Source organism: Artemia sp. Qi Xiang Cuo, chromosome 5, assembly GCF_049724085.1.
Source record: "Artemia sp. Qi Xiang Cuo chromosome 5, ASM4972408v1, whole genome shotgun sequence".
NCBI lineage: Eukaryota > Metazoa > Arthropoda > Branchiopoda > Anostraca > Artemiidae > Artemia > Artemia sp. Qi Xiang Cuo.
Window position 1 is genome coordinate 66,002,605 of NC_142798.1, and position 288,358 is coordinate 66,290,962.

Below are 288,358 nucleotides of genomic sequence, written 5' to 3' on the forward strand. Positions count from 1 at the left end.
AAGTTTTAGTGTGTGTGTGTGTGTAAGTTTTTGTGTGTGTGTGTAAGTTTTTGTGCGTGTATGTAAGTTTTTGTGTGTGCAAGTTTTAGTGTTCATTTAAGTTTTTGTGTGCTGTTATGTCAGTTCATGTTTTGTGAAGTTTTTGTGTGTGTGTGTGTGTGTATTAGAGTTTTTTCCTATTATCGTTTTTTTTAATGTTTTTTCATTTGTTTGTATTAGTTCATGTGTGTGTGTGTGTGTGTATTTGGGATTTTTAATTTATTTTACCGTGTTATATTTTATTTTTTTTTTTGTGTGTGTGTGTGTGTGTAAGTTTTTGTGTGTGTAAGTTTTTGTGTGTGTGTAAGTTTTTGTGTGTGTGTGTAAGTTTTTGTGTGCATGTAGTTTGTGTGCATGTAAGTTTTTGTGTGTGTGTGTGTAAGTTTTGTGTGTCTAAGCTTTTGTGTGTATGTGTTATTTTTTGTGTGTGTTTTTTAGTTTGTATGTGTTTGTGTGTGTGTGTGTGTATGTTTGTTTGTATTTGCTTGTATTATTGTGTTTGTGTGTTTGTGTTTTTGTTTATGTTTTTAATTTCTTTGGTGTGTTATTTTTTTAGTGTGTGGGTGATTATTCTTAAGTGTGTGTGTAATTTTTGTGTGTGAATGTGTGTTTTTTAGTTTTTTTGTGTGTGTGTGTGTGTATTTTTGTTGTGTTCATGTGTAAGTTTGTGTGTGTGTGTGTGTGTATGTGTGTGTGTGTGTGTAAGTTTTCGTGTGTGTGTGTGTTTGAGTTTTGTGTGTGTGTGTGTGTGTGTGTAAGTTTTTGTGTGCATGTAAGTTTTTGTGGGCATGTTAGTTTTCGTGTGCATGTGTAAGTTTTTGTGTGTGTGTGTGTAAGTTTTGGTGTGTGCGTTAGTTTTGGTGTGTGTGTGTGTAACTTTTTGTGTGTGTGTGTAAGTTTTTGTGTGTCTAAGCTATTGCGTGTGGATATAAGTTTTTTGTGTGTTTGTGAGTTTTCGTGTGCATGTGTAAGTTTGTGTGTGTGTGTGTGTGTGTGTGTGTGTGTGTGTGTGTGTGTGCGTAAGTTTTGTGTGTGTGTGTGAGTTTTGTGTGTGTGTGTGTGTTAGTTTTTGTGTTTGTGTAAGTTTTGTGTCATGTAAGTTTTTGTGTGCATGTAAGTTTTTGTGTGGGTGTAAGTTTTTGTGTGTGCGTGTAAGTTTTTGTGTGTCTAAGCCTTTGTGTGTGTGTGTAAGTTTTTTTTGTGTGTGTGTGTGTGTAAGTTTGTGTGTGTGTGTGTGTGTGTGTGTGTCTTAGTTTTTGTGTGTGTAAGTTTTGGCTTGTGTGTGTAAGTTTTTGTGTGTGTGTGTGTGTAGTTTTGTGTGTGTGTGTGTGTGTGTGTGTTTAAGTTTTTGTGTGTGTAAGTTTTTGCGTGTGTGTTTAAGTTTTCGTGTGTGTGTGTGTGTAATTTTTGTTTGTGTTTTTGTGTGTGTAATTTTTTGTGAATGTGCGTGTGAGTTTTTTGTGTTCATGTGTTAGTTTTTGTTTATGTGTGTGTGTGTTAGTTTTTGTGTGTGGGTGTATGTTTTTGAGTTTTTGTTTGTGTTTTCGTGTGTGTGTGTGTGTGTTTGTAATTTTTGTGTGAGTGTGTGTGTGTAAGTTTTTGTGTGCATGTAAGTTTTTGTGTGCATGTTATTTTTAGTGTGATTGTGTAAGTTTTTTTGTGTGTGTGTGTGTGTGTGCTAAGTGTGTTTGTGTGATTGTGTTTGTGTGTGTGTGTGTGTGTGTGTGTAATTTTTTTTGTGTGTGTGTTTGTTTTAGTGTGTGCGTGTGTGTAAGTTTTCGTGTGAATGTTTCAGTTTTTGTGTGTGTTAGTTTTGGGGTGTGTGTGTTAGTTTTAGTGCGTGTGTGTGTGTGAGTTTTTTGTGTTCTTGTGTTAGTTTTTGTGTGTGTGTGTTTGTGTGTGTGTGTAAGTTTTTGTGTGTGTTTCAGTTTTTGCGTGTTTGTGTTAGTTTTTATGTGTGTGTGTGCGTGTGTTTGTTTGTGTAATTGTTTTTGTTATTATAATTTTTTGTGTGATTTTAATATTTAGTGTGATTGTGTTATTTTTTGTGTGTGTGTGTGTGTAAGTTTGTGTGTGTGCGTGTGTGTGTTAGTGTTTGAGTGTGTGTGTTAGTTTTGGAGTGTGTGTGTTAGTTTTATTGAGTGTGGGTGTGTGTAAGCTTTTATGTGTGTGTGTAAGTTTTTGTGAGTGTGTGTTAGTTTTTGTGTGTGTGTAAGTTTTTGTGTGAATGTAAGTTTTTGTGTGAATGTAAGTTTTTGCGTTTTGGTCTCTGTTTTTTTGTGTGTGTTTGTTATATTTTGTGTTTCTAATATTTTTTTTTTGTATTTTAGTTTTTTGTTTGATTGTGTAAGTTTTTTTGTGTGTGTGTGTGTGTGTGTGTGTAAGTTTTTGTGCGTGTGTTAGTTTGTGTGTGTGTGTAAGTTTTGTGTGTGATTATGTGTTTAAGTTTTTGTGTGTGTGTGTAAGTTTTTGTGTGCATGTAAGTTTTTGTGTGCATGTAAGTTTTTGCGTGTGGGTGTAAGTTTTTGTGTGTGGGTGTAAGTTTTTGTGTGTGCGTGTAAGTTTTTGTGTGTGTAATATTTTGTGTGTTTGTGTAAGTTTGTGTGTGTTTGTTTGTGTTTTAGTTTGTTTGTTTGTGTGTGTGTGTGTGTAAGTTTTTGTGTGTGTAAGTTTTTTGTGTGTGTGTGTGTGTGTAAGTTTTTGTGTGTGTGTGTATGTTTAAGTTTTTGTGTGCATGTAAGTTTTTTCGTGTGTGTGTAAGTTTTTGTGTGTGTGTGTGTGTGTAAGTTTTTGTGTGTCTAAGATTTTGTGTGTGTAAGTTTTTACGTGTGTGTGAGTAAGTTTTCGTGTGTGTGTGTGTAAGTTTTTGTGTGAATGTGAGTTTTAGTGTGCATGTCTAAGTTTGTGTTTTTTTTTTTGTGTGTGTGTGTTTTTGTGAGTTTGTGTTTCTTTTTTAGTGTGTTTGTGTTTTTTTGTGTGTTCGTGTGTTTTTGTTTTTGTGTGTGAGTTAGTTTTTGTGTGTGTGTGTGTAAGTTTTTGTGTGTGTGTGTGTGTTAGTTTTTGTGCGTTTGTGTAAGTTTCTGTGTGCATGTAAGTTTTTGTGTGCATGTAAGTTTTTGAGTTTGGGTGTAAGTTTTTGTGTGTGCGTGTAAGTTTTTGTGTGTCTAAGCCTTTGTGTGTGTGTGTAAGTTTTTGTGTTTCTTAGATTTTGTGTGTTGATGTAATTTTTTTGTGTGTGTGTGTGTGTAAGTTTTTGTGTGTGTGTAAGTTTTTGTGTGCTTGTAAGTTTTCGTGTGCATGTGTAAGTTTTTTTGTGTGGGTGTAAGTTTTTGTGTGTGTGTGTGTGTGTGTTTGTTTTGGGTTGTGTGTGTATGTTTGTGTGTGTGTGTGTGTGTGTGTGTGTATGTTTTTGCGTGTGTGTGTGTGTGTGTGTGTGTAAGTTTGTGTGTGTGTGTGTGTGTGTGTCTAAGTGTTTGTGTGTGTAAGTTTTTGCGTGTGTGTGTTAGTTTTCGTGTGTGTGTGTGTGTAAGTTTTTGTGCGTGTGTGTGAGTTTTTGTGTGTAGATGTGTAAGTTTTTGTGTATGTGTGTGTGTGTAAGTTTTTGTGTGTGTGTGTAATTTTTTTAGAGTGTTTGTGTGTGTTATTGTGTTTTTGTGTTATAGTATTTTTTTTTTTATTTTTTTTTTGTGTGATGTTTTGTGTGCATTTTATTTTTTGTGTTCTTGTTAGTTTTCTTGTGCTTGTTTTTGTTTTTGTGTGTGTTTGTGGGTGTGTGTTTGTATTTTTGTGTGTTTGTGTATGTGTTTGTGTGTGTGTGTTTGTTTTTGTAATTTTATGAGTTTGTTTTTTTTTTTTATTGTGTGTGTGATTTATTATTCGTTTGATTGTTTTTGTTTGTGTGTTTTTTAGTTTTTTCGTGTGTGTTTATGTTTTAGTGTGTAAGTGTGTATTTTTTTTTTTTGTCAGTGTGTGTGTGTGTGTGTGTGTTAGTTTGTTTGCTTTTTTTTGTGATTTTGTGTTTTTCATTGTTTTTTTTTGTGTGTGTGTGTTTGTGTTTTATAGGGTGTTTTTGTAATTTTTTTTGTGTGTGTGTTAGTTTTTGTGTTTTTGTTTGTTTAAGTTTTGTGTGTGTGTGTGTGTGTGTGTGTAATTTTTTTTGTGAATGTTAGTTTTTGTGTGCATTTAAGTTTTCGTGTGCATGTGTAAGTTTTTGTGTGTGTGTGGGTGTTTGTGTGTAAGTTTGGGTGTTTGTAAGTTTTGGAGTGTGTGTTTATGAGTTCGTGTGTGTGTGTGTGTTTAAGTTTTGTGTGTGTGTGTGTGTGAAAGTTTTTGTGAGTGTGTGTGTGAGTTTTTTTGTGTTCATGTGTAAGTTTTTTTGTGTGTGTGTGTGTGTGTGTATTAGGGGTTGTGTTTTTATTGGTTGGCGTTTATGTTTGTAAGTTTTTGTGTGTTTGTGTGTGTAATTTGTGTGTGTGTGTGTGTGTGTGTGTAATTATTTTTGTGAATTTAATATTGATTTTTAAAGTCATATTTAGGGGGTTTAAGTATTGGCTTGTGTGATTAATATTTCGTGTGTGTGTGTGAGTTTTTGTGTGTGTGTGGAAGTTTTTGTGTGTGTGTAAGTTTGTGTGTGCATGTATGGTGACCGGGGGAGGACCTTTGGGGCCCAGGGAGGGCGTTTGGGGATCCGGAGGACCTTGAGGATTGAGTGGTCTTTTGGGAGACCGGGGGACCTTTTTGGACCGGGGGAGGGCCCTTGGGAGCCCGGTGGTCTTTTGGGAGCCCTGTGGGCCTTTGGAGGGCCGGGGGGGCAGGTGGGGGCCTGGGGGACATTTGGGGACCGGTGAAGGGTCTTTGGGACCCCGTTGGTCCTTTGGGAGCTCGTTGGGGCTTTGGGGGGCCCGGGGATGGCCTTTGTGGCACCCGGCGGGCGTTGGGGGGGCGGGTGGACCTTTGGGGACCGGGGTGGGCCTTGGGGGCTCGGGTCGGGCCTTTTGGGGGTCTGGGGGCCGTTTGGGACCCCGTTGGGCCTTGGGGAGGCCGGTGGCCCTGGGGGGGCCGGGGGAAGGCGTTGGGGGGGCCGGGGGGCCTGTGGGGAGCCTGGGGGACGTTTGGGGACCGAGGGAGGGCCTTGGGACGCCGGGGGAGGGCCTTGGGGGGGCCGGGGGATGGCCTTGGGGGGGCTGGGTGGGCGTTTGGGGGCGCCGGAGGCCCTTAGCGCCGTGGTGGGGCCTTTGGGGGGCCGGGGGAGGGCCTTTGGGGCACAGTGAGGGCCTTTGGGGCACAGGGCGGGCCTTTGGGGCACAGGGTGGGCTGTTGAGGGGTTGGGGGACATTTGGGGACCGGGGGAGGGCCTTTGGGATCCCGTTGGTCCTTCGGGAGCTCGTTGGGCCTTTGGGGGGCCCGGGGATGGCCTTTGGGGGTCTGGGTGGGCCTTTGTGGACGGGGGGCTTCCTGGGGGGTTGGGGGGGGGTATGAGACGCCTTTGGGGTTGGGGTAGAGGACCTCACAACACTGTTAAAATACAACTTGTGTATTATAACGACCACACTCAAAACCTCTTCCAAAATCTCTTCAAAAATCACCTTTTAAAATGTCTCTAGCTGTTTCGCCGAAATAGTTCCATAAAATAGCTAAAACGGTTTCGCCAAAATTAACCCTAAACGGAATTTCGGCATGTTCCTTTTGTTTGTCATTTCTGCGCCAATGCATTTCAAATTATTTGGAAACCTTTTCGCGCGCTAAGATCAATACGTCTGCTCGGAAACGATTCTCTTGTTAGAAACAACAAATTAATTTCCCTTTCGTGAATCAATTCTCTATAGAACAACAAATTAATTCCCCTTTTGTGCCAATCAATCAATCATGACATCATGTGTGATCTAACTGTTTCTCGGTGACAATTCTCTTTGGAAATGCAAGGACATTAATTAACTTGACGTCATCTGTCAGACATTAATTAACTGTTTCCGGGAACCTCATAACATCTGGCTCGAATAACAATAACAAATACTATTTCCGGATCATAACATCTGCCTCGAACAGGAAGGAAGTGTCATTAACTTTGCTTCGAACGACAACAACATTTGGCTCGAATAACAATAACAAATACTATTTCCGGAATATAACATCCGCCTCGAACAGGAAGGAAGTGTCATTAACTTTGCTTCGAACGACAACAACATTGACCCCATTAACCACGTGTTCTCTCTAATGACTCTGTTCAAAACAACAACAACATTGACCTTGGCATTTTGCCTCGGAAACAATAACAACAACATTGACATTCGCTGAGGGCGTGCCAAAAACACACCTGGAGAAAGAGGTCATTGACCGATTACGCAATCATTCTCCCTAGGGAGGCTATGCCCATATATGGTGTACTGACAGTATTCTATGCCCATATAAGGAGTCCCGTCACGAGTAACACCCCCTCCTCTACTAATGTTCATGGTAATCAGAAACAGTAACTTAACGGTCAACAATAGCACAAGTGTAAAAAATAAGCCTATAGTTTCATAACAAAGAGAATCAGCTTTTTGTGCTGAAAAAAAAACCGGCAAAGTCAAAGTCTACACAAATAAATAATCAGAGGTAACGCTATAGCATTGCCTATAGTAAAGGCCATACGGCTCCAATGTTTTATTATTTATTTATTATCATTATTTTTTTCCAGAGGCACCTCATATGGAAGGGGTCGTCGTAGAAGCTTCAAAGGGGGCTCTTTCCATTGGAAATCGAAAGTTCTAGTGCCCTTTTTAATAGTCGAAAACCATTGGAGGGCAACTATCCCCCCCCCACACCCATCATTCCCCCAAACATATCCAATCAAAATTTTGAGACAGCAATTTTGTTCAGCGTAGTTGATTTCCAGATAGAAGATATATTTTTGAGGAGGATGCTCCCCCACAACCCTCAGGGCAAGGGTTTTAAGTTATGCCCTGGGGGCATATAAGATTTTTATAGAAGACGTTGTCGTAGAAACTTCAAAAAAGGTTCATTCGATGGGAATTTCAAAGGGCTAGTGCCCTTTATAATAGTCGACAATGATTCGCGGGTAACTAGCCCCCCCCCCCAAGCCCATCGGTTCCACGAACAAAGCCCAACAAAATTTTGTGATCTCTATTTTGTTCAGCGTAGTTAATTTCCAGATAAAAAATATAATTTTGGGGAGGACACTCTTCGCAAACCCTTAGGGCACGAGTTTTAAGTTATGGCCTTGGGGCATATAAGGTTTTTATAGAAGGCGTTGTCGTAGAAACTTCAAAAAAGGCTCATTCGATTGAAAATTCAAAGGGCTAGAGCCCTTTTAAATAGTCGATAAATAAAAGTTCAAATAGGGATAAAATCCTTTTAATAGAAAGTGATGATGATAACAGTGATAGAAATTCACAAAAAATACCAGATATTTTGGTCACATATACAGTAACCGTCATCAATAATAATATTGATGACGGTCACTGTATATGTGACCGAAATATCTGGTATTTTTTGTGAATTTCTATCACTGTTATCATCATCACTGTCTATTAAAAGGATTTTATCCCTATTTGAACTTTTATTTATCGTCATGGAAAGGCAATGTGGTCTCCGAAATTATCTACGTCATATTTTAAATAGTCGAAAGTGATTGGAGGGCAAATAGCCCCCCCTCGCCCATCATTCCCCCAATCACATCCAATAAAAATTTTGAGACAGCCATTTTGTTCAGCGTAGTTGATTTTCGCATAAAAAATATACTTTTGAGGAGGACACTCCCCCTTAACCCTCAAGGCAAGGGTTTTAAGTTATACCCTTGGGGCATATAAGGTTTTTATAGAAGGTGGTGTTGTAGAAACGTCAAAAAAGGCTCATTCGATTGGAAATTCAAAGGGCTAGTTCCCTTTTAACAGTCCAAAGGGATTTGAGGGCAACTAACCCCCCTCTCACGCCCACCTTTTCCCCAAACACATCCAATCAAAATTTTGAGATATCCATTTTATTAAACCTAGTTTTAAGTTCTGGAAATTAGGTCTTTGAGGATGACAACTCCCCCACAGCCCTCAGGGCAAGGGTTGTAATTTAAGGATTCTCCAAATCCTTCCCATTATTTCTTATGGAAGGGATGCTCTTATAAACTTTAGAGAGGGCTCTTTTGATTGGAAATTGAAAGTTCTTGTTCACTTTTAAGAGTCAAAAGAGATTAGAGGGCGACTAGCCCCCCCCCTCCTACACGCCCTAAATGCATCAGATAAAAATTTTGATATAGACATTTTGTTAAAATAGTTCAAAGTTCTGATAACAAAAAACTCCGGTTCGACACAGCCCGCCAGGGGGTAGTGTTTTAAGTTATGCCCTAGGGGCATATAATCAATCAAACAATTATTAAATAAACAATCAATGCAAACAAACATACAATAGATATGAATGTAAATTAATAAATAAATTTAGTTTTTAAAATTAATTTTCTGATTTTACTAAGTTTTAGACAATAGAAAACTAAAGGTCATAAAGGCAATAAGGTTTCGATGTTTTATTGTTTCTTAGTTGTGCACTAAGATTAGTGAAAACAGGGCCACCAACGGAAAGGCTGTGCGCAGCCAGCCCCGTCCGTCCATCTTTTAGGATTAAACCCGACCCCCTAATATCCTCCCATTTGTAGCGCAAATGTGAGGATAGCCTTATATAGTGCTTGTTAATGGTTATTTCTTTTGTAAAGTTATTATAGTTTTTTTAATTAATTTTTTTTTGTTGAAAGATTATTTTCATTTATATTACTTTCTCTGTTTCTTCTCAATTATGCATGTGAGGGGGGAGACTTCCCCCACCACTGTCTACACTAAGGTTTCAGTTTTTATCTCAAGGCTTGAAAATGAACACAATGCGATAAAAGTATGACTCAAAATAACATATATAGAATAATATATGGACATAACACGGAACGATAATCAAAATTGCATATTACGAGTTGAGGCTCACCCAAATCATGGACCAGGGGGCTCACCATTCCAAAATCTATGAAATCAATCCTGCAATAACTAAAAATATAGAGTATTTTTAAGTGTTTTAACGTCTTCAACAACTCAAACGGTCCAACATTCTACAGCCCAATGAGTCTGTCTAATCTCCTCATTCGGGAACGGAGGAGATAAGTGAAGTTCCACCCCGTATTGGATGAGTATTCAACCCCACCCTCACCTTCTCCTACTGTCTACACTAAATTTTTCTTCTTTATGCCAACTACGCTGCCCTCACCCCAAAGACTTTAATAAGGTAACGTTTTGTATGGGAAGAACACATAGTAAATCTATTATAAAATACTTAAAATTACAGCTATACTTAAAATAAGGTTAAAATACATACTTTGCGATAAATGCTAAATTATCGTGGCACAAACAATCTAAGAAATGGTCTAATCAAAACGATCCTGTTCTTTCTGCATCAACAAATGGATTAGCCTAACTACTGTTTTTAGAAGTTATTATTTCGATCCATTCATTGTTGCGTGAAAAAATCGCGTTTGATTTATCAGAGGCATGTAATTAAGCTGTCTATAGCAAAGGCCATAAGGCTTCAATGTTTTATTATTATTAATTTAAAAAAAAACCTTCATAAAAATAAGTTTTCTAAGAAAAGTAAAGAGCCATATTGAACTCAGGACCAGGAGAAATTAATTCCTATTATTGTTAAAACTCAAAAAGACCAGAAATTACTGTTAAAAAATAAACGAAACCCCAAACGAACAGAAATTAAAATTAACTATCTTACAAACATAAATATAATCGGTGCAAATATAAATGAATGGATAAATCTTATATAACTTCAATATTTTTTTAATATTTTCCCCCCAGAGGTGCTTTATATGCAAGGGTTAAAAATACCATTTTGTTAAAAATAGTTGAAGGTTAAGTAACAAAACTCTGGCGTCGACAAAACCCCCCCGGGCCCGGGAGCAGGATTCTCGCCCCCGGATTCTCGTGTAAATTTCAGAAAGGGCTCGTTTGATTGGAAATTGGAAGTTCTAGTCCAGCTCTTAAGAGTCAAAAGCGATCGAGGGGTAAATAACCCCCCACGCCCTTTTTCCCACCCTTTCCTTTGAACTAATTCTGTTTTTACCTGAAGGCCCAATGAGAGTTAGAATGTTTTGGTATTAACACACACCTATTAGACATCTGCTCTCCTCCCTAACAAGGAAAAAAACAGAGAGTGTAAGGCAGCAGCGGATCCAGGGGAGGGGCGAGGGGGCGCCCCCCCCCTTAAGGTAGTCTAAAGTAATGTAATTTACCTAATTAACGCAAGATTGCATTGATTAAACTTGCTCCTAACGCAAGTTTATCGGATTAACCTATTTTGCGCACCCCCCCCCCAAAAAAAAAAAATTCCTGGATCCACCCCTGGTGTAAGGGCACTATAAATTTTAATTTGTAATTCAATGAACCCCGTTCCAAAGTTTAAGCGACCACCTCTTCTACATAAAGTGCCCCTGGAAAAACGAAGAAGTATTAATTCACTGAACCCTTATGGCTGTTTAGTTAGGTAATGCTATAGCATTACTTCTGACCTAAAAAGCTGAGTAGAAATTTCAGCTTCCATTTTTATGAATATCCGAAATTATCTGAGGGGAATATGCTTGGGGGAGCATATTCCACAGCTGAGAAATTTCTGCTGGGTGGAATTTAACGCGTGGGAATTATTAGCAGGAAAAGAAAATGTTCTTTGAGGGGGGAGGAATTTCCCAGGGGTGAGTTTTCCAAATGTGAATTATTCAGGGAGGGGAAGACTAAAGCCATTCAATAATATTCTAAATTTACATCTGAAAGTAACGGGAATAAAGAATCAACGGAAATGTCAGAGATAGCACTTCAGGTTCCTTTAGACGATTTTGTTCGTGTCTTTTGAAAAAAGACTTTTTCAAAAAACAGATTATTTTCATTTGTATTACTTTCTCTGTGACTGCTCATTTATACATGTGAGGGGGGAGACTTTCCCCCACCACTGTCTACGCTAAGGTTTCAGTTTTTATCTCAAGTCTTAAAAATGAACGCAATGCGATAAAAGTATAACTGAAAATAACATATTTAGAATAATATATGCACATAACACTGAAGAATTGATCAAAATTGCAAATTATGAGTTGAGGCTCAACCAAATGATGGGCCAGGGAGCTCACCATTCCCTAATCTATGAAATCAGTCCAGCAATAACTGAAAATATAAAGTATTTTTCGGTATTTTAACGTCTTCCACAACTCAAACAGTCCAACATTCTACAGCCCAATGAGTCTGTCTAATCTCCTAAATCGGGAACGGAGGAGATAAGTGAAGTTCCGCCCCGTATTGGATGAGACTCCAACTTCACCCTCCCCCTCTCCTACTGTCTAAGCTAAAGTTTCTTCTTTATGCCTACTACACCGCCCCCACCCCAAAGACTTTAATAAGGTGAACTTTTGTATTGGAAGAAAACATAGTAAATCTATTATAATTATACAATTATAAGGTTAAAATACATTCTCTGTGATAGATGCAAAACTGCTTTGTCACACAAAATCCTATTAATTCCAAAAAGTCGTGATTCCTTTGTGTCACCAAGTGAAATGGTCTAAACACCCTTATTGGAGCTATTTTTTTCAATCCATTCATTATTGTCAATCGCTGTCCACAAGTTATGCAAACTGTCTATTGTTCAAATATAAGGTTTTTATCAAAGAGGTAATCGTATAGACTTTGATAAAAGCCTCATTCGATTTAAATTGAAAGTTCTAGATCTGTTTTTTAAAGTCAAGAATAATCGGACAGTATGCACCCCCCTCCCATGCCAAAAAAAACTTGAAGCTTTTTGCAATCAAAAACGAACAAAAATCAATTTAAAAAAAACTTTCCGAAAAATAGGTTTTTCAAAGAAAAGTAAAGGCCATTTTAAACTTAAGCTCAGGAGATACAAAGCCTGTTAAAATTCAAACTCAAAACGACCAGAAATTACTATTAAAGAATAAATGAAACCCAAAACGAACAGAAATTAGATAAACAATCATAGCAAAAAACATACAACAAGTAATAATATAAATAAATAAATAGATCTTAAAGCGAGTAATCCTTAGCTTGAATATGAAAATCAAGCTTAAAACGAAAAAAAGTATTTTGCCATTAAAGTATAAATGGAACTTAAAACGAACAGAAATTGAATAAACAATCGATGCGAACAAACATACAATATATATTAATGCAAATGAATAAATAAATCTTAAAACGAGTGAAACTTAAATTGAATAGGTGAATCAAGTTTGAATCGAATAAAAATAACTACAGACAAGAGTTTGGGTATCGCCTCACTACAGAAGCCTAAAACCTACTGCGTCATTGGCGCTTTACTGAAAACGAATTATATAACAAATGTTTTCTTTTGTACTTAATATCGAAAATAAATATTAAAATTACAATAAAGTTTTGAACTGATGAGCTTTCAGCAATTAATATCATTATACATGAAATATTCAGTTTAATTTACTAAGTCTTTCCAAGATTGGTCAAGACGTATATAGTTTCACTATAAACGAAATTTGGATACTGCCCCCTTCTTTAACTGTAAAAACCTAAAGCCTTCTTCGTCATTGGTGCATCACTGAAAACGAATTACTCGTATATTACAAATTTATTCTTTTCCTGTTCTTACAGCATTGAAAATGAAAATAAAAATTTCAGTGAAAAAAAATCTTGAACTGATGGATCTTTCAACAATTAATATCATTATATATCTAATATTCAATTTGATTTTGTTTATAGTTTCCAAGACTGTTCAAGACTCATATAGCTTTCAGTAAGGCACCAATGACGCAGTAGGTTTTAGGCTTTTGCCGTGAGGCGATATCCAAACTCTTGTTTGTAGTTGTTTTTATTCGATTCAAGCTTGATTTGCATATTCAATTTAAATTTCACTCGTTTTAAGATTTATTTATTCATTTCGTTCGCATTGATTGTTTGTTTAATTTCTGTTCGTTTTAAGTTTCATTTATACTTTAATAGCAAAATATTTTTTTTCATTTTAAGGTCGATTTTCATATTCAATCTAAGCATTACTCGCTTTAAGATCTATTTATTAATTTATATTATTACTTGTTTTATGTTTTTTGCTGTCATTTTTAAATTGATTTCTGTTCGTTTTAGGTTTCATTTAATCTTTAATAGTAATTTCTGGTCGTTTTGAATTTGAATATATCAGGTATTTGTACTCTCCTGAGCTTAATTTTAAAATGACCTTTACTTTTCTTTGAAAAACTGATTTTTCGGAATGTTTTTTTTAATTAATTTTTTTCAAAAAGTCTAAACTACAAAGTCTTTACTAATTAATATTAAAAGTTTGTTTTGAAAAAAAAAATTCTTGGAACTTTCAAAAAGAGCTGGAAACACTAATGAGTCTTCCGTTTTCTGTTTTATTTCTCTAGTACTGATAGGGCACTAGAATATCATAGAGGTCTGTTTAATGTCATTTGAAATCTAATATTCACATTTGCACACTTTTCATAATTTCATCTTGACAACATCATAACAAAATGTCTTATGGTAAACTGGAATGAAACGAAAATTATGACTATCGAGCCGTCTTCCCCTGCTGTCAGATCTCCAGTCAGTCTGGACGGAACAACTAGCTTAGAAGTTGTCCAAAGGTTCACCTACCTGGGATATACAATTTCTTCAACTGGCTCACTTCTCTCCAAGCTGCAAGCAAGGCTATCCAAAGCGTCTTCTGCCATGGGCAGGTTGAACTGTCACCTTTGCCGAAGACCGAATATCAGTCGTTAAACCAAACTGCGAATTTTCAACGCCCCCGTCGGTTCTGTGAGCTTTATGGATCCAAGACTTGGTAAGCATCAGCTGCAACCCTAATGGCCATCGATGGATTCCAGTCGAAGAGCCTAAGAAAGATAGAAGGTCTATGATGGCTTGACTTCGTCAGTAACGATAAGCTGCTGTATCTCACCAAGCAGTCCCGGTTTTCTACTCAAGCAGCCGAGCGTACCTTACGGAGGTTTGAACATCTACCCCTGCACTTACCCGCAAGGATGATCTTCAACTTTGACCCTATCAGAGCCGGTTAGAAGCGTCTTCGCGGCCGAACAAAGAAACTATGCTCCGACAGCTTATCCGAGCTCCTATCGATTGCAAATATCAGACCGAGCGAAGTGCAAACCCTTGCTATGGACCGAAGTGGATAGAGGAAGCAAACGTCACTCTCTACGCCGAGCAGCGCCCGGCAGGAGACCTAAGTCAAGTAAGTCTTGTTCAAATTAAGATTTTATTTTATTTTCCTTTTTGGGAAGCAAATATGATCACATATAAATGGATAGCCGTTTCCGGCCATTTTTTGTTTTATAATATTTTTAATATCCACTAATTAGTTCCTCTTCTATCTGCAAAGTTTTCTATCTAAATTGTTTTTATACTTTATTCTGATATTGATAAAAAGAAAATTACATTTCAAAGTATATGAGCTAGAATTTGGTCCTCACATGTCTTTAGTGTTACCAATTTTTTAATTCTCCTGATTATCAGACATTAGCGTCAATTTTTTTTCCTTGGTGAGCTGAGGCTCATTATTTTTAGAAAATTGCTAAGCATGAACAAAATAATTTATCGATTTTTTTTAATCCTTTTAGGCCTTGGGTCTCAGTTTCTAGTTCCTTGGGTGTCTCCAGCCCAAAGGCTCGCTCTAAGTTAATCTGCTATCAATTGGGAACTAACATGAATACTATAGAATAAACTTTGTTTTTAGTTTCTATAACATGTTTCATTGTCGCCGAGTTCGCAACCCTTGGATGGATGATGTCTTCAAAAGAGGGTTCTATCCTCCAATCAGATGAAGCTCAAGCAAGAACCCAACAGCAGAAACCATACCTCGAGTTTGTTCATTCCGACTCGTTTGGTGAAGAGCAAAGCGAGTTCAACATCATTACTCATAGTGTTTATGCAGCCTCTGTTTCTCTACTAGAAGGCAAGTTTACGCGTTTTTTCAACAGGATCACACATATATATATATATATATATATATATATATATATATATATATATATATATATATATATATATATATATATATATATATATATATATATATATATATATATATATATATATATATATATATATATATATATATATATATATATATATATATATATATATATATATATATATATATATATATATATATATATATATATATATATATATATATATATATATATATATATATATATACTTCCAGACCTTTCAACTACGTTGAATACCATGAATATATCAAAAGTTGATCAGAAATATTTGGGAAAATGATGGGCGTGGGGGGGGGGTGATTCTCCCTTTGACTACTTTCAACTATTAAATAGGGCAATAGGCCTCTTAATTTACAAATAGAATTACCCTTTTTTGAAGTTTTTAAGACAAAAGTTCTTATAAAAACTATTTATGCACCCAGGGCATAACTTACAACCATACCCCTGAGGGTTTTCGGGGGGTCGTCATCCTCAAAGACCTAATTTTCGGATCCTTCAACTACCTTTAACAAAATGTCTATATGGAAATGTTGATCGGAAGTGTTTGGGGAAATGATGGGCATGGGGGGAGGAGTATTCATCCTCCGATTCCAGTTCTAATTTCCAGAACTTTCAACTATGTTGAACAAAATGGCTATCTGAAAATTTTGTTTGGGGGGGTTTGGGGAAATGGTGGGCGGGAGAGGGGGGTTAGGGACCCTTCAATCACTTTCGACTATTATAAAGGGCACTAGCCGTCTCAATTTCCTATTAAATGAGCCCCGATTAAAGTTTCTGCGACAACACTATATATAGAAACCTTATATGCCCCTAGGGCATAACTTAGAACCTTTGCTCTGGGGGGTTTGTCATCCTCAATTACGTACATCAAAGTTCTCTGATCATTGTTCTATATGGCAGAACAGTGGCGTTCTTCACACTTTTTGCTAACATCAGTGAGCTGCAAGATCTTAGAACAAAGATGAGTTAAAAAATGATAATCTTTGCAGAAAGATGCAAGATCTTAGATGTAAGATTTTAGTGCTAAAAAACGACCCTATAATTTCCAGAACTTTCAACTACGTTGAACAAAATGGCTATCTCAAAACTTTGATTGAATGTGTTTGGGGAAATGGTGGGCGTGAGAGGGGGGTTAGTTCCTCTCCATTCAGTTTCGACTATTAAAAAGGGCACTAGCCCTTTCAATTTCCAATCAAATGAGCCATAGAACTAGCTTCAATAATCAAATATCTTTGAACAGACTCAGTAGGAAAGACGTTAAATTCCGTAAAGAGCAAAAAACTGGTAATTGCAAAAATATTTGCATATATCGTTGTTAGAAATTGGGGAAGCTTCAATAATCAAATATTTTTGAAAAGACATCAGTATGAATTGCTTAATTTGCGTAAAGATTAAAGTGTGTAAAGACCAAATAACTTGTAATTTCAAAAATATTTTCATATTTTTTTTAGCAAGGGATTGCAACAATTCCAAAACCTTAAAAAAGGAAACGTTTTTGAACGCAGCCAGTTATATAATATCAGTAGGAAGGCCCAAAAAACGAAAATTTGCAAATATTACAAACGATGATTCGATATTTTGACAAGGGATTACAACAATCCAAAAACCTTAAAATAGAAAACCAAAAGTTTGAAGCTTAGTAGATATCTTTGTTAGAATTCGGACTAGCTTTAATAATCAAATATATTTGAACAGACTCAGTATGAAAAGACGTTAAATTGTGTAAGAGCACAAAACTGGTAATTTCAAAAATATTTGCATATATTTTAACAAGGAATTACAACAATTCAAAAACCTAAAAAAAAGAAAACGTTTTTGAACGCAGCCAGTATATAATATCAGAAAGAAGTCCCAAAAAACGAAAATTTGCAATTATTACAAGTGATGATTCTCTATTTTGACAAGGGATTACAACAATTCAAAAACCTTAGAATAGAAAACCAAAAGTTTGAGGCCTAGTACATATCCTTTTTAGAAAACGGAGTAGCTTCAATAATCAACTATCTTTGAACAGAACTAGTATGGAAAGACATTAAATTGCGTAAAGAGCAAAAAAACTGGTATTTGTAAAATTATTTGCATATATTATAACAAGGGATTACAACAATTCAAAAACCTTAAAAAATAAAACCAAAGGTTTAAAGCATAGTAAATATCGTTACAAATCGGACTTGATTTAATAATCAAATATCTTTGAAAAGACTGAATTATAAAAAGACTGTAAATTGTCTGCGGTAAGGAGAAAAGCGACAATGAGAATCTATATATAGAAGCCTGCCGCGTGCCAAGTGCCAGGGCCCGGCTGGTGGTAATTGCAAAAATATTTGTATATATTTTCATATACAGCCCCTTTCATATACAGAATAATTTCTGTTCGTTATAAGTTTTAATGTTGCTCCTTATTTTCAGTTGAAAAAAACTTGTTTTTTTATTTAATTTCTGATCGTTTTTTAAATAATGCTGTGAAATCTGGTGCCCCTTCATGGAAACGTTCCTTCCCCCAAGAAAATATTCTCCATTGAAAAATCCTCCCCCGTAACCCCTAGTCCGACCCCGACCCCCCACTAGAGAAAAATTCCTCTGAAAACGCCTGTATACTTCCAAATAGCCAATACTGTATCTAAACAATGGGCAAAGTTTATAACTTGTAGCCCTTCCCCCGCGAACTGTGGAGGATTAAGTCATCCTAAAAGATATATTAATTATACTTTCATCTATGCTAAAAAAAATGGTTATCTAAAAATTTTGATTGGGTGACTTTGGGAAAAAAAATGAGAGTGGTAGGGGACCACGTTGCCCTCCAAGTTTTTTGATCACTTAAAAAGTGCACTAGAACTTTTAATTTCCGCTCGAATGAGCCCTTTCACGATATTCCAGGACAACTGGATCTATACGATCCCCCCTGGGGAAAAAAAATAAATAATAAAAAAAAAACACGCATCCGTGATCTTTCTTCTGGCAAAAAATACAAATTCCACATTTTAGCAGATAGGAGCTTGAAACCTCTATAGTACGGTTCTCTGATATGCTGAATTTGATGGTGTGATTTTCATTAGAGTTTTATGACTTTTAGGGGTTGTTTCCCCCTTTTTTTAAAAATAAAGCAACTTTTCTCAGGCGCATAACATTTGATGGGTAAGACTAAACTTGATGACACCTATATATTTGGAATCAGAATAAAAATTTGATTCTTTTGATGTATCTATTGGTATCGAAATTATGTTTTTTAGAGTTTCGGTTACTATTGAGCCGGGTCGCTCCTTACTTACAGTTCGTTACCACGAACTGTTTGAAAACTGAAAAGATATACAACACTTTTTTTCCATAAAAAAAAACTATGTCAATAAAAAACGAATAAAATTTGATTAAAAAAAGACTTTTCGCAAGACAAGTTTTTCAAAGAACAGTAAAGAGCTCCATTAAGTCAAGAATGAGGAAAAAATATGGTCAAATATTTTTCCAATCGTAAAACTACCACAAATAACTATCAATAAATATATGAAACTCAAAACGAACAGAAATCACAATAAATAGCCGCGTCAAACTCAAAACGAGCAAAAATTAACATGAGTAGGGCTGATAACCCTTATGCCTTCTCAAGACCTGAACACAGTTTTCACTTTACTGAAAAGAAAATATGTTTGAAATGTTTTCACCTTTCTTACTTTCACAAATGGAAAATTATCAAAACTTTAACGATGAAATGTCAGTATATGTCAATTTAACTGACTATCCACGGTCATTTATTTGTTTGTTTGTTTGTTGTTGTTTTTTTTTTTCCAGTAAAGCACAAATTGTGTCCTGTTCTTGAGAAAGCATAGGGGTATCAGCCCTACTCGTGTTAATTTTTGCTCGTTTCGAGTTTGACTCGGCTATTTATTGTGATTTTTGTTTGTTTTTAGCTTTATTTATTTATTGATAGTAATTTATGGTAGTTTTACGTTTGGAAAATTATTTGACTTTATTTTTGTTCAATCTTTGCTTAATAGAGCTCTTTACTTTTCTTTGAAAAACTTGTCTTGTGGAAAAAGTTTTTTTTATTCACAAAAATAAGTATTTGATAATTTGAATAAAAAGTTCTAGGAAATTCAGATACAATTGAAATTTTAGGGGAAGTCTAAAGAGATCTCTCCCCTGCATACGAGCATGGGCTGGGCAGTGAGACTTCCTTCCTTTGCGCATGAGCCTGTGCAGAATACTGTTTGATCTTGAACGAGCTTGTTGAATTTAATAGTAAAAATAATAATAATGGATTGCATACCTTTGTGATTCCTTACATAACGATGCTATAAATGCTGATTTGCTAATGTATGTTGCAAACATTTACAATGAAGTTGGCTTCTATATATGCAGTCCTGTTACAATAGAGAAGGAGAGGCTATATGCCTAGTTTTTGAGAAGCGGTTGATAAAAGACATAATTTCTGAAAACAAATGTTTATAACCGAACGATGGCTTTTGTTTTTCATTCACAATTTATGTGTAAAATTTATAAGGATTCAAGTTACAAGACTTATTGTGCGATAAATGTTTTTGGGAATGGAAAAATTCTCAAGGGGGTAAGAGGATGAAAATATTCAGACCCCTCACCAGCCAAGGTCATTCCTTAAGGTGCTTGGAAGAACATTGAACTCTTGTGCAAACGTTTTTTTTTACCTTGTGTGTTAGTTGCGCAATCATTTAGCCCTAAGACTAGGGGTGGCTCTTGGGCTAAGCGATTATCTAGGGCGCCGAATGACAGAGGGCGCTATGTGATTTAATCAAGGCAAAAATTATAAGATAATTTAAGAGCCTCAAAAATTGATTTATATCACCTAAAGAATGGTGTGATTTTTTAGGCATGAAATTGCCTCAACTTGAACAATCCCTCTTGGTGCAACGCACATCAGTTGCTAGTGATTTTATGGCACTAATTTCAAATTTCTCAAGGAGAGTCGTGTTTACGCAGAGCAAATGTAATGATAAATCGAATGAAACACTTCAGTAGAAAGGACCCTAGTACTCCCGTACGAACCACGAGGTAGCACCATATATGGGCATAGAATCCCTAGTGAGAACACCTGTGCTGTCAGTCCCGATCCCACACCATATATGGGCATGGAATCCCCAGAGAGAACACGTTTCCGAGGTCAATTGATTGCGTAACCTAGTTTAACCTCATGAGCTCGTGACGGGGGCACCATATATGGGCATAGCCTCCCTAGGGGAAATAGATTTCCGAGTACTTGATTGTGCAATCGGTTGTGAATTTTATTGATCTGATAACGGAAAACAGGATCACATGTTTCCTTCTAAACCAATTAGCGAGTTGTTTACATCTCGTTCTAGACCAATCAGAGGATTGCTTACATATTATCGGCGGAAGATTGCAGAGAATGTAACGAAAGGGTTTTTGCTATAGTTTTTTTATTAGTTTGTGAATAGAATTCAAAGGAGTGAGAACAGTTTGACTTTACTCGTTTGGATATATGTTTGTGTGTTGATGAGTGGAATGTTTACCCTATTAGAAGTTGATAGTAGAGTTGATGGCAATAATACAAGAGCACCAAATATTGCGGTGGAAATCACGAGAAAATCATGGCTTTTTCTGGAATGGGATGTAGTATATGCAAGATATGTGATATCCTTGAGCAAATTTAAAATGAAGGATCAATTATGCTTCGCTGCAAAAGTTGATATAGCACATTTGAATAGACTTCAAAGTGCTTTAAGTGCATTAGTGAAACGTATAGAACACAATAAACTCTATCGTTAATTGTACATGCTTAGTATTATTGTTGTTGTTGTAATTATTCAATAAAATTGTTTCGAAATCGAAAATGTTCCGTTTCTTTTCTGGTCAGGTTAGGTTAGGCCTAACGAATCAGGGTCAGCCTAGAGTCAGCAGTCAGAGTGAAAGGATTGAAAAATGAATAAATTTTAGAAAGAGAGAATTAGTTCGAATCTAGCGTTTATGGAAAAACATTTGATTTTGGATGACGATTTTCTCGAGTTATCACTCCAACCCAGGATATTCTCACAGGGAACACTTGACAATATAATGAGGACTGATTCTCCGCCATTGGACTATTGTATGAAACTTTTAAGATTTGATTCAAGTGCTTATACTCAATTTATTGATATATTAATTTTAACAAAGTAGAATTATATCGTGGATATACTTTTGAAAACATTGCCAATGGATTCAATGTAGATGGCTCCACCATTCGAAAGAGATAACGTCACAGAATTAATCCTCTCCCCAGTCCCCTCACTGAATTCATCGAACGAGGATCAGTTTCGTTTCTAGCGGTGAGCGAGTTGACATCGGAAACCAAAAAATGTTCTTTACATGTCCATTATGCATGTAAACTCTTTGCAGTCGGACTTAATGTGAGAATTGTACAATTATTGATGAATATAGTGAAAAGTGTAAATTATGTAATCCTTGTAAATTACATAGAGGCTATTCAGTACAAATTAAAGGATGTAATTCATGTCTTGAAGAGGTGTGTGACTCTCACCCTAGAGGACACCTGTGCTCCAATTGTCACTATGATAAATGTGATCAGTGGGAGAATACTTACCCCGCTATGATTGGAAAGAATACCAAACGTGATTTTAGTTTATTTCTACAAGATTGGTATCGTCGTGGATTTAAATTATTCTGGGAAGAAGAATCTGGTCTACGATTCAACTGTCTGGGGTAACAAGACAATTTGGTTTCAACGTCATCGTTGTGACGACACTGCCTATTATGACTATAAACCAAGTGATTTTTATTTGGCAGTTACCGAATGTGATTCCCCATTTGAAAACACTCTATGTGATATTGCTTCAAATAGACAGACTGAAACTCGTGAATTTCATAATATGAATGCAAATAGTATCATTGACTATACAAAGATATATGACAAGAGTGAAGTTACATTGTACTGTAGAAAATGTGACCCTGACTTTGCAGTCAATCAAGATCAATATACAGTGAATCCAAATAATTTACCGACATTAGTGGATCACAAGAGTTGACTAAACACCGAAGAAGAAGAAATCTAAAGTAAAGATTTAAAGATATTGTTGAATATATACATGTATTTTATTAATAAATAAATTCACAAACATTTCTAAAGCACTTTGCTTTTAGGGCACGGAAATCAATATTGTATAGGTCTGAGAGGATATTTTCTACTAGAAAGTCGTTCAGACGTGGATTGTCAATATAAATGTGGAGAAACTACTTTTAAGTATAGCCGCGACATCGCAACACAAAATATAGTAGTGTATGGAAGCCACACCTGTTTGTCGTTAGATCTTGCACCCTCTTCCAATTTTGAATAATAGTTTTCCCACTACTCTCAATATAGTTGCTGAAGTGAGGTGCGTAGAATGTATAGGGTAGACAAAGAGGATCAAAAAATTCAATCGTCTTCATTGTTTGAAAGATGCACAACCAATGACCCGTCAGCACAGTCGACGGACTGCTATTAACAATAATCAAGGTATTGTTGACACTTTGAATTTTTCCAAGAAAGTCCGAGGGCAGACAATGAGATTTGTACTGTGACATGTAGGGAGCCATATTAAATACATTGATTATTTGACTGGTGTTCATGGCGCCAAGTATAGTATAACACTGCCTTCGAGAGTGATTTCCCAATAGGTTTCATATTGATTTAGTGAGATTAGTGCAATACTCTCAGCCAATGGGTCGGCAAATGTACACTCTAAACGCACACTCACCTTACGTACTATACTCATATCCTGTATGCCAGACAAATCTAGTACAATGACACCATGTGTTTTAGCAAACATATCTTTGGTTATACCATTTTCAAATAGTTGTAAATCATGATCTAGGGATTGCATTGTAAACTCATACAATGTTCTATAGGGTTTATGAAAAGATAAATTGTAGAGTGGAATGCCGTTTACTTTGCACACACGAGATGAAAGTCCAAACATCTCGAATTTTTCTGGGAATTCAGTCCACGATCATATTGCACTAGCACATTTTACAAATGCTAAAGCGAGTTTTGACTAAATTTTGCCATTGATAAAGGATGAATCGATGAAGGTGCGTGACCCCGTGGCAATATGACGTTGATTGGTGATTGTATGAGGAAAAAGTAGTTGAATATTATTTCCACTGGCTGTCAGTTTTTCCACTGCCAAAGCAACAGAACTCATGACCTGTTGTTTGCGTACATGTAGTATTGCCGAGGTGAGGGAGAGACTTACATCAGGATTGGCAGCATGTTCTTTTCTCAATATGAAATTGGATGGTGCAAGCGTCAGTTTTATATCCACTTTAACATCGGGTGGTAGCCATTGGGGTATATTAAATATTTCATGATATATTTTCCCAACTACATGTAATTCACAAGTTGTAGCATTTTTAAGTGCATCTGTACTATCAGTATTAGTAATATATTCATATCTATTGGAGGTGCCTCTCAATTCCTTGTATGACTTGGGTGTCATCAGCATGAATTTGCTATACCCTGTATAATTTGAGAGATTGTTGCTTGTGCTCATCAGCGTGCCATTGATGTAGACACTGATTTGACGAAATAAATTATGTAATATACAATTTTCATAGGATATTCCATCAGCCCGAATTTGCATTGTATTATCAGATTTCCGGACTTTCATTTGTAAATCTATAAATGTTGAAGACAGGTCCATAAAGTAGTCTTCATTGGAATAAATTTGAAAGTGAATATTATCAGAGAGGGGTTGTTGTGGATAAAATTGTTCATAGTATCCATGCTTGACAATCAAATTAGCATTTTTTGCATTGAATAGATTCAATGGTGAGGTGATTGAGGGTTGAGAATCCTTATGTAGTAGGTTGCACATCTTAGAAGAACAAATATAGTTTCGATCAAACAATTCTCTTCCTGGGGCTTCTTCTTCTGTTTACAGTACGTGTCGGCTTTTTCCTTCTTTTCTTTGACAAGAGGGATGATGTCTTTCGTTTCCGACCTGAGTGGAGACTGATGAGTGATGCATTGTTTCTAGACCTTTTTAAACCTTTTCCATTTTGTTTTAATCTCTCGCCATGGGATCATGCATTGGACCTGAGATTTTCCGAAGAATTTTTTTTAAATCCTTGCCAGAACCCCAATCATATAGCGTAGAGGATGCAAAATCTGTCGCAGCTGGTACAAGATGTTTTCTAGCCAGATGTAGTGCAGAGAAAAAAAGCTTAGCAAACCAACTGCCAAGACCGTAGCCAGACATTGACGAGCGTCGTTTGTAATAGTCCATCCCATTGCCCTGTTGTCTTGGGCCAAGAGTATTAACATGGCAGTCAATATCAGGACACATGGATACTACTTTTCTATTAGACATATTGTTGAAGGATGGGACGAAAATGGCATGTAATCACAGCCAAACCTTTTGAAATTGCTATGGGATCACCCAATTCAGTTCGTAGTGTTAACTGAAAGAGTTCCAAATGGGAAGTGTTTACGGGAATATATTGAAGATGCTTTATATTGTAGTGGTGAATATGCTGTTGATTGGTTTTTCGTTCAAGAACTCGTAGGAGGGGAACATTTGAATTATCAACCCGATATGTTTCCACGAATGAAGCGTAGAGAAATATACAAGTGTCCAAGGAGAAGGCAGGCGGTTAGTCAGCAAAAATGAAATTAGTGTTTCCGGTACTTTTTCGATTGATTATATTGAGCTTATAGCCAAGAACATCTTTTAGATTATCATTAAGAGTAACCTTTTCATCGACAATAGGTGAACTAATATAGGTCTTGCCCTCCTTCTTTGAATAATTGAAATGAAAAGCTCCTTTTTTACGAGCGGAAATTCTTTTATTAATAGAACGACATAAATCATTCATACAGGTGAGTTCCTCGTAGGGTAATTCAATATATGGATAGTCCGTCCAATTGATTTTTTGAATTTGTTCTTGATCACTTGAGGATGATGGTGGCGGCCAATCATAGGGTCTAATTTTTATTTCATACTTACGATCCTTTCTCAGGATGTCAAAGGTATTTTTGAGAATACAGTCGACAAGAGCCACTTCACACTTTCCATTGTCGTTGAATTTGATGGTGGGGGAGGATTTCGTCCAAAAATCACTTGTTCTATTCAAATCATTGTAGAGAGGCTCAGAAACATTGGACATGAAAGTCACATAGAAATCATTGGGCATTGTTAATATCTTCAGCACTGACCCAAGAATCAAAATCTGAGTTGTATCCTAGCCAGCGAACAAGCAACTGTCTCTTGCCCCTACGAGTACGACTCTTTAATATCTTTTCAATTTTATAAATTTCACTAGTGTTTCTAACTTTTTGCAGTTCATATTCATATAAAACCGCCGAGAATCTCATTATCTTTGGTGTCTCGCAGTCGATATGTCGTGGGTTCAGTGTCCAAGATTTTGGACACTTTAAGAAGTTCGGTGCTCCATAAATAATTCTCTTTTTCAAAAATATTGGTGGTTCTATTAATTCAAACAGTATCACCAACATTGAATTTATTCTTCACATTTTTTTTTTCTTTTTCACCATTGGAATATTGCTTTAGAAAAGCATCAAATGTATTTTCACTGTAATTAACTTCCCGAGGGCTTGAGTTGGACAGAGATCGATGAGGTCGATGGTTGTATATCCGCATGATTTTATCTAAATCATGAATAAAAGCAGATGTGTTTTTCAGTGTACAATATCTTGAAATTAATAGACGAATCGTTCTTATTAATCGTTCAGCCAATGCAGCCTTTATCGGGCTGTGACTATGATAAAGTGTTGTATTATATTTCAATAGAACCTTTTGCACATGGGGATTAACAAATTCACTACCAAGATCCGATTGAGTTTTTCTATAGCAATCCTGTTCAAGAATACTTTCAATGGCCTTAGCAACTTCATCACCTCTCTTTGATCGTAATGGAATGGCATAGGCATAGCGACTAAAGACACCGATTGCCACTAGAATATATTTGTAGGGTGCATTGTGACGCCGTTGAATTGCGTCTAAAGTTAAAAGATCCGTTTGCATTATATGCAGAGGGAAAAAGGCTTTAGTTTGTCGATATTGTTTGCCACAAAACCTGCGATTCCGGTACAGTGTGTAACTTGGTTCTTTCTCTAGATACTCTCTTGCCTTTTTTAATGTGCTGCTAGAGACAACTTGAGAAAGCGTTTTGGGTGAACTAAAACTTCCTGCTTCACCAATATTTTCATAGACACCTTTCAGAACTTCATCCATTTTGAAAGCAAACAAGTAGGGTAATGTCCAACCCCCTTTTGCGCACTCGAGGTTGAAACAATTCTTCTTCACTTTTGACTAGAAGCCAGAGGTGTTGTAAAATCATTGCTGCTGCTGCTGCTGATAGTATTTTCAAATATTGAATCTTCTTTATTTTTAAAAGGTGTCGGTGTTGGCGTTGTTGGAGGACTACATTCTCTTAGTTTCTTAAGAATTTGCTTATTGCCAATAAGACTTTTGGGGAAGTTTGATACACTTAGAAAGGTGTATAGATTATTGTCAAAGGATAAAAGTCCTTTACGATTCGTCACCATATCACAAATTAAATCAACTAGATTATAACTTTTTCCCTGAATTATAATTCGTTTCCCTGTGCTGTCGACTTGAACTTGATGATCATCACCAGTTTCCAACATAAGATATGATAATACTCTTTTACTGTGTTCTCGATAGGTCAGTGGCAATAGGTTTCCAATTTTCGAAACAATTGAATTTAATTCCTTCTCCTTTGATTGCACTGCTGCTGCTGCAGAGTCTTGAGGAGATTATTCCTGTTTAGAGGGATCTGTGAAGGTAACAGCGGCGGGTCTCTCACGATAAAGTTTATGCTTGTCCACACGTCGCAATGCATCTTGAAGTAAAAGCAGTTTTTTATCATCGGCAATATTCTCATCATAAAAGAATTTTCTTAGATTGTCTTCAAAATGTTCGACGGTGAGAGGACAAGTTCAAATGGTGTCAATTTATAGAGTTTAGCCATTCTCTAGAGAAAACTGTTTACAATTCCTGCAATTATTGGCAGTAAAAGTGTGAAAAAGCTACCGCCCGCTTGAAGGAGCCGATTTATTTTAAAAATTTTCCCCTTGTTTTTACAAGACAAGGCGCGTACAGTGGAACGATGTTGCTTTGTATGTTTTCTAAAACCATCTGGTAGTTGAACATTGCCCTCAGTTAAATTTGAACAAAGTTCAGATATTAGATTAATGAAATCAATGTCAACACCATGTTTGAGCATAGCATTCCTGAGTGGAGGTTTTGAAGTGCTTAGAACAGAAAATAAATGCCGTTGTTCGTTTAGTTTCTTCAGTGTCATAATGGCAACTTATAGCCTTTTCTACTGTTCACCGGAAGATATACTGTAATTTCATTGTCGAAAATGTCGGTGACTACACGTAGATCCTTGGGTGTGCTCTGATGAAGATCCAAGAAAATGTAACCGTCGGGTTTATTAGTCGCCTGAATGTACGCTGACAGCAGATATTTAGGGACTCCGGGGTATATCTGTTTATTGAGAGTTAATGCTGAGCTAGAATCACAAACAACTCGATAGATAATATAGATAGTGCAATTCAAAGCAAGGGTTCGCATGCATTTGCTCTGATGAAACAGATTGTGTAGAACTAGGGTTATGGAAATGTGTTCATGGTGGGAGTGAACCGTGAACAGTTGCAACATTTCCTGTGAGAACTGTTCAATGGATTCAGCCAAATCATCAATAATCAGCCAAAAGTCCGGTTCAATGCTAATGAAAATATCAAGTCCTCGTATGAACTGTATTGGTATGGTTGTGGCAATAGCTTTTATTTGATCATAGGATTCCTGACAAATACTAGAGCAATAGTAGATTTTTTTCGGTTTTTCCAAAAACATTTTCTGACAATTTTGAATTATTTTAGCTAAAAGTGTTGTTTTCCCCGACATTGAGGGACCACACAGAAACGATCTGAAGGGTGTTTTAAATTGATACATGCTGCTGTTGTTGACAACAGTCGGACTACAAATAACTGTAAATCATACGTGTCCAATGAATAAGTAGTAGTAATAATAATTTTCCCATAGATCTATCTAGTACAAGAGCAACAACAAAAAAACAATATTTTCATTGTCATTTATTCAACATGAAAACTCTATTTGTTCAACATGAAGAACATAAGAATAACACTTTATGTTCAACAAGAACCTGACAAAAACAATATTTCATGGTCATTTATTCAACATGAAAACTCTATTTGTTCAACATGAACAACAATGATAAAAATGACACTTTATGTACAACATTTATAAATAAAAAAAAACACTTTTATAAATGAACATGAACAAGAGCAAGAACAACACTTATTGTCTTAAAAAAACACTTTTTGTCCAGCAAGAACATTTTATGTACATTAGTAGAGTAGCACTCTTTTTGTACAACAACACTTGAAAACAACAAAAAACACTTAGAACATGAACTTTAAAAATTTAGATAGCACTGTTGAACATTATGAATTTAAATGGGGGACCCCCCCAGGGTCGCGGGGCAGGAGGCCGGCTGCGGGTGGGACCCCCCACCCCCCGGGGGCCGAAGGGCCAGAGGCCAACCGCGGGCGGGACCCCCCATCCCCGGGGGTGGTCGTGGGCGGGACCCCCCCCCCCCGGGAGCCGCGGTGGAAAAAACTGTATACAATAGTTGTCGTCACTGCTGCTGCAGGTTGGGTTGGGTCAGTGGTGGTTAGTTGAAGTTAGATTGGGTTAGGTTAGGTTATGAACGGGTTAGGTGAGGGTTGGGTTAGTTAATTTATGAAAGTTTGGTGGTGGTGTTTAGTGGTTGGGTTAGGTTAGGTTAGTTGTCTAGTGGTTAGGTTAATTTATCCAGACCAAGTTGATTGCGATAGTCTATGCATTCAACCCGGTCTGAAATAAGGTAGTGTCCATGTGGTAGCACACTTACACCATTCTCGAGCACATAGACTTTGTCGGATATACACGACATTGCATTTTTTTCCACTCTTACAGTATAATTTCTATACTGTAGAGAGCGAATTGCAAGCACTTGTGCTCTCGGCACTAGGCTACTTTCTACACAGTGTCTGTACACGCTCATGTTGAAATTGCTCTTTACAAAATGTGTAGGCACCCCTTTACACGCCTGCTTTACATCCCCATTACGAGTTTCAACGCAATAAATTTTAGGACCCGGGAACACCCCCCTGGATATCAAATCACTCCCCGTCTCTAATTTTAACATTATTAGTTGGTTGGGGGCTTGACGTTTCACCAACTAGGGGTAGAGGGACGCATTCCAGTTGGTGAAATCCATCTGTAAGCTGATGTGCTCCCCATTGTCTAAATCACCAAATAAAGCCGCGGTTTTTATATTGCACCAACGAGAAACTGTATTTACCTAGGAAACTATGACCTTCTCCTCCTTGGGCCATGACACCTTGCATAAATATTAAAAAAACGACACAATGAACTGTTCGTACATTCATATCAATAAACTGCTTCCTGTTCTAATCTAGCTCAGTACCACATTACGCTTTTTCCTGTGTAGAAGAACCATGCCAGTCTCTCTGCTCGTGAACGACATAAAATTAGGGTTGGCAATAATTCGTGCACACTCTAAAGGGTCAGTAACGGCGTCGTAGCGAGATCTGTTACGTACTCTTTCAAAAATTTGGCCAATCGCTGAATTTAGAATGAGTTTGTACATTTCCTTCTCTACTCTGGAGTTTGCCCTAGAGCGTTTATCTACAAAAGTGTCGATAAACGTCTTCAAATATGGTTTCTGATTGAACTGCAATACTCTATGTATTTTGGTGATCTTGAAACAATTGGTCACAATCCAGTACAAAAGCACATGGTGAATAACAATATTCACCTTAGGGTCCAAATCAACAATCAATTTTTTCTTAGAGGGGTTCCAGTCCATTTCCATATCCTCGGCCAATGATTGATTGTAGGGGCTCAGTGAGTCTCTGCTCACGGGTCAATTTATAGCGGGAAAAAAAAATCTCTGACTGAGTCGTGAAGCGCCAGTGGAATATGCCCTTCAATTTCAAAGAACCATCCTTGTGGCCCATTGTCCTCGGCGGTGGTAATGTCGGGGAACTCACAAGGATTCTCAAGCCATTGATAGTTCCCACACAGCAAAGAGTAGTGAGACATTGCCGAGGGGTACAATGAGCTCATGTCCAAGAACACTGCATTTGACTTTGCACCGGTGCTGTTTTGTCCGCTCCGATCGGTTGACAAAACGCGATCCCCATGAAAAACATACCCTCCTCTCATTGAACGCTCTACAAAAAGGTGCTGATATACGTCGGTAATTAGGCCTATTTCCTCCCTACTAATTTTTAAAATCAAATCCATCACCAAATGTGGTGTGGAAAAATAATAACCTATATCTAGCCCGAACTCTGAATAGATTTGGTCTGTGTTCTTACAGACTATATCCAACAGAGTTAAAACGTCACTGGCCAAGTACAGTCTACAATAATCCCACCTATTTTTACAATTCCCCTTAGCCCACACCTTCTTGGCAAACTCATAGTCCTCGGCTGTGCATTCACTTTTGGTGAGTGAATTGTAAAAAGCTTCAATTGGAGGTAGTTTCACCTCACTTAAGCGAGCGCCAGAACAGTAATAATCGTATGTATATACACCTTTACAGGTCAATAGTTCATATATTTCACCGTCTGGAAAGTGCTGTTTAAGCAAAGGAAAACTATCAAAATTGTCGCTTTTCTGCACTTGAATCAATTGACTCAATGCTTTGGGGAAAAAACTAAAGGAATCCAAAAAACTGATTTTATTCCAACACGTATGCCCATTATTTACTACCTGCCATTTCAGCTCGAGAAGCAACAACTTCTCGGCCGATTTGGGAATAATGTTATAGGTAAATGATTTATTTATCCATGGACCATCTACTCCCCCCCTCCCTTCCTGTGCATACGTGCCAGTGCCGGTAAAATAAATTTTAAATAGTAATTTGCATTGTGAATAAAAACTGGGATAAAAAACTGCTGGCTAACATTTAAGTTACACGATTGATGCGCTACCCTTCTAAAATTACTACCCCCAGAGGATATGTCCTTTCACACGTGATTGTGATCTCTGACTGTTCGCCGCCCCCCTCTTTTCCCGTTAGTCCCCTTAACCCCCTCTTCGCACTCCCTCTTACAAACCCAACATATTTTTTGATTTTTAATCTCGAGACGATCCTCTGCAGACAACACCATTGGGTAATATGTACTTCTCAAACGGGAAATAGCACCATTAGCGGTGCCAATTAATTTAATCAGTGTTTTCATCATAACCTCCCCCTCGTAATATGATTTTACTTTTTACAGCTATCGCTTTGGATTAGGACTTTCATTCTGCGCGAAGATATAAGATAGTGCCATGGCTTAGTATTCCTTTATTTAATGTGGATACCGTAGATAATTAACCTTCACCAGTTTAGCCTCCCAGTCTAACGAGACTATTTTGTACTGGAGGAAGGTGTTTTGGAAATTTTCAAAACGTAGAATGGACCTATCCCCTGAAACCGGTTTCACTGATTGATAGACATGCCGTCTACAATGCCTCATATGATATTGCAGCTTTAATTCTGTCCAAAATCGAGAGTGACATGTTTTACAATACAAACGTACCCCCTTTTCTGACCCTCCCCCAGAACTCTACTGATGTCTGTGATAGGACTAAAATGGCCAATTGAATTGGCAAGGTCACTAGATTGTGGTGTATACAACAACCAAACCCGGTGTTTGACCAAATCAATTGACGGGCCGCTTACTGGGAAAACCACCCCCTTCTTTTTTAAACGAACCCCATCTTCAAATTCAGTTTCAAACTGAACCACAGTAACGCCGATATTTAAATGAGCATTAGCCCTTTCAAAAATATCAATAGATCTTAGCGTTACTGGGTATTTCCCTCTAAACAGGTGAAATCTATAATGGGGAAATTGGACCCTTCCTTCCCATGTACAGCCAAATCGTCTAAATTTGTCTTGGTAGCATCACGTGCTAGAGGCTCGAATGCTGATATGAGGAATGCGTACTTGAAACATTTTGACCTGTTTCAAAACAAATTCGTTGGACACCACGACAACCCACTAAATCTGGATTATATTTTAAAACTCTTGACCTCTCAGACCCCCCACCACTCCCCACTCTTAAAATAAAATCTTTCTTAAATTTACCGATATTAACACTCAAATTTTCGACATTATGAACTACTGAGCCGCACCCATTTTCGTTATAATTCTCAAGATGCGCAATAATATGACCGATTGACTCGGAAAAAGCATCCTCAAAATTCTCAAAATTTGTATAAATCACACGCATCTCAGAGTGTACATAATGGTGGTAAACTTCACTTTTTCCTTCATTTAAATAGAACACCTTTAAAACAATTGAAACCTTAATTGAATCCCTCCCCCACAACGGAATTTGGTTCTCCAGCAGTGCACGAATTCTATCTACATAGTCATGCATAATTTCTACGGGGTCAAACACAAAATTACCACACAAAAGCGAATTAAAAGGGTCACCAAAAGTTGCAGTGTAGACAACTATTGCATTTAAAATTGTATTTGATAGCTGAAATTCGGGAAAACTTGTAAATTGGTTATCACCCCCCTCCGCCTCCTCCTCTTGTATATTATTATCAAAACCCCTTCCATATTGTTCAATATTTGGGGTATGGGAAACCACTTCATTCCATTGAAGTGGAAGTAGGTTATCGGGGGCTAGAGGAGGAGGAGGGTTCCCTGTTAATTCCCGGGTAAAATCATCTAAAAGCTGCATGGTGTTTTGACTCAAGTCCCCCTGCTCAACTGCGCTATTATCTACATTAAAATAATAAGCTAAAAACTCATCAATATTATCTGGAATATCGTTAATGATACCATCCCATTTTGAATTGTTGGGGAGCTCCACATGCGCGTCCTCTCCTTCTCCAACTGACGAGCAGGGGGGAGATGGTGAATATGGGACCAATGCAACCTATAAATGAAAAATAGCTTATTTTCAGTGTCTAAATCACCCCTACTGTTTTTTTTTTTAAATTGGATTATTATTTACATGTGCTTACTAGTAGCATATACACTACTCAATCGATATTCTGAAAGAAAATACAACTTAACGAAAATCTAAAACGCTTTACATAGAAGACAATTTGATTTTGTTCAAACTCCCCCCCCCCTCAATTTCCACTATTTAATGCTCCCCTCCGAGTGGCCCAGCGGGCCACCGCGGCGCTTCCCGCGGTGCTTCCCGGGCCCCGCGGCACTTCCCGGTCGCCACAGCGACCTCCTCCTTGTATACGATAAACTATAAAGTTCAATTGTGAAAAAAACAGCAACATTTTGAGATAAAAAGAATCTAGTAAATTTATGGCAAGTAATTCAGGCTAGAAATTAACTCAAAATATTATCGAAGAGATAGCAACAGTTTATGGACTGCAGTGGGGGAACATAGAAAGTATGAAAGATTAGAAAGAAAAAAGAGTGATTTGACAAAGCAACAAACAAACAAAAATTACATTATATTTAGATATCTCTGAGGGAGGGGGAGCAGAGAAATTTGAAACAATGGATGGGGGGGGTATTATAGCGAAAATAACATTTTAATGTCTTCGACAAGTTTATATTAGGTTGAAAAATAGTTTTGTTTTAGATATTTGTATAACCTGCAGGTCCTGAATAATCAAAAAAGTGAAAAGACAAGGAGTAAAAGGCTCTCTAACAGCTAAAAAAATAGCTTATTAGATTGAAAAAAATTTACTCACGTCTTAAAATTGATCAACCACTTGACAGGAAGCCGGAGGCTTGGACATTACATGATAGTGAGCCATTGGTTGGTCTATGACTTGCCTGGAGGAGCCCATCCTTCTATCTTGCATGGATGGCTCAGCACTTGATGGAGATTACACTGACACTCGATGGGGAGCTGATAGCTCAGATATTGCGTGAGAAGGAGCAGATGTTTGGCCTATGGCTTGTCTTGAAGGTCCAGCCATTGCAGATTGCACGGAAAGCCCCGTAGCTAGACTGGGGCTTGAAGGGTGCGCATTTTTGGAATTTAATAGGACCACAGAACGCCCCGCAGCATAACAGGGGTTCAAGGGGGCAGCATCTTGTTCGTGTAAGGTGGGGATAGTCACATTCTCACTTTGTTCATGGAGTGCAGATGGACCTGTATCCCTCCTGCTTTGTTTTGGCGTCGTGTAAGGGCCAACAAACTTAATAATTGATTGTCTCACGGGGGCTGCCTCGTCCTCTCTCGCTCTCTTCAATGGAGGGGGGACAATACATTCTTCACAATTGGCCTTAAAAAAGAAGAGAAAAAAGTTAGCATTGAAATAATTTCCCCCTTTTTCACAGAAGGAAAATTAGTACTCATAACCTAGCCCTAAATTTTGTCTAGAAAACAATTATCATTAAGAAGCCCCCCCTTCCCTCTTTTCAGTAATGTCCTAAAAATATTGTTAGCAAGTATTTTTTGGGAATATCTTGTTTCGCTCTTACATAGAATATAGAACTACAATGTCCTAATTATCTACTATATTAATTTTGCAGACAATTTGTTCTCCGCTATTTCAGAAAACACAGAATTACGCAAAAGCGTTGAAAACCTAGATTGGCGAAAACCTCTAATGTAAACAAAGCAGGAAAAATGGGATGCCAAAATTATCTATAACCTTGCGCGGAGAGCTCATGTCAAAAACATCGCGGCTTAATGCATAAGAAATGACAGAATTCAGATGTACACAAGATCATAATCCAGAAAAGCAAGAATTCACCAAAAAAATAGAATTATATCTATTGCAAGAATTATAGTTGTAAAAACATTGGGGGGTTTTGAGGAGGGTTAGGTTTATGTGGTAAAAAGAACATATTTTACGTTTTCTAGCGAGTATAAAGATAGCATGGTGGAGTTGTGGGGGGAGGGGATTTACTTAAATATACTGGAGGGTGACCAAGGAAAATAATTTTATTTTGAAAATAAAAAATGAAAATGTACTAAAACAGAACTTACATTGTAAATTGTAAGTTGAAACTGTGCATAAATATCTTCATTTTTAGTCTAATTGCGTAGGTACTAAAGGAACATTAAACATTTTTTCTGATTTTGTGTGTTTTCGCTAGAAAATAGCTTGTCTTTAGCAAACTTAGCCATAGCTAGTTGAAACTCTGCATAAATAACTTCATTTTTAGCCTAATTGTGTAGGTACTAAAGGAACATTGAACATTTTTTTTCTGATTTTGTGTGTTTTTGCAAGAAAATAGCTTGTCTTTAGCAAACTTAGCCATAGCTAGTTGAAACTCTGCATAAATATCTTCATTTTTAGCCAAATTGCGTAGGTACTAAAGGAACATTGAACATTTTTTCTGATTTTATGTGTTTTCGCAAGAAAATAGCTTGTCTTTAGGTAACTTAGCCATAGCTAGTAGAAACTCTGCATAAATATCTTCATTTTTAGCCTAAGTGCGTAGGTACTAAAGGAACATTGAACATTTTTTCTGATTTTGTGTGTTTTCGCAAGAAAATAGCTTGTATTTAGCAAACTTAGCCATAGCTAGTTGAAACTGTGCATAAATATTTCAATTTTTGCCTAATTGCATAGGTACTAGAGGAACATTGAATATTTTTTCTGAGTTTGTGTGTTTTCGCAAGAAAATAGCTTGTCTTTAAAAAATTTATCCATAGCTAGTTGAAACTGTGCATAAATATCTTCATTTTTAGCCTAATTGCGTAGGTACTAAAGGAAAATTGAACATTTTTTCAGATTTTGTGTGTTTTCGCAAGAAAATAGCTTGTCTTTAGCAAACTTAGACATAGCTAGTTGAAACTCTGCATAAATATCTTCATTTTTAGTCTAATTGCTTAGGTACTAAAGGAACATTGAATATTTTTTCTGATTTTATGTGTTTTCGCAAGAAAATAGCTTGTCTTTAGCAAACTTAGCCATAGCTAGTTGAAACTGTGCATAAATATCGTCATTTTTAGCCTAATTGCGTAGGTACTAAAGGAACATTGAATATTTTGTCTGATTTTGTGTGTTTTCGCAAGAGAATAGCTTGTCTTTAGCAAACTTAGCCATAGCTAGTTGATACTCTGCATAAATATATTCATTTTGAGACTAAGTGAGTAGGTAATAAAGGAAAATTTAACATATTTTCTAATTTTGTGTGTTTTCACAAGAGAATACCTTGTGTTTAGTAAATTTCGCCATAGCTAGTTGAAACTCTGCATAAATATCTTCATTTTTAGTCTATTTGCGTAGGTACTAAAGGAACATTGAACATTTTTTCTGATTTTGTGTGTTTTCGAAAGAAAACAGCTTGTCTTTAGCAAACTTAGCCGTAGCTAGTTGAAACTGTGCATAAATATCTTCATTTTCAGTGTATTTGCGTAGGTACTAAAGGAACATTTAACATTTTTTCTGATTTTGTGTGTTTTCGCAAGAAAATAGCTTGTCTTTAGCAAACTTAGCCATAGCTAGTTGAAACTGCATAAATATCAGTATTAAGAAAGAAACTTGCTCTGAAATGTCTTTTGAAAGGTATAACATAGCATAACATAACATAACATAACATAACATAGCATAACATAACATAACATAACATAACATAACATAACATAACATAATATAGCATAACATAACATAACATAACATAACATAACATAACATAACATACCTTGGGGGATCCGGGGGCCCTTTGGGCGCCGGGGAGACCTTTGAGGACGGGGGGGTTCGTTCGGGGTTGGGGGGGGGTATGAGGACCCTTTGGGGTTGGGGTAGAGGACCTCACAACACTGTTCAAATGGAACTTGTGTAGTATAACGACCACAGAGTTTCACCCTCAAATCCTCTTCTAAAATCATCTTTTAAAATCATCTTTTAAAATGTCTCTAACTGTTCTCGCCGAAATAATTCCCTAAAATGTCCAAAACAGTTTCGCCCAAATAACCCCTAATCGTAATTTCAGCGTGTTCCTTTTGTTTTTTGGCATCTCTGCGCTGTCACATTTGTAATTACTAAGAAACCTGATTCCCATGTTAATCTATTCATCGCTAAGATGTTTCTTGGAGAATTGTTTCCATGGCAATGTTTATTAATATCTTTTGGAGTTCAATCAGTAGAATTGTTTCCGAGGCAAAGACATTAATGACTTGGATCTATTCCTGGAGAATTGTTTTTAGGCGAAAATTTTTAATGTCTGACAGATGATGTCATTGGTTGATTGATCTGTCAAGAAAGGGGAATTAATTTGTTGTTTCTAAGGGGAATTACTGATTCACGAAAGGGGAATTGAGGTTGACAGCACAGGTGTTCCAAATTCCCAATCGATTACGCAATCAAGTTCTCGGAAACTGTCAGCATTAGACTAAATTGGGACTGACATCACAGGTGTTCTCCCTAGGGAGGCTATGCCCTTATTTGGTGTTCTGTCACGACTATAAGATAGCTTTCTACTCTCGTTTTAACCAGGTAAATTATTATTTTTATTATTTAATTATATTTATGACCACGATCTCGATTTTTACGTTTTGTACATAAAATGCTCGTAGAGTGGCCGCAGCATCTCCAGTATAATAGCATGGATTTTGAAACAAGTAAATTTTTAGATAGTATTTTGGTTGTGGCCATAGGACAAAGTGTTTTCCCGGGGAAAACCCAGTTACTTAACTTGCTTGTCAACAAATAAGTTACTTAACTGGGGTTTCCCCGGGAAACGACCTTCTCCTATGGCTACAACCAAAGTACTACCTAATATGGGGACAGGGGCGTCCTGAGGCTCATTTTATTGGGGGGGGGGGTGATATTCGTAAATTTTACTGAATCGCTACCTGACTTATGCCGAATTTTCTTCAGAAATCCAGAATTTTGCTAAATTTCGGCCGATTTTGCTAAATTTCTACCGAAATTTTTGCTTTCGGTGAAACTTTTACCGAATGCCGAAAAAGTTGGGGGGCACCCTCCGCGCCCCCTCCCCGAAAACCCCGATAATGGTCTTTGACAAAAGTACTACCTAACATAGGAGAAAAAACCCAATTACATAACTTACTTGTCAACATTGGGTTTTTCCCGGGGAGTGACCTTCCGTACGGGGTCCTGACCAAAGTAATACCTAACAGGATTAAGATGAAGAATTGAAGATCATTGATAGCTTTAGTTGTCTATAATCCACCGTAACTCCTTTCCATATTTTTAAAACAATCGTGAAATCATGCAATACTTGACCCTTAGGCTTTGCAAACCTTAGAAACTGACTCTGCTTGTGAAGACTTGAAATACGTGTTATGAAAATAAGGAAAATATAGCGTAACATATTGTATGTCTTAGTCCATAATACTATGAACAAAGTAATAGACCAATTATAAAAAAGGAACAAAATCCGAAGAGCTGGAGCAGATTACTACAGTTTAACTTCTTTATGAAGTCAATAACAAAAATAACTTTTTGATAATATGAATAAAAAGTGCTAAGAAATTCAGAAACAATTGAAATTTCAAGGTGAACCTTAAAGTAGTAACCAAGGTACTATTTCTGCCGCCTGTATAGCAATTCTTATGTTATTTGCAGCCTTTACGTTCCATGGTAGCTTTCCAAGGCATAGTCTACAGCCAGCGGTTATTTGGCAGTGTATAATGTCCTCAAACAGGTTTTTTTTCTGTTTTGTTGTCAATTGCACAATGAATGTAGGTCATGAGTTCACATACACATTCTTAAAACTACACGTGATTAAACACGTTATAAAACTATGTGCTATTTGCTTATGTCCTGTTGGCACCATTCCAAACGAGTGGGGATTCCCCGCCTGTTCCTAAACATTGCAAAAAAGATAACAGTATGAACGGGTGATTCCCCGGGAAAATTTGTTTCAACTCCAAGTTTTTCAACCAGACTGGTTTTTTGAAAGCATAGTGTGTACATGTGTGTAGGCTTTGTTATTAAAAACTTGGACACTACAATCAGAATTGTTTGATCGACATTTAAAAAAGGGGTAATGAGATTTGTGAATTGGAATAAAAAATTTTAACTAGAAATGGCTGAAAAGTGTTTTGGGGGAGATGGGGTGATTGTGTACTGTATAATACACATGTGATATTTGGACAGTGTTGTCAGTTTAATATAGTTTAACGTTCCCTTCGTTCCCCCATTTCTAAGGACAGGGGAGGGGGGGGTCAATTTTGGAGGGAAAATCAAAAATACTCAGAATCGAAAATAAAGCGGGATCTGCCTCAAGGGGAAGGCTCAGAGGCCCTTCGTCACCCCATTTCTGCGGGTTGGGGAGGGGGGGGGGGTCAATTTGGGGAGTAAAACACAAAAAACACACAATCTAAAAAAAAAGGGCTCGGCCTCAAGGGGGAGGCTCAGAGGCCCTTCATTTCCCCATTTCTAAGGGCAGGGGGGAGGTCAATTTTGGAGGGAAAACAAAAAACACTCAGAATCGAAAATAAATGGGATCTGCCTCAAGGGGAAGGCTCAGAGGCCCTTCGTTCTCCCATTCCTGAGGGCAGGGGCGGGGGGGGTCAATTTTGGAGGGAAAACCAAAAATACTCAGAATAGAAAATAAATGGGATCTGCCTCAAGGGGGAGGTTCAGAGGCCCTTCATTCTCCCATTTCTAAGGGCAGGGGGGCGGGGGGGGTCAATTTGGGATGGAAAACAAAAAATACTCAGAAACCAAAATAAATGGGATGGGCCTCACGGGGCAGGCTCAGACGCCCGTCGTGCCCCCCTTTCGGCGGGCTGGGGAGGAGGGGGGGGGTCAAATTTGGAGGGAAAACCAAAAAAACACAGAATAGAAAATGAATGGGATCTGCCTCAAGGGGCAAGGCTCAGAGGCCCTTCGTTCCCCCATTTCTGCGGGCCGCGGTGGGGGGGGGGTCAATTTTTTAGGGAAAACCAAAAATACTCAGAATCAAAAATAAATGGGATATGCCTCAAGGGCAAGGCTCAGAGGCCCTTCGTTCCCCCATTTCTGAGGGCAGGGGAGGGGGGGGTCAATTTTGGAAGGAAATCCAAAAATACTCATAATCGACAATAAACGGGATCTGTCTCAAGGGCAGGTCTCAGAGGCCCCTCCTTCCCCCTCAGAAAAATTTTTAACAAGAAATGTCTGAAAAGTATTTTTTGGGGGGGATGGAGCGATGACAGATTGAATGTCTCAGACTAGTGATAGTGCTGTACTCGGGCATGAAAAAATACTCAGAATCGAAAATAAATGGGATCTGCCTCAAGGGGAAGGCTCAGAGGCCCTTCGTTCCCCCGTTTCTGTGGGCTGGGGAGGGGGGGTCAATTTGGGAGGGAAAATCAAAAATACTCAGAATCGAAAATAAATGGGATCTGTCTCAAGGGGAAGGCTCAGAGGCCCTTCGTTCTCCCATTTGTGAGGGCCGGGGAGGGGGGTCAATTTTGGAGGGAAAATCAAAAATACTCAGAATCGAAAATAAATGGGATCTGCCTCAAGGGGAAGGCTCAGAGGCCCTTCGTTCCCCCGTTTCTGAGAGCAGGGAAGGGGGGGTCAATTTTGGAGGGAAAACCAAAAATACTCAGAATCGAAAAAAAATGGGATCTACCTCAAGGGCAAGGCTCAGAGACCCCTCCTTCCCCCATTTCTGAGGGCAGGAGGGGGTCAATTTTGGAGGTAAAACCAAAAATACTAAAAACCTAAAATAAATGGTATCGGCCTCACGGGTAAGGCTCAGTGGCCCTTCGTCCCCCCGTTTCTGTGGGCAGGGGAGGGGGGGGGTCAATTTTAGAGGGAAAATCAATAATACTCAGAATCGAAAATAAATGGGATCTGCCTCAAGGGGAAGGCTCAGAGGCCCTTCATTCCCCCATTTCTGAGAGCAGGGGGAAGGGGGGGTCAATTTTTGAGGGAAAACCACAAATACACAGAATTGAAAATAAATGGGATATACCTCAAGGGCAAGCCACAGAGGCCCTTCCTTCCCCCTTTTCTGCGGGCAGGGGTGGGGGGGGTCAATTTTGGAGGGAAAATCAATAATACTCAGAATCGAAAATAAATGGGATCTGCCTCAAGGGCAAGGCTCAGAGGCCCTTCCTTCCCCCTCAGAAAAATTTTTAACAAGAAATGTCTGAAAAGTATTTTTTTGGGGGGATGGAGCGATGACAGATTGAATGTCTCAGACTAGTGATAGTGCTGTACTCGGGCATGAAAAAATACTCATAATCTAAAATACATGGGATCTGCCGCACGGGCAAGGTTCAGCGGCCAGTCGGGCACCCGTTTGTGAGGGCAGGGGAGGGGGGGACAATTGTGGAGGGCCAATCAAAAATACTCATAATCGAAAATAAACGGGATTGGTCTCACGGGCAAGGCTCAGAGGCCCTTCGTTCCCCCATTTCTGAGGGCAGGGGAGGGGGGGCAATTTTGGAGGGAAAATAAAAAATACTCAGAATCGAAAATAAATAGGATATGACTCAAGGGGAAGGCTCAGAGGCCCTTCGTTCCCCCATTTCTGAGGGAAGTGGAGGGGGGGTCAATTTTGGAGGGAAAACCAAAAATACTCAGAATTGAAAAAAAATGGGATCTACCTCAAGGGCAAGGCTCAGAGACCCCTCCTTCCCCCATTTCTGAGGGCAGGAGGGGGTCAATTTTGGAGGGAAAACCAAAAATACTCAAAATCGAAAAAAACTGGGATCTGCCTCACGGGGAAGGCTCAGAGGCCCTTCGTTCCCCCGTTTCTGAGGGCAGGGGAGGGGGGGGGTCAATTTTAGAGGGAAAATCAATAATACTCAGAATCGAAAATAAATGGGATCTGCCTCAAGGGGAAGGCTCAGAGGCCCTTCATTCCCCCATTTCTGAGAGCAGGGGGAAGGGGGGTCAATTTTGGAGGGAAAACCAAAAATACTCAGAATCGAAAATAAATGGGATCTACCTCAAGGGCAACGCTCAGAGGCCCCGCCTTCCTCCATGTCTGAGAGCAGAGGAGGAGGGAGGGGAGGTCAATTTGGGAGTTCAAGCCAACAAGAATCAAAATCGAAAATGAACGGTATCGGCTTGAACGGTAAGGCTCAGAGGCCCTTCCTTCCTCATCTGAAAAATTTTTAACAAGAAATGTCTGAAAAGTATTTTTTTTGGGGATGGAGCGATGACAGATTGGATGTCTCAGACTAGTGATAGTACTGTACTGTGGTACGAATTGCTTGTGAAAAACCCAAATTAATTAGTTGAAAATAAATTTTTAACAAGAAATGTCTGAAAAGTATTTTTTTTGGGGGGTGGGGGCCATGACAGAGTGGATGTCTTAGACTAGTTATAGTGCTGTACTCTGGCATGAATTGCTTTCGAAAACCCGGATGAATTAGTTGAAAATAAAGTTTTAACAAGAAATGTCTGAAAAGTATTTTTTTTGGGGGGGGGGGGGGGTGAGGGCGATGACAGAGTGGATTTCTTAGACTAGTTATAGTGCTTTGGTACGAATTTCTTGTGAAAAACCCGGATGAATTAGTTGAAAATAAAGTTTTAACAAGAAATGTCTGAAAAGTATTTATTGGGGGGTGGGGCGATGACAGAGTGGATGTCTTAGACTAGTTCTAGTGCTGTACTCTGGCATGAATTTCTTTTGAAAACCCGGATGAATTAGTTGAAATAAAGTTTTAACAAGAAATGTCTGAAAAGTATTTTTTTGGGGGGTGGGGGCGATGACAGTGTGGATGTCTTAGACTAGGTATAGTGCGGTACTCTGGCATGAATTGCTTTCGAAAACCCGGATGAATTAGTCTAAATAAATTTTTAACAATAAATGTCTGAAAAGTATTTTTTTTGGGGGTGGGGGCAATGACAGAGGGGATGTCTTAGACTAGTTATAGTGCTGTACTTTGGAATGAATTGCTTGAGAAAAACCCGGATGAATTAGTTGAAAATAAAGTTTTAACAAGAAATTTCTGAAAAGTATTTTTTGGGGGATGGAGCGATGACAGAGTGGATGTCTTAGACTAGTTATAGTGCTGTACTCTGGCATGAATTGTTTTCAAAAACCCGGATGAATTAGTTGAAAATAAAGTTTTAACAAGAAATGACTGAAAAGTATTTTTTGGGGGGTGGGGCGAAGACAGAGTGGATGTCTTAGACTAGTTATAGTGCTGTTCTCTGGCATGAATTGCTTTCGAAAACCCGGATGAATTTGTTGAAAATAAATTTTTAAAAATAATTGTCTTAAAAGTTTTTGTTTTTTTTTTTTTTTATTTTTTTTTTTTTTGGTAAACACAACTGGCTGAAATAAAAGCGGAAGTCTTAAAATCAAAGCTCAAGTTCAGTAAATAACTCCTTTGTTTTTTTTGTTAAAACACGATTGGCTGAAATAAAAGCGGAACTTTTAAAATCACAACAACTAAAGGTCAGTAAATAATTCCTTTGTTGTTTTTTTTTTGTTAAACACGAGCTATTGTAGAAAATAATTTCAAAGTACCAAGTCACATGATAGTTACGCTATTATATAAAATAATTTCATAGTACCAAGTCACATTATAGTTAAGCTATTATATAAAATAATTTCAAAGAACAAAGTCACATGATATGCTGTTGTAGAAAATAATTTCAAAGTACAAAGTCACGTGATATTTACGCTTTTGTATAAAATAGATTCTAAGCACCAATTCAATTTATAGTTAGGCTATTACAGAAAGTAATATAAATGTACCGAGTCAAAAGTTAGTTATGCTTTTTTAGAAAATGATTTCAAAGTATCAAGTCACATGATAGTTAAACTATTGTAGAAAATAATTTCAAAGTACAAAGTCACATGATATTTACGCTTTTGTAGAAAATAATTTTAAAGTACCAAGTCACATGATAGTTACGCTATTATAGAAAATAATTTCAAAGTACCAAGTCACATGATAGTTACGCTATTGTAGAAAATAATTTCAAAGTACCAAGTCACATGATAGTCACGCTTTTGTAGAAAATAATTTCAAAGTACCAAGTCACATTATAGTTACGCTAATGTAGAAAATAATTTCAAACTACCAAGTCACATGATAGTTACGCTTTTGTAGCAAATAATTTCAAAGTACCAAGTCACATGATATTTACGCTATTTTAGAAAATAATTTCAAAGTCCTAAGTCACATAATAGTTACGCTATTGTATAAAATAATCTCAAAGTACCAAGTCACATGATAGTTACGCTATTGTAGAAACAAATTTCAAACTCCCAAGTCACATGATAGTTACGCTTTTGTAGAAATTAATTTCAAAGTACCAAGTCACATTATAGTTACGCTATTGTAGAAAATAATTTCAAAGTACCAAGTCACATGATAGTTACTCTATTGTAGAAAATAATTTCAAAGTACCAAGTCACATGATAGTTACGCTATTGTAGAAAATAATTTTAAAGTACCAAGTCACATGATAGTTACGCTATTATAGAAAATAATTTCAAAGTACCAAGTCACATTATAGTTACGCTATTGTAGAAAATAATTTCAAAGTACCAAGTCACATGATAGTAACGCTTTTGTAGAAAATAATTTCAAAGTACCAAGTCACATTATAGTTACGCTATTGTAGAAAATAATTTCAAACTACCAAGTCACATGATATTTACACTATTGTAGAAAATAAATTCAAAGTACCATGTCACATGATAGTTACACTATTGTATAAAATAATTTCAAAGTACAAAGTCACATGATAGTTACGCTTTTGTAGAAAATAATTTCAAAGTAACAAGTCACATAATAGTTACGCTAATGTAGAAAATAATTTCAAACTACCAAGTCACATGATAGTTACGCTTTTGTAGCAAATAAATTCAAAGTACCAAGTCATATGATATTTAAGCTATTTTAAAAAATAATTTCAAAGTACCAAGTCACATAATAGTTACGCTATTGTAGAAAATTATTTCAAAGTACCAAGTCACAAGATAGTTTTGCTATTGTAGAAAATAATTTCAAAGTACCAAGTCACATGATAGTTACGCTTTTGTAGAAAATAATTTCAAAGTACCAAGTCACTTGATAGTTACGCTTTTGTAGAAAATAATTTCAAAATACCAAGTCATATGATATTTACGCTATTGTAAAAAATAATTTCAAAGTACCAAGTCACATAATATTTACGCTATTGTAGAAAATAATTTCAAAGTACCAAGTCACATGATAGTTATGCTTTTGTAGAAAATAATTTCAAAGTACCATGTCGCATGATAGTTATGCTTTTGTAGAAAATAAATTAAAAGTACCAAGTCACATGATAGTTACGCTTTTGTAGAAAATAATTTCAAAGTACCATGTCACATGATAGTTACGCTTTTGAAGAATATAATTTCAAAATACAAAATCACAGTAGATTTACTCTTTTTTAGAAAATAATATCAAAGTACCAAGTCACATGATAGTTGCGTTATGTTAGAAAATAATTTCAAAGAACCAAGTCATATGATAGTTACGCTATTTTAGAAAATAATATCATAGCACCGAGTCACAGGATTGTTACATTATTATAGAAAATAATATCAAAATACCAAGTAACATAATAGTTACGCTTTTGTAGAAAATAATTTCAAAGTACCAAGTCACATGATAGTTACGCTTTTGTAGAAAATAATTTCAAAGTACCATGTCACATGATAGTTACGCTTTTGTAGAAAATAATTTCAAAGTACCAAGTCAAATGATAGTTACGCTTTTGTAGAAAATAATTTCAAAGGACCACGTCACATGATAGTTACGCTATTGTAGAAAATAATTTCAAAGTACCAAGTCACATGATAGTTACGCTATTGTAGAAAATAATTTCAAAGTACCATGTCACATGATAGTTAAGCTTTTGTAGAAAATAATTTCAAAGTACCAAATCACATGATAGTTACGCTATTGTAGAAAATAATTTCAAATTGCCAAGTAACATGATAGTTAATATTTTTAATAAAATAATTTTAAAGTACCAATTCAAATTATAGTTAAGCTATTGTATAAAATAATTTAAAATTACAAAGTCACATTATAGTTACGTTATTGTAGAAAATAATTTCAAAGTACCTAGTGACATGATAGTTACGCTTTTGTAGAAAATAATTTCGAAGTACCAAATCACATTATAGTTACGTTATTATAGAAAATAATTTCAAAGTACCATGTTACATGATAGTTACGCTATTATAGAAAATAATTTCAAAATACCAAGTCACATGATAGTTACGCTATTGTAGAAAATAATTTCAAAGTACCAAGTCACATGATCGTTACGCTATTATAGAAAATAATTTCAAAGTACAAAGTCGCGTGATAGTTACTTGATTATAGAAAATCATTTCAAAGTACCAAGTCACATGATAGTTACGCTTTTATAGAAAATAATTTCAAAGTACCAAATCACATGATAGTTACGCTATTATAGAAAATAATTCTAAAGTACCAAGTCAAATGATAGTTACGCTATTGTAGAAAATAATTGCAAAGTACCATGTCACATGATAGTTACGCTATTATAGAAAATAATTTCAAAGTACCAAGTTACTTGATAGTTACGCTATTGTAGAAAATAATTTCAAAGTACCAAGTCACATGATAGTTACGCTATTATAAAAAATAATTTCAAAGTACCAAGTCACATGATAGTTACGCTATTATAGAAAATAAATGCAAAGAACCAAGTCACATGATAGTTACACTCTTATAGAAAATAATTTCAAAGTACCAAGTCACATTATATATACGTTATTATAGAAAATAATTTCAAAGTACCAAGTCACATGACAGTTACGCTATTGTAGAAAATAATTTCAAAGTACCAAGTCACTTTGATAGTTACACTTTTGTAGAAAATAATTTCAAAGTACCAAGTCAAATGATAGTTACGCTATTATAGAAAATAATTTCAAAGTACCAAGTCACATGATAGTTACACTTTCATAGAAAATAATTTCAAAGTACCAAGTCACATGATAGTTACGCTGTTGTAGAAAATAATTTCAAAGTACAAAGTCACATGATAGTTACGCTATTGTAGAAAACAATTTCAAAGTAACAAGTTACATGATAGTTACGCTCTTGTAGAAAATAATTTCAAAGTACCAAGTCACATGATAGTTACGTCATTATAGAAAATATTTTCAATATACCATGTCACATGATAGTTACGCTATTAGAGAATAATTTCAAAGTACCAAGTCACGTGTGTGTGTGTGTGTGTGGTCTATCGACCTAGTGGTACTAAAATGTCGTAAGAGGGCTCATTTGACTGGAAATTAAATTTTTATGTAACGATTTCTTCAAATAATATCAAGAGGATTTGTTTTTTACACTGCTCACAGTGTAGAATGTGCTAGTAAAATTTTGTTTCAAAATATTTTTGGCCTATTGACCTAGTGGTACTAAAATATCGTAAGAGGGCTCATTTGACTGGAAATTAAAAGTTCTAGTGTCATTTTTAAGTGACCAAAAAGATTGGATGGTAACTACGCTGCCTCTCACGCCTCTTTTTTCCGTAATTGTGCAGACAAAATTTGACACGACACACAAACAGAGTCATAGTGAGAGAGAGATCGAAAAAGTTGGGTTGATCTATGTTAACTTAGAGTGGGGCGCCACTCTAAGTGAACCTAGATAAACCCAACATTTTGGATATCTCTCACTATGACTCTGTTTGTGTGTCTTGTCAAATTTTGTCTGCACGATTACGGAAAAAAGAGGCGTGAAAGGCAGCGTAGTTACCATCCAATATTTTTGGTTACTTAAAAATGGCACTAGAACTTTTAATTTCCAGTCAAATGAGCCCTCTTACGATATTTTAGTACCACTAGGTCGATAGGCCAAAAATATTTTGAAACAAAATTTTAGTAGCACATTCTACACTGTGAGCAGTGTAAAAAACAAATCCTCTTGATATTATTTGAAGAAATCGTTACATAAAAATTTAATTTCCAGTCAAATGAGCCCTCTTACGATATTTTAGTACCACTAGGTCGATAGACCACACACACACACACAAAAACACACGTGACTTGGTACTTTGAAATTATTTTCTACAATAGCGTAACTATCATGTGACTTGGTACTTTGAAATTATTTTCAATAATAGCGTAACTATCATGTGACTTGGTACTTTGAAATCATTTTATACAATAGTGTAACTATCGAGTGACTTGGTACTTTGAAATTATATTTCTAAAATAGCGTAACTATCATGTGACTTGGTACTTTGAAATTATTTTCTATAATAGCTTAACTATCATGTGACTTGGTACTTTGAAATTAGTTTATACAAAAGTGTAATTATCCAGTGACATTGTAATTTGAAAATATATTATATAGTAGCGTAACTATAATGTGACTATGTCCATAGAAATTAAATAAAAAAAAACATAAAAAAACAATATACATTGAAAAATTAAAAACAAAAAAACAATAGATTACATCTCATGTGACTTGTTACTTTGATATGATTTTATATAATAACGTAACAATCATTTGACTTGGTACTTCGAAATTATTTTCTATAAGAGCATAACTATCATGTGACTTGGTACTTTGAAATTATTTTCTATAATAGCGTAACTATCATGTGACTTGGTACTTTGAAATTATTTTCTATAATAGCGTAACTATCATGTGACTTGGTACTTTGAAATTATTTTCTACAAAAGCGTAACTATCATGTGACTTGGTACTTTGAAATTATTTTTTACAATAACGTAAATATCATGTCACATGGTACTTTGAAATTATTTTCTACAATGGCGTAACTATCATGTGACTTGGTGCTTTTAAATTATTTTCTACAATAGCTTAACTATCATGTAGTCTTGGTACTTTGAAATTATTTTCTATAAAAACGTAACTATCATGCGACTTGGTACTTTGAATTTATTTTCTATATTAGCGTAACTATCATGTGACTTGGTACTTTAAAATTATTTTCTGCAATAGCGTAACTATCATATGACTTGGTACTTTGAAATTATTTTCTACTAAAGCATAACTATCAGGTGACTTGGTACTTTGAAATTATTTTCTACAATAGCGAAACTATCATGTGACTTGGTACTCTGAAATTATTTTCTATAATAACGTAACTATAATGTGATTTGGTACTTTGAAATTATTTTCTGCAAAAGCGTAACTATCACGTGACTTGGTACTTTGAAATTATTTTCTACAATAACGTAACTATAATGTGACTTGGTACTTTGAAATTATTTTCTAAAAAAGCGTAACTATCATGTGACTTGGTACTTTGAAATTATTTTATACAAAAGCGTAACTATCATGTGAAATGGTACTTTGAAATTAATTTCTAAAAAACGCGGAACTATCATGTGACTTTGTACCTTGAAATTATTTTCTACAAGAGCGTAACTATCATGTGACTTGGTATTTTGAAATTATTTTTTACAATAGACTAAACATCTTATGACTTTGTATTTTGAAATTATTTTCTACAAGAGTGGAACTATCATTTAAGTTCGTACTTTGAAATTTTTTTCTACATTAGCGTAACTATCATGTGACTTGGTACTTTGAAATTATTTTCTACAAAAGCGTAACTATCATGTGACTTGGTACTTTGAAATTATTTTCTACAAAAACGTAACTATCATGTGACATGGTACTTTGAAATTATTTTCTACAAAAGCGTAACTATCATGTGACTTGGTACTTTGAAATTATTTTCTACAAAAGCGTAACTATCATGAGACATGGTACTTTGAAATTATTTTCTACAAAAGCGTAACTATCATGTGACTTGGTACTTTAAAATTATTTTCTACAATAGCGTAACTATAATGTGACTTGGTACTTTGAAATTATTTTCTACAATAGTGTAACTATCATGTGACTTGGTATTTTGAAATTATTTTCTACAAAAGCGTAACTATCATGTGACATGGTACTTTAAAATTAATTTCTACAAAAGCGTAACTATCATGTGACTTGGTACTTTGAAATTATTTTCTACAATAGCGTAACTATTATGTGACTTGGTACTTTGAAATTATTTTCTACAATAGCGTAACTATTATATAACTTGGCACTTTGAAATTATTTTATACAATAGAGTAAATATAATGTGACTTGGTACTTTGAAATTATTTGCTACAAAAGTGTAACTATCATGTGACTTGGTAGTTTGAAATTATTTTCTACAATAGCGTAACTATAATGTGACTTGGTACTTTGAAATTATTTTCTACAATAGTGTAACTATCATGTGACTTGATACTTTGAAACTATTTTCTACAATAACGTAACTATAATGTGACTTGGTACTTTGAAATTATTTTCTAAAATAACGTAACTATCATTTGACTTGGTACTTTGAAATTATTTTCTACAATAGCTCGTGTTAAACAAAAAAAAACAACAAAGGAATTATTTACTGACCTTTAGTTGTTGTGATTTTAAAAGTTCCGCTTTTATTTCAGCCAATCGTGTTTTAACAAAAAAAAAACAAAGGAACTATTTACTGACCTTGAGTTGTGATTTTAAGACTTCCCTTTTTATTTCAGCCAATTGTGTTTAACAAAAAAAAAAAAAAAAAAAAAAAAAAAAAAAAAAAAAAAAAAACTTTTCGGACATTTCTTGTTGAAACTTTATTTTCAACTAATTCATCCGGGTTTTCGAAAGCAATTCATGCCAGAGTACAGCACTATAACTAGTCTAAGACATCCACTCTGTCTTCGCTCCATCCCCCAAAAAATACTTTTCAGACATTTCTTGTTAAAACTTTATTTTCAAATAATTAATACTGGTTTTTCTAAATCAATTCATGCCAGAGTACAGCACTATAAATAGTCTAAGACATCCCCTCTGTCATTGCACCCACCCCCACAAAAAATACTTTTCAGACATTTCTTTTTAAAACTTTATTTAGACTAATTCATCCGGGTTTTCGAAAGCAATTCATGCCAGAGTACCGCACGATATCTAGTCTAAGACATCCACTCTGTCATCGCCCCCACCCCCCAAAAAAATACTTTCCAGACATTTCTTGTTAAAACTTTATTTCAACTAATTCATCCGGGTTTTCGAAAGCAATTCATGCCAGAGTACAGCACTATAACTAGTCTAAGACATCCACTCTGTCATCGCCTCCCACCCCAATAAAAAAATACTTTTCAGACATTTCTTGTTAAAACTTTATTTTCAACTAATTCATTTGGGTTTTTCACAAGCAATTCGTACCACAGTACAACACTATCACTAGTCTAAGACATCCACTCTGTCATCGCCCTCACCCCCTCCCCCCCAAAAAAAAATACTTTTCAGACATTTCTTGTTAAAACTTTATTTTCAACTAATTCATCCGGGTTTTCGAAAGCAATTCATGCCAGAGTACAGCACTATAACTAGTCTAAGACATCCACTCCGTCATCGCCCCCACCCCCCAAAAAAAATACTTTTCAGACATTTCTTGTTAAAACTTTATTTTCAACTAATTCATTCGGGTTTTTTCACAAGCAATTCGTTCCACAGTACAGCACTATCACTAGTCTGAGACATCCACTCTGTCATCGCTCCATTCCCCCAAAAAATAATTTTCAGACATTTCTTGTTAAAACTTTTTCTTATGGGGAAGGAGGGGCCTCTGAGCCTTGCCTTTCAGGCAGATCCCGTTTACTTTCGATTTTGAGTATTTTTGGATTTCCCTCCAAAATTGACCTCCCCTCCCCCCTCCTCTTCCCTCAGAAATGGAGGAAGGAGGGGCCTCTGAGCCTTTCCCTTGAGGTAGATCCCATTTATTTTTGATTCTGATTATTTTTGGTTTTCCCTCCAAAATTGACCCCCCCTCCCCCCTGCTCTCATAATAGGTGGAATGAAGGGCCTCTGAGCCGTCCCCGTGAGGTAGATCCCATTTATTTTCGATTCTGAGTATTTTTGATTTTCCGTCCAAAATCGACCCCCCCCCCTCCCCTGCCCTCAGAAACGGGGGAACGAAGGGCCTCTGAGCCTTCCCCTTGAGGCAGATCCCATTAATTTTCGATTTTGAGTATTTTTGGTTTTCCCTCCAAAATTGACCCCCCCCCTCCCTGCCCTCAAAAATGGGGGAAGGAGGGGCCTCTGAGTCTTGCCCTTTAGGTAGATCCCATTTATTTTCAATTCTGAGTATTTTTGGTTTCCCCTCCAAAATTGACCCCCCCCCCCTCCCCTGCTCTCAGAAACGGGTGAACGAAGGGCCTCTGAGCCTTCCCCTTGAGGCAGATCCCATTTATTTTCGATTCTGAGTATTTTTTCATGCCCGAGTACAGCACTATCACTAGTCTGAGACATCCAATCTGTCATCACTCCATCCCCCCCCAAAAAAATACTTTTCAGACATTTCTTGCTAAAACTTTTTCTGAGGGGGAAGGAGGGGCCTCTAAGCCTTGCCCTTGAGGCAGATCCCGTTTATTTTCGATTCTGAGTATTTTTTTTTTTCCTTCAAAAATTGACCCCCCCCCCCCTCCCCTGCCCTCAGAAATGGAGGAATGAAGGGCCTCTGAGCCTTCCCCTTGAGGCAGATCCCATTTATTTTCGATTCTGAGTATTTTTGGTTTTCCCTCCAAAATTGACCCCCCCCATCCTCTGCCCTCAGAAATGGGAGAACGAAGGGTCTCTGAGCCTTGCCCCTTGAGGCAGATCCCATTTATTTTCGATTTTGAGTATTTTTGGTTTTCCCTCAAAAATTGACCCCCAACCCCTCCTCCCCTGCCCTCAGGAATGGGGGAACGAAGGGCCTCTGAGCCTTCCCCTTGAGGCAGATCCCATTTATTTTCGATTCTGAGTATGTTTGGTTTTCCCTCCAAAATTGACCCCCCCTCCCCCTGCCCTTAGAAATGGGGAAATGAAGGGCCTCTGAACCTCCCCCTTGAGGCAGATCCCATTTATTTTCATTTCTGAGTTTTTTTGGTTTTTCCTCCAAAATTGACCCCCCCCCTCCCCTGCCCTCAGGAATGGGAGAACGAAGGGCCTCTGAGCCTTCCCCTTGAGGCAGATCCCATTTATTTTCGATTCTGAGTGTTTTTTGTTTTCCCTCCAAAATTGACCTCCCCCCTGCCCTTAGAAATGGGGAAATGAAGGGCCTCTGAGCCTCCCCCTTGAGGCAGATCCCGTTTATTTTCGATTCTGAGTATTTTTGGTTTTCCCTCCAAAATTGACCCCCCCTCCCCTGCCCTCAGAAATGGGGGAACGAAGGGCCTCTGAGCCTTCCCCTTGAGGCAGATCAGTCATTATTTTAGAGTCTGAGTATTTTTGATTTTCCCTCCAAAATTGACCCCCCCTCCCCTTCCCTCAGAAATGGGGGAACGAAGGGAACGTTAAACTATTTTAAACTGACAACACTGTCCAAAAATCACATGTGTATTATGCAGTACACAATCACCCCATCTCCCCCAAAACACTTTTCAGCCATTTCTAGTTAAAAATTTTTATTCCAATTCACAAATCTCATTACCCTTTTTTTAAATGTCGATCAAACAATTCTGATTGTAGTGTCCAAGTTTTTAATAACAAAGCCTACACATATGTACACACTATGCTTTCAAAAAACCAGTCTGGTTGAAAAACTTGGGAGTTGAAACAAATTTACGCGGGGAATCCCCCGTTCATACTGTTATCTTTTTTGCAATGTTTAGGAACAGGCGGGGAATCCCCACTCGTTTGGAATGGTACCAACAAGACATAAGCAAATAGCACATAGTTTTATAACGTGTTTAATCACGTGTAGTTTTAAGAATGTGTATGTGAACTCATGACCTACATTCATTGTGTAATTGACGACAAAAACAGAAAAAAAACCTCTTTGAGGACATTATACACTGCCAAATAACCGCTGGCTGTAGACTATGCCTTGGAAAGCTACCATGAAACGTAAAGGCTGCAAATAACATAAGAATTGCTATACAGGCAGGCGGCAGAAATAGTACCTTGGTTACTACTCCTTAAATCCCTCCACCTACGCACAATAATGGGCTGGACACTGAAACTTCCCTCTTCTACATACGATCCTGTGCAGAATGCTATTTGATTTTGAATGAACTAGTTGAATTTAATAGTAAAAAATAATAATAATGGATTACATACTATTGTGACTCTTTGCGTAACGATAGTATAAATGCAGAATTGCTAATGTATATTGCAAACATTTACAATGGAAGAATCCTCAAGGGATAGGCGGTGCTAATTTATGTAGCAACTGTTTCCGCTGCACTGATGAGCAAAATAATTGACCAATTATAAGAAAAGGAATACAATCTGAGAGGCTGGAGTAGATTCATACACTGAAATTTCTGTATGTGGTCAATAACAAAAAAAATATTTGATAACTTGAATAAAAAGTGCTAAGAAATTCAGAAACAATTGAAATTTCAAAGGGAGAGATCCTTCCCTCTGCATATGAGAATGGGCTGGGTAGTGAAACTTCCTTCCTCTGCATATGAGCCTGTGAAGAATACTATTTGATTTTGAACGAGATAGCTGAATTAATTAGTAATAATAATAATAATAATGGATTGCATACCATTATTACTCCTTACATAACGATACTATAAATATAGATTTGCTATAGTATATTGCAAACGTTTACAATTAAGTTGGCTTCTGTAAGCCCTCCTGTTACAATAGAGAAGGAGAGGCTATATGCCTGTTTTTTCATAAACAGATGATGAAAGACACAATTTCTTAAATGTTTATAACCGAACCATGGCTTTTGTTTTTCTTTCACAATTTGTGTGTCAAATTTATAAGGGTTCAAGTTATAAGACTTGTTTTACGATAAATGTTTAAGCACATGGAAAACTTCTCATGGGGGTAAGAGGATGGAAATTTTTAGACCCCTTACTAGCCAAGGTCATTCCTTAAGGCACTTGGAAGAGCAATGAACTCTTGTGAAAATGATTTTTCCTGACCTTGAGTGTTAGTTGTGTAATAATTTAGCCCTTAGGAATTCTTGAAACTTAATGAACTCTGAACAAACTCGGTAATGACGATTCTCTAATTTCCCTGGCCTTGAGTACTAGTTATATATATATATATATATATATATATATATATATATATATATATATATATATATATATATATATATATATATATATATATATATATATATACTATGAATTAATATTTGAAAGTTGACTATGAAGTAATATTTGAATTTGTTTTCTTAGCGATGAATGAAAAGTTGAAATAAGTCGATATTCAACATTAAAAGCACAGCTAACCGATGGTATGCACCAGTACAATTTACTAACAAACAGGGTTAGTAGGAACGACCAATAATACTGACTTTGTCCAGAGTGACATTGCTGCAGTGTGTGATTTTATGAATAATAAAGTTGAATTTTTGAAGAGGGATATTACTACGGATAAGTTACTTTTGAAAAAGTGTAAGGAGGATATCCATCTTTTAAGTTTGGATTTTTTAAGTATTTAAGCAAATCTCACACGAATTAAATCGAAAAAGTGGGAATGAGAAGATTTCCGGATAGAGAATACAGTTATGCTGAAGAAAGGCCGTTCAAATGTGATTATTTTTGGAAAAGGGTCTTATTTTCCATGATTTTTTCCAGCATATGGGACTATTTATTAAATAAAGTTAAACAATCAAAAGTCTTTGGAGAAAAATTTGAAAACAGTTATAAAAGAAAAAAATTCGGTAGAAGAAGGGTCTTATCCATTCTTGCGGGAACACCAAGTTACCAATAATTTTCAATAAAAAGAAGGGAATAAACCGGAGGAGGGAAGTCTCGTGCAGTTGACAGATTTTACTAGCAATAGCATAACGAAACGCGGAGTCAAGGAAACAATAGAAAAAAACTAGGAAGATGGAGAAGCAGAGGGGAATTTGGAAAGAAGAATCTTTTTACTAATTGAATCGTAAATGACGCCTTTTTGTGTTTCGGTGTGCCCGAGCACACGGTCTTCGTAGGAGATTAGTATGCAGAAAGTAAAAACTTTTCTGAAGGAAGTCCAAGAAAAATTTCACGTCTTTTTTAAATATGTCAACAAGATGTATTTATCACACGTGTTATCTCACGGGTATGACGTGTATGATGTATTTATCACACGTTTTTACTGAAGCAAAGTCAGGGATTTGTCCAGGGTTGAGAAAAAAAGGCCTAGCTAGGGGGAAATTTATATTTTTAACACACACCTTATAGCTGCTTCATTTATAGTTGCAGGCTCCCTAAACAATGTAGATAAAGAGATTGCACTCGTGGTTCATAGAATGTTCTCCTATTCTAACACTACCTTTTGTAGTGTGCTCGGAATTCATTTATTTTGTTTTATTTTGTGATGTAATCCCACATAAATTGTATGCTTCCGTGTGAAGCAAAATAGACTGTACTGCTCATAACCTTGTTTCCAAGTCTTGGGACAGAAGACAATTGATAAGATCGTCAATCAAATGAGGAATATTATGCTGATAGCATTAGTCTATGTGTCTCCTTGAGATGATGGACTTAAAGACACTAAATACATAAAAAAATAAGTTTAAAATAAAGCAAATAAGATTGATAGTTGCGGAAGAACTTAAATTTTACTTCAATCTGACCTGGAACATGTATGAGTTAGAGGAAATATCTGAAGTATTTTATGTGTCATTTTCGTGCTTCCGTATAGTTTTGATGATCTTCTTTAAAACGGTAGGAGGAATTTTAATTTTTTAAATTGCTCATTCCAACTAAATTTGGGGTCAATCTTAATTGGATTATCGCTTTTAATCTATTGATTTATTATTTACTCTTTTAGAATCAATAAGAAATGCAACCCAAGTTTGTAACCATGAAGAGATAATTTTTCCTGAATATCCAGAGTGTTCAGCTCACAATAATTATGGACTCGATTTTCGACTAGAAAACGAAACTGAAATCGAAGTACTGAAGCCATGCCTCTATCTCAGGATTCGTAACGTGAGTAAACTTCAGGATACATATAATCTCTCACATAAAGTATGCCGCTAAGTTTGATCATTTGCCATCAAGCGTTCGTAAATCCGTTTTAATATTCATTAAGAAAAATTGAAGAATTTTTATTTTGTTATCAAATTTTTGCCAAATGATTATTTTTATTTAAGGTATAGAATTTCTGACAAGACTTATTTTTTCTCTTGAAGCCGAAGAACATGATTAAGTTAACAATGGTATCAATTATATTTTTGTGTTTTTTTAGCTACAAAGTTTTTATTTTTAATAGTTCCTTTTAGTTTTTATCCGGTCATGCTGATCATTTCGATTATTGATTTTTATCTAATCTTAGTTATGCAGAAAGTACAAAATATAGCAAATTAAGAAAAGAAAGATAGAAAAGTTATAATCAGAAGGAAACAAGCCTATTTCCTTTATTAGTATTTGATTATGCAGAACCAATGAAAAGAAACCTTACTGGTTTTTATAACGGTCTATAGTGATGGATAAAGGTTAATATAAGAGACTGGCGGACTGTGCTCTTACTTCGACGTCTTATTTCCAAATCCTAGCTTTGCTGTACTGAAGTCACGAGTTGTATAAAAAAAAGAGGCATACCCAACAGTCTATCAGTGCGGTCCACAGCTATTGCGGCAGTTAGGGTAACATATTGCCAAGGAAACTCACCTAACTCGAAAAGATTGGGACTACAAGCGGAATCCAAGCAGAATCTAGAAAAAGAATCCACACAGGATTTTTAAAAGACTGATTCAACTTCCATACTTTGTTTCAAAATTCTATTTGGAATATTTTTGTTTATTCTGACATCTGGCTTGTGAAACGGGCATTAATATTAATTTACTCGGAATATTAAACCAGCGGAGAGTGAAAAATGCCCTTCCAAGTAATTTGGTGTATAAGGATAGTTTTAACTATAATTTAATACTTAAGGAACTTGACAAGGAGAGTAATTGGAAACCGGTTTGTAGTTGCGAGCAATTTTTACCGTATATGAATCAAACTTACGAACATGTTGTAACAGCGGATTTGTCCATTATAAAGCATTTTGATCTTCAAAATATAATGAAGATGGGGGCTAAATTCCGTCTTTCCTACCACATAAGGCAAGCAGGTATTCTTAGTGGATTGAAGAATGATTTAAATTTATTTATTGATAAATGGTGCAAGGAGGAGCAAATTACTTCAGAAAGTTTTCAGAATTAGATGAATTTAATTTTGACTAGTGCGCGAAATAGCATATATAGAATTAATCCAAGTAATTCTGAGAAAAAATCAATATTTTATAATGCAAATATGAAACAAGCAATTGCTAATATACAGAAGGAATTTGTAATTGTACCAGTTGATAAAGCTAGCAATAATTTTGCCATAATTTGTCAGAAACTCTACTGTGGTATTTTATCAAAAGAGTAAAGAACAACCAATACATACGAAAAGGCTCATCTAGAGGAGAATAGTGTAAGTGAAAAAATAGAAGAAAGAATTTAAATAAAAATCAATATTACAATTAATGATATTGATAAAAAGTTTCCTTCCTTATATTGGACGGTAAAATTTCATAAAAATCCACCAAAACCACGTTTTATTGCCGGGGGAGCGAGGTGTCCAACCAGAATTGCGGCCACCTAACTATCTTTAATTTTAGGGAAAATTAGAAATAGAGCAATATTCTAAAGCATATTGCTCTGGAATTAAAAATTTTTCTAACTTTAATCCATATTGGAGTGTTAGTAATTCATTACAAGTGATAGATTCTTTGGCTATTGTTTCAGCTAAAATAGTCGATTCATTTGATTTTACTACTCTATATAATAATCTGTCACTTAATTTAGTATTCGAAAAATTGAAAACGGTCATTAAGAAATCTTTTCTTATGTCTAATATAGGATTTTTGAAAATTGGACACTTTTAATAAAAAAAAGCCCGATGGACGAATCTCTTTAAAAGTACTTTTAGTTCAAGGTTTTATATCTTGGATATGATATATGATTTATTGGAATTGTTCTGTTCTTTACTTTTACAAGGTTTGATGGTAATTTATATAAAAAAATTGTCGGCATTCCTATGGGTGGGAATGCTAGTCCATTTATAGGGGGAGGGTATTTTAAGTCAATTAGAATACGAATATATGATAAATAAAAATAGCTCAAGTAATGTAAAATATTACCTTTCAAATAATAAAAGATATCTGGATGATCTCTTAGTAATAAATTACGCGGAGTTTATTAAGATTTCAAAAAATATTCATCCACAAGAGTTAATTCTGGAGCCTAGCTATGGGACAGGATTCTCTGAATATTTCTTAAATATAAATATTAATATTTCAGATAATAATAAATTAGTTTTTAAAATATTTAAGGAAATGGATGATTTTAATTTTGAAGTAAGTAATTTTCCCTTCCTCGAAATTAATATACATTCAAAATTTACTTATACAGCTTATTATTCCCAATTATTTAGGTATGCAAAAATTTGCAGTAATTACAAAGATTTTAGAAATAGAATGTAAAAGGCTTAGCCAAAAACTGGTCTTAAGATGTTTTTCTGCCAATAAATTTAGTTGGCAGTTTAAAAAATTTAGTTTTCTGTATCATGAACTTTTAGGTAAATATACAAAACATAATAAAGAAATACTGAAAGATATTTAAATATAATTTCTCTTTCACTTTTCTTTTTTTGAATTTTGTATTCGTACATTGTTTCCACTCCAGCTTGAAGGACTTTAAATCTATAAATGGTTTCAGATACCAATAAAACATTTTGTTTTATAACTCACGTCCGGACCATAGTCTTTAATTGTTCCAGAAATGTTTTTGTGTTTCATTGACCCATGGGATTTCATTAAGAATAGAACCAATCTTATTTTGTATGTATTTTTTTTAATAGTTTTACTAGTATGCATTTATTCACAAGTTTTCCCTAACATAAGGATACCATGAAGATCTTATGGTAGACGCTCCACTGTACCGGGTTAAGAAAGTAAAGCGTTGAAACCCGTTAAGGCAGGTGGTATTCCTCTGATGAGCCCTCTATCATGCATCCTAGGGAAAAACTAAGGTAGATAGGCATAGAGTAAGGATAATTCAAATCTTCTATCAGTTCTGGGGACCATTTGAAGGCTATTGAAGCAATATTTTTAAAGTTATTGTTAGATCATCGTCTCGTCGCTTTCAGAAAGGTCACACTGTCCAGCATAAAGACAAAGTAAGTCACACTTGCGGATTCCCGTACAAAAACACTTTCCATTGCAAATGCTTTTACATTTGCAGTTAACGGCGATACGACTTACAGAAATATAAAATGATTCCCCGATGATATTCAACATGTGTTTTTATTGGACGGAAGGTTTTTTAACGATTTTATCCAATGGAATAAGTGCACTTGTAAGTCGTTCAGAGAGTTAAAAGTCAGTGGGATTCTTTCCATAGGCTGCTATTGTTGCTTTTCTTGTCACCTCTATCACTTCCTCTATGTAATTAAATATATTTACGAGGCCAATCTTGACTTTTCTCGTCAACTCCGCCATTTCACTAATAAAATTATATTTTAAAGTTGCTTTAACGAATTTCTTTTTACTCACAGAATATATAAGGCCCACCATGTCAGTGCCACCAAGGTATTGCAGAAGTCCAATACTCTCAGCAAAGTCCCTTGGAAGAGAAAAAGCCTACTCATGGACAGGAAAAATTCGATCAGCAATTTGAGGAATAGTTCCTTCTTTTTATACCCTTCCATAGCTAACAGCAAAAACGAGTTTTGCAAAAGTATCACCAGAATATCGATGTCACTGGCCCGAACAATTACAGAAGCACTTCCATTTATAAAGCTAGAAGCAACATGGACTGTAGTGCGAATATCTGTTTCTTCGTGTGTGATTCCAAGCTCAAGACTAAGAAGAGGTAAAGACTCCATGAATCCTTCTCTGGGATATATCCCAACACTTCGACGAGCAGGGAAACCTCCTGCTAGTATTATGTTAAAGTTCCTACTTGTACTAATAAAATTGCTCCAGAACTCATAAATAAAAGCCACTAAGTTAGCTTTGGCCAAAGAACTTATGAGAATTGATTGCCAGGAATCACCAATTTTGGTGTTTTTCCTAAATTTCGTACTGACCTTCAAACTTTGCTAACCCCTTCGTCTGTATCAACAACTACTGTCTTTTAAGCACACTGGTGAGTCAGTTGGGTCCTTAATTCCACAAATTCCATCATACCGGTCAGAAACCAAATGCAGTTAGCATAGATTTTCTGGGAGCTGACTAGAAATCTTACTCATCAATCTTCTTGAAAAATCTAATAATGTTTCATTCCTTCACCGAATCATAGCCCTTAAGAGTAGCATAAAGTTCAGAATAAGTGAAGACTTCAAATCAACATCAGAAACTGACAAGGGCAAGCCCTAGAATCTAGGCAAGACAGTGCTTCTATCAAGTTTACCAGATCAGACTGTTTTCCTGTTCTTAATCTGAATCCGTTGGATTGGGCTTCAAATAATGCCGGGGAAAACTGGAGGAGTTCATGTTGATTTTTTTTTACCATGTCAGTTGTTGACCCTGTATATTTGACCAACATTCAGCAGAACTGTTTTAACTACTTCTAGTTCTTCTGCAGGGTTGGCAAAAGTACGTTTCACCTTTTGGGTAGGTTTCAAGCAGGTCTTGATGGTTTGAACCTTGATCTTCAAAAAAGCACTAGAATTGCCTTAGATAATTACTTACTGAATACAATCCTATTTTCTCTGCGGAGGCAATCCGTTCCACTGTTTTTGTATCAACAAGTTTACGAAGTGATCACACTCACCAACACCGGTTCATCACACCTAAAAGGATGTATGTGCTCTTTTAAAACACTAGCTGACTTGTCTACGAGGCTACTTGACTTGTGATGGCTTTGCAAAATATTGATGTCAAACTCAGTCACCCCATCCAGTAGTATATACCAAGGTACCACTTTGCTGGGGCCCCCGTACCAAACAGTTTTTTCTGTTAATTTTTGCAGGGTCCTTACACTCTTTGCCGGAGAATAACGCTATTTCAAAAGTTCAGCGTAACTTCAAAGTTCAGTGTCCTTTTTTAGTGTTTAACCAGAAAACCGATGACTCTTTTTAACTGCCAATTATTTTTGTATATATTCAGATTACAAATTTGATTCTCCATCAGTTTTGAATAGTTTATATTAGAGATAGCATTACAGGCATTTTTTGTAAAAAGCATTTTACATGGAAAAAATGGAGCAATTTTTGGTGAGTAAAAAATATTCTCATTATTATATTAAAAAGAAATTGTCATTAAGTTAAGGAAGAAATTCTTTCCTTACACTAGAACTAAGGGTACTTATCTACTTAGAAGCCTGTTGTTTTTAGGAGGTGAAAAAACCTCTAATTCTCTTATAGTTTGAAATTTAAAGTTTGATTTTTTATCGAGATCAATGTGTCTTTTAGATTTTTTTTGAAAAAAGTGCTTAGCTTTCGATCAGCAATTTGGGGTTAGAATAAAATGTTGATTTTTTCATGTATTGATTGTTACAAAAGCATCCTTTTTTATCAAGATCAATGACCCTTTTTGTTAGGGGGTGTTTTTGAAAATACTTCCAGGCCAGGCAAAAAAAAAAATGTCTTTTCATTAAGTTAAGGAAGAAATTATGTCCTTACACTGTGTGTGGCTACCTCTTTTAAAAATGTATTAATTGTTAAAAAAGATTCCTTTTTTTTTATCAAGATCAGTGGCTTTTTTTTTTTAGTAATTTTTTTTAAAATAATTACAGGACCGTATGCATTTAAGGTGTGATTTTTTATCAATATCAGCGACCTTTTTAGGGAATTTTTTTTAAAAAGTGCTTATGTTTATATCATTATTTTTTGATTATAATAAAATTATTATTCTTTTAATTTATTAATTTTTAAAAAAGCTTCCTTTTTTTTAAAGTGTTATTTTTTTTTTTTTTATCAAGATCAGTGTTTTTTTTTTTTAGGGATTTTTTTTTAAAATATTTACAGACCAGTCTGCGTTGAATAATATCTTACTGAACTTTCTTGCGTTAAAAACCCTCCCCCCCCCCCCATTTCCACAAAAATAAAAATTTTTAACTTATAACCCAAATTAATAAATAACATCGTTAGCTTAGCTATACTTTTTATTTAAAGGACCTTATTATCTCATAGGGGGGGATTGACTGAACCATGCTAATTAACTTTTCCAATTCTTAAATTTCTATTTATGTCTACATTTGATTGAAATCTGATAGTTTTACTTGACTGTCACATGCAATTCTTCTCCATATTGTTTAATAAGGAACGCAAATACTGCTTTTAAGTTTGAATTTACAAATACAGTCATGGAAGCATGGACGGAGGAGGGGGGGGGGATTGACTGAGCCATGCTAATTAAATTTTCCACTTCTTAAATTTCTATTTATGTCTACATTTGATTGAAATCTGATAGTTTAAAGAGAAAAAAGGCTGTTATACCAAAGAGTTTAATAATTTCCGACTAAATTGACTTTGAGTTTCACAAAAATGTTCATAACCGCATGATTAGTAACAATTTTACGCTTGAGTATACAAAGAGGAAGCTCACTGAAGGAAGTGTCAGTGACCGGTGATGTAATTACTTCTTTAGTTTACGAGATTTGCGAATTTTTTGAACAGAAATTATTCCGTATATGAATAGCTTTACTTTAATTTTTCCAAGGTAAAAAAAAATGCAAAGAAACGTACCAAAACTTTTTTTTTGTCAAAACTGTTCATGAACGTTCTTTTTCAATTTAAAAAAAATATATATTTATCAACTTTTCGTGTTTGATACTATGGAATTGAATGCCTAACGCCCTCCGTTAATATTCTGAATAAGTAAGAATTAAATTGCGTTATTTTTTCAACTTTTGGGGGTTTGATATTAAAGGGGTAGTACCCTCCCGTAAGCTAAATAGTTTGAAAACTGAAAATGATTTTTATATTATAGAATGTTATTGATCAATCATCGGAGCTTCTTCTTTGTGATGCTAGCACCGATTCTACAGATTGTATTATGGAAGTTCATTACACTGAGGATAGGCTATCATATACTTCAGATGATTTGGTGAGGAGGGGGCCTTCAGGTCGGCTCTGTGTCGAAGATGACGAGCGGTTATATTATGACATGCCCCCACTGGTGAATATACTGATAGTAGAAAATAGTGCTGATGATGATGATGTTCAAGTAATTGAGCCTGACATTGTGTATTTAAAGATTATTATAAATATTGATTTAACCAATAAATAAAGGATTAGAATAATGATTTTATTTAAATAGCATGGACAAAAAAAAATGAAATGGATGATTTCTTAAGAAGAAGAAATAAATTAAATAGCTAACTTCTATTATTTCTCATCTTTTGATATAAAACTTGGCTGTGGACTTATAACCCCCCCCCCCCTCCCCTGCTCTCAGAAGTGGAAGAGTGAAGGGGCTCTGAGTCTTCCCCTTGAGGGAGATTCTGAGTATTTTCGGTTTTCCCTCCAAAATTGACCCCCTCCCTCTCCTGTCCCCCTCAGAACACTTAATGATTCGAATTGTAAGAAGGAACTGAACACACATCACTCCATGTTTATACATTATACACCTTTAATAAATCAAATGATATTAACATTTTAATTACTAAATATCAATATATGTATATTAAACTAACAATGCACATTCACTTGTATTTTTCAGTAAAGTGCAAATTTTGTTCTGGCCTTGGGAAGGCATAGGGGTTTCGCGTCCAACTTATGTTAATTTCTGCTCGTTTTGAGTTTGACTCGATTAATTATTGTAATTTCTGTTCATTTTGGGTTTCATTTATTTATCGATGCTGATTTGTGGCAGTTTCACGATTGGTAGATTATTTGATGTTATTTTTCTAATTTTTTGTTTAATGGAGTTCTTTACTTTTCTTTGAAAAACTTATTTTGTGGAAAAAGTGTTTTTTTTTATTTTTTTATAATTAATAACAAAAATCATTTTGTGGGAACAACTTATGTTTTTGCGAGGAATTTCACCTTTGTAATTAAACCCAGAAAGCGTTTCAAAAAAATTCTTCCCTGGATTTGACATAAATTCGCTGCTTACGCTGAATAACCAAGTAAGCAAATATATCGAAGAAAAGAAGACGCCTGTAAGGGTATTTCAGTCCTTTACGTACACGTAAAGGAACCAAAAGCTTCCCCCAAAAAGAGAATTGTCTAAAATAGTGCACATTTCAACTGGACTCAGAAATACTAAGCTTTAATAGCGTGAATCGTGCTTCAAAAAACTCCGGCTTGCTACAGGATTAATTAAAAATAGGACATTAGCCCAATAAGTTTTATCAAATAGTTCATAGTGTTAAATTGTAATGAAGGAGCGACTTAGCCCAATTGTAACCAAAACTCAAAAATGGAATTTTGATAACAATTGACAAGAATTGGGTTTTTTATGCAGATTGCAAATATATAAATTTCATTACGTTTAATATCATGCCATCAAATGCTCCAAGCCTCAGAAGAAAAAGGGATTTTGAAAACAGGGAGCCTGATTTTCGAAAAAGGGGTGAAACACCCCCCCAAAAATTCAATAAATCTGAATGTAAAGATCAATTACATAATGAAATAAATAAATAAAAAAAAAACTTGCGAATATTTTCATTCTAACTTAAGTTGTAGGAAATAATCGAGTCAAACTCAAAACGAGCAAATCCCCTATGTCTTCCCAATTTAATTTTCTTTCATATGAATACTTTTCATTTTAAACTTAAAATACGCTAAATTCTTGATTTTCATTCTAACTTAACTTGTATGAAATAATCGAGTCAAACTCAAAACGAGCAGAAATTAACATAAGTTGGGTGCAAAATCCCCTTTTCAATTGCTAATTTTCTTTAAAAATTTGGAAAAAAAAACCAATTAGCTGGGATGCCAAATGGATACTTTTAGTGGCTTTTGGACACTTTTTTTACTTTGAAGGACACAGGGACACTATTGAGTCAAAAAAGGCAACTTTTTGAAAAAAAAAGGACACTTTTTTTGGACATTTTCCAAAATCAAAACCAAATAGCTTTATTTTCTTCTTTTTTTTGACTGCTTTTAATTTGTACTTTACTTTTAGGCTTTGGTAACGGCTTACACACACACACACACACACAAACACACACACACACACACACACACACACACACACACACACACACTTTTTACTTTGAAGGACTCAGGGACACTATTGAGTCAAAAAAGGGAACTTTTTGAAAAAAAAGGACACTTTTTTTTGGACATTTTCCAAAATCAAAACCAAATAGCTTTATTTTCTTCTTTTTTTTGACTGCTTTTAATTTGTACTTTACTTTTAGGCTTTGGTAACGGCTTACACACACACACACACACACACACACACACACACACACACACACACTCACACACACACACACACACACACACACACACACACACACACACACACACACACACCACATAGAGACGACAAACACACAGAGACGACACAGATAGAGAGACGACTTACACATAGAGACGACACATACACACAGAGACAACACGCAAGCAGATACGAAACACACAGATACAACACACACACAGATATTAAATACAAAAAGAGACGACACACGCAGACAGAGTACAAAACACACAGACACGACACACACACACACAGACGAGACACACACATAGAGACACAACACACAAAGAGAAGACACACACAAAGATCCCACACACCCACAGAGACGACACACACACACACACAGAGTCCACTCACACACACACACACACACACAGAGGACAAACACACAGAGACGACAGACACGCAGAGAGGACAAACATAGAGACAACACACACACACACAGAGACAACATCCACACAGAGACGACACACACACACAGAGACGACACACTCAAAGTGACGACTTACACAGAGAGACGACACACACACACAGAGACAACACACACACAGAGACTACACAGAGAGAGAGACTACACACACACACACAGACACGACACACACAAAGTGACGACTTACACATAGAGACGACACACAGAGAGACGACAAACACACAGAGACGAGACACATAGAGAGACTACACGCAAACAGAGACAACACACACACACACAGATACGAAACACACAACGCGACGACACACGCACAGAGAGGACACACACATACACACTACACACACACACAGAGACGACACACACATAGACACAACACAGACATAGATATGACACACACACACAAACAAAACACCCACAGAGACGACACACACACACACACACAGAGTCCACTCACACACAGAGACGACAGACACAAAGAGACGAATCACACACAGAGAGGACAAACAGACATAGAGATGACAGACACACAGATACAACACACCCACAGAGAAGACACACACACACACACAGAGTCCACTCACACACAGAGACGACAGACACAAAGAGACGAATCACACACAAAGAGGACAAACACACAGAAACAACACATGCACAGAGACGATACACACACACAGAGTCAACACACACAGAGAGACAGAGAGACACACACACACACACACAGAAATGACAAATACACAGAGAGATGACACACACAAAGAGACGTCATACACACACACACACACAGATACGAAACACACATAGTGACGACATCCACATAGAGACAACACACACACACACACACACACACACACAGACAACATCCACACAGAGACGACACAAACACACACACAGAGACGACACACACACACACAGAGACGACACACTCAAAGTGACGACACACTCAAAGTGACGACTTACACATAGAGATGAAAAGAACACAGACAAGACACACACACACATACACACAGACGACACACACATAGAGACAACACAGACACAGAAACGACACAAACACAGATACGACACGCACACAGAGAGGACAAACACACACAGACGACACACACACAGATACGAAACACCCACAGAGAGGACACTGTCACAGATAAGACACACACACACACACATAGTAAACTAAAAAAGATAGACTAAAAGTACAAAGACACGACACACACACACACACACACACACACACACATACCAAGAGACGACACACAAATAGAGACTCCACACACACAGAGACGACACACACACACAGATACGACAACACATAGAGAGACGACACGCACACAGAGACGACAAACACACAGAGACAACACACACACAGATACGAAACACCCACAGAGAGGACACATGCACAGAGACGACACACACACACACACAGAGTCCACTCAAACAGAGAGAGGACAAACACACAGAGACGACAGACACAAAGAGACGAATCACTTGCCTTTCCTTGGCACCTTTCCAAACGAGCGGGGATCCCCCACTGATTCCTACACATTGCAAAAAAGTGACCAGCACGAAAACTCCACGTTTTCAACCATTGACACGACACACAAACAGAGTCATAGTGAGAGAGATATCCAAAAAGTTGGGGTTAATCTAGGTTCACTTAGAGTGGCGCGCCACTCTAAGTGAACCTAGATTAACCCCAACTTTTGGATATCTCTCACTATGACTCTGTTTGTGTGTCGTGTCAATGGTTGAAAACGTGGAGTTTTCGTGCTGGTCACTTTTGCAATGTGTAGGAATCAGTGGGGAATCCCACTCGTTTGGAAAGGTGCCAGAAAGGCAAGTGATTCGTCTCTTTGTGTCTGTCGTCTCTGTGTGTTTGTCCTCTCTCTGTTCGAGTGGACTCTGTGTGTGTGTGTGTGTCGTCTCTGTGCATTTGTCCTCTCTGTGTGTGTTTCGTATCTGTGTGTGTGTTGTCTCTGTGTGTTTGTCGTCTCTGTGTGCGCGTCGTCTCTCTATTTGTTGTCGTGTCTGTGTTTGTGTTTCGTCTGTGTGTGTGTGTTGTCTCTCTGTGTGTGTCGTCTCTGTGTTTGTATGTGTGTGTGTGTGTGTGTGTGTGTGTGTGTGTGTGTGTGTCGTTTCTGTGTGCTTGTCGTCTCTATGTTTGAGTGGACTCTCTGTGTGTGTGTGTCGTCTCTGTGCATGTGTCCTCTCTGTGGGTGTTTCGTATCTGTGTGTGTGTTGTCTCTGTGTGCGTGTCGTATATGTGTGTGTGTCGTCTCTGTGTCTGTGTTGTCTCTATGTGTGTGTCGTCTCTGTGTATGTGTGTGTGTGTGTCGTTTCTGTGTGCTTGTCGTCTCTATGTGTAAGTCGTCACTTTGAGTGTGTCGTCACTTTGAGTGTGTAGTCTCTGTGTGTGTGTTTGTGTGTGTGTCGTCTCTGTGTGTGTGTTTGTGTGGTCTCTGTGTTGATGTTGTCTGTGTGTGTGTGTGTGTGTGTGTGTGTGTTGTCTCTGTGTGTATGTAGTTACTATGTGTGTTTCTTATCTGTGTGTGTGTGTGTGTGTGTGTCGTCTCTTTGTGTGTGTCATCTCTCTGTGTATTTTTGTTTTCTGTGTGTGTGTGTGTGTGTCTCGTCTCTCTGTGTGTGTGTTGACTCTGTGTGTGTGTATCTTCTCTGTGCATGTGTTGTTTCTGTGTGTTTGTCCTCTCTGTGTGTGATTCGTCTCTTTGTGTCTGTCGTCTCTGTGTGTGAGTGGACTCTGTGTGTGTGTGTGTGTCGTCTCTGTGGGTGTTTTGTATCTGTGTGTCTGTCATCTCTATGTCTGTTTGTCCTCTCTGTGTGTGATTCGTCTCTTTGTGTCTGTCGTCTCTGTGTGTGAGTGGACTCTGTGTGTGTGTGTGTGTGTCGTCTCTGTGGGTGTTGCGTATCTATGTGTCTGACATCTCTATCTCTGTGTTGTCTCTCTGTGTGTGTAGTCTCTGTGTGTGTTTGTCGTGTGTATGTGTTTTTCCTCTCTGTGAGTGTGTCGGCTCGGTTTGTGTTTCGTCTCTGTGTGTGTGTGTGTGTTGTCTATGTGTGAGTGTAGTATCTCTCTGTGTCTCATATCGGTGTGTTTGTCGTCTCTCTGTGTGTCGTGTCTGTGTGTAAGTCGTCACTTTGAGTGTGTGGTCTCTGTGTGTTTGTGTGTCGTCTCTCTCTCTGTGTCGTCTCTGTGTGTGTGTCGTCTCTGTGTGTGTGTGTCGTCTCTCTGTGTAAGTCGTCTCTGTGTGTGTGTGTAGTCTCTATGTGTAAGTCGTCACTTTGAGTGTGTCGTCTCTGTGTGTGTGTGTCGTCTCTGTGTGGATGTTGTCTCTGTGTGTGTGTGTGTTGTCTCTATGTTTGTCCTCTCTGCGTGTCTGTCGTCTCTGTGTGTTTGACCTCTGTGTGTGTGTGTGTGTGTGTGCGTGCGTGTGTGTATATATACTTGTGTGTTTATGTGTGGGTGTGTGTCTGTTTGTGTTTGTCTGTTTGTGTGTGTGTGTGTGTGTGTGGTCTCGGTGTGTGTGTGTCGTCTCTGTGGGTGTTTTTTCTCTGTGTGTCTGTCATCTCTCTGTCTGTGATGTCTCTCTGTGTTTGTGTCGTCTCTGTGTGTGTGTGTCGTGTCTGTGTGTTTGTCCTCTGTGTGCGTGTGTCGTCGCTTTGTGTGTTTCGTATCTGCGTGTGTGTTGTCTCTGTGTGTTTGTCGTCTCTGTTTGTGTGTCGTCTCTGTGTGTATGTGTCGTCTCTTTGTGTAAGTCGTCTCTCTATCTGTGTCGTCCGTGTGTGTTTGTCGTATCTATGTGGTGTGTGTGTGTGTGTGTGTGTGTGTGTGTGTGTGTGTGTGTGTGTGTGTGTGTGAGTGTGTGTGTGTGTGTGTGTGTGTGTGTGTGTGTGTGTGTGTGTGTGTGTGTGTGTGTGTGTGTGTGTGTGTGTGTGTGTGTGTGTGTGTGTGTGTGTGTGTGTGTGTGTGTGTGTGTGTGTGTGTGTGTGTGTGTGTGTGTGTGTGTGTGTGTGTGTGTGTGTGTGTGTGTGTGTGTGTGTGTGTGTGTGTGTGTGTGTGTGTGTGTGTGTGTGTGTGTGTGTGTGTGTGTGTGTGTGTGTGTGTGTGTGTGTGTGTGTGTGTGTGTGTGTGTGTGTGTGTGTGTGTGTGTGTGTGTGTGTGTGTGTGTGTGTGTGTGTGTGTGTGTGTGTGTGTGTGTTTGTGTGTGTGTGTGTGTGTGTAAGCCGTTACCAAAGCCTAAAAGTAAAGTACAAATTAAAAGCAGTAAAAAAAAAGAAGAAAATAAAGCTATTTGGTTTTGATTTTGGAAAATGTCCAAAAAAAAGTGTCCTTTTTTTTCAAAAAGTTGCCTTTTTTGACTCAATAGTGTCCCTGTGTCCTTCAAAGTAAAAAAGTGTGTGTGTGTGTGTGTGTGTGTGTGTGTGTGTGTGTGTGTGTGTGTGTGTGTGTGTGTGTGTGTGTGTGTGTGTGTGTGTGTGTGTGTGTGTGTGTGTGTGTGTGTGTGTGTGTGTGTGTGTGTGTGTGTGTGTGTGTGTGTGTGTGTGTGTGTGTGTGTGTGTGTGTGTGTGTGTGTGTGTGTGTGTGTGTAAGCCGTTACCAAAGCCTAAAAGTAAAGTACAAATTAAAAGCAGTCAAAAAAAATAAGAAAATAAAGCTATTTGGTTTTGATTTTGGAAAATGTCCAAAAAAAGTGTCCTTTTTTTTCAAAAAAGTTGCCTTTTTTGACTCAATAGTGTCCCTGTGTCCTTCAAAGTAAAAAAAAGTGTCCAAAAGCCACTTAAAGTATCCATTTGGCATCCCAGCTAATTGGGTTTTTTTTCCAAATTTTTAAAGAAAATTCGCAATTGAAAAGGGGATTTTGCACCCAACTTATGTTAATTTCTGCTCGTTTTGAGTTTGACTCGATTATTTCCTACAAGTTAAGTTAGAATGAAAATCAAGAATTGAGCGTATTTTAAGTTTAAAATGAAAATTATTCATATGAAAGAAAATTAAATTGGGAAGACTTAGGGGATTTGATTGTTTTGAGTTTGACTCGATTATTTCCTACAAGTTAAGTTAGAATGAAAATATTCGCAAGTTTTTTTTTTTTATTTATTTATTTAATTATGTAATTGATATTTACATTCAGATTTATTGAATTTTTGGGGGGTGTTTCCCCCTTTTTCTAAAATCAGGCTCCCTGTTTTCAAAATCCCTTTTTCTTCTGAGGCTTGGAGCATTTGATGGCATGATATTAAACGTAATGAAATTTATATATTTGCAATCTGCATAAAAAACCCAATTCTTGTCAATTGTTATCAAAATTCCATTTTTGAGTTTTGGTTACAATTGGGCTAAGTCGCTCCTTCATTACAATTTAACACTATGAACTATTTGATAAAACTTATTGGGCTAATGTCCTATTTTTAATTAATCCTGTAGCAAGCCGGAGTTTTTTGAAGCACGATTCACGCTATTAAAGCTTAGTATTTCTGAGTCCAGTTGAAATGTGCACTATTTTAGACAATTCTCTGTTTGGGGGAAGCTTTTGGTTCCTTTACGTGTACGTAAAGGATTGAAATACCCTTACAGGCGTCTTCTTTTCTTCGATATATTTGCTTACTTGGTTATTCAGCGTAAGCAGCGAATTTATGGCAAATCCAGGGAAGAATTTTTTTTTGAAACGCTTTCTGGGTTTCATTACAAGGGTGACAGTCCTCGCAAAAACATAAGTTGTTCCCACAAAAGGATTTTCGTTCTTAATTAGAAAAAAAAAAAAAAAACACTTTTTCCACAAAATAAGTTTTTCAAAGAAAAGTTAAGAACTCCATTAAACAAAAAATTAGCAAAAATAACATCAAATAATCTACCAATCGTGAAACTGCCACAAATCATCATCGATAAATAAATGAAACCCAAAATGAACAGAAATTACAATAATTAATCGAGTCAAACTCAAAACGAGCAAAAATTAACATAAGTTGGGCGCGAAACCCCTATGCCTTCCCAAGGCCAGAACAAAATTTGCACTTTACTGAAAAATACAAGTGAATGTGCATTGTTAGTTTAATATACATATATTGATATTTAGTAATTAAAATGTTAATATCATTTGATTTATTAAAGGTGTATAATGTATAAAAATGGAGTGATATGTGTTCAGTTCCTTCTTACAATTCGAATCATTAAGTGTTCTGAGGGGAACAGGAGAGGGAGGGGGTCAATTTTGGAGGGAAAACCGAAAATACTCAGAATCTGCCTCAAGGGGAAGACTCAGAGCCCCTTCACTCTTCCACTTCTGAGAGTAGGGGCGGGGGGGGGGGGTTATAAGTCCACAACCAAGTTTTCTATCAAAATATGAAAAATCAAAGAAGTTAGCTATTTAATGTATTTCTTCTTCTTAAGAAATCATCCATTTCATTTTTTTTGTCCATGCTATTTAAATAAAATCATTATTCTAATCCTTTATTTATTGGTTAAATCAATATTTATAATACTCTTTAAATACACAATCTCAGGCTCAATTACTTGAACATCATCATCATCAGCACTATTTTCTACTATCAGTATATTCACCCGTGGGGGCATGTCATAATATAACCGCTCGTCATCTTCGACACAGAGCCGACCCGAAGGCCCCCTCCTCACCAAATCATCTGAAGTATATGATAGCCTATCCTCAGTGTAATGAACTTCCATAATACAATCTGTAGAATCGGTGCTAGCATCACAAAGAAGAAGCTCCGATGATTGATCAATAACATTCTATAATATAAAAATCATTTTCAGTTTTCAAACTATTTAGCTTACGGGAGGGTACTACCCCTTTAATATCAAACCCCCAAAAGTTGAAAAAATAACGCAATTTAATTCTTACTTATTCAGAATATTAACGGAGAGCGTTAGGCATTCAATTCCATAGTATCAAACACGAAAAGTTGATAAATATATATTTTTTTTTTAAATTGAAAAAGAACGTTCATGAACAGTTTTGACAAAAAAAAAGTTTTGGTACGTTTCTTTGCATTTTTTTTTACCTTGGAAAAATTAAAGTAAAGCTATTCATATACGGAATAATTTCTGTTCAAAAAATTCGCAAATCTCGTAAACTAAAGAAGTAATTACATCACCGGTCACTGACACTTCCTTCAGTGAGCTTCCTCTTTGTATACTCAAGCGTAAAATTGTTACTAATCATGCGGTTATGAACATTTTTGTGAAACTCAAAGTCAATTTAGTCGGAAATTATTAAACTCTTTGGTATAACAGCCTTTTTTCTTTTTAAACTATCAGATTTCAATCAAATGTAGACATAAATAGAAATTTAAGAAGTGGAAAAGTTAATTAGCATGGCTCAGTCAATCCCCCCCCTCCTACGTCCATGCTTCCGTGACTGTATTTGTAAATTCAAACTTAAAAAGCAGTATTTGCGTTCCTTATTAAACAATATGGAGAAGAATTGCATGTGACAGTCAATTAAAACTATCAGATTTCAATCAAATGTAGACTTAAATAGATATTTAAGAATTGTAAAATTTAATTTTCTTTTTTAATTAAATCCCCCCCCCCCCCTATGATATAATAAGGTCCTTCAATTAAAAAGTATAGATAATCTAACAATGTTATTTATTAACTAGGGTTATAAGGTAACAAATTTTTTTTTTGTGGAAATGGGGGGGGGGGTGAGGGTTTTGAACGCATTAAATTTCATGAAGAGATTCTTCAACGCAGACTGGCCTGGAAATATTTTCAAAAAACATCCCTAAAAAAAAAAAACACTGATCTTGATAAAAAAAAATCACACTGTAATAAAAAGGAAGCTTTTGTAACAATTAATACATTAAAAGAATCATCATTTTATTCTAATCCCAAATTACTGATCGAAAGCTAAGCACTTTTTAAAAAACATCCCCAAAAACGTTCACTTATATTTATAAAAAATCACACCTTAAATGCAGACGGGCCTGTAATTATTTTAAAAAAAATTCATAAAAAAAAAAGCCACTGATATTTATAAAAAGGAAGATTTTGTAACAATTAATACATTTTTAAAAGAGGTAACCACACACATTGTAATGAAATAATTTCTTCCTTAAATTAATGACAAGACATTTTTTTTTTTTTGCAGACTGGCCTGGAAGTATTTTCAAAAACACCCCTAAGAAAAAGGGTCATTGATCTTGATAAAAAAGGATGCTTTTGTAACAATCAATACATGAAAAAATAAACATTTTATTCTAATCCCAAATTGCCGATCAAAATATGATCACTTTTTTCAAAAAACATATAACCCACCAATTTATCTCTATAAAAAATCAAACCTTAAATTTAACCAAATAAGATGCTTAGAGGTTTTTTCAGCTCCTAAAAACAGCAGACTACTAAGTACATGATCGCACATATTTCCTGCGCAAATAAAGAACTTCTTCACTAACTTAATGGCAAGATAATTTCTTTTTAATATAATAATGAGAATATTTTTTACTCACCAAAAATTGCTCCATTTTTTCTATGTAAATGCTTTTTACAAAAAATGCCTGTAATGCTATCTCGAATATAAACTATTCAAAACTGATGGAGAATCAAATTTGAAATCTCAATATATACAAAAATAATTGGCGGGTAAAAAGAGACATCGGTTTTCTGGTTTACCACTAAAAAAGGACACTGAACTTTGAAGTTACGCTGAACTTTTGAAATTGCGTTATTCCCTGGCAAAGAGTGTAATGACCTGCAAAATTAACAGAAAAAAACTGTTTGTACGGGGGGGCCAGCAAAGTGGTACCTTGGTATATACTTCCAGTACTGCCATTGACTGATGGAAGAGGATACTCTCGAGCAAATGGCTACGTCAGTTTCCACTTGGCAACTGCTGCATTTTTAGGGTTACACCTCGTAATCCACTTTTTTGTTTTGCTTCCAGATTTTGCGATGATTCTACCGCATGGTCTGATGTGACATAATTCATTGAGCCAGGCGTCCTTTGACATTTTACAAGCCAAATATTTCAATCAATTTCTGAGGATCAGAGGCCATTTCTCTCACAAATTTCCTAATTAAGAAAAGAAATAGCCTAAGACTGAACTAGAGGGTTCTGAACCTGATAATAATTGCTTTCAATGAGATAGCTAAGAAATAATCATACCTTTTTCTTCAGAATTCAGTACTCTATCCAATTATAATTATTTTTTTCAATACAAATTTTCTGCAATAAATTTAAAACTTCATTTGTTGCAAATGATCTCTTTTATTTTTTTAGATTGCACGCCTTGCAGGAGCCTTGTAACAGGTAGCGTTGCAAACTTGAAAAAATTGTAAATAAAACTCTCGAGATAGTTTTTCTAATCTGTCAAGTCATTTGTAAGGGTCAAACACCCCTCGGTGGTACCTATTCCCGGGTATAATCGTAATCAGCGGGTTAGATGTGACTATCTAACAGATTGTGTGAAACAGATGTGTCATGAGGACCTGAAAATAAGCGTCTTTTTGTCTACTGGCGCTTGGACTAGGCTATATGATTATGGAGATACATTATAAAGCAGGGAATAGAAACCCCCATTAATGGCAATTGTGACAAGACAAAGGGTCAGACCAAAAATAAGATTTAAAATGTTTTGATCTAAAACCATCTCTACAAGTGGTTGAAGAGGGCCCCAAATTCCCCCTCTACTAAAGAAAAAGTAACAAGTTATTTATCTAAGATTTGACCATAATACTTGTACCTCGCTCTAATAACGAGGGTGACACAAGTAGGCACGCTGCCTTAATACTCAATGCGCTGGCAGGATTATAGTTCAAAATAGAGTTCAAAATACCTTCTTAAGCTGTTTGCACCATATGTTGTTAAAATATTTGTTGCTGATTTTTCCCATACCGGCACATTTATTTTTGTAAGTTGGGACCTGATGCTACCAAAATTATTGCCTAGTCTTTCCTCTTAGAAATAAATTCCCGACTTTTCCCAATTTGGGTATAAATGAAGAAATTTGTTTCTTCCAAAGACAACAAAGTCTTCTGAGGAAAGTCATACGTTCTTAAGCTGTTTGGGGCAACAAATTTTTAGCTTGTTTTTTGCTGGGTTTAAACAAGTTTTTTACTATCATTATATAAGCTCAAATTACTACAAAAGACTACTTAACTGACAGGAACGTCAGAAAAGAACTATGAAAGTTGGAATAGCCTAAAAGAAGTTGGAAGAGACCAGAACAACTAATAATGTAGTAAAGAAATTCAGAAGGGTAAAAGGAGGGCAAAGGGTACCGTTAATTTTGGAAAAATACTAGACCAAGTCATAAGAAAAAAAGTCAGAAGCTGGCGAAGAAAATAAGAACGGGACCAAAGGTTTACGGAAGAGGCCAAGAACGTCGGAGTAAGACTAGACAAGATCTTAAGTCAGTAAAAAATGTCAGATGAGAACTAAAAGGGGGGAACGAGAGCATTTGATTTATGTCAATCGGGAGGGGAATATTACCACTTACTAAGTATGAATTCACAATATCAAAGATGGTGGAAAATAACTTTTACCTCGAAAAATCTTCTGTTTCTGTACTTCAGGAAAAAGAATGACTGATAACCCTAATCTGCTAAGCATCAAATTTCTTCGACTAAAAACATTTTTACTTCATAATTTTTTTCTTTTTTAACCATTTCTACTGTTCAATATTAAATCGCTAAAAAGGTGTTTTCCTATAGAAAAATTCCAGTTTTCTAAAATTTTAAGGATTTGATTGTCGTATTACTTCAAATTAAGCCTTTCTAGTTATTTTTTTTTCATTTTTAACAATTTACCATTTCTATTTTTCGAATTTCAATTGCAAAAACCTTTTCATGTCAAAAATTTCCTTTTCAATGTTTAGAAAAATTCAACATTTCAAAGTCAAATTTTTAAGTTAGGTCTGTATATTTATCGCAGTGCGCTTTGATTCCAATTAATCAACGCGCTTTAATCGCAATTATATACTCTTGACTTTGAATTTTACACATTTCGGAAATTGTTTACGCCCCTTTACCATTCTCTTTCACTCGCAAATATCTAAAAAGCCTTCCTTTTTATTGATGTTTACTTTGTTTTTACAATTCCTTACTTCTGACTTCGAATTTTAAACATTTTTGGAATTTGTGTAGACCCCAATTCCTTTTGCTTTCCCCCAAAAGAACTATTAGCCTTATTTTTTAATGATTTTGATCGTGAATTTTTTCGATTGTCCACCTCAATTTTCCACGCTATATCTACCTCCTATTTATTTAGCATTGACTTTTCATCTTCATTTTCTAGACAACAATTTAAGTTCGCTATAGAAAAAAAGCCGACACAACAACATATACTTTCCCAAAAACCTTTAAAACACCTATGCACGCTTCTTTACCTATTTAATACTTTTCATAAATAATTTTTCATAAATAAATACTAAATGATTATACCTTATCCGAGCAAGAAGGCTAACACAGTTTTATCCTTTATAAGGCGAGTGATAATTGTAACCTATTTTAGCGAAGGCGATGATTGAAATCCTCACAACTCCCCTACATAAATCTACACAAATCTTTCAAAGATCATTATTTACAGCAAAGTTCAAGCCTCTCATCTCAGTACAGGAAAATTGCAAGAGAGAGATGTACTTACAAGGGATGAAGATGCCTCATTGGTCAATTTACAGCTCTCCAGTCCACCCTGCAAAATATGAAGATCTGAAAATTTGGATACTTTTCATTAATTTTTGATAAAACAGATAAGCTCTCTAGAATTTTCTTCAAAGCTGTAAGAAATGAAGGTTCTTTACTTACCAATTTACCTAATAAATTTGATAAAAACATTTTCTGTCAAGTAGAAGAAGCTCTGCCCAAGAAAATATTAATTGAGAAGATTCATCATAACAGACGGCGCTGTCGATCAAAGCGAGCCAGTAGTGAGACAGTCTATACCTATTACTGGAGGACAGAATAAATTTCTAGTGCAAGAACACAATTTTGAATTATGACATAATCAGAAAAAAAAAACTATTCCACTACTCACCAGATCTAAAATTCAGGAAAAAGAGCCCTTGGCGAAGGAAATATATATTAAATTATATACTTGCAAGATATGCAGTATACCATTTTCTCATAAATTCTAACTTATACACCTATGTGAGATTCCATAGCGCCAAAAGACCTTATACATGCAAGGTATGCAGTAGAAAGTTTTCACAGTATTCTAATTTATCCACTCATATAAGAGTTTATACTGGAAAAAAAAACTGTACCCCTGCAGCTTATGTGTTTAACATTTTTCTCAGATTTCTAATTTTTACAACCATTTGAGACTTCATACTGGAGAAAAGCCTAATGCTTGCAACATCTGTAGTGAAGCATTTTTTTTTAGAAATCCATATTACTCAAACATATGAAGATTTATACAGCAAGCAAGATACCTGGGAATAACCAATAGGAGCTACAATGCACCTACACTTTAACCGAAAAAAACATTTTTCAACTGGGTCCTGCAAAAGTGAACACATATTCTGTTTTGTTTACCAAATGTTACGATATATTTATTTTTTCATATCTTTTTTGTCCTATATATATATATATTTTTTTAACGTTAATATATATTTTTATTCCATTTATTTATTATGAGATAAATTTTTTAATAAATCCATCACTGCCCTCTATTTATCTCAACTCCGTCTATTTAATATAGAAAGCTTCCTGCAAAACAACGTATACCCAACATTTTATCCCCTCACAAATATTTTAAGCTAGAAAAAACTACAAACCAGAAATTACAATAACAGCATCAACTCTTTTTTATTAATACACCAAAATCCATTTAATAAACCAAATGTATCGAAAACCTTATAACAAAATTGAAGCACACATGTAAAAAACTCAAAATCTTCGAAAACTTTATAATGAAATTTCAGAAAAATCGGAAACACGCGACCCCAAACTAAAAAAAAGTCTGTAAAACACGAACAAAACTTAAAAAATTTGGAAACACGTGAAAAAAACATGAAAAAGTCGGAAACGCACGAATAAAACTTCAAGAAGTCGGGAACGCTGAATAAAAACTTCAAAAAGTCGAAAACAATTCAAAAAAAATCTTCGAAACTTCTAAGCACGCAAATAAAATGTAAAAAAGTCAAAAACGCACGAACGAAGCTCCAAAAAGTCAGGAACATATGAACAAAAACTTTAAAAAAGTCAGAAACACGTAAAATTCAGATCTTCTTCCTATTTTCGATTTCACCTGTGCACATTTAACACAATTTTGGATTTTTTTTTTTTTGCTTAAAGCTTTTTTATTTTTTATAACTTCTATTTAACTTGTTCCGTTTATGGTTACTTCTCTTTGTACCTCATTATTCTCATGCATTATGTTTTGGTTTCGATATTGTTTGACCGGAAACACAAAATCTACCTCTTTGCCTTAGGATGGTAGCTTATTTTTAAAGTGCTATATGATCTTAAATTTTGAATAAATTAAAACCAAATTGAAAACCAACTTGGACCAAATTGAAGAAATAAATGTGCACCTATCCATTTGTTTTAATGTTAACAAAGAAAAAAGAGAGAAAATTGTCATATACTTCTGTGTTAAAAACGGTGTTTTAATTCAGTTAAATTATTTTTTTACGTCAATCTTCATAAATTTTTTGAACCAATCAAATTATTCCCGAATCCTACGTCAGAAAAAACGTCAGGCATCCCCGTTTTTTTTCAGTTGTTGCATTACCTATTTATTGCTATGTCAAATTTTAAGCCTGAAGTAGAACGCAAAACCGTATTGGTTCTTCTGAATGAAATTTTCAGCCAATAAAAAAACATTTTTACCCTTAAGTTTGAGTATACTTGTGAGTTTTTTGTGTTAACTTTGTTTTATGTCTGTTTATGTATGTTATTATTGTGGCGTACGATCTTTTTTCAATTACAGTAGCCTTATACATTTGTGGTAAGTTCAAAATGCCATGGCAACAAATCATTGATCTACCTGAGGGGGTGCCAAATTTCAGAAATAACACACACCAGAGGGCGTACACCAAGTGTGGTAGTATTGTGCTAAGCTTTGTGGAATCTCACCCAAGTGTAGCAGAAACTGTACCAAGCTTGTCTTAAATTCTGTCAAACATGGTGGAACTCTGCGGAACACCTGGAGATCTTAGTATTTTCGGAGGCAAGGGCCCTTGTAGTCAAGAATTGTCACTAACCAATGAATTAATAACTTCAATTTATGTATATTATTACAGGCCCACAAAATAGCCCCCCTGAAAAATTTAGAGGCATCAAAGGTGATAGATGATTCATACTCAGTTCTGTGTTTAGCAAAACTCTATGACGAGAAAGAGAACAAAATCCCAGTCAAAGGGATATCGCTGAATGTATTCCCTCCTGATGGTTTCAAAAGGTAAGAAAAATATCTATGTACCTACATAATAAGATGCGTCGGTAACTCTCAGCTCATCACTGATCTTTTGCAAATATAATTGACAGTGTGATCCATTAAAACGGTGACAAAATGTAAGCATAGTTTTGGTAAGTCTATCCTGTTTGATTGATACCCTCTCTGGTCTGGTAAGTCAAACAGGTGCTATCCTGTATGACTTGGTAAATATATCCTGCTGGGAGATCCATTTGAAACTAATCGATATCTAAATGAAACCTATGGAATAATATATAATCCCCCTTGATTCCCAAGAATATTTTTGGTATGCACCTTTGTTATTGGTGCTAGGGGGGTTATCAGTACCCCTTCCATCAAGGCCGTACCCAGAGGGAGGTTAGGGGGTTTGAGCCTCCCCCCCCCCGAAATGTTTGTCGGACTCGTAAAAACGTAACAAAAATGGATATAAACAGATTTTGTATGCGTTTTTTGAGTTTTTTTTATGTAAACCCCCTCCCGAAAATTTTTTTGAGTAAAACCCCCTCCGAAAAAAATCCTGGGTATAGCCTTGCCTCCCATTGTAGCAATCTTTTATTATGTAATATAAAATATTAAACTCACAAACTTAATGGTATATAAAAGGATAAGGGGTAGTGGGGCATCATAAGCCCCAACAGGAAACTTCTTTGTTTTGGGGTGGGGCAAGTGCCACAAAGAGCTTTGTTTTCAGCTATTTTAAGAGGTGTCATCTTTTTCTTACTAAAACACAATGTTTCAATGTGCTTAAACTTATTAATATAATGTACTTGAGCATTAGAAAACCCTTTTATAGAGGTAGCAATCGCTTCAGCCACATAAAGATCAAAAATCATGCGGAACTTCCATAGGAGCAGTAATACCCTTTCCCGTCCACCTAAAATTCTAAAGGAAAAATATTACTAAGAACTTATTAAAAAAACTACTTATCATCGTAAATTTTTACTAAATATTCAAATTTTGTCCAAGATTCCAATTAAAACTCAACATGAATTTTTAACAGCAATAAATCAAGTGTTTATGGAACCGGTGGCCCACTTGCGTTAGGTCTGGACATGATTTGAAAAACAATATTAAATTCAATTAAAAAAAAAGAAGTTTGTTTAACTGAAGGTCCTAAGCAAAATTAAAACATAAAACTAAAAGAAGTTATTTCGTATTTTAGGGGGGTTCACACCCTCCTATGCCCTTACTTTACACGCTCAAATTTCACAATTGTCCCAATCATAGGCAGCGCGATCGCGCTGCCTAAGTAAAGAACGATGTTGGCACAATGTATTATTTTTTTTGTTTTCCATACCAGGGCACTTCGTATCGAAGGAGTTGTCGTAGAAACTTTGAAAAGGGCTCCTTCGATTGGAATTGGAGTGGCTAGTGCCCTTTTTAATAGTAAAAAGCGATGGGAGGGTAACTAACCCCCCCCCCCCCCACCACGCCGATCATTCCCCCAAACACATCCAATCAAAATTTTGAGATAGCCATTTTGTTCAGAGTAGTTGATTTACAGATAGAAAATGTTTTTGAGGAGGACACTCCCTCAAAGCCCTCAGGGCAAGAATTGTGAGTTATGCTCTAAGGGCATATAAAGTTTTTATTGAAAGCATTGTTGTAGATACTTCAAAAAGAGCTGATTCCATTGGAAATTGAAATGGCTAGTGCCCCTTTTAGTAGTCGAAAGTGATTGGAAAGCAACTAACACCCCTTCCACGCCCACCATTTCCCCAAACACTTCCAATAAAAATTTTAAGATAGCCATTTCGTTCCACGACGTCCAATGTTCTGGAAATAATATCTTTGAGCAGGACTCCCCCCCCACAGCTTTTCGGGAAAGGGTTGTAAGTTAAGCACTAGGAGTATATAAAGATCTTATTGAAATCGTTATCGTAAAAATCTGAAAAAGGATTCTTTTAATTTGACAATTAAAGGAATTTTGCCTTTTTTAATAGCCAAAGGTGATTGAAGGGCAACTAACGTCCCTCTCACGCCCATCTTTTCCCCAAACACATCCAATCAAAATTTTTAGATAGCCATTTATTAAACGTAGTTTTAAGTTCTGGAAATTAGGTCTTTGAGGATGACAACTCCCCCAGAGCCCTCAGGACAAGGGTTGTAAGCTGTGCCCTGAGGGCATATAAGGTTTTGTATAGACAACGTTGTCGTAGAACTTCAAAAAGGGCTCATTCGATTGGAAATTCAAATGACTAGTTCCGTTTTTAATAGTCCAAAGTAATTCTAAGGCAATTTACACCCCTTTCACACCCACCATTTCCCCAAACACAATTTCGATATAGCCATTTTGTTCAGCGTAGTTGAAAGTTCAGGAAATTATATGTTTGAGCAGGACAGTCCCCCCCACAGTCTTCAGGGGCAAGGGTTATAAGTTATGCACTGGGGGCATATATGGTTCTTATGGAAGGAATGCTTATATAAACTTCAGAGTGGGCTCATTTGATTGGAAATTAAAAGTTCTATTTCACTTGTTAAGCGTCAAAAGATATTGGAGGGTAACCAGCTCCCCCCCCTAAACCCTTTTTTCCCAAATGCATACAATAAAAGTTTTAAGATAGCTATTTTGTTAAAAATAGTTCAAAGATCACATAACAAAAATTCCGGTGTCGACACAACCCCCCGGGGCCGAGGGGCAGGCGTTGTAAGTTATGCCCTGGGAGCACATATGAGTGTTATGGAAGGTATGCTCGTATTAAGTTCAAAGAGGGTTCATTTGATTGGAAATTGAAAGTTCTAGTTCACTTTTTAAGAGTCAAAAGAAATTGGAGGGCACCTTGCCCCCCCCCCCCCTCCACCCTTTTTTTCCTCAAACCCATTCGATAAGAACTTTAAGATAGCTTTTTTTAAGTTCAAAGACCATATAACGAAAACTCAGGGTTCAACACAGCCCCCCCAGGGCCCGAGGGCAGGTTTCGTAAGTTATGCCCTGGTGGAATATATGGTTCTTATTGAAGAGATGCTCGTAAAAAATTCAGAGATGGCTCATTTGATTTGAAATTGAAAGTTCTAGTTCAGTTTTTTTTTTAGTCAAAAGAGATTGGAGGGCAACTAGGCCCCCCCCCCCCTTACGCCCCTTTTTCCCCAAATGCATCCAATAAAAATTTTGAGATAGCTATTAAGATAAAAATTACTCAAAAGTCAGATAATAAAAACTCGTCACAACCCCCCAGGGCCCGGGGTAGGCGTTGTAAGCTATGCCCTTGGGCATATATTGTTCGTATGAAAGGGATGCTCGTATAAACTTCAGAGAGGACTCATTTGATTTGATATTGACAGTTCGAGCTCATTTTTTAATAGTCAAAAGAGATCCGAGGGCAGCTAGCCCTCCCCCTCCCCCATCCACGCCTTCTTTTTCAAAACCCATCTGATTAAAATTTTGAGACAGACATTTTGTTATAAATAGTTCAAAGGTCGGATAAGAAAAAATCCAGTGTCAATAGACCCCCCCCCCCAGGGCACAGAGGAAGGCGTTCTCAGTTATGCCCTAAGGGCATGTATGGTTCTTATGAAAGGGCTGCTTGTATAAACTTCATAGAGGGCTCATTTGATTGGACATTGAAAGTTCTAGTTCACTTTTTAAGAGTCAAGAGAGTTAAACTAGCCTCTCTCCCCTCTCCACGCTCTTTTTCCCCAACCCCGTCCGCTACAAATTTTGAGATAGCCAGTGTTTTGGACATTGTTCAAAAATTAGATAGCAAAAACTCCCTCCAGAGCCCGGGGGATAGGCGTTGAAAGTGTTGTCCTGGGGGCGTATATGGTTCTTATGAAAAGGATGTTCGTATAAACTTCAGAGGGGGCTCATTTGATTGGAAATTGAAAGTTCTAGTGCAATCTTTAGGAGTCAAAAGATATCTGAGGGCAACTAGCCCCCCCCCCCCACTCGCACACCCTTTTTTCCCCAAGCCCATCTGATAAAATTTTTATAATAGCCATTTCATTAAAAATAGTTCAAAGGTCAGATAAGAAAAACTCCTGTGTCGACACAACCCCCCCCCCCAGGGTCCGGGGCAGGCGTTGTAAGTATTGCTCTGGGGGCATATATGGTTCTTATGGAAGGTCTGCTCGTATAAACTCCAGAGAGGGTTCTTTTGGATGGAAATTATAAGTTGTAGTTCATTTTCTAAGAGCAAGAAAAAGATCAGAGGGCAACTAGCCCCTCCCGCCCTCCAAGCCTTTGGTTGTGTCGGATGGGAAAACTCATCCGATAAAAATTTCAGGTGACTGATTTGTTAAAAATAGTTCCACCATCAGATATTAAAACTCCAGGGTCGACACAACCCCCAGGGCCCAGGGACAGGCGTTGTAAGTTATACTCTGAGGATATATATGGTTCTTATAGAAGGGATACTCGTATAAACTTCAGAGAGGGCTCATTTGATTGAAAATAGAAAGTTCTAGTTGTTCATGTTTAAAGAGTAAAAAGAGATCAAAGCTTAACCTAGTCCCCGCACGCCCTTTTTCCCCAAATCCATCCGATAAAAATTTTGCGACAGCAATTTTGATAAAAATAGTTCAAACATCAGATAATAAAAACTCCAAGGTTGACACAGACCCATTTTTTCTCTTTGATATTGTTACTTTTGTACCAGTGTTGATACTTTGATGAATATTTGATTTTTTTAATTTTGATTTTGAAATCAGGAATTTTTAAAACTTGAAGTTTTTTGCAATAAATAACGAAAAAAAATTAATTTAAAAAAAACTTTCCTAAAAATAAGTTTTTCAAAGAAAAGTAAAGGCCATTTTAAACTTAAGCTCAGCAGATACAAATACCTTTTAAAATTCAAACTCCAAACGAGCAGAAATTACTATTAAAGAATAAATGAAACCCCAAACGAACAGAAATTAAATAAACAATCATAGCCAAAACATACAACAAGTAATAATATAAATGAGTAAATAGATCTTAAAGCGAGTAGTGCTTAGATTGAATATGAAAATTAAGCTTAAGACGAAAAAAATATTTTCCTATTAAAGTACAAATGAAACTTAAAACGAACAGAAATTAAAGAAACAATCAATGCAAACAAACATACAATAGATATTAATGTAAAGTAATAAATAAATCTTACAACGAGTGAAACTTAAATTGAATATGCAAATCATGTGTGAAACGAACAAAAATCACCACAAACAAAAGTTTGGGTATGACCTCCTTCTCTCACTCTCATTACAATAAGTAACCGAGTCAAACTCAAAACGAGCAGAAATTAACATAAGTTGGGCGCAAAACCCCTATGCCTTCCCAAGGCCAGAACAAAATTGCACTTTACTGAAAAAAATACAAATGAATGTGCATTGTCAGGTTAATATACGTATATTCTGATATTTAGTAATCAAAATGTTAATATTATTTGATTTGTTAAAGTTATAAAAGTAAAAACATTTATATTTTTTCAGTAAAGTGCAAAATTTCTTCTGGCCTTGGGAAGGTATCGGGGTTTTGAGCCCAACTTATGTTAATTTCTGCTCGTTTTGAGTTTGACTCGGTTATTTATTGCAATTTCTGTTCGTTTTGGGTTTCATTTAATTATCGATGCTGATTTGTTGTAGTTTCACGCTTGGTAGATTTTTTTATTTTATTTTTGCTCATTTTTTGTTTAATGGAGTTCTTTACTTTTATTTGAAAAACTTATTTTGTGGAAATTTTTTTTTTAATTAATTCTTTAGAAACGACTGCTCAAACATGCGAGCCGCTGAATGGGAATAAGCAATATTTTAAAAGCTCTACTAAACTTTGTCGCATAAAGTAGGGGGTTAGGGAGAGGGAAGGACAGCCCCCTCATAGATGGCAGAAACCTGTTCGTTTGAGTTTTTAATCTGAGAGGAGGTTATTCAATATAAGTTAGTGGCTCTAGTACCTTTTAAGAACTTAATGCGGTTGTCTACCCTTTATGACTGAATCAGAGACGAAAAATATTTTGTACCCATTTTTAAGCATTGCGAATAAATTAGTCTGCCTTAGTGTCCACTTTAATTCACAATTTGGGCGTCTCGGATTAGTGCAGCCAATTTTGTTCCACTTTTTTATGTCTTAGGGTATTAAAGAAATAAATTTAAGTCGATAGGGTATATAATATTTTTTTTCCCCCTTTCAGGGCCCAATTTTTTATTGAACAGTATTCTGTGTGTACGTATTATGGTCCCCTTGTACAAGACCTTGTGGTTGGTAGCCTGTGCCTCCAACCTAGTTTCCCTGTAGCAGAGCCCTCTTGGTCAAGGAACCAATGACTGAAAGTTTCAAACCAATCTGACACAAAAGTGTATGATCCCTTTTATGACACCAACACGCCCTTCTCTCTTTTGAAAAATTTGAGGTCCCTTGTTAGCCAGAAACATTAAAAAAAAAAAAATCTTAATAAAATATAAAGTGATGAGAAGATTGTAAAGGCTGAATGTTCTTAATCTAAAGGTCAAGGTGTGACGTTTCAAACAGTTCGTGGTAACGAACTGTAAGTAAGGAGCGACCCGGCTCAATGGTTACCGGAAGTCTAAAAAACGGAATTTTGATACAAATAGATACGTCAAAAGAATCAGGTTTTAATTGTAATTTCAAATATATAAGTTTCATCAAGTTTAATCTTACCCATCAAAAGTTACGTGCCTGAGAAAATTTGGCTTATTTTCGAAAAAAGGGGAAAAGACCCCCTAAAAGTTATAGAACCTTAATGAAAATCACACCATCATATTCATCGTATCAAAGAACCCTACTGTAGAGGTTTCAAGCTCCTATCTACAAAAATGTGGAATTTTCCATTTTTTGCCAGAAGAACGATCACGGATGCGTGTTTATTCATTTTTTTTTTTTTCCCAGGGGTAATCGTATTTTCCCAGTAGTCCTAGAACATCGTAGGAGGGCTCATTGGAACGGAAATTAAAAGTTCTAGTGCCCTTTTTAAGTGACCAAAAAAATGGAGGGCAACTAGGCCTCCTCCAACGCTCTTTTTTTCCCCAGTCACCCGATCAAAATTTTGAGATAGCTATTTTGTTTAGTATGGTCGAAAACGCGATAACTATATCTTTTAGGATGACTTAATCCCCCGAAGCCCCCGGGGGGAGGGCTGAAATTTATGAGCTTTACCCAATGTTAACATATAGCACTGGTTATTGGGAAGTATACAGATGTTTTCAGGGGGAATTTTTTCTGGTAGTGGGGGGTGGGGGTGGGTCGGGGTTTATGTGGTAGGATCTTTCCATGAAGGAAGTTTTCATGGAGGAAGGGACATTGCTATGAAGGGGGCGCCGGATTCCCCAGCATTATTTAAAAAAAATCAGAAATTAAACATAAAATAACAAGTTTTTCAACAGAAAGTAAGGAGCAACATCAAAACTTAAAACGAACAGAAAATATTAGCCATATGATTGGGTTCACCCCCTAGTCAATACCTCGCTCTTTAAGCCAAACATTTTTTAGTACTTTCATAAGAGCTATTGAATCTAATTAACAGCCTGTGTGATTAAGGTATCATCTTTAAACAATTGGAACAAAATTCGAACTTTAGCATAAAGAGCGAGGTATTAACTAGGGGGCAAACCCCCTAATATACGTATTAAAAATATATGAAAAATATATAAGAAACGATCAGAAATTAAATATAAAAAAAACAAGTTTTTTAAACTGAAAGTAAGGAACGACGTTAAAACTTAAAACTAACAGAAATTATTCCGTATATGAAAGGAGCTGTCCCCTCCTCAGCGCCTCGCTCTTTACGCTAAAGTTTTTTATTGTTTAAAAATAGAGTTGTGAGAAAGTCAAACTTTAGCGTAAAGAGCGAATAGCTGAGGAGGGGACAGCCCCTTTCATATACGGAATAATTTCTGTTCGTTTTAACTTTTAACGTCGTTCCTTACTTTCAGTTTAAAAAACTTGTTTTTTTTTTTTATTTAATCCTGACAAGAGTTAACACATTATAGTTGATTAACTAAAGAATGAAATCTCTTACGAACTATTATTTTCCCAACTACCTCTTACAGCACGGAAAGTTATACAAACTTGAATGGGGGCTCATTCGATCGGGGTTAAAGGTTCTAGTGTGTTTTTTAAGGACCAATGATGGCTGGAAGGCTTTAAAGATTATTTTGTAAGAGAATATTGACATTTATCATTCTTCACACAAATTGAACAACCGTGCAGATAAAGAGAATATATTTTTTCTAGAAAAGTCTATCCAATACCCCAGGAGACAGAGGAGGTGTGCAGCCCATTGATTGCAACCCAAATTGATTTGAGCGAAATATATTCTTATGCTCGTGTCAACATCTTATGTGAGGTAAGCTTACTAAATATTAAAAAAAAACATATACAGGCCTATATACCCGTTTGACTGGTTTTCTTTAGCAACTATATATATATATATATATATATATATATATATATATATATATATATATATATATATATATATATATATATATATATATATATATATATATATATATATATATATATATATATATATATATATATATATATATATATATATATATATATATATATATATATATTTATATTTATATATATATATATATATATATATATATATATATATATATATATATATATATATATATATATATATATTTGTGCTTTTTTTAAAATCATCCTCAGCTCCGAATATTTTAATCTTTAACCCACAGAAAACAGAGTCTGTCTGATATAAGAAGCAATTTGTATTACAATTTGTATAATTTCAGTGAAAATTTGTGGATTCCCAGCCCAGCTCCTTCTTTTCCAAATCCGACCCAAAAAGAAAGCCATAAGCCAGCATGGTTTTAGTTTTCATTCATTCTATATATATTTTTTTTTTTTCGTTTGCGATAAGTACACTCTAGTGATTATACAGGGAGAAAGTTTCGATAAACTTTCATTCTTTGAATTTCGCTAGACTCCATTGCCGTGTTCACATATATATATATATATATATATATATATATATATATATATATATATATATATATATATATATATATATATATATATATTATAGATAATTATAGAAGGATAATAAAACGCCTTTTTGATAATAACCCAACTGAATATTTCAAATTCCCCACCAGATCAAAGCTAAAATGCACAAAGTCGCATCTGTAGATGTGGTCCCATCTGTAGAATGGAGGGGGGGGGTGTAAAACCGCCTTAGTACAATATATCTGAATATAGTAAAGTAAAACACAGCCAATTCACGTAAAAACTTTAGTGAGAAAACCAGTTAAGGAAAACATAGTCGGCCATATACAGTTACGATCAGATTTTTGATTGAAGATAATCATTTATTAAATAATATTTAAGAATAATCTTTGGTACCTGAATCTAAAAATCTTCAAAATTTTGATGTTTTAAGGCCTTTCAAAAGCTGTGTACCTGAAGTACAATTCTGGAATATTGTTCATTTAGGGAAAACTCATATTTTTAGCTCAGGTGGAAAAAAGTAACTTTAAATATTATCTATATCTAAAATTGATGCAATATATATATGTCTTTTTTGTTTGAAGATATATGCAGAAGAAATGTCACAATATGGCGCAAATAAAGCTGAACTAGATCTGGATATCGACTTGGCATTGAATGAAACTACAGGTATTGTTTCTTTGGTTAATATTTACAGTATTTAGACAGGTTAATATTTACAGTATCTAGGGCCCCAAAAATTCCAAAGAATTTTCTTTGGAAAATTCCAAAGAAAGATTTCTGATCAGATCAGATTTCTGATCAGATCAGATTTCTGATGCTCGAAAGTGACAAGATGTCTTCGTTTTCAAAATACATGGCTCCAAAAGTATTAACGATTGGTGTTCAGCCCTTCAAAATAAAGGTGCATTCCATTAAGACTACTTCCTATCTGCCAAATCTGAGACAAGTAAAGGCTCACATCAGACGCTAGGATCCTTGGTTTCAAGGCCATATACTGATGACCTTAAAGATGTTCTTGCTGACTTCAAGTATCGTGTTGAAAGACAGTGTCATGTTATTGTAGTACATAAATCTACTATTTTTATCAAAATACAAGAAGAAAAAGCATTCTAATTGATCAGCAGTTCAATTGCAAGATCAAGAGGAAAGGATTAAAAACCAAGAAATTCTAGGGCCAATTGTCCAATTTTTATGAACCAGCCTTCCGAGGTCTTCGTGAAAACTGTGATTTTCTTGGAAAAAGTGTTGAAGATGAGGAGTATTTAGAGGGTTGTTGCAATTGATGATGGATTGCGCAAACACAAAATTGTGGGAGAAAATTCTGAATCATCCAGTAAAAGCAAGAAATATGCATCTCCTCTAGTGCAGAATGATATTGTTGATAGTGTAGGCAATGTCATTCGGGACTCAATTTTGAATTGAACGAAAATCGCAAAGTTTTTTTTTCGAGATTGGCTGGTGAGACGAGTGCTTTAACTGCGAAAGAGCAACTTGTTCTTGTCGTCTGTTTCTATGACGATCATCAACTAAAAGAAAGTCTTTTATTGTTTCGACACTGCTGTTTGTTGATTGGATTGGACATGAAGATGTTAGTTGGAATTGGGTTTGACGGAGGTAGTAGAATGTTCGGTTTGTGCAGGTGTGCACAAGTAGAGATACGAAAGCAGTATCCATTTGCCATTTACACGCATTGTTTAAACCTTTCCCTGGTGAAGGCCTCCAGACTGAACTTAATTCAAATGGTATACGGATACTTGCAAGAAGTTTTTTTTCCTATTCCCCCAGGCGAACTGAGTCATTAGCTTCTGCTCTGCCACATACACATAAGCAAAAGCTCCTTCATTTTTCTGACACATGGTGGGCTGAAAGGCATGATAGTATTGTTCTTTTCTGGAGATTTTCCCTGCTGTTGTTGGAGTACTGGAGAGCTTTGTTGAGAACCAGTCTGATCCAGGTCTAGTTGCGAAAGCCCACTCCTTAGTAGCGGCCATTAACGAGTTAAGCTCCATTCTCGCTCCGATTCCTGGTGAAAAAGTAAGTTCCATTCTGCTTTCAGCTTCCCTGTCCCTGCAGAAGGAAAGGGAAATTAGGTCTACATACCTTTTGATAACATGTCAATCTAAGCAAGTCTGTATTAAGAGAGCTAGCGGAAGCAGATTTTCCTTCTGTTTATGGAAAAACAGTCCAGAAAGCTGAAAGTGTTGGGAAACCTGCCTCAATACCAAGACGCCAACGTCAATGATTCTTCGCTTCATGTATTTCTTTTTTTTCGAAAGATGTTGCCTTTCCCCGATACCGCGAGCAGCTATATGAAGAACTCGACTCGAGATTTACTAACCACCAAGCTGCAGCATTTTAAATCCAACTTGTGTTCCATCGTTGTATTGTTGATCCTTTATTAGCTGAGGTTGCGACTAAATTGCAAAAATATGAGCAGTTCTGTTTCATTTAGACTAGCCACCTTGTTGAGCTAACTGTCTGGTAAGCCAAATAGAGGTCTACAGGCGAGTTTCATCATCCCGATAAAGTTTCTGAGACTCTTGGTGCGTGTTCAGCTGTTTTTTTTTTCAAACTGTGCATTCACTCTTGGCTCTATTCTCCCTGTTACCACAACATCTGTATATCGTTCATTTAGCATGATAAAGCATCTTAAAACATGCTTCCAAAATCAGACAGGAGGGGGCAGGTTGAATGGTCTTGCACACATGACTATCAATTTCAATGTCAAGGTGGATATTGGTGATATTTTAAGCGACTTCGGGAGGAAATCAAGACGGATTAAAATGTAAAAAGTATTTACTGTGTTTATGTGGTTTTGTATCTGATTCAAGGATCTTGGTAACCCTTATAATTCTTCAATTTGGTTAATTGAACTGATTATTTGATCTTATTTTAGTAGAATAGTAATAAATAAGCCAAAAAAGGGGACTATGACAGTAATATACTTAGTTGCTGGTAAGTTTTTGGACTGTAGGTGGCTTTTCGCTGGTGCCCCCCCCCCCCCAAACAAAAATTCTAAATACACCACTGGTCGTAGGTCTAAGAACAAAATGGACTGCATAAATTTATTATGATATTTTGATCAATAATAAAAGCATATCAATTAGCCTATACCCTGTCCACTCTAAAGCTAGGAGTGTCAATTCACAAAAACGTAAGGGGTAGGTACAGATTTATTCAACCTTATCAGTGTAAAAAATAAAGTTATTTTTATAAGATCTAGGGGTGAAGAACCCTTTTTATGTTTTTTTTAAATAAAAAGAGGCAGGGATCAAAATCTAGAGGGTGAATTCTACCCTCCTCCTTGTCCCTCTAATTTGCAATCCTGCTTTCGGTTTCTTAAATGCGAATCTAGAATTTTTCTGCAGTTCTCTTCTCTGTCTCTGAGAATGTAGGCTATTTAAATAATTTAATTCTCTAGACTGTTCTAAATTACGTCATAGAAACTATCCTTCATCACTCATGGGGCATTCAAAAAAAACTCTTAAACGAGCAAAATTGCAATTTCCAAGTATCAACTTTCATAAATTTTTTGAAGATTTATTTCTTTTACTCTCCTGTTACGATTTGTCAATCCCAGTAGCGCATTAATTGAAATTTCAGTTACCTTTCTTAAACATTGGTTTCATTTTCAAACAGTTCGTGGTAACGAACTGTAAGCAAGGAGTGACCCGGTTCAATAGTAACCGAAACTCTAAAAACCGGAATTTTATAACAATAGATACATCAAAGGAATCATATTTTTATGCGGATTTCAAATATATAAGTTTCATCAAGTTTTTTACCCATCAAAAGTTACGAGCCTGAGAAAATTTGCCTTATTTTCGAAAAAAGGGGGAAACATCCCCTAAAAGTAATAGAATCTTAATAAAAATTACACAATCAGATTCAACGCATTAGAAAACCCTAGTGCAGAGGTTTCAAGCTCTTATCTGCAAAATTGTGGAATTTTATATTTTTGGCCAGAAGAAAGATCACGGATGTGTGTTTTTTGTTTATTTTATTTTCCAGGGGGGATTGTATCGACCCAGTGGTTCTAGAATATCGCGAGAGGGCTGATTCGAACGGAAATTAAAAGTTCTAGTGACGTTTAAGTGACCAAAAAATTGGAGGGCAACTAATCCCCCTCCTACGCTCATTTTTTCCCAAAGTCACCCGATCTAAATTTTGAGATAGTCATTTTGTTCAGCATAGTCGATAAATCTATGTCTTTGGGGATGACTTCATCGCCCACAGTCCCCTGGGGAAAGGGCTACAAGTTATTAACTTTGCCCATTATTTACATATAGTAAGGGAGAGGGGGGCGCTACCGCACGGCGGCAAAACCGTACCTCCAAATTTTTCACCACCTAGCCTGCAACTTTTATGCTCTAAAAATTCACGCTAGATGACATCTACCTAGTGCCCATTCGGCGGAAGTTTCACATTAGTTGGACCACCGCTTCAAGTTTTGGCAGTCCTTGAAGTTTTTTTGCTCTCGCAGGAAATCAGGAGACAGCAGGTCGGTAAAAGATGTTTCAATACTTGTGATAGCTAGAGCTCCGTGTTTTTGCAGGCGTTTAGGCTAATAATCGGTCTGTATGCTGTGTGATTCTAATTTTGATCGGCCGACGGGTTTGACTACGGCCGCCATTTAATTTTTTTTTGTCTGTCTGGGGCGATTCCGAACAAAAATTTAGGGGCTATTCCGAACGAATTTTTAAGCGTTCGGTTTCGCCCCTTACTGAATAAAGATAACTAAAACCTGCAACTTTGTAGATTCTGAAGTTTATCTATATATATATATATATATATATATATATATATATATATATATATATATATATATATATATATATATATATATATATATATATATATATATATATATATATATATATATATATATATATATATATATATATATATATATATATATATATATATATATATATATATATATATATATATATATATATATATATATATATATATATATATATATATATATAAATTATTTAGTGTTAAAAAGCAGTTTCAACTCTCTTTTTGTTGCTTTCTCTTCTACTAATGCATTATAAAACAACATAATCGGTAGTCCTCGATATTGAAAAGTTGCATAAAGGTATGCTTTCAATTCTGTTCATGAGAGTTGTGGCACTAAAAAAAGCAGAATTTATATATATATATATATATATATATATATATATATATATATATATATATATATATATATATATATATATATATATATATATATATATATATATATATATATATATATATATATATATATATATATATATATATATATATATATATATATATATATATATATATATATATATATATATATATATATATATGTATATGTATATATATATATATATATATATATATATATATATTTATATATATATATATATATATATATATATATATATATATATATATATATATATATATATATATATATATATATATATATATATATATATATATATATATATATATATATATATATATATATATATATATATATATATATATATATATGTATATATATATATATATATATATATATATATATATATATATATATATATATATATATATATATATATATATATATATATATATATATATATATATATATATATATATATATATATATATATATATATATATATATATATATATATATATATATATATATATATAAGTTATTTAGTGTTAAAAAGCAGTTTCTACTCTCTTTTTGTTGCTTTCTCTTCTACTAATGCATTATAAAACAACATAATCGGTAGTCCTCGATATTGAAAAGTTGCATAAAGGTATGCTTTCCATTCTGTTCATGAGAGTTGTGGCACTAAAAAAAGCAGAATTTTCATCTTTTCTGTGTCCTTTTGTTTTACCGTTATATTTTAAAAAGATTTGGCTAAGATAATCGATGGATTTAGATAAATCAGCCACCCTAGAACCGAAAGATATTTGACCCTGTATTTCCACTTAACAACCTACAATATATTGCTTCCTAGCCAACCAACAAGATCGTTTGTATTTGTTAATCCTTCGTTGTAATTGTATTCTGAACCTCCTTTGTAACAGTCTTTTGACGAAGATAATCTAACATTCATAACTATAAGGGATACTAATCTATCCCTTTCGAGCCACTAACCCCCTCTTTTTTCTAGATGGTTCGAACTTACACGGGAACTGGTCGCGGTCGTCCCGACCAGGAGGAACTTAAAAAGGCCGTGCAGTCTGTATTGGCGGGAAGACTGACTTTTGAGAAAGCTGTGGAAGAGTTCTCACTAAAAAAATCGACAATATTTGATGCCGTATAACGTGTGAAGAATCGCATTTCCGAAATGGAAAAAGACGGCGTTAAGACAGTCCGCGCAACGGAGGAAGCACTTTTCGAGGTGATTGGGGTCCCACTGCGGACAGTATTTACTCAAGAACAAGAGAGAGAGTTCAGCAAATACCTTCAGAAATGCAGTCTAATGAATCAAAAGCTGATACCAAAATCAGTCCGAATGTTGACATATGACTGGGCACAGATGCTTTCTCTGAAAGTCTCCGAAACTTGGACTAAAGAGGAGATGGCTGGCTTAGTTTGGTTCAAAAGCTTAATGCGGTGGAACTCGGAACCTTCAACACGAAGTCCAGAAAATACCAGCCAAGCAAGAGCGGCTGGATTCAATGCTCCAGTTGTGAAGCAGTTTTTGAGAACTTGAAGTCGCTTTATATACGTTACCAGTTTGGACCAACCAGGGTTTGGAACTACGATGAGACAAGTCTACCTACCGTTTTGCAAGCATCATGCATCGTTGCGAAGAAAGGAACAAAACAGATCCAACAAACCGTATCAGCCGAAAGAGGCGAGAACGTCACTATGTTCTGTTTTGTGAGTGCAAGTAGACAGATGATACCTCCGGTGTATTTTTTTCACCGAGTTAAAATCCTGGACAAGATGTTCCGAGACGGTCCCCCTGGTTGTGTCGGCCTTGGTCATCAAAGTGGTTGGATGACTGTGGAAAATTTTTACTTGTCTTTTCCGCATTTTCAAAATCAAGTCAGCCCAACTCCTGAAAAATCCTTCTCTTTTGGATCTCTGCAATCATGACAGCCCCATATCAATGCACATCGTTAATTTTTGCAAGAACACCGGGATCCATCTTTTCACATCCACGCCTCAATGTTCATATCACCTTCAACCACTAGACGTGTCGATTTATTGTCCTTTGAAACACGTTGTCAAAGAATCCTATGATTTATGGCTTTAGTAAAACCCAGGCCAAAGGATATCGGTGCATGAAGCCGCACAACTTTTTAAAGTGTCATTTACTCAAAAGCTTAATCCTCAGAACATAACTGCTGGTTTTGTCAAGACTGGCATATGACCACTAAACCTGGACGTGTTTAGAGAGTCTGATTTTCTCCCGGCAAGTGTAACAGACAGAGCTGAACCACAGGAGGGAGGAAAGTTTGCGGTAAGCTGAAAGGCTAGCAGCACAAGAGGACACAGCTGACTCAGCGAAGGACGCGAGCACTGCCAATGAGTCAAGCTCAAGTTCAATGACCCCAGAAGTAGTGAGGCTGTCTCCCATCCCTAGCAGGGTGCGGCAGGTTTGCGGTGCTAGAAGGCACGGACGAACCAGGATGCGGACAGTCACATAAGAGACTAAACAGCTTGAAGCTCAGGCAAAAGCTTCGAAAAAGGCAAAGGTCCCAGCACAAGTGAAGACAGTAAAGAAGCCTCGGAAGCAAACAGAGGCAGTTAGTAGCGAGGACAAAGAGGAGTTTTCACGTACGAATGAAGGCTCAGATGAGTCACTTCACATCAGGAGTGAGCAGGAAAACGAAGCAATGGAATACAGTCTCAGAGATTTTGTTTTAGTAAGGTTCTCTGTAGAAAAAAAGGAAGTTCTGCAATTTTCTATGCAGGAGAGATCGCAGAAATTAGGAAAGAATGCGCTACTGTGAATTTTCTGCACGAAGTGGCGAGAAATTTATATTCACTAAGCGAATTGATAGAGCAGAGTTAGACCAAACTGATATTGAGCTTAGACTCCCAGTCCTTCAATTCACAGGAGGAACTGGAAGGTCAGTGAGAGGCCTAGTATTTGGATACGACCTCTCTGCCTACAATGTTAAGTGATGAATTTGTCCATTTATTCTTATATAGTTTTAATTCTGGTCATTTTTTGTTTATCACTTTGTTTTTCAAATAAATAGCTGAAATATTCATCACTTCCAGACTAGCCCATACGCTATCTGCTTTTATCCTGTGGTGGAGGCTATTCAGAACGAGTGAGATGCTACTGGTTTTAGGGTGGTGAAAGCTTTACCTTGATTCTTAAGATTTTCATAAAATCACTAGAGAACCCTTAGTATCTGCTTTCCATTCTCCGTGAAGACCGAGTCTTTCGGTTGAAAAATAAGCTTAGAGCAGCAGGAAAAGCAAAAATCGTTCGATATGGCCCCCCTCTCCCCTATTGGTTATTCGGAAGTATACAGACGTATTCAGGGAAGGGGGGGAGAGGGTTCTGATGGTGGGAAGGGGTTGGGTGGAGGGGGTTACGTGGGAGTATCTTTCCACGGAGGAATTTTTCACGGGGGAAGGGAAATTTCTATGAAGGGGCACCGGATTTCCCAACATTATTTAAAAAATGATCCGAAATTAATTTTAAAAAAAGAAATTCCACTGAAAGTAAGGAGCAACATTAAAATTTAAAAAGAACAAAAATGATTACGTATATCAGGGGGTTTGCCCGGGGTTCAGGTACTATAGATATATATATATATATATATATATATATATATATATATATATATATATATATATATATATATATATATATATATATATATATATATATATATATATATATATATATATATATATATATATATATATATATATATATATATATATATATATATATATATATATACCTTAGCAAGAGTGCACTCAATAGCTTCTTAAAGTGTTTTGGCAATCCGATACACAGTGTAGTAATGCATACAGGACACATAAAAATACATACATTCATACATACAACATGTTATTATATAAGATATTATTCAATGCATATAATGTATATATATATATATATATATATATATATATATATATATATATATATATATATATATATATATATATATATATATATATATATATATATATATATATATATATAGAGAGAGAGAGAGAGAGAGAGAGAGAGAGAGAGAGAGAGAGAGAGAGAGAGAGAGAGAGAGAGAGAGAGAGAGAGAGAGAGACAATTTTTCCAGTGATATTTTATACTAATTTATTTTATGCTTTAGATACTGACTTGAGGGGGACAAGGATCCACGAACTTCTTCTAGCAGCATTAACATTGATAAAAGAAAAAGAAGAATCGTTGGACGAACTTACCAGCGATCAGCGTTTTTTGAAAGTTATGGAAGAAATAAAAGCAGCATTGTCTGCGAGAAATGTCAACGAAGATGTTAAATCAAGTCAAAAATTTGTATCTAATAAGAAAATTCTGGGACAGATCAAATCCAACATTGAGAAGTATCAAGTGGCCAATTACACACCAAAAACTGAACACTCGAAACCAGAAATTCTAAGAAAAGTCGCTGATTTAGTTGAAGAATTTTTGCGAAATAACGAGCAAGAAAATACAAAAATAAAAGAATCAATATTTGAAATGAACGAAGAGTTGGATTCGTCCCCTGAAAATAATGTGAAATATTATACACAGGCCGTAATTCAGGAAATTTTTAAACATGACCCTGAACAATTTGAATCAGAGTTAGTAAGATTAGGACCACTTTTTGTTGCTGCTCTGGATGAGATTATTTCAGCCAATGATACAGCAAGATTACCAAACGTTGCAAACAAAACTAAGATAGATTTGCACACATATGCTGTAGATAAAGGAAAACTTGAGCTAGACCTATTAAGTCAGTTGTATAAAAACGATACAATAGGTCACAGCATTAAAAGACAGTTAAAAAATCAAATGGATGTATTGGGTCAGTTACTTGGTAACCCAGGTGAGGCTGATGAAATAAGTTTTGACTACCAGTTACCTACTGGAGAGAGCAGTTCTGTTAAAAGTGTAGAGCGTAAGTATTTTTTTTCAGTTACACCTAAAACAGGCAGGTATGGATGGTTTTTTTTTTGGTGTGGCGGGGGGGGGGTAGGAAGGCACAAATTTTAAAAGTAGTACCATGAAATAGGGTAATTATAGAAATAAAATATATAAGAAATTACAGAAAAATTTAAATACTTTTGAAATATCTGGACGTGGAAGGGGGGGGGGGGGCTAGGGACCAAAAATACCCCCTTGCAAATGTGCCTGACCTAAAAAATTTCCAAAATATTTATCTTTCACCTGAAAAATACCAAAGTATATGAAGATGTTGATGTGCTGCAACCAGCCATTAGCTTTTTTTTATTTAATAATGCCTCGTCGACATCGATTCTGACAAAATAGGCAACTAAAGTCTTATTTGCGTGCTTCCATCGATAGTATATCGGTGGAAAAAGATAAATAGAATGCCTGGTTCTCGCGAAAATTTCATACATTTTATTACACGGGGTCCATTACCCCAATTTGATGATGTGTCTTGGCGCAAAATAAGGAAATTTCCCCCAGATCTCTTATTAGAAGGGAAATGACAGTGGTAGTAGATTGCTTCGTCTGGATTCTGCACCCTGTATAGCAATTCCTATGTTATTTGCTTGGTCCAATAGGAAAAACATTTCCAGAGCATGTTCTAAGGGCTTATATTCCCTCCCATGCTATTTTAAGCGCTATGTCCCTTCCATTGTTATTCTATGGGACCTCTACACGTGATTAAACACGTTATGAAACTACGTTCTATTTGCTCATGCCCCGTTGGTACCATTCCAAATGAGTGGGGGTTCCCCGCTTGTTCCTAAACATTGCAAAAAAGATAGCAGTATGAACGGGGAATTCCCCACACGAATTTGTTTCAACTCCAAGTTTTTCAACCAGAGTGTTTTTTTTTCAACCTGACACCTGTTTTTTAGGCAGCCAATCAGAGACAACCGAGATATTTACTCCTCTCTCTCTATCTCCAATGATTTTTGTTGTTGCTAGCTCAGTTTCATTGTGGCAGTGAGAGTGTCAACGCATGAAAATATTTTTCATACATGTCCGCTGTGTATGTACACACTGGGCAGCTGGTCATCACTTGAGAATCGTACAATGATTGATGAGTATGATGAAAATTGTAGATTATGCAACCAGTGTAAATTGCATAGAAGACATGCTGTACAAATTACAAGTTTTAATTCCTGTCTTGAAGAGGTGTGTGACCCTCATCCTAGAGTCCACCTATGCTCCAATGGTCATTATGATAAATGTAATCAGTGGGAGAATACATATCCCGGTATGATTGGAAAGAATCCTAAGCGTGATTTTAGTTTATTACTAAGAGATTGGTATCGTCGTAGCTTTAGATTGTTTTGGGAGGAGGAGCCGGGTCAACGATTCAACTGTTGGAACAACAAAAGAATTCGGTTTCTACGTCATCATTGTGAAGACAATGACTACTATGATTATAAGCCCACTGATTTTCACTTGGCTGTGACGGAATGTGATTTGCCGCTTGAAGACACTATTTGTGACATTACTTCAAATAAACAAATTGAAACATGTGAATTCCATAGAAAGAGTGAGAATAGTATCATTGACTATACAAAGAGATATGACAAGAGTGAAGTTACACTCTATTGTAGAAAATGTGACCCTGACATTGCAATACATCAGGATCAGTACACTGTGAATTAAGATAATCTACCTACACTAGTTGTCGTCGACAAATACCTATACCTAGTAAAAGATGAAATCTAAAGAGTAGAAAAGTCGTTTTATCATGTATTTAAATTTGTATCATTTATTAATAAACAATTTCACATACATTTTTAGAACATTTTATTCGTAGGGCACTAAAATCAATATTACACACACTTGTAAGTATATTTTTCACTAGATATTCGCTCAATCGAGGTAAGTCAACGTAGATGTCAAGAAATTGCTTGTAGGTGTAGCCACGACATCTGAACATGAAAAAAAGTAGTACATGAAAGCCGCGTGTCTTAATTGTTAAATCCTGTACTCTTCGTTGATTTTGAATAATGGTTTTTCCCCTGTTTTCAATAAAGTTGTTGATGTATGGCGCGTAAAATTTGTATGATAGGCCAAGAGGATCAAAAAATTAAATATTCTTCGCTGTTTAAAGATGCATAGCCAATAGCCGGTCTTCAAAGTCGATGGACTGCTATTAACAATGATTAGGGTATTGTTAACACTCGGCATTTTTTCAATGAAATCCGAAGGTATGCAATAGGACTTGAACTGGGACATGTATGGATCCATTCTTAATACGTTGATTATTTGGTTTTTTTTCATGGTGCTAAGTCTAGTAGAACACTGCCGTCGGGTGTGATTTCCCAATAGGTTTCAAATTGACTCAGTGATATTAGTGTGATACTCTCAGTCAAAGCTTTGGCAAATGTACACTCTAAACGTACAGTCCCTGTTCGTACTATGCTCATATCCTGAGTAATAGACAAGTCCATAACAATTATTACACGATTTTTTGAAAACAATGAGTCAGTTATTTCATTTTCAAATAGTTGAGAGTCATGATCTAGGGATTGCATGGTCAGCTCGTACAAAGTTCTATAGGATTTTTTATCAAAAGATAGAGTGTACAGTGGAATACCATTCACTTTGCACACTAGGCTGGATAGACCGAAAAAATTAAAATCATGGGGGGATTCAGTCCAGGATCCAACGGCACTGCCACTCTTCACAAAGGCCAAAGCCAATTTTGATGGGATTTCTCCATTGATAAATGATGAATCGCTATAGCTACGAGAACCAGTGGCAATGTGACGTTGATTGGTGATCATATGAGGAACAAGAAGTTTAATGTTGTTGCCATTGGCTCTTAGCTTTTCCACTGCCAACGCAACAGAGCTCATAACTTGTTGTTTTTGGACGTGGAGTCTTGTAAATGTGATTATGACATTTGCTTCGGCTGCTGTAGAAAGTATGTTCCTCAAAATATAATCTGAAGGGGTCAGCGGTAACTTTATATCAGTCTTGAAATTGGGAGGTAGATATTTGGATATATTGAATATATTAAGATATAATTTTCCAACTAGATGATACTCCTGGGCCACTACAGTAGTCAACTTACCGTCAGTATCAATACCTGATCGATATTCATAGCCCAATGATTGCCCTCTCAACTCCTTGTACGCCTTTGGTGTCATCATCATAAATTGTATGTAGATTGCAGAGTTTGCTAAATTATTGCTAATGCTCACCAATGTTCCATTAATAAATATATTAATTTGTTTGAACAGATAGTGTAGAATACATTTTTCATAGGAGAAACCATTGGCAGCATTTGGAGCTCTATAATCTGACTTTCTCTTTACCGCAACATTTAAATCAATAAATGTTGATGACAAATCAATGAAATAGTCTTCATTGGAAAATATTTTAAAGTGTATATTTTCCGAGAGGGGTTGTTGGGGATGAAATTGTTCATAGTAACCATACTTGACACTGACATCAATATTTTCAGCATTGAATAGATTCAATGACGAAATGATTGACGGATATGCTTTCGTGTGGGGGAGATAAGTCATATTAAGAGAAGAAATCCTTCTTTGATCTGACAATCTTCTTCTTCTTCTTCTTCTGCTTATTGGTCTTCCTTGTTTTCTTTCTCAAAGTCCTTGTTGATGTCCTTCGCCTCCTGCCTTGGTTAAGACAGATGAATGAATGACATGCACGCATCCTTTTCAATCGTTCCCCATTTTTTAGAGATTTTAGTTGCTTACCAACGGCTCTTGCTAAAGATGTAATATTTTCCTTATCACTCTCCTTGAAATTCCTGCCCGATCCCCAGTCCTGTATTGTGGAGGCAGCAAAATTTGATACAGCAGGCACAAGATATTTTCTGGCAAGGGGTAGTGCAGAAAGAAATAGCCTAGCAAACCAGCTACCAAGACCATAGCCAGACATTGTAGTACGACTCTTGTAGTAGTCCAATCCATTGCCTATTTGATGTGGACTCAAAGCACCGACATAGCAATCGATATCGGGGTAGACAAATGACATTCTTCTATTGTTCCTTTTAGGTTAATTTACTGTCGCCGACAATGGGTCGAAAATGACATATAATTACAGCTAAGCCTTTTGAAATTGCTAGGGGACCATCTAGTTCAGTTCTTAGTGTTAACTGGAAGAGTTCCAAATTCGAAGTGTTTACGAGAATATACTGAAGATGCTCTATATTGTAGTGATAAACAAGCTCTTGATTGGTTTTTCGTTCAAGAACTCGTAGGAGGGGGACATTTGAATCACCGACTCTCGATGTCTCCACAAAGGATGCATAGAGAAATATACAAGTGTCCGCGGAAAAGACAGGTGGATAGGCAGCAAAAATTTAATTAGTGTTTCCGGCACTTTTACCATTGATTATATTGAGCTTAAAGTCAAGAACATCCCTTAGGTTATCATTGAAAATAATTTTTTCATTGGCAATAGGTGAACTAATGTAGATCTTGCCCTCCTCTTTTGAATAGTTGAAATGAAAAACTCCTTTTTTACGATTGGAAATTCTTTTATTGATAATAAGACATAAATCATTCATAAAGGTGAGCTCATCGTAGGGCAATACAACATAAGGATATTCAATTGAATTTACATTTTCAATATTTTCTCGATTGTTAAAGAGTGGCCAATCATCGTGTTGATCACTAGTTAGTGGCCAATCATGGGGTCTAATTTGTATTTCATATTCACAATTCTTTCTCAGGATGTCGTAGTTTTTTTTGAGAATACAGTCGACAAGAGCCACTTCATACGCACCGTCAAATTTGATGGCGGGGGAGAGTTTTGTCCAAAAATCACTTGTTCTATTCAAGTCGTTGTAGAGAAGATTGGAAACATTGGACATGAAAGTTACATAGAAATCATTGGGCATTGTCAATATCTTCAACACCGATCCAAGAATCAAAATCAGAGTTGTATCCTAGCCACCAAACAAGTAACTGTTTCCTACCCCTGCGAGTACGAGTCTTTAATATCTTTTCAATTTGATAGATTTCACTATTATTTTTAACCTTTTGTAGTTCATAGTCATAAAAGCCGCCGAAAATCTCTTCATCTTTGGTATCGCGTAAACGATAAGTTATGGGTTTAGTGTATAGGATTTTCGCCACTTTAAAAAGTTCGGTGGACCACAAGTAATTCCCCTTTTCAAAAACATTAGTTATCCTATCAATTCGAACAGTATCACCAACATTGAATTTATTTTTTCTTCTTGACAATCGCTTCATTGGAATATTGTTTAAGAAAGGTGTCAATTGTATCATGATCAGAATGATGAACTTCCGTTGGGGTTGAGTTGGACAATGATCGATGAGGTCGTTGATTATAAATCAACATGATTTTATCTAAATCATGAATAAAAGCCGGTGTATTTTTCAATGTACAATATCTTGAAATTAAAAGTCGAATAGTTCTTATCAATCATTCGGCCAATGCAGCCTTTATAGGACTATGACCATGATGGAGCAGTGAACTATGTTTCACTAGTACTTTTGCAACATGGGAATTAACGAATTCACTACCACGATCCGTCTGAATTTTTTTGTATGAATCCTGTTCGAGAATACTTTCAATGGCCTGAGCAACTTCAATGCCTCTCTTTGATCACAACGAAATTGTATAGGCATAACGACTAAAAACACTGATTGCAAGTAGAATGTACTTGTGCGGTGTATTATGACGTTGTTGAACCTCATCTAGAGTCAGGAGATCTGCTTGCATTATATGCAATGGGAAAAAGGCTTTAGTTTTTCGATATTGATTAGCACGAAGTCTATGATTTCTATGCAGAGTGTAACTTGACACATGTACACTCATGTACACACATGTGTGCAAAGTGAATGGTATTCCACTGTACACTCTATCTTTTGATACAAAATCCTATAGAACTCTGTACGAGTTGGCAATGCAATCCCTAGATCATGACTCTCAACTATTTGAAAATGGAATAACCGATTCAATTTTTTCAAAAAATCATGGGGTAATTGTTTTGGACTTGTCGGCGACTCAGGATATGAGCATAGTACGAACAGGGAATGTACGTTTAGAGTGTACATTTGCCGATGCTTTGACTGAGAGTATCACGCTAATATCACTGAGTCAATTTGAAACCTTTTGGGAAATCATACCCGACGGCAGTGTTCTACTAGACTTAGCACCATGAACACAAACCAAATAATCAACGTATTAAGAATGGATCCATACATGTCCCAGTACAAGTCCTATTGCATACCTTCGGATTTCATTGAAAAAATTCCAAGTGTTAACAATACCCTAATCATTGTTAATAGTAGTCCATCGACTTTGAATACCGGCCATTGGCTATGCATCTTTCAAAGAGCAAAGAATATTTAATTTTTTGATCCTCTTGGCCTATCGTATAAATTATACACTCCATACATCAGCAACTTTACTGAAAGCAGTGGGGAAACCATGATTCAAAATCAAAGTAGAATGCAGTATTTAACGACTAAGACATGTGGCTGTCATGCACTACTCTTTGTCATGTTCAGATGTCGTGGCTAAACCTACAAGCAGTTTCTCGACATCTACGTTGACTTACCTTGATTGAACGACTTTCTAGTGGAAAATATACTTACAAGCGTATTTAATATAGGTTTTAGTGCCCTGCTAATAAAATTTTCTAAAAATATATGTTAACTTGTTTATTAATAAATGAAAAAAATTAATATACACGATAAAATGACTTTTCTACACCTTAGATTTCATCTTCTACTAGGTATTTGTCGACAACAACTAGTGCAGGTAGATTATCTGAATTCACAGTATACTGATCCTGATGTACTGCAATGTGAGGGTCACATTTTCTACAATAGAGTGTAACTTCACTCTTGTCATATCTCTTTGTATAGTCAATGATACTATTCTCATTCTTTCTATAGAATTCACTTGTTCCAATTTGTTTATTTGAAGTAATGTCACAAATAGTGTCCTCAAGCGGCGAATCACATTCCGTCACAGCCAAGTAAAAATCAGTGGACTTATAATCCTAGTAGCCATTGTCTTCACAACGATGACATATAATCCAAATTCTTTTGTTGTTCCAACAGTTGAATCGTTGACCCGGCTCCTCCTCCCAGAACAATCTAAAGCCACGACGATACCAATCTCGTAGCAATAAACTAAAATCACGGTTAGGATTCTTTCCAATCATACCCGGATATGTATTCTCCCAGTGATTACATTTATCATAGTGACAATTGGAACATAGGTGGCCTCTAGGATGAGAGTCACACATCTCTTCAAGACAGGAATTACAACCTTTAATTTGTACAGCATATCCTTTATGCAATTTACACGGGTTGCATAATCTACACTTTTCGTCATACTCATCAATCATTCTGCAAGTCCCACATGATGACCAGCTGCCTAGTGTGTACATACATAGGGGACATGTATGGAACATTTTTTCATGTGTTGACACTCTCACTGCCACAATGAAACTGAGCTAGCAACAACAAAAATTGTCTGAGATAGAGAGAGAGGAGTAAATATCTCGGTTGTCTCTGATTGGCTGCCTAAAAAACAGGTGTCAGGTTGAAAAAAAAACACTCTGGTTGAAAAACTTGGAGTTGAAACAAATTCGTGTGGGGAATTCCCCGTTGATCCTGCTATCTTTTTTGCAATGTTTAGGAATAAGCGGGGAACCCTCACTCGTTTGGAATAGTACTAACGGAGCATGAGCAAATAGAACGTAGTTTCATAACGTGTTTAATCACGTGTCGAGGTTCCATAGAATAACAATGGAAGGGACATAGCACTTAAAATAGCATGGGAGGGAATATAAGCCCTTAGAACATGCTCTGGAAATGTTTATGGTGTAGTCCATCCGTGAGCTGATAATTTCGACGTGCGCCAAATCATCAATTAGATTTGGGGTTTTTACTTTTAACAGTAGAGAATCTGTGTCCCCGTAGCAGACCTCTACTTGCCCCTTCTCCGGCCACTGTACCCTAGCCACATTGTAGTAGAATTCCAACCTGAGCTTTTTTGAGATCTCCAAGATCGCACTGCCTGCAGCAATATTTTATTTAATACAATGCGTCTTTTTTTCCTATTCAATAGTACCATGTCCGGGCCAATGATTGTGAAGGAAGTGTAGTTTGGATCGGCAATAATTCGAGCACATTGTTTGGGATCGGTCACGACGTCACAACGATTCCTATTGCGAACACTCTCACACATTTTGCCGAAAGTCGAATTCAAAATGAGTTTATAAATTTCTTTTTCGGCTTTCGTTTGTGCTTCAGAACGTTTCTTGACAAAAGTGTCAACAAACATTTTTGAATGCGGTTTTTGAATAAACTGTAGCGCACTATGATCCTTCGTATAGTTGAAATCATTGTTTTGCATCCATTTTAAAGCCACATGATGCACAGTAATATTTTTTTTTGGCTGTAGTTCAAATAAGTTTTTGTTTTGACGTGGACATATTCAATTCGTCTACATCGACTACTCACCTATTTCGGGGTCTCAAAAAATCCCTAATTAAAGTTATATGGATGAAGGGGAAAACAAAATCCTTTACTGAATCGTGAAGCTCGACTGGTATCTATTAATCAATTTCAAAAAAACATCCAACCGGTCCATTCTCCCCATCCCTGTCGTCGGCAATGTTAGGGAAATGGGGAGCTTTAGGGTCATTGAGCCATTTATAGTCGACACAAGGTAGCGCATAATGGGACATGGTTGAGGGGTAGAGAGAATTCATATCAAGGAAAACTGCATCCGATTTTGTCCCCGTCTTCTCTCCAGTTGCATCAGTTTCCAAGATACGATCCCCGTGAAAACCAAATACACCCCTCATTGACCTTTCAATGAACAGATACTGATCAATGTCTGTGATTAGCCCGATTTTTTCCCCACTAATCTTTAGGATGAGGTCCATCACCAGATGTGGAGATGAAAAATAATAGCCCAAATCAAGATTAAATTCCCCATAGATTTTGTCCGTTTTTTTACATATAATGTCTAACAAAGTTAACACGTCACTCGACAAATACAGCTTGCAGTAGTCAAACACATTTTTACACCCTCCCTCTGCCCAAACTTTTTTAGCAAAACTGTATTCTTCGGGGGTGCACCTACGATCGTGTAGACTGTCGTAAAACGATTCAATAAAAGGAATAGTTTCCTCGGCGAATCTCGACATGGAACAATAATAATCATAAGGATATATGCCCTTGACCGTCAACAAATCATATAAATCATTTGGAAATTGTTGCTTGAGAAGGGGGAAAGCATTGCAGCCGTCATCGTTTTTCTGCCCCTGAATTAATTCGCTCAACGATTTGGGGAAAAAACTTTAGGAATCTAAAAAGTGAATTTTATTCGTGTACTCAACGGCGTGTTAAACCAATTTCCACGTAAATTCCAAAACAAGCAACTTTTCCGATGACTTAGGTATGATTTTGTAGGAAAAGCTGTCTATCACCCATGCATTATCCACTGTTCCATTTCTTTGAAGATGTGCCATTGCAGGTAGCACATACTTCAGATCGTAGTTATAATTATGTATAAAAACCGGAAGAAAGAGTTGCTGTTTAATATTTAAATTACATGAATGTTGAGCCCACCCCCGAAAGTTACTTTTTCTCGTTGAATTGGGGTCAGTAAGGTGATTATGATCCTGGACAGCGTCTTTTGGGGCAAGAGCACCTCTACAAAACCAGCAAATTGTCCCCTTTTCTAGTGCCAGTTGCTCCTTATATGATGTCATTGGGTATTTGGTGTGACGCAATCGTGAAATTGCGCCGTTTGCTGTTTTTATTAAAGATACCAAAAACTTTTCCATACTACCCTCCTCATCCATAGCCAAAAAAACTCTCCCAACTGCATTTTATTATTGGAATCGCGACGAACGTGCGCGTTGGAACACGCAACTAGTTTGTGTTTTTCGAATATACTTGGCCTTAATAGGTAGGATACCTTAACCAGTCTTGATTCACTATCTGAAGACACATTATCAACTTGTAACTGGGAATTTTGGTAACTTTTAATTTGTACAGTATCTTTGTCTTCTGCCGGCATTTCAGTTCTTTGATTCCCATGAATTTTGCAATGGCCCATGTGATCCGAAAATGTTTTTTCAATTTTAAATGAGGAAAGGCACATGGGGCAATAGAGACGTTTCCCATATTTTTTGCCTTGGGATAGGAGTCAACCTCTTGCCGTAACGGGGAAAAATTTACCGTAGGAATTTTCATCTTTGGAAGGCTCGTAAACAACCCAAACCCAATTTTTAACATTTTCCACCATCGATGTCCTCACTGAATACAAAACCCCTTTTTTATTTGGTTTCTTTCCCCCATTTACAAATTCTGTGTCGTACTGCAGAAAAACCACCCCCAACCCAAGATTTTTATTTTCTTTTTCAAATAAGATTATCTCTTTCAAGGACATCGGATACTATCCCTCTAAATAGTAAAAGTTTACGTTAGGGACATTTTTTTCGCCGATACGAGCAAGTCTTTCGAGATTTTTCATTGTTGACTCGTTTTTTAATGTTTTATGGGCTGCTGCTAAAAATGCGTATTTAAAGCATTGCAGCCCCGTGTCAAAATTGAAGCCTTGAACTCCTTTGGTAACCGACAAATCTGGGTGGCATTTTATTTTTAGATTTCCCGCTCCCCCCTTAAAATAAAGCTTTTTTTAAATCTACTGAGATTCAGATCCATGTGTTCAATGTATAAAATGGTGGACCCACTTCCCCTCTCGTTAAACGTGTCCAAAGTCGAAATTAATTTATATACCCAGTTGAAAAAGTTACTCTCTAATTCATTTAGACCAGGGTAAAAAGTTTGATTGCCAGTTGAAAAATGAAAATAAAAAATATCCCCAGATGTCCCCTTTTGTAAATAAACTTTTTGATTTACTGATGCTTTAATCCCCCCTTGACCCTCCCATTTGTGAATCTGAATCTCAATTTGTGCTTGAATTCTGTCGATTTAGCTATGGAGAACATTTACTGGGTCAGTTAAAATAACGCTCCCGTCAACCGCGTTTTCTTCGGGAGGATTAAAATCTACTCTATGTGTTTTTAAATGACTTAGAGCAGACCCTAACAAATAAAATTCACGAAGCTCCGGGGATATGACACTATTTTCATGTCCTACACCCCTTTGTACAGGATTCAATTCACTAATTATAAAACTATCGTCAAAAATGTCCCGGGAACATTAGGTTCAACAATTTGCATTGTTGTTGTTGCTGTATCATTAAGCGGAATGGTGGGGGGTGACATAGAATTGTCAATAACATCACCCCCAGTCTGTTCAATTACGTTGGTTGGAAATGGCATGAGGTCCCTAGGCTGTTAGTACATATTCCAAGGTGTTTGGTGACAATTGATCGAGCCAGCCTGTATTGTCCTGTGATGTAATTTCTTTATGAGGACCCGGTTCAGATGCACTAGTAACACCCTCTAAATGTTCACGCATAAATCTATCTACCCATTCCGGGTCCTCAATCATGTCAATATCACAATTTAAGTCGTCTAGGCTAGCCATTTCCCCAAAATTTATTTTAACATTTTAACATTTTAACATCTCTGACATACACTTTTACGGTGTTCAAAAATGGTGAAAAGAAAATACTTAAAAAAAACAAAAAAAGTTGGATAGAAATAGGTAGAAGCTAGAGGTGAAAATACTCACATTTCCAAATTCAGACTGCTGTTGAGTGCCGTCCGTTTCTTGCATAGATGTGGCGGCGATGTCACTGGCTTGTACAGATGAGCCGGTGGGGTTCCCCATCATATGACCAACCATCCATTCTCTTTTCAGCTTTCTACCTGGTTACATAGAGGTTGGTACCGGTGGGTTTCGAGCAGGCAACGCCGGTCTGGAATGGATGTGAGTGGTCCCCAATGGACCGCCTATCTCCACTTGCCATATTGAAGTAATGCCGTTAGTCTTAACTCTCTTTTCCGGGGGAGAGTAATAGTAGGAATCCTCTTCCTTAAAAAGAAGGAAAAATTTAGTATGGAAAAAACAATTCCCTTTTTTTACAGAAGAGAAAATTAGTCTGCACAAAGAATCCCCCTCTAACCACACGGAATCAGGGAACAGAGTCTCTCTCAAACCCCGTAAAGCTCTTTTAAAAGATACAAGAATTACTTATTTTAACACAAAAATTTCGTTTTTAACCGGTACCAAGTAAAGAAAAACCGTGTTAGAATTGATACATTGCCCCGCCCCCCCCCTCCCCTTCTCCGTCATATATTTTTATAAAAGCCTCTTGGTAAAAAAGCCGTTTCTTGTAACACAGAAGAATTCTATTTAGATCGGAAAAGGATTTTCGATAACTGGAAAAAAGGACATTTTTGAACGAAATAATTATTTCTACTGAGCAGGGTGGGGGTGGTTTTTGTTTACATAAAAAGAAGGCAAAATTTAGCATGGAAAAAACAATTCCCTTTTTTTTACAGAAGAAAATATTAGTCTGTACATAGAATCCCCCTCTAACCACACGGAATCAGAGTCTCTCTCAAGCCCCGCAAAATTCTTTTAAAAGATACAAGAATTACTTATTTAACACAAAAATTTTGTTTTTAACGGGTACCAAGTAAAGAAAAACCTTGTTAGAATTGATACATTGCCCCCCTCCCCCTTCCCTGTCACGTATTTTTATAAAAGCCTCGTAATCATCTGTGAAATCCATTTGCTTTCATCAAATACAATTGAAAAATATCTGTCTAATTTGGCCAAAAACAAACTAAAAACACACAGAATGTGGCATCGTTCTATCTTACCCCCTATCAATTCTGAGTTTCTGGCTAGCATTAGACAAAGCCCCCGTCTTAATCACCAAGCTTTTGTTTTCAGATACGACACGTTTTGAAGTTTGGTTCCAAAAAAAGGACCCTTTTCTGTAATTATAAACACATATGGTTTTAATCTCTGTAAATAAGATGAGCGTGCGAAGCCTGTTCTCCAAAAGTGACCGTTTCTTGTAACACAGAAGAATTTTATTTAGATTGGAAAAGGATTTTTGATAACTGGAAAAAAGGACATTTTTGAACGAAATAATTATTTCTACAGAGCAGAGTGGGGGTGGTTTTTGTTTACATAGATGAAAAAAGCGTACTTTGCGTTTTCTAACGAGTATACTATCGTATGGATTTTTATTGTGGGGGGGGGGGTCGGGGGGCCAAGTCCCCCTGAAATGTAAATTTGCCGACAAATGTTTTTTATATGGAAACAAATTCAGAAATTTAATAAACTATGCTCACATGGATAATTGATGGATCTATTGTTTCAAAGTTAATAATAAAATTCAGTGTACTATGTACGAAATGTTAAAACATAATGAAAATTCAATTCTAATGCATGAACATTTTATACAGAAATTTCAAGGACGAATTGTTAAGCAGTTCTCTGATTGGCTGCCTAAAAAACAGGTATTGGCTCAAAAAAAACACTCTGGTTGAAAAACTTGGAGTTGAAACAAATTCGTGTGGGGAATTCCCCGTTCATACTGCTATCTTTTTTGCAATGTTTAGAAACAGGAAGGGAATCCCCACTCGTTTGGAATGGTACCAACGGGGCATGAGCAAATAGAACGTAGTTTCATAACGTGTTTAATCACGTGTAGAGGTCCCATAGAATAACAATGGAAGGGACATAGCGCTTAAAATAGCATGGGAGGGAATATAAGCCCTTAGAACATGGGAGGGAATATAAGCCCTTAGAACATGCTCTGGAAATGTTTTTCCTATTGGACCAAGCAAATAACATAGGAATTGCTATACAGGGTGCAGAATCCAGACGAAGCAATCTACTAGTGGTTATTTTGCCATTCACATTTTGATATGGTTGCATTATCTAGTTCTCACTAAAATCTGGCCTTTAAGGGCTACCCTCCTCAACCCCCACTCTTTACACTAATGTTGGACTTTTTGTCCAGATTCTTTAAGATCGACCCTTAAAACACAAGGGCCATTGATTCAGAATAAAAAATGTTTTTGAAGCTCAATTAAACTGTAGCGTAAATATTGGGGGATTGAAGAAGGGGCAGACCCTGTCATATGCGCAATAATTTATGTTCCTTTTTAATATTTCATTTCGCTCTTTGCTTTCATTTAAGAAAAAATCTTTTTTTTAGTTAATTTTCACTAAGATCATGCCTTCGATACCCAATCCTGCACCACTTGGGATGTAATATTTGGGTTCCAGCTTACTAATTCTAGTATCCTAGGAAACGCCATAGTTAATAGATGGCATGATAGTGTCTCCTTGTATACAAGGTGTGGCAGACGTGGCTTTTTCTTAGCAAAATTAAACGTTCGTATGACTTTACATTTTCGGTTCTGACGGGGGGAGGGCAGCACATCAACAACGAATTGTCTCCAGTTTTCTTCATCTATACTATTGACTTGTATTTTACTAGCGTGTAGCTTTTAGCAAGTAATGATCCCACTGGTACTTTTTTGTACAATGAGGTACTTTTTCTTATCTACATTATATTATCTAATTCCTAAGCAGCAAAGTCAATAATTTATGATCTGGCTGGTACCCAGTATTCCTCTTTGGTAACGTCATGCCATTCATACCACTTAATAGTGGCACAAAATCACAAAATTGGGGTGCGGGGGGGGGAGGGGCAAAAGTTAAATTTCAAAATCTAGAGACGACAATTTTGTTTACTAAAAAGTTACATTTATTAGGATCTAGGGGGCTAAAAACTCTAGGGGCAGATTCTCCCTCCCAATTGATACCACTGCCTCTTAATTGATTTTATTGAGACCGACATTAATCGACGTCTTACATCCTGGATGCCTTGAAATCTTGAGTGCCAACATCTCAAACTAATATATATCAAAATGAGCTAAACCGAACTTTTTGTATTTGTTGACAGTTCAGTCAATGAATTTCAAATCAGGCAAGGCTCTTTCGGTGTTGTTTTTTTTTGGAGGGGCGGGGCTACTCGAAATTTTAAATTTTAATCTTATTATAACTCTTAATCCAAAAAAAAACAATATTAGTAAACTTTAAATATTTACTCATAAACTTTGAGAATGACTAGTGACAGGGTATGATAACCAAGGAGTGCTTCCCAGTTTCTTGGCTTTAGATTTCTCAACTTTATAAGGTGTTTGTAGTTATAGTAAACGTGTTTCTGTCGAACTTTCAGTTACTATGGACTAGAGTTCTTTCTTTACCTGGTTAGGTCTGACGCCTCAACTATGAACTATTTTGCCGTATAAGATGAATTTCTACTATCTCAGGGTTACCATTTATTATTAGTGACAATTCTTTCCTAGGTTGCGTGTGACTCCGCAAGCATGAACTATTTTGCTGCGCAAGAAGGGATGACAATTTTCTTGTGGATTCTTGGTTACGCAAATGCTAAATCTGAAAAATTATTGCAAACAATTCCTAGAAGTATGATTAGGTGTGAATAAAATGAAACATACAATTTTAAAAATGATTAATTAAACGAAGTTTTTTTTTCAAGGAAAGAGTGATATCGAGACTAAAAACGAACAAAATTATCCCTTCGCAGATTACGTAAGATATATCGACAAACACTTCAAATAAACTGACTCGTAGTATTTCTCGACATTTGTTGAATTTCAAAAACTAGCTCTTTACTGAAAACACAAAACTAATCTAAGACTAATTTTAAGACTCTCAATAGTCTTTCGAACGTCATAATATCGACATCTTTCAGTGTACAATTATATTTATAAAAGAGAACCTCAAGTAAGCTCAGTTTTTAGTAAAGCGCTAGTTCTTAGGATTTGAAATCTTTTTTTATCTTTTAGAATTATTTTGGTCGTTCTTCTCTTTGGTGTGTATATAACCTAAACCGTTCTTATGAGAAAAATCATGTCATTTGAAAGACAAGATATGATATGGAATCTTGCTATAAATTTAACAAAAATCTTTGATTTGAATAGAAATATAAAAACTTTAATGTATATGTGTAAAGGATAGGGGAGGTATCCTGGTCCTAACCCCCCAGAAATCTGAAGAAACCCAAAGCCTTTTTCCTATAGAATTTATGTTACGTTATATCTAGCCTCCTTTTTTTACTGTGTGAACTAACTTATATTAATGAAAACCACTGCGATACAACAACTTTCAAATTGATATTAACATAATCTACTTTTCCTTTTTTTTAAGTTTTAAGCCATACTTTCTTTTAGGTATAATCGAAAAAGAAGAATACCATGGAGAAATTGTTGAAGAGGATCTGAGAAATCTCATTCAAACGCTGAAATCATTTAGTCCAGCTAATGAAACAGCAAAAGAGTCGTTAAAAGAAAAACTATTGAACGAGAAGGCTATTATGGAATCAAACTTGAATTTTGCACCAAAAGGAAGAAGAAGAAGAAGGATTAAACAGATAATGACGGTGATTGATCATCTACTTAATACAAATGGAAGCCTTTCAGAAGCCTCAGCAGATAATATTCAAGGCCTATTTTCCGAAACTAGGAGAATTTTTTCTAAAACAGATGAAGAAGTGGATCAAATAATTGATCAGATTTACAAAGAGACAGATGGTTTAGTCAAAGCCAATAAGAGCAACGTAAACGAAATTAAAGAGCTTACGAGCCATATTTGCCACGCTATTTATCAGCAAGACTGCTTAATCACAGATGAAGAAGAAGCAATTTCGTTGATTGAAGATATTTGGAGGGATAAAGACAAGATTTTTAAAAACGAAGTAGCCCTTTCGCATCTGGAAGATTTGACTAGTCTGTTATTAGAAACGGATGAGCTTGGTGACAATCATGAAGACTTCCTATCACATGTTGAAGAAGAAATTGAAAATGAAAAATTGGAAATTAAGAGGAGAAAAATAATTAAAAGAATTTTGAGCCTTCATGAATATAATAAAACGGAATACCCGCTATCAGAGGGCTTGACAAAATTGCTGGTGACCATGAATGCAAATAATCAGACAAATTTTCAGGAACCGTATGGTGGAGTTCTTGAACTATTAAGTCATGTTTCGGAAGATCCAGAGGATCTTAAATCACTTTTATCAAAGCTCAACGAGAAAGAAATCAACGCATCTCTAAATGAATTCTTGGAATTTTTCAAAGATATTATTGATAAGAAGTATACCAAAACACCGGAATTTGCTGTAGAGAAAGCTTTAGAGCTGAGTAGAAACCTAGATTCACTTGATAAACTGAAAAATAAGAAGATTGATGATACAATAATTGAACTGGCAGATACAATAAAACTGTCCGATTCTGTCCCAACGACTGTGACCGAGCTTGCAAATAACGTAACCATTTCATTGAGAACACCAGAAAAGATGCTAGAAAAAATTAAAAACCAGGAAACTGAAAATGAACTTCGACAGATGCTAATGAACGAGACACTAGCTGTAGCCACTGTTTTGAATGATAAGGATAGGGATATTTGGATAAACGTTGTAGAACAAGAAAAAACTATGAAACCACCACCAGTTGCAGAAGAAGTAGCACACTTCTTGGATGACCTGCTGTTACTGCTTAAGAGCCAAGATAAAGTACAACAACGAAACGAAAGAACCTTAAAAGAGAATAAAGTTAGTATATCTGAGGTTATAGAAGAAATCGTACCATATATTGAAGATAAGGGATTGAAGGAAAAGCTGGAAATTTTAAATGACACATTAAGCAAAAGTAATAGATCATATGAATCCATTATCTTGAATGAAGTCTTGTATTTAACAGCTATCCAACTGGATAAAATGCAACGGAAAATTGAGAAAAATCACTTGCTTCTCCAAGAACTATCAAATCACAAAAAGTTAGATAGTAATAATATGTCTGAAACTCTTTTAGAACTTACCAATGCGATAGAGACAAATGTTTTGCCAAAATTGAAGGAGACTAAAGACAGTAAATACAAAGATCTTTTAAAAGTTCAAGACCAACTTATGAACAAAGCTTATAGCAATTTTGAATATACGGATGAGCTGAAAGACATTGTGAGCCATTTGAAGAATCTTCAGTCAATTCTCCCAGAAACAGACCTTGCTTTAAACCGCACATTGCTCAGTGGCCTAGAGGACGATATATTGAAAGAAATAAAATTTAACAAAGCTCTGGATAAATTCAAAGAAGCAAATGGTCTTATTAACTCTGATATAGCAGTTCAAGAAGTAGTAAAGGAATTGGATAATAGACTAAAGAATGATTCCTTAGCTAAAGGAAAATTAATAAAGGAATTAACCGACGTTCTTGAAAAGGAGGGTATAGGAATAGAACAACCAGGTAATCAAAAAATAATAGAGGTGCTATTAGAAGAAGTAGCACTTTTACAGTCCAGTCAGGACATTAAAGAAGCAATTTCTATGAAAAATTTGAAGTTTAATGAAACTATACCCAATTTATTGTTGAAAAGAACATCAAAGCTGTTAAAAAACGTTTCTGGTAGAGATGATAAAATAAACAACATCTTACAAAATCTAATTCAGGACACAATTTATTCAAATGTAGAAAATGTCACTAATACATTACTTTCATTGACTGGAAAAGATAACATGTTGGATGTGGTCGCTAAAGTTCGAAAACTTCGAAATTTCGAGGATTACGTTGCGGAAAATCCAAGTGATGTGAATGTTGAAAACAAAATGCATTCACTATCTAACGAATATGTCGATGTTCTGAAAAGTGACAGCAAGGCATCTTATTTTATAAACTATCCGCAGGACATGTCTGTATTATTGCCAATTTTTGAAAGTGTGATTCATGCAAAGAATGATTATATATCTTGTGATATATCCATTGGTAAGTGGAAGCTTGCCAGCTATAAAGACATCTTAAAATTAAATGGTGAAGAAAAGGATATCCTATATAGATTCATTTTACTTTTAGAAAAGGAAAAAAATAGTGCTTTATACAATCTGGCATTAGAAGTACTCGAGTACTCTAGCTCTAAATTACTTGAAGTAGATTCAGAGCTAGCCAGTGTTATTGACACTGCTGCATTATGTTCTCCACTATATAAAACAAATTTGCTAGTTAATCATATAGCAAAAATTCAAAGAATGTATACACCAAAGGTACTTAATGAGGAAAAACTTAAGAATCAGCTAATGAAATGTTACCCGATTGCCATGATTAAAATCTTTGAAAGCTCAACATTGTACTCGTTAACAGAACATAGTGAGACAACAAAATTATTTGAAACACTCTCTGAAACAATTAAGGCCACACTTACAGATGTACTAGCATCAATTCCATCAACTGATAGCGGTGAAATCTTACAGAAATATATCCTAGTAATGAATAGCGGCAAAGAAAGAAAAATAGATGCAGAAAGAGCGGACAAACTTAGAAAGGTCATTCGTAATTTTCAAGAAGAAATCATAACGTTATCGAGCTTATCTCGTGAACACATGTATGAAACTTTGCAAAAACTCGATTTCACTGAGTCTTGCATACGTCTTTCAGTACAATTAGATATAATAGATACTTCTTTGCGAAAAATTCTTCTTAATTCTAACATAACAGCGTCAAGAAAAACGGCCTCTTTGAAACTTTTATACAACAAAATTAAAGAAGTACAGATGGAGCTATCCCTGACTAATCAAAGTTTACCTATCAATCTTAAGTTATTCGACTATCTTGTGGCAGTTCAAAAAAATATGTTATCTGAGTGGAATTGCATTACTGTTGATTCCACACTTAATAATAGTGCCACCGATCAAGTTACGATAGATGGATTTGGTAGAAGTTTATCGGTACCAGAAGACCACCATTCTGATAAAGACCAGCTGGACATCAAAGCCTTATGCGAGGTTTTAGAAAAAACTGTTTCTTGTCCGGATGTATGCAAGAATCTAACAGTTGTCTTAGAACTAATGCAATTCTATCCTAAGCCAGATTTTATGAAAAATGGTGTCGAATCAGAGGTAAAGGTAGCAGAAAACAATGCTACAGGACTCCAGACAAGCCAAGATAACCCACACCTTTTATTGCTGAAGCGACATTCAGATTTATTTAATGTACCAAGAAAGAGTGCTTCTACTTCTATTTTTGATAAAACCGTGAAGAAAATAAATATAACAGATCCTTCAAGTGGTCTGAACAATTTAGATTCTGAAAGCGAAGATTCTTCCGAATCTTCAAAAGAAAACTTCTTTAGCTACGACACTATGGGAGAACAGCTTAGAATAGAAGATAAAAATCAACAGAGCCTTGTTATTGATGAATTAGAGTCTGAAATATTGGATCCCAACTTCCTAGAAACTATTAGCACATCAAAATCTAGAATACCAATTGCACCGAGTAATGATTCAAACATAACGAAAATAAGAGTTGATGCTGGCGGATTTAAAGTTAAAGATACAGAAACCTCAGAAGCGATAGATAAAAATTTTAAAAAGTCCATCATTGACAAACTTGAGTCTGAAATAATGGATCCCAACTTTCTTAAAAATGTAAGCACCTCCAAATCTAGATTACCAGTAACATTGAATAACCATAGAAATATAACACAAATAACTGTCGATGCGAGTGGATTTACAATTAAGGAAAATGCCACCCCAATAGAAGCCCATAGAATAAAAGACTTTGAAAATCCCCAGAAGCAATCTGGGGGATCTTCGCCAGAATATGAGGATGAATATGAACTGGTTACGGAAATTCGTCGAATTATTTATGATGGTGATGGTCAATTGGTTAAAGAGGAGGAAATCTCACAAAATCGCTTAGACAAGATATTAGCAGAACGAAATTCTACTAATAAACATATACAATTTATACAAACCACTGAAATTATGAATGAAACGAATGAAGATAGCGGAGGAATAAATCACGGGGGTGTTTTCTTAACAAATGCAGAAGAGGTGTTTGAAAAGCTAAGAAAAGAATTTGATGAGCACAAAAAGATATTGAATGGTACAGGATCTTTCACAAGGGAAGGCAAAACTACTATAAAGAATGAATATCAAAACAGCAGTGATAAAGAAATGAACAATAACCCAAAATGTAAGTAGTTTTCTTGTCACTTTCTATGTTAATTACCAATATTTTTAAACATTTTAGTTTTAGTACTCGCTAATATATGACCTTCGGCACCGGGATCGGTGTTCTTCTCACCATATTTAATGCCTAGGCACTAGATATGGTGATTTTATTTGAAATAAATCATCTCCCAACATTCTACAACCGGCAAGATCACCCAGGGGAAGAACAGAAAATAAAGGAGACAAATCATTGCTGTCTGTGTGACAATGTGATTTTCTTTGTTGTTCAAGATGGGGACTGTTTTTGTCCTTTATAGGGTTTTCAACCATAGTAGTTCCAGTGTTGCAGATTTTTGTTACTCTGACATCATTTTCGAGGGATCTTCAGGCTATTCTTTGAAACTTTCAAAATTTAGTTTTCGCAATATACTTTTGCTATTAAGATTAGCCAAAATTTCAGTTAACATTCCTGAATCGTCCTTTTAATAGGAATGTAAAGTTCCAGGGCTGGAGCTTTCTTAGCTCCATTTCATAAAATTATGCTCTGAAAAATTTCTGTTGCAGAAACAGAAACCATAGAAGGGTGTTCGTTGTTGTTGACTAAAGGGTCCGACAGCAAAGCGCTTTCTTTCAGATTTTTTGCGAAGTGTTCGTGCAAATGAAAAACTGACTTTTTCATAGAAAAGGCAGTGCTTTATTGGCGAATATTTAAAAATACACAAGTTTAGATCAGCACGAGAAGATGTGTTAGGCCAAGTCATCGATGAGTGTATGAAGTGAAAACAGATGAGTGGATGAAAACTGACAGAGATAAAACGAAAGAGTTTCTTGCCACGGAAAAATAGTACATTGTTATGTAATGGAATACTTGAAGTTAATTTAATTTCTCTTTTAAAAAAATTATCAGTTTAAAAAAAATACGTATACATTAGTCGCTCCGCAAAAAAATAAAACAAATAATTCAAGCAAAGAATAGAGACTAGTTGGAAAGACCTATGATAGATGGGCCTTTTCAAATGCTGTTTTTGTTCTATCGTGGAAATTTTGCTTTGAACCAATCAGAAAATCTTGAATTAAAACATTCAAGCCTTCACATAATTCCTAACTCGAGCCTTCAGTTAGCATTCCTAACTCAACAAATTGACATTAATTCCGTCAGGGTTACGATTCTCAGTGGTTTTTATGAACAGTATTTGTTTTCAATAAATAAATATTTTTCAAGGTAAGAAAAATAGTTTGTTTAAAAGTCAAGCAATAGTGAGATTTTTTTTTTTTTTTGAGAAATCATTGTACCAAAAAAATTTTCATAATATATTTTTCGGCAATTTTGTGCCCCAAACAACAAATCCGTCCAGAATAAGGTCAACATGTTTTTCAACAGAAATTCTGAAATACTCAACAATTTTAAAATTGTCGAAAAACTTATAGTTCCAGGAGACAATACTGCTGCCGAGTGGCACTTTTACTTATAAATGCCCTCTCTTAAAATTACTGGTTATTGTAGACAGATTTATTTAGCTTCATTTAGTGAGTTAAATTCATTCGAGGACTTCATTCATTTATGTACAATATTGCATAATTACACACCAGCTCAAAAAAAAAATTATGGATCTTTCTGTAAGGGTCAGGATACCCGAAGCCCATAAGTAGAGTTTTCTCACCTAAATTTTCAAAATTTCTACAATATATCTTTTTAGATCAATATGTAAGTGGTTGACATCGACTCTACAACCTCCTTCCTTTCGGAGAGGTAATCTTTCGAATAAGTGGGCACTGCAAGCGCCAAATGGGGTGACACGTTATCCCTTACTGCATAAGCAATTTGAGCTGAAATTTAAAGGTTATTTCCATATACTTACTTGCACAGAGGTTGGAGGAGCGGGGGTCTCCTCCGAACGACATGTTTGTTAAAATGCTTTGTGTGTGCCCACGCGCATACAAATCTAATGTCTTTTGGGGAAGGGGTTATTGTTACTATTATTACTACGGTCTGATTCATAGAACTTAGTCAAGGATCAGGCCACAAAGGTCTATTGTCTCCCAGTCCAAAAGAAATAAGTAATAATATAGCAACAATAGCCGCTGGGCTATTATTGCCACCTCGGTTGTGGTATTTTGTGATAGTCTTTTGTCGAAGTAACTGGATTGGCACTGTCAATTTGCCCACCGTTTTCCCCCATTCAGAGCCCCGCCCGTAGCTGTTAATCGGCTTGGGCAGGCAGCACCAACACTCTCTCTTCAGAAGAAAGGGGAGAGTCACTCACCACTTGCCAGCCGTTAACAGCACGTGCCACTTGACCCTCATACCCTGAACTAGCAAGAGAATTTCTTTCTCACACCTAGAATTGATTCTCAAGGGCTATTTTATTGCACCACGTTCGCTGCTTTATATCTCAAGGGAAGTTAGATCGGGCATAATTTTGGCAACCATTACTTGCATTAGTCCACCCAACCTTGGGGGCGTATTTTACAAAATACCTTGCCACATGGTGGGACACCTAGTAAGGTGACTAGTGGCTGGAGGGGGACTTGCTCTCAGAGGCGTGACGAGAAGGTTGTCATCACTTCATTCAGGGTGGATTTGGGTAAGGGGTAAAATCTTGGGGAGGGGCATGGTAAAAAAAATATATACAAAAAAACTGGCTCACTTGATGAAAAGTAAAGGAAATATTGACCAAATTGTGAATATCCTGAGATTGTTGGGAAAGGGGAGTGACAAGCTCCTCGTATATTTTGGTTTTGATTTGTTTTACACTCTTGTATTCCTTTTCTAGTCATGTGCCCCAGTGATGGATTGCATCCTAAACCGAAAGCTTGCAAGCAATTCTACAGTTGTGCCAACGGAATCAGCCACTTGATGGATTGTGGTTTGGGTCTTTATTTCAATCCTGTAACAAAGAACTGCGACTGGCCTCAGAATGTTCCATCCTGTAATCGTTAAAAAGGGACATATGCTAGGTCCTTTTTTATTTTCAGAGAAAGGGCAGTTTGAAAACCCACCAAGAATATAATTGAAGGTGAAACAGGTTTTTTTTTTCAAAGTAAAGAAAGACCTATTAGCTCATTACCTTGTAGGTCAAATGCTATATTATAAATGTGTTCGAAATATAATTGTTATTTTGATTGGATAATAAAAATTAGAAATAAAATACTTTTAATTTGTTTCATTAGAGACACAAAGTGAGCCTTTCACCCTTCTAACAATCCGCTCCTCTTCCCATCAACTTTAAAAAAAAAAAGGTAGACATGTTTTACCTTATTTGAAGCAGAGTCACGCAAGGTTTTTAATTTCTATTGACGGGGGCCCAAACTGGGGCCTTTGAGCCTTCAACTCAACATCCCTTTCAAACATCTACCTTGCCTCTTGCCAGGCCAAATTTTAAGCAAAACGGCAGTCATGATGCGCATTTTTTAATGAAAGCAAATGTTTTCAGCCTAAATGATTTGGGTGCAGAAATGGAGCAGTCACTCATCCAAACCCGACACTCGTATCTCGGCTTTTCAGTAGAAAGGCAGGGTTATTGCACCTTGGTTTAGTCGAAAACGTGAAGTAATTTTCAGTCTGTATGATTTGAGACACAAAATGAGTCCTTGGCCCAATGAAGACACCTCTCCCTTTATCGCAAGAATTTTTGTTTGTGTGATCGGAGGCCCAAAGTGGGCTCTCTTACTCTCCAAAACTGGTGGGATAAGTGATCTGAGACTGACGTGGCTTTGCTCTCCAAGACTGACAAAACAAGTACCTCGTGTTAATTGGATACGAGAAAGATGATTTTCACAGGCATATTTCCCTCCTACGACCTCTAATCTACTCAAAATTATAGGGAAGGGGACTTTGGGCCAAAGGGACAGAGTGGATGCATTTCCTGGGGTGTCTACCACTTCTTAGCCCCCACCTACCTTCCGAGAAAAACCGTCACAATCATGGAGAATCTGGTGGAAGGGTACCTACCCCCAAGGATATATTATTTGGGAATTTTCCATAGATAGCAAAATGACTTGCAAATAAGAATCACCACAAGTTAAACTTTTTGTTGGATTTCGGGCCAATATTGTCTGGCTTATTTCTGGGTGGTTTTTAAATGCTTACAGGTTAGTTTCGGTTCTCAAAATGACACGACTGCTTACTAGTGACAGTCAAATAGCCATGATGGAGTAAGAATTTGTTGAAATAAATATTAAAATCTCGAAAAAACAATTCTAGCAGCAAGAACAAGAAATCTCGTCGTTCAATGACAGCGACATGAGGATTTTATTATTTACCGGCAAATCTTGTAAGGATAGCAATTCAAGTAGCAATGGTTCTAAACAAAACTATTAATATAACATTATTTGTACAGTCCAATAGTTACCAACTTTTATCAAATCGCGCTCCCCCTGTTAAAGATTTCCATCGTGAAGACCCCCTTCCACGTAGTACTATTAACTGCCTATAAAAATTTTAAGATATTAGTTTTATTTTTTCGCTATCTTAATAAAGTGTAATAAAGACTGAGCTTTAAAGGCACAAATTAAACATAGAAAATATATGAAAACTTAGTACTTTCATAATGTGAGAAAACAAGACTAAATCTAACTAAAGTCCTGTTTCAAACAAAATTATAGGAAACAGAGCATAGTGTAACTTTAACGATTTCTTTGCCACAAAATTCGTGGATACTGAAAATTAACCAATAGCTGTGAAAGAACTTAATAACCGCAGACAAGATATGCCCCATTTGGAGATTATCTTGGATGAGTCCTCCAGTTCCTTCGTCATCCTATTTCACCAGAATGTGCACCATAGTCATTATATTGAACGTTCTGTAAAATATGAACTTGAAATTTTATATTTCGTTAAACAAAGTTCGTCACAAAAATATTTACCCACAAAACCAGTCCTTCTTCATGCGACACCACAGCCCCAGGGGAAAGGTCTTCAAGTTATGAAATTTGCCCATTGTGTATGCATAGTATTTGTTATTGGGAAGCATGCATGCATTTTAGGTTGGGGGGGATGAATTTTCTGCTGGGGGTTTTTCTACGGGGGAGTTTTCCATGGGGAGGGAAGTTTCCAAGGGGTGAACTTGCCAAAGGAAATTATACAATGGGGAAATTTGCAAGAATTCCTGTACAAAATTAATTTTATGTGTCTTGCTTTCTCTTTTCCATCTCAATTTTACGCGTGGAGTTGTCAAGCCAAAAGCCTGAGTTGTCAAGGATAATTGTCCTGGGTAAATATTTTACGGAATTGAATTGTCTAATGGCTATTTCCGTGGGGAGGGTATTTCTCCATGGAGGTGGTGCCAGATTTCCTGGGATTACATAAAGTATGATCAGAAATTAAATTTAAAAAAAAAACTCTTTACGCTAAAGTTTAAATTTTGTCCTAATTCTTTAAGAACGACTTCTGAAACACAAGGGTCGTTTAATTAGAACAACAGAAAGCTTTTTTAAAAGTACTAAGAAACTTTAGCGTAAAGAGCAAGGTGTTGAGATGGAGGCAACCCCCTTCATATACATAATAATTTATGTTCGTTTTAAGTTTTAATGTTGCTCCTTACTTTCAGTTGAAAAAACTAGTTTTTTTTACTTAATCTTTATTAGCGTCTTTGTCTTTACTAATGTTTGTTATTGCGATTATCTGTGCGTGATTTATTTTCTCTCTCTCTCTACTCCGTCGTTTCGTTTTACACGAAGAATTTTCAAATAAATGATATTGGTATGGTATCTGGAGCCTATATACTAATAATTATGGCAATAACTGAATATTCGGAATCAATTTGTACAAAAAGTAATGACAAAATTGAAACATTTGTTGGTGAAGAACTACAATAGATTTCTACAATTTCTAGAAAAAGAAAAAGAGACTGCTGAATTGGTAGGTCACCGTCCTAGTTTCGTTTTTCTATTTTTTTGTATTCTTTCTCCGTCGTTCTTTTTTTCTGCTTCGTCATTTTGTTTTTCACGACGAGTTCTCAGATAAATAATAATGGCGTGGGACATGGAGGTTATTTACTAATAATTTCTAAAACGAGTAAATTTATTTTCATGGATTTTTTCAGGAAGGAAAAATATAACTATGAATCATTTGCAAGTAATAAACTATTCTAAACTTCAGGTCAATAATCAGACTTGTCACTGGAAAAGCCGCTGTCCAGGTTTCTTTTTCTATTCTATGGTTTCTTTTTGCATTTTTCTATCATTCTTTTTTCCCTCTGTATACTTTTCTACCAACCATTGCAAAATTGAGGTAGATAAACAGACTTCTCACTGGAAAAGTCATTCCCTTGGTTTCTTTTTCTCTGTTTTATGGTTTGTGATTCCGTTGTTTACCATTTTTTTTCTCTCTATACTTTTCTATCAATTTTGTATACTTCATAAACAGACTTCTTACTGGAAAAGTCACTGCCCTGGTTGCATTTTTCTGTTTTATGGTTTGTTTTTACGTTTTTCTAAAATTCAATTTTTACTCTATATAGTAGTTTTTATCAACTATTGTAAGCTTCAGGTCAATAAACAGACTTCTCACTGAAAAGTTCACTGCCCTGTTTTTTATAGTTTCTTTTTGCGTTTTTCTATCATTCTTTTTTTCCTCTCTATACTTTTCTACCAACTATTGTAAAATTAAGGTCAATAAACAGACTTGTCACTGGAAAAGCCACTCTCATGGTTTCTTTTGTGATTTTATGGTTTCTTTTTGCGTTTTTCTATCATTCTTTTTTCCTCTCTATACTTTTCTACCAACTATTGTAAAATTAAGGTCAATAAACAGACTTCTTACTGGAAAAGTCACTCCCTTGGTTTCTTTTTTTCTGTTTTGTGGTTTCTTTTTGCGTTTTTTATCTTTTTTCTTTCTCTATGCTTTTCTATCAATTATTGTATACTTCAGGTCAATAAACAGACTTCTTGCTGGAAAAGTCACTGCCCTGGTTTCTTTTTTCTGTTTTATGGTTTGTTTCTACGTTTTTCTATCATTATTTGTTTTTTGCTCCATATTTTTATTTTGTAAGATGACCTTTCAAATAAACGATAATAGCATGGAACTCTTTTACTGTTTCGCTTTCTTTCCTGTTCTATTCCTTCTGTTTCCTTCTGTTCTATTCTGTTCTATTCCTTCTCTTGTCTTTATGCTTACTCTCAAAGAGAAAACGATAAACGATAACAATGGCATGGGACGCAACGCAAGGGCCTATTTACAAATAAGTACTACAATGTGTGAATTTTTTTTATCGATTTATTCAAAAAGTAAAGAATAACTTTGAATCATTTGTAAGTAAAGAGCTATTATACACTTCAGGTAAATACACATACTGTTCACTGGGAAATGTCACCGTACTGGTTTCTGGTGCACTGTCACACAATTTTATAGACAAATAACAGCATATGTTCTTTCTACAAAATAATGCCTCGATTAGTTGCCGCGATATATTTCAATAATTGATCATTATCTTCACAGAGAACGGCCTTGGTGTGATAACATCCGATGTCATGCCAAGCAATACCGTCCTAAAATATAAATAGAAAAGTGTAAATAATAAACAGCTATGATAAAACAAAAATGTCTAGGATTATATGGTGTTTACGTACTACTACTGCAACAACTAACAACTTATTGCAGCACATAGCCATAAGGGGCCAGCGCATCACGAATTCTTGTCAGTTTCTTGGTCAATTTTACACCCAAGGTTGTAATTCCTTAGCTTCGATTTCAGACAATAAGCTTCAATACGGTTTGCTACCCTACACCACAAAACGGGTAACAGATCTCCGAGCTTAACGCAATCTGGTAAAAACCGTTTGATACTACTTTAGTGGTTGTCTACTTCTAAAGGAGGTGTGCTAATAAAATAAAAGCAGTACCATTACATTCCATTTTAAGCCTCTTTCCAAATATCATGGTTGCTATACTGACAATGTATTCCTCCACCGTGATGGTCCCAGGTATAGTCATAAGATATAAAGAAAACGATGAAACTCTTGCTTTGTAATGTGCTTTAGGTTTATATTAAAATAGTTATCATGTTTCCTTAATAGTTATCTAAATTTTTAAATCATTTCAAATACTATTTTCATATACCAATCGCATAAACATATCAGTAGAGGGGGGGGGGATACCAGCCCCACGATTCACCCCTGCTGCCACCTACAACTTTTTTGCATAGTTTAATGGGGACAGAGTCAATGACCTCTTTCTCCAAGGTCTCTTTCTCCAGGTGTGTTTTTGGCACGCTCGGGGAGAATGTTATGATCTAGGAAAAAGTATTTGTTGTTGTTGTTTTTGGCCAAGGGCCCGCTAGGGGAGAATGTTATGATCCAGAAATAGTATTTGTTGTTGTTGTTGTTTTGGACTTCCCCTTTCTTGACAGTTCAATCGATCAATGACATCATCTGTCTGACCTTAAAAATTTTCGCCTAGAAACGATTCTCCAGGAATAGATCCAAGTCATTAATGTTTTTGCCTGGGCAACAATTCTACTGGTCGAACTCCAATAGATATTAATAACCAAACGCCAGGGAAACAATTCTGCAAGAAACATCTTAGCGATGAATTGTTTTGGTGCGGGAATCAGGTTTCTTAGTAATTTCAAATGCGTCAGCGCAGAGATGCCAAAAACAAAAGGAACACGCTGAAATTACGTTTAGGGGTTATTTGGGCGAAACCGTTTTAGGGAATTATTTCGGCGAAACAGTTAGAGACATTTTAAAAGATGATTTAAAAGATGATTTTAGAAGAGGATTTGAGGGTGAAACTCTGTGGTCGTTATAATACACAAGTTCCATTTGAACAGTGTTATGGGGTCCCCTACCACAACTCCAAAGGGTTCCGATCCCCCCACCCCATCCCGAAGGAAGCCACCGGTCCTCAAAGGTCCCCCAGACCCCCAAAGGACCCCCGGCGCCCCAAAGGCTCCCGAGCCCCCATTTTAATACTGTTTAATGATTTATTATATCTTTTCAGATCAAATTATTATTTTAGGGAATAATTTCGGCAAAACGGTTAGAGACATTTTAAAAGATAATTTTTGAAGAGAATTTAGAGGAGAATTTGAGGGTGAAGCTCTGTAGTCGTTATAATACACAAGTTCCATTTGAACAGTGTCGTGAGGTCCTCTACCCCGACCCCCAAGGGCTCCGATCCTCCTACCCCGACCCAAAGGGCCCCGATCCCCTTACCCCAACCCCGAAGGAAGCCCCCCGGTCTCCAAAGGTTCTCCGGGCTCCCAAAGGGCCCCCGGCGCCCCAAAGGCTCCTGAGCCACCATTTTAATACTTTTTTAAGGCTATATTATATCTTTTCAGAACAAGTTCCTTTCTTAATGTCATTCCTTAGCCCATTTTTACAAGTTGAAGTACCTGTCCTTTTCACCCACAACTATACTTTACAGCTTTTTAGATACCTTAACACCAAGAAATACCTTTCAAAAGGCATTTCAGAGCAAGTTTCTTTCTTAATGTCATTCCTTAACACATTTTCCAACTTGAAGTACCCATCTTTTTCACCCACAACTATACTTTACAGCTTTTTGGATACCTCAACATCAAGCAATACCTTTCAAAATGCATTTCAGAGCAACTTCTTTTCTGAATGTCCCTTCTAAACCCATTTTCCAACTTGAAGCATCTATCCTTTTCGCCCACAATTATACTTTACAGCTTTTTTGAATACCTCAACACCAAGAAATACTTTTCAAAAGGCATTTCAGAGCAAGTTCCTTTCTTAATGTCCCTCCTTAACACATTTTTACAAGTTGAAGTACCCATCCCTTTCACCCAAAACTATACTTTACAGCTTTTAGGATACCCCAACACCAAGAAATACCTTTCAAAAGCCATTTCAGAGCAAGTTCCTTTCTTAATGTCCCTTCTAAACCCATTTTCCAACTTGAAGTACCCATCCTTTTAGCTTAGAGTTTTAGTTTTGTTTAGTTTTAGTTAAAAGTTTAGAGTTTTTTAGCTTAGAGTCTTAGCTTAGAGTTTTTGTTAGAGTTATAGTTTAGTTTTAATTAAGAGTTTAGAGTTTTTAGCTTAGAGTCTTAGCTTAGAGTTTTATTTAGAGTTCTAGTTTAGTTTAGTTTAGTTACAGTTAAGAATTTAGAGTTTTAGCTTAGTGACTTAGCTTAGAGTTATAGTTTTAGTTTAGTTTTAGTTAAGAGTTTAGAGTTTTTTAGCTTAGAGTCTTAGCCTAGAGTTTTTGATAGAGTTCTAGTTTAGTTTAGTTTTAGTTAAGAGTTCGATATTTTACCTCAGAGTAATAGCTTAGAGTTTTAGTTAGAGTTCTAGTTTAGTTTAGTTTTAGCTAAGAGTTTAGAATTTAGCTTAGAGTCTTAGCTTAGAGTTTTTGTTAGAGTTCTAGTTTATTTTAGTTTTAGTTAAGAGTTTAGAGTTTTTAGCTTAGAGTCTTAGCTTAGAGTTTTTGATAGAGTTCTAGTTTAGTTTAGTTTAGTTTTAGTTAAGAGTTTGATGTTTTACCTTAGAGTCATAGCTTGGAGTTTTAGTTAGAGTTCTAGTTTGGTTTAGTTTTAGTTAAGAGTTTAGAATTTTAGCTTAGAGTCTTAGCTTAGAGTTTTTGTTAGAGTTCTAGTTTATTTTAGTTTTAGTTAAGAGTTTAGAATTTTATCCTAGAGTCTTAGCTTAGAGTTTTTGTTGAAGTTCTAGTTTAGTTTAGTTTTAGTTAAAAGTTTAGAGTTTTTAGCTTAGAGTCTTAGCTTAGAGTTTTAGTTAGAGTTCTAGTTTAGTTAATTTTAGTTAAGAGTTTAGAATTTTATCTTAGAGTCTTAGTTTAGAGTTTTTATCTTAGAGTCTTAGTTTAGAGTTTTTGTTGAAGTTCTAGTATAGTTTAGTTTTAGTTAAAAGTTTAGAGTTTTTAGCTTAGAGTCTTAGCTTAGAGTTTTTGTTAGAGTTGAGTTTGATGTTTTAACTTTGAGTTTCAGTTAGAGTTCTAGTTTAGTTTAGTTTTAGTTAAGCGTTTGGAGTTTTACCTTAGAGTCTTAGCTTAGAGTTTTAGTTAGAGTTCTAGTTTAGTTTAGTTTTAGTTAATAGTTTCGAGTTATTAGCTTATAGTCTTAGCTTAGAGTTTTTTTTAGAGTTCTAGTTTATTTTAGTTTTAGTTAAGAGTTTAGAGTTTTTATATTAGAGTATAAGATTAGAGTTTTTGTTGAAGTTCTAGTTTAGTTTAGTTTTAGTTAATAGTTTAGAGTTTTAGCTTAGATTCATAGCTTAGAGTTTTTGTTATACTTGAAGTTTAGTTTAGTAATAGTTAAGAGTTTTAGAGTTTTTAGCTTAGAGTCTTAGCTTAGAGTTTTTCTTAGAGTTCTAGTTTAGTTTAGTTTTAGTTAAGAGTTTAGAGTTTTTAGCTTAGAGTCTTAACATAGAGTTTTTGTTGAAGTTCTAGTTTAGTTTAGTAATAGTTAAGAGTTTAGAGTTTTATCATAGAGTCTTAGCTTAGAGTTTTTGTTAAAGTTGAAGTTTAGTTTAGTAATAGTTTTAGCTTAGAGTCTTAGCTTAGAGTTTTAGTTTAGTTTAGTTTTAGTTAAGAATTTAGAGTTTTTTTAGCTTAGAGTCTTAGCTTAGAGTTTTTTTTAGAATTATAGTATAGTATAGTTTTAATTAGGAGTTTAGAGTTTTTAGCTTAGAGTATTAGCTTAGAGTTTTAGTTACAGATCTAGTTTAGTTTAGTTTTAGTGAAGAGTTTAGAGTTTTACCATAGAGTCTTAGCTTAGAGTTCTAGTTAGAGTTGAAGTATAGTTTAGTTACAGTTAATAATTTAGAGTTTTAGCTTAGAGTCATAGCTTAGAGTTTTACTTAAAGTTGTAGTTTAGTTAAGTTTTAGTTAAGAGTTTCGAGTTTTAGCTTTGAGTCTTACCTTAGAGTTTTTGTTAGAGTTCTAGTTTAGGTTAGTTTTAGTTAAGAGTTTTGAGTTTTACCATAAAGTCTTAGCTTAGAGTTCTAGCTAGAGTTCTAGTTCTGTATAGTTATAATTAAGAGTTTAGAGTTTTAGCTTAGAGTCATAGCTTAGAGTTTTAGTTAAAGTTATAGTTTAGTAAAGTTATACTTAAGAGTTTAGAGTTTTACCTTAGAGTCTTAGCTTAGAGTTTTTGTTATATTTCTAGTTTAGTTTAGTTTAGTTAAGAGTTTATAGTTTTAGCTTAGAGTCTTAGCTTAGAGTTTTTGTTAGAGTTCTAGTTTAGTTTAGTTTTAGTTAAGAGTTTGGAGTTTTAACTTAGAGACTTAGCTTAGAGTTTTAGTTTAGTTTAGTTTTAGTTAAGAGTTTAGAGTTTTAGCTTAGAGTCGTATCTTAGAGCTTTTGTTAGAGTTCTAGTTTAGTTTAGTTTTAGTTATGAGTTTAGAGTTTTTAGATTAGAGTCTTTGTTTAGAGTTTTTTGTTGAATTTGTAGCTTAGTTTAGAGTTTTAGCTTAGAATTAAAGTTTTAATTAGAGTTCTTGTTTAGTTTAGTTTTATTTAAGAGTTTAGAGTTTTAGATAATAGTCTCAGCTTAGAGTTTTTGTTAGAGTTCTAGTTCAGTTTATTTTTAGTTAAGAGTTTACTGTTTTTTAGCTTAGAGTCTTAGTTTAGAGTTTTTGTTGAAGTTCTAGTTTAGTTTAGTTTTAGTTTAGAGTTTTGTCTTAGACTTAGAGTTTTAATTAGAGTTCTAGTTTAGTTTAGTTTTAGTTAAGAGTTTAGAGTTTTGCCTTAGAGTCTTAGCTTAGAGTTTTAGTTAGAGTTAAAGTTTAGTTTAGTTACCGTTAAGAATTTAGAGTTTTAGCTTAGAGTCATAGCTTAGAGTTCTACTTAAAGTTATAGTTTGGTTAAGTTTTAGTTAAGAGTTTCGATTTTTAGCTGAGTCTTAGCTTAGACTTTTTGTTAGAGTTCTAGTTTAGTTTAGTTTTAGTTAAGAGTTTCGAGTTTTACCTTAGAGTATTAGCTTAGAGTTTTTGTTAGAGTTCTAGTTTAGTTATAGTTAAGAGTTTGATGTTTTACCTTTGAGTTTCACTTATAGTTCTAGTTTAGTTTACTTTTAGTTATGAGTTTGGTGTTTTACCTTAGAGTGATAGCTTAGAGTTTATGTTAGAGTTATAGTTTAGTTTAGTTTTAGTTAATAGTTTAGAATTTTAGCTTAGAGTCTTAGCTTAGAGTTTTTGTTATAGCTCTAGTTTATTTTAGTTCTAGTTAAGAGTTTACAGTTTTTAGCTTAGAGTTTTACCTTAGAGTTTTTGTTGAGGTTCTAGTTTAGTTCAGTTTTAGTTAATAGTTTAGAGTTTTAGCGTATAGTCTTAGCTAAGAGTTTTTGTTAGAGTTGAAGTTTAGTTTAGTAATAGTTAAGAGTTTAGAGTTTTAGCTTAGAGTCTTAGCTTAGAGTTTCGGTTAGAGTTCTAGTTAAGTTTAGATATAGTTAAGCGTTTGGAGTTTCACCTTCGAGACTTAGCTTAGAGTTTTAGTTTAGTTTAGTTTTAGTTAAGAGTTTAGAGTTTTTTAGCTTAGAGTCTTAGCTTAGAGTTTTTGTTAGAGTTCTAGTTTAGTTTAGTTTTAGTTAAGAGTTTGATGTTTTACTTTAGAGTCATAGCTTAGAGTTTTAGTTAGAGTTCTAGTTTAGTTTTAGTTAAGAGTCTAGAATTTTAGCTTAGAGTCTTAGCTTAGAGTTTTTTGTTAGTGTTCTAGTTTAGTTTAGTTTTAGTTAAGAGTTTAGAGTTTTTAACCTAGAGTATTAGCTTAGAGTTTTTGTTGAATCTGTATTTTAGTTTAGTTTTAGTTAAGAGTTTATAGTTTTAGCTTAGATTCTTAGCTTAGAGTTTTTGTTAGAGTTATAGTTTAGTTTAGTTTTAGTTAAGAGTTTAGAGTTTTAGCTTAGAGTCTTAGCTTAGAGTTATAGTTAGAATTAAAGTTTAGTTTAGTTATAGGTAATAAATTAGAGTTTTTAGCTTAGAGTCGTAGTTTAGAGTTTTTGTTAGAGTTCTAGTTTAGTTTAGTTAAGAGTTTAGAGTTTTATCATAGAGTCATAGCTTAGAGTTTTTGTTGAAGTTAAAGTTTAGTTTAGTCATAGTTAAGAATTTAGAGTTTTTAGCTTAGAGTCTTAGCTTAGAGTTTTAATTAGAGTTCTAGTTTAGTTTAGTTTTAGTTAAGAGTTTAGAGTTTTATCTTAGAGTCTTAGCTTAGAGTTTTTGTTGAAGTTCTAGTTTAGTTTAGTTAAGAGTTTAGAGTTCTACCTTAGAGTCTTAGCTTAGAGTTTTACTTAGAGTTGAATTTTAGTTTAGTTATAGTTAAGGGTTTAGAGGTTTAGCTTTGAGTCTTAACTTAGAGTTTTAGTTAGAGTTCTAGTTTAGTTTAGTTTTAGTTAAGAGTTTAGAGTTTTACCTTAGAGTCTTAGCTTAGAGTTTTATTTAGAGTTCTATTTTAGTTTAGTTTTAGTTAAGAGTTTTGAGTTTTAAATTAAAGTATTATATTATATTTTTAGTTAGGGTTTAAGTTTCGTTTAGTTTAGTTATTGTTAAGAGTTATAGTTTAGAGTTCTACCTTAGAGTCTTAGCTTAGAGTTTTACTTAGAGTTGAAGTTTAGTCTAAACTAGCATAACCACAAAATTACACAATATTGCATAGAAATACCAACACCATAGGTTAGATTAGGTTCGGTTAGGTTAGAGGTTTGATTTCTCCACGTTTAAGTTAGGTTAGATTATGTTAGCTTATCATGAGCGCTAATGATAAGCTAACATAATCTAACCTAACTTAAACGTGGAGAAACCTAACCTCTAACCTAACCTAACCTAATCTAACCTATGGTTTTGGTATTTCTATGCAATATTGTGTAATTTTGTGGTTATGCTAGTTTAGACTAAACTTCAACTCTAAGTAAAACTCTAAGCTAAGACTCTAAGGTAGAACTCTAAACTATAACTCTTAACTATAACTAAACTAAACGAAACTTCAACCCTAACTACAACTCTAATCTAATACTTTAAGGTAAAACTCAAAACTCTTTACTAAAACTAAACTAAACTAGAACTCTAAATAAAACTCTAAGCTAAGACTTTAAGGTAAAACTCTAAACTCTTAACTAAAACTAAACTAAGCTAGAACTCTAACTAAAACTCTAAGCTAAGACTCCGAGCTAAAACTCTAAACCCTTAACTATAACTAAACTAAACTTCAACTATAAGTAAAACACTAAGCTAAGACTCTAAGGTAGAACTCTAAACTCTTAACTAAACTAAACTAGAACTTCAACAAAAACTCTAAGCTAAGACTCTAAGATAAAACTCTAAACTCTTAACTAAAACTAAACTAAACGAGAACTCTAAGTAAAACTCTAAGCTAAAAACTCTAAATTCTTAACTATGACTACACTAAACTTCAACTTCAACAAAAACTCTAAGCTATGACTCTATGATAAAACTCTAAACTCTTAACTAAACTAAACTAGAACTCTAACAAAAACTCTAAACTACGACTCTAAGCTAAAAAACTCTAAATTCTTACATATAACTAAACTAAACTTCAACTCTAACTATAACTCTAAGCTAAGACTCTAAGCTAAAACTCTAAACTCTTAACTAAAACTAAACTAAACTAAAAGTCTAACAAAAACTCTAAGCTAAGAATCTAAGCTAAAACTATAAACTCTTAACTAAAACTAAACTAAACTAGAGCTTCAACAAAAACTCTAAGCTAATAATCTAGGTTAAAAACTCTAAAATCTTAACTAAAACTAAACTAAACTAGAACACTAACAAAAAACTCTAAGCTAAGACTCTAAGCTAAAATTCTAGACTCTTAACTAAAACTAAACTAAACTAGAACTGTAAAAAAAACTATAATCTAAGACTCTAAGGTAAAACAACAAACTATAAACTAAAATTAAACTAAACTAGAACTCCAACGAAAACTCTAAACTAAGACTCTAAGCTAAAAAACTCTAAACTCTTAACTAAAACTAAACTAAACAATAACTCTAAGCTAAGTCTCTAAGGTTAAACTCAAAACGCTTAACTATATCTAAACTTAACTAGAACTCTAACCGAAACTCTAAGCTAAGACTCTAAGCTAAAACTCTAAACTCTTAAATATTACTAAACTAAACTTCAACTCTAACAAAAACTCTAAGCTAAGACTCTAAGCTAAAACTCTAAACTATTAACTAAAACTAAACTAAACTAGAACTTCAACAAAAACTCTAAGCTAAAACTCTAAGCTAAAAACTTTTAACTCTTAACTAAAACTAAAATAAACTAGAACTCTAACTAAAACTCTAAGCTAAGACTCTAAGCTAAAACTCTAAACTCTTAACTATTACTAAACTAAACTATAACTTTAACAAAAACTCTAAGATATGAATCTAAGGTAAAACTCTAAAATCTTAACTAAAAATAAACTAAACTAGAACTCTAGGTGAAACTCAATGGTAAAACATCAAATTCTTAACTAAAATTAAACTAGAACTCTAACAAAAACTCCAAGCTAAGACTCTAAGGTAAAACTCTAAACTCTTAACTAAAACTAAACTATACTAAAACTCTAACAAAAAGTCTAAGCTAACACTCAGCTAAAAATCTAAACTCTTAACTAAAAGTTAACCAAACTATAACTTTAAGTAAAACTCTAAGCTATGACTCTAATCTAAAACTCTAAATTCTTAACGGTAACTAAACTAAACTTTAACTCTAACTAAAACTCTAAGCTAAGACTCTAAGGAAAAACTCTAAACTCTTAACTAAAACTAAACTAAACTAGAACTCTAATTAAAACTCTAAGTCTAAGCCAAAACTCTAAACTAAAACTAAACTAAACTAGAACTTCAACAAAAACTCTAAACTAAGACTCTAAGCTAAAAAACAGTAAACTCTTAACTAAAAATAAACTTAACTAGAACTCTAACAAAAACTCTAAGCTGATACTCTTATCTAAAACTCTAAACTCTTAAATAAAACTAAACTAAACAAGAACTCTAATTAAAAATCTAAGTCTAAGCTAAAATTCTAAACTAAACTAGAACTTCAACAAAAAACTCTAAACTAATACTATAATCTAAAAACTCTAAACTCTTAACTAAAACTAAACTAAACTAGAACTCTAACAAAAACTTTAAGATACGACTCTAAGCTAAAACTCTAAACTCTTAACTAAAACTAAACTAGACTAAAACTCTGAGCTAACTCTCTAAGGTAAAACACCAAAATCTTAACTATAACTAAACTAAACCAGAACTCTAACAAAAACTCTAAGCTAAGACTCTAAGCTAAAACTCTAAACTCTTAACTTTAACTTTAATAAACTAGAACTCTAACAAAAACTCTAAGCTAAGACTCTAAGCTAAAACTCTAAACTCTTAACTAGAAGTAAACTAAACTAGAACTCTAACAGAAACTCTAAGCTATGACTCTAAGCTAAATACTCGAGACTCTTAACTATAACTAAACTAAACTAGAACTTCAAAAAAAACTCTATGCTAAGACTCTAAGCTAAAAACTCTAAACTCTTAACTAAAACTAAACTAAACTAGAACTCTAACAAAAACTCTAAGCTAAGACTCTAAGCTAAAACTCTATACTCTTAACTATAACTAAACTAAACTAGAACTCTAACTAAAACTATAAGCTATGACTCTAAGGTAAACTCTAAACTCTTAACTATAAATAAACTAAACTAGAAATATAATCTATGACTAAGCTAAAACTCTAAATTCTTAAATATAACTAAACTAAAATAGAGCTCTAACTAGAACTCTAAGCTAAGACTCTAATGTAAAAATCTAAACTCTTAACTAAAAATAAACTAAAATACAACTATAAAAAATACACTAAGTTAAGAATCTAAGATAAAAATATAAACTCTTAAATGAAAATTAACTAAACTAAAACTTTAAGTAAAACTCTAAGCTATGACTATAAGATAAAACTCTAAATTCTTAACTGTAACTAAACTTCAACTCTAACTAGAACTCTAAGCTAAGACTCTATGGTAAAACTCTAAACTCTTGACTATTACTAAACTAAACTTCAAGTCTAACAAAAACTCTAAGCTATGACTCTAAGCTAAAACTCTAAACTATTAACTAAAACTAAACTAAACTAGAACTTCAACAAAAACTCTAAGCTGAGACTCTAAGCTAAAAACTCTAAACTCTTAACTAAAACTAAAATAAACTAGAACTCTAACAAAAACTCTAATCTAAGACTCTAATCTAAAACTCGAAACTCTTAAATAAAACTAAACTAAACTAGAACTCTAACTAAAACTCTAAGCTAAGACTCTAAGGTAAAACGCCAAACTCTTAACTAAAACTAAACTAAACTAGAACTCTAACTGAAACTCAAAGGTAAAACATCAAACTCAACTCTAACAAAAACTCTAAGCTAAGACTCTAAGCTAAAAACTCTAAACTTTTAACTAAAACTAAACTATACTAGAACTTCAACAAAAACTCTAAACTAAGACTCTAAAATAAAAACTCTAAACTCTTAACTAAAACTAAAATAAACTAGAACTCTAACAAAAACTCTAATCTAAGACTCTAAGATAAAATTCTAAACTATTAACTAAAATTAACTAAACTAGAACTCTAACTAAAACTCTAAGCTAAGACTCTAAGCTAAAAACTCTAAACTTTTAACTAAAACTAAACTAAAATAGAACTTAAAAAAAAACTCTAAGCTAAGACTCTAAGCTAAAATTCTAAACTCTTAACTAAAACTAAACTAAACTAGAACTCTAACAAAAACTCTAATCTAAGACTCTAAGCTAAAATTCTAAGCTCTTAACTAAAACTAAACCAAACTAGAACTCTAACTAAAACTCCAAGCTATGACTCTAAGGTAAAACATCAAACTCTTAACTAAAACTAAACTAAACTAGAACTCTATCAAAAACTCTAAGGTAAGACTCAAAGCTAAAACTCGAAACTCTTAACTAAAACTTAATTAAACTACAACTTTAAGTAAAACTCTAAGCTATGACTCTAAGCTAAAACTCTAAATTCTTAACTGTAACTATACTAAACTTCAACTCTAACTAGAACTTTAAGCTAAGACTCTATGGTAAAACTCTAAACTCTTAACTAAAACTAAACTAGAACTCTAACTAAAACTCTAAGCTAAGACTCTAAGCTAAAAACTCTAAACTCTTAACTAAGACTAAACTAGAACTCTAACAAAAACTCTAAGCTAAGACTCTAAGCTAAAAAACTCTAAACTCTTAACTAAAACTAAACTAAACTAAAACTCTAAGCTAAGACTCTAAGCTAAAACTATTACTAAACTAAACTTCAACTTTAACAAAAACTCTTAGTTAAGACTCTAAGCTAAAACTCTAAACTCTTAACTATTACTAAACTAAACTAGAACTTCAACAAAAACTCTATGTTAAGACTCTAAGCTAAAAACTCTAAACTCTTAACTAAAACTAAACTAAACTAGAACTCTAAGAAAAACTCTAAGCTAAGACTCTAAGCTAAAAACTCTAAAACTCTTGACTATTACTAAACTAAACTTCAAGTCTAACAAAAACTCTAAGCTATGAATCTAAGCTAAGACTCTAAACTATTAACTAAAACTAGACTAAACTAGAACTTCAACAAAAACTCTAAGCTGAGACTCTAAGCTAAAAACTCTAAGCTCTTAACTAAAACTAAAATAAACTAGAATTCTAACAAAAACTCTAAGCTAAGACTCTAAGCTAAAAACTCTAAACTATTAACTAAAACTAAACTAAACTAGAACTCTAACTAAAACTCTAAGCTAAGACTCTAAGGTAAAACGCCAAACTCTTAACTAAAACTAAACTAAACTAGAACTCTAACTGAAACTCAAAGGTAAAACATCAAACTCAACTCTAACAAAAACTCTAAGCTAAGACTCTAATCTAAAAACTCTAAACTTTTAACTAAAACTAAACTATACTAGAACTTCAACAAAAACTATAAACTAAGACTCTAAGCTAAAAAATATAAACTCTTAACTAAAACTAAAATAAACTAGAACTCTAACAAAAACTCTAATCTAAGACTCTAAGATAAAATTCTAAACTCTTAACTAAAATTAACTAAACTAGAACTCTAACTAAAACTCTAAGCTAAGACTCTAAGCTAAAAACTCTAAACTTTTAACTAAAACTAAACTAAACTAGAACTTAAACAAAAACTCTAAGCTAAGACTCTAAGCTAAAATTCTAAACTCTTAACTAAAACTAAACTAAACTAGAACTCTAACAAAAACTCTAAGCTAAGACTCTAAGCTAAAATTCTAAACTCTTAACTAAAACTAAACCAAACTAGAACTCTAACTAAAACTCCAAGCTATGACTCCAATGTGAAAAACCAAACTCTTAACTAAAACTAAACTAAACTATAACTCTAAAAAAAAATCTAAGCTAAAATTATAAGCTTAAAAACTCTAAACTCTTAACTAAAAATAAAATAAAATAGAACTCTAGCAAAAACTCTAAGATACGACTCTAAGCTAAAATTCTAAACTCTTAACTAAAACTAAACTAAACTAGAACTCTAACTAAAACTCTAAGCTATGACTCTAAGGTAAAATATCGAACTCTTAACTAAAACTAAACTAGAACTCTATCAAAAACTCTAGGCTAAGACTCTAAGCTAAAAAACTCTAAACTCTTAACTAAAACTAAACTAAAACTATAACTCTAAGCTAAGTCACTAAGCTAAAACTCTAAATTCTTAACTGTAACTAAACTAAACTAAACTAGAACTCTAAATAAAACTCTAAGCTAAGAATCTAAGCTAAAAACTCTAAACTTTTAACTAAAACTAAACTAGAACTCTGACAAAAACTATAAGCTAAGACTCTAAGCTAAAAACTCTAAACTTTCAACTAAAACTAAACCAAACTAAAACTCTAAGCTAAAAGGATGGGTACTTCAAGTTTGAAAATGGGTTTAGAAGGGACATTAAGAAAGGAACTTGCTCTGAAATGGCTTTTGAAAGGTATTTCTTGGTGTTGGGGTATCCTAAAAGCTGTAAAGTATAGTTTTGGGTGAAAGGGATGGGTACTTCAACTTGTAAAATGGGTTTAGAAGGGACATTAACAAAGGAACTTGCTCTGAAATGCCTTTTGAAAAGTATTTCTTGGTGTTGAGGTATTCAAAAAAGCTGTAAAGTATAGTTGTGGGTGAAAAGGATAGATGCTTCAAGTTGCAAAATGGGTTTAGAAGGGACATTCAGAAAAGAAGTTACCCTGAAATGCCTTTTGAAAGGTATTGCTTGATGTTGAGGTATCCAAAAACCTGTAAAGTATAGTTGTGGGTGAAAAAGATGGGTACTTCAACTTTAAAAATGTCAGTTAAGGAATGACATTAAGAAAGGAACTTGCTCTGAAATGCCTTTTGAAAAGTATTTCTTGGTGTTAAGGTATCTAAAAAGCTGTAAAGTATAATTGTGGGTGAAAAGGACGGATGCTTCAAGTTGGAAAATGGGTTTAGAAGGGACATTAAGAAAAGAAGTTGCTCTGAAATGCCTTTTGAAAGGTATTGCTTGATGTTGAGGTATCCAAAAAGCTGTAAAGTATAGTTGTGGGTGAAAAAGATGGGTACTTCAACTTGGAAAATGTGTTAAGGAATGACATTAAGAAAGAAACTTGCTCTGAAATGCCTTTTGAAAGGTATTTCTTGGTGTTAAGGTATCTAAAAAGCTGTAAAGTATAGTTGTGGGTGAAAAGGACAGGTACTTCAACTTGTAAACATGGGCTAAGGAATGACATTAAGAAAGGAACTTGTTCTGAAAAGATATAATATAGCCTTAAAAAAGTATTAAAATGGTGGCTCAGGAGCCTTTGGGGCGCCGGGGGCCCTTTGGGAGCCCGGAGAACCTTTGGAGACCGGGGGGCTTCCTTTGGGGTTGGGGTAGGGGGATCGGGCCCCTTTGGGTCGGGGTAGGAGGATCGGAGCCCTTTGGGGTCGGGGTAGAGGACCTCACGACACTGTTCAAATGGAACTTGTGTATTATAACGACCACAGAGTTTCACCCTCAAATTCTCCTCTAAAATGTCTTCAAAAATCATCTTTTAAAATGTCTCTAACTGTTTTGCCGAAATTATTCACTAAAATAATAATTTGATCTGAAAAGATATAATAAAGCCTTAAAAAGTATTAAAATGGGGGCTCAGGAGCTTTTGGAGCGCCGAGGGCCCTTTGGGGGTCGGGGGGACCTTTGAGGCCCGGGGGCGTCCTTCGGGTTGGGGTGGGGGGATCGGAACCCTTTGGAGTTGTGGTAGGGGACCCCATAACACTGTTCAAATGGAACTTGTGTATTATAACGACCACAGAGTTTCACCCTCAAATCCTCTTCTAAAATCATCTTTTAAATCATCTTTTAAAATGTCTCTAACTGTTTCGCCGAAATAATTCCCTAAAACGGTTTCGCCCAAATAACCCCTAAACGTAATTTCAGCGTGTTCCTTTTGTTTTTGGCATCTCTGCGCTGACGCATTTCAAATTACTAAAAAACCTGATTCCCACGCTAAAACAATTCATCGCTAAGATGTTTCTTGGAGAATTGTTTCCATGGCGTTTGGTTATTAATATCTTTTGGAGTTCCACCAGTAGAACTGTTTCCGAGTCAAAGACATTAATGACTTGGATCTATTCCTGGAGAATCGTTTCTAGGCGAAAATTTTTAAGGTCAGACAGATGATGTCATTGGTTGATTGATCTGTCAAGAAAGGGGAAGTCCAAAACAACAACAACAACAAATACTATTTCTGGATCATAACATTCTTCCCTAGCGGGCACTTGGCCAAAAACAACAACAATAAATACTCTTTCCTAGATCATAACATTCGCCTCGAGCGTGCCAAAAACACACCTGGAGAAAGAGGTCATTGACACTGTCCCCATTAAACTATGCAAAAAAGTTGTAGGTGGCAGCAGGGGTGAATCGTGGGGCTGGTACCCTCCCTTCTACTCATATCTTGGCGCACTGTTCTCAAATAACCAAACATACGAGAAAAATAATATAAAAATAATAAAATATATATATAACAATATAAATAATAATAAAGAAGGAATAACGTACCACAGATGCAAAACACAGAAGAAATATGATATTAGGGGTATATCAGGGAATATCGGGTGGGGTGCAGTGTGAGAATAGTTGCCATGGTATTTGGAAAGAGAACAAAATAAGAAATCTAATTGTACCACGTTCATTTTATTAACACATGTCCTTCAGATGTTGCCAACCACCAAAGTGGTACCAACCATTTTCAGTCATCGTGTTCAACCTAGCTTCATTGACCCTTATTGACCCTTATATACTTCATTGACCTTATACATTATTGACCCTTCATTGACCCTTAAATACGACCCTTAAAGATATACATTATTGACCCTTCATTGACCCTTAAATTCTAAGTTCTACCTATAGGTGTTCTATCTACAGCTATAGGTGTTCAGATTAAAAACTGAACATTTAAGTGAGTTCATAATTGATTTTAAATAAATGGAGAAAAAAATGGAAAATAAATCTAAAGATAAATGAATGAAAATCTGAAGCATCATATACAAAAAAATATTTATGTATTTCATGATCCAACGCAAATAGCTGAATACGGGTATAGACAAGTCATTTCATTCCTTTGACATGAGATAAAGATCTATCATTGTTGGGCACTATTTCACGTCATGCTACTTAAAAAAAGCAATTCTCAGCCTTCCCAGCATAAAGAACTCATTCAAAGTGAATTCCAACCCCGAATTTGTCAACTACAGCACGCTCTGTCAAAACTCCTGTCATCAGACTCCTGTTATGCTGAGTATGAAAACGAAGTCCTTGGGAGAGAAAACCTTATGGCAGTCAGGTTTGAACAGTCCGCAGAGTCCGCAGTTCACAGTCCGCAGTCCGCAGAGTTTTAGAGCCTACTTTATCCACTGCACAAGAGCTCGACTTTCTTATTCTGAGAGTCAAATCATTAGGAGCTTGAATATAACTTTTAACATATGAGAAATTATACTAAATTGGGATTTTAATTATGACGCTAATCTTCTAGTTATTTCTTTTTTTTTCTTTTAATTTGGTACCTTTGTCACCACTCTCACAATCCGAAAAATATTCTACAAAAATTTCACGTTTCTAGATTAGCTCAAAATACAACAGAAAAATTAATTAAAAAGCTGACAAGAACTGTTTTCCTATACCTTGTAAACATTGTTGAGAACAGCTAGACAAGCTTCTGTTGTTTCGTTTATTTCAAATTCAGCATTATCTGGTTGAGGGCGTTTAAAGTGACCTGTTTGACTCCATGGCTGGTTCTCCCAACCTTCAGGTTTCTTATTGGTAGGAGGAACTTTCACTCCAGAGGCAGACCAAAACCAACCGAGTACTTCAAGAGGGCGTAAGTCTTCGCGATCTTCACAACCTTTGAAGTTACAAAGACGACCAGATGTCCAAATATAAGGTAGTCGTTCTGTAAAAAATGAATAAATAAAAATACCAGAAAAAGAACACAAAATTTGTTCTTAAAAAAAAACTAAAAAGTCCAGAGAATTTAGCATCTAGAATTTGAGCCCAGCCACTTGATCACCCAAAAAACCATGTCAAAATCTATTGTATTCATTTTAAAGTTTTCGTCAAAAACAGACTACTTATTGTAATCGTCGACGTGTTTTTTTTTTACCTCGTTTACATGCCATGCTTAATTACTGCTTATTTCTATTCAGGTTTTTAGTAGTTTGTGATTTTTTGTGGACAAGAAAAGAAATAATAAAACATGTTACGTTATCTTTTAACGTATCAATAGAACAATTTCAAACTCTCTCCGTTCTCCGTTTCAATCGTTCTGATTTTCCGTTTGTTCGATTCGTTCTCCGAATTGTTCTCTGTTTAGAATTTCCTCCGTCAATCATCAGAAAAAAGAACAACAAGAGGAAATAAAGGGAAAATAGTTACTCTCTTTCTTAAGAGAAAAAAAATATATAGATACCTCAATAAGCAAAAATCAAATCGAAAAATTTGAATATGCTATTTGTAATTGTTGCTTAGAATTGACAAATATTTAGTGCCCTTATTTCCGCTTGACCCAGCCCAAGAATTTTTTTTTTGAGCAGCTTACTTAGAAATTTAGATGGAACGACAACTCTCTAAGCAACAGCAACGCTGAATAAATAATAGAATTTTTTTTCCCCGTTTGCTTAGACATCTCTCAGGAAAACCGTAAATGGAAACCGCCACTGGCGAAGCAAACATCTATGATCATTTTAGCGTTTACTTCTGAATGCTAAGATGACTTCAAGCTGCTGATCACAGGACAAAGTCTCCTGAGGCTAATATTGTGCAGAGCCATGTCAGTATTTTGGAAATATCATGGTTGCAGCAGTAGGCATAATGTAGCAGTGAGCATACCTGCCTACTATATTATAGTTTACTGTAGATATTATATTTCCTTTTTTTAACGTTATATTTTAAAATGGTAAACGGCGAACGATCGTTCGCCGTTACGTAAATGCTTCGCATTTTACGTAAATAAAGACCTGTAAATATTTCGATATCCATAGGTAACTTTTGATACAGCAAATACTAGAGTACTCAATGCTTCGCATTTTACTTAAATAAGGAAGTGCGAATAGTTAGATATCCATAAGTAATTTTTGAAACTGAAGAGTAGTCCAGATACTTTTGATATACATACTTTAAACATTATTAAAACGATTCAAAGAGTAGGTTGGTGCTGAAGCATTTTACTCAAATAAAGAACTCAAACAGTTAGATGTCTATAGTTAGTTGTTTAACTATTTTTTTTTCTGTTCTGTTTTGTTTGTAAAACTTGTTGTTTTTCTCGAATAGCATCTAGATTGCATAGCTTCTTTCCAGTATATTTACTACAATTTGACCAGTCTATTCGAACTCCTTCCAGAGATCTAACTCAACTTAGAGCAACGTAAGCTGGGCCAAGCACAAAAAGTGAACTTCCAAGATTCACAACAGCTTCATCTAGAGTCTCTCTTTGTATCTGTGTCTTGTACATGCCCAGCACAATATTATTGGCACCAATCTTCTTTCAGTTGTACCATAGTTGTATTTTACAAGAAATTGAACTGCCCTTGGTTCAATTATATGCATTCAAGCTGGACCAAAATCAACGTTTACAGATGCGATACCTACATAATTTCATTTCGTCAAAAATGAAGCTGATTTATTTTAATTATAAAGCCTTTTGCGCAATTTACTGGACCTTTTTCCACATATGTATTTGATCGAACCATAATTTTCGCTCCTTCGAAAATCTTCAATTCCGTTAACATTCCACCTATTTTGTTGACATCCGTTGGCACAATAGTCTTCATCAACGTGTGATGTGATGTGACAGCAGTCCGATCAACGTTATAAGCATTGCGTACTACGCCAACTACTAGATTTTAAGCACGAATTGTAAATACTTGAACTCCATCTTGTCGAAAGTGCACAAGAACAACCTGATTGTGAATATCCACCTGAGCTCTTAATCGAAAAGTTCGCAATGCCTTGTCAAGCGTAAATGCACCTGTTGGGTTGTCTAGCATTTTGGACACTAAAGTTTTAAAATTTTGAGAGTTTAATTTACCAATACGCAAAGCATTCAGCAAATCAACAAATGTTATGTCTCCTTGTTGCCGCATATTCTCCGTCAGCTTAACTAATGAGAAGAGTTACCACAAATGTGTTGCTGGAGCAAATCAACAAATGTTCTGTCTCCTTGTTGCCACATATTCTCCGTCAGCTCAACTAATGAGAAGAGTTGCCACAAATGTGTTGCTGAAAGAAATCTTAAAGGCTGTATGAAGCTAAGAGAGGAAAGAAATAATAAATGAAAAATAAAATCAAAAAAGGGGTGAGAAAACGAGGTTTTTGTCAGACAGTGGCAAAACATCAAGACGAGGAACAAACAAATATTTCGACAAGGACCTCCGCCAAGTCGTCCTCAGTGCTAAACAAAAAAGAAAAACAAAAACAAAAAAAAATCCAATGTTTTCTCACCCCTTTTTGATTTAATTTTTCACTTATTATTTCCTTTCCTCTCTTAGCTTCATATGTCATGTATAGCCAGTGTGGTCTTAGAAAGTATTTACTTAAAGGCTGTTGAAATACCTGAGATCCCTTTATTGGAGGAAGCTGCATTAGGTCTCCAAAGCCATTATATTGAGATACCAAACGGTTTGTATGCTTCTACTTCAGCTGCCACACTCTCAAATCAATCATACACAGTATTTTGACGAAACCATACTTATTTCATCAATGAAGATAAATTCAATATCCTTCCATTGTTGCCTAATGACTTTTAAATAATTTACAGTTGCTATAAAGCCATCCTTTTGCACTGGCAATTTTAGAAGACTACGCAATGTAGATCCAGCAACTAGTCTTGCATCTACACCAGTTAAAGCTCCAACCTTTACTGCTTTTGTACCAAAGCAACGGTCAACCTGGTTTTTCAAGGTGTTGAATTTAACAGTTTTTCCAACGCCAGCTCCGCCCGTAACCAATAATCTAATACCTATTATCATTTGTCATGATGAAAACATAACACCAAACTTTTGTATTCTCTTTTGACTCTGTCTCAGAGCTTAGCGCATTTCCTTTAATACTTGTTACACTCCTTGCTTTGTCGTCGTCTTTTTTGGACATACAACGATTTCCTTTATACTCTAGTTTCTTTTTTACTTGTTGTCTATCAACTACGGTATCACCAGTTCTTTTATTATTGACTGAACATTTCATCGTATCAACTTTCCAACTTCATCGTATTCACCACATTTCATCGTATCAACTTCCCCATCATCATCCGAATTATTTTGGAAAGCAGCTATGAGAGGGTCTACTATTTCGTTTTTACTATTATGCTGCTTTAACGTATTTTTCGACATATCTAGCCTATTGTATTTTCATTTTTTTTTGTATTTCTTGCATAATTGTTTTTTATTTTTTGTCTTTTGGGTGTCTTTTATTTGTGATTGTCTCCTCTTCAGTTACTTTTTGATCATCTATTTGTTCGTTTTCTGAGGATTCAATTTGTTTTATACCTTCAGCTGGCTGAATTTAATTTGTTTTCGTTTCTATTTTCACCATGATTTCTTTTAGGAAATATTTTAATGAATAGATTTAACTGTAGCTAAAACTAATTAGCTAATTTAACTTATAAGCTAAAATCAATTAAAACTTATTTCAAAATTTTCAGGAAATTTTTTAGTTTTAAAAATCATCACAAAATTGTTACTAAGACAAGTTAAATATTTTTGCAGTTTACATAATAGCACAATATGTTATAGTTTACATAGTTTTTGCAATTATTACTAGATTGCGTTCTTTACTATATATTTTAAAACTTCAATTACTATGGTCTATGGTTCGTCCTTTATACCTTTCTCTCATTTTTCAATTTTACGTATGAAGTTGTAAAAATGTAAGGCAGTTTTTTTTTTAACTTTATAATACCTTTTCTTCTGGAATTCATAATTTCTCCACAAGATAACCGAATTTGTTGGCAACCCTTTCCACCAGCACATATGGTGACATATGAAAAATTTAGTTTTCACTTTACTCACCCTTTTTAACTAGATTGAATACAATTTCATTTTCCTCTTCTGTTTCAATACTAACTGCATCCATACAGTATTTTCTGCAAAGATTTCTCGAATCTAGCCAATCATTTTTTGCATCTTTGTGCTCAGTCGTATTGCTACTTAAGAAATACCAGTGGCCGTTCAATTCAAAATGTTTTGGCCCTATAAAAAATAACAAAAAGAATCATACTTTTTCAAAAGTAACAACAACAATAACTTACCTGCTTTATTCCATGGTCGATGGTTTAAGTTACTTTTATTTTTGCAATGATTATCCCGTTTCAAGTTGGAAACATTTTCCCATTCAAGGCTCCTACCGTAATATCTGGCTTCTTTATTCACTATTTTGGTTCTAATGTCTGCAATTTAGCTAAAATTAATTTTGATATTTTTTATTACATTTTTTCGAAAGAATTTTGAAAAGACTGTTTTCTATAAAAAATTAAAATTAGACAATACTACTACCAGTATAATTTCTGTTGTAAGCCACAAGGGGCCAACACACTATCATATGCTCTTTCACCATTTCGCCTCGTTCAAATCTTCCGTTGTTGCCACCTCTCAATGACTTTCTACATATTTAAAAATTATTTTACAGACCAATCTGTCTGTACGGCACCAAGCCTTGTTTTGAAGTAACCAGGATAGTTAAAATAAAATTTGATTGTTTTATTGGTCAAATAGAAATGTACACAGCCTTATATACATTTAAAAAAAAAGAAAATTTTAGAATCTATTTTTTATTGAAAAAGACTCAAATGTAATTACGCAGTTTTTGATCGTATGGGGAAACAAATTAAAAAACATGGAGTAAAAATCAGTAAAGAATAAACCCAAGCTAAAAACACAAGGCACTAAACAGCTTAAGCAGGAGCTGATTCCTTTTAAAGGTGTAGTATCTTTAGTAATCAACAGATTGTTAATGTTTGAATTTTTATGAGCTATTCTTTTCAAATCTACCTAAGTAGTTTTGCTTATTTATTTTCACAGTTCAATGTGGCAGCACTGACGAAAATGTGGCACTGCCATAACGACTTCATAATTTTGAAACAACCAAAATCGCTGGGATTTTTTTTTCAGGAATGACACTAATTGATTTAACACTAATTGGTTTTTAACAGTTTACACTATCGTGCATCAAGTAGGAAACATTTCTTAGAGAGCTGGATTACCAATCCTAGCAGGCTGGCAACACAATTTTAATATGAGCTCAGTCTAGTGCTTATCGCATTGTTTTGCAACCTGAGTAAAAAAATTGCTGGCTTAAAAACATAATAACCAGGATTAAATAGTCATGACGGTAGCATTTTCTCTATTAGAACAGGGTGCTGATTGAAATACACATATAGGCAATAGATTGTGTATTAACATCTTATATTACAAGGTAATACTCCAAAACATTGAGTAACGAAAAAAACAAGGTGATTTAACAGTTATTAAAAAAAAAAGAAAAATGCAAATAGTTCGGCATCAGTTCAGGTGTTCTCAGTACAAATAAAAGAAAAAATCAAAATCCTCAGGACAATTTAAAAGGCAAACCTTGAAAAACAGAAAATAAAAGAGAAGAAGTCCTGTCTAAGTAACAGTGAAAAACCAACAGTGAGTTTCGTCTTTTCATTTTACGGCTTTTCTCACAGGCTGTGGAATAAAATCATTTTTCTTTGTATTTCTGCGTTTGCTCATTTTATCAGAATTAGTCAATGTGGTGTCATAAATTATATTGTTAGACTCCAACTACGGGTGGGAGTAGATTGATTATCCCGATGTTATTTTGTTCCCAGTGAGTCGAATGTGCATGATGAGACATGTTGAAATTTTCTTGCTTTTTCCCTTGCCAAGGTGTATATACATATGTAGAATGTGTTCTGCTAAAAAGAAAAGTCATATCGAGACCGCACTCGACAGCGTTGTTTGATGAATATATGGCATTCTTGTTCTATTGAATCAGCATACTAAAACTTACACACATCAACTTAAAACCAGACAGGCAGAGAGGCCAAAATTGATGCGTCTCAGATCACAAGATCTAAGGTTTCTAGGGTATTCCATGGGCCACACTTCAATAACAATAGACTGAATTGCGCATGACATGATTTATTGTATGTCACATGCACTAATTGATAATGTTTAAGAAAATCTTCGCCTTAAATCCCCGCTCATAAATAGGTATATCAGGCTTTTCTTCAAATTTCAGCATTCATCTATGACGAATGGACGATTCAAACTGAATCCCCTTGTGCAATCCAGGAACTACATTCCGGATAGCTTGAAAGGAATTTGAAGTGCCTTGATATCGAGGTATCCTAGAGAATAAACCAAACATCACATAACGAATCCAAACTGAATCTCAGTGTGCATTCCAGGAGCTACCTTCGGGAAAGTTTGAAAGGCATTCCGAAATCCGAAGTACTTTGATATCGAAGTACATTAGAGGATAAACTAAACATTGACATGACGATGACAAATTTTCCAACGCAGCTGAATCCCATTGTGCATTCCGGGTAGCTTGAAAGTATTTGAAAGTGCCTTAAAATCGAAGTACATTAACTCCAGTTCCAAACCAAATAAAATCTCTCTTGGGATTTCAAGTCCAGTGCGCCAACAACTCGGCTATGATGATTCAAATTCTGGATTCTGGATAGCTTGGGAGGTATTTCAAAGTACGTTGATATTGAAGTATCCTAGAGGACAAACCTTTGAAGACACACTTGAAGCGGCATCATCACCAAGTTTTTGTTACAAAACACATCTTTTAGGTTTCCAGAGTTTCACAGTCACGATTTGGATCCCCCCCCCCATTGCAAATTTTTGCATCATAGTTTGTAGCAACAAGCACAGAAAAATACCCATTACGGAACTAGTCTTTTACCTAGGATCAACTTTAGGTTTTATACACCGCATAATACATCGCATCAAGAGGATAACCCACTTTGCAACATTTTTTCAAGCGATTATGCAGTTTCAAATAAAACCATTTTTCAAATATTCAGTCTTAAACATTCCCCAAGTATGATTCGCAATAGATAGGCAATTACCAGAGACTATGCAAATAACCTCACTGTTAGGTGTTGTTGGACACTCAATTCTTTTCCAGATAAATCTAGATAATTCTTTCTAGATCCAGATAAAACTACCTTTGAATTCTTCAAAACTCTTATGATTATGTGACAGACTATTCATAGTTGCATAACGGAGTCACCTATAGCTTGGCTTGGCTATGTAATCAGAATTCAGTGTTTTTTTTTTTTCTTTTTTTTTTTTTTTTTTTTTTTTTTTTTGCAAACGTAGGCGCCACCTTTTCCCTCGCGTTCAAACCGAATTACGAACAAACTAAACTTCATGCAATAGACTTTTCTTCCTCTATTCACCATCTTGGTTGGGCACGTAAAAATCCATTCTAAAGGGGTTGTAAAAAGGTTGGACGTGCAAAGGAGTATTGAATTCCTATTTTTAGTTTGGTATTTTTCGGCAGACAGGATGCCGATGAGCGCCTATACTGGGGGTAAAAAAGGTTTTGCCTCCTCATATAATTTTCCCTTGGTTATATCTGCGTTCATGAACCCCTAATCCGACCCAACAGCTTAGTTTGGTAGTCAGAGGTAGTTTTAAGCTATACCAAGGACTCGTATTGAGAATTGGGAAAATCCCAATTCCCAGATTTTTCCGACGGGTGTAAAGTATTGGTCTGCAATTATAGCCTATAGCTAGTCCCATTTCGATAGCAGGCAAGCCTATTTGTAAGCAGTTGATATAGCGATTTTTTTAGCTGTCCAAGGTTGGAATTAAGTAGACTAGTGTTACTTATTTACTCCAACAGCTTACCCCCCCCCCTACCAGTGGCTTACGCCTACTATGCCAATAGGGGTGGCTTACACCTACTATACCAATCGTGGTAGCTAGTGTATTTATTCAACATTAGTGGCATCAGGTTGCCACTGGGCTTGCTTACTTATTCAACAGTCACATTAATAATTATGATCCATATGAATATAGACTTACTATTCTTGCAAGATTCGGCGTTAGGTAATGACAGAAGTCTTCCACCATCATTGACTGACGAGGTTTTTTGTCTTTGCTGCTCCAATGACTTCTTCATCATCTGAGTTGTTGTTTCAACAAGGTCTTTCTTCATCATAGTGGTTTGACGGTCATCTTCAGTGTCAGCAGGAGCAGTAGAAACAGTCGCTACAGTTGCTACCGCAACAAGGAGGAGATAATGGCGCATTCTTAAAAGAAGAAAATCATTAATATAAGCATTTCGTTTCACTTTCAGATTTTAGATCCTTTCACATTCCTAATTATCAGTTAAAAAATAAAGGCAAATTAGAACATTTTAACCATAGCAATATTACGAGAAAATACTTTCCCATGCAAGAAAGTTGTGAAAATCATATCGCTAAAGACATGTTCTTTTATTTTATGGTAAGTGTTATTTGAAAAGTTAATTACGTTAAGTAAATATTAATTAAAAATCCCATTCAACAATATATGGATTTTGCACTGATTTCTTGTTACTAAAAAATTTCAGGAAATTTATAATCACCTAAGTAATCTTATAGTTAGTTTACTCGCAATTTTACTTTAGCTGAGGGCCGAGATGGGGAGATAGGAATTAATTTCTATAAAGTTAAAGCCACCCTATTATAATTAAATTTCCCAGTGGAAGTGGAATACTTCGTTTATCATCCGTTTTCTTATTCATTCCTTTAGTGAAAAGCTGTTGGGGGACAAAGGCCCAAATTTTACCATATAATGTCATTATCTACAATTGGGAAGTTGAACAATAAGCTTAAACTGCGAGCTATCATTTTATTTGATTGTTTGTTGAAAACCGGAGAAACAGAAATTTCAATTTTGAACCGAAAACTCACCTACAAAAATATTAGCTTTTTTCAATGAACGACATAGAACCCGATGCCAAAATGAAAATTTACTCCAATCAAAACAGCTTTAAAGACATTTTCGCTTGACTACCCGGATTCTCAATTTTAATTACCGTTGACTCCTCTAGCTTCCCAGCAGTAAATAAAGGGTTTTCCATCGTTCAACTGCTTATTAATGACATTTGCGAGCAATTTTCTTTTAACTCGTTGAAACGGTAGTGTTAGCTGTCAATAATTGTAAGCTAACAATTATCAGTGTATTACAATTGGATTGAACATTAGAAAAATGACAACTAAAAGCTTGGACAAATTTAGCATTTTAATTGAACCTTTAGTTGAATATATCAGCCAAAGGATTTGCCAACTGTAGGAAAAATTAGTAATGACGGATTCTTTATCAATACTTATCGCGTATATACGAACCATTTTGGTTTGCTGCATTATCAATTTTTGAATATTCCACATCAAATTCTTCAACTATTTTTTCCAGGAATGATCTGATTTTTTAAAATAAATTCTCCAGCAGTGTTAGCTAATATTTTTTTTTTAGCTAACAGAAACGCAATTCTTAGCAAAACTGTTGGCTAACAATGCTTGGTGAGGTGGTGGAAAAACAGCTTAAGAATGAAAAAAGGCGTAGTTTGACTAAATGGCAAATCTGATTCATTATCAGCTATGTATTTTTCGCAATTATGTAATATATTTAAATTATCTAATGATTATACATTACCTTATCATTTGCCAAAATTTTTGAATTGTGAACAAATTGAAGCCATATAATTAGTCGCATATGCATATATATGCAAGATTGAAACCAGTGGTTCCCAACCGATTTTGGGCTATGCATTTTTTAAATCCTGATGCCCTCTTGTAATATTTAGATTTTGTTATTCGGAATTTTACGCGCATTCACCTGAGGGAACCTTAAAAGGCCATCAACTTGGTATCTTTTTTAGGTCGGACCAGATGATAATTTTATAAAATTCAAAAGATTTCGGAATATTTTAAATTCAGTAAAACGGAATGCTCAGAAACTTTATTTTCAAAATGAATTTCATGAAAATCAAGGGAATATGAAAAATACATGGAAAACAATAAATAAACTTTTGGGTAAATTTCATAGTAAGGAGGAGGTGAGAATCGTGGAGACAACAGGAGGTCGTCTTACTGATTTTTAAGACATGTCTGAATTTCTTTGTGGTTATTTTGCAAATAAAGGAAAAAGACTTTGGGATCAAGCGCAGGCTAAATTATGCACATCTGCGAGTTTTGGATCTGTCTTTGAAGGACAGCCTGCAACTCAGAATTCCTTTGAGTTTGCAAGATATTCGGAACGTGAAGTTGCCCGATTCCTGGGCTCGATGAAGTCGAGGTTAATTGGGATAAATGCGTTTTCATTGAAACTAAAAAAAGCCACAATAACAAGTGAATTACCTTTCTTGGGGAGCCTCGTCAGCTTTTGTCTAGGTGTTGGAGTCTCTTTCGAAGCGCTAATCATTGTACGGGTGGTTCTTCCTTCGAAAGAAGGGAAAAATGATGGCACATCGAATCGAAGACCTATATTTATTCTCCCATTTTTCTCTAAGTTATATGAGAAAGTTGTACATGCCCAGTTAATTTATTATATTGAAAAGAATAAAATTCTAATGGAGAATCAATTTGGGTTCAGAAAAAGGCTATTTATGGATATAGCAGTTCTGAAATTGGTTAATTGGATTAGTGAAGCATTTGAAGCTGGTCTCATACCCGAAGCTGTGTTTTTGGATATGAAAAAAGCGTTCGATACGGTGGACCACTCAGAACTTATTCAAGCTCTTGACTCGATTGGGGTGAAGGGTTCAAGTCTGGAGTGGTTTTCATCGTATCTACACAATCGGTATCTGATAGTTCGGAACGGGTCATTTTAATCTTCAAAAAAGAAAATAGAGTGCGGGGCCACACAAGGGTCAATCCTGGGACCTCTACTTTTCATTATTTTCATTGATCGAGTGAAACACTACCAGTCAGAGGATGGTGTCATACTGTTTGCAGATGACACTTTGATCTTTCTGGCAGCGCCTTCACTTGATGTTTTATATAATAAAATTCATAATGCAGTTTCTGAATTTTTAACTTTTTCTCAGCAAAATATGTCAACCCTAAACTTTTCTAAAACTTTTTTCATGATATTTTCTAGACTTTCGTCTAGTGCTGGAACTGACCATATCACGGTTCAAGAAAATGTGATAAAGAGAGTAGCAACAACGAAGTATTTGGGGTTTTTAATTGATGAAAACCTGTCGTGGAAAAACCATTCAAGTGGAATAGCTGAAAAATTAAGCAGAGGCCTTGGGGTGATCCGAAGAATTAAAAATCTAGTCCCAAAAAAGATTCCTGAAAATGATTTATTTTTCTATATTTTACCCATATATTAGCTACGGATGCTCTATATGGGCAAGTAATTTTGTAACATGTTTCAAAAGAGTACAGAAACTTCAGAATAGAGCTGTAAAATTATTATCTGAATTTGATGATTCTGATGAGGTTCCTGCTCATGAGCGTTTTAAAAAGAATAAGTTAATGGATGTATCCCAAATTCGAGATTATCAAGTCGCGATTTTCTCGTATAAATATTTGAATCAGCTGCTCACCTCTGCTTTTGAAAATCTTTTTACTTTTAATAGAGACCGACATGATCATAATACAAGAAAAGCTGATAACTTAAATCATGAGTTTAGGAGCACCACTCGGGCATCTTTTGTGATTCGTCATGATGGTCCCCATGTTCGAAAAAGATTACTCCAGCCTATGACAAATGCGCCTACTCTTCCGGTTTACAAGTCATGGGCAAAGAAGTTTCTTGTGCCTCGTGAGTGATTTTGGTGTCAAGCTCGCTCTAGGTTGTCATTTTATTTAAGGTATTTCTCTGATTTACTATGCTTTTCTTTGCTTTTTTTTCTATCTACTTCTTGTCTTTTCCTCTTTCTCTATTTTTTTCCTTTATTAATTCATCAGATAAGTTTCTTTTGTATTGAGTAGCAAGGTATGAATGTTGTTTTAATTAGCTGAGAGTGATAACCTCGCTTGCCCTTTCAAGCTTATTGCCTTTCTTGGAAAGCGAAAGGCAAATAGTGTTTGTTTTCTTTTTTAATAAATGTATATCTCATCTCATATCTCATATCTCTCTCACAACACCTATATACAACGCATGACGTAATTACAATATTAGCCTGTATCTTTTTTGCTTTATGCATTTGAATGCGACACTATTCGCATGAAAAATGTTCTTTTCCAAATTAAGGCTCTAAAGTATAGTCAGTCGAAAAGTACATGTACTGCCAATGACCCACCAAAATATTGCCATACCCAACCAGTGGGACATGCGCCCCACGTTGGGAATCATGGACTTGAACGAAGAAAGAAGCCTTTCTGTTATACCCACACCACTATTTAAAATACATTTTCAGTCGTTTGCGGGGATTAAGGTGAAATAAAAGTGACATATGGCAAAATGCATGAATAACTTATAATTTGAGCTATATCTTTGCACATCAGGGGGGGGGTTGAAGTAAAGTGAAGCACTTTTAGGAATGATATAAGTATTTTAGGACTTCTAGGATTACTCTTGTCCATGGGGGCCCATATAGGGGGGCAGAGGGGGGCTCCAGCCGCCCCCCGGGCTGAATGATGATGCCTTATATTTTGTTTTGGTATTTCTATTATACAGCATTGGAAGGGCCGATTAGACCAGCTAAAACCCCCCGTAAATTCAGCTTATGGGTGCCAATGCTCTTGTCATCCCCAAAAGAGCTTTAATTTACTCTACCCCCACCCCATCCCGTAATGTGCTAATATATAGCCCAAATTATTTATTTCCCATGCATACTGCTATACATCACTCTTTTGCTTCAACTTAATACCCGCAAATTGAAGTAACTTAATAAACGAACACATACTGACCCTTTTATAGCGATATAAGCATAACGCAAAACTTCCCGAAGAATTATTATTAATATTACTACATTTTCACAATTAAACAAAAAAGAGAATCAGGCAGCGAAGAACAACATGCAAGGTAAAAAGGCTATTATCATGGTTAATGGGCTATTAAGATGGTCAGATTTATTAATAAGTCTATTCAGGGTATTTACCTAGGGCCAAAGCAAATCTGAGGACCCATTGAAACAAATTCATTGAACAGCGCACCAGAGTATGTTTTTTTTTTTTTTTTTTTAAAGAATAAACATCGAAACTTATTATAATTTTACATATTGTTCTATATTAAAAGTACACCTGCATGTGGGATACCTCATTATGACTAGTATACGGAGGGTGTGGTCCGGAGGGGTAGGCTAAAGGGTGTCCTTAGAGATTTTTAAAATAATACAAACCCTACTCCTACTTATCAGATTATGATGAAATTCTATGGCTGAGCCTTCGACCGAAAGTACTTCCCCGCCCTTTCAATTTAATTGTAACCGCCGTCTTTTATCATTCCCCTAACCAAAGTATTGACCAGAAATGTAAATTTATCCAACAATTTCTTATAAGTGCTGACTTTGTGTTATCAAAGTATCCGAACGCTGGTATTTGCTTACTTGGCGATGCGAATGACCTGAGGATAGACTCTATCTGTACCTCTCTTAATATTAAACAATTGGTTAAAATATCTACAACAAAAGGTAAAACCTCTCTGGATGTTATTTGTTCAAACATGAGAAAGTATTACAACTCCCCGCAAGCACTGTCACCACTAGGAGGCAGTTACCACTAGTGTCTTCTTTGTTCTCCTTCCTCAGCCATTGAACATTCCTTTACTACCTCCATTGGGGTTTGCCGTCCCCTCAGTGACACAGAACTTTTTTCTTTTGGATCATGGCTGACCAGTGAAAGTTAGTCAGACCTTTATAATTCTAATAACTTTGATGACAAAATTTTGATTTTTCACAAAAAAACTAATTGATTCCTACTCATTATGTTTCCCAGAAAAAAAAATCAGAAAATGCTCCAGTGATAAACCTTACATAAATAATCACATAAAAATATTAATTCGTACGAAAATAAGCTTATTTAAGAGGGGTAATTTAGCTGAAGCAAATAAGTTAAGAAAGGAATTAAAAAGTCAAATTAGAAAAGCTGCCCGAGCCTATTATAAAAATAAAATTAAAGACTTGCGCCATGATAAACCAAAGAACTGGTACTCTGAAATTAAAAAACTTACCGGCAAGAGTCAAGAACAAATAAATTTTAATATAAATGAACCTCCAAAGACCACAGCTAATAACCTCAATAAGTTTTTGGCTTCGATTGTCCAGAGTCTCCCGCCACTATCTTACGTATTTCCAGATATTACTGATCCTTTTTCACTCCCACATATTTTTCCACTTGATGTTGTAAAAAAAAATGAAAAAATAAAACGATCAAGCATTTGCCCTTTAGATATTCCTGGTTCTCTGATTAAAGCTTTCAGTGATTACCTCTCAAAACCCATATCCACCCTGTTTAATGAAATTACCAAATCTGGACAGGTCCCTCAGTATTGGAAACAAGGCTTTATGACCCCAATCAAAAAGAAAAATGGGAAGCCTGGTTTTGATGGCATTCGTCCTATTACCCTCACCTCGATTTTTTCAAAATTGTATGAAAGTTTTCTCGCAGACTGGCTTAAGATAAAAGTCCTCCCCCTCATTGATCTTAGACAGTTTGGTAATCTTAAATCCACGTCAACCTCTCATTACTTGATCCATCTTGTTGATACCATGGGTAAATTACTTGAAAAACCTAACACTTGGCTTAATCTAATTTCTATTGATCTTCAAAAAGCTTTCGATTTGATTAACCACAATTTACTCATAGATAAACTTATAAATGAATTCCACATTGAAACTTTCCTCGTTAAGCTCGTTGCCTCTTTTCTTTCTAATAGATCTCAAGCAGTTAAATATCTAAATTGTTTCTCAGATCATCTCCCCATATTTAATGGCATTCCTCAGGGGACTATTCTAGGCCCTCTCCTTTTTCACTTATGATTAACAGCCTTTCAACCCTTTATGACAATAGATGGAAATTTGTCGATGACTTGACAGTTTTAGAGATATGTCATAAAAACATCTTTAGCAACCCAATGGGCATACTCCAAGATATTGCCTGTGAGGCCTCTTCCCTTGACATGACTGTTAACCCTTCTAAATCCGCAATAGTCTCAGTAAGTTTCCTTACATCCCCTCCCCTTTTTCTTGCTCCTATACCTCCTGAAACCTCTGTCACATCTCTTAAACTCCTTGGTGTTACAATTTCTTCTAATTTGAAATGGAATGCCCATATAAATAATATCCTAAGATAAGCAAACTCCTCGCTTTCCCTCCTTAAACTTTTAAATAAATTCAGTTGCCCCCAATCACATTTACTACAATTATACATTTCTTTTGTGCGTCCCATATTAGAGTACGCTTGTCCTGTGTGGCACCCTGGACTCTCGAATAAAGCAACACAAAAAATTGAAAGTGTCCAAAATAGAGCTCTAAAAATTTTTTTTAAAGAGGGCAAGATACCGTATTTGTATTTGTTAAATATTTCAAACCTAGAGACCCTCGAGAGACGAAGAAATAATTTGTGCCTCCGATTTGCAAAAAATGTCATAACAAACCCTCGGACGGCAAGTATTTTCCCCACACGTCACTCCCCATCCAGATTACGGCCGCCTCGAGCTGTTTCTGATCCCATTCCTGTTTTGTCCCCCATTCACTGCGTTACTTCGAGATATGAAAGAACTTTTGTCCCCTTTATTACAGGAAAAATGAATAAAATGTCCCAATAGTTTCTTTTTTTTTACTTTTTTTTACTTTTTTTTGTCTCCCCCCCCCTTCTTGACCAGTTTTTATTTTTTAACTCTTTTATTGATTTACTGCAGTTGGATTATTGACACTTTCTTATTGTCCCTTTTAATTCACATGCATTTATGTCTCGCTCTTTTTTTTTCCTGTGTATATTCGCTTATTCCCCCCCCCTTCCTTTTTTTTATGTCCGTTTTAATTGTTTTTGCGATTCGTATTTGTGTAAGTTTAGTTTGATCAGTTTTTATCTTTTTAACTTCTTAATTGACTTTTTACAGTTTTAATTATTGACTGTTAAATGATTGTTCATTATGATTTTTCCTTTTCGTTGTTGTTGTTTCATTTTTGCCAGTTTTAGTACAATCATTTATATTGTCGACTCCGAAGTCCGAATTCGGCCCTTTGTGGGCTTGTGATAGTGATCTTTTTGAAATAAATATCTTTTATATCTTATATTTGGCTCAATAATGCTGACTTCTCTTAAATTTATATGAATCCCGGGGCTCAGTGACGGGTTTGCCTAGGGCTTACAAGGGCGAAAACGCGGCTCTGCCCGTCTTCATAAGGATAAGTGCTACTCATTTTTAATTTATTTTTTTATGGAATACCTTGCATTCCAAAGGACATATGTTCGTCCATGCTATTATGTTAACATTTTTTTCAACTATCTTATAAAATTCGTAATTTTTATCAGATAGAAAACTATCGGTTTCACAACCGAAGCGAGAATATGATTGTCGCACTAACAAAACGAAATCAAATCCACGGTTGGATTGCTAAATAGAACACAGTTTTAGCAATTTAATTGTGGATTTGGCAACCAGAATGTAGAGCCAGAAGACCTTCGATCAATATGGACTAACTTCAATGAGAAAGGTTTCTCATCAGTTGTCTCTATTATCCCCGATTAGAGTTGATGGTGTACTGTACGTACTTGACAAAACTAAAATCCACTGAGGGGAAAACGTAATTTATCATGACAAGACGCCGTTGACGATAATCGAAAATATGAAGTCTTATCCAATAGCATTGGCACTACAATCAGCCTTTTGGAGTCTAGAAAGCGGCGTTAACATTCACATCCAGCAAGACTTCCATGGCTAAACATGTATGTCTAGCCTTACACGTGTTTAGACACATAAGTCTAGCCAGACATACATTCGAAAGCATCTCTTAACCACAGATGATAAATATAAAGGCAAAAGAAGTTTCCTCATAAGCAGAATTTGAAATCGTTAACACTAAATTTTGCATTTGAACGGGCTTTGTCTGGGTATAGATGCTGGGACAGGCACGCGTCAAGACATGCAGGACTAACTAGACACCCATCTGAACGCCACTTAAAAATGACACTCAGTAGCTCCTTATTAGTCGTACACCCCTCTCCCAACAAAAAATCTTGTCTTTATGCCCTATAAAAAAAAAGAAAAAAAATAAGTGGGAAATTATGGAATATGTTACCTCATGTCTTATAATTTCATGCTCTATTAAATCGCAATACTTGTTCTAAGGTATAACTGTTGACACCCATTTCATAAGTTATTATTGGCTACCCTTCCTCGAAAGAGAAATTTATCTTCTCTATTATTAGATCACGAAATATCATGATCAAGTTGAACTACTTTCTTTCTTATTTTTCTTCTTTTTTTTAGTTCAGTCAATCAAACATAAAATTTGTCATACACTCAAAAGACAGGTTTTAGCCAAATCTAGAGCTCGTGACAATCCTTCGTAGATTTAAAAGGTAGTTACAAATAAAAAAAAAAATCTAGAATTAAAAGTATAAATGTTAACCCTTATGACATTAAAAAGTGTGTATTTTTAAGGTAAAATTATTAATCGTCTCTAAATTTGTGATGTTAAGCAAGCGCAAACGCTGCCAATGATGATTTGCGCATTGTGATTAAGGCTCAAATGGCTTCAATCATTTATACTGGCTCAGCATTATGATCACCTCAGTATAGACCGCTTTACCAAGTAATTACACCTGGGGGCTATATGAGCCTGACTCAGCCCCTAATTGAAGCTTTGAGTATGGTTAAAGGGAATATTACTGTTGCTAGATCCACAGCCTGGCAAAATATAGATCCCTCGCGCCTGGCAGAATCTCAAACAGGAAGGAATCAACCCCAGACCCTCAACCTTATTTATATCCTTTTATGTTACCTATAATCAAACAGTTCGTGGTAACAAACTGTAAGTCAGGAGCGACCCGGCTCAATAGTAACCAAAACTCCAAAATACAGAATTTCGATGCCAATAGATACGTCAAATAAATCAGATTTTTATGCTGATTTCAAATATATAAGTTTCATCAAGTTTAGTCTTACCCATGAAAAGTTATGCGCCTGAGAAAATTTGACTTATTTTCGAAAAAAGGGCAAAACACCCCCTAAAAGTCATATAACTTTAATGAAAATCTCATACCATCGGATTCAGCGTATCAGAGAACCCTACTGTAGAAGTTTCAAGCTCCTATCTGCAAAAATGTGGAATTTTGTGTTTTTTGTCAGAAGAAAGATCACGGATGCGTGTTTATTTTTTTTATTATTATTATTTTTTTTTCTTTCCCCAGGGGGGATCGTATCGATCCAGTAGTCCTAGAATATCGCAAAAGGGCTCATTTTAACGGAAATTAAAAGTTCTAGCAACCTTTTCAAGTGACCGAAACAATTTGAGGGCAACTCCGCCCCCTCCCACGCTCATTCTTTTCCAAAGTCACCCAATCAAAATTTTGAGATATCCATTTTGTTTAGAATAGTCGAAAGTCTAATAAATATTTCTTTTAGAATGACTTAATCCCCCACAGTCCTCAGGGGAAGAGCTGTAAGCTATGAACTTTGCCCATTGTTTATATATAGCCCTCTAGCCCTCTGGTTATTGGGAAGTATACAGACATTTTCAGGAAGGATTTTTTTTCTGGTGGGGGGGATGGAGGAGGGGGTTACTCGGGAGAATATTTCCGTGGAGGATAATTCCTTGGGGTAAGGGACATTTATATGAAGAAAGCGCCGGATTTCCCAGCATTATTTAAAAAATGATCAGAAATTAAATTAAAAGAAAAACAAGTTTTTTCAACTGAAAGTAAGAAGCAACATTAGAACTTAAAACAAACAGAAATTATTAAGTATATGAGGGGGTTCGCAAACGTAAGGTAAAACAGCTGCTGCGTTCCAAGTGTGGCGGAACTGTGCCAAACTTGGCGGAACTGAGCGGGCCCACGTGGCGTCCCGAAATGTTCACCAGGTTTCGGTAAGTCAGCACCCCCTTTACCTCGTTCTTAAGATTTTATTATAAAAAAAAATCGCGCAATAATTTTGCAAAAAAACAGGTGAGCCATGATTTTGAAACCGATCAAATTTTGCAAAAGATTTGGAAAACCAAAACAAAAAGAAACAGCCACATTTACTATATTGTTCGGTTTTTAAAGTAACTAAGTTTTTGAAAACAGAGTCAACCAATCCAACCAGAGAATGCACTGACGAGATGTAATCATATTATCAAAGGTACCTTCTAACTATTGCAAAAAATTGCTAAAACATCAAAAGGAAGAAGAAGTGATACTCCACGTATTGTACCTCTGTACAGTGTGGGTTAGAAATAAATAATAATAATAATAATAATAATAATAATAATAATAAAACAATTTGTTGTAGTCAGGGACTTAATTTGTTCTTCTTAATTGTTTCTTAAATCATTCTTCTTCTTCTTAATTCATTCGTTCATTCTTCTTAATTTATTCAAAACTGAATTATGTCAATAATTATAATTAACTTTTCTAAATCAAAATTTTGGCTGAGAGATTCATTTTCTTCTTTGTCATATTTTGAAGATTTCATACTAGTTCGCTTTAATATTTAGAATGCTTTAGTTGTAGTCAAGGCCGTACCCAGGATTTTTTTTCGGAGGGGGTTTTATTTAAAAAAAAGTTGGGGGGGGGGGGGAGTTTACACAAAAAACCTCAAAAAACCCATACAAAATTCGTTTATATCCATTTTGTTACGTTTTTACGAGTCAAACAAACATTCCGGGGGGGGGGTCAAACCCCCTAACCCCCCCCCTCTGGGTACGGCCTTGGACGTAGATTATGATATGGGACATGCCCAAATTTAATTATTAGGGGAATGTCTTTTGGAGGTTGGGGCAATAAAAGTATGCATTAAATGGGGCAAAGGTTCTACAAAGACGGATATTGTCAAAATTTAATCGCAGTGCTGAAATACTTAAACTTAAAAACCAAACCATTGAAATATTTAATGGTTAGATGCTAGTTCTTTCGAGGTGACGTTGTGCGACGTGAGATGTTATTACTTTCTAGAAGTATCTGCATAATAACGGGATATTCAATTTAAAAAAAAATCTTTAAAAGAGCGGGATAGAGAACGAAGAAATTGAATATAAATCATGACCAAGGTGATTCGTAGTACCTAGATTATTTCTATTTCTGTCAATTTCACATTGAGATAAAATTTGCTGAAGATTGTGTTTAGATTTATTTGAGAACCATTGTTGTAGTTTGATCTGGACAAAAGGACGATTCTTATTATCACAATTTTCATCTGAGACTGTGTGGGATATTTTCATGATTCGATTTTCAACCTTTTTTCTTCATTTCTTGCCTTAAACAGATTTCTCTAAAAAAAATACAAGGCCTGAAATTTTTTATTTAAGCAAGGCCTATAAAAAAAAAGGCATCTGGTGACCTTTACTAGGAATGCCTTTAGATACTGCCAAAATCTTATCTCAGAGGACACTTGCCATCTTTTTTTTCTTTTGCAATACCTACTCATGCGTTGGTGCATATCCAGTTACCAAAGGTCAAAAGCCCGGAATCCGTTTCGCTAAGTTGAGGGTCTTCTTGTCAGCCGCATCTGCAGCAGCAGATACAACTGCTGACACAGTCCCTACAAGACAACCTCAGCAGGCTTGAGAGAGTTATGGGGGCTCATATAGCGAAATACTTTTTGTCGATGCAGGGTATTTAAGAAATATCTGTATCCGGCTGCCATAAAATCTATGACGGCGCCTACTACCTCTATTCTTTCCGAGGTTTTGTTTTGTCCAAGGTCGGTCAGTTAGTGAAAGGCGGACTCTGGCCAAGTCATTGGCGTGCTCCTATTCAAAGAAGTAACAAGTGTTTTATTGTTCCAAGTCAAGTAGGTCAACATCTGGATGCTCAGGATGTCTTTTTTGTATAGAAGAATTTTATGTTCGATTATTTGATTTTATATTGTTTAAATTTGTCAATGAAACTTTATACAAAATTCTCGTTAACTATAGTTTTGCTATTTAATTTTCCCCAAACGAAGAAATATGGATCCATAATATCGTTTTTGGTGTATCGAATGGGAAAAAATTGATATACCAAACAATCCCGATATTGCTGAAAACTTATCAGAAAGTAAAACTGATTTAGACACGCCTTCTAGAAACTTTTTTTTTGCACTTTCCTTTGCGTTTGAACTGAGCGCTAAATCATTGAGAAGAAGCGAAAGGAATTGAACAGAGATATCCCCCTGTTTTTAATTGACGTATTAGGCAAGATAATACCTGTTTTCTTTGTTACGTAAAATCAGAACTCGCGTTAATTGCAATGGATTTGCATTACTGATTGCCAATGAAAGCCTGTCACTTTCAAAAAGAATGGTTTTCATTGGATGTCTGTGACGAAAATCAATTGCAATCGATTGCAGTAAGCTATATTGAACGCGGGGATCATGTGACGGTACTTTTGTAGAATGCAGTAAGTCTATTGCGAAAACAGGTACTTATTACCCGGTACACATATAAGACACTGTATAAAGATAGGCATTACAAAGGGTTTCTCACTCCGGGAACTATATTTAAACTTTAGTTTTTTTGGGTTTAGGGGGACTAAAAGGTACCTAAGTTGGGTTAGGTTACGTATTTAATATATGCTATGCTTTACAACTACCCCCACCCCCCTAATGTGCAAATATATAGCCTATTTTTTGTTCATAAACTATTATATTTTCATCCTATTTTGTTTTATTTCATTAGCATTAACGAAACTTCAATTTTCACGCACTTACCGCTTTCTATAAAAGTACCCATGTGACCTTACATATTGTTTAATTCCCCGATAGACTTCCCTGAAAAAATGTTAATGCGGTGACGTTCAGTACAGGTTAACGTCATATATGACTTTACACAAAGGTCAGTGACATTATGCATGTGTGTGTGTTTGTGGATTTGTGTTTACTTTTTTTCATTCTGAATCTGTTTCCATTTATATCTTTTTACTTATATTTTGGTTTTTCTTTCAGTGTTTAGGTTACTTAGGGCTCTTTTGTATGGCTTAATAATCTCCTATCTATACAACGATCAAGCGAAAAATAGAACTTTTAGAACATGTGGGACACTGGAGGTATAGCTTTAAATTAGTATTCCCCTTGGTATATTCGATCGAAACTACTCTCTGTCCAAAAATTTATAATCCTTTTGTGGCGTTTTCAACAGAAGAGTGGCGTCAAATGGGGGTCAAGGGATATTTGCCTTTAAAGAATCCCCCCAATAGATTTTGAAAGATTACTGTTTTTATTGTTTTCTTTGATAAAAGTTTTCTTGGTGTTTTCGTTGTAAAACTAAAAAAAAAAATTACCTCACCCTAGATTTTGATAAATATACCCTCCTTATTTCCGTGAATGGACGTTAGATGTCTTGCCTTTATGCTTGGTCTCAGCCCTAATTTTGCTTTCCTTCATCTTAGCACAGCGGCGGATCCAGGGGGAGGGCGAGGCCCCCCCTAACGTAGTCTAAACTAGTGTAATCTACTTAATTAACGCAAGTTTGCGTTAAATAAACTTGCTCCTAACGCAAGTTTATCGGACCAACCTATTTTGCACCTCCTAAAAAAATTCTGGATCCGCCCCTGTCTTAGCATCGGGCGACACGGTAAGTAGAAGTATTTTGTTGTTTTTTTGTCGAAATAACCTTATCATCCAAGTCACAAGGAAACTTTGATTGTAAAATCTTCCTTGCCATATATTTATTGTTAAAGAGTCGCTTGGCATGTTCGACTGGTTTTAAAACAGTCAAAAAACCCGAAGCACATTTTTGGTGATCCTTTGTTTTTTGGTAAAAGCGTAAAAAAGGTTAATAGGTTAAAAAAGGTTAAAAGGTTATAGGTTAAAAGCGTAAAAAAGGTTAAAGGTTAAAGGTTATATTTTTCTTACCTATCTTAGCATTGAATAGTTCCTTGTAGTTTCGAAATTGTTAAAGGTTTCAAAGGAGGTTATAATTTGGCCTTCCCTTATGTGCACAAAGAATTAGACTAATAAAGGAAAACAACGTATGGTCCATACCATTGGAACTTGTCCGTGGGTAACTCTCCGAGGGGGGGGGGGTAACCCAAGGATCTATAAATCTCTTATCATACTAATTAAGACAGGGCTTATTATACTCGGTGATTTTGAGCTTAGAATAAGCAAATTAACATCTTTGTGTATAAATATTACTTTTGTATCCCGTAGATTCTAAAATCTTAGGTACGACTGGTTAATCCTAAAATTTGCCACTCTGATAACTTGGTAAAAGCCTGAAATAATATTGCTTTACAAGCATATCTTGGACGCTTACCATCCTTAGGCTTTGGATCGGCATATTTTGGAAACTAAACTTTAAATGTAAGAATCTGAAGACCAAAAAGTATCGTAAACTAGTAAGAAATGAATCTTTTGTGCTTTAATATGGGTTTAAAAGGAAATAAAAAACACAAGCGCCACTTACATACCCAGAATAAATAGAAAACTTCAAACTAAGCCGAGTTTTAATTTTTCGCCATCTAGATTTGAAACGGATTCTTTTGGGCACCCGTCTGACTGACCGTATTTTAGACAGTAAGCTGTGCGAAAATCTCGATATATATATATATATATATATATATATATATATATATATATATATATATATATATATATATATATATATATATATATATATATATATATATATATATATATATATATATATATATATATATATATATATATATATATATATATATATATATATATATATATATATATAATATATATATATATATATATATATATATATATATATATATATATATATATCTAGGCTTAATTTGCTATGGGGCAGAGGGCCAAATGCCCCCCCACCCCAGTTTGCCCCGCCACAGCTGAAATTTACTTTCTTCAAAATCTTGTCGAAACTAAGATAAGCCAGCACAATTCAGTCATGCACAGAAACGGGTCAGTTTTATTTAGTATATCTTTGCCTTTATGGTACTATATAGCTCATTTTTGAATTTTCACTGTCATTTTCAGTGGATTTGGGAAAATTGACTCCAACTTCGCCCCCCCCCCCCTTCCAATTTGAACAATATTCTTTAGGAAAAAGTGGGTCTTTTATCTGTGGCCCAATTCAAAGCAAAGGTAAAGCAAAACAGAACTGTTGTGTTCATTTAGCTGTTAAATTACTTTTATTAGCTAACACCACATGGTGTCGGCTTTTTTGTCCATCAAACACGGGCTAGAGTTTTCATTTTGATTAACTGTACCTACTCTTTGCATTAGAAATTAAATTACGGTACCCGTATAATTTCTGTAGGAATTCTAATTGAACGGCCGATGTTCTTAATCTTGATCTTTCGATCGGGAACAAAACAATGTCCCACTAAAATGAAGGTCCCTCTCAATGGAATTGGTGCTTTAAAATCAAAGTACTAAGCCTAGTTTCAATCCTTTCATATGTCTGTTATTTTGAAAAAAAAATGGATGATAGAATATCTATCAAAAAGTGAAATGAATCATTTCTATACAATTCTGGAAAAAGTTATGCTAGCTTTGCCCTTCACAGAGACTACCTGTCCTGGCTTTTCTCTAGTTAGCCATTATTCTCAAGTTTTCATTACTTCTAACATGCTGATTTTAATTCAAAAATCAACGGATTCGGTCTCGGCCTTTGGTCTCGACCTAGTTTTGAAAAAAAAACTTCCCCCAAGTTGATTCCACCCCAGTTTATTTATCTAATCTCTGAATGGTTAAATTGTAACGTTTAAGAAGCGAGGAGCAGCCCACTTTCAGAAAGCATGTGCACCAGGCGGCACAGATACGATGCGTAGAGCAGCCCACTTTCAGAAATCATGTGCACCAGGCGGCACATGTACCAAGCAAGGAGCAGCCCACTTTCAGAAATGATGTGTGATGTGCACCAGGCGGCACATGTACCAAGCGAGGAGCAGCCCGCTTTCAGAAATCATGTGCACCAGGCGGCACATGCACCAAGCAAGGAGCAACCCACTTTCAGAAATCATGTGCAACAGGCGGCACATGTACCAAGCGAGGAGCAGCCCACTTTCAGAAATCATGTGCACCAGGTGGCACATGTACCAAGCGTTGCAGAAGTGTACCAAGCATGGCAAAAACTGTGCCAAGCGTGACAAGAAATGTGCCAAGCGTCGGGGAGGTCTACGAAAAATATGGCGTTCCGAAATGTGCATCAGATGGTGATGGAAAGGTCCCTCCTCAAAAAGATCAAATTATTAATCATAATTTTAAATCACAATTATAATTAAATAGTAAACCACAATCGATTTATGCATAATAGTAAACCTACCACTCGATGCACCTTTCAACAGTATTTCTCAATATATTAATCGCTATTCTTGCAAATGGGTCCTATCTCCCCTAAAAGGGCTACACGTGGCCCTAGACTATATACGAAAGTTTTCATACTTCAAGGGTTAGCATTATTTTTTCTGCTTACTTGTCGTTAATACTAGGTCGTTAATACAAAATAAGGCTATTTTGAAAAAAAAAACAAAAACACTAAAACCAGTAAGCTTTTGTATATACCCTAGGGCTGGAGGCAGGAGGGGGCTTGGAAATGCTTGCAAAGGTAGTGATTCGCAAATTCAGAAAGAGCGTTAAAAGGCACAGTGAGTGGTATGTTCGTCATTTAGCCAGCGAATCAGATGAGAAAAGGAAATATTTACCTCATAACCACATAAACCAAAAAATTTCAAGACTATTTCTAAAATTATCATTTCCTATAAAATTATGGAAACTACTTTAAAACGTTCTAAAATACTTACTTATATTATTCGTAATTGCGGACCGCTAATCCTTTAAAATATAGTCACAAAAAAAGTCACATAAATTTAAATGTTAGGTAAAATTCTAGATTTTCCTAACCTCTTTCGAAGTTAGCGAAAAGTAGCTTTTATAGAATTTTACCCAAATTTGTAGTCCAAATTATACATAGAATCAATGAATTTTCAATAGCACGACTCTTTTCTTCATATTAATTTGACGGGTTATTTAAAAAAAAAAAAAAATGATAATAATTGCTGGCTAAATGAAACATACCACCCACTATGCCTTTTAACTCTCTTTCTGAATTTGCGAATCACTAGCTTTGCAAGTATTTCCAAGCCCCCTCCTGCCTCCAGCCCTAGGGTATATACAAAAGTTTACTGATTTACGTTTTTTTTTATAGAAAAAAAACTTAAAAACGCGTTAGAAATTTATTTATATTCATTTTGTTACGTTTTTACGAGTCATACAAACATTTCGGGGGGGGGGGAGGTCAAACCTCCTAACTCCCTTCATAATTAATTTAACTTCATATTCATTTTTTTCTTCATATTAACTTCTTCATGTTAATTTTCATCATATTAATTAAAAAGTAAACAAGCGGTGAGAAAAAAGTCGCGCTATTGAAGATTCACTGAGTGCATATAATTTAGGCTATATATTTGTCGAATAGGGGGGGGGGGAGTCAAAGCGCACGTTTTATTTTCCTTAGGGGAAATGGAACCACCAAACTGATCCGAAAATATTATATATAATAAGGGAATTTCGGTTATACTGTGACTAAATGATTTTTCTATCTTTAAAGTCCCTATCGCAGATCAAAATTCAGGGTTTGGCTTCACATAACTTGACAAGAGTAAATAAAGAATATTTACCTCACTAGGCAGTGCACTATAGTCCCAAAGCAGAATTATACTGAACGTTTTTGAAGAAACACGATATTGCTAACTATAAGTAATTAGATAGTCGCAAGTCAACTCATGACTGAAAAGTTGCAAGTCAAGTCATGCCGATAACAAAAAAAAAAAAAATACCTGAATTTCAAGGATCAATAACACGTTGGGAATTCCAGCCAATTCAAGGTTTAAAGCTTCGGTTCTTCGCAATATTTTAAAAAGCTGTCAACGTTTTGTTACGTAATTGGATTCAAAAGCACCTTTTCGTCTTATGATGTTAAGTTATTAATTTTTTCTTATCTTTTTGCTGCTCATCATAGCCTGGTCGTCCGACATCAAAACGCGTCCCTGTAAAATGCGGGTTTTGAGTTCAATACACTATATTAGTGTTGCCACATATGATACATTTGCGCCAATTGGGCGTTTTTTGAAGTGCTTGCTCATTAAAATCTTGAAATCGGTATATTTTTCAAAAGAATTTATTTGATAAATTGCATTTTCAGCATGTTTTTCCTCAAGAAGTGGTGCTTTCGGCTATACCTGCGCTGTCTTTTTTTTTATAGAAAAATCCCTTCATTTACATAAATATTTACAAACTTCCAGAAGCCAGGTCATCCAGGCTTGTCAGGTACTATCTCTTTTCAACTTAACATCCTCACATCGTATATATCGAGTCTTATACCATATATCTAGTAACGTTGCGCAATATCTGATATTAGATCCTGTTGTGTCCATTCGTGAGGTTCCCTTTTTTGACATATCCTCGTTAAGAATACAAAATTCGCCAAAAGGGGACATGCAACCTTTATACTAAAAAGTGCATTTGTTCAAAAATTGTATATATTGCAGGAAATGTGTTCTTATTTTGCAGCTTATTTCGGACGAGACTTTTCCATAAACTCTAATTTGTAGTTATAACTGACAGTAAGTTTAAAAAGAAGACGAAAATGAAGAAATACTTACACTTCTATAAGTTAAACATAGCAATCGGCCCAAAGGGATTCCAATGAAGGGAACCACACGAAAAGAAATAGCCTACTTACTTTCTAGAAAGTGTTACTGGAATATGAAGAGTGATTTCGTCCTTAACATTATTTTCTTACTCTCGAAATTTCTGCAATTTACTATTTGCAATTATAATTGACGGTGGAGCCCAAAAAATGAAGCAGAAATGCAGAAATGTTAAAACTACAGTAAGTAAAAAAACACCCAAAGATAAATCTTGTATTTAACACAGTTTTTAAAGAAAGAATAATCACATGGAAAGAATTAACTTGTGATTTTTGTTTAAAATTATTGTTTTGTTCTAAAAAAAACCTAACAATGGTAATATTCTTATATAGAAACGCTATTAGCAAGTTTCTACTAGCCATGTCGTTGACATCAGTGTATCAATTTGCACAAATATAGGCTAAATTTAGTTATACAATTTGGCCAAACCATATTCAAACTCTGTGTACTCCAACTCCTGAGATGATGTAAATAATACTACTTATTATTTCAGAATAATTGAAACCTTTGAATCAACTTAAATTTATTTCGTTTGTGTAATACTCTTCACAACGACCCGTCAAAAATTATCCGTTCATACCCGATACTTTTCATGACGTGCTTATCCCACTGGAAAACTTTCTGCAAACTAGTCCTTTCTTTGACCTTATAATTTACGAAAATACTAATTGGTATTTAAAAAAAATCGTCAAATTATTTTCAGTGTGCGACTATTTTTTAACTTTCCGTTGAAACTATTTAAATGGAATAGCATAAAAATTGGTGACTTAAATTGTTTTTTGCATTACTAATATATGCTTACACCTTTTTGAAAGAGCATACAGAATACGCTTTTCAAACCGTTGATAGTAATGAACGCTTTGTACAGAACAATTTTTGTCATTTGAAATCGAAACATAAAAAGTCGGGATTAGATGAATAGATGCTTTAAATTTTATAAATGTATTTTTATTGCTGATTTTAGGCATGTGAATTCGTTAGTTGTATGTTTAACCATCAACAATTGCAAGCACAAGGAAATATGTATAATTTTAAAAAAGGAGAAACACTCCCAAAAATCTGCAAATATCAAAAAGGAATAATTCGAACGTAAGTTTAAAACCGTTGATGGCAATGTAAAATTCATAAAGAACGATCTTTTTCGATAGAAATCGATACACTGAAAAGTGGAATACGAAAATATATACTTTAAAAAATGCTTAATTTTTACTGCTGATTCCAAGTATGTGAAACCATTAATTATTTGTTTAACTATCAATAATTGCCAGCACAGATAAATATGTATAATTTTTAGGAAGACCAAACTCCAAAAACTCTTCTGAGTGTAAAAAAGGGCTCATTCGAACATAAGTTCAAATTTCTAGTATCCTTTTTAAGTACCAAAATGATTGTACCTTAGCAAAGTGCTGATTTCTATCATCTTTCTCCGCAAATATCAATTTTGGGGAAAAAAGGCCGCAATTACTATCGAGCAAAAGTTTTGAGATAGCCAATCAGCTTTTTACTATTTTAAATTGACTAATATAGACTCCATGTTCCAGAGCCCACACACCCACGTGGTGGCAGAATTGTCTTTAAACATATATACAGTCCACAGAAAGTGAACAGTTATTTTTGGTCGACTACTTATTAATCCAAATGATTATCAGGTAATGTATAGCTACAAAACGAATATTAGTTGGAAGAGGAGCTGATCACTTCGTTGGGCAAGGAGTTGTCTAACTCCCCAGGATTCAAGTTTAGGCCTAAATTTTCAAACTTCCAATGAGAGATTCTTCAAATCATTGTGGAGGGGGATTTATTCTTAGCCTTCCTTTATTTGGAGGAATATGTTTGGACTAATCGTGCAACATGGATACTCAAGGGGGTGACAATGGATTATACCAACCGGTTGGTTATTTTTACCGACTGATCTGGGTGATATAATTAAAATTTCTTCATTTTTCATTCTTTTTTATGACAGAGACTGATCTTTTACTGATTTTTTTTGTCATATATTTCCATCAGCCCCTTTACCTAATAAAAAAAAGAGAAAAGATTTGAGAAAGAAAAATAGTGGCGCGAGGTGCCACTATTTTACGAACCACCGGCTAAAATTGTTTTGCCAACTGACTGAAAACATTGGGGGCAAACTCATACGTGCCATCCACTAGTTAATAGCTTCCTCTTTATTTCAGAAATTGCGGTTATCAGAGGAAAACAGTTGTTTTCAAACATTAAAGTATCATGATAACAATTTGACTTGAAGAGTTTTCTGCAGGGATTAATACCCCCTCCTATGAAATGTAGGAGGCTCGTTACAATTATTGGATTCTAAATACTTTTTAGGAATGCTCTAGTTTCACTTTAGTATAGAGAGCGGGGAGTCGTGGAGGGTGGAATCTCCTATGATTTCAAGTTCCAGCGTCGTTCTTTACTTTCATTAGAAACAAAATTGTTTTTAGATTTAGAGAGATAAACGGGATGAAACATTGAAGAATTGTGCAATTGGACATTCAGCCAGAACTTGAGCCAAAAAAGGTCAGATCATGAACCCCAAAAATTGTTTCAAAGAGAATCAACACAAATTGTCGCAGATCTCATAGGAACTCGTATCAACAACTCGTATCAGATCAACTACTGGTAGATAAACACTGGTTCTAACTTTTGGGGATCTCGAGGATTTTTCTCCGAACAAGTCAAAACACAAAAAAGATGCATTTACAAACTAGAATTTTAATTCTTTTGTTTTATTGTAGGAAGGATTTTTCAGACCAATCTGAGGATAAATCCACATAGTATTTTCCTCCCTGTGTAAAGTTGTGAAAATAACAATATTCTTGCAAATGTATAGACTGCTTGCAATCGTATGGTCCACTTATTAGCATGTTTTGAATAAGATCTGGACATTCTGTTACATATCGATATATTCACTTTTGATATAAGATGGATCACAATGGTATTTTTGTGGCAGTTATCCATCTAATATGGTCTTTATTATTACAAAGTAAAATATCAATTGTTAAAGAGAACGCTGTGCAATGTTTTGTTGAACATTTCGAGTAGCATATTAATTTTAATTATTTAAAAAAGAAATCATGAACACCCAGAAATGGAGATACTTGAGCTAAAAAAAAAATGCCACTAGCTAGATTTTGATGCTGAAGAATAGCAGAGTGTTAACGGTTTTGCCAGACAGCCAGTTCCGGCTTTCACTGATCGGCCTTGGAAAAAACATTCCCGGAAGCAACAGAGGTAGGGTACAAAGTCTAAAATTCTGCGGTAATTTCTGTTAGACCATGCGATGAGCTTCCCAAGACTCAAGGCAATCATTCAGTCTTAGGACAACAAGCCTCCTATTAAATTCCTTCAATACCATAATAAATTTAGCAGCTTTCTATGCATGCTTACTTTAACAAGTAACACTTCGTCAAGTAAACCCCCACAAATGTTGAAGTCTCTCGAGGCTGCTTTGCAAAAATATGACGTCACTTACATCTACTGCTGCAAAAATGGCTTGCAGCAAGAATATATCTATCTCTCTGGCTATTTTACCCTCGACTAAAAGAATATTGTCAAGGAAAATGTCAATTTTCTTGAAGCTTAGATACGGCAATGTTGTAATGTTCTTACGATGTTTTTGGAGTGCTCCATGTGCTGCAATGTTGATGAGAGTGATCTGGCTACGGTACATGAGCTTGGATCACATTTGTAGCTCCAGCAAAGCCTTTTGGAGGTCCTCAGCAATATTCAATTCTCCACCATTGTCTACAGGAGCTAGACAGCATTTCAAAATATTCACAAGGGAGGGACTTCCTTGGATGAAGAAATAGCTATCAGGATCTGACTTGATTGTAGCCCGTTTAAAATGTGCTGCAAAATACCAATTTTTAGCCTTCTGTGAGCAGAAGATCAACTTCAGCAAGCCGTTCGAGCTCACCATTTACTGCCTCTTTGAGGCCACTTCGAAGAGTTGCCTTAAGCCCATGTTCTTAAGCGACCACTCAAAAGACTGCTGCTATCTATTTGAATTTACTTTACAATGTGACTGATTTCAAATTCTTGGTCGAGGATTCTTTAAGAGTTAAAACTATTTAAAAACTTCACTTTAATTAGAAAAGTGAGAAGTTTCAGTATGCAAGTTACTCTAAAATTTCCGCAACACTAAAAATAGAAGGTTAAATATAATTTCTAAAAATAAAGATGACAATTTCAAAGTACTGTATTTGAAGGATGTATTTGAAAGAAATTAAATGAAGATTGTATTTGAGAGAAAATAGAAAGTTAGCACTTCTGTTATCACCGGTTAGTCCCATGTACTGGAAACCTTGTTCCAGTTATTCTATTCAGTGAGTGTGGTGGTTCTATTAAATTTAAGAAATAGGTGAATGACTTATCTGTGAATGAGTGACACAAAATACCTAAACCATTTTCTCGTATACCTATGTCTGACGTGGAAGGACAATGGCGTAATTTAGGAGATGGAGGCATAATTGTACATTCGCGATAATTATTTTGTCTTTTTTTTCTTGTTGTTTTTCTATACTTTATTTTATATGCGTTGTTGAACTGTTATTTTGAGTAGCTTTTTGTGTGTTGCCATTGACCTGTAGCTTTAATTGTAATAAATATCTATCTATATCTATCATAGTCACTAAAGTGAGTTTCTTCCTTGTTATGATATTATAACTGTAACTATTGGAAAAAAAAATCTAGGAATTATATCTACCTTAAGTATTCTAAAACAATCATGACTGAAAGAAACACTCGTTAGTTTTAACGTCTACTGCTATTATTAGTAACTCACTGCAGCACAAAAATGCATGCTCAAAGCTGTATCATTTTTAGGTTTATTTGCCTTAAAGGTTGCCACTTTTTACGGGAGGAGGCTTTACAACAGGTAAGAACCATAGTCTTGTTGGTGAGAAATAAGTCTGATTGTGAAGCTTACTGTAACGGGGAATGGAAACATATTTTCCTGTCCAAGTCAGAAAGTGTAACTGTACTTTTTTCCATCCTCAAGCAACAACTCTTCATGCAACAACAACAGGTTCTCAATTTAATTCAGTAAAAATTTGATTTTGGTTAATTGTCGGAATAGTGGAAACAACTTTCACTATCTCCGAGGATAATTTTTCGAGGATTTCTCAAATTTCCAAGTAAGAAAAAAAAGGTTGTTGGAAATCGTCCCCAAAATTAACGTTCATATGTACTCGAACTATGACAAGTCGTTAATTTTTGTTAATGTTAATTTTCAGGAAGATATAAGAGAACACAATTTTCTTTTCGAGAAATCCGATTTTTTGGGGAAAACCTTTTGGGAAAAACTCCAGCACTGATATTTAGTTCTAACCAACGATAATTTTTAATGAAAGGGTTCTCATAAAAATTAAATGATAATTCCACATTAATCAGAATTATACATTAAACTAGATGCTTATGATACGGTGTAATGCTTTCAAAGAATGCTTTCTTTTCCTTGATGATTTATTACTGTTGAATTTATTTGGAATTTTAAGATACAGGACCGACCACAAAGATCCCATGTAAAACGCCACATCACAAGAAAGTTTTTATTTCTTCCTAATTTTATTCTTCTTTTTTTCTACAACATGTTCTTTTCATTTCATTCTTCAATGTATTCATCAGTTTTTTCGTTTTAGAGCTGGGCAACCATTTTGAGCAACAAATAAATTTTAACTTCATTTTATCAAACTTAAATTCAACTTTATTTAACTTACTGCAACATTGTTTGGATGTAGACTTTTCTTTCTTTGTTACAGGCGATGGGGAATACGCTCAACAGATTTTCAGAGCAACAACGTACACTCCTTGAAAACAATCCTAGACTGTAAATCCCTTTATGCTGTATCTTAATCATTTGTATTCAGAATCAGACACGGGGACCTCCCTTCTTTCAAGAATATTTTATCTTGCTGCCAAAACCGTGTTCATGACCTTCGTAATTCTGTAGAAATGCACGTGCCTAAGAGAATAACAGACCACTCTGACTATAAACCAGCAGTTATTGTGTCCAGGGTTGCCACTTCACTTGACCAAACTCACTATCATACCAGCAAAAAAGTGATGCAAGAGGAAGAAAGTACTATCTTCAGAACTTCATCATGCAGGGCTTACAAAGGTGCCCAAATACAGGCACAAAAACTTCAGTTTTGTGTGTAAAAGTTACATTTTTCCTAATTTACTAACATTGACACAGATTACTAAACGCATTAAGCTGCTTTCTTTAGAATTATTAAGAAGTTGCTATTTTAGAAAGAGAAACTAATTCCATTCTAGAAAAATAAAATAGATAAATTCGTATCCGTGATATTCCTTTTGAACAGAAAATTGTAAAATTCGTCATTTTTATGAATAGGATCTTGAAAACTCTGCAGAAAGGGTTTTCTGATGTGATTATATGTCACAAAGTGAAGTGGGGGGGGGGGATTTATTTGATTTAGAAGCAAGAAAAAAAGAAAAAAATATATAAACTCATTCCACGTTAGAATGTTCAATATAGAATGAAGTTCCGTTGAAAAATAAAAGTGCGACTCATTTGTGCCATTTTTCAAAACATAGAAATTAAAGCAAAATTAATCTAATTGGCAAATAATATTTAATGTTTATAATTTCACTTCTATATTATTACGGTAATCTTTTGTTATATCATGTCTTATTTTTAGTGTTATTTATTTCATGTAAGGAGGAAAGTTGGTTTTCCTTTTTGAGTAATTACCTAAGATATTTTTAACAAGAAGGCAGCTATTCGAGCAAATACCATACTATGGTGGATAATATAAGGATTCACTGATAAAATTTTAAAATCACACAGTATTTGGGGGTTATCCCCCCGTCTACACATATGCCTGGTATTTCACAAAATCGAGGCAAAGTTGATACAAACTATACTATTATAACTGCTAAAATCTCACCACATCACCAAGCCACCTGAGGCTAACATAGCTAGGCATGCTCGTCCTCCATCCCAATATTTCAAAGGCTTCCTCTTCACACCTTCTAAGAAAGAGCCAGTTTCCCTTGAGTCTTGCCTTACGAAATCCTCCTACACCAACCAAGGATAACCTGTTTTTGTTTAGCCTTAGACGATGGCAAAAAAGGACAATCTTTGGCAATCTGTCATCCTTCATCCGTAGAACGTGCCCTAGCTATCTCAACCTTTCCCTTATTATAGCCCTAGAAAGTGGGATTAAAGCACACTTTTCGTAAAAACTACTGTTTGAGATACGGGCAGTCAATCGGGTAACCAAACAATCCGTAGGCAATGTCTCTGGGAAACATCTAGCACATATTTCTCTGTTTTTCGGAGCGCCCATGCTTCAGAACTGAACTTGACCATAGTCATTTCTGTAACTTACGATATTCTAATCTTGGTTCGCAGACTTATATTCCTGTTCTTCCAAACTTTGCTATTGGCTATTCTTCCAAACTTTGCTATTGGCCTTGGCTATTCTATTTTTAACATCTTTCTTGCATCCACCGTCTTTATTAATAAGGCTACCTAGGTAAGTGAAGTTGTCGACTCAATCGTTCTTTTCGTTACTCAACGTCAGTCAGCTTTTCATCTTCACTTATTCCTAACCTTAGTGACTGAGTCTTCTTAACATTAATTTTCAAACCTATTCTTGCACACTGAACTCGCAACACCTCTAAAAGATCATTCCCTCTGCTCAAACTTTCACCTAGGGTGCTTAAATCATCAGCATAATCTAAGTCCAGGATGTTTTAGCTTCCCCATTGGATTCCGTGTCCCCCTATTGCGTTTCCTGTGTTCCTTTAGACAAAGTCCATCAAAACGATCCATATAAATGGGGATAGAACGCAACCTTGCTTAACTCCTAATTTAATACGAAACCAGCAACTAACATCATTTCTCACCTTAACTGCAAGAGTATTATTCTCATACATAGCCCTAATCACTTTCATGTACTTGTATGATATTTTATACAAGGATAAGACATTCATTAAATCTTTTCTCTCAGCTGAATTAAACGCTTGATCATAATCTATAAAACTGAAGACTAAAGGTGTTTGATGATTAGGGCACTTTCCAATTATCAATCTAAGAGTGAAAATTTGGTCGATACATCCTCTAACCTTCCTAAATCGCACTGTTCTTTTCTTAAAACTTTTCTACAGCATCTCTAAGTGTATAAAGTATCATCGTACTAAGTAATTTTCATCATACTAAGTATCTACAGGAACAAGGCTAATGCCTCTATAATTCCCACACCCACTCTTATTACCACTTTTTACACAAGGGTTTAATTAGGGTTTTCCTAAAATCGCTAGGCATTTCCCCCTTTTCAAAAATCATATTCATAATCTTCTGTAACTTATTTCTAACCTCATAACCAGCACATTTAAGATACTCAATTACCTTACCATCACCACATGGGGCCTTATTATTTTTTAATCCTTTTAGTACTCTCAATAATTTCTCCTCACAAAATATATCTTCCTCCATATCCAAGGAGTCACAAATTTGTTCATTCTCCTCTATATCTTTTCCTGTAACTCTATCCCAGTTTAGCACATTCTCAAAATGTTCTGCCTATGTCTCTTTAACCTTTTCCTTACCACTAATAATTGTGGCCCCGTTTCTATCTTTAACTGGGACAAGTACAGATTGACTGCCCCCTCTCAAAACCTTCATTATGAATCTTTGTTTTTTTACCTCTAGATTGGGTGATATTAAGGTGAATCTGCTGTCTTTTTGTTTAATGTCATTTGATGTTAGTTTTATCTTTCCTGTGCCTTTATTTATTAATTTAATTAATTAGTTATAATTATTACTAATTAATTATTAATTAATTAAGTCTAATTAATTTAATACAGGTCTTTACGACGGGAAAGGATTCTTGAGCACTTATGAACCGGATGAAGGAGTGATAACTTTTACGAGATTGAAAATTTGATTTATAATTTATTCTTGAAAGAAGTAGTGATGGCTAGGCCCACATGTATGTAGAAGTTATTGACGTTATGGTAGATGTTATTGGCCTTGTTGGCAGAATTAGTAATTCCCTAAACATAAAAACAGGCAAAGCTCCTTATTTTTCTTAGCATTTGAGGTACACGAACCCATAAGCATCCCCCCCGCGCTTCTAAGCACTTGTCTGTGGGTCCGTGCTATTCCTTAACAATGTGGGCTTTTTCAAATTACTTCAGGAATATCAAACAAATGTTTATGCTAAGTAATAAAATAGATGTGTTGAGAAGGAAACTGGTTTTTGGAGCATCTAGGTACAAAAAGTAGATATTGAAATATTTCCATTTCAAGCAATGAATACAGCTGTGTCTACCCAAAAGCCGGATTTATCTGCAAAAGTCAATATTTACCATTTTTAGCGGACGAGTATGAGGAACATTTCTATGAAAATGAAGATTCACCAAAAAAAGGCCGAGTGAATAACCCTTTCTTGGAAGATTTAAGTCCGCGCATACTTGATCATCATGGTAAAGAAAAACTCGTCTGCTCGCCTGGAATCATCCTGGTGTCTGGACGTAAAATATACAGATTTTCACAGATTTTTGTATCACTTAAAAAGAGTAAAACACTCTCAGCTAAGAGCCAAAGCATAGCAAAACAGGCAAATCGTGGGAAAAGGCTCCTTAATTTTCATAGGGTTCGAGGTACATGAACCCGCAAGCACCCCCTCCCCCCCCCCTCGCTTCAAAGCACTTGTCTGTGGGTCCGTGCTATTCTGAAACAATTTGGGCTTTTTTTTCAAATCACTTCAGGAATCTCAAACAAATGTTTATGCTAAGTAATGAAATGCATATGTTGAGAAGGAAACTGGTTTTTGGAGCATCTAGGTACAAAAATAAGATATTGAAATGTTTCCATTTCAAGCAATGAATACAGCTGTGTCAACCCTAAAGCCGGATTTATCTGCAAAAGTCAATATTTAACAATTTTAGCGGACGACTATAAGAAACATTTCTGTGAAAATGAAGTTTCACCAAAAAAGGCCGTGTGAATAACCCTTTCTTGGAAGATTTAAGTCCGCGCATACTTGATCATCATGGTAAAGAAAAACAGGTCTGCTCGCCTGAAATCATCCTGGTGTCTGGACGTAAAATATACACATTTTCACAGATTTTTATATCACTTAAAAAGAGTAAAAGACTCTCAGCTAGGAGCCAAAACATATTTTGTAACCCCGGATACGGCCATTTCTATAAATTTGTGTTGCATGAATGTCCTCTATATTCCATTATTCCTTAAATATGAACATCATCTATAGCAAGGAGTCTTCGACTTTCAGAGACGACGTACACCAGGTGGAGCGTACCAAGCGTGGAGAAGGTGTACGAAGCGTGATGGAACTGCGTCAAGCGTTGTATAGACTATGCCAACTGCGGTGGAAATGTACGGAACACATGACACTTCGAGATGAGCACCAGGTTTCGGAAAGTAAAAAAAAGGAGAAAAACGCATGGTCAACGAAAATATCGGTTACGACTATTGCGACGGGACAAACTTGCATATCTTATAATCGTCACTGATGGTTTTCAGAGTCATTTCATTCGGGTTGTCATAGCTGATTCCCCAATTTTCCGAATATATCAGAAGGCCGAGGAAACAAGAAGGCATCCAATATGAGAAGGTCCAGTTGCGAGTAGGTACCGGCTAGAGACATTCCATAATTTGTACCTTAACCTGGAGGATATAAATGTAAAGGGTTATGTCTGACAGCTGGCAGGGTATATGATGAAGATTGAGAAATCTGCCCCTAATCCCCAAACAGTTTTCTTAGGGGGGGGGTTGAAGTAATGGGCTTTTGTCGTCTGAGCTTCGGCTCAGATTGGTGACTCTACTCGTAATTATAATACGAATAATCTCTTAAGTCATCGTAGCCCCCTCCTCAAAATACCATATGGCAGACGTCAAAAACACCTCTAATGGAGCGTTTCCGCTCTCGTTAAAATTTAAATGGATATTCAGACGCGTGATATTTGCAGCCCTCTGGAGAGATATGTATAATTTTTGTTTAAATTTTATGTGATATTTCTAGCATATTGTCAGTATAATTCTGTACAAGATAAGATACTTAAAGCAAAAAAAAAAAACGTTCATATACAAAAGAAGCATAAATAGTATAAACGTATAATTCCTGTCTCTACTCTTCCAAATTCCTATCTCATAGGAAGCACATAAATGAATCACATAAAGGATTAAGATTTCCTTTCAATAAGCATATTTTCAAGATAGCTTACTACTCTACAGATAACTTATGGAGACCTACTTCTTAAGACATTTACAAGTATCAGCTCAATATCCCCTCTACTGTTTACATGATTTCTCCATATTTTAGAAGGGTGAGAAAGGGGGCGCTGTTTGACGACTAATGGAAAGAATAGCTGCGGCCGAATCTGCACAGAAGAAGTTGTTATCTCAAGTTTAGGTCTGTATTATTTTTGTTGAAAGCAAAAATAAAGAAAATAAAATTCAATTTCCTATATCTGAAAATATTTTTGTGTATTAAGGGATTTTCTCTTGATCGGTAAGATTGGCGTATCTTAGGTTTAATCGGCTCTTTGTGGCTTTGTAAAAACCCAAAATATTAACTGTTCATGTGCGTGGAATTTTACCATCTTTGGGTTTCTGCAGTGTCATGTCTAATAGAAACAAAAACAATAAAGTGAAACTGATATTACTGCTGCATTTCGGCTTGTGCAGCCAATGCTGCAATCATATGCGTGCATAGGGGAGGGTCTCTAACCCACCCTTAAAAATCAAAATTTTACAGAGTTTCTTTGCACTTTGTATTCAAATTATCATTTTTTTTTATATACAACACCCCCCCCCCTCCTAAGAAACCATTGTGTGTGTCTCGCTGTGACCACATATACGCAAAACACTCTTAAAATGAGACAAACGGATATGTCAAGTAAATTGGTAATTTGAAAAATAATATTCATTAAGTTAGACAGTATACCTTTATTATCATTTTTTTTCAGCTTTCAAATGATCATAATTCTTTCTTTTCGACCGTCCAATGAGCCGGAAGAAAATCAGGAAGTCCTTGAATGGGGAGTTTGGAGTTCAAATACTTAAAGTAAGTAATTTCTTAGACCACATTGCCTTTCCATATATAATAAGAATTAAATGAAAGCTTATGTAACGTTGAAAATTTTGAATAAAAAGTGAAAAGACATTGAAATTTAAATATAGTTCTAATATTTCAGTACACCACCCGGGAACCTTAAGGCTGAAATATTCGAGCTTTCATTAGAATGCATGTTTTTTTTGCAATACATTTCACAGTATTAACTACAACTTTACCCCTTATTGTATATTTTCATTCCATTTCAATCATAAGAGGTTTAGTAACTCAAGTCATAGTAACTCAATGGGAGAAAGTAAAGAGTGAAGTATTGAACAGGCCGGATGTAAGAGGAGTTTGCCCAACAATGTTAGGGTCAGTTGGCTTAACGGCGCCATGATTTTTTAGTTGTAGTAGCAGTTTCAAAGATTTTGCAAGACAATTTCCATGTTGTTTGCAATTTCTCAAATTTAACCCCCCCACCCCCCCCCCCCCCCCAAAAAAAAACTATGTAAGATTACACAAAACAGCGGCGACAATTCTAAAAAAATTACGTGAGGGCAAAATGTGTTTTTCAAAATCTAGGGAGGGGCTGCCCCATTCTCAGCCCTGGCTCTTTACGCTAAAGCTTGACTTTTTGTCACAATTCAAAAAAGAAAGACTGGCCAAATACAATGGCGATTCAATTTGATTGAGAAGTATTTTTAATGAAATTTAACGCAAATAGAGAGGACTGAGGAAGGGGTAGCCCCCCTCATACATAGCATAATTTCTGTTCGTTTTTAAGTTTTAATACTGCTTCTGGGTTTCAGCTGAAAAAAACTTGGTTTTCTATTTAATTTTCTTAAGGAATGATGAGGGCTGATTCCTTCCCTATCCAACCAAGTTAAGGAACGATAAGAACTTCCTAATTTAATGAAGCTTTCTTAATAAAGCAGGCCTCAAGCGAATTAGAGAACCAAAGGGCTAGACAGACGTTACTTTTTCTTCCAATGTTCTAAAAACGTCCCATAGCGCAAAACTGGTGTATCCAGGTTGAAAAACACTTCTGCTTGAAGAATCAAAATTGTTTGGTGAAGCCATGAATAAATTATTAAGCATTTAGCCTCACAAATTCAGAATTTTACTAAAACAAACCAAGTGTAAAGTTCAGAGAAAGAAGAAATGAATAAGAAAAGAATGTTTAAAGCATAATAAAAATCTAAACCTACCATCTATGCAGGGCGGTATCCAGGATTTTTTTCGGGGGGGGGGGGGAGAGTTACTTTTTCGTGGGGCTGGGGGGAACTTACAAAACACATAAAAAAATGTTTTTATGCATTTTATTACATTTCTACGAGTCAGACAAACATTTCGGCGGAGGGGGATCAAACCCTAACAACTCCTCTACGTCCTTTCAAACCCCTATACGGCCTTGTATTTTTGATCTAAATTAGAATTTAAATTTCAAAATTAAGAAACTTGATTCGCAAGATTAAAATCTTAAAAAAAAATTATATACATCCCTCTTAAACCATACAAAATCCAAGTCGAAATGCGAATTATAATTTAAAAACTCATATTTATACTGGAGCTACCATTAAACATGGGACCTACGTAGGTTATGCATTCGAATATACATACTCTAATGTTTCTTCAATACCACAAGTACAATCTGGGGGATTTGAAATTTTCAATGACCCTTCCATCAAGCAGCAAAAGTAAGATTGAATGGGTCTAATTCCTTGTGGCCAGAATTTCTATAGGTCCAATTTTGAAAGTAGTCAGCTCTTTGGCCATAATATCAAGCTTCAATCTGTCACTAGAAAAAGAAAGTCCAAAATGAAGGGCAATGTCTAAAGGGATTCCTAATTCAAAAGCGAACAAAAAAACAACAACAAAAAGCACCCGTATCGAATAAATATGGTTATTTTCGGTTTGAAAAACGCTTCTTCTATGCAGAATTCATCTTTACCGAGAACTGTTTAGTTCTTCTCTTAGCGAAAAGAACTTCTTTTCTTCTCTAAAATGTTTCATAACGTGCAGCGTTACCAAAGCGATACAATTGTACCGTTTGTGGTATAATTTTGAGTTTCTGGTACAATACGGTGCACTGCAATTGATTTTTACGTAATGAAGTTGCCATCTTTATAAGCATATAATCGATGCACACATCAATTCCCTTTATCTCCTTGGAAAGATTAATTGTCTAATCTCTTGTATAAGCGATCGACATTAGTGATTTTACTGATTTAGTGATTAGTGATAGTGATTTAGTGATTAGTGATTTTACGCAAGAAGTTCGCATTAAATAGGATCTTCAGTACATCTTTTCACATACTTGTCTGAAAATAGACAGCAAAATCCAGATAAGAAAGGCCTTAATTGAGATAGGTCTGTTTGATTAGCAAAGAGTAGGACTTAATTTTTGGATCAGCTTTTAGTAATTTCCCTCACAATATTTCTAAAAGAAGGTCTATCAAGCAGCCTAAGTTTTGCTTCACGATTCCATTTAATATTGCTGTGAAAGTATTTTGAATTCTACCATGTTTTAGATGTTTAAAGTTTTAATTTTTCATTTATCTTAAACTACACTATTTTTCATCCATCATCATCTCGCTGTTTTACATCTTAGTATATTGCATGTATATACACGTCGTCCAGCCATATATTTATCCTACTATACATAAAATCTAATATTACGTTTCATTTTTTTATACTCATTTTGAACGCCTTGCTTTTAATAGAATTCAATAAAAAAATTCTGCTTCCAGCATATAAAAAACCAACAGGGCTACGTATAACAATTGACAGAAAAATTACGAAAGTTCAAAAAATTTTGGTCACAAACAAATCGAATGTTTATTAAATTAAAGGCACGTATAAATGGAACATTCAGTGAAGACATGTTGAAAAAAAAAACAATCGGGTAATTGTGTCAATTTTTATAAGATAATAGTGAAAAATCAATATCATTTGAATTTCATCAATTTGTTCATATTCTTTCAGCTCCAGAGAAAAGATAGTTTTGAAAGAACATTGGACACTAGTTTCAAACCTAATTTCTATGTCCTCAGTTATTCTTAACTCTACAAATAACTTAAAGTTCAGATGCTACACGCAGTGCTCCCACTATACCCAAATTTTTCGGGGTTTCCCCGAATTGTTCCGAAAGAAAATTGTGTCTTCTGAATCCTGCCCAGAAATTAAGGTTCACGAATACATGAACATGATATATAAATAATTAATTTTCGTCAATGTTTACTGTCAGGGATATTTAGGAGAACCCATTTTCTCCGTGGAAGTTTGAGAAACCCTGAAAAATTATCGGATAGTGGAAGAGCTGGTTATACTTTACCAGCGTTGCCAAAGGTTTGAAATAAGCTGTACCGGTTTTCCGACTAAAATTGTACCGCAAGAGATTAATTTGTGCCATGTGAACAGCAGGTTAAAAATTTTCCATAACAAGAAGAAAACGTTCTATAAACTAAAACGTGAACAGATATCCGAGTCAGAAAGGATCAAGTAAAACCAGAATGAACTGGAAAATTTGATTGGACCAAGAAATTTTGAAATCTACCGTGTTATACCAGAACTTCAAAATTATACCAAAATGGTACAATTGTACCGCTTTGGCAACGTTATGCGTTATAAAAAATTTATACGATAAAATTTATCAAATTAAAAATTCATAATCAAGACTGTTAGCTGGAGGCAAAGAAAAACTGCATTGTACCCTGTAAACTGGTGCATTTCCAAATTGTAACTCTGGGTCAAGTTTTTCAACTATAAGTAAGGAGCAACATTAAAAATAAATTGAATAGAAATTATTCCATATAAGAAGGAGGTGTCCCCTCCTCAATACCCTGCTATTCACGCTAAAGTTTTTAGCACTTAAAAAAAAAAGCTTCCTAATCTAATTAAACAAAGCTTGTGTTTCAGGAGTCGTCCTAAAAAAAATTGAGACACACAGTAAAACTTTAGCGTAAAGAGCAAGAAATTGAGGGTCAACCTCTTCATATACGGAATAATCTCTGTTCGTTTTGAGTTTTAATGTTGCTTTTAACTTTCAGTTGAAAAAACTTGTTTTTTTTTTTTATTTAAATTCTGATCGTTTTTCAAATATTGCCATTAAATTTGGGCTACCAACCATGAAGAAGTTCCTCCCCCAATGAGAAACTCCTCCGTGTAAATTTTCTCTTACGTAAGAAAACCCTCCCCCCCCCCCATAAAATTCCTTCCGGACAATTTCATCCTCGCTGAAAATTCCCACCCCCTCTGGTAAAATCTCTTGCAAAATATTCAGCCTGAAAAATTCTTTTCAGCATGCTGTCATTTGAAAAAGATTTTAAGTTCTAATCGTTTTTCCAACCACTCCGGAAATTCCCCCGTCCGTGGAAGCTATTTCCCGGAAACCTAAACACGCTGAAAATATCCCACGAGCAGATCCTCCGGAACATCTCCACTTGCAAAAATGAGTAGGCAAAGATAAACTAAGACAAAAAGAATTTCGTATAGGAATTCTGTCAAATTCCTTCAGTGTAAAATTTCCCGTGGAAAATCGATACCTGGAAAATTCCCTCAACACGGAAAAGTATTCCCATAGAAATCTACCCCAAGCACAAATCTCCCCCCGAAAAATGTATGCATACTTCCCAATAAGAAATATCATAGGCTACATAAACAATGCGCAAATTTTATAACTTAAAGCCTCAGGGGCTGTGGGGGAGGGGGTCATGTTATCTCCAAAGGCATGATTTTGGGACTTTTCAACTATGCTGAACAAAATTGCTATTTCACAAATTTTGATTGGGCAGTTTTACTAAAGATTTTAATTTCCATTCAAATGAACCCTGCCCCAATGTTCTAGGACGATTTGTTTGATACGATCACCCCTAGAAAAAAAGACAACAAATAAACACACATCCGTGATCTTTCTTCTAACAAAAAATAAAAGATTCTAAATTTTTGCAAATAGGAGCTTGAAACCCCCTAAGGTATCGTTCTCTAATACGCTTATTCTCATGGTGTGTTTAAATAAAAAAAAAAAAAAAAAAAATTTAACTGAAAGTAAGGAGCGACATTAAAACTTAAAACGAACAGAAATTGTTTGAGGAGGGAACAGCCCCTTTCATATACGGAATAATTTCTGTTCGTTTTACGTTTTAATGTCGCTCCTTACTTTCATTTAAAAAAAACTTATTTTTATTATTTAATTTCTGAACGTTTTTGATTTAATGCAGCTTTGATTTTGGCTCACCATACATGAATAATTAAAAAAAAAATGCATATTATGTTTACTTTTTTTGGCAAAATAGCTTTCTCGAAATTTTGTTCTGACGTAACTTACGAATTAACTTACGTATTGAACTTCTATATTCGTACGTTTTTATTACGTATATTAGGGATTTCGCCCCTAGTCAATACGTCGCCGTTTACGCTAAAGTTCGAATTTTGTTCGAATCACAAAATTTCTGAATCACAAAGGCCGGTTAATTAGAATAGATAGCTCTTTTGAAAGTATTTAAAAAAAATTTTTAGCATAAAGAGCAAGGTATTGACATGGGGGAGAGCCCCCTCATATACGTAATAATTTCTGTTCGGTTTAAGTTTTAATGTTGCTCCTTACTTTCAGTTGAAAAAACTTGTTTTTTTATTTAGTTTCTGATCGTTTTTTAAATAATGCTAGGAAATCCGGCGCACCCTTCAGAGAAAAGTCCTTTCCCCCAAGGAAACATCCTCCATGGAAAGATCCTCCCCCGTAATCCCCTACTCTGACCCCCCCCCCCTCCCACCACCAGAAAAAATCCCTCCTGAATAAAGTCTATATACTTCCCAATAACCAATTCTATATGTAGACAATGGGCAAGTTTCGTGACTTGCAGCCCTTCCCCCGGGAACTGTGGGGGATTAAGTCATCCTCTAAGACATATTTATTCGATTTTTAACTATGCTGAACAAAATGGCTATCTCAAAATTTTGATTGGGTGATTTCGGGAAAAAATGAGCGTGGGAGGGGGCCAAGTTGCCCTCCAATTTTTTGGGTCACTTAAAGAGGGCACTAGAACTTTTCCGTTCGCATGAGCCCTCTCACGGTATTTTAGGGCTAACGGATCGATACGATCACCCCTGGAAAAAAACAAAGAAACACGCATCCGTGACGTTTCTTCTGGCAAAAAATACAAAGTTCCACATTTTTGCAGATAGGAGCTTGTAACTTCTATAGGGTTCTCTGATACGCTGAATTTGATGGTAGGAGTTTCGTTAAAGTTCTATGACTTTTATGGAGTTGTTTCCCCCTTTTTTCGAAAATAAGGCAAATTTTCTCAGGCGCGTAACTTTTGATGGGTAAGATTAAGCTTTATGGAACTTATATATTTGAAATCAGCAGACAAATATAATTCTTCTTCGTTTTTTAGAGTTTCGGTTACTATTAAGACGGGTCGCTCCTTACTTACAGTTCGTTATCACGAACTGTTTGATTTTAATAAGGATCCTTTGACTTTTAGGAGGTGTTTAAATCAGGCAAATTTTCTCAGGTTTGCGCTTTATTTCAATACATATATGAAAATCAGTAATTAGTAGTGCAATATTATTATTAGATGTTTTTAGGAATTAAAAGTAGGTTTCGAAGTCTCAAGTTGGTTTCAAAGGCATTTTGAGAAAGTTTCTGCCAAAATACGTGTTCCAGGGTAATTGGACCGCTGATGGCAGATCAAATGGTAGGAGCTGTTTGTACGCGCTAATGCAAGAATAAGTGGGAGGAGCTGTTTGTTCGCACCGATAATGAAGAGCCAGAAATTATCTGCGGTAAACTTACTGCTATATCTTTATACTGTGGTCCAAAGTTAGTAGTTTGTTGAGACGTTTCTACGTTTTCATTAGTTTGAGTTTATTATCAGTAAATGTTGCTAAGAATAATTTTATATTGCATTCTAGAGTAGGCAAGCCCCATGATAATGGTGGTAGAATTTTTTTTTGAAAATAAGCCTCTTGTGCAAGCTCAGGAAATCTGTTATTTGGGTTTATTGAATGCAATCTATCATAGAAACGTCACAGTGATGTTGTTGCAACAAAGGTTGCCCATGATCTAGGTGCAAATCGACGCTTTAAGAATATTTTACTTCCAAGGGTATTATTGTTATTATACCGTGCTTTGATTCACCCCTATGTTTCATATGGATGTATGTTATGGTCAATCAATTTTTATAAATACGCTTTTAAAGAGGTTCAAATCCTTCAGAATAAAGGCTACGTAGCTACGTAGCGTAGGCTACGTAGAAGGTCTGAAAGTACTGATGTTTTTTGTGTCTATTTTATTGACAATAGGTCACTACATAGTTATGAGACTCGTGATGCTGATAATTTTGTTGTCCCACATAGAAGTGGAACCAGGGCTAATTTTCCTACTAGATTTTTAGGGCCCCATGTATGGAACCCCATTCCAGAGCATCCGGGTGGCTGAGGATCTTGGGTTATTTAAATTTAATTAAAAAAATATTTATTAGGAAAAGGTTCGTAATTTCTATATATCTGTTTATTGCTATTATTATTGGTCCTGTTATTATTATTATTATGGTAGAATGGTTGATGAGAGATTGGTTATAGTTTTTATGTTGGTCATGTAATTCATTTTTATTTATTTAATTTATTTTTTTATTTATTATTATCATTATTTGTTTTTGTTAGTTCATAAATTATTTATTAATAAAAAAATGTAAGTAGCCGGTTATTAGTAGGCGGTTATTAGTAATTTAGTGGGTTATGTTTTTGTTTGTGAATAAAAAACTGAATTGAAAAAAATTGGATTGATAAATTATTGGATAAGCTCTCCAAAGATGTTGTTATTACTTTAAGGTCTTACCACAAGCTAATAAGGCTCATTAAAAAATCGTAATTTTATTTGTTTGATTTGATTTTTTTGCTTGTTATTCTTGTTGCTGCCATTTTTACTATAATGCTTGTTTGTCTTTTTTGTTGCTTTGTTTATCTTTTCGTTAATTGTTTCTTCTGGTTTCTTTGTTGGTTTGTAGTTTGATAAATTAATGGATAAGCTGAACAAAAATGTTGTTGTTAGTGTCTTACCGCAGCGTCATAAGGCTCTTTAAAAACTTGTGATTTTATTTACTTTGCTTACTTTAGTAGAAGTGACCCTATTGATCTCGTACTAACCACGTGGTTTATGCTCCAAATAAGGGCCTAGCCTCCCTAGGGAGAAAGATTGCGTAATCGGTCAATGACCTCTTTTTCCAAGGTCAATTTATTTGTTGTTTCTATGTGTAATAGCTCCGGGGCGAAGGTTGCACATGCGCATTGAATTCTAACGGGAACAATGTTATTGATCTAGGACTCGAGGGGGAAGTGAATTTCCGAGAAATTGATTGCGTAATCAAAGTGTGTCAACAACAACAACATCGACCTTGACATTCACCGAGAGCGTGCACTTACAACACCGGTACGAACCACGTGGTTTATGGTCCATATATGTGCATAGAATACTGACGGGGCACCAAATATGGGCATAGAGTCATTAGGGAGAACACGTGGTTAATGGGGTCAATGACCTAAATTTCACAACAACAACAACGACCTTGACATTCGCTGAGAGCGTACAACAACAAAAACCCGGAATTTGGAACACCTGTGCTGTCGACCTCAATTCACCTATCGTGAATCAATAATTCCCCTTAGAAACAACAAATTAATTTCCCTTTCTTGACAGATCAATCAATCAATGACATCATCTATCAGACTTTAAAAATTTTCGCCTAGAAACGATTCTCCAGGAATAGATCCAAGTCATTAATGTCTTTCCCTCGGAAACAACTCTTTTGGTCGAACTCCAAAGGATATTAATAACCAAAGGCCATGGAAACAATTAGGCAAGAAGCATCTTAGCGATGAATTGTTTTAACGCGCGAAAAGGTTTCATATTAATTTGAAATGCATTAGCGCAGAGATGCCAATAACAAAGGAACACGCTGAATTTACGTTTAGGGATTATTTGGGCGAAACCGTTTTAGACAGGTTATGGAACTATTTCGGCGAAACGGTTAGAGACATTTTAAAACATGATTTTAGGAAAGATTTTAGAAGAGAATTTAATGGTGAAACTCTGTGATCGTTATAATACACAAGTTTCATTTGAACAGTGTTGTGAGGTCCTCTAACCCAACCCCATTGGGTTCCAATCCTCCTACCCCAACTCGAAGGAAGCCCCCGGTCCTCAAAAGCCCCCGAAGCTCCCAAAGGCCCTCCACCGGTCCCCAAATGTCCCCCAGGCCCCCAACTGTCCCCCCGGACCCTCAAAGGCCCCCCAAGCACCCAAAGGGCCACCGGCGCCCCCAAAGGCCCCCCCCAACCCCCAAAGGCCAACCCCGGGCCCCCCAAAGGCCCATCGAGCTCCCAAAGGACCAACGGGGTCCCAAAGGCCCACCACCGGCCCCCAACTGCCCCAAATACCCTCCCATGGTCCTCAAAGGTCCCCCGGGCTCCCAAAGGGCCACCGGCGCCCCAAAGGCCCTCCACCGGTCCCCAACGGTCCCCCAGGCCCCCAAAAGCCCACCCCGACCCCCAAAAGCCATCCCCGGACCCCAAAGCCCATCTCCCGGTCCCCAAAGGTCCCCCCGAGCTCCCAAAGGACCACCGGCCCTCAAGTGACCCACAGACCCTCAAAGGCTCTCCCCGAGCACCCGTCTTTCGTTGATGTGAGTTGTCTGAAACCTATGATTTGGGATGTGTAGTTTGCTACTTCAGGCTTTTCTGAGCAGGATTTCCTAGCCATTCGTAGGTGTGTGTTGACTGAAACCAATACTTTGGGATGAGTAGTTTGCTATTTCAGGCTTTTATGAGCTAGGTTTCTTAGCATTTCGTTGGTGTGTGTTGAGTGAAACTTATGATTTGGGATATGTAGTTTACTTTTTGGACTTTTCTGAGTTTGATTTCTTAGTCTTTAATAGGTGTGTGGTGTCTGAAACCTATGATTTGGGATGTGTAGTTTGCTATTTTCGACTTTTCTGAGTTGGATTTCTTAGCCTTTCATAGGTATGCGTTGTCAGAAAATTATGATTTGGGATGTATAGTTTGCTATTTCAGGCTTTTCTGAGCTAAGGTTTTCTAGTATTTCGTAGGTGAATGTTGTCTGAAACCAATAGTCTGGGATGAATAGTTTGCTATTTTTGACTTTTCTGAGCTAGGTTTCTTAGTCTTTCGTTGGTGTATGTTGACTGAAACCGATGATTTGGGATATGTAGTTTGCTATTTTTGACTTTTCTGAGCTGGATTTCTTAGTCTTTCATAGGTGTGTGTTGTATGAAACCTATGATTTGCGATGGGTGGATTGCTACTTTTGACTTTTCTGAGCTGGATTTCTTAGCCTTTCATAGGTGTTTGTTGTCTGAAACCTATAGTTTGGGATGACTAGTTTGCTATTTTTGACTTTTCTGAGCTAGGTTTCTTAGCCGTTCATAGGTGAGTGTTGTCTGAAACCGATGATTTGGGATATGTACTTTGCTATTTCCGACTTTTCAGACCCGGATTTCTTAGTCTTTCTTAGGTGTGTGGTGTCTGAAACCTATGATTTGGGGTGTGTGGGTTGCTATTTTTTTGACTTTTCTGAACTGGATTTCTTAGCCATTCGTAGGTGTGTGTTGACTGAAACCTATGATTTGGGATGGTTAATTTGCTATTTTTGACTTTTCTGAGCTAGATTTCTTAGCCTATCATATGTTTGCCCTTTCAGAAAATTATGATTTAGGAAGTATAGTTTGCTTTTTGGACTTTTCAGAGCTAGGATTCTTAGTCACTCATTGGTGTTTGTTGTCTGAAACTTCGAGTTTGGGATGAGTAGTTGGCTATTTCAGACTTTTCTGAGCTAAGGTTTCTTAGTATTTCATAGGTGAATTCCGTCTGAAACTTATGATTTGGGATATGTAAATTACTATTTTGGTCTTTTCTGAGTTAGATTTCTTAGTCTTTCATAGGTGTGTAGTGTCTGAAACCTATGATTTGGGATGTGTAGTTTGATATTTTCGAATTTTCTGAGCTAGGTTTCTTAGCCTTTCATAGGTATGTGTTGTCAGAACATTATGATTTGTGATGTGTGGGTTGCTATTTCAGGCTTTTCTGAGCAGGATTTCTTAGCCATTCGTAGGTGTGTGTTGACTGAAACCTATGATTTGGGATGGTTAATTTGCTTTTTTTGACTTTTCTGAGCTAGATTTCTTAGCCTTTCATAGGTGTGTCCTTTCTGAAAATTATGATTTGGGAGGTATAGTTTGCTTTTTGGACTTTTCATAGCTAGGATTCTTAGTCACTCATAGGTGTTTGGTGTCTGAAACTTCGAGTTTGGGATGAGTAGTTGGCTATTTCAGACTTTTCTGAGCTAAGGTTTCTTAGTATTTCGTAGGTGAATGCTGTCTGAAACTTATGATTTGGGATATGTAAATTACTATTTCGGGCTTTTCTGAGTTGGATTTCTTAGTCTTTCATAGGTGTGTGATGTCTGAAACCTATGATTTGGGATGTGTAGTTTGCTATTTTCGACTTTTCTGAGCTAGGTTTCTTAGCCTTTCATAGGGATGTGTTGTCAGAAAATTATGATTTGGGATGTGTAGTTTGCTATTTCAGGCTTTTCTGAGCTAAGGTTTCTTAGTCTTTCATAGGTGTGTCCTTTCAGAAAATTATGATTTGGGGGGTATAGTTTGCTTTTTGGACTTTTCATAGCAAGGATTCTTAGTCACTCATAGGTGTTTGTTGTCTGAAACTTCGAGTTTGGGATGAGTAGTTGGCTATTTCAGGCTTTTCTGAGCTAAGGTTTCTTAGTCTTTCATAGGTGAATGCTGTCTGAAACTTATGATTTGGGATATGTAAATTACTATTTCGGGCTTTTCTGAGTTGGATTTCTTAGTCTTTCATAGGTGTGTGTTGTCTGAAACCTATGATTTGGGATGTGTAGTTTGCTATTTTCGACTTTTCTGAGCTAGGTTTCTTAGCCTTTCATAGATATGTGTTGTCAGAAAATTATGATTTGGGATGTGTAGTTTGCTTTTTGGACTTTTCAGAGCTAAGGTTTTCTAGTATTTCGTAGGTGAATGTTGTCTGAAACCTATAGTTTGGGATGAGTAGTTTGCTATTTTTGACTTTTCTGAGCTAGGTTTCTTAGTCTTTCGTTGGTGTGTGTTGACTGAAACATATGATTTGGGATACGTAGTTTGCTATTTTTGACTTTTCTGAGCTGGATTTATTATCCTTTCCTAGGTGTGTGTTTACTGAAACCTATGATTGGGATGTATGGTTTGCTATTTTTGTCTTTTCTGAGCTAGATTTCTTAGCCGTTCATAGGTGTCTGTTGTCTGAAACTTATGATTTGGGATGTGTAGTTTGCTATTTGAACTTTTCAGAGCTATGATTCTTAGTCCGTCATAGGCGTTTGTTGTCTGAAACTTCTAGTTTGGGATGAGTACTTTCGTTATTTCAGGCTTTTCTGAGCTAAGGTTTCTTAGTCTTTCATAGGTGAATGATGGCTGAAACCTATGATTTGGGATATGTAAATTACTATTTCGGGCTTTTCTGAGTGGGATTTCTTGGTCTTTCATAGGTGTGTGTTGTCTGAAACCTATGATTTGGGATGGGTGGATTGCTACTTTTGACTTTTCTGAGCTGAATTTCTTAGCCTTTCATAGGTGTTTGTTGTCTGAAACCTATAGTTTGGGATGACTAGTTTGCTATTTTTGACTTTTCTGAGCTAGGTTTCTTAGCCGTTCTTAGGTGAGTGTTGTCTGAAACCTAGGATTTGGGATATGTAAATTACTATTTCGGGCTTTTCTAAGCTAGATTTCTTAGTCTTTCATAGGTATGTGTTGTCTGAAACCTATGATTTGGGATGTGCGGGTTGCTATTTTTTGACTTTTCCGAGCTGGATTTCTTAGCCGTTCATAGGTGAGTGCTGTCTGAAACTTGTGATTTGAGATGGTTAATTTGCTATTTCCGGCTTTTATTAGCTAGGTTTCATAGCCTTTCATAGGTGTCTGTTGTCAGAAAATTACGATTTGGGATGTGTAGTTTGCTATTTGAACTTTTCAGAGCTAGGATTTTTAGTCCATCATTGGTGTTTGTTGTCTGAAACCAATAGTTTGGGATGACTAGTTTGCTATTTCAGGCTTGTTCATTTGAATTTCTGTCATGAAATGCAAGAGTTGGAAAATTAGGGTCTTAGTCCACCAGCTCAGTATTAGGGTCCCAGTCCACCAGCCTGAACGGTGGAAATTCACTAGCTCAGAATTGGGGTCTTAGTCCACCAGCCTGAATGGTGGAAATCCACTAGCTCAATATTGGGGTCTCAGTCCACCAGCCTGAATGGTGGAAATTCACGACCTCAGAATTAGGGTCTTAGTCCACCAGCCCGAATGGTGGAAATTCACTAGCTCAGAATTGGGGTCTTAGTCCACCAGCCTGAATGGTTGAAATTCACATTAGACGACACAAAAACTTACACACACACAAAAACTTACACACACGCACAAAAACTTACACACACACACAAAAACTTACACACACACACACATTAAAACTAACACACACACACAAAAACTTACACACACACTATGAAACTAACACACACACACACACAAAATAATACACACACACACACACACACACAAACTATCACAATAAAAATAAAAATAAAATTAAAACAAAAAATAAAATGCTAAAAAATAATTACACACACACACACACACACACACAAAACTTAAACAAACACACAAACACGAAAACTCACAAGCACACACCAAAACTTACACACACAAAAAAACTAACACACACACACACACTCACACACAAACTTACACATTAACACACAAAAAACTCACACACACATTCACAAAAACTTACACACACACACACACACACACACACACAAAATAACACTCACACAAATTAAAACTTACACACACACTACAAAACTCACACACACTAAAACTAACTCGCACACACACACACACAAACACAAAAACTAACACATGCACGCGAAAACTTACATGCACACAAAAACTAAAATTCACACAAAAACTTACACACACACACACACACAAAACTAAAAAACAAAAAAAAACGAAAACTCACACACACACACGCCAAAACTTACACACACACAAAAACTTACACACACACACACACACACACAAACTAACACAAGAACACAAAAAAACTCACACACACACACGCACAAAAACTTACACACACACACACACACACAAACTTACACACACACACACTAAAACTTACACACACACGCCAAAACTTACACACACACAAAAACTTACACATGCACACGAAAAATTACACACACACACACGAAAACTTACACACACACACGTCAAAACTTACACACACACACACACACAAACTTACACACACACACACACACACACACACACACACACAAAAACTTACACATGCACACGAAAACTTACATGCACACAAAAACTTACATGCACACAAAAACTTACACACACACACACACACACAAACTTACACACACACACACACACGAAAACTCACACACACACGCCAAAACTTACACACACACAAAAACTTACACACACACACACACACACACACAAAAACTTACACATGAACACAAAAAAACTCACACACACACGCACAAAAACTTACACACACACACACACACAAAAATTCCAAACACACACACACAAGAAAAAAAACACAAACTAACAACCAAATACACAAAAAAAAAATTACACACACACACACACACAAACACACACAAACAAACAAAAACACAAACAAAAAAAAAACAAACACACACAAAAACTTACACACACACACACACACACACACACAAACTTACACACACACACACACACACACACACAAACTTACACAAACACACAAAAAACTTATATCCACACTCAAAATCAAAGACACACAAAAACTAACACATACACACAAAACCTTACACCCACACGCAAAAACTTACATGCACACAAAAACTTACACACACACACACAAAAACTTACACACACGCACAAAAACTTACACACACACACAAAAACTTGCACACACACACACAAAATTACACACACACACACACACACACACAAAAAAAAAAACTTACACAAGCACACGAAAAATTACAAGCACACAAAAACTTATACACACACACACGAAAACTTACACACACACGGCAAAACTTACACACACAAGATCTTAGACACACACAAACTAACACACACACACACACAAGAAAACTTACACACACAATAACATACTTAAAAACACACAAACAAAAAATATGCAACACAATCAAAAATAAAAACGCACACAAACACACAAACACAAAAACTAACACACACACGGACACACAAAAACACACACACACACACAATAAAAAACACACACGAAAAAAAACTCACACACAAAAACTAACACACAATCACAAAAACTTACACACACACAAAAACTTACACACACTCAAAAAAATTACACACACACACACACGAAAACTTATGCACACACACGAAAACTACCATATCACAGTTACATTGTCTTAATTTTTCAAATTATATTTTGAATTTCTATCGTGAAATGCAAGAGTTGGAATATTTCAGTAGTGACTTGCTGTGCTTTACCGTCTCACAGTTACATTCTCTTGATTTTTCGAAGTTCATTTTGAATTTCTGTCATGAAATGCAAGAGTTGGAAAATTGGGGTCTTAGTCCACCAGCTCAGTATTGGGGACCCGGTCCACCAGCCTGAACGGTGGAAATTCACTAGCTCAGAATTGGGGTCATAGCCCACCAGCCTGAATGGTGGAAATACACGAGCTCAAAATTCGGGTCTCAGTCCACCATCATGAATGGTGGAAATTCACTAGCTCAGAATTAGGGTCATAGTCCACCAGCCTGAATGGTGGAAATTCACTAGCTCAGAATTGGGGTCTTAGTCCACCAACCTGAATGGGTGAAATTCACATTAGACGAGGGTACGTGCGCACACACACACACAGAGAGACGACTAACACACAGGGACAACACACACACAAAGAGACGACACCTAACCTTTTCCGGCGAGTATGGTTAGGTTAGGTTAGGCTAGATTAAGTTGGGTTAGGTTAAGTTAGGTTAGGTTAGCCCACGTACGCTTCACTTAGGTTAGCTTAGGTTAGGTGAGAGACAGGCAAAAAGTTAGGTGTATGATTAGGTTAGGTTAGGTTAAATTAGGTTAGGTTAGGTTAAGTTAGATTAGGCTAGGTTAGCCTACGTACTCGCCGGAAAAGGTTAGGTGTCGTCTCTTTATGTGTGTGTTGTCCCTGTGTGTTAGTCGTCTCTCTGTGTGTGTGTGTGCGCACGTAACCTCGTCTAATGTGAATTTCACCCATTCAGGTTGGTGGACTAAGACCCCAATTCTGAGCTAGCGAATTTCCACCATTCAGGCTGGTGGACTATGACCCTAATTCTGAGCTAGTGAATTTCCACCATTCAGGCTGGTGGACTGAGACCCCAATATTGAGCTAGTAGATTTCCACCATTCAGGCTGGTGGGCTATGACCCCAATTCTGAGCTAGTGAATTTCCACCGTTCAGGCTGGTGGACTGGGTCCCCAATACTGAGCTGGTGGACTAACACCCCAATTTTCCAACTCTTGCATTTCATGACAGAAATTAAAAATGAACTTCGAAAAATCAAGAGAATGTAACTGTGAGAAGGTAAAGCACAGCAAGTCACTACTGAAATATTCCAACTCTTGCATTTCACGATAGAAATTCAAAATGAAATTTGAAAAATTAAGACAATGTAACTGTGATATGGTAGTTTTCGTGTGTGTGGCTAATTGTTCGTGTGTGTGTGTGTGTAAGATTTTGTGAGTGTGTGTAAGTTTTTTTGTGTGAGTTATTGTGTGTGCGTGTGTTTTAGTTTTTGTGTGTGAGTTTTTTTTCGTGGGTGGGTGTATGTGTTTGTGTGTGTGTGTGTTGTTTTGTGCGAGTGTGTGTATGTTTTTGTGTGTGTGTGTGTGTGCGTGTGTAAGTGTTTGTGTGTTTTAGTTTGTGTGCGTGTTTGTTTCATTTTTAGAGTATGTGTGATATTTTTTGTGTGTGTGTGTGTAAGTTTTTGTGTGTCTAAGCTCTTGTGTGTGTAAGTTTTGACGTGTGTGTGTAAGTTTTCGTGTGTGTGTGTTTAAGTTTTTGTGTGCATGTAAGTTTTCGTGTGCATGTGTCAGTTTTTGTTTGTGTGTGTGTGTGTGTGTGTGTTTGTAAGTTTGTGTGTGTGTGTGTAAGTTTTGGCGTGTGTGTGTGTGTAAGTTTTTGTGCGTGTGTGTAAGTTTTTGTGTGTGTGTGTAAGTGTTTGTGTGCATGTAAGTTTTTCTGTGCATGTAAGTTTTTTCGTGTGTGTGTAAGTTTTTGCGTGTGTGTGTGTAAGTTTTTGTGTGTCTAAGCTTTTGCGTCTGGATATAAGTTTTTTGTGTGTTTGTGTAAGTTTGTGTGTGTGTGTGTGTGTAAGTTTGTGTGTGTGTGTGTGTGTGTGTGTGTGTAAGTTTTTGTGTGTGTAAGTTTTTTGTCTGTGTGTGTGTGTGTAAGTTTGTGTGTGTGTGTGTGTGTAAGTTTTTTTTTGTTTTTGTTTTTGTGTGTGTGTGTTAGTTTTTGTGTGTGTGTGTGTGTGGATGTTTTGTTTGTGTGTGTGTGTGTGTAATTTTTTTTTCGTGTGTGTGTGAGTTTTTTTTTTTCTTGTGTTAGTTTTTTTGTGTGTGTGTGTGTGTGTGTGTGTGTGTTATTTTTTGTGTGTGTGTATGTTTTGGGGTGTGTGTGTATGTGTTGGTGTGTGTGTGTGTTTTTTTTAGTTTTGTGTGTGTGTGTGTGTGTAAGTTTTTGTGTGCATGTAAGTTTTTGTGTGCATGTAAGTTTTCGTGTGCATGTGTTAGTTTGTGTGTGTGTGTGTGTTTGTGTGTGTGTGTGTGTGTGTGTAGTGTGTGTGTGTGTGTGTTAGTTTTGACGTGTGTGTGTAATTTTTCGTGTGTGTGTGTGTTAGTTTTAGTGTGGATGTGTTATTTTTTTTGTGTGTGTATGTTTTGGCGTTTTTGTTTTTTTTTTCGGGTGTTTTTGTTTTTTTTTTTTGTGTGTGTGTGTGTGTGTATGTTTGTGTGCGTGTGTTTGAGTTTGTTTTTTTGTGTTGATTTTTAAGAGTTTGTGTGTGTTTGTGTGTTTGTGTTTTTTTGTTTGTGTGTGTGTATTTTTTTTCGTGTGTTTGTGTGTTTTTTTTTTTTTGTTTTTTTTTTATTTTTTGTGGGTGTGTGTGTGTTAGTTTTTGTGTGCTTGTTAGTTTTGGAGTGCTTGTAAGTTTTCTCTTGCATGTTTAAGTTTTTGTGTGTCTGTGTGTGTGTGTGTGTGTCTTTGTTTTTGTGTGTGTTTGTTTTGGCGTGTGTGTGTATGTTTTCGTGTGTGTGTGTTTTTGTTTGTGTGTGTGTGTGTGTGTGTGTGTAAGTTTTTGTGCATGTGTGTGTGAGTTTTTTTGTGTTCATGTGTAAGTTTTTGTGTGCGTGTGTGTGTGTGTGTAAGTTTTTGTGTGTGTGTAAGTTTTGGTGTGTGTGTGTGAGTTTTCGTGTTTGTGTGTGTGTGTAAGTTGTGTGTGTGTGTGTGTGTGTGTTTTTGTGTGCATGTTAGTTTTTGTGTGCATGTAAGTTTTCGTGTGCATGTGTAAGTTTGTGTCTGTGTGTTTAAGTTTTTGTGTGTGTGTGTGTGTAAGTTTCATCGTGTGTGTGTAAGTTTTGGTGTGTGTGTGTGTAAGTTTTTATGTGTGTGTGTGTGTAAGTTTTTGTGTGTGTGTGTAAGTTTTTGTGCGTGTGTGTAAGTTTTTGTGTGTGTGTAAGTTTTTGTGCAGTCTAATGTGAATTTTAACCATTCAGGCTGGTGGACTAAGACCCCAATTCTGAGCTAGTGAATTTCCACCATTCGGGCTGGTGGACTAAGACCCTAATTCTGAGTTAGTGAATTTCCACCATTTAGGCTGGTGGACTGAGACCCCAATATTGAGCTAGTGGATTTCCACCATTCAGGCTGGTGGACTAAGATCCCAATTCTGAGCTAGTGAATTTCCACCGTTCAGGCTGGTGGACTGGGACCCTAATACTGAGCTGGTGGACTAAGACCCTAATTTTCCAACTCTTGCATTTCATGACAGAAATTCAAAATGAACAAGCCTGAAATAGCAAACTAGTCATCCCAAAGTATTGGTTTCAGACAACAAACACCAATGATGGACTAAGAATCCTAGCTCTGAAAAGTTCAAATAGTAAACTACACATCCCAAATCGTAATTTTCTGACAACAGACACCTATGAAAGGCTATGAAACCTAGCTAATAAAAGCCGGAAATAGCAAATTAACCATCTCAAATCACAAGTTTCAGACAGCACTCACCTATGAACGGCTAAGAAATCCAGCTCGGAAAAGTAAAAAAATAGCAACCCACACATCCCAAATCATAGGTTTCAGACAACAAAAACCTATGAAAGACTAAGAAATATAGCTTAGAAAAGACCGAAATAGTAATTTACATATCCCAAATCCTAGGTTTCAGACAACACTCACCTAAGAACGGCTAAGAAACCTAGCTCAGAAAAGTCAAAAATAGCAAACTAGTCATCCCAAACTATAGGTTTCAGACAACAAACACCTATGAAAGGCTAAGAAATTCAGCTCAGAAAAGTCAAAAGTAGCAATCCACCCATCCCAAATCATAGGTTTCAGACAACACACACCTATGAAAGACCAAGAAATCCCACTCAGAAAAGCCCGAAATAGTAATTTACATATCCCAAATCATAGGTTTCAGCCATCATTCACCTATGAAAGACTAAGAAACCTTAGCTCAGAAAAGTCTGAAATAACGAAAGTACTCATCCCAAACTAGAAGTTTCAGACAACAAACGCCTATGACGGACTAAGAATCAGAGCTCTGAAAAGTTCAAATAGCAAACTACACATCCCAAATCATATGTTTCAGACAACACACACCTATGAACGGCTAAGAAATCTAGCTCAGAAAAGACAAAAATAGCAAACTACACATCCCAATCATAGGTTTCAGTCAACACACACCTAGGAAAGGCTAATAAATTCAGCTCAGAAAAGTCAAAAATACCAAACTACGTATCCCAAATCATAGGTTTCAGTCAACACACACCAACGAAAGACTTAGAAACCTAGCTCAGAAAAGTCAAAAATAGCAACCTACTCATCCCAAACTATAGGTTTCAGACAACATTCACCTACGAAATACTAGAAAACCTTAGCTCAGAAAAGCCTGAAATAGCAAACTACACATCCCAAATCATAATTTTCTGACAACACATACCTATGAAAGGCTAAGAAATCCAGCTCAGAAAAGTCGAAAATATCAAACTACACATCCCAAATCATAGGTTTCAGACACCACACACCTATGAAAGACTAATAAATCCAACTCAGAAAAGACCGAAATAGTAATTTACATATCCCTTATCATAAGTTTCAGACATCATTCACCTATGAAAGACTAAGAAACCTTAGCTCAGAAAAGTCTGAAATAGCCAACTACTCATCCCAAACTCGAAGTTTCAGACAACAAACACCTATGAGTGACTAAGAATCCTAGCTATGAAAAGTCCAAAAAGCAAACTATCCCTCCCAAATCATAATTTTCTGAAAGGACACACCTATGAAAGGCTAATAAACCTTAGCTCAGAAAAGCCTGAAATAGCAAACTACACATCCCAAATCATAATTTTCTGACAACACATAACTGTGAAAGGCTAAGAAACCTAGATCATAAAAGTCTAAAATATAAAAATACAAATCACAAAACATATTTTACATAAATCACAAGACTCTGAAATACTAATAAATCAATATCAGACACGAAATAAATATAAATTTAAATATAACATCTAATAGGTTACAGAAAGCAGACAACTAAGAAATACTAAGAAACCTTAGCTCAGAAAAGTCTGAAATAGCAAACTACTCATCACAAACTCGAAGTTTCAGACAACAAACACCTATGAGTGACTAAGAATCCTAGCTCTGAAAAGTCCAAAAAGCAAACTACACCTCCCAAATCATAATTTTCAGAAAGGACACACCTATGAAAGGCTAAGAAATCTAGCTCAGAAAAGTCAAAAATAGCAAATTAACCATCCCAAATCATAGGTTTCAGTCAACACACACCTACGAATGGCTAAGAAATCCTGCTCAGAAAAGCCTGAAATAGCAACCCACAAATACCAAATCATAATGTTCTGACAACACATACCTATGAAAGGCTAAGAAACCTAGCTCAGAAAAGTCGAAAATATCAAACTACACATCCCACAACATAGGTTTCAGACACTATACACCTATGAAAGACTAAGAAATCTAACTCAGAAAAGCCAGAAATAGTAATTTACATATCCCAAATCATAAGTTTCAGACAGCATTCACCTATGAAATACTAAGAAACCTTAGCTCAGAAAAGTCTGAAATAGCCAACTACTCATCCCAAACTCGAAGCTTCAGACAACAAACACCTATGAGTGACTAAGAATCCTAGCTCTGAAAAGTCCAAAAAGCAAACTATACCTCCCAAATCATAATTTTCCGAAAGGGCACACATATGATAGGCTAAGAAATCTAGCTCAGAAAAGTCAAAAATATCAAATTAACCATCCCAAATCATAGGTTTCAGACAACACACACCTACGAATCGCTAAGAAATCCAGCTCAGAAAAGTCAAAAAAATAGCAACCCACACATCCCAAATCATAGGTTTCAGACACCACACACCTACGAAAGACTAAGAAATCCGGTTATGAAAAGTCGGAAATAGCAAATTACATATCCCAAATCATAGGTTTCAGACAACACTCACCTATGAACGGCTAAGAAACCTAGCTCAGAAAAGTCAAAACTAGCAAACTAGTCATCCCAAACTATAGGTTTCAGACAACAAACACCTAGGAAAGGCTAAGAAAGCCAGCTCAGAAAAGTCGAAATTATCAATCAACCCTACCCAAATCATAGTTTTCAGAAAAAACACACCTATGAAAGACTAAGAAATCCAGCTCAGAAAAGTCAAAAATAGTAAACTACATATCCCAAATCATCGGTTTCAGTCAACACACACCAACAAAAGACTAAGAAACCTAGCTCAGAAAAGTCAAAAATAGCAAACTATTCATCACAAAATATTGGTTTCAGAAAACATTCACCTACGAAATACTAGAAAACCTTAGCTCTGAAAAGCCTGAAATAGCAAACTATACATCCCAAATCATAATTTTCTGACAACGCATACCTATGAAAGGCTAAGAAATCCAGCTCAGAAAAGTCGAAAATAGCAAACTACACATCCCAAATCATAGGTTTCAGACACCACACACCTATGAAAGACTAAGAAATCCAACTCAGAAAAGTCAAAAAAGCAAACTACATATCCCAAATCATAAGTTTCACTCAACACACACCAACGAAATGCTAATAAACCTAGCTCATAAAATCCTGAAATAGCAAACTACTCATCCCAAAGTATTGGTTTCAGTCAACACACACCTACGAATGGCTAGGAAATCCTGCTCAGAAAAGCCTGAAGTAGCAAACTACACATCCCAAATCATAGGTTTCAGACAACTCACATCAACGAAAGACGGGTGCTCGGGGAGAGCGTTTGTGGGTCTGTGGGTCCCTGGTGGGCGGGGGGTCCTTGGGGTGCGGGGGGGTACATTTGGGGACGGGGGTTTGGGCTTTGGGGGCGGGGGATGGCTTTTGGGGGTCTGGGTGGGCCTTTGGGTGCCTGGGGGACATTTGGGGGCCGGTGGAGGGCCTTTGGGGCGCCGGTGGCCCTTTGGGAGCCCGGGGGACCTTTGAGGACCATGGGAGGGTATTTGGGGCAGTTGGGGGCCGGTGGAGGGCCTTTGGGACCCCGTTGGTCCTTTGGGAGCTCGATGGGCCTTTGGGGGGCCCGGGGATGGCCTTTGGGGGTCTGGGTGGGCCTTTGGGGGCGCCGGTGGCCCTTTGGGAGCTTGGGGGGCCTTTGAGGGTCCGGGGGGACAGTTGGGGGCCTGGGGGACATTTGGGGACCGGTGGAGGGCCTTTGGGAGCTTGGGGGGCTTTTGAGGACCGGGGGCTTCCTTCGGGGTTGGGGTAGGAGGATTGGAACCCTTTGGGGTTGGGTTAGAGGACCTCACAACACTGTTCAAATGAAACTTGTGTATTATAACGACCACAGAGTTTCACCATTAAATTCTCTTCTAAAATCTTTCCTAAAATCATGTTTTAAAATGTCTCTAACCGTTTCGCCGAAATAGTTCCATAGCCTGTCTAAAACGGTTTCGCCCAAATAATCCCTAAACGTAAATTCAGCGTGTTCCTTTGTTATTGGCATCTCTGCGCTAACGCATTTCAAATTAATATAAAACCTTTTCGCGCGCTAAAACAATTCATCGCTAAGATGCTTCTTGCCTAATTGTTTCCATGGCCTTTGGCTATTAATATCCTTTGGAGTTCGACCAAAAGAGTTGTTTCCGAGGCAAAGACATTAATGACTTGGATCTATTCCTGGAGAATCGTTTCTAGGCGAAAATTTTTAAAGTCTGATAGATGATGTCATTGATTGATTGATCTGTCAAGAAAGGGAAATTAATTTGTTGTTTCTAAGGGGAATTATTGATTCACGATAGGTGAATTGAGGTCGACAGCACAGGTGTTCCAAATTCCGGGTTTTTGTTGTTGTAAGTGCACGCTCTCAGCGAATGTCAAGGTCGTTGTTGTTGTTGTTCAATTTAGGTCATTGACCCCATTAACCACGTGTTCTCCCTAATGAGTCTATGCCCATATATGGTGCCCCGTCAGTATTCTATGCACATATATGGACCATAAACCACGTGGTTCGTCCCGGTGTTGTAAGTGCACGCTCTCAGTGAATGTCAAGGTCGATGTTGTTGTTGTTGACACACTTTGATTACGCAATCAATTTCTCGGAAATTCACTTCCCCCTCGAGTCCTAGATCAATAACATTGTTCCCGTTAGAATTCAATGCGCATGTGCAACCTTCGCCCCGGAGCTATTACACATAGAAACATCAAATAAATCGAAGTTGGAAAAAGAGGTCATTGACCGATTACGCAATCTTTCTCCCTAGGGAGGCTATGCCCTTATTTGGAGCATAAACCACGTGGTTAGTACGGGATCAATAGGGTCACTTCTACTTACTTTTTTTGCTTGTCTTTCTTGTTGTTCTGTTTGTCTTTTTACTGTCTGTTTCTTTCGGTTTCTTTTGTTAGTTATGTTTGTTTGTAGTTTGATACACTAGTGGGTAAACTTGTTCTACAATCTATATTAGTGTCTTGCCGTAGTCTAATAAGGTTCATCAAACAGTTGTGATTTTAGTCGTTTGATTTTCTTTTTCACTTGTTTTTCTTGTTACCACCATTTTTGCAATTTTGCTTGTTTGTCTTGTTTGGTTTCCTTTGTTTGTTTGTAGTTTGATAAGCTACCGAGCGATATTGCAATTAGTTTCTTACCACTGACTAATAGGGTTCTCCAACTATTATGTCTCTAGTCGTTTGGTTTTCTTTTTTCGCTTGTCTCTCTTGTACTCCTAGAGCCATGCTCCTTGGCAAAAAGTCAATCAAAATTATCCGTGCAGATACTAGACTTATCTATCACCAAGTAAAGTGACATCATTTTTATACAATCCTAAAAAGGGCTTATTCCAGATTTACCTCTCACTCACTCAAACTATCTGTCTTGGCTTTTTCTACAATTAGCCATGGCTTGATACACCCAACTGCTTGATTTTATTTCAACTGACCAAACCAGTGAAGACCAAGACCTCTGCTAATAAAAAAAAAAAGAGTAGAGTTTCTGTACTTTTGTTGACCTTGTTTGATAGACTACCAAAAACTATGGGAAGGTGGTATAACTAGAAAATGAAATCCAATTTCGAAATGAAATATATCTATGTTTTTTAGAGTCTCCGAGTAAGGATTTGGCGCTGTCTTTGCTTTTTTAATTGAATCACCTGAAGCTGTTCTAATTTTAGAGCTAGTGTTATCCTATTTTTTACAGCACTGATGCTGCACTGTCTGTGTGTGTATACATCCATATAAATTCTGGTCTAAGATTCAACCAGTGTGGTTTGTTGGTTCTACATCCAGCGACTACATTACCGTTGTGACATTATTCTTGCAAACAAAATTGATCGCTTTAACGTACTTATCTTACATAGCATACATGGATATTACAGCTCACTTGACTACAGTTGAGTTTTAGTCATCTGATGACTGATAACATACCACTGATGACTAGAGCTCATCCATCAGTTGAAGCAAATCCCAGTTCGTTACATATAAATTTCCGCACTAAAGGGTTCTGATAATTCAAACCCCTGATAATTCTGACGCCTTGAATGAGGCCAATATTGAACAAAATAAAAAGACATTGCATGTATCTAGGTTGTCAAAAAGACATATCTGCAATAGCTCAGGAACGGTTATGAATGTTAAGTTGAACCTTCCAGGAGATTTTTAACTAAATCAAAAGATATTGCGTTCAAATAAGTTGTCAAAAGGATGCATCTCCAATATATTTGGAACATCTAACAGTATTGCGTTGAAGCTTTCAGAATATATCGGGGGACATGTTCAACTGCATAAAAAGACGATGTGTACATCCAGGTTCTACCGCCAGGTCTTGGCAGCAGCCAAACTCCTATTTGTAGTAATTTCTGTTCACCTTAGGTTTGACTTCAGCATTCATTTAAATTTCTACTCACTTAAGGATTTATCTGTTCATTTACATCAGTATCTATTATTCTTATATTTGATGTGATTTTTATTTTAGTTTTTGTTTGTTTTAGGTTTATTTATTCTTTAATAGTAGATTTCTGGTCGTTTTAAGTTTGAATTATTATGAGACATTATCTCTGCTAGTCTGAAGTTTTAATATGGCTATTTACTTTCCCTTCAAAAACTCATTTTTGAGAACGTTTCTTAAAATTTAGGATATGAAAATTTAGAACTGATCGTGTTAGTGGAGTGGTCGATGGCCATACTCCTATTTATTTTAATCTTTTTTTGTATCTTAAACGGTTATTTTTGTTCTAATGTCCTTATACGTCTTTTTTTTTTTTTTTTAGCTCTCTTCGTATTTCAATTTAAATTGACAGACATATACTGCTGTTTACCTCTGAGTTTTTATATTTTTTACACTTTTTGTTGTACCCTTCCGTATTATTCAAAAGATAAATAATGCACCCAAGTGTATTTTAAAAATTTGAAGCTACACGGCAACCAGGCAGCATCCAAAAACATTTATTCGCCAATATTTCAAAAGAGAATAAATAAGTACAGATTTGTAAAGCCAGAAGCAGAGAATTGGAATGGATCAACGACGAAGCTGCAACCAGCTACAAATTAGAAAGCCTTAAAAGAAATTTAAAAGGTAGTGTATTTTATAGTGAAGCGTGCTGATGTCTGGAGTCTTTTTAAGCTGAGGTCATAATTTGTAAGACCAAGCAAGTGCACCACATCTGTTAGGTTTTTACCATCTTTTCTTTCATATCCTGACCTTCAAGTATTATTTTTGCTGCTTCTAAAAGACAGTACGTTGAAGGGAGAAGTGGGGATCCGCGACTTTTACTGAGGTGAGTTTTACTGGAAGGCAGAATTGTTTTAATTCGTACAGTGTATTTACTGTTCTAAGCAAAAGGCATAAGATTACCTCTTTTGGAGTCAATAATAACAATTATTATCATTTGTGTTGCTGTCTGTAACAAAACGAAATTTTGTATTTTTATTTATGAAGGCGATTTTAAAAATAAAACTTTGCCTTATGCAAGACCGGGCTGCGGATATTTGACACCCTGTACAAACATTCATCACTATGAATTTTGTATTTATAGTACTAATATACAACTCACAGTACCTTTAAGGTACTGTTGAACTAATTGGTACACAGCGCTATAGACCGTCTAAGGAATGCAGTCACGGAGACCCGTAAAGCGGGTAATTGCTATCTAAATTGATCGAAGAGCGTGGTTTCTCATTAAATTTGCAATATTTAAATTGTTGTTTTTTGGGGTTTAGGGGGGGGGGGTATCTAGGTTAGGTTAAGTTCCGTATTTAATACATGCTATGGTTTACCCCCCCCCCTAATGTGCAAATATATAGCCCAAATTTGTTTCTAAATTATTACATATTCATCATATTTTATTTTTTTTTATTAGCATTAACCAAACTTGGCTTCTTTCGTGTGTACCATTAAGTGCAACAGTACCACTTTTAATAAAAGGGTTCACAAGCAATCACACCATTTTAGAGGCACCATTCTAAAATTACATGTTTGTCATTGTTATTATAATATACGTTCATGTCTTTATTACTGTAAGTGGCAAGCGCAAGCTTACTGCTTTTGGGTTTAATAAGGCTCAGTAGACAAAGACCCACTAGAGGAATCTCTATCATCGTCTACCTCATTTTCAAAAAAGCGCGATACATGTCTTTTTGGTTTTAGCCCGGCAATATATTTTTTATAACATCTCTCCATTGTTCATTTCATGAAGTTAACCAATTTGGCTAGTTAGCCACTCAGTTAAACATAAGAGTAAAGAGATAGAGAAGCTCATAAAAGGAAACTTTTTTGATTTTGGTAAAGGGGAAAAAAGAACAGAGTATGGGAAGTGGGTAAAATAGGAAGCTGGTAAAAAAAACTTTTTTTCCCTTCTGGTAAAATATAAAGAGCAAAGGATATTGGACACTGGAAAAATGTGAAACTGGTCCTTCAGGCGAAAAGAATAATGAGGAGAGAGTATGACAGTCTGGTGAAAGGAAACTTTTTTCCTTTTGGTGAAGGTAAAAAAAGAACAAAGAGTACGGGAAGCTGGAAAACTGAGAAGCTTGTAAAAGGAAACTCTTTTTGTCCTTTTGGTAACGGAAAAAGAAGAACAAAGAGTACGGGAAGCTGGAAAACTGAGAAGATTGTAAAAGGAAACTTTTTTTTTACTTTTGCTAAGAAGAGAATGGCAATCTAGTAAATGCAAAGCTGGTAAAAGGAAACTCTTTTTGTCCTTTTGGTAACGGAAAAAGAAGAACAGAGTACGGGAAGCTGGAAAACTAAGAAGCTTGTAAAAGGAAACTTTTTTTTTTTACTTTTGCTAAGAAGAGAATGGCAATCTAGTAAATGCAAAGCTGGTAAAAGGAAACTCTTTTTGTCCTTTTGGTAACGGAAAAAGAAGAACAGAGTATGGGAAACAGGTCAAAGGAAACTCTTTTTTTTTCATTTTGGTAAAAGGAAAAAGAAGAGCCAAGAGTATGACGAGCTGATAAAAGAAAACTCGATATTTTATCAGGGAAGAAAAATTCACGGTAACTATATTACCCAAAAAAATCCTAATTTCAGCTGTATTTTTTCTACATTTGCTTTACATTGGGTCAAAGATGATAGAACCGCTTGTGTCAAAAGGGCATAACCATGATATTTGTCAACATTTTTTTGTAACAGGTTTGAGTTTTTCAAACTCACCTAGCCCTAACTATGATATAATCAATAAGAGTTTTTTCAACACAATAATCGGATTGCTTCAAAAAATTTCAGTTTGGACTTCTTCTGGGGTAGCGTCAATTTGTTCTTGTTGCTAGCAGTTGTAAAGAATTGAAGAAGAATACAGAAAAAAGTCAAAACAAAATACATATGGGGAAGGTCTAAGACGGGAAAAAAAGATAGAAGAGACATGAATATTCGTATATTTTCAGCAGTATGTTAACAAAAAGAATATAACGAAGCTTTATTGAAATCATTTCTAGTTGCTTAAAAAGAAACAATAAAAGAAATACACTCAAAGTATACATTTTTTCAATGTGAAAAGCTGAGTATAAGAAAGGAAGAACAGAAAAATGGCACAGAAACATAATACTGGAGAATACTCTCGAGAGTACTAGACAACCCAGTCTAAAATTTAGCTTTATTCCAGTTCACTAATAAAATGCTAATTCATTCCCAGGTTCCTTTCCCCTTTTTCCTCATTATCGTCACTATTTAAATAACACTGGCGCTTATTACCATTTACATTTATAAACAGACTTATTTTAGTAATTTATGTTGTCCTTAAGTTTGATTTTATCTTTTACTGAATCCTTTTAGGTTTAACTTTTTCATGCATAATAATGCCTGTCTAAGTTTGAATTCTTATATTAGTTCATTTCTACCCGTTTGAAATTATAAAATTACTCTTTATTTTCGCAACAAATTTAAAAACTTGATTACGATCCCCAAATAAAGTATCAAACGCCCTTAACGTAGATGGCACTAGTATTGATTTCCGTAGTAAAACTTATTCTATCTCTTCTTAAGACAAGCATCTTGTCCTTAGCACGAGAGTCCTTAAGACAGAGCATAGATTATTACTGACAAAAATATTATCTAATTTGTAGAAATATTACTTCAACTTAAAAACTTACGCGCTTTTTTTGCATAAAAACTTATTATTTATCAGCATTTTTATTAATATTTTCCTTACAGAAATTTAACTTTCGTGTAAATATTCCACAAGAGACGACAAATTTTAGAGTAAAGAGAAAACCTAAAAAAGCAAAGAGAGAAGAAAAACGAAAACTTTCTATCATCCAATTATTTTTCTATAAACCAGTTTCCACTATCCCCAGTTTTTTCGGGGTTTCCCCGAATGTCTCCGAAATAAAAAAAAAAATCGATTATCCAAAATCTCTCTGAAAACTCACGTTAATAAGAATTAGCTATTTGTACTTCACATTATCGCTCGTGGATGTACGAACTTTAATTTTCGGGAGATTTTGGAAAACCCAATTATCTTTTACGGATATTCGGGATTATCCAAAATATTTGGGGATAGTGGAAGCCACCATACGAACGGTAATGAGGTATTCAGCATATGCTATCACATGCTGAAAGACGAACATGAGTACATTAATAGTAACGAAACATTTGAAAAAATGGAGGGTAAAGGAACACAGAATATAGTCAATTTTAGCGTAAAAAAACTAATAAGTTGACGAGTAAGCCTTAAAGCTGTTTAAAAGGACATTTAATATCATCATACAGATTATGTCCCGTTAAGTACTTCTTTTTCTCATACAGACCAATTTTATGAGGTGGAGGGAGGAGAAGGACTGTTCTTAAAATTAATGGAAATAGAAAAAAAAATATTTCCTTTTGGATGAGGCTAAGCAACAAACCAAAAAAGAAAGAATACAATTTGTCATAAAGTCACCGCATTTTGCCCTTGAATGTCACCTTAGGGGGGTATTATACTAGCCCGATTTTTCATAAGTCCTGAAAAAGCCCTGCAAAAAAAAAGGTCATTATAATAACCAACGATAGGATCACTGATACTAATAGATTTATCCCCCCCCCGCCCCGCTTTAAGGTGCTGGTGATCCTTTTCTTGCACATGATGAAATACGATATGTTCACTACCTAGGAATCCGGTTTTATCATCCTCTCGTTATTTTTAGCAATTACTATTTATTTACCAGCATCTTTAACATAGAATATATTTTCATATCAGAACACGTGATGAAAAACATAACTTTGACAATAATAGCCAGGAGTCTATTAGGAGGATGTCTTGAGACTAAAAAAAAAAAAAAAAAAAAAAAAAAAAAAAAAAAAAAAAAAAAAAAAAAAAAAAAAACAACAACTATCTTTATCATATTTATTACAAAAATTTAGCTGTCAGATTAAAATTTTTTACCTTTTTAGATTATTTTATGTGGTTATTTCTAATTTATTGTTATTTTCAATACTGGGCAACTTTTTTTTTTCATTCAAAGCCCTTTTCAAGATGATTTAATCCGTAACAAAAGAAAAAGACAATGTTCGTTCAATCATTTTGTTCATATTACATGTGTTTTTCTTTGCTTTTCGATCGTATTCTACTCTAATAAATTCGATTTGAATTCGAGCAAACTCATGAACAGGTTGTCTGTTAATAATAACAAGGTCTTTATACAACTTTGGGTAAAAAGAAAAGTAAAGAGTAAAGATAAAGGAAAAAACACAAACTTCTTCACATTTAGGGGCAGCATGAGACATCGGCAACTAGAATGAACAAATCCGGCATGCTTACTTTGAAGAAAGGAAAGGAATAAAACAGAAAATAATTGTACAGAGCGCTCTGACTTCGTATAGACATGGCCGTATCCAGGGGAGAGGTACCCGGTTGATCCCCCCTCGAAATGTTTGTCCAACTCGTACAATAGTTACAAAAATAAATATAATACATGCCCAATGGAAGTTTTTTTTTACCCCCCCCCCCTTCCCGAAACAAAATCCTTGATACAACCCTGGTTATGGACCATCTCAAATTAGAAAGTGTACGCCAGTTTTAAGCTTAGTTTTATTTATTATATATTATACAGTTAAAATATATTACATAAAAAAAGTGCAACCTGTGGGTTAATGTAAATTTGTATCCGGAAGTGTAAATAGAGTTTACATCACTGCATGGCTGCATGTCTACAGCATGATTACAACAGATTCTTTGGAGGCCACATAAGTTTCTCATGTTCAGTAAATTTCCCGTAATAGTTTTAACGTTCATTTGAACTGTGAATAAAAGTCAAAAGGAATCCGAGCAAACCTATACGTGCGAGCACAAGGGAGGGAGGGGGGATAATTCACCCCTAAAGATCACGCAGGAAGTAATCCTTAATTTTAAATCACTCATAGCTACGTGGTAAGGACATTAAAATGTACAAAATTGACAAATCAGATCCGGTTTCACATAAAGTTTTATGTTACGTAATTTTTATTCAAAAGTCAAAAAACTAAAAAATATTCATCGGGTTTTTGACTGTTATTAATAAATTTTTTTTTTATTTTACGCAGCAATTATTTTGTATTTGTGTTACTTTTTTTGTGGGCTTACAATTTAATTTTTATTTCTTTTGGTCAACGCAATTTATAAGCTTTCTTTTAAATGAGAAAAGATGATGCGATACATTTTGAAAAAGAACAAAATTCCTAGTGAGACCCACAAAAACGGATAGAAACAATCAGTAGAGCACACTGGGTTTAAGCATAAAGGGCTTAGAAATTCTTTGAATTAATATAGCCCACATTCGGGCTAATAATCATAATAATTAAAAAAAAAGGTTACTGTGGTTCTACGGACTGTGGAAACTTGACAACCCCTGTGCTACAGATCTATGCTATTTCAACTTAATATTTAAAATTACACAAAAGTTATTTCGACATAATAAAATTAAAACAGATGAATATTAATGCACGCAACATAAAGTTTTCCATGTATTTAGGATAAAAAAAATCACTTAACTGATTTGTTTTTCATCAATATAAGATAATATACCAGCTATTGACCTACTTAAACCCTGACCTTCTACTTAAATCAAGCAACTTTCACTTGCAGTCTACAAAAATTCAAGATTTATATACCATTTTAAAATGAACGCACTGGAGATTTAGAACATATTAAAACTTCTCGACAATGTCGCATCTGTTTTTTTTTGATTTTTTGAGAATAGATGTCACTAGTCAACCATTTACCAGCGCCTTCAGAAAATTGCCAAAACTAATGCATTCTGCTAAGAAAATTGTTGTGTTCTGGTGATACATAGCTCATCGATATAAGTGAGGGTAAAAAAGCGTTCTGGCACAACGTATACTACCTTATCTTGATGTTGAAAATAAGAAGGAGGGGGGGGGGGGGGAAACAATGTTTGTGTATTAGGAAAAAGTCACAAAATGTGATTTCGTAATAGATCTATTTCTGCTTTGGAAAATTTTATGTACTTCGATCATGACTTGAAGCAAAGTTAAGAACATAAAAAAACAAAAAAACAAACAAACAAATCACAGTATACTTCTACAACTAATGTTTAGGAGTCAAATTAATAAAAAAAAACGCAATTGCATTACACAAGATTAATGGATGGATAAGTATAAATACTAAAAACATTTACTAAAAAAAGAACAAATATTTATTAAACAATAATACTTTCGCTCAATATTTAAAAAAGCAAATCCTTAAATCCTTGCCGCTCTCCCACTATTAACCACCATTGTTAGTATCACTCGTTATGTAACGAGAATCATCGCTGCATTAATATTTGTAACTGAAAGCGCTGTTAAACTCAATGTTTATTCTTGTTTTTCTTATTAGCGTGGGTTAGGAGATTCGGCCATGGCTGGTGTGTGAGACTGTGATGCTGTGGCGGATTGAGATTCCGCTCTTCTGATGTAAAGATTCAGAAGTTTCAACTTGCTGGGGTTCAGGGAGTCATAATAGTCAAGCATACCGCTTTCGCCCACTGCAATGTGCAGAGCTACCATAGCAAACACCGCAGCTTTCCGTACAATACTTTCTGAACTGTCATAAGACTGTAAATAGAAAGAATAAATTTAATTGAAAAAAAAAAAAAAAATAAAAAGAAGCGAAATATACATTGTTCACAAGGGCGTATCCAGGATTTTGTAAAGGAGAGGGCGCTTTTTTCGGGGGGTTGGTAGGTTTTACAAGAAAAAACTTTAAAAAACGCACCAAAAAAGTTTTCATATGGATTTCTGTCACGTTTTCACGATTAAGACAAAAATTTCATGGGGGGGGGGGGGGCTGAAACAATAGTCTATAAAGAAAAATATTTTTTATCGAGTTATTAGTTATCGTATTATCGTATAATTTTCATCAAACAGTGTACATTTTACCGATAATTTACTTTCAGTACTGTCATAAAACTATGAATAGGAAGAATAAACTGAGTAATAAAAGAGAGAAATAAAAAACATATACACTATTCAAACTGTGGGACATTGTTAGCAAGAACAAAGTATCGTCAAAAAGAGATTTTAAAGAGATTTCATTATTTTAATTGCATTTGATTGATAAGATTTATCATTCCTGGCGTTAGATTTATATTTGACCTGAAAATAATACGCAGAAGTCATACGGAAATGTCTCACAAAACAAATTCTCCTAGGTGTAGAAGGACTAACAAAGGTTCTTTGATTTTCATTAAATAGTGTACATTTTGCCGACAATTTGCTTCGGGACTGTCATGAAACTATTAATAGCACAAATAAACTGAGTTGAAAGAAAATCAATAAATTTTAAATAAAAAGAAACAAAATATATACTATTGAAACTGGGAAACATTGGTAGCAAAAATAAAGTATTGTCGAAAATAGATGGCACAAGGACTTCATTATTTTTAGTGGCACTTCATGGATAAAATGTATTGGTGTAAGATTTAAATTTGACTCAAAAATATTATGGACACGTCCAATGGAAATTTCGCGCAAAACAAATTGCCATAGGTATAGAAGGTATTGCGTATTGAAATATGCATTTGGGTACGAGATAAATTTCATTTCCCCTTTCATATAAATTCACTTTTTTCCTTTTCCATTATTTCTTTAAATACCTTGATTTTAAATCCTTCAATCCTGCTTTAAATATATGGTCTAATTGCATTAAACTTCTATTTGCTTCCCCGGATGCCGGTGAATTGGGCAACAAAAGCTCATTCATTATTATCTTTTCCTTATTGGTCGAATCTCCAGGCTCCGCGAGAGAGGGCAGCTTCACTTTGCTTTATTTGTATGATTTTTATAGAGTTTTGTGTTGACTGTGGTTTGATAATTAAAAGTGAGTTGCTGTTTTTCTTATATTACGAGACTGGTTATTCCTTAATCTGAGACAGGTTAGGGAAGTTGGTCAGAGCTGATTGGTCGAAGACATCCCCAGGGAAAAAAGGGAGTAGCGGGGTATCGGTTTTCTTACGCCGACGTATAACCGGGAAATTAAAGGCTAAAAACGTTAGCCTATAAAGAAATGTAGGTTTTATTGAGTTCTTAGTTATTATAACTAGGAGGTTTTAAACTTCCTGAGAGGGTGTAAAAAGGGAGGCTTTGAATAGATTGGGATGGAGGAGGAACGTGCGTAGTTGTGTTGGCCTCAGACGGCTTGGTGCTGCGGTAAGTTGTTAGTAGTAGTAGTAGTTATTGTATAAAGCGCAGGCTTCCTCCATTGGGGCCCTAACAGCGTCGTACGGTAATATATGCTGAAGTGCACATTCAATGATAGTAGGGTGCCAGAGTCTAGGAGATATCATAGGGTTCATAAAAACATCTGGAAAAGCCAAAAGTACTCCCCGGAACAACAACTGAAACTCTTCAATAGCGTCGTTCTCTCAACTCTGTTGTGGTAAAAAAAAAACAAAAAACATGATGCTTAGGGACAAATAATCTCCATTCATTAGACGCAAAAACTAGCAAATGCTGATATACTACGAAATTCATCGTTTTTAAGCCGTTCCCAGGCATTTACGGGCAATCATAACACTAGTATCCACGCATAATAGGATTAACTTATGCCGACTAACAATACCCAGAATTAAGGGTATTAAGTATTTGGAGGCGCATGCAGATGAGGCTTTAAGCATATTTAGGGGTAGATGCAGACGAGACATTAAGAAGCAAATGCACGCTTATTAAGTTTCCTGCTGTTCAATTTAGTACAATACGTCCCTTGCCTCATCTTCAGTCTCTTCGAGCTTCACAAAATTAAGACATACTGGTTTTGACTGTTGAGCGTAGTTTTGCTTCAGTTAGGAGAATCTAGGAACCAGTTAAAACTGTTTAACTACTTTCTCTTCTTCAGTAATGTTAAGTTTCGGCATGTCATTTTGAATAATAAAATATAGGAACATGTTTTGTTAACATGTTCGGTTGTGGAAATGGAATTCATGGCTATAATAGTAGACAGAATGAAGATATTAGGATGCTAATAACAAAATCATGTTCGGTATTTTATTTTTGCGTCCACGACGATTGTGGTTCAATGTTCCAAGTAATGTTCAAAATACTGACGAATAAATACGTAATGCTGAACATAATCTCATTCATGTGCTATGTGCTATAAAGATGTGCTATATTAATAAGGACTATTAGTTGCTCTTCAGGTCTTTTTTTTCTTGATGATCCGCATGTTATATTCTCTATGTGTGTGTGTTTATGAATCTCCGCTTTAAAGAGACACAATCAGCACGTTAATATAGGATTGCAAATTAATAATTCTGTGGGTGTTCTCTCGCTTTACGCTCATTTTTGTTTTGCTATTCATTTTTGCTGAAATTTATTGTTTATTTTAACCAAAGCTTGTGTTAGCAGTGTGTTGACCTCTGCATGTCAATATGTGACCATGGGTTCAATTCTAATTCCTAGGTATTACCTGCCCCCCTCCCCTCCAAAAAAAGATCCAGCAACTGAAACGTCGACAAAGAGTCCTAAGAGCTTAATGGCAACCAATCTGTTCTATATTTTGTTTCTCAGTTTTACTGAATGAGATGAACTGAATACTTAGACACAATACTTTTTTTTAGGTTGAGATGGCTAGGACACGTTCTGCAGAAGAATGACAAATTTCCAAAGATTGCACTTTTCGGCCAGCCAACTAGGGCGAAATAAAAAGCAGGTCGTCCTTGAATGGGTGGGAGGAGGTTATTAGGAAGGACTTAGTAAAAATTGGAACTTCATGGGAGAGGATAAAGAGTGAAGCTAAAAAGGGAGGCGGGTGTAAAGAGGAAGGCTTTCAAGAGATTAGGATAGAGGAGAAGCTTGCGTAGATGTGTTGGCCTCGGGCGGCTTGGTGCTGCAGTCAGCTGTTAGTAGTAATAGTAGTAGTATATGCCCATACAACCTATGTGCTGTTGCAATGACTCTCTTCAGATACCAGTTTGTTCATCATTTTTGTAGTCACCTCATATACATTCCCCCCCCCCCCCGATTAGTTTAGCCATATTTCGAAAGGGATAGTTATTTGCTTTGGCCTCTAAACGTCATGTCGCCCAAAGAAATAAATGACTTCGTGTGGGCTAATATTGGATTAATTTCTCTTTCGATCCCGAGCTCCAAATGTATTTTCTCTGGCTAGCAGAATTATGTTTGCAGTAAACGCTTCCGATTTGTGCACTGCCAAAATCGTAACATTTGAGTTCTTTTTCAGATATGCGTTAAAAAAAAAAAAAAAAATTGAGAAATTTCTATTGAAATAGCAAGGACATCAACGAAGTGACACTTTTGCCCGCCTACACCCATTTTTGATTTTCAAAAAAATTCTTTTGGTTCATTCAAAGTTATGAAATTTTTAGGGCATTCTCACATTGCCGTCAGGGTTGTCACATAAAATTGTGGAAACAAATAAGGAAAACTATTTGGCTAAAACTTGAAAATTCGCCCGTAAAAATTAAAATATTGATAATCTGTTGATTCCCGAAGATACACATTCAAAGGACAGCTATACCTTCTTAAGCAGCTTGGTCCCGTATATTTTTAGCCTATTTTTTGGCTGATTTTCCACCAATGTTTCTTTATTAATTTCGGTGCCTGCTACTATAAAAAGCTGCGTAACTGCAAATGGACGTCTTTTTCATTAAAAAACTGAAATCCCATTTTTCCTAATTTTCCAAAATAAAAAACTGAAATCCCGTTTTTCCTAATTTTTCAAGATAAAAAACTGAAATCCCGTTTTTCTTAATTTTTCAAGATAAATTGGTTTCCATTTAACCAATTCAAACATTCCGATTTCATGTTCTTTGTCCTTGGTGCTTTAAGGCTTCAGATAAATTTAGTTTGAATTAGAAATACCATCCGGAATTCACAAACTCTGCTTGCACGTTTTCGCTTGACAAATCCTTTCAGTTTGCCATTACTTAATTTTACTGTTATTCAATTTTTTGTTTTTTGGCATTGATATTCTTGTGATGTTTGATTTACGCCCTATGCGCCATCAATGGCTCTGGATGATCTTTATATCTTTTTCTAACGAAAGGGCTTATGAGCAGGAATTTAAAAACTGGTCTTCCTTTGTATGTTTTGCTCTTTATTTAATTATTTTTTTTTACATATTTATATCTGTATTTTGATTTGCATTTATTTCCTTTATCATAATATTTTTTCTTTTAGCAGGAATTTCGAAGTAGGTCTCTTTTATATTTTCCTTTTTATTTAAATTTTGTTCACATATTTACACTTGCATTTTTATAAGCATTTTTTTTTTTTTATTACAATATACCTGTTTTTTTTTCACTGATAACTAAAAAGAAATTGCTTGGTCTTTTCACATTTGATAAATGTAATAGTTTTAATATTTCTTATCAAACGTAACTATGTCAAAGCATGTTATTTAGCGTCAGCTTCTTAATACAAATAAATAATACTGCCAATATATTGGTAATGGCTTTCGCGTGTTATTTTGTATGGTAGCATGTTAAGGAGTGTTCAGCATGCTTACCTGCAATAAACCGGGCATGATTTCTGGTAAAATGGGTACTAGGGTCTCCTTCGAGTGTTTTTCTATAGCCCTAGTTAGTGTTTTTATGGCAGCTTGGTTTTCGGGAAAATCGCCGTTTAAAATGATCGGATTAAGCACTTTAACTACAGAATGAAAGGGCAGATGCTTCACAAGGGTCCCAGCACATGTCTCTGCTGCACGAACAACCTAAAAATGAAACTTGAAAAATTGAAAGAAACAATAAAACAAAATAAAAATAAAAACATGATTTATCATCTACATATATGTACGGAACTCATGCTCATTCATTTTTGAAATTTGCCAAATCATTCAATGAAAAATGTAAGGAAAGACAGAAAGAAAAATGAAAAAAACAAAAAATAACAACAGAATGAAAAGGCAGATGTTTTGCAAGGTTTCCAATTACGTCTCAGCCGCCAGAATTGAAAAACTGAAAGAGATCAAAATCAAAATAAAACAAATTATATATCATGTGCATATATGTACAAAATCAATTTTCATTCATTAACAGAGATTTTCTTTAGCGATTCATTTTAGTGATTCATGCTCATTCATTTTAGTGACTCATTTTCTGAATCTATGCCCATTTATTTCACTCATTCACTTACGCTCATTCATTTTTGAAATTTGCCCAACCAGTCGATAAACAATGTAAGGAAAGACACAAAGAAAACGAAAAAACTAACTTTAACTACAGAATAGAAAGGCATATGTTTTGCAAGGGTTCAAACACACGTCTCAGCTGCCTGGCTTGATAAACCGAAAGAGATGAAAATCAAAACAAAATCATGATTTATCATGTACACATACGTACACAACCCATTGTTATTCATTAATAGTGATTTTTTTTTTCAGAATTCATGCTCATTCGTTTTTCAAATTTGCTCATTCATTTTATGTAAAATGTAAAGCAAAAAAGAAAACAAAAACCAAAGGAAGAAAAAGAGAATGAAAAAAAATATGATCCGCTAATTAATTTTTTCGTCATCATTCAGATTTGTGCAACAGTCCTCATTCAACCGTACCCTTATAAACCCGATTTTACCATATTAAAAAATCGAATTTTAAAAACTGAAGTCGGCATTTAAAAAAATCGAATAATAGTGGCTGCCTTTTTCTTGTAGTTAATTTGTGAGTTATATCGGATTATTATTTTGTCTATTCAGACCTATAATAACCATCGACAATGAAAAAAAAGCCTCAACTGAATCTAACGTATACAAACATTTTGTTCTCCCAGTCAATATTAATCGACCTATTAAATGGAGACTTGACAGTCGGTTGACAGTCCCCAAAACTAGCATGTAAGAAGGAATTCAGTATCGGAGGGAGGGGGGGGGGAGCAACAATAAAAATTCTTTTGTTTAATAATTTAGATGAGAAGCGCCAAGAAATTTAAGAGGGTTTCGGGAGAGGGGGAGGAGGGCTTCAAGCACCCCTTCCCTCTGCACACTTGCCTGCCCCGGACAAGTGTTTCCGTGTTGAATATTTCTTGAATTTATTAGATATTTTCAAAAGATAGGGCAATAGTGTTTTTTTTTACACCATGAGATAACAGAAAACCAAGTGTTAAAAAAAGTAGATAGTGAGGTTAAAACTTAAAAGAGAAGAATTTACCCTTTTTTATTCAATAGTTCTTTTCTCGGTCACACACAAAGCATACATTAAGTATTTTTTTTTTAAAGAAATCTTCTCTGCATGCTATATTACGTGTTATAAACTTACATCCGAAACAAAAGAAATAAGCATATTTTTAATTAATAAAATATAAAAATTTGCTAAAAAATACCCTGACTAACATCAGGCTAAAACACTTAACATCAGGCTGACTAACATCCTAACATCAGGCTAGCCTGACAAAAATCAGGCTAAAACACCTAAGCCAATACCAGAAGGTAGCAACCCCATTCTACGTAACCAATTTATCTTATTTTCCTAATTATAATTTTCTCTCTGTGAATTCTCCCCCCCCCCCCCCGTGAAAGAAAAATATTAGTTGAACCCCTTCGAAATGTAATACTGACTGCTGCTTCACTGATAATCTTATAGTTTCCAAAAACCGTAAGTCAATGCAAAATAGCATAGTTGCGTATCATAAGGCATAATTTAATGTTAGAATAAGCAAAGTACCAACCTCCCCCGTAAACACACACAAAAAAAGGAATTAATTTCTTCAAAAAAGGATCTTAACTGCTCAAGAGGTTATTAAGCTAAAGGTAATGCCTACCCAAAGTCAAAGCCTATTTAATTGATTTATCTTATTTTCTTAGATAAACTTTTTGTCTCTGTGTCTGACCTCGTATCTTCAAAAGCCTAAGCCAAATGGGCCCAACCACTTTTCAAGTTTTTTTTTTCTTTTTTAACTGAAGTTCTTTTCTATCAAAAGCGGGAAAAAAAGAAAGAAAGTTGGATTACATCAGTAGTTCTACTAATTTACAACTTTTAGAATAGTACAGGCAAACTAGCCAAAAATATGGGTCGACCCTAAACAAATTGTCACAGAAATGATTTTTATACCATGTTGTAGAGAAAAGAAAGGCTCAACAACATATCCAAAGTTGCACATTCTAGGTCGACGCAAAACTAGTTTTTTTTGCCTTTCGTATCAATCTTTTCAGTTTTTTTTTTCTAAAAAAAAAATGAACTGTCGGTAAATGTTCGTTTTTCTATATATCCAGCACCGTCCCGATGTAAAATGAAGAGCTGAGTCCGAAAATGGAAGCAAATTCGGCGTACAACGAACCAACAAAAAGTTTCATAATCATCAATATGTGATTCTACACTCCTTATCGTTATGAACTCTTTTTCACCATATACTATCAGAAGGCAACTATTCTGACATAAAATGATGAGTTGAGCCAAAAAATCAAATTAACCTGATGTAGGGTTTACTAGAAAACTTGTTTCATATTCTTCAATATGCACTTATTTATTTTCATTTGATATGTTTCTTTTAGCATTTATTGTCCACGAATTCGTCGATTGTTGGTAGAAAAAAAATAAGTGGGCTGATAAATTAAGGTTGACTCGTTCATAAGACCAGTTAACGCACAGAAGGCAGCTACACCACTTTCATACCTTCATAGGCAATCAATTATATCAACGTTTCGTCCCACGCTTTGTCCAAGTGATTTCTCGGACTAAGCCGTAAGCTAAAAGGCAAAATTAAAAATTATCCCGATTTATCATTTATTAAGTCACGTTAATGACGGTATTTGATATCTTGCCATCTATAGAAAAAAAAAAGTCATTCGATATATCCGTCACCTAACAAGCTAAAAATGTTTCACTGCGAATGTTTATCAAGTTTCACTTCATCGTTTATCAAGCCTTCCAGAATGGGATGCATGTGATCAGATGTTCTGATAGATTCTGGGCTGGGCTCTCCACAGATCTTGCCATCGAGCAGGAGCTCATGCGTTGTCTCAAAACGGCTGGTGGTCTTACCGATGGAAGTGGTATGACAGAGGTTCAAAGGTCTTTATGGGTTTTGTCTCGACTAGTCTGCTCTGCATTAAATCTTCTGATAGAGGGTATGTTACAGGTGTCCTATGGAACTAGTAAACAACATAAAGAAACGGCCGAGGCAGATAAGAGACTGTATAAAGACACCCACATCGTTATCGATGTCTTAGAAAAAGGATCACTATTTAATGGGGATCTTCAACTAAGAAACATCTCCAATAGTCTGACAGCCTACGAATCTGCCAGCATTGATTCTACTAGAGATTTAGGCCTAAAAATCATTGACTCCATGTCTGGAAAGCTGGTGGCTTATTTTGTATTTCGACGAAAACAACAGGCAGTTCAAATTACTACAAAGCAGAATCCAGGTGGAGATTGCAAAAGACAGGACCCCACTCTCATTTTTCAGAGGTTCATCACGCCAGCAAACAGGATCAATCTTACGGAATCTGAGTACTTTCAACACAAACTGTGTTCCCACCCGGCATCATTTTTTTGACAGTTCTTGCATGCTCCGGTTTCCGAACAAGCCAGAGTTTGCCAAGGCTACAGCACAGGCCTGCAATTTTGAAGAGCGCTCTACTCCCCTTCCCAAGGGCATTCGATATATCATCGGTGGTGGAGCTCTTCTGCGCTGAATTCCTTGGGCCAAAAATGAACGATACTCCGAAATCCTTGACCATTATGCAACTTACATGACCCAAAAGTATCCATCTGCCACTATTGTGTTTAATGACTACGGTGGCGGAGGTACCATAAAGGATATGGCCCAGTCGAGGAGACGTCGTAAAATCGGCCGTGAGATCCTCTTCACAGCAGATATGCAGCTGAAGGTAAACAAAGATGAGTTCTTGTCCTACAAGAAAAAGAAGGCCAGGTTCATTGCTGTTTATCTCCGATCAAAGGGCTTCGTCGTAGTCCAGGCACCAGGTGATACAGATGTTCCAATTATGCGAGCTGCTGTTAATTGTTCCCGGTATTACGATATTGCTGTCATTGGAGATGATACTGCTCTTTTGGTTATATTGTGTTATCATGGCGACCTATCAAGCAAGAAGCTATCCTTTGCACCTGAGCCAAAGTCGAACACAGTTCCCCGAATACGGGATATTCACAAATTGAAAGAGAAGCTGGGCCAAGAGACATTTTTGCTCACACCATCTTAGGCTGTGACTCTACTTCATGAATTCCTAGTGTAGGAAAGGCCTTGCTCTGAAGAAGCTTATGACAGATGCCGATTTTCGTACATCAGCTCCAGTTTTCATGATGAAGTAAGCTTCGAAGGAGGAAATAAGGGCTCTGCTCATCAAAAGGGGGCAATCTTAATGAGTTCGCAGGGAAGTTTTTAAAAAGAAGTTGACTGCTGCTACCACGTTCGTCCTCCCAGAACAGTTACCACCGACTTCTGATGCGGTTAAATTCCACAGTTACAGGGTTTCCAACCAAATTCAGGCATGGGGTGGATATCCTGATTCTGAACCTAAAGCCGAGGAATGGGGTTGGAGAAATAAAGATGAATTCTTGTATCCATTGACTACTGACGTCCCACCAGCCCCTCGTCTGCTCCTGCAAATCGTGAAGGGCTCCTGTCAACTGGAATGTAGCTCAACGAGATTTAGCTGCTTTAAAAACGGCTTAGCTTGCACTGCAGCGTGTAAAACGTGCAAAGGGACAGCATGTTCTAACTCTCCAAGAATCAAAAACTATAACGATAACGCTACAACTATAAAAGCTATAACTATAATGAGGAGAACGTCAAAGCTTAGACATCTGAATCAAAAGAATAAGTTGTGAATAGTAGTCAGAGTTTGATTCTGTCTTTCAAATGTTTATTAAGTTGATTCGATAATTTTATCAGTTATGAAGACTAGTCAGTGTGTTCATAATAGTTTATTCTAAGAGGGATTTTGAATGTCGGCAGCTGGAAACTAGTCTCACAGATGATTTCTTTTTTCTAATATTTTTTTCAGGTTTTAATAAACATCTTGAAATCACCTTTTTTAGGCCAACCCATCAAGTGACGGAGCCAGCGACGATCAGATTCAGGCGAACTAATTATTAGATCCTAAAACTGACAATTTAGCCAGCAAAAGATGGTCTGGTAAAAAAGAACGGGGGTCAGACGACGAGAAGCGTAAAAATCTCTTATTGATGACTAAGAAACTTTTTTTTTGTTAGGAAAGTGAGAAAACTGACACGATACGCAAAAAAAAAAATAGTTTTGCGTCAACCTAGAATGTGCAAATTTGGATATGTTGTTCAGCTTTTTTTTCTATACATGGTACAAAAATCAGTTCTGTTGCAATTTGTTTTTACCAAAACTCGACGAATTGGTGGAAAATAAGTGCTGAAAAAAACATGTCAAATGAAAATGAAAAAGTGCATATTGATGAATATGAAACGTATTTTCTAGTAGACACTAGATCAGGTTAATTTGATTTTTGGGCTCAACTCATCATTTTATGTCAGAATAGTTGTCTTCTGATAGTATGGTGAAAAAGAGGTCATAACGATGAGAAGGGTAAAATCACATATTTTCGATTTCACATCGCTTTCATTTTCGTACTCAGCTCTTCATTTTACATCGGGACGGTACTTCATATACAGAAAAACGAACATTTACCGACAGATCATTATTTTAAGAAAAATCTGAAAAAATTGACACAAAAACCAAAAAAAAAAAAAAATGATTTTGCGTCGACCTAGAATGTGCAACTTTGGATATGTTGTTCAGCCTTTTTTTTCTCCAAAACATGATTTAAAAATCTTTTCTGTTGCAATTTGTTTGGGGTGAAACTCTAGTTAAAACGGACGTCTAGCTTTACTTTTCAGACATTGGCTATCTATCTAGTGTTCGCAAAATACAGTATTTTAGGGAATAAATAAAGCTCTTTCTTAGGAGGCAAAATAGAACTTATACCTAGGAATGGATTACTTTTAATTGCATTAATTATTGTATTTATAGCCCTTTACTTCTAACTAAAGTTTCAGTAAGCATGTCAGTACCTGTATCTCTTCCTTGCTTCGAAAAAGAGGATTAAGCCGCTTTCTGCACTGACTCAAATATTGTTTTAACTCACTCTTTTCAATATTTTAAAAAGATATATTTCTACATTTTTTATGTATTTAAATACATTTTTTGGCACGAAACTGAATTAAAAATAAAAACACACATACATATATATATATATATATATATATATATATATATATATATATATATATCTGTATTTATGTTTTATATTATCTTATGTTTTATAGAATTTTTTTTTAGTTTAAAATATATTTTGTATTAATTATATAGCCTATTAAATACAACTTTTTTATCTGCACGGAAAAAAAGTCAGAGGATAAAGCCAAAGCTACGAAGAGAATTAGCAAGTAAGGACACTCACATCTTTGTCTGAGTCTTTGTGTCCACTAAGGATTCGGAGAACAAGGAGTTCTGTAAACGGAACACAGCTAGGAGATACTTCCGATGTTGACAATAGTTCTCCAAGGGCTATGTATACACTTTTTCGTAAATTTGAACTGGAATCATTTAAACTATCTAACAACAACCGAAGTACAGCCCTGAAAAAAGACAAATAATGCCCTCTTTAAAGTGCCAAAAGCCATATTTGACAACAAAAATAACGCGAGAGAGGGAGGGAGAGAGAGAGAGAGAGAGAGAGAGAGAGAGAGAGAGAGAGAGAGAGAGAGAGAGAGAGAGAGAGAGAATTACGAAGACACGACTATCTTTTTATTACCGTGAAGAAAAAAAAGACAATGGATAATAGAAACTTTGATAAGACAAAAAAATAAACAGAGAATAGAAGCCAAGATTTGATCAGTTATAACACACATTGTCCATGTTTCATGAATAAAAAAAAGAAGAAAAGAAAAAAACCGTAAAAAGACAGATATACAGAAAACCTCTAGAGAAATTGATTAAAATACTCTTTCTCTTATGTTTTTTCTCTTGGATTAAGGTTTTAATTCTAATCATTTTGCGAATTTTTTTTTTTTTTAAATTAATTTAGTCCCTGATAACAATTATTGAATTCATACCTGAAACATTTGATATTTAACTGCAACAACTCTGTAGCATAAATTATTGCAATAATCTATATAGTCAGTTATGCTGCCAGAGGCCAACATACTGATAAACCCTCCCAACTTTGGACTTCCGCCAACTTATAAAAAAAACTTACTTTTTTGTGTACAGAGCCCTGCAATTAATATTAATTTATCTTGCGTTTTTTTACCCTTAGAAAGACAAGTAAAAAAAATAAGTGAAAATAAAATGAAAAATACTTGAACCATATTGCTACACCCTCCATAAGGAGTTAATAGCGTATATTTTTCTTATGTAAAACTGGATTGAAAACAATGTTGTCATATGTATTCGTTATTACTTGAGATATAAAAACTGTATAAGAAACACTAAATACTTAAAGAATTTGACTACTGAAATATAATTTTCGAACAAAATAATATTATTTTTTAAAGATTAAATTAGATAATAAAATTTAAAAATAAATATTAGACATAAATAAGAATTCGACAACTTTCTAAAAGTTTCAGGTTGGATCCAAATAAACAAGACCAATAATAAAATTTATAATAAATCATTTGAATAAATTAATATAAAGCTTGTTTCAAGGTTTTTAGTTCTACTTGATAACGCCACACTATAAGTGGCGATGACAATTTGTAATTTTATTAAATACATGTTAAATGCAAAGATTTCTTCCTCCGTCATTTTCCGATACTCTTCTAGTTCAAACCTGAGCAGAAACCACGAAAAACCATGCACTATGCAAGATATTATTTCTGGTTTTCGGCAAAATACGGTGTTTTTTTTTTTTTTTTTATTATTTTTTTTTTTTACTGAGTGGAATCTGACATGAATCTTTCAATGCTGTGTTGAAAATCAGGGGATATTCTATTGTAAGATGTGTTAATATTAAAAATATAAAATGTATATACTATTCATTAAATGACTAAAATAAACAGTGACAATAATAATACACAATAACGTATGATAATATATATATATATATATATTATCATATATATATATATATATATATATCACATATATATATATATATATATATATATATATATATCATACATATATATATATATATATATATATATATATATATATATATATATATATATATATATATATATATATATATATATATATATATATATATATATATATATATATATATATATATATATATATATATATATATATATATATATATATATATATATATATATATATATATATATATATATATATATATATATATATATATATATATATATATATATATATATATATATATATATATATATATATATATATATATATACATATATATATACATATATATATATATATATATATATATATATATATATATATATATATAATAGATAAAAAAAAGAATACACAAAGTATGCAGCAAAACGGTCAATGCCTTTACTACAATAACTATTTTTCGTCTGTTGGCATTCATCTCTTCATGAAGCTTAAAAAGGTGGCGGTCCAGGTGGCGAGGAGGAGGAGACTGAGTTCTGCCATGAGTTTCATAAGGGAAGCCAAAATATTTCTAACATTTTTTTTGTTTAAACAAGCTAAATGAGTGACACCTTTGAGCTGTTTTACGCCCACAATAGGGCTCATCGCTGCATGATTGAAGTGTGGCCTTATAGATGAGCTGTAAATGGAATTTGGACATGATTTACATTCCGAAGATGGTAGTTAGTCAGGTAATCAGAGGTAAAAGACGGCGGAATACTTAAGCTCCTTCCTCTTTCATCAAGCTAATTATTTGATTAAAAAATTAACAAGATATACAATAAACAAAAATATCAAATGCTCCTAAAAGTACATTTTACTTGCAAAACTTGCTTTTAATTTTCCCATAAAACAAAAAACATAATTATTTGTGAAAATATTTTCTCCTACAACTAAAATCCTTTTCTGAATGCCTGCATTAACCCCTTTATCCCCTCTCTGCCTCTCATACCCTCTAAAACAATTTGTCCGAGTCAGCTAAAAAGTGTCACTCCTTGGTTGCATTCAGAAAAGTTGTAAAAATAACTTTTTTTTTCTTTTTTAAATGCCCCATTCGGTATAATGTCTCATATCAAGGTTGGAAATGTTTGTTTGTATTGCTCATTGTGCTACCTTGGTTTTTGGCAAGCAATGAGTGGTGGGCGGCTGTTCATAATTTTTTATTTAGCGTAATCTTTTTTCTTTGATTTTTGTGTTCTTTCTCCCTGACTTACCTGCACCAAATCCTTTCAGGGTGCAGGGGTTATATAACGTATTTGCTTATATCATTAAAACACAATACTAAATTGTTTTTTGTTGAATGTATATGTATATATATATATTATATATAATATGCTGAAGTAAAATTTTAACCATGATATATATATATATATATATATATATATATATATATATATATATATATATATATACATATATATATCATTGTTAAAATTTTACTTTAGCCTATTATATAATATAACTATATAATAGCATTTATATCTATATGTGCATCAATCAATATAATATTATCTATGTATAGATAATTTTGAGCATGATTAAAACTTACTTTAATGTAATTTATAATATAACTGAATGAAATATTTGTATAATATATCTATTTATGGGTAGCTCTTGGCATGGCTAAAATTTACTTCAATTAAGCAAGTAAATTAAGCATCCAGCTTTATTTTTAGACTAGTTTAGACTATTTCTCCATCCTTTATAGTTCTGCTTCTTTTTCTTCATCTTTCCTACTTCTCCAACATAGTCTTTGGGATTTGCGCAAAATGCGAAAAGTTAGGGCACTAGCACTCCTTCCAAATTTTTTAATTTGAAAAACAATAATTAATCATAAGAATAAACCTAGAGTAAACCAGAGTTAGCACTTACTTGAAGTGTTCAGCAACTAATGTCCCGTACCCACTCTTCAATAAGCGAACGAGCCTCTTAATTGCTAATTGTTTGTTCTCAGACATTTCACCATTTTTATTCTGGCCACCTAGAGCAGCCATCACCTTGACAAGCTCTTCTTTTTCGTCAAATGGCTCTGTAAAAACGAACAAAAATTACCGAGAAAAGAACAAAAAATTGCCCTTATCACATCTGACTTGCTGGCGACAGAGGTGGTACAGATGGCGGCAAGGCTACGGATAGAAAACATATTTTCAAAGAAGAATTCGAATGAAAAAATAAATTTCTAAAAACAAGAATTGTCTCAAATATATAAATAATGTATAAATATTATAATTAATATTTCTTTCTTTTTCTTACTAGAATTAATTAGTAATATAATTCTTTTTCTTACTAGCATTTTTAGTTCTTATAAAATAGATTATCCACACCCCCCCCCCCCAAGGGAGAACAATTGTTAGACTGGATGAATAATAGAATTTACTAATTAAAATATAAAATATATTAATAAAGCAAGGTATAAAAATAATTGCCCAACTCGTATACTCATTATTATCTATGCATTTTCGCAAGCCAGTCACGTTATTCCACAATTTCTGGAGAACAAATTGACTTCTAAAATTACAAACGCTATTTCTTAAAGCTAGTTGTGTCATAGTGAAAATTAGTGGTTTTTTTTGGCAAGCCATCTGGTGGAAATATGAAGAATATGTCTGGATTCATACGTGTCGCATCTATGCAATTGATTACTTTTTAGGATTTATTTGTTGTTCTTTGTCATGCCATAACTTCTGTAATTTCAATTTTCAATTTGATAACTGGTTTTATTCCAGAAAATACACAACAAAATACATAAATAAAGCATAAAAAATACACCAACACATAAAAACCAAAAAAAAAAAAAACAAAAACAAACAATAAAACACCCTCCGTAAGCTTTCGTTTGCTTGGAGTAACCCCTTAAACATAGGAATAAAATTTAAAAAAGAGAAGAAGAAAAAAGAAAAATTCTTTCTTTTCTTTCTTACTGCTTATACTACCACTGCTATCACTACTACTACTCACACTGCTCCCATTACTTCTACTGCTACTACGACTACTACTTTTGCTAGCGCTACGGGTATTAAGGTAAACATTTTAGGGAATGGTGCGGGCGGTGTTGAGCTAAATCAAAAGAAAAAAAGAAAGAAGAGAAAAGAAAAGAAAAGGAAAAAAAAATCTGCATTTGCACCACTCTTCCATTGGTCGCAACAACCCTTCCACAACGCCCATTGGTCGCAACAACCCTTCAAAACGACAACACAATCCACCTACCAACACACAAAAAAAAACAACCTTGTTTTCATCCAGCAAAAAAAAAAAAAAACACAAAAAACAACAATTATTTGCATTAAATGTTTTTTTTGGTGGGAACTTAAGAGCGAAAGAAATTCAATTTAACAATTCTTCAAAAGTCATACAACTGGAGAAAAAATGTTTTGAGATCTCTACGGAAATCATACACATTTGCCGAATTTATTCAAAAATTCCGGCAAATTATTCCAAACATTTGGCCCAATATGACGAAATGATAATAAAGATCTAGTTCTAACGACTTGAGGTATCCTCACTTTATTAGCATATCGCGTAGGATAATTGTGTATTTCATCACCAGAAATAGGAAACACTTAGGAACTTCTGTAATTTCTGGAGAGATGAATAACCCTACTGGCTTACAATATCACACAACCGAATCAATCAGGTGAATTTAACTTTTTGTTACTAGTGTCCTAAGAAAATTCACTAGTGTCCTTGATGACATTTTATCTAATTTTTAAGTTGCTCGTTTAAAGTACACTAACTACCACGTCTGTCCCTCTTGAGGAAGCTCAATTGTAAATTATCAGGCTAGCTTCTGACAGGAAGCGATTTTAAATAATAAAAAAAAACTAAGCTAAAAAAAGTTAAATGTCGTTTTTTGGGCAGGGTCAAAATGTTGTTTTTAAATAAAAAAGCTTCTAGTTTATATACGGGTAGAAGTAGATATTCTTTTTCAAATTGATAGTCGAAGGTGGAAGTTTTTTTGTGAAAACTTTAGGGAAATTCGTTTTAGGGAAAACTTCAGGAAAATTCGTTGCCCAAGGGACATTAGTTACAGAGTGACACTTGATCACCTTTACTTCAGGGAAATTCGTTACCAATTAAATATAACCTTCAGAAACATCACAATTTCACAAAAAAAAGAAAAAAAAAGTCTTCCGTCACAAATTAGATCTGACTTGTTTTCACCTGTTTTTATAAATTCAGTATAATTGACTGAATAATTTAACTTATAAGTTACCTTTCGAGCTCTCAGTAACGATCAGAAACTACTACTACTACTAACAACTCATCGCAGCACCAAGCCGCCTGAGGCCAACACAGCTACGCAACCCCAATCTATTCAAAGCCTCCCTTTTTACACCCGCCCACGAAGTTCCCATTTCCTTTAAATGTTTCTTTATGATGTCCTCCCACCCCAGACGGGGACAACCTGCTTTCCGTTTAGACCTAGATGGTTGGCCGAAAAGAACAATCTTCGGCAATCTGTCATCCTTCATCCGCACAACATTCCCTAACCACCTCAACCTTTCTTTCATTATAGACCTAGAAAGCGGTATTGAACCACATTTTTCGCATAGCCTATTGTTTGAAATTCGGTCAGTCAGCCGGGTACCCAGAATAATCCTTAAGCAATTTCTCTGGAACACATCTAGCAAATCTTCATCCGCTTTTCGGAGCCTCCATGCTTCAGAGCCATATTTGACCACTGTCATCACTGTAGCTTCTAAGATTCTAATCTTGGTTTGCAGAATTATCTTCCTATTCTTCCAGACTTTTTTTAACTCTGAAAAAACACCCTGAGCCTTGGCTATTCTATTTTTAACATCTTCACTGCTCCCACCATCTTTACTAATAATACTACCAAGGTAAGTGAAGCTGCCCACCTGATCAATCTTTTCATTACCCAACGTCACCTTTTCATCTTCACTTATTCCTAGCCTTAGTGACTTAGTCTTCCTAACATTAATTTTCAAACCAATACTAGCACCCTGAACTCGCAAAACCTCTAAAACTTCATTCATTTTGCTCACACTTTCATCTAGGATGTTTAAATCATCAGCATAATCCAAGTCCAGGAGACTTTTTCCTCCCAATTTGATTCCGTGGTCTCCTATTGCCTTTCCTGTGCTCCTTAAAACAAAGTCCATCAAAATAATCCATATAAAGGGGGATAGAACACAATCCTGCTTAACCCCTGATTTAATACACAACCAGCTGCTAACCTCATTTCCTGCCTTAACCGCAGCAGTGTTATTCTCATACATAACACTAATCACTTTAATGTATTTGTCTGGTATACCATACAAGGATAAAACCTTTACTAAAGCTCTTCTATCAACAGAATCGAAAGCTTGCTCATAATCTATAAAACTGAGGACCAAAGGTGTTTGAAAACTTAGGCACTTCTCAATTATTAACCTAAGAATGAAAATTTGGTTGACACATCCTCTACCTTTTCTAAAACTGCACTGTTCTTCTCTTAAAACATTGTCTAAGGCATCTTTCAGTCTAAGAAGTATCATATTACTAAGTAATTTATTACCTACAGGCACTAGACAAATGCCTTGATAATTACCACACTCACTTTTATCACCTTTTTTATTAAGTGGCTTAATTAAGGTTTTCCTAAAATCGTTAGGTACTTCCACTTTTTCGAAAATAATATTAATAATCTTCAATAACTTATTTCTAACCTCAGAGAACCAATATTTAAGAAACTCATTTACCACACTATCAGCACCTGGAGCCTTATTATTCTTTAATAATTTTAGTACTGTTGCTAATTCCTCCTCACAAAACAAATCTTCCTTCACATCCAAGGTATCACAAACTTTTTCATTTATTATTTTTCTAAAATTATTCCAACCATCTTCCACATTATCAAATTTTAAACTCTCAAGTTTAGTATTCAACTGTTCCTGGAAAGTTTCTCTGAAATTCTCATCCTGGAGTCTACTAACATCATAACTTCCCGGGAGGTAATTACCCTTCCGATATTTCAGCTTTAAATTAACCCTTGACACTACTAGATGGTGATCTTTACTTTTAACATCAATAACAGCACTCCTATATACCCTAGTATCATGTATTGATCCTGCCAGTCTTCGGTTTACTATAGCATAATCAATAAGGTGTGCTGTCTTACCATCACGTGAATACCATGTTAGATTATGAGCCATTTTATGACCAAACACCGTATTGGTTATAACTAGATTGTTATCCCTACAAAATTGCAAAAGTCTGTATCCATTACTGTTTTCTTTTCCTACACCAAATTTACCTAAGCTGGGATACCATATATCCCTATTTCTATCAACCTGGGCGTTAAAATCTCACAGTAATAACATCATATTTCTACCTGGGACCTTGTCTATTTGCTCCTGTAACTGTAAGTAAAATTCATCTGAGTCACTAGTATCTCCATCAGTCGGTTCTACAGGGGCATATACCACTATAAATGATACCCTGAGTTTTCTAGTCAAAAAATGGGCAATTAGTATTCTATTATTAAGACCTTCCTAGCCTATGCAAGACTTAGCAGCTTTCTTATTCATCATCAACCCTACTCCTTATATGTGTACCCCACACTTCCTGCCTGAGAAACACATTCTTGATCACATAATTTCATACGTCCTCCCCGTGTGATATGAGTTTCTGAGATTCGTAAAAGTACAGCTCAAATTCTCTGAATTCGTCAATCAAAATGTTAATACGATGGTCATTTAATAACTTAATAACATTCCAAGTTCCAATTTTCATGTTATTTAAATCATTGAAATTATTTTTACCTTAGGAGAAGCAATGATCCCGGATACCAGTGCAGGACGGAGATCACACCTTTTCTCAAGTCTACACCGAAGTGCTTAAGCCAGCTTATAACCACGCAGAAATAAGTCCCTAAGACCACCATCAATGGAGGTTGTGTGCAATTCTTGGCCCACTCTGGTCGAAACATGGTTTTCAGCACTTGTCGATGCTTTTTTATCAACAAGAGTTGAAATCTGGCACAGACAATCTTAAGCCAATTACCTTTGACTAATTATATATTCATGCCTACAAATATTATGCTACTATGGGGAGGCAACCCGTAATAGATAAGTTAGCTAGAAAGAGGTTTTTCAGCCCAAAGACGCCCATCAAAACATACCATGCCCAGAAGAATTGTCCATTAGTCAGAATCCCTTGCGAATGCTGTGTCGTTTACTAGGCTATAATTTCCTCGAGGGGCGCCACTCCTCAAGTGGGAATAGAGTTGACCGCAAGGTCCCCAGTCTTGCAGGTACCCCGAAAAGGTCGAGGCAGCCCTTTGCAGAGGTCGTTGTCCATAGATCTGGATCTTACGCCCTGCCAGAGTTGTCCTCCTATAGAGGATCCTCCCGCGATGGTGTTCTGCATCACCATGCAATTTAACCCATTACTGGGAGAAGGTTTGCAACTCATGGAACTTGTGGACAAACCAGTGGGCCCTTTTGAGTGTACATTTGAGGGGCCTTCTTCCTCCTCCGCCTGTATTTATGACCCCTGGCGAGGGTGCCCCAGAGTCTATTATGGACCCCCAGGGACAAGGTCCCCCCTTGGTCCGTGCCTCCTATGGAGGTACCCTCCGTATCTGTAGAGCGTTCCCCTATCGCCACCTGGGGACAAGCTGAATGGCCTGGGGGAGGCTAGATAAACGGATCACTTTTGTTTTGCAAAGGCCATAACTCAGTGACATATTTAACCTACTACTTATAAATATACATAACTCACTGACTAGGCCTATATAAGTTATATACAGAAATATATAACTCAGTGACATATTTAACCTACTACTTATAAATATGTGTAACTCACTGACTAGGCCTATATAAGTTATATACAGAAATATATAACTGAGTGACATATTTAGCCTACAACTTATAAATATGTGTAAATCACTGACTAGGCATATAAGTTATATACAGAAATATATAACTCAGTGACATATTTAGCCTACTACTTAAAATATGTGTAACTCACTGACTAGGCCTATATAAGTTATATACAGAAATATATAACACAGTGACATATTAAGCCTACTACTTATAAATATGTGTAACTCACTGACTAGGCCTATCTAAGTTATATACAGAAATATATAACTGAGTGAAATATTTAACCTACTACTTATAAATATGTGTAACTCACTGACTAGGATTGTATAAGTTATATAAAGAAATATATAATTGATTGATATATTTAGCCTTATATTTAAAATATTTGTAACTCACTGACTAGGCCTATATAAGTTATATACAGAAATATATAACTCAGTGACATATTTAGCCTACTACTTATAAATATGTGTAACTCACTGACTAGGCCTATCTAAGTTATATACAGAAATATATAACTGAGTTGACTACCAATAAAGTTGGTATCAATATCATGGAGAATGTGCTTAAGTTCATTTTAGTATGGACGTAGTCAAATTCGCTCCAGAACAAAAAAATATTTTGTAGCAAATACTAAAGCGTGTTTTTTAAACACGTAGTAAAGTGTTTTAAAAGTATTTTAATCGAAATTGTTGTATGGTAAATTAGTGGATGGAGAATCGTATGAATGAGGAAATAAAAAAAAAAAAATGTTATTAGGAAAAATGTAGATAAAATGTACTAGGAGAGAAAAAATTATGTATGTGAGGAATTAGGAAAGTGGAAAGCTATGGAATATCGAGTAAGAGGTAGTAAGATAGATGGGTAGTAAAGTGAAGGAAAAAAGCGCGCTTTTTTTCATTTGTTCTGGGCATATAGGATGAATATATAATAGTTTAGAAACAAATTTGGGCTATATATTTGCACAGTAGGGGGGGGGGGGGGCGAAGCAAATATTAAATAAAAAACCTAACCTAGGTACCTCCCCCCCAAAAAAAACCGAAAAAACAACACTTTAAATATCGTATACGCAATTAAAACCCCGTTATACATTGTATTTCTTTACAACGGTGTCTTGTATCATCCCGTAAAAATAGGTTTTTCAACGCGTCTCGAGTTTGAGATATATAAAAGAGTCCGTTTAGTACAACAATACCTAAACTAACATCCCTTTCAAGAGATACAAATTAAATGCTTTTTGGCATGCTGGACGACATCATTTTTAGGTGATACTCTTATGAGCGATAACAGTCAAGAATAGAGCAGATGCTTTAACGTAAAACTTTCAAAATACTATAACAGTTTTTCTCGACATATATTGTACCTCAGAGGCTCAAATGTCAAAAAAACAAACGTGAGAATCTCTAGGAGCACCTTTATTCAGCGTCATCCCTTAAAAGATTGAATTGAAGAAATAAAAGCACAACCACCTCAATAAAGCAATCAAATTTTGCAAACACACCTCATCTGGCAAAATTGCTGACACAAGAGTTTTGTGAGAGAAGCGCTCTGATCAGCCCAGTCTGCTCGTCACTTGCAAACTCGTAACTATAACGTATAGTCTTACCGAATACAAAATACAGAAATTCAATACAAAATAGGAACGATACTAGAAAATAATGACGCGGTCCAAGAAAAAGAGAGCGTTACAAACCATTTAATTCGGGATCTGGTATAGTTTCATCCCCAATAAAGGCTTTTTCAAAAGCGTTACTGCTTTGACGCGGTTTGGGGGTCATTGATGATAAACCTGCAAAATATACAATTATTAGAAAATATAATAAAACGATGATAAAATGAGCAGTCAGTTTACTTAGAACTTATTTTGGTCTAATTTATTACTATTTTGACCTTTAAATATTTCCTTGAATTTTGAATAGAAAATGACATTAAACAGTTTATCAATAACAAATGATTAACTCAAGCTGGTAGGAATCCTAATACACAATTTCAGGGAGGGAGAAGAAACAAGTTACCAATAAAAAGGTTATCAATTATTAAAACACCTCCACATTGAAATTGAGCTAGCAAAACAAATCTAAGCTAGCCTAGAAAGCGTCTAGCGTCATCTAGATAACCTAGATAACGAGATACATTATTGAAGCGCCATAAGCTAAATGAGTAAAACTAAGTCACTGGCTTTTGGTCATTGGATAAAAAGAGAAAAGGTCTTCTAAAGCCATTGATGACACATAGGGCATCACCAGGTTATAGTTCAGGTTCTTTTTACAAGGATAGGTACAAACTTGTCACACAATCTTGTGGCAGTGGGAATTGAACCCTAAGCCCTGTATTGCCGAGTAAAGCATTAATCCACTGTATCACAGGTTATTTGTGTCATAACGAAGAGAAAGAGAGATCGCTGTCCTATTTTTGTCATAATAGAGAAAAATGGAAATTGTTGTTCTGCCTTTGGATCATGACAAAAAAAAGATTGTGGTCCATTTTTTTACGACTGAAAAAGTATGATTTAATTTCATTGGCTAATTTGGGCAAGCCAATAGGACTATTCCTTTTTTCAGAAGAGAGAATCAACCTAGAAAACTGGGTTAACTAATGCTAAACTACAGATGTAGACTGTCCAGAAAATGCACTTTCTGGATGAACAAATAACTTTAGCTTTTTAAATCCTGATTGGTCATTTTTCCTTGATACTGGATCTACACTGCTGTTCATTGCGGAACAGCATTCAATCATTAAATTTACATTCGCTTCGTCAAATAGTTAATTTATTCATAAACAGTAGACCCCAGAAGTAATTCTTATAGTAAACAAAAATTCAGCTGTGATTTCAATCAAACGTAAAATGGTTAAAAATGAAGCCAAACTGAATTAGTTTTTTTCGGAAGTTTCTAGGAAATAAAACTTTTAGAACCTATTTTCGGAAGTATTTGAATTTGAATCTATTTAGAAAAAAAACAAACTAATCTAATCTAAAAAAAAGTATCATGAATTTCTTCTTAGCATATAATCTTTAAGTTATATTCTGCAAGATTAATAAGCTCTATGCTAAATTCTCTTACCACTATCAGCACTGTCTCGGCCATTTTCCGTCGATTTTCCTTTAGCGCTATCTAAAGAATTGAATCCATAATTCTGTATTTCTTCTGTTGTTTGTCTAATTGATTTTTGAATTTCTTCTCGATCGACCTCGTTCTCAAAAGATCTACCCGTTCGTATTCGGGCAAGAGGAGAAAAGGGCGCCGACAGTGGTGTGGTTGGAGCGGAAGACAGAACTCCAGTCGTTGGGGAGCGTATAGGCGTCAACTGTGATGTCATACCTCGCGATGCATCTGCACCATCACCAGAACGGCCGATTCTATTCGTAAGGATTTTTTGAACACTATCCTGAAATTTCAAGAATGATGACTTTGAATAAAAACGCAATAAAAGATAGGGAAGAGAGAGAGAGAGAGAGAGAGAGAGAGAGAGAGAGAGAGAGAGAGAGAGAGAGAGAGAGAGGCAGAGAGAGAAAAAGAGGGAGAGGGAGAGAGAGAGAGAGAGAGAGAGAGAGAGAGAGAGAGAGAGAGAGAAAGAGAGAGAGAGAGAGAGAGAGAGAGAGAGGGGTTACGATGAGCCGACTTCCTTTTTATTACCATGAAGAAAAAGAAGACAATAGAAAACAGAAGCTTCGATTAGACAACAAAACGAAAACAGAGGCTTAGAACTGAGCACTGATTACTCCACATAGCTTACGAGAGATATACAGAAAAAGAGAAAGAGAAATAGAGAGTGAGAGAGAAACAGAGAAAGAGGAAAACAAAGGAATAGGAACAGAAAGAAAAAAAATGAAAGGAGTTTCAACTTTCTCAGAGGAATAGAGGAATTTACTCTTTTTGCTCTAATGACTTTTGGCTAAATAAAAAAAAAAAACCAACAACACCACATAGCCTACGAGGGATATACAGAAAAAGAGAAAGAGAAATAGAGAGTGAGAGAGAAACAGAGAAAGAGGAAAACAAAGAAATAGAGGAATTTTTACTCTTTTTGCTCTAATGACTTTTGGCTAAATAAAAAAGAGGAAAAAAACCAACAATACAGCATAACAGCATTTATATAAGATCTAAGGAACCGAAAATCAAATTAGTGGTGACCAAATCGAAGTCAGCTGTAATGCTTACACTAGATAATGCAAATATTAATAAATGATAGTTAGTAATTTAAATTAATAGATTAATAGCATAACATATACCAAATTTGAGCTAGCGACCACTTGCAAGCAAATATTCCTTTTTTTCTTTAAATCAAATACTTATTATTTAAATATTTCTTAAAAAACAAACGACAGCAATAACAACCATTACTACTATTTTTTCTGATGCATAAAAAAAAAAAAAAAAAAAAAAAAAAAAAAACGCTTTTTTCTCCACATGCACAAGAAAAAAAAAGAAAAAAAAGAAATCCAACTACTTGGAAAAATTCATTTTTTTCAAGAGTCAACATGAAGCTGTGGTAATTTCTTACGACCTCTGTACACCCAATTCCAGGGGTGCAGCTTGGGTTTTGAGTTTAGAGGGAGGATATATAAAGAGTGTGACAAAAAGAATTGTCCAATGCGCTGACAAATGCGGACACATACGCTAAATTAAACTGAAAACATAAGCTACATTCCAAAGTGTTACCTCAATGGGATAATAATTTGCCAACAAAAACTGCAAAGTGGGACCAGGTCCAGTCGTTTTGGATGGGCTTCAACCTAGCCCCAACTCACAGTCACAGTCACGATAAACCCACATTAGTAATTGGGTAGCCCAAACACACCCACAAGCAGTGCCAATGTTTTCAAGGTCAATGGTTATGGTTGTTACAAGGCAATGGGTTCAGTTTAATTGATTTTTTGTCAGAGAATATGAATGGAGAATGTAATTTTTCCCTTGTGTCATTTTTCTTACTGTTCATCCATCTTTATACTATTTTATATATGTCGATTATAAACAAATTAATTGATGCGCAAAATCAAACGTGCCACTAGTATATCCTGATAACCATCGAAAATAAATATGTGAGCAACATTTAAGCTTAACGGAATCACGCAAAAGGGCGAAATACTGATAACAAGATTCGATCTTAAAATTTAATCTAAACAGACTAAGTTAAATAAAAGTAGTTAATTGTGAAAACCCATTATGTCTGCATTCAAATAGAAAACCTTCGTACACTTTTTTTTTTTTTTTAACAAATAGCCTCGGATTAAGTAGGGGAAAGCCGGACGATATACCAGCCTTATTTTGGCCAACTAGCATTGTTTTTGTTGTTAATTTCACTCAAGGTCGCCAAATCAAAATCTTGATACAATACAATATGGAGTAGGTTTCAGTAGTCTGTCGGCCTAGGATGACCAAAATCCTATGATGGGAATACAGTAATTGAAGTACTAGCAGTTTCTCCAACCACTGCCATTTTGCAACATTTTTGCCACTACTACAAATTATATACTACTACATATATATACTACTACATATATATACTACTACATATATATATACTACAAATATAATAAACCATAGTTTATTACTCAATTTTGGCTTCTAGAATTATCTTGGATTATTCTTCAGAAGCACTGGGGTAGGGATGGGAGGGTTGAGTGAGGAGGGAGCAACAATTGATGATTTTGAAGCACGGCTTGTTTTCAACATTTTGTGACACGATATAAGAGGATATAGAATAGAAAAAAGACAAAATGATAATAACATCCAAAAGAGGGGACATAAAATGATAAAAAAAAACACACACACACACAACGTTTATGTAAGACTCGAAAATACTCGTACATATATCAAAGTTGTCTCACTCCTACTACTAACAACTTGTCGCAGCACCGAGCTATTTAAGGTCAGTACAGCAACAGTACCAAGCCACCTGAGGCCAGTGCAGCAATCGCACCAAGCCACCCCAGGTCAGTAGTGCAGCTTGACCTTGGCGCTACTGCTGCACTGGCTTTCAATTGCTACAATTCTGAAAAATGTTCTGTTTTCTGTCTTACTCCTACTACTAGCGACCCATCGCAGCACCAAGCCACCAGAGACCAGTAAAGCAGCAAACTACAATACCCTGGCTACTGCATGTGCAAATTCACTTGTCTTACCCCTTTGACAAATTTCCTGACCCATTCCTGGACCGTGTAGAAGAGTTTTAGCTATAAGAAAACTAAACACTTATTTGAAAAGGCGAAAGAGGCATAATGATATAATGATTACTTGAATACATAATTACTCGGTTTCGAGAAATCCTGGTTCACATAAAAAGGTGAATTGTCTTACAAAAGAGGTAGAATATATAGAGCTAATTAAGGTAAAATTAATATCTGGTTTGATTTGGGGATTTCTGTTTTATGTAAAAGTGATTCTTCTGTTTTACAAGAAGTAATTCCTGGTTCACATAAAAAGTTGAATTGAGGTTACAAAAGAGGTAGAAGATATAGAACTAATTAAGGTAAAACTAATATCTGGTTTGATTTAGGGATTTCTGTTTTATGTAAAACTGATTCTTCTGTTTTACAAGAAGTGATTCCTGGTTTACATAAGAAGTTGAATTGTATTATGAAAGAAGTAGAAGATAGAGAACTAAAAAAGTAGAATTAATACCTGGTTTGATTTAGGGAGATTATTGAGAGCTTTAGTAATTTCCCCAGGATTCAAATTAAATAGAGCTACCAAGGTCTCTTCAGCCGCTCTTCTTACGTCCATTGACTTTGGATCCCCAGTCCATGAAACTAGTTTCATTATGGCATTCTCCATAGCTCTGTGATACAAACAAAAGTCAGAATACAAAGAATAATAAAGACAGCAAACGTAAAAAAGAAATAAAATAATAGTGTCATACTCGCTTATACTGGGCAATTTTTCGACGTAAAAGATACACTAACAATCTAGTATCTTGCACCGTTTTCCTGGGAGTTTCTTCCGCCTTTTTTCTTTTTTAAATAGAATTGGACCCTCTAAATCAAACATCCTTGGGTTTTTTGATTTTGAGCACAAAGAATTCAGGTGCAAAAGAAAAAGAAAGGTGAAAAATTCAGAAGCGTCTTATCCTGTTTGATCCTTTTAAATCAAATGTCATCAGATTTCCCAAGGAATTTTGAGTAAAAACAACTCAGTTACAAAAAAAAGAAGGTAAAACATTCTAGCAGGTATTTCTTGTGAGGATTTCTGGGGTCATTTCTGTTTGACCCATGTAAATCAAATATTATCGTATTTCCCAAGGAAATTTGAGTAAAAACAACGCAGTTACAAAAAAGAAGGTAAAAGATTCTAGCTGATATTTCTTGTGAGGCTTTCCCGGGCTTATTTTTGATTGACCGTTCTAAATCAAATATCGTCGGATTTCCCAAGGAATTTTGAGTACAGACTATTCAGTTGAAAATAAAAGGAAAGAAAAAATCTCTAGCAGATAATTTCTTATATTTTCTACGGAATTGACACAATTTGAATCTAGGATCTTGCAGGGCATTACAGAGAATGTCTTCTTCCTCTTTGACCCTCCTAAATCAAGTGTCCTCAGATCCCCCAAGAAAAGTTGAATACAGACGATTCTTTTGCAAAAGAAAAAGGAAAGAAAATCTCTAGTAGATAATTGCTTATATTCTCAACTTAATTCCCGGAATTTAAAGCTAGGGTGGTAAATTTTCCACAAAGAAAAATGTAGAAAAAAAATGTATAAGAGCATTTTCTTTTAATTTCAACCCTTTTCTAGTTCTGATCCCTCACCCTCATGCTTTCTCTTTCTAGTTGAATATTTATTGATAACCATTCAAAATTAAGTACTGAGAAACAATGGCAAGTATAGTAACTAAAACATAGTTTTATGCATTATTTTTTTTGGCTTGATCGTTCCTTGTTTCAAAAAACTTACAAATCACCCACCAGTATACTCAGCATGTTAGATTAGTCATGACAGGCACACACTTAGTGTTACAGCAAACTTTGAGCAAAAACGCATAAAAAAGGGAAATCCAAAAGAGCCCGGAGAAAGAGCTCAAATGCAACAAAACAGAAAACTGCAGGAGGAGGATGGGGCCACGAAGTCATGTATGCTCCAAAGCTCGTTACTGTTGTTGACCCCAAAATAACCAGAAATTTCCAATAAATAGGTAACTTACTTGGCTCCATTATGACCCATGAGGCCTGGAGACAAAGGCATAGTACTTGGCGCTGAGAGAAATGATGTTACTCCAATCGGGTCCATGATGGTGCACAATGCATGCAAGTAATTTAAAACAGATACCTTCACACGAGTGTTTGGTGTTTGTGCGGCGTCAGTAACATATCGAATTAGAAGAGGAAATTGTTGTTCATAACTGAACGATTCTCTGAAACAAAATTTATATATACACAATCTATTCGTAATGCCAACGCTGTGGAAAGGTAAAAGCAAGTAAGCAGCACATATTGCTCAATTTTGAGTTACTGACATTGTCTCATTTATAAGACCCCCCTCCCCCCAAAAAACATAAACCAAAGCAAAAAGAAAACTAAATAAAATTTGATATTTGGTACCTTTCCACGGGTCTTAAAAAAATCAAAAGCTAAAAACATCAGACAATATAAGGTTACACAACTGAATTAAAAAGTAAAAACCTCTTTGAATAACTTATATGAAGGGGGTACCTTAGCCGGTACGAAGACAATTTTTAGCATAGGATGTTACAAGGTAACGTTATATAATGTTGATTATTTTTTTTTTTTCGGAATTTTTTTTTTCCTGAAATCAAATATCCATTCTTCTTAGTTTCCTATGTTTTTTGGAAGAAGTCAAATGGGACGATATATGGAAAAAGGCCCAACACCAATAATCAACGGAAGTATCATACAACTAAAGTATGTATCTAAGAATTATTAGGCCTCAAAGGAAAAACTAAATTTCAAGAAAATAATAATAAAAGAAATTCCTAGAATTTTAGTAAGTCCTGCTTGCTTTTACTTTTTAAAGCAAATGTCCAGGATTAGAGAGCTCAAATCAACTATAAAAACGATCTAAACTCTGAGTAAACATACATATAATCAAACATCGCTGAAAATTATCGCAAATTAGAATGTCCTAGAGCTTAAGCCCGAAATTCAAGAACAAATCGATTCTTTTATGCTAGATCTAACTGTAGTTTTTTAAATTGAGAAGCCAAGTTTTTAACCATAATAACCATGGTCGTCACATGGCATTTCCAAACAAAAAAACAGCATTCACAAATAAAGTAATAAATTTTGATGAGCGATTTCTCCTGATAGTAGGCCCTAAGTGAGTATATATGCTTCTGTTTTCGGACGGCGGACTAGCAGAAGACAACATCAGGGAGCTTGGGGTTCCAAGGACAGTGAAAATGAAACCTGGTTTTTTGAATTGATTAAGTGGAAACTTGCACAACAATTTATACCTTTAAAGCTTAGGAAAAAACGGGGTACTTGTATGATATACCCCCTACCTAATATTCTTCTAATATGTTTCTCTGACGGTTAATCCTAATGAAATATACCAAAGTAAGATAAAAATATAATACTTTAGAAACAAATTTAGGCTATATATTTGCACATTAGGGGGGGGGGGGAGTATAGCGGGTCTGCATGCCTAACGTATTAGGCACAATTATTCTGCATATTCTGTAGTAAGATATGTTTTCTAACTTCACGCTGTCTGAATACTTTACCCCCAGTCCCTAAAGTGCTAATATATAGCTCAAATTATAGATATTCCATCTATTCTGTCACTTTTCTTGCCTCACCCTAAGCTTAAAGAAAATAACGAAAAAAAAAAAAAACGGTTCTATAATATGTCAATGAATGAACAACTTCAGCTGTAGGGGGTTTATCATACAAGTACCAAAAACAGTATTAAATGTTATTGAAAAAGACCTCCAAAAACAGTTTGAGAATTTTGGTAATTGCAGTTACCAAATTAAAAAAGAAGGAAACGGAAGAGAAAATTCAGCAAAAAATAAGTTAAAAACATATGGCACCAAACAACTTAGGAAGATGTAACTTTGAGAATTGACGGATAGTTAATACTTGAATTTTTACAGACGAAAAAGCGTTTCCAGGTTTAACTAATTAGTTTAGCTTATTTATTTTCACGGTTCAATGTTGCAATACTGACAAAGGTGTGGTGCTGCCATAAAAGCTTAATAGGTTTGAAACAACTAAAAGACAATTTTTGGTGGTTTTCAGGTATGACTACTCAGGTAATTCGAGGAATGGTTCTCAGGGTTTTCAGGTAATTCGAGGAATGTTCGCCAATATTTACAGGATAGCCACTGTAGTGCGACAATGGCAATTTAAAAGGCGTTATGTTGCACCGAAAAAAATTGCAGAAGACTAGAAAACTAAAAATGTGGTTCAGATTTTTTGGACTGTGATTAATGACCGGCTTTTTTTGCATAAAAAGAGTTGTTTAAAAAGGGTATAAAAAGGGGTTACTTAAGAGGTTTTATAAAAGGATTGTGTTAGGCATCCAAGTTTCGGTGGGAATAGTTTAAAAGCGTAAAATCTATTTTTCATCTTATTCCGCTAATGAAAAAAGGGATACAAGACAATTTAGAAGGACCTCCTAAAACATGCGTGGACAAAAGATGCGAAATTTATAATACTTAACAGCCATATACAAAAAAAAAATATTTCAAGAGGACGCACGTCCTCCATCAAGGGGCAATTGTGATAAATCAAATTCTCAAAATACAGTCCCTACAAAAAGTTATATATTATATATCTAAGTAAAACTTCTAACCGAAAAACGACAGGAAAAAACAGACTAAACCAACCAAAATGTCATTTTGGGCTCTAGAAAAATGTTTTTAAGTCTCAGATTGAGAAAAAATGCCACATAACGTCTTTTGATTTACCACTCCCGTAGTGTGAAATATGACCTCCTAAGCCATGCGTGGACAAAAGATGCAAAATTTATAATAGTTAACTGCCATAAACAAAAAAAAGTCAAGAGGACGCACGTCCTCCCTCAAGGGGCAATTGTGATAAATCAAATTCTCAAGATAAAACCCCCATAAAAATTATATGTTTGGAACCTGCAAGAAAATGAAACCCCGTGTGTTTTTTTGCCCCTACCGAAAAATCTAAGCATTCAAATCCATTACTCCGTTGGGTGGAAGGGGGGGGGGGGCTACATAAAAAGTGACATCAATGGGGAGCTTGTACCCTCTATATTTTTTACACCCTCCCCCTATATTTTGACGAATACGTTTGTAGGCTTAGGAGGTCACACTTCAAACTAAGGGAGTGGTAAATGAAAAGACGTTATGTGGCATTGTTTCTCATTTTCATTGAAAAATGTCTTTTTTCTATTTTCATCGAAAAAATCGAAAAAACGACCAGTGATTCCCCCTCTTCCATATTGAAAAATATGTTTGCCCCCCCCCCCTCCCTAAATTTTCGTGATTTGAAGCAACTGTGGATATATCCTAAAGATTGAAGAACTCTCATTACTTTAGAAAAATTCGCTTAATTTATGAGGCCGGTTTTTCGTATCAAGGAGGCACACTTGTGCCTCTATAAAGAGGCGACCCACCACAATGTTAAGCGATTTCAGGTCCTAGAGGTCGCAGAGAGACGGCGGTAATCGCATTTTGTAGCCCAAGCTCAAACTAAGAAACTTGCAAAATTTCATCCTCCTCCGACTTTATCTTCATGGGGTAAACTGGGCCGGAAGTTTGGACCCTCCCACCACAGCCCCCTTTAACGTTGTCCGATTGGGCTGAAATTTAGAGGTTAAGCTTTCCTAGGGCCCGAAAGCTTATCCTCGAAATTTCAGCTCAATCCGATCACTCCTTCCCTGTTTTCAAAAAACCAAATATAGCCACTTAAAAGTCATCATTTTTTTTTTTCTTAGCCACGCCTACAGGCCACAGTTGGCAACTGATCCGGTTGAATGAGGACTCATTCGAAGCAGAATTCGACCTGTTATGGCCTTTTGATATTTTCAGACCGAAAAAATTATCCCCCGAATTTACATTTACGAAAAACCTTGTTTTCCTATATTAGCCCATGTTAATTTTTCCCACCACAACCCCCTTTTACGTTGTCTGATCGGGCTGAAATTTAGAGAATAATCTTTCCTGGGGCCTGGGAGCTTATCCTCGAAATTTCAGCTCAATCTAATCACTCCTTCCCTGTTTTCCAAAAACCAAATATCAAGTTTTGCTTGCGTCAAAAAGATTCATCACCTCACTAAAAAACAATTTCAATTAGGTCTCTTTAGTGTAGCGGTGAGACTTCTGGGTGTCAGGCGGAAAACCCGATATCGATTCACCGATAGATCAAATTTTTTATATACTGAATTTAAATTTAAAAAAAAAAAATGTTTCTTTTTTAAATTATTTGAAAAAAATTATGTTTTCTAAAGAGTTAAAAAAAAATGAGTTACAAGGTCGACCCTTAAAACACCCTGTCGAGAAAGAAAAGAATAATACACAATCATCTAACAGTTAGTCAAGCAATAATAAGTAATAAACTGTACAAAAATGTGCAGAAATTATTTGAAAAAAACTACGTTTTCTAAAGAGTTAAAGAGGCTGAGTTACAAGGTCGAACCTTAAAACGTACATGTATTAGGAGGCACAGTTGGGGGCTGCCGCCCCCAAACCCCGCTTTCGCAGCCTTTAAATAAAAAAAAAGTTTTTTAAACTGAAAGTAAGGAGCGACATTAAATCTTAAAACGAACAGAAATTATTCCGTATATGAAAGAGGCTGTGCCCTCCTCAACGCCTCGCTCTTTACGCTAAAGTTTGACTTTCTCACAACTCTTTTTTTAAACAATAAAAACTTTAGCGTAAAGAGCAAGGCGTTGAGGAGGGCACAGCCTCTTTCATATACGGAATAATTTCTGTTCGTTTTAAGATTTAATGTCGCTCCTTACTTTCAGTTTAAAAAACTTTTTTTATTTAAAGGCTGCGAAAGCGGGGGTTTGGGGGCGGCAGCCCCAACTGTGCCTCCTAATCCCTGTACGTTTGAAGGTTCGACCTTGTAACTCAGCCTCTTTAACTCTTTAGAAAACGTAGTTTTTTTCAAATAATATGAAGTAAGGCCAACTTCAAAGATAATTTAAATGTGGTTAGAATGTAGCTTCGAAAAAAGGTAAATAAAAGCCAAACTTTAAGAAATATTTAGCAAATAAAAGAATTCTTTACGTAAGAATTGGAGACAACGGAAGCGATTTTTGCAAAAGGAAAAAAAATTAACGGATGGTCACAGACACTTATAAAGAAACATCAATCCATGCACAAAATTGCTATTATGAAATCATATTTTACATATCGCATACCGGCAAAATGCTGTCATGACAAAATTACTCTTTTGTAGACTCGCTGACAAAAAAAAAATCTTTATTGACACATTTTTAATATTTAATAATTTAAAAATTCAACGGTTAATTTAATATCTTAAATTTTTAGTGTCTCGTCTTGAGTGCAAAATATCCTTCTTCTGCTGAACGATGCAATAACTATTTTATCAATTTCAAAAACATAAACCGCCCGATAACTTTTGAGAGGAAAAGAAAATCCAGAGAAAGAGACCTTCGTTTACGGCTTATATTACCTTCAAGACGACAAATTTGCCCCCCCCCTCTTGATTCTGAAAATACACTCCCACCCTCTAAATTTTCGTCAATTTACGTCACTGAGCATATTCCCTAAATATTGAAGAATCTTTAGTTAGCTCAACTTATACTGGAAGAGCTAGAAAAGCATTTATATCATCGGAGTCATCAGTTTCAGATTTATCCATTCACCAAGCCAGAATAAAGATATTTTTATTCAGTAGCATCATTTCATTTACATAAAAAATTTACATTAAAAATTACATAAAAATTTACATAAAAAATTTACATAAAATTATAAAAAATTTACATAAAATTATAAAAAATTTACATAAAAAAAAACGCAAAGGAATCTTTCAGTTTGTTAGGCAAACTCCAACTTGCAAGGCAAACTCCAACTTGCAAGGCAAACTCCAACTTGCAACACATAATTCTATATAAATAAACAAAACAAAACAATATCCCCCGCAGACGGGCAAAAAAAAAAAAAAAACAAGTTCAACACTAATTCTTATATTATATTTAGACCTACTAAAACAAAAAATAAATAAATAAAACAAAATAATAATTATTATTACAAAATCCGTCAAATTCCACCGGAAAATACTTCAATCATGCTCACAAATGACCATAATTGGTAAATTACTCCAAGAACTTGGCAAAACATGCCGATCAAAAAACTATAACAGGGTTATTTCACACTGTGGCTGACGAAATACATCTGTGTTTCTTGTATTATAATTGTGAAGACTTTTGCAAGACAGAGACTGACCTAAATATACTTGAAAAATAGAAAATTTTTACCAATTAATAATTATTTTCAAAGTGATTTTTCAGTCTCAAAACAAACGCGATAGATATTTCAAAAATGCAATTTTGTATAGGATAAAGCGGAATCTCAGCTACCAAATGACAACGAAGTTGTCGTCTTACGTTGAAGCATTAGAACGGAAGAACTGGACAAAAATAGCATATCAAAAGCTTACGCAAGGAACAAACCTTATCACAACGATTTTCATTAGCATAAACAAGATGTCAAGCAGAAATAAATTGAAATCAAGTTTAAAGTAAAATATCAATAAATTTAAAGTAAAATAAAAATTAAACTAAAAATAAAATACCTGACCAAGTCCAATGTCTTGTGAATTTTGTTTTGAATTGATCCGAGAAGATCAGCACTCAATTTGTTAAAAAGTCTAGTTAATAAAATATACAGCCAATCAGTCAAATCTCCTTTATGAGCAACTATAAATTCGGTCAACGAGTCCAAAAATATACCAAAAACCTATAAAAGAGAACTAAATTAGAAGAGTAAAATTAAAGAACTAAGAAAAAAGAGTAAAATTAGAGTAAAAGAGGAAAAAAGAGAAAAAAAGTAAAAAAAAGACAAGGATAAATAACTCAGAACAAAAGCATAGTTAGATAGATAATATATTAGCGCAATGAAGGCCATAGAAAAGAGTAGGAACCAAATACCTATAATAGTATGAAATAAATAGAATAATACAAAAAAACTCTAAAGAACTGAAAAGAAAAACAGGAAATAATACACCATAGTAAAGAGTACAACATCAGTATAAAAATAGAAACACATAAAAAAGAAATCGTTCACCACTTACAAACCAAGAAATATCAGTTATATTTCTGAAATATCACTCTATTTGTCGAAATATTTGTAGAAATATCACTCTTTTGTCGACTTCAAAAGCCCAGAGACTCCAGTTCCTCATCTCTAAACACTTTCTATCTCACGTCAGAACGACAATGATACTTGTCCAAAATTCATTACAAAAAATTCTACTTTTCTCGTACAATGGGGTAAGTAATGCTAGTGTCGGGTCAATAGTGGCTCATTGACGTATACTGTGGTATCATGAAGTACATCCATTGAAATCACACGAGAAAAACATTTGGCAGTAAATGCATGTTAGAAACTTAGTATGACAATTTAAGTTACTTTACTAAGCTTTCCAAATTATATTTCATCACTAGAAATTATTTATAACTAAAAAAAAAAAATCCATTTTTTATTGCTTGATTATACCAAAAAAAAAAAAGAAAAAAGAAAAAAAAAGCGTTTTTTATTGCTTGATATTACCATATTAAATGGGTTAATATGGTTATTTTGAAAAAGATGCAGCACATTTCGTCCAAAAACCTAAAAGGCTTCGTTTTTTTTTCTTTTTTTGCTGAAAAATGCAGAACTGCAAGCATCCCACTGTGATAAGACTCAAAATGCTTTTGGTGAGTCTTTAAGACTAGTACTATTGCAAAAACTCATACCTAGTCTCTCACATTTTTTTTTCTTCCTGTCTCAAAGCACATAATCTTGAAACCTTTTTATCGTTAGGTCCCTATCATTCCCAAACATAGAATATAACGACCAGTTGTTGGTACAAGTATGGTTTTCAAAACTTCGCCATTATAGCAAAGACAGTTTTGACGCCAAACTCCTGACAAGCAGGAAATTGAGAAATTAATCAAAAGTAATCAATTCTTCCGACAGCAAAATTCTTCCCATATATCAGATAACGGACTGGATTAATCTACCGAGTTGGGGGAAGAAATTAAGTTCTCAGTTTGATAATAATAATAAAAAAAAAAATCCCTTTGATTTACCATGGACGGATGACAGCATAAAAGATTTGGCTCACATACAGGATCAGCCAGCATCCTCTAAAATATGGCATAAATAAGTTTTTCTGTGTGTGTCTCATATAGTAAATTCAAAGTTTTTTTTTTGTATACAAGACCATTTACCATTTCATGTATAACCACTTTCAATTCAATCCCCGTTTAACTGAACTCTCCCCGTTTAATTCAACCCCTGTCTACCTCGACCCCCGTTCAGCTCAACCCACATACAATTTAACCCTATGTAAGTCAACTCCCATTCAATTTAACCTGATTCGACCTAACCTGTTGCAGCAGTGGACTTGAATGGGGGCTTTTGTCGGATAGGCGTTGAGTTAAATGCTGGTTGAATAGCGCAGGGGTCGAGTTAAACGTCGGTTGGGTTTAACAGGGGGTTGAATCGAACGAAGGTTGAGCTAAATGGGTTGATTGATATGGGAACCAATTTCCCATCGGTTGCGTTTAAACCCTTCACTGAACCGTTTGCGTTTAAAGGATACAAATAGACCAGTTTCATATTCTCACTTCTGCACTTTTTTTGTAACCATCACATTATGTTCGAGTCATTTTGCGTAATAAAAAACGTAGCCTGATCCCGGATAATATGCAACACCACAACAAAATAAAACATTAAACGTAGAGATAAAAAAAAAGTAAAGGAGAGTTAGAGAACAAAAAACCGAAGAAAACAAAAGGATAATAGATTAGGTATAATTGTATTAAAAGAGAAGACTTACAAATAAAATCCATAAGCATGCAAAACAGAAAAAAGGAAAAAATAATAGGGCCACCAGAAAAATTTTTCTTAGACATTTACGTTTAAGGCTGCAATAGTCCGGTTCAATATAGCAATTTTTGCACCAGCCAGAAATGACCATTATATACCAGTTGCTTGCATCAGAATAAAAACCGCTTCAGTTTGCTCACATACAATGTGTAACATTACAATAAATAATATCAAAGAGGATAAAAAAGGAGAAGAATCAAGAATCCAATGCAGTACTATACGAAAGAAATGTAAAAAAAGGAATGGACAAAGAAGTGAAAGAAATAAAAAAATGATTAAAAGAGAGAATAATATGCTAAATATAACATTTTGATAAAGAGAAAAGTAACGAATAAAATGCACAGATACAGAGCCAAAAAAAGGTGAAAAATAACAGAGCCACCAAAAAAAAAAATTAAATGAAAAAAGAATAATTACTTTTGTATGAGCGTCAGTAAACATTCTTGAAAAAATTTCTGTTAGTCTCTTCAATTCTGGAATGCTTAGTGTATTACCGGACTGGAAGTAATGCTGAAGGGCCACCAGCCCCTCTTTTCTCTCGTTCCAGTGTGTGCTTGCACATTGAGCTATGATGTCTCCAACATCCTGAACAAACGAAAAAGATTAAGGTAAAAACAAAAACAAACCGTGACCAAAATATCTGTTGGTATTCTAGCTTACAATTAAGCAGGTGATATTAACAAGGGTTATTTATACCCACTGAGGGCATACATAGCAAATGCTGGGAGTAATATACTCAGTCTCAGGTCACCGGTACCTGAAATATTCGGAATTTATACTGGCAACTCATATAGGGAACGGTGATGATTATGCCGGAAGTCAAGATCCTGGTTATGAGACAATATTGAACAGTCCATTGTTGGCGTGGAGAGTAGTCATCATAAGATTGAGAACCATATCTTAATGCATTTTGAAGAGATTGATTTCTAATTTTCTTGATATACAAGCCGTCTAAATTTAACTTAGTCTAAAAAACTCTCAAAGTACCCTTTTCAGAACCAAACTGACCCCTATGGGTGGCAACCGCCTAGTTTTATGGTACATGAGACCACTTGTGTACGTATTATTAAAACATACATTTTCTGAAAATGTACGTAGTTTTGCGTGCTAATTTTTTTTTTTTTTTTTTTTTTTTTTTTTTACTAAATTAAAAATAAAATATAATGGCCTGAAAAACTGAATCCACATTCATGGGGGTATACTAGGTATGGGTATTATTCATCCAACATCAATTACAATTTGGCTTTAACATTAAAGCAAAGATATTACAAACATTTCCAATGTGACATTCATAAACACACTTTTCTCCAAAAAAGGTTATCTTTCTAAATTGTACCTCTTTCAGAAAGTGACCAATTTATACAAATGGTCATCTTAACTATCATCAAGTTCATCAAACGAGTCAAAACTGGTTAAACTTGAGCAGACATAATGTGTAACACAATGGAAATTATAGGGCAGTATAAGCTATTTTTTATATAAATCTGTATGCGCTGATAAAATGTTCATTTATTTAATTTTTATTATTTGGTTTGTTGCCAAGGCCATGGGGCTTTTTTTTAAACATATATCGTTCGAATATTTTAACGAGAGGGCATATTTATAGGGTATGGTCGGTTAATTGTCAAAGTAACAAAGACATCACAATAAAAATCTATTCTCCCTGGACCCATCTTAGGTATATCCTAACCTGGAAACTGTGACTTTCCTACAATTTTTGTTTAGTATGTTCAAAAATATGAAGTTTTTAGGGAAGTGCTACTTTTCGTCAGTGTTGCAACATTGAAACATAAAAACAAATAAGCAAAACTAATTAGATAATTTGACAACGCTTTTCGTTCGTATAAATTCAAACATTGGCAATCTGTTGATTCTATTAGACAATTACTTTTTCAAACGAAAAAAAAGGAAAAAAAAGGCGTGGCACTAATCTCTTTAGTCCAAACCAGCGGTGCTGATCTCCATTTCACGGCCCTGCAGTCAGTAATTGCAAGGGGGGCTTCAAGAAACCACAAAAGTAACTTACTTTTGTGGTTTCATGAAGGTAGCTGCCTATTGTAAAAGTAAGTAAATGTATATTATATATTTTATGTTAGTCTATTTTAGTTATTTATATATTTTTTACTTTTAACTTCTAGTTTTTTTTTTGTTTTTCTACACTGAAGACGCCTTGTTGTATACTGGCGAAATATTCCTTTGATTTTTGTTGTTTCTATTCGTTTTCTTTTACTGTTCATAGACCCGTTTGTCGTCTTTATATTCATTTCTTTGTTTTATATTCTGCTTTCACACGCATTACTTCTTCGCCTTCCCCGATTTCTCCAGGTACTCATTTAGAGCTGGGTCGACTCTAGCTGAGCTTACAGAATCACGACACTGACTCTCGTTCTAAACCAAATAAACATGGACATCAGGACTCGAAACCCCGTACTTACGGACACAGGATTTCAGAGTGCTCACCATTCGGCTAAGACGGGTTTAAACAAAAGGTTAACACTATTAAGCTGTTTGCTGTCCGTTTTTTTTCCTTATATTTTGTCTTTTTGCATTCACATTTCTTTTTTCTTTTTTGCTTTGGCGAGCCTTAATACTAAAAACAGCATAAATTCGTATGCAGGTTTTTTCATTGAAAATTAAACTCATGATTTTTCCTCATATTTAAATATACACGGTAAATATATCTAGGTGTGTAGGTTTCCAATTGGCCAATTCCAACCATCAGGTTTTATCTTCACCTTCCTTCGTACTTAAACATTTTAGAAAAAAAAAAAAAAAAAAAAAAAAAAAAAAAAGCGAATTTTCGAAAATGAAAAACAATCCTTCCGAATTTTACACCACTTCAAATGGACCACACATTCTAATCCGGTTCATCAAATGATCCAAAACAGGCGTATATTTTAGTATGTCGGTAAAATTTACCCGTGCCCCAGCTATTTAAACATTTGCCTCTCAATTACTTGGACTATCTGTGTTGGTTTTTCTCTGTCTACAATTAGCCATGTCTTGATGCAACCTATCCAACCTACTGCAAAATACTTGATAACTTCAATTCAAACAACAAAAAAACAACTGGACAGTAAATCTCCAATTTTCATTCTAAGAATGTTAAAGATTACTGAGACTATCTGTCTTGGCTTTTCTCTGTCTACAATCAGCCATGTCTTGATGCAACCTATGCAATCTACTGCAAAATACTTGATAACTTCAATTCATTTGAAGTTATCAAGTAATTTGCAGTAGGTTGCATCAAGACATGGCTAATTGTAGAAAGAGAAAAAGCCGAGACAGATTGTCCAAGAAATTAAGAGGCAAGTGTTTAAATGGCGGGGGCACGGATTAATGTCGGGAGTATGCATGACTCTCTTATTGGACACATACTTGTTTGTTAGTTTTTGGAAAAGCATGCTTGCATAGATTCTCAGGCATGTTGACCAAGAATTTAAAATTGACACAAGACCGTTAGATTGCCTGTAATGAGAGGCAAACAAGGCACGCCCCCCTTAGAACATTCTTAGATTGAAAATTGGAGATTTACTGTCCAGTTGTTGTTTTGTAAAAAAAAGTTCCGAATTTTGAATAACTTCAAATTCAGCAATATTGAAACAATCGAACTTCAGAAAGCAAAAAAGGAAAAACCCTATAAAACTAAATCAAAAGAACAAAAAACAACAAATTTTACCATTAAATAGTTTGATAAACAGAAATATTCATATTACTCAATTAATGTGCTACCAGTGCCTAATATCCTCTCAAAACTTCAGGAGGAATGAATTCACTTGATCTTTGCAATATATATTTTGATCGAAAAAAGAAAACATCGCCCCCCACTTAGGATTCATTCAATTGACTTACATTCTCTATATCCATACATAGCCAAGCTCGACTGGGACGCTCTTAAGGGGAGTCAATACCTTAAAGGATCACCTTATCTTGTCCACTGTAAAATTTTTTAGTTTGTGTTGCCAAACTATTTAAAACTGATTGAGCAGTCTTGCCCTTAACGGTCTTGCGGCCTAGCTCGGAAAAGAGATCTGAATAAACGACAGAAAACTAAAGGCCGACACACACTTTCCCCGAAATTTTAGAAGCACCATTCAGCTTCTTCCATTTTGCGATATATTTAGTTGTGATGAGATTTGATCACAAGAAAGTATGAATGATGTTTCACAATTAAACGGAGTAGAATTTCCTTTTTTAACTTCAGGGAAGGGCAGTCCCTAAAATTGTTCTAACATACCTGCTAAAAAAAAGAAGCTAAAATCCTCTCAAAAGAAATATAATTTGAGCAACTTGACAGCATTGGGAGTTCCTTGTAGTGCAATTCGCTTTGATAGAAAACCTGGCCGACACAGAGGACGCAAAATTTCATTATCAAAATTCATAGTCAAACCCAATTCTCAATAGTTCTCGAAGGTTGCGAGTCCCCTGGGATAATTCACTAATGGGCCCTTTGTTTTTGAGACGTTCAGCCTAAACTGATACTCAAAAAATAATTTGAGGTACCAAATCCCCTTAAGTTTGGTTAAAAATGTAAGTGAAACAAAAAAGTTCTTGCTGCTAATCGCAGCTCATGTTTTCTTCTAACGAACCTTAAGAAAGACCTAGGAGACCTTGGCTACGTATTGATGAAAGCAAATTATTCTGCAATTAGTGATGGATGAAAATTCCCTGATAACTCTCTAGTTACTTACCAAATCTACAAAAGCACTGATGAAAGTAGTGTAATTTTTTACTGTTTACTGAATCGAGGAATGGATTTTCTTTTTCTTTTAATTTCTCTCCTTGGTAAATCCTTTAAGACCCAAATTTTGTCTTTTCACATATCATCCTAACGGAGGTCTAACGATTGATACTTTGCAACAACAAACCTAGCTTATATAACTTTATACCAAGACAAGACACACCTATACTTCAAACAACTAATATCCGTAGCTATTTGTGCCTAATGGAGGATGAAATGGGTTTGTGACTTCCAGGAAATTTAGCCCTTGGAGATATGATTTTGGAAGAAATAATCCTATACAGACGAAGTTAAATAAAATTGCTTAAAAATACTAGAGTTGATATAGTGAACAAGCTTTAAATAAAGAATAGCCTACATTATATTAAGGCATGTGTGCATGAGGGGGGGAGGGGGGAGGGGGGGAGGAGACTTCGAATCGTAGCCTCCCTCCTAGATCACAAAAAGTTTTTCCACAATCGGCAACATTTAAAATATAGTTCGACCAGTTTTATCCCTCCCGACCCCCGAAAAACAAATCCATATACAAGTGCCAGGTTTCGTTGATAAATTATTCATGTCTAAACCATTGTTATTCTTCGCCTTGTTTGTGTTACTTGTATCATTACTGTATTTAATATACTGAAAATTATTTTGCGCCTGTATTAACACAAAAAAAAGTGTATCAAAAGTGATTATCTTCCATGTCTAAACTACAAGACACTGGAATTAAGAACTAAACGTGGTACCTGCTCTGATGCCATCTAAGGAAGGCATAAAGCTTGAGTCTGGGCAGCTTACTTTCAAACAATTTCTCATGAAACATCATAAGTTTAGATACCAGGTGAGGCGGGAAACGACTAGTCCTGTTGCAAGTATAAGTAAGCGAGCATAAAATAAATGTTGCTGAAAAATTTTGCCAAAGTATGAAAAATATAATTTACTAAATTAATAGTTTTGGATGAAAAAAACCCTTAATTTCTAAATACTTTTTCAATTTCATATTAATGATTTAATAAATCAATAGATTTAAAAATTTATTTAATCCCGCCGATTGAAGAATATATTTCGTTACTGTCCTACCTAAAGATCATATACGGCCTTTCATCCTTCTGAGATAAATTACCAAAAATGCTTCCTAAGCTGTTTTCAAAAGGCAATGAAGGTTATGAGGATCATTGTGTGAGTGAACATATTGCACAGTCGATCCCCCATGTAGCAAACAGTCTTTTGCAAATTTTTTTTCGGAACTTTTAAAATGTCAGATACGACTTGTATGACAGCAACGCTATTAAAACGGGGATGGTTATTTTGTTTACATGTAGCCATTGCATAGGGAAAAAACACCTCTACCTTGTTTTACCTACTCTTGACCACTGTTTTTCAAATATATTTGAAATAAAATAAAAAATATCAAATAATGGGTAAAACTTATAATGAATGCACTAAAAAAAAACTTATCAAAGTTTTTTTCACGGTCCTAATTAAAAGGCTTAACCAATTATTATTTATTCCCCTTTATTCTAATTATAACTTCAATAACTACATATCCTTGACTAGAACCGACGGTAAATATTTTAGAAAGCCAAAGCAAGCCATAAAAAAGCTTAAAGGAAATTTCACGATAAAATAAACTGGTAAAACAATATATCTTTTTTATTTTAGACTAGAGAAAAGCAAAACTAAATCTTATTTCCTTTATCTTAGTAGGAACAAGATGAGGCCGCTTATACATTATATATGAGACAAGGTTTAAGAGCTTAAAAAAAATCGGGTTCCTAGTTTCCAGCTCAATTAAAAAAGGAAAGACAAATCTAAAATATCCCTTTGTTATAAGCAACACGCAGAAGAAGGTAAGTAGACCAAGTATCAAAGATAGATAAGTATATCAAGTAGACACAGTATTAAAGATAGATAGAAGATAAATAAAAGAAAATAACTAGACAAAGTATCAAAGATAGATCGGAGATAAGCTTACAATGTAGACAAAATAAGTAGACCAAGTATCCTCACCTTAGTGGAGAGATCCCAGAGATCCCGATATAGTCGTTGTTGTGACCCAGACCAAGAATGAAGCTGCATGTTAGAAACACAAAGTTAGCCATATTGTATTAAATATTAAAGAACAGTGAATGTTTTAGGAGAAATAAACCATTTCAGGGACAGCGGCAAAGAGTAATGACCCTGTCCTACTTTTCAAAAAGAAGCTGTTATAAGAGGCACAGGGGCAATTATAGGAAGGGGTATGGAGATTATCACGTCCTCTTATTCTAAGTATCCCTGAAATGGCTTTCTTGACCAAACCCTAAGAATTCTAAAAGAAAGCAAAAGGAGATGCATCAAGAATAGAAAGCAAACAGATCCCGTTACCGAAGAAGATGAAGAAAGAACCAACTCCCAACTCAAAATGAATTATACCTTATACTCAGAAAATTCTGTCTTTAGTGATCGTACCTATGAAACAAGCAGGAAATTAGTATATAAGAAAACACAGAGTAAAAATAAATATACATTTAACAGACTAGCCTAATTAAAATAATATTTTGTCGGTGAGTTTCATTATTATTATTATGTAGCTCATTTTATCTTGTTTTCATTCCACGAGGTCCATGTAATAGCTTAAATAGTTTCTTAACCCAGGTTGCATTTCCATTTATAATTAAAGTGAGATTAAAAGGTAAAAAAAAAACTACTAATAAGACAGTGAACTTTACAAGATTTTGTTTTTTTCCCCGGCTGCATATCCAGAAGCGTTCATTCAACAAGAGAAATAGAGGAGAAAAAAAATTAATAAAATTAAAACGAACATAAAAGATTAAAAAAAGAAAACGAACACTGCACAAAAAAAAAATGAGAAACGAAAGAATGTCATATTTCATAAACTGTTTTTCTAGCACGTACTTCTTTATATGTATTTCTGTCATGTTTTTTTTATCATAAAATAACCCACCAATAGCACTTCTTTAAACTTCACAAAACATGTTCAGTAGAAAAGAAAGAAAAAGCGAAAAAAGTGGATTAAAAGAGAAAGAAAGAAGGCTACAAGAACAGCCTCGTCTATATATTCTGTAATCTATATTTGGATCAATCTTTTTCAGTCATTGCAACAATTTTTTTTCTACCTTCATTTGGCTTCATACTGAGATGTTCATGATTATAAGAAAAAAAAAGTCAGAACCAATTTAACGAAAGTATTTACAATTTTAATTGCGAGGCTGCAGTTGAAAGAGAGCATATAAATTATTCTGATTCAAAAATATGTATTATTAAAATGAAACGAAAAAAGAAGAAGCAAAGAATTATAACGAGAGAGAGAGAGAGAGAGAGAGAGAGAGAGAGAGAGAGAGAGAGAGAGAGAGAGAGAGAGAGAGAGAGAGAGAGAGAGAGAGAGAGAGAGAGAGAGAGAGAGAGAGAGAGAGAGAGAGAGAGAGAGTGTGTATGTCCTTATCTCATCTGTACATTCTATTATCTATGATTGGGTCATCTCATTTTCAGCCCCTGGAATACTTCTTTCTGGCTTCATTTGACGACAAAACAAAACAATGATCCTTCCCTGGATATGTCCATATGACAATAAAAATTTAATATTATGGATAAAATGTTTAACTGAATATGGCCATCGTGGTGAGGATTGAGCCGTTTTCAATTTCTTGTTTAGGACTTTGCGTATAACTTAAGACTTAAATTTGAGCTTCTTTAAATTGACCACGATTTTAACCAACTAACGACATAATAATAGACTCAGTAAAAGTATTAATAATTTAACTGGCTGGTTTAAAATAGGAGCAAAGTATATAACTTTATAATGATATCGGCTTAGATAATACTCCATGTACGTCAAAGTTCAATCAAAAGTTTTATTTCGAACTGAGGGTGTACTAGATTCACATAAACCTTTAACCAAAGAGTAACCTTAACACTGTAAAATAATAACGTAATAAAAATATATTGAAATAAGATAAGTAAAGAAGAGTCCGGTACCATAATTCAAAGAAATATAGAGGAATATCAGTAATTTATGGCAAAAATTAATTTATAGCATCCTTTTACGCGCAGACAGCAGATGGGCTTAGTTTAAACTTCCTCCATGCCTTGTAGGTGAAAATATTGCTACTTTTACTCCGCCCCGAACACTTTGCTCTCAAACCCAAGATTTTAAAGGTTTTCGCATTAATTCTTTCCTTAGCCACGGAGAAAAAAGGTCTGCGCCTTTGCATGCGTTTCACGTGTTATTGATGGATGAACATTCACACAAACATTTTTACAAGTCACATTTTGTAACAGAAACTTTTATGAGGAAATTACTAATAAACATAAACCGACAAAAATAATCTATACAGATTTTTCAATTCCATTGAAATGTTCCATACTCCATGTTCCATGAATGAAATGTCACATGTGACATTTTTACATATAAACATTTTTATAATTCAAACATTGTTACTTACATCAGAAGTTCATGTGACATTTTTACATATAAACATTTTCATAATTCAAACATTGTTACTTACATCAGAAGTTCTTCGATGATACGAATCGAATGAGCGATCAGAACACAAACTTGATGTTTCGCTTTCGTCGGAATGATCATCGTATCCATATCGTTTGCCAGGTGTTGTTGCCTATAATTTTGAATAAAAACTTATTTTTGAATTTATTAAGTGAAAACATACAAATTGTTGTTCAAAATGTGTTGTTGTTCGAAATCCGACGAAAATATGCAAATGTGTGGTTCAATATGTGTTGTTGCTCGTAATCCGACGAAAATATGCAAATGCGTGATTCAAAATGCGCTGTGGCTCGAAATACAATGAAAATATGCAAATGTTTGGTTCAAAATGTGTTGTTGCTCGTAATCCGATGAATATATGCAAATGTGTGGTTCAAAATGTGTTGTGGCTCGAGATACAATGAAAATATGCAAATGTTTGGTTCAAAATGTGTTGTTGGTCGTAATCTGATGAATATAAGCAAATGTGTGGTTCAAAATGTGTTGTGGCTCGAAATACAATGAAAATACGCAAATGTGCGGTTCAAAATGTGTTGCTGCTCGTAATCCGATGAAAATATGCAAATGTGTGGTTCAAAATGTGTTGTGGCTAGAAATACAATGAAAATATGTAAATGTGCAGTTCAAAACGTGTTGTTGCTCGTATTCCGATGAAAATATGCAAATGTGTGGTTCAAAATGTGTTATTGCTCGAAATTCGATGAAAATAAGTGTTATCGCCTATAATTTCGAATATGACATTATTTTTGAACTTACTCCGTCAAAATCTGACACTAAACCTACTAGATGCTAAAGCAACGCTCGCACTTAGCTTCCAAAGCAATTGATAACCGTGAATGGCAAAGAATTCAGAATAGACATTACCTCAAATCGCACTTACCAGCGAGTTAAGGTGGCTATAACCTCCTATAGTATCACTGGGCTGGAAATGATGTTATCTGAATCACAGGAGCATCCTAGTGATATTTCCACTCGACACTTGCCCACTCACAATCAACACCTTTTTTAAAAGAATTTATAGAAGTTGAAACAGTAGAATCAAAAAGAATGTTCCAGGCCGGCACTGCTCGAATCGAAAAAAAAGTTCCGTCTCTCTCGTCTCTTATGTTTGCTTTGTAGCTTTAATGAATGACCCCTTGTTGAAGCAAATAATGTAGAGCTGAATAACGAGTCTGTCATATTATTGTGAAATAAATTCTTCAATGCAATTACATCCCCCCTTTGGCGTCATGGAAAGTAAAGTTTTCATATTACGGGTAAAATATTGTATTTAATATGGCCATCATCGTAGTTTATGAAGGTCAAGAATGACCCTTTTTCCAACCTCTCTTAATTGAAAATCATAAGAGCATCGAATACTTATTTAATTCAAAATCGTTTGTTTCAGATCTAGAAACTAAAAGCTAAACTCCAACCAAACTGAACACAAACTTGATGTTTTGCTATTATCAGAAAGCACTAACGATATTTTTAACCATAATAATTCCCGGCGTTTAGGCCAACAATTTGAATTGAACTGATTAATTTATAAATGAACGCAAGAAATGCTGTCACTTAAAGAGTTTAACCAGTTTTCACAAAAAAAAAACTATAAAAGTACCAAATAATTCTTAATTTTGTATTTTCTAATAGAAAAGAATCCATATGGCTTTGATAGATCCTGGTATAGTTAATTTCTGCTCATATTAGCTTTCATTAGTCCTTGCGACTGACTTTGTCTTTTATTGTTCTTTTTAGCTTTCCGAAACTAACATAAGATCATTTTAAAAATAAGCTTTAAAATAGACTACAGCGCCTCGGAAAATATGACACCTACGTATTTTTGCTTTGCCCGAGTCTGTTCTTCTAGGTTTGATTTTGTTTTGGCCAGAACTAATCATACGAAACATGCTCCAACAAGTTGTTTCGCAAGTAAGCCGTGCGGAAAAAGCCGTCTCACATTCAAAGGTAGTTCCAAATGAAACTGTAATTTTTGAATTTAAGCTTATTTTAAAACCTACTCCATCGAAATTAGACACTATACTTACTAAGTCAAAACAAAACTAAGGTTATATTTACGTAATTTCCAAAAAACTAAGGTTATATTTACGTAATTTCCAAAAACATTATTAACCCTGTAATTGACACCAAATTCAGATCAATGTGAATGTGGGACGTGACAACTATACATTTGAATTTCATATCAATCTCGTCTTCTACCTTTGACTTTGTTTTACCAGTATAAAACGTATATAAATTTGTTTCAAGATTTTGTTTTGAGAGTAAACAGAGTGGAAAAAGCAATCTAACATATAGGTGGTTCCAAACAGTATGGCTAACTTACAAGAGTAGGAACTGGTGCTAGTATTGACAAAAAAATACTATCAGCGCCATCTAGCATTTGGCGACACTTGGAATTTTTTCTCTCTCTAAGCTTAGAATCCGTTTCCTGCCAGGAACTGAGATCAGACTCTTATTATTAACCTAATTTTACGAACTACACTGCTTAAGGTAATTATTCTAATTATTACACTGAAAAAATGCGAGGTGTCGCCAATCACTAAATGGCGCTGATAGTCTTTTTTGTCAACACTAGCACCAGTTTTTACAATTATAAGTTACCCATACTCATTGGGTGGTTCCGTAACCCCATCTAAGCGGTTCCATAAGAGTCATTTTTAAAACATCAAAAAATATTGTGTTCATTGTGATCCAAAAACCAGTTTCCAAGGGAAAGATGCTTGGCATCCAATCATTTTTTAAATCAGTGAACTTGAACGGAATTATCCCTTCAAAGAACGAGGACAATCAAGTGCAGGGTGCAAATGGATTACGAATAAATCGATGATGTTTTTGAAATTATCTTACACCCGGAAAATAATTAGAATTTTTTCACTTAGAATTGACACACGTTTCACCAGCTCAAGAATATTGTCATCAATATTAAGCTCACTTTCATCAGTATTCAGAAACATACAGGAAGTTTGAACCAAGAACGTAAAAAAACAGCATTTAATATCAATAAAATAATACTCCAATAAATGTTACACTGAATTGTTATCTTTCAGATTTGGGTAGTTTTTACTTTGAATCAGTTCCAGGTGAGCGGTAGTAAATGAAGCTTTGAAAATTTTTTGGAGGTATTTTTAAATGTTTGGGTATTATTTTTTTTTTTTAATAGATATTCCACAGGTGACACTGCATGGGGGTATGTCATATGGTTCTATGGCAGGCGCGCTCATTTGCATGGTCAGGAAATTTAAGTGCCAAAACCTGTATGGCAAGTCAGTTTTCCTCTTAGGAGCCCTGATATGTGGTAATTATATGGGGAATATTAAATTTTGTAGACTTAAGGTGCTTTGGATTGGTTTTGGGACAATGATTTACATTTATTAATGGTGAATTGGCTCTATTTTGGATATTATTTTTGGACTGTTGATTTGGATTTACTGTTTTGTCCTAGGTGATTGGATGGATGAGTAAGGTCTAGACCTTGTTGAAGTTCTCATTTATCTCAGCTACTAAATTAGGAGGACAGTTTTTTTTTTGTTTTTTTTTTAATATACTGCATACTGTAATACACTATATTCATTCACATAGTGTATATCTTTGCGGTTCTATAGAAACTTCTGAGCGGTCCACTACGGGACTAGATCCACCATTTTGACAACTGCTGCTCTAGAGCCTGTAGCCATAAAAAGAAGAGAAAACAGATTTTTACCAAAGCATCAGCAAGTGCTGATTCAGCTTCTCGGCTTTGCTGAAGAATTTTTTGGGCCATCACAGGTCTTGGCATACCCAGCTGCGGTCCCCTATCCTTTGACATTGACGCTGTTCGAAGCTTTGACATCCTTGAGTTCGCCATTCTTGAGGGGCTTGTTTCACGACTTGATAACAGGCTTTTCGGATTCCTCATGGTACCGGGGCGACGAGACACAGATCCAGGAGTTTGAGCAGTGTATGTAGCATAGCTTAAACGTGACGAGGGTGAGCCTGATCGACTGCTCGCTAAAAGAAAGTTAACTTTTCATCCTTAATGTAAAAGAAAGTAAAACATGTACTGACACACATTTTACTTTTGTACCTATACTTTTTTGTACCTATTTTACATTTTACCTATACTTTGTACCTTTACATTGTACCTATACTACCTATATTTGTACCTATAATTTTACATTGTACCTATACTTCATTATACATGAACGTACTTTAAGGTAAATTATTAAAATGCGTATATATATTTGATTGCTTACAATAAGGCAACATAGATCTGACCTTCAGCAAGATAGGCATGGGGGGATTAACTTTTCAGCAGCAGGTATTAAACTTAAAAAAGATTGCCCGTTTGCTGGGTCCTTCCATTTAGGATTACCACATTTGCCGAGGAGGTTTAATTTCTTTTTCTTTGTAAAAAATAAAAAAATAAAAATAATAACAATAATAGGCTGATTTTGTTTTTCACTGAAAAACTCTATAGCATAGTTGAAATTAGCGTGCTTATTAAAAAGGTTTCTCAGCTTTGTTATTGAGCACTAGTAGAGGGAGTTTTTTGAAATGAAAATTAGAAATATGACGCATTGAAATATATAGCATTTCTTTTTTACATTTTCGCGTGTTTTAGAAGCAGAATACAATAGTGAAACAAGTCGAGCGAAGCCAGGGCATGAAGTTTCGAAGTTGAGCCTGAACTATGAACATACGTGAAAAGCCACTCATTTGGGAGGACGTGTACCTCACTGCAAACATCTGAGACCTAGGAGAGTCAAGATTACAGAGATCACAGTTGAAGTTACCCATCACAACACAAACAAGACCTCCCAAGTTTAAGGTTCTCACCTTAAACTTAGCAACAATATTAAACTAATAAAATGTGTTATAATAGATCTTTCCACCTCGTTTATGAGGGCCAGGAACTTAATTTCCGCTCTAGATGAACGGCAGTAGCATAAATTGTTTAAATTATACATTACCCTTGAACAAATCTGGTCAGTAAAAAAAAAAAAAAAAAAAAAAAAAAAAAAAAAAAAAAAAAAAAAAAAATCAAATTCAGAGCTTAGCATAGACTTTCTTAGATCAAAAACCTCTCTCTTAACATTGGGCTTATATCACTGAAATGATATGAACATTCGTTCCAATTTTTGGGCTATGGGGTTTAACTTGTTCCCTAAAGTAGAGAAATAGCCCTAAGTAGGGCTGTAGGAAATAGGTTACAGCATATTTGAAGTAGACTTTGTTACAAGTGGGAAATTTCTCGAACTCATTTTTGGTTAAACCAAATCTTATTCCAAAGTTATTAGAATTAAACTTACTACTTTTAGCATATTTACATTACAGAAGCGCCTAATAAACACCTATTGATTTTGAATACGCCATTGAGTCCCATCTTTTTTTGTTACAATTATGACGCTATTAACAAATTTTTAATGTCTAATGACTAATTTACAAACTAATCCATGTTATTGTTATCATTTGCATCCCTCTCTCCAAACTTCTATATAGCATTCCCGTCTTCGGTTCTTTAACTTCAGATTGGACTTATTTTCTCTCTAGGGCGGAGTTGGGGTTTATCGTTTCAAAGATATATAAGAACCAAGCGAGAAAATATTTACAGCCAAAAAATTTTCCAGTTGGAAATCGAGACAAAAACCTTTATTAGCCTAATCGAAGGGATGTGATAATGTAGTATATACTTCCTGTCCCGTATCCAAAACCAATCCTCCAATCCCAAAATAGGAACAACCTGACTTAGCCTATAGCTGGTTGCAAATGACCTCAATTACTTCGAATATGCCTGACAAATTATCCTAGACGTTTTCTGAAGCTCATGACAAAGATGGAATTTAAAGCACTATTGTACAACTAACCTGAAATTCTGTCGTGATCCCGCCCTCCCATCAAGTTATGGAAAATAACAATAGCTGGAAACTTTTTTTTTACTCGGCGGCCCTTACTCTGGCAGCGCTCCATAACCTTTTTTTTTACTCGGCGGCCCTTACTCTGGCAGCACTCCATAACCTTTTTTTTTTTACTCGGCGGCCCTTACTCTGGCAGCACCCCATAACCTTTTTTTTACTCGGCGGCCCTTACTCTGGCAGCACTCCATAACCTTTTTTTTTACTCGGCAGCCCTTACTCTGGCAGCGCTCCATAACCTTTTTTTACTCGGCGGCCCTTACTCTTGCAGCGCTCCATAACCTTTTTTTTTACTCGGCGACCCTTAATCTGGCAGCGCTCCATAACCTTTTTTTACTCGGCGGCCCTTACTCTGGCAGCGCTCCATAGCCCTTTTTTCCCATAACCTTTAATCCCAGGGAAAAATTAAACAATTTCCAGCCGGAAATTCACCACAAAAAGTATGGGATCTTATACGAGTTGCAACTGGCGCCAGGGTCGAACACAAAAATCACTAATCCCATCTATCGTTTAACTTTCTTTTTGCATATCCTAAAATACTGTATATACGTCTTTCGAATATCTCAAAATGTAGAGAAGTTTAAAGAAAGCAGAGTTACTTTTACCAGTCAGCCTACCAGCTTGAGGTCAACTAATTTAATTAACCTATTAAGATGTTGCCAAGCTATTCTAGGCCTACTTTATGAAGACTGGATTTTAAAAAAAATTAAAAAAAAAAAAAGATTATTTATCAAGAGAGAATTCTCAACTTTAATCCTACAACACTGAAAAATAATTATATCGACTATGATAAAACATAAAATCGCGAAGGAGAGAAAACGAGGACAATAACAGCCACTGAAAAAATTACGTAGATACTTTCGAAGACCACACTGCTTTTCCATGACGATAAATAAAAGTTCAAATAGGGATAAAATCCTTTTAATAGACAGTGATGATGATAACTAGTGATAGAAATTCACAAAAAATACCAGATATTTCAGTCACAAATGCAGTGACCGTCATCAGTAGTAAAACATGTGCATGTGTGGTCACATATGCATATGTGACCGAAATATCTGGTATTTTTTTCTGACTTTCCATCACTGTTATCATCATCACTGTCTATTAAAAGGAGTTTATCCCTATTTGAACTTTTATTTATAGTGAAATTTTTTTTTTTTTTAATATTTTATCAGTTTTATTCTACACTGAGTACGGTCAAGTGGAGGACTTGACCAAAACATTTGCATAATTTTGTTTTCTTCATTAGCTGTTATTGTCCTTTTTTTCTCTATTCTTCGCAATTTTATGTTTTGTGATGATTAGCCAGTGTGGTCTCAGAAATTAATTTAATCAATTATCTAATTTTCTTTACAGTCACTAAACGCGATACTATCAGTGTCACTGGCAATTAAATCGCCAGACCCAATTCTTATAGATTTTTGGTTTTATTTGCTATCCGGGTTGCAGTGGTAGCTAGCAACCTAGTAAGAGACGATCACGTCCAATGTTAAGAAATATAAAAACCCATAACTCCTAAAGAAAAAAAAAGTCAGATCAAAACAAAAAGTACACCATTAGAACCGCCATGTCTGAAACCCCTGTATAGGAAACTTTCTGTCATTTGACTTGAACAGCAATGGAAATATATTGGCTGGAAAATCAAAAGGTGGGAGGTACTTGCGCCGAATCCTAACCCATTTATTTTTATTTATTTATTTATTACCCGTCAAAAAAAGGTACAAAAGACGGAGTATCACTAAAAAAAGAAAAAACATACACAAAAAATAAATTACAACACATTACACATAATCGAACAAATTACAAAGACAAGAAACAAAAACTCAATTATACACTGCACTGCAGGTACGTAAGAAATTTTACTTTTTCAACTCCCAAGTACTGAAGAAACATAAGCAATCTGATTGATAACTTCAATTCAACTAACCTAACCTACAGCAAAATACTTGATAACTTCAATTCATAATCGACGGACTCAATCAACTAGTTTAAATATGATAAGAGACGGTAAAAAGACTAAATATGACAAGAGATGTGCAAATAAAATTATATGGACAGCGATTTACTGCCTTAGCAAACGGTACCAAGGGTGGGAAGAGACTTTCTCGTTGTACCGTTTAATTTGTTCAATTATAGCTACCGTTGGGTCCGCAATTTTAAAATTTTTAACAAGGCGCGAATTTCTTGTCCACGGCGGGAGCCGCAACAAGAACTTCACATACTTAAAAAACGTGGATCTGAGCTTTCTTTTCTCTGGCTCGGGAAAAATTCTCCAAAACGGGCTTATATACAGGAAATGGGGAAGGGATACTGCGTTATAAAGTCAAGCCAGAATTAAACGGTTGAAACGGATTTTAGATGAGACTACTCTACTGTAAGCAAAAGCCAGTCGTTTACGGAGATGATCAATAAGAAGGGAGCGGGTAGTTTTAAGATCCTTTCCAATTGGTAAACCAAGGTAGATAATTTTCGAGACAGGGGCTACAGACAGTTCTCCCAGCCTCAGAGACGAGACCTCTTCGTGGCGCCAGGTGAACAGAAGAATATCCGACTTCTGTGGGTTAAATTTAAGGCCAATGCGACTGTAATTTGATTGTAGTGTGGAGAAGGCGGTCTCTGTACCTGTGACTGTGCGGCTGGGGTTCAGAATGTCATCGGCGTAAGCTATTATTGAAACTTCTATGCCACGAGCTATGTATGTTGTCTCAATAGTAGACTGTGGTTCAATAATACAGTTATTAAAGGCACAAGGAGATGTGATCGATCCTTGTCGAGCACCCTTTTTTACTGGGACTACAGGATTCCCTCGGTAGGAAAGCATCACGTCTGGTGTATATTCGGTGAGGGATCGACCATGGCCAGGAAGTAGGAGTTCAGCCTGTAGGTGGTCGTACATATCTTTAATGGGTAGTAGAATGTCCTTCTGTACACCTCTCTTTCCCATATCCAGAATGAGTTGGTCATGGAGAAGTGAGTCTTAGGGAAGGCAGACGTCATGTAGACCTATAACAATGGACTCCTTTGATTCATCAGCGTCAATCAAGACTGAAGCCAAAGCAGAAATGGCGTGGCCGCAACCAAGGCCCCTCTGGAACCCAAACTGGGAAGGGAGAGTCCAGCATTTTTCCTGGATTTCATCAATGACCAAAAGTTCAAAGATTTTGCAAAGTGTTGGTGCCACTGTGATCGGTCTAAACGAAGCAAATTCCGAAGTACTTTTTCCTTTCTTCAGGACTGGCCTAAGCGACCCAGTACTGAATGCCGATGGTACGAGTTCAGTAGTGAAGATCATCTAAAAGAGAAGAGTTAGGTATCCCGAAAGAATTGGGCTGCAGTGGCTTAGGTGAAGGGCGGATACACAGTCAATGCCAGCCGGTTTCTTATTTTTTAAACGTCAGCCTGTGGACGAAACCTGGTCCTGTGGTTAGGTAACTATGAAATCCGTATCTGGAATTGATGAGAGGAGGGATAAAAGCTTTTCTTGAACAGAAATGTTAAGATCCTGTTTCGGGGCTGAAAACTCATCAAGGTAATAGTTTATCCATGTTAAAGATGGGATATCTGACTCGGGACCCGCTGACACCTTCTTATCAAACATTTTCCATAACAGATTGGGGTTTTTAATTACTTTTTCAGAAAGCTCAGATTTCAACTGCACACGGTGACGAGCAAGTTCCATCCCAAACCTACGCTTAGATGCAACTCTAATCTCTTTAACTACTCCTGAGTGTGGTCTACCTCATTGTTTCCATATCCCGTACCAGAAGGTAGCTCGGTCGCAAGCTAATTGTAACAAAGGGTTAGAAGACCATCCCTTTTCTTGAGTTTTTTGTCTGGCACGAGACTTGAGTACTCCCTGAGATTCGGCAAACAGAAGAGCATGGGTCAGTTCGGCGTAATAAATATTAAGACGTAGCCGCGCATCTCTTTCATCACGATGAGAGAATTTCATAAGTAGGTCAAACGGTACGCGAATTTTTGACAGAACAAGATCACAAGAATCTTGAAACTTTTCTTTATCAATTTTACGCCAAACCGGAACCTCATGCCACCTCTGAGTGAATATCGACGAATTATTCACAGCGCAAAACGAGGTAGGCCTACTGATAATACACTGAACTGGGAAATGATCCGAAGTGAAATTATTCGCAAGGACAAGAACCTCCCGTACGGGCAAAGAACAAGAACTACCAATGTGGTCTAGATTGGACGTAGAACCAGTATGGTGTATATACGAAAAGTTCTGGTTTTTCCGGTGAATAGTAAAACGGTTCTCAAGTATCCCTATTAGAATGCAACAACGACTGTTTTGGGCACTAATATCAACATCTAAATTACAGTTAAAGTCACCCACTATTATGCACTCAAGGGACTCGTGCTCGGCTTTTTTAAGGCAGCGGGCTAGTTTGGCAGCACTTATAGCAAAAGCACCATCAGATTTGTCGTCACGGTAATCAGTTGGAAGGTACACATTTATAACTAGCAGGTTATCTAGTCTAATTGCAAGAAAATTGCCACTGTTGTCGTATATTTCTCACGTGAGACGATTGCTTGCCAACGTGGCAACACCGCCAAATAAACAGTCCCGCGGAGATGAACGTTTTGCAGGCACGGAGAACACAGAGTAAGACGGAAAGAAATTTAGTAGGTTTATGCCAGCTTCTGTGATGAAATGTTCTTGCAGGCATATCACATTATATTTATTCACAAACTGGTCAACTACAAGAGGCCGCTCGGAAAATTTCCGTTTATATTCCAAGAAATTAGTGAAATGTTAGAGATTTCGTTATTCATCATGTTAATGAGTTGCCTTTGCTGGTTTTTCGGACACTTTACGCTATAGCAGGTAGGACCCGCTTTCTTGCAGGAAACGCAAAACATAGCACGAGTACACTTTTCTGCATCGTTCTTTTTGGAGATGTGGTCAGACGAACCGTATCTGGAGCAAAGTTAGCTATTGTTGGTTCACTTGGCAGCTAGGTGACCTTGGTTTTGGCATTAGTAGCAACGACAGGGTAAGAAATAGAATTCTTCCGTGGGCAGTTTTTCGTGATAGATTTTCACAGAGTCCTTAAGAAATTTATCCAAATCCAATCGACAGCTGAAAAATACGTTGAATATACGGGAACTGCGAAGCTGTTCAGACTTCGTAGCTCTGGGGATCAGCACAGTTAGCTCATCCGCCGATGCGTCAGAGGGGACTCGTTTCAATACACTAATATAGTTAGGGCTCTTTAATGCAGCAGAGATCTGCGGCTGCTTGGTCTTGATTGACTCAACAATGATTTCAGCTGGGTTTTTCGAGTGAACCGCCTGTTTCCAGTTTTATTTGACTCTCCTTAATTCGGATATCTCACTACTGGCCGCACACACCTAATCTGTTAATCCCTGCATAGTACTCGGGGTATCAAGCGACTCGGGCAGATTTTTCAGTACGATTGCATAGGAGGGCTTATTAAGCTGGTTTGAAGCGCCTGGCCATTCGATGGGTTTGTTGGCATTAATAGCAAAATGGTTCTTAATAACTCGAGACAATTCATCAACCTTAATAGCAACGGTTGCTGCAGTAGCTTCACTAGTAGTTGGGACTGAGCAGGGAGAATCAATAGCAAAGGTCGGCAATTTGGTCTTCTTGGCGTGAGCTTGGTGAATCCATCTGCAAATTTCCGTAAAATTCTCTTCATCTTTCGCGTGAATTTTACAGCGTGTTGTAAACTGCATTAGCTTATGGAGCGATTCTTTGGTTTTCAGAATTTCTTCTGGTGTGAAAAATCTGACGCCTGTATCAATTATTCCCTCCAGTTTTTCTCCTCTTTCCATACTACGGCTCACAAAGGTCAACACAGCATTCAAGAATAATTTGTCCTCCATTTCCGTCGACATCCCAAAAACAACGTGGTACTGTCGACACACCTTAAGAAAAGGTTGAATATTGCTTATAAGATTTGCGTAATAAAATCTTTTATTGGCAACTTCCAATCGGCAACACTGAGCTAAAATAATTGTTCCCAGGGGAAAATAACCAAGCGGTCAACATAACCAAGCCATAGATAAGCCGATTATAAAAAGTCTTCAAATAAGTGTCCACTGGGAAATTACTCACAATGTAAAACAGGGTTTTATCCAAAAGAAGGTTCTTTACACCACAAGCTCTAGATCGAGAATGATCTAGAGTACCACCAATTATGGGGTACCACCTCCATGTTGAAGATGCGGTAATGAGGTGCGTGGCAGGTGGCACCGTTCCCCGTCTAATGATGCATGGCAATGGATTTATGGGCTTTGTTGGGCTAACCACCTGGCAAAGCTTCTTTTACCTGGTTATGATTAACAACAAAAAGCCTCGGACCAAACAGCCATTTCGACGACGACCTGTAGCACGTCCACCGACCATCCAAACGGACCTGTTTACGGTAGCCCACTGCAATGTACGAGGTCTCTGATCTAAGTTTGACCAGTTCCTACATTTAGAGAACTCGGTCAAGCCATCTATCATGTGCATCACTGAGACCAATCTAAACCAAGAAATTCAGAGCAGTGAGGTTGCCATACAGGGATACACGCTCGTTCAGGCGGGATCGAGAGCGTACTTACGGCGCTAAATACGGAGAAGGAGGTGTCGCTGTTTATATACAGAGCCATATACCTTATTCATGCCTGAACATACCAGATTCAGCAGGCGAAGAAGCTCTGTGGGTCAGAATGACCCTCCCAAATAAATCCGTGATTGTCGGTACCGTGTATAACCCTCCAACTTACCAGATTACCAGCTACCTTGAAACCTCCCTTGAATATATTCGGGGCAAGTACGTTAAGTCTGGCATAATCCTTCATGGAGACTTCAACGTCCATCATAGCGTGTGGCCTCGCAGCAAAAATACTGATAGGGACGGGTCGGACTTGTATGATCTATCTCTTTCTTACGGGCTGGAACAGCTTGTCGATTTCGACACGTATCACGGCCCAAACAGATCATCTTGTCTTGACCTATTCCTTACAGATCACCCTGACTCCTTTAAGGTAGACGTTCATGCTTTCACCAGTGACCAAGTTGCCGTCGTTGCACGTGGAAACCTACGTATTCCGCCTGCAGTAAAGCATGAACGAACAATCTGGCTATACAAAAGAGGTGATTGGGACGGTTTGAGAAACACTCTTTTTTCTCAGCAGTGGAGAGCCTTCGTCCTGGAAGGCCCAGAGAAAGCTGCAGATGAGTACCAGCAGGCCATAGTTGACTCTGTCGAAAAGCATATCCATTCAAAGCGGATCCAGGTGTCCAGTAAGGACAAACCTTGGTTCAACGCCCAGTGTAAGAAGACAATCCGAGCACAGCAAAAGGTACACAAGCGATGGCTACTTTCGAAGAGCGAAGAGGACAGAATTGCATTAATAAATGCGAGCGAAGATGCAGTTCAAGCGATTCGGCAGTCCCGGGTTCAGTATAGGGAGAAATTCGCCACCAAGCTTCAACTTGCTTCGGCAAAGAGTTGGTGGAAAATTGTCAAGGAGGCTTTACCGTCGTCCAAGGGGACCGCAATTACTTCTCTCCAGAGTAACGGGACAGTGGTACAAGATCCAAAGGCAAAGGCTGAAGCTCTTGCTAAGGCTTTTGCCGAATTCTCGAATCTAGACGATGACGGTAGAGAAGTGCCAAAATTCTCCGACAGAACCGACACTGTCCTGGAACGCGTGAATTTTTCTGCTCACAAGATCCTTCGCATTCTGCAACATCTGGATGTGACCAAAGCCACGGGTTCTGACAACTTACCAAATGTTGTCCTCAAGTCCTGCAGTGCCGAACTAGCTGGGCCCGTGTCATTGCTTTTCCGGCTGTGCTTTTTCTCCGGAACCTTCCCACGAACATGGAAGTCCGCCCATGTTATACCTACTCTAAAGTCAGAAGGCGATCCAACGAGCGTGGGCTCCTACAGGCCTATTAGCCTACTCTCCTGTGTTGGCAAAGTCTACGAGAGCGTCTCCAATAAAACACTTCATCAGTACCTGGAATCAAATGACTTTCTAGGCGATCGCCAATATGGAGACCGCTGGAAACGCTCAACATTAGACTGACTAGTGGCCCAGTATCAGGAGTGGATAAAACTTCTGGCAACGGGATACGACATAAGGCTACTATCCTTCGAAATTGTGAAAGCTATTGACAGAGTATAGCCCCGTGGCCTGCTAAAGAAACTCTATGTGTATGGTGTTGGTGGATGTCAGTTAAAAGTGATTGAGAGCTTTCTTTCTGATCGTTCACTGCGGGTTGTTCTTGACAGGTTTACTTCCCGCGAATATCCAGTGAAAGCAGGGGTACCCTAGGGCTGTGGCTTGGGACCTACGCTCTTCATTATCTACATAAACGACAGGGGAGACAACCTCGCAAACCCTCTGCATCACTTTGCCGACGATACCACGACACACTCAGCCGTCCCTAAACACGAAGACCCAACACAAGCCTCCCTTTCCCTACAGATGGATCTTTTGAAAATTGAAAAGCGGTCTGATGCATGGATGATCAACTTCAATGCATTGAAAACAAAGGAGCTTCTAATTACCCGATCAAAGGTGCCACGTGAACACCACAGTTTCATCCTCAAAAATGAAGCTATAAACAGAGTCGGTGAGCCTCCACTACGTGAGATTCATTTCTTCACCGATCTCTCTTGGAACAACCACCATGATCCGATGAGAACCTCCTGTGCAAGAAGGCTGGGAGTTACTCTTTGCTTCAAAAACCTTCTTCCATTAAGGTCGATCATCCCACTCTACAACTCTTGCATTAGACCCATAGCTGAATATGGATGCCCGCTATTTGCTGGTGCTGCGAAAACGCAGTTGGCACCACTTCAGAAGATCCAGAATAGGGCAAACAGGGCGGGCTGCGCCTCTACACAAGAATTGCTCCAGCCTCTAAATAAAAAGTTTGATGTAGCGTCGACGGCTGTTTTCTACACGTACATGAATTTGCCTCCCTCGGACGAGCTCTCTCGAATTGTGCCCCCCTTTGTCCAGCCGACAAGGCAGACACGAAGGCACACAGCTCGGTCCAATTATCTAAAGGAGGATACGCCGAAAACTGAGTACTTGAGGAACAGCTTCATCCGGCGTTGTACTTCTATCTAGAACAATCTTCCTGGGGATATTATCCCTGCAAATCCCTCTGTTGACACCTTCAAAAGAAGGTTCAATAGACATTTAAAACCTTGAGGCCATTGAAAGAGGTAAATGAATGGTGGCATATCAGATACTTTGAAGTACCTGGCACCGTGAATATTGGAAAAAAAAAGTGGCAGCTACTACAGCATTCTGCCTAAACGGCATCTTTTCTTCTCTTTTCTTCTTTCTTTTCCACAGATAGCTTCGCACTGGAACATCGTAGAGTTTTTCAATGGCTAATTTTAAAGGAAATTAATTGGGTTAAAAACCTTTTGTAACAAAAACAAATTATTTTTAAAACAGAATAAATTTTTCCACTAAAAACTGCATTTTTGAAGCAATCAAACAGTTGGTGGTAAAGTTATATTAGAACTTTATATTCCATAGATAGCTTGGCACTGGAACATCGTAGAGAGTTGTTCATTACATTAAAAGACGATCATTGGAATAACAAACCATTGTACACATTGAATTTAGTTAGGTACTTGATTGTTTGAGGTTCTTCTCTTAATATTTCAAAAGAGAATTATATTAAAAGACAATCATTTGGATACCATTATGTTAAAAGACGATCATTAGAAGAACAAACCATTGCATACATTGGACTTACTTAGCTGACTGATTTTACAGTAAAGAACGACCTCTCGCCCATAGTAGCTGATATATGGTGGTTCCAAGGGTAGTTACATAAAGGACCGATATAGCTCATCATAAATCCGGGTTGCAGCGGTAGCTAGCAATCTAGTAAGAGACGATAACGTCCAATGTTAAGAAATGTAAAAAGTCATAACTCCTAAAAAAAAGTCAGATCAAAACAAAACGTATGCCATTCGAACTGCTTTGTCCAAAATCCCGATATAGGAATCTTTCTGTCCTTTGACTTTAATAACAAGGGAAATATCTTGGCTTGAAAATCAAGAAAAGTGGCAGCTACTACAGCATTCTGCCTAAACGGCATCTTTTTTTCTTTCTCTTTTCTTTCTTTTCCACAGATAGCTTGGCACTGGAACATCGTAGAGAGTTGTTCAATGGCTCATAGCAGTCAAGATCGAGGCAATAAGTACTTAACTACGCTTTCCAGTGTTTACTATAATTGATTTTTTTTAATTCGTCGATTTTTCTCTAGGCACTTATTGCTATCAATTGTTAACAACTGTTAACTGACTATTGATCGCTAATTCAATCTTATGGTTTTGATATATTTAGCTGAAGAATAAAATACTTGTGGTATGTGTGTAATAACATCAGGGGAACTAAATTTTACCAGTCCATAAGAATTTATTACCTCACTTAAAAAGGCAAAAAGTTAAAGAAAAAGCTAAAAGAAAAAAACCAAAACTAAAATAAATAAAAGATATAGCATACGCTGTGATTGTGAAACTCCGTTTCCTCTTGGCCTCCTTGACGTGTGATCAGGAGACTGAAGTGGACTAGCACCAATCATAAGGGATGAATCGGACGGCTTTCTAACTGGACGAGCTAGAAAGATAAAAGAAAACAATTGGACAAGAACTAAAAGAGTTTTTTGGAAGCTAGATGGAGGAGTAAGACACGACACTCAAAATAGTTCAGCACCTGCCGCGTAAAAAATAAGCATGGTCACTTACAGATGGATATGTTCTGGGGGGAGGAGGGGTAGCCAACAAAACAGAACAATAAGAAAAATTAGAAAATAAGCATGGTCACTTACAGATGGATATGTTCTGGGGGGAGGCGGGGTAGCCAACAAAACAGAGCTAAAATTGGGGAAACGTGAGAAAAATATAAGAAATTTATAGCATAAAATTTATAAAGTTTAATATTGTGGGGGAGGTGCAAGGGGAGGAAGCGCATGTGTACATAGCCCAATCTACCTCTATACTACCTGTTTAATACATAATGGAAATGCGTAGTACTGAAATTAAAACTTTGATTAAAATTATATAATAAATTTACAGAAACCTGTAAATCAGTTCAATTTATAAATACATTTTGGAGACGAAAGTTCATCTGTTAGGCATTTCGACATTGTCACGTCCAGTCTTTCAAATCATGAAATTTCGTCATGTTCCGGTTTTTTGTGCCCTTGGAGGAATCGTGACATAATTTTTTTCTTTTTTTTTACATGGCTTAAGGAACTTAGAAAATAGACATGGACTCTGCGTTTCTTAAGTTGAAAATAATCAATTCCAATTAGGTGTTTGAAAATGACCAAAATAATAACGCACTTTTATGCATTTAAAACGCATTTCTCAAAACTTTCAGATTCTGTGCGGTAATTTAAGACAAGTTATGCTACGACTTATATTGCAGAAAATGAACGAAAGGTTAATAAACTGTAAATAATGGCCATTTATTTGAACATGTATGCTATTTCCAGGCCTACAAGACACAGAATGAAACGTTTTGGTACCAAAAAATCCCAGCCATATTGGCAAGCGAGAAAAGGAGAAATATCACATTTTATAAAACCAGAACACTGCAAATATCCCCACCAAAGATTGTGCGTCATAATATGTTGAAGTGTCAGTATCTAAATGGATAAAAAAAAAAGGCAATTCACTAGCATTTTTAAAATAATTCACCGAAGTGTTTTTTGACAAATTACAACGATTTTACTAAGGGAAATTTATAATAGCTGAATTAAATTTCCAGAGGATATTCAAAGTTTGTACTTAGGCGTGTCAAAACAAAATGCTCAATTTTCAGAAATATCCTCTGGCAACAGTTCCCAATTTTTGACGATTATTCTTATATTTTTTAGAGAATTTAGAAGTGAAAAAGAATCGGTGAAATAGAAAAAAATATAAATAGAAAGTGCATAATACTCAGTAATAAAACAAATAATGAGTGAGTTATTGCATTTAGCATATTAAGCAAAAAATATTCATACTCACAATCCACTTCTGTTACAGACAAAACATATCTATATAAATAAATGTATTTACTAAAAGAACAAAGATAGAAAATATTTTTATACTCACAATCGACTTCTATACAAGATGCATGAAAGCATAAACAAATGAATTAAAATTCGTTTAAAAGAGTAGAACCTTAATTTATTGTCTGTGCTCCTTATAATTAGTACACGGGGGATGGAGGGGGGGGGGCTCCTGTCATATATCATTAACCTGAAGACCCCTCAGCAAAAATAGCAAAACAGAATGTTTCTCCCCCGGAAAACTCCTATGAGGCTAGATCCTCTAAGTTATATAGGTTCGAGACCCGGAAGATGGTTGGGTTATGACTAATTGTATATTCAGACAGATTTTTTTTTTTTTTTTTTTTTTTTTAAGTTCGCATTATTTCTTTTTTTTTACTGCTTCATTTTGCCCGGTTTTGTAATGTCTATTCGCGACATATTGTTCCTCTTTGAATGTCACACGCATGAAGCCCCGTATTATAGTTTTTTTTTCCGAGTTTTCTCACGGTTGGTCAGTTTCACTTTAGATCTTCTTTAATCGTCAGCTTAGAAAAAAGAGAAGAAAATTTAATTGCTTAAAAATTACGAATTTAAAAGGTGACTTTTTATTGTTTTTGTTTCTGTTTTTTTCTGCAAGGGAAAATGATTTCTTTTTTCCTTCAAGCTCATTTAGAATTTGGGTTAACTTCAAGAGGATTGGGATTTCGACCGGAATATGCTTAGTAGTAATGATGATTGTAATTATTTGAGGATATTTAAGATGATCACCGGGCATGACCTGCCAGATTTAAGATGGGATGAGAGCAGAAGATCAGATGTTACTCGTGAAATTCAATAAAATGTGCTACACCGCCCCTGGTGATATTAGGATGTTCCACTCCTATCTCCAAAATTCAATAAACCTAAATTTAAACTGGATATCACACATTTCGCCCGAGATTTGGCTAAATTACTCGAAGATAAGCAAAATCGACCGTAACATCGGTTATTTGATAGCAGAAACATATAAAATGGTTTGGGCTCGACTCACCACACACCTCAACATCTTAAGCCTTCATATTTTCCAAGTTTTGTGATATTTCATCTAATTTTAATGTATTCTGATTTTCTTTGTTTTGCGTTTACAGATAAATATCTCAGTAAGCAACATATAAACACAAAATAGCTTATTACAAAGTTGACAACTTTTTATACTCAACTAAATTTACAGAATAACGTTTTTGCAAGTCTACCTGTTTTACCAAATTTTACTTAAAATTTGAATTACTTTTTTGGCAAAATACTTTATTGAAGGTTTGATCAAACTATAGCCAGTATGCTGAATTGTTCTTTGATCAAATTGTACTCAATATACAGAATTGTTTACTATAAGGTCACCAAATTTAACCAACAATTTTATTCCTAAGTTTATTTGAATATCACAAAGAAAAATTAACAGCATTGTTTTGTATTTACTAAATTTGTGGTAAATCTATTCTACTAAGATTACAGCAAAATTTAGTCTAATAAAGAGAAGCATTTTCATCACCACGGTCGCTGATTGCATAACATCTACAGCTAATTCATATAAATTGTCCACAGCCAACACAAAATAAGAAGACAGGGACCCACAACCCACATAAACGACAACAGGGCCTGGTGTCGCAGCCTCGAACCCTCACTTTCTTGAAGTAGGATTGCCGTGCATCCCTGCAGACACAATTTTCTTGTTGATGGTGAGTCCACGTTCCGACAGATCAAAAAATGGCTTTTCAGCCTTGAAAAGAGCTGCTTCACCTGGAAAAAAACACCACCATGGACTTTTTTCTAAGTAGCAAAAGTTTAGCTGACCATTTTTCAATCCAAACGATGAGAAGGACTATATCGGAATTATAAATTATTTTTACCATGCCCAGGACACTTGCCAAATGCAATGCATAGTATGCAAGGCAATCTTCACTTTAAATACTTCATCATTGAGAGTCCACTTTCTCCGTGTCCCTGAACTACTGTGATTTACATTATGTTTACGCTAGATTAAGTCACATTTTACGAGGCAAATCTTCCTTGTCCTGAAATGGAACGAAGGAATAAGAAGAAGAAAGAGAAAAATATAAGAAACTGCTGTAGTACTTACGCAGAGATGCTCCCGAGCCAATTTTCATTCTTTGGGCAGCGGCGTATTGTTGTGACCTTAATTTTGATCTTTGGACTGCTTGTAGTTCTATGGCACTATTGCTGCGAGCAGAGAGAGATGGAGTACCATTGGGCAAACCTAAAAAGAAATCGTTTTGCTTTTAATCCATTTAAAAATAGTGGTAAAAATAAATGATAAATAATAGCACAATAATTAGATATATAAGAATAATAATATAAAATAAATAAAATTGAAAATCTTTTAAAGAAAAATTCTTTAGGTAAATCAGACGTTTACAGAAATTATCATTTAATTTTTCGGCAAAAAGGTTCTCTAAAATGGTATCCTAAGTATTATGCAGCTATAATGGTATCCCTAAGCATTGGTATCTCTAAATATTGGTATAATGGTATCCTAAGTATTATGCAGCTAGTAGTGCAGCATTAAAAAGCAGAATTAGAAAAATTGAAAACAAGATCAAGTTTGACTAATTAAAATTACTATTTTAATTAAAGATCAGAGTCTATGGATGTAGCCAAAAATTTTCCGAAATATTAATTAGCTTTTAATGCTTCTACGAATAATTAAGGCTAGACTAGTTTATAGAACACATGCTAGTAAAAATTACTGCAAAAAATACACCTATTATAATTTTTGGGCGATATTAGTTCTTGTATCTTTGGCCAAATGTTAAGCTGAAAAAAGGAAAAATTAATTTTTGTTTTTAGGTTTTATTGCTGACTTAGCGATTTAATGGATAACGTAAGATGGCCACTTTTTCTTTGGCTTTATCTCTAATTAAGCCTCTTTCATTATTACTTTCAGAACGTCTCAATTTTCCTAAAAGATCTCTTTTTACCTTTTGATTAGTCTCAAAATAACCCAAAGAAGTCTTTATTTTGTCGAGGAAATTTAGCCCCACGTGGGGTGATACAATACTAGTACGCTAATACAAAACGCGGTTATACATAACATACAACATGTCAATAGAGGATTAAGCCAAACAAGCGGCAAGCATACTAAATAAAGTTGAGTTAGGATTGAGTTTACACAAAAAATTCAAAAAACGCATACAAAATTTGTTTATATCCATTTTTGTTACGTTTTTACGAGTCGAGTAGTGTCAGTGTCAAGTAAGTTCAAGCTTTACATAGAATTTTACGCAAGCTTATGATTACGTTATGGAAAAGTCAGCACAGTAACAACAAAATGGTAATTTTAGAAGACCGATTATAAGTTTAGAAAATAAACAAATAATTTTCCCTAGAAAGCCTTTCACAATTGGTCAAAGCTTGAACCTCCATCTCCATTCCCCATTTTTGTTTTTCTGATAGATTGTCTATTATGACTGTAATTATTTTAGACAATGATTTATATTTATTGGACGATATATTATATCAAACGTGTAGATATATTGCAGACGATTAGATATATTTTATATCATGTTAGATATATAACATATATGTAATATATTATACATATAACAGTAAAAGCTCTGGTGGAATGATAAAAATAATTAATAATAAAATCTTGAGAAGGAATAAAATATGAGAATATAAATTTCGAAACACAGGGTAAAAGTATATTTCTTTTCGACAACAAAAGATTCATGTAGTAAAAAATATTGAACTTTTAAAGTTTTTATTTCCCCTATATTCGGGATTGTAGGTGTCTTTACCTGGAAAAATCTTTTACAGTTATTATTATGGCTTTATTATTTTATTTTGTTCAATGTTATCATTCGTTATTATGCATACTCATTGGACTTAACAACTCCTGGAATCTTTAAGTCCATAAATAATTAATATTTAGTGTATAAGATTTTTTATCCAACCAAATTATTTAGTTTTAACGATGTGTTTGTATAGGCACTTCAATCTAATAATACAAAGAAAAAAAAGACTTTACCCACTTAAAAAATGAATCCTTTTTTGTTACAAACCCTCT

General features: G+C 35.5%; 3 protein-coding genes across 9 annotated transcripts in view; 1 reads left to right on the top strand and 2 right to left on the bottom strand.

Annotated features, from left to right (window-relative positions):
- The first annotated feature begins 14,775 nt into the window (after positions 1-14,775).
- Positions 14,776-124,312, top strand: LOC148952406 (uncharacterized). Its single transcript, XM_089089863.1, has 8 exons — positions 14,776-15,003; positions 56,769-56,929; positions 80,998-81,155; positions 89,335-89,446; positions 90,669-90,753; positions 99,403-100,191; positions 116,401-121,191; positions 123,944-124,312. Exons 1-8 carry the CDS (start codon positions 14,832-14,834, stop codon positions 124,108-124,110), a joined length of 6,435 nt encoding a protein of 2,144 aa, XP_088945989.1. The 5' UTR covers positions 14,776-14,831; the 3' UTR covers positions 124,111-124,312.
- A 4,055-nt stretch (positions 124,313-128,367) lies between these two features.
- On the bottom strand, positions 128,368-172,525 carry LOC148952407 (uncharacterized). 2 transcript variants are annotated; one of them, XM_089089865.1, is made up of 5 exons: positions 172,502-172,525; positions 153,690-153,916; positions 149,673-149,852; positions 145,293-145,561; positions 128,368-128,657 (listed from the first exon to the last, which is right to left on the bottom strand). In XM_089089865.1, the coding sequence occupies exons 2-5, from the start codon at positions 153,913-153,915 to the stop codon at positions 128,544-128,546; spliced, it is 789 nt and encodes a 262-aa protein (XP_088945991.1). In that variant the 5' UTR covers position 153,916; positions 172,502-172,525; the 3' UTR covers positions 128,368-128,543. The 2 variants fall into 2 exon arrangements, with proteins under 2 accessions (XP_088945991.1, XP_088945990.1); XM_089089864.1 differs by lacking the exon at positions 172,502-172,525 and adding an exon at positions 172,343-172,470.
- Positions 172,526-216,098: 43,573 nt separating this feature from the next.
- The window catches only part of chb (CLIP-associating protein), a 224,423-nt gene continuing 152,163 nt past the window's right edge, over positions 216,099-288,358 (bottom strand). For 5 of the 6 annotated variants that reach the window (XM_089089866.1, XM_089089867.1, XM_089089868.1 and 2 more), the window contains 15 exons: positions 286,412-286,549; positions 282,759-282,872; positions 270,044-270,330; positions 266,345-266,455; positions 263,847-263,909; positions 257,531-257,698; positions 254,814-254,977; positions 248,258-248,467; positions 246,744-246,900; positions 243,183-243,507; positions 241,814-241,909; positions 234,164-234,320; positions 230,607-230,784; positions 223,726-223,932; positions 216,099-218,816 (listed from right to left, as the gene is read on the bottom strand). In XM_089089866.1, coding sequence (XP_088945992.1) covers positions 218,595-218,816; positions 223,726-223,932; positions 230,607-230,784; positions 234,164-234,320; positions 241,814-241,909; positions 243,183-243,507; positions 246,744-246,900; positions 248,258-248,467; positions 254,814-254,977; positions 257,531-257,698; positions 263,847-263,909; positions 266,345-266,455; positions 270,044-270,330; positions 282,759-282,872; positions 286,412-286,549 — 2,597 coding nt within the window. In that variant the 3' untranslated portion in view covers positions 216,099-218,594. Of the gene's footprint in view, positions 218,817-223,725; positions 223,933-230,606; positions 230,785-234,163; positions 234,321-241,813; positions 241,910-243,182; positions 243,508-246,743; positions 246,901-248,257; positions 248,468-254,813; positions 254,978-257,530; positions 257,699-263,846; positions 263,910-264,251; positions 264,288-266,344; positions 266,456-270,043; positions 270,331-282,758; positions 282,873-286,411; positions 286,550-288,358 lie in introns of all 6 variants that reach the window. The other variant, XM_089089869.1, reaches the window with a different exon arrangement.

Bases quoted from the DNA above. Each gene is read 5' to 3' on its own strand.
- LOC148952406 (XM_089089863.1), top strand. From the start codon at position 14,832: ATGATGTCTTCAAAAGAGGGTTCTATCCTCCAATCAGATGAAGCTCAA. The intron at 15,004-56,768 runs GCAAGTTTACGC...TTACTCTTTTAG, and splicing joins CTCTGTTTCTCTACTAGAAG to AATCAATAAGAAATGCAACC. The intron at 81,156-89,334 runs GTAAGAAAAATA...TATTTTTTCTAG, and splicing joins CCTCCTGATGGTTTCAAAAG to AAAAGTCTATCCAATACCCC.
- LOC148952407 (XM_089089865.1), bottom strand. From the start codon at position 153,915: ATGCGCCATTATCTCCTCCTTGTTGCGGTAGCAACTGTAGCGACTGTT. The intron at 149,853-153,689 runs GTAAGTCTATAT...TATTTTTTATAG, and splicing joins CGCCGAATCTTGCAAGAATA to GGCCAAAACATTTTGAATTG. The intron at 145,562-149,672 runs GTGAGTAAAGTG...CATTTTTTACAG, and splicing joins ATTCAATCTAGTTAAAAAGG to AACGACTACCTTATATTTGG.